The sequence below is a fragment of the Bufo gargarizans genome, chromosome 6 (assembly GCF_014858855.1).
Source record: "Bufo gargarizans isolate SCDJY-AF-19 chromosome 6, ASM1485885v1, whole genome shotgun sequence".
NCBI classification, from domain to species: domain Eukaryota; kingdom Metazoa; phylum Chordata; class Amphibia; order Anura; family Bufonidae; genus Bufo; species Bufo gargarizans.
This window is the reverse complement of record NC_058085.1, coordinates 98,665,822-98,954,179: the sequence shown is the minus strand read 5'-3', so window position 1 is coordinate 98,954,179 and position 288,358 is coordinate 98,665,822. Positions and strand designations below refer to the sequence as shown.

Sequence of the window (288,358 nt, the reverse complement as noted above, 5' to 3'; positions counted from 1 at the left end):
CACACATGTGGTATCGCCGTACTCAGGAGAAGTTGGGGAATATGTTTTGGGGTGTCATTTTACATATACCCATGCTGGGTGAGATAAATATCTTGGTCAAATGCCAACTTTGTATAAAAAAAATGGGAAAAGTTGTCTTTTGCCAAGATATTTCTCTCACCCAGCATGGGTATATGTAAAATGACACCCCAAAACACATTCCCTAACTTCTCCTGAGTACGGCGATACCAGATGTGTGACACTTTTTTGCAGCCTAGGAGCCTAGGTGGGCAAAGGGGCACACATTCCAAAGAGCACCTTTCGGATTTCACCGGTCATTTTTTACAGATTTTGATTTCAAACTACTTCTCACGCATCTGGGCCCCTAAAATGCCAGGGCAGTATAACTACCCCACAAGTGACCCCATTTTGGAAAGAAGACACCCCAAGGTATTTCGTGATGGGCATAGTGAGTTCATGGAAGTTTTTATTTTTTGTCACAAGTTAGTGGAATATGAGACTTTGTAAGAAAAAAAAAAGAAAAAAAAAATCATCATTTTCCCCTAACTTGTGACAAAAAAGAAAAAGTTCTATGAACTCACTATGCCCATCAGTGAATACCTTAGGGTGTCTACTTTCCGAAATGGCGTCATTTGTGGGGGTTTTCTACTGTCTGGGCATTGTTTAACCTCAGGAAACACAAATAAAATAAAGAATGACAGTTACACTTTAAATAAGCGTTTATGACCTATTAGTAATTTAGAGATAAGGTTTATTAGATGACTGACACAAGGTGAAAGTCAAAGTAGCAGTCACTCAGCTAGACAAACTGTTAACCATTTGTGACAGAACAGTTCAGTAATTTTAAGAAAGATCAATTAAGAAAAAGATTTTTAACCCAAAATAAATAAATGCAATCATAAAAAAAATTCCCCCCGAAGTAGAGATGTCACGAACATAAAATTTTCAGTTCGCAAACGGCAAACGCGAATTTCTGCAAATGTTCGCGAACGGGCGAATCGGGCAAACCACCATTGACTTCAATAGGCAGGCGAATTTTAAAACCCACAGGGACTCTTTCTAGCCACAGTAGTGATGGAAAAGTTGTTTCAAGGGGACTAACACCTGGACTGTGGCATGCCGGAGGGGGATCCATGGCAAAACTCCAATGGAAAATTACATAGTTGACGCAGAGTTGGATTTTAATCCATAAAGGGCATAAATCACCTAACAATCCTACATTTTTTTGAACAACGTGGTTTAAAACATCCAGTGTGTGTATACGATCAGGTATGATGTTGTATCGATCAGGTAGTGTAAGGGTTACGCCCGCTTCACAGACATTGACAGACCAAACTCCCCTTTTAATGCACCGCAAACAACCGCAAACAGTCCATTTGCCCAACCGCAAACTTCCCATTTGCACAAGGTTGGATACCAAGCTAGCCATGTCCCATTGATGTCATTGACGGTTTCTTCCTCCACTCAGCCACGTACAACACCAAGGGTCCCCGAAAGGTGAATTGATTTTTCGAACGGGGAGATGGTTAAAAAAACGCTGGCTCCCTCCCCTTTGTTTGAATCCACGCCACGGTCACTGAGTCTGCGCTGTGCAATTTACTGTCACACCCGATATAAGTGGTATTTTCTGTAGTACTATTCTCATCAGTTTAATCCCTGTTACGTCCCATATAAGGGATTGCCTTTTGTGAAAAAAAATTTAGGCCGGGTACCTTCGACTGCCTTCACAGTGACAGACCAAACTCTGATACACCAAACTGAATTGATTTTAGGAACCGGGAGATGGAAAAAGCAGCTTGGTCGGTCCTCTTACTCCCAAGTTGGGGCACTGCGCGTGCACGGAGCAATGTGCTGTGACACCCTATATGAGTGGTGTCTTAACTAGTACTATTCCTATCAGTTTAATTCCTGTTACGTCCCCTATCCAGGGACGTGTGTCGAATTGATTAATCATTGTCGAATAAACATCCTGAAATAATTTTGTTCTGAGCTCTGTACTTGCTTTGTATTGGAATTGATGGGGATTTTTTAAATTGTCTGCATTATTTCTAATAAACTATTAAGATACTTTATTATGATTTTTTTATTTTATGTATTAGAAACCCATACAACTTAAAAAAATAAATAAATAAAAATAATGTTTTTTCTATGAAAAATTATCCAGCCGATCGCTTTTAGTCTGATCATAATGAAGCAACGGCCTTATCTGGGGTGTGGCAACATTGCCAACACACTCATAGAGGTGATGATCGCTTCATTATGATACGCAAGCCCATTCACCACAACAAGGTGCCGATCACGAAGGGGAATTGACACATGTATGTGCCTTTTTTTTTAATTTGCAGCCACAGTGCAGCACTAGAGGCCAGAAAAATTAGGCATGTACACATGCCTGACAAATTAGGCTTTGCTGCAGCCGTAGCTGTTGCAGCCGCTGCTGTAGCAGCGGCCGGAAAAATTGATGTTTTCCAGGCAGAAAGGTGACTAAAACATTGCGGCTTGAACCCTAGTTGGTGGCGGAGAATTCACGAAAGTCATCCGGTATACAGACATTAAATACAGCAGCGTGGGGACCATTTTGAGGACAAGGAATGTCATCAGGCCTTTTGTTAGTCAAAAGTATCCCCCACTGTCAGTCCCTTCGGTATCCATGCCTCATTCATCTTAATGAAGGTGAGGTAATCAACACTTTTTTGACCGAGGCGACTTCTTTTGTCAGTGACAATGCCTCCTGCTGCACTGAAGATCCTTTCTGACAGGACACTTGAAGTGGGGCAGGCCAGAAGTTCTATAGCAAACTGGGATAGTTCAGGCCACAGGTCAAGCCTGCACACCCAGTAGTCAAGGGGTTCATCGCTCCTCAGAGTGTCGATATCTGCAGTTAAGGCGAGGTAGTCTGCTACCTGTCGGTCGAGTCGTTCTCTAAGGCTGAATCCCGAAGGGCTGTGGCGATGTGTAGGACTGAAAAAGCTGCGCATGTCCTCCATCAACAACACATCTGTAAAGTGTCCTGTCCTTGCCGCCGTGGTCGTGGTAGGAGGAGGATTACTTTCACCTCTTCCCCTGTTAGATTCCCGTTGTGCTGTGACATTCCCCTTATAAGCTGTGTAAAGCATATTTTTTAGTTTGGTTTTGAACTGCTGCATCCTTTCTGACTTTCGGTAATTTGGTAACATTTCCGCCACTTTCTGCTTATACCGGGGGTCTAGTAGCGTGGCCACCCAGTACAGGTCGTTCTCCTTCATCTTTTTTATACGAGGGTCCCTCAACAGACATGACAGCATGAAAGACCCCATTTGCACAAGGTTGGATGCCGATCTACTCATTTCCCGTTCCTCGTCCCTCACTGATGTCATTGACGGTCTGTTCTTCCCCCCAGCCACGTACAACACCACGGGTCCCAGATAGGTGACAACAACGAGCACCCTGGGATGCCTGCTGTGGTTGGTCTTCCTCCTTCTCAAAGCCACATTCCTTCTCTGACTCCACTTCCTCATACTTCTCTTGCAGCGTTGCCGCAGGTCCGGCAAGCGATGATGACAAGGCTGTTTCTGGTGGTGATGGTGACCACAACTCTTCCTCTTTACACTCATCTACAGCCTGATCCAGCACTCTTCGCAGGGCACGCTCCAGGAAGAAAACAAATGGGATGAGGTCGCTGATGGTGCCTTCGGTGCGACTGACTAGGTTTGTCACCTCCTCAAAAGGACGCATGAGCCTACAGGCATTGCGCATGAGCGTCCAGTAACGTGGCAAAAAAATTCCAAGCTCCGCAGAGGCTGTCCTAGCACCCCGGTCATACAAATACTCGTTGACGGCTTTTTCTTGTTGGAGCAGGCGGTCGAACATTTGGAGTGCTGAATTCCAACGTGTCGGGCTGTCGCAAATCAAGTGCCTCACTGGCATGTTGTTTCGCCACTGAATGTCTGAAAAGTGCGCCATGGCCGTGTAGGAACGCCTGAAATGGCCACACACCTTCCTGGCCTGCTTGAGGACATCCTGTAAGCCTGGGCACTCAGACACAAAGCGCTGTACGATGAGATTCAACACATGTGCCATGCACGGCACATGTGACAACTTGCCCAAATTCAATGCCGCCAACAAATTGCTTCCATTGTCACACACCACTTTGCCGATCTCCAGTTGGTGCGGGGTCAGCCACTGATCCACCTGTGCGTTCAGGGTGGACAGGAGTGCTGGTCCGGTGTGGCTCTCTGCTTTCAGGCAAGTCAACCCCAAGACAGCGTGACACTGTCGTATCCGGGATGTGGAATAGCCCCTGGGGAGCTGGGGGGATTCAGTTGATGTGCAGCCAGACGCCGCAGCAGAAGAGGACTCAGCCGGGGAGGTTATGGAAGAGGATGGAGTAGGAGGAGTAGAGGAGGTGGCAGTAGGCCTGCCTGCAAGTCGTGGCGGTGTCACCAACTCCGCTGCAGAGCTACGCATTCCATGCTTGGCAGCCGTCAGCAGGTTGACCCAATGCGCAGTGTAGTTGATATACCTGCCCTGACCGTGCTTTGCAGACCAGGTATCAGTGGTCAGATGGACCCTTGCCCCAACACTGTATGCCAGAGATGCCATGACTTCCTTTTCAATCACTGAGTAGAGGTTTGGGATTGCCTTTTTTTGAAAAAATTTTTTATCCGGGTACCTTCCACTGTGGTGTCCCAATAGCGACAAATTGTTTGAAGGCCTCAGACTCCACCAGCTAGTATGGTAAAAGCTGGCGGGCTAAGAGTTCCGTCAAGCCAGCTGTCAGACGCCAGGCAAGGGGGTGACTCTGTGACATTGGCTTCTTACGCTCAAACATTTCCTTTACAGACACCTGACTATGGGCAGATGAGATGGAACTGCTCAAGGTGAGAGGCGGAGTGGCGGGTGGTTGAGAGGGGGCAAGGAGGACAGCGGTGGTTGACGTGGCTGAAGATGCTAGACCAGGAGGAGGATGGTGGCTTTGAGCTTGTGTGCTGCTTCTACTCGTCATCATGTGATGATCCCATAGGCGTTTGTGATGTGCGATCATGTGCCTTCGCAAAGCAGTTGTACCTAGGTGGGTGTTGGATTTCCCACGACTCACTTTCTTTTGGCACAGGTTGCAAATGGCATCGCTGTTGTCAGAGCCAGACACACAAAAAAAATGCCACACTGCTGAGCTTTGCAATGACGGCATTCTGGTGGTGGCAACAGCATGCGTTTATTGGCGTGCTGTCTGGCTGACCCCGGGTTCTGATACATGCTGTCTGACTGTGCCACTAGCTCCTTGCGACGACCTCCCCCTGCTTCCAACTCGTCTCCTCCTTCTCTCTGTCTCCCCTTCTGAACTTTCCCCCTCTTCTTCTTCTCTTCGAGCAGGCACCCACGTGGCATCCACGGACACATCGTCATCATCAACCACTTCACCTGTATCTGACACCTCAGCAAAGGAAGCAGCAGCGGGTACAACATCATCATCATCATCACACTGTACGTCCATGTGTGTAATGCTGCCTGACTGAGACATATCCCTGTTATCTACATCCTCTGGCAATAATGGTTGCGCATCACTAATTTCATCCAACTGATGTGTAAATAACTCCTCTGAGGGATCAAGTGAAGCGGCTGTGGTGGTAGTGGTGGTGGTGGCAGTGGGCGGGAGAGTGGTAACTTGAGAGCAGGTGACCAAAGCTGAGCTGGAGGAGGATGGTGCGTCAAGGTTCTTAGCGGAAGCTGTTGAAGATTGGGTGTCCTGTGTAAGCCAGTCAACTATTTTCTCCGAATTTTTGGGGTTCAGGGTACGTGGCCTCTGAACACTGGGCATTATTCCAGGGCCAGTGGAAATCACAGCACCACGACCACAACGGCCCCTTCGGGGTGGCCTGCCTCTGCCTGTCATTTTTTTTAGATAAGTGGTACTATGCGTGCAAGGTACTTTGCCACCATATATAAGTGGTGGGCAGTGGGCACAGTACAGTCCGTATGGGTCTGACACACCCGGGCTTGCAAATGTGATTATATCACAGAAAAATTTTAAATATAATTTTTTTTAATCTGCAAGGTATTTGAGTGAATGACACCCTGTAACGGTATGAGTGGAGGCCTAGCCACTAGCCAGTGGCCACAATACAGTCTGTGTGGGCCTGACACACACGGGCTTGCAAATGTGATTATATCACAGAAAATTTTAAAATATTATTTTTTTTATCTGCAAGGTATTTGAGTGAATGACACCCTGTAACGGTATGAGTGGAGGCCTAGCCAGTGGCCACAATACAGTCTGTGTGGGCCTGACACACACGGGCTTGCAAATGTGATTATATCACAGAAAATTTTTAAATATAATTTTTTTTTATCTGGAAGGTATTTGAGTGAATGACACCATGTAACGGTATGAGTGGAGGCCTAGCCACTAGCCAGTGGCCACAGTACAGTCTGGGCCTGACACACACGGGCTTGCAAATGTGATTATATCACAGAAAAATATTAAATATAATTTTTTTTTATCTGCAAGGTATTTTCTGTCACACCCTGTATGAATGGTGTGCACGTGCTGTCTGTGACTGAGCCTGCAGCCTCTCACACATGGGCAGCCAGGCAACTGCAATAAATAAATATATATATATATATATATATATAAAAAAATAAAAAATAAAAGCAGACTGATGTACCAGCCCTGAAAAGGGCTTTTTGGGGTGCTGTCAGGACGCTGTCCTTACAGCAGATGAGTCTGCGGACACAGAACAATGCCCTAGCTAACGCTTTCCCTATTGAATCAGCAGCAGCAGCACTGTCCCTCCTCTCACTGTGAATGCAGCTTCTGAATGAATCTAAAATGGATGCTGTCCTGGAGGTGGGAGGGTCTGGGCGGGAGGGTCTGCTGCTGATTGGCTGGAATGTGTCTGCTGACTGTGAGATACAGGGTCAAAGTTTACTCAATGATGATGTATAGGGGGCGGACCGAACATCGCATATGTTCGCCCGCCGCGGCGAACGCGAACAAGCTATGTTCGCCGGTGAATAGTTCGGGACATCACTACCCCGAAGGTGTACATAGCCTTTTAATGTATAAACTACAAGTTATACTGACTCTTTTATATGAATCTGCTCAGCTCCTCCTGCTCTATTACATGCTGCCTGTAGACTGCACTCCCTTTTGTGGTGATAGGCTCTCTTTTTACAAGGCAGTTTATTGGTTTTGTGTGGGACAACAGAGTTTCTCAATGAGTGTCTTATCTCAGTGACAACAGTCAAATATAACACTGTTAATTCATTTTTACGTGCTGAAATGTTGCGTTGCAATGGGTGAAATTCACTGCAGAAATCCACCGCCACAAGTAACATGCTGCAGATTTAAAAACCACACTGCATGTCAAGGTATATGTAGATTTTCTTGCGGAAAATGCTTGCATTGCAATGCTCCCTCTGGCTAGCATTGCACTCTACTCCCTGGTTGTTAGTACTCCGGCTCTGGCTTCGGCAGAGTGGCAGCAATGAAGATGACTGTATCTGCAGTTATATCACCATAGCCATCTCTCCACATGGTGTAGTAATGCATAGGCTGGGCTCTAATGCAGGCATGCACTCCTCTCCAGGCCAAGGCTGCATCCAGGATGCCGGGTTTAAGCAGCTCTTCTTGGCCCCCACCCTCCATCGAAGCTCAGCTGTAGCTTGCCGTATGTTGTTCCTTATGTGGTGCACCCTTATGACTAGTGCCACTCACCTATACTACTAGCTAGCTGCATGCAGGTATTGGCGGCATCTCTCAGCTCAGGTTCTCATTGCTGGGTCGCTTCGGTTCTACTGCACCTCGCTGCACTCACCAGGAGGCTCCCTGAATGATGTGCAGCTAGTGTGGGTATGCCATTAGCATCGCCCTCATGTTAATCTATAGCCAGCCAATGCTGCTTGTTCCCAGCAGTTATAGGGGTTGTCTGGCCTAAAAGCTGGCAACTCCAAATCCACCCCATTTAAAAAAAAAAAAAAAAAAAACTCAAACATGAGTGCAGGTATCACTAAAATAATCCCTTCTCATAAAAGTTAATATAATAGATTATAGGCGTTGTCCAAGTTAAATGAATACAGGAGCAGTCATACCTGCCACTTTTCTCCCCTGCAGCCACCAGCATTGTGCTCCCATCCTGCAGTGTTGATGTCACCTTCCTGGCTGCAGCGGTGACGGGACCATGCACATAGGTCACTGTGCAGCCATCACTGGCCTCAGGAGTGTACGGTATAGCCTGAGCAGTATGCTGGAAGTGGCTAGGGAGAAAAGTGAAAAGTATAACTTTGTTATTTTAACACATTTACTTCTCCTGTATCCATTCAACTTTAGCAGCCCCTTTAACCCCTTTCTGCAGTAAATGTGAGGCATGGGAAGTATTATGTTCCCGCAGCATGTCATACATTTAAAGCACAGAGATTGAGCTCAGGAATTGAGCTGCCGCCATCAGGAGTGGGTGTCAGCTGTAACATACAACTGACATCCTGCTGCAATGGCCGAGATTGGTGCCAGCTCCGATCCTGGTCAGTAGCTACCACAGCATCTAGTTTACAAAGGGAGATGCCTCAGATGCGATCGCAAGTCCCAGTGGTTGCTATGGCAGCTGAAGCCATTGCAAAGGCCTTCGGGTCTGCCATTAACAGAAACCTATCACGAATTACTAATGAAGTGGTTTATACCGGCAATCAGCCCATTGTATGTTCAAGTCCCCTAGTGGGAAAAAATGTGAAAAATAAAAAAAATTACAATAATCTATAGAAAGATCACATCAATCTTCCTACACAGTGAACCATAAAAACCATAAAAAAATAAAGACCAATGGCAGAATTGCTGTTTTTGGTCATCTTACCTCCCAAAATATGGTATAAAAGTGACTAAAAGTTATATGTACCCCAACTTAGTACCAATAAAAATGGCAGCTCGTCCCACAAAAAAAGAAGTCCTCATACTTTTTTAATAAAAAAAAAATGAGTGCATGAAGAAAAAGTAGTAAAACATTAAAATAACTGTATACATTTGGTATCGTTATATTCATATCAACTTACAGAATAAAGTTATCATATATACCGCACTGAGAACCCCATAAAAAAAAATTCTAAACTTATAATTGGAATTTTTTCCCACCTCACTCGCAAAAGTGAAACTAAAAGTGATCAAAAAGTCATATGTACCCCAAAATTGTACCAATAAAAATAATAGCCCATCCGGCAAAAAAGCTAGGTCCATAAATATTGGGACACCGACACAATTCTAACATTTTTGGCTCTATACACCACCACAATGGATTTGAAATGAAACAAACAAGGTGTGCTTTACCTGCAGACTGTCAGCTTTAATTTGAGGGTATTTACATCCAAATCAGGTGAACGGTGTAGGAATTACAACAGTTTGCATATGTGCCGCCCACTTGTTAAGGGACAAAAAGTAATGGGACAATTGGCTTCTCAGCTGTTCCACGGCCAGTTGTGTGTTATTCCCTCATTATTCCAATTACAATGAGCAGATAAAAAGGTCCAGAGTTCATTTCAATTGTGCTATTTGCATTTGGAATCTGTTGCTGTCAACTCTCAAGATGAGATCCAAAGAGCTGTCACTATCAGTGAAGCAAGCCATCATTAGGCTGAAAAAATAAAACAAACCCATCAGAGAGATAGCAAAAACATTAGGCGTGGCGAAAACAACTGTTTGGAACATTCTAAAAAAGAAGGAAAGCACCGGTGAGCTCAGCAACACCAAAAGACCCGGAAGACCGCGGAAAACAACTTTCCCTGGTGAAGAAAACACCCTTCACAACAGTTGGCCAGATCAAGAACACTCTCCAGGAGGTAGGTGTATGTGTGTCAAAGTCAACAATCAAGAGAAGACTTTACCAGGGTGAATATAGAGGGTTCACCACAAGATGTAAACCATTGGTGAGCCTTAAAAACAGGAAGGCCAGATTAGAGTTTACCAAACGACATATAAAAAAGCCTTCACCGTTCTGGAACAACATCCTATGGACAGATGAGACCAAGATCAACTTGTACCAGAGTGATGGGAAGAGAAGAGTATGGAGAAGGAACTGCTCATGATCCTAAGCATACCACCTCATCAGTGAAGCATAGTGGTGGTAGTGTCATGGCGTGGGCATGTATGGCTGCCAATGGAACTGGTTCTCTTGTATTTATTGATGATGTGACTGCTGACAAAAGCGGCAGGATGAATTCTGAAGTGTTTCGGGCAATATTATCTGCTCATATTCAGCCAAATGCTTCAGAACTCATTGGATGGATGATTACTTTTGGTCCCTTAACAAGTGGGAGGCACATATGCAAACTGTTGTAATTCCTACACCGTTCACCTGATTTGGATGTAAATACCCTCAAATTAAAGCTGACAGTCTGCAGGTAAAGCACACCTTGTTTGTTTCATTTCAAATCCATTGTGGTGGTGTATAGAGCCAAAAATGTTACAATTGTGTCGATGTCCCAATATTTATGGACCTGACTGTATGTTAACAGGAAAACATTATGGATGTTAACATATGGCAAAACAAAATGCAATTGATTTTTAATAGAAAAAAGATTTTATAATGCAAAGTAGTAAAACGTTAAAATATATATACATTTTGTATCAATCAACCTGCAGAATATAGTTATCATTTCAATTATGATATACGGTTATGGTAGCTCACCTCTAGTAGTTGAATGGCGGCGGTGCTCAGTCCGATAAAGCTAACCCAAAGCTTCGGAGGTAGTGGAGTAAAAATGGAATAAATAGACGGCACTCACAGCAAATGGGGTCTATGGATACTATTTATTAGATAGGTTGTAAAAATAGGGTTATTAAAAATACCAGATGGTAGTTAACATGTGGTTTTATATTTATTCTTTAAAATATGTGATTTTGATAAATGTCCATATAAAAAGATAAGTATTAGTTTATGTCCATATAAAAGTTCATATAATCAGTTTATGTCCATATAAAAGTTCATATAATCAAAAAATGGGAAAAAAAGGTATGAGAAATATATATGAAAAATATATGAAAAAAATATATAAATATATAAAAGTCACAAAAAAAGGTAGTTCATGCAGGTCGTTGGGCGATCCAGATATTGGTCGCTTTAAATGTAGGGTAGTTGGTGATCCCTTGTAGCAATAAATAGTTATAAATAGTTGTAAATACAAGTAAAAGTTGGTAATAGTTTCTGAATGTACTCTCTATAGGAGCTTCGACTCGTATTTAGGCCGGATCACAACCTGAAAGGCAAAGATCCCACATGGGTACGTTACCACTCCTGTGCACGATCTTCCTGTATCTTTCTGCGGCCGTCGGGGTGGTAGATGGCGTCCTCCTCGCTGCGCGCATGAATTACACGAGTTCAGCCACCGCGATGCTCCTTCCGGTGACGTCATTTCAGGGTAGTGGTGTGATTTCTCGCTGTCGGCGTGTCACGTGTTCAGATCACCGCAGTTGGCGTGCCACGTGTCCGAATGAGCAGGCTCTTTAAAAAATGGCGGGTTCTTTGTGTGTTCCGCAATCCTTTAGTATATTGGCCAATATAGTAGTGAATATGGGACTTATGTCTGCTCTCTCCCCATACGCGTTTCAGAGCTACCAGCTCCTTCTTCAGTGGGTGTCCAGTGTACCATATTCTGTAGTATATACCACATATATAACATATATATATTTTATATTGTCGGACCTTCATTTATTTATACTCATATATACTGTGGATTATAATGTATGCATTTGTTATCCATTTTTTTACTATTTAATAAACTCATTGTATGTCCCAATATACTGTCTCCACTACTGGGTCCAGGTATCAGGTGTGCCCAACCAAACATTATACACACTAATGACATACTTGTTATGTACAGATCACCAGCACCAAAAACTAAACAAAATGAAAGGTGAAAATGCGCAATAAAACGCAACATTTCATTAATTCCTTAAAAATCAATAGAACCATTAAAATAAGAAAAAAAATACATTAATAAATCTGGTTAGTCTCAAAACAGTGAATCCTCTCCTTACATACCAGAGGGCCTCACACTTGTAACTACACCACATTATATCTGAGTCCAGTGACAGCAATAGGATGCACAGCGGCATCCAACCGGGAAGCAGGAAACAAACTAGAAGCGTATGTGTGTTAGAGCAGTGGTCCCCAACCTTTTTTTGCACCAAGTTTCATGGAAGACCGGTTGGGGAGGGGGGGGGGGGCTTCTCGGGCGGGGCTTAGGGGATGGGCGGGGCTTAGGGGGTGCTGGTCGGCGCTGACTGATTCACGCGTATAACAAAACACAAGGTGCATATTAAAATATATAACACTATATAACGATTACATTTATTATTTAAATGTGACTTAACTCACCATAATGCAGAATCAGTGTGAAATAGGCCTTACTATTACATTGATATCTCCCTGCTTTTATTTCCCGCTGACATGGTAACTATACCTGAATTGGCTGCACAAAACTGACTAGGGTCTAGTGGTCACTGGGCTCTGCTGCACTGGTCTCTGTTGCACTGGTCTCTGCTGCACTGCTGATATTTTAAGGTGACATGGAAGAGGAACTGCAGGTCATTTTTTCCACTCACTCGCTCAGGTACTAGCTGAAATTCCCACCTCGGGCCGTCATGTTTATTTCCATTGGTGGGGCAGTGAGACCTAACCAATCCCTCCCTCACAAGCTCTTTTCAGCATTTTAATTAGTGGGGCAGTGGGACCTAACCAATCCCTGCCTCACTAGCCCTTTTCAAACATTTTCATTGGTGGCAGTGACTGGCCGGCATCACAGTTGGAAGGAATTGCCGCGGCTCGGCAAACAATCTACCAGGGCTCGGCCCTGGTCCGCGGACCGCTGTGTTAGAGAGTTCAACAAGTAATGGCACAGTTCAAAGTATATAGTAATCTATGCATAATACTGTGGTTAGTGTGTTATTTTGAATATAAGGAATGTAGTACTAGAGGTGCAGTGCATACTGACACCAAGTGTATCTAAATCTGTTATTGTGTCACAGTTTATTTTTTATATCTATATCCCATTTACTTCAATGGGATGGCTCATTCCTATTTAAGTGTATAAGAACCACTGAAGTGAATGGGACGACTTCTTGTAATTATACCTGCTCACCGCTGCAGTTGCGACGGGTAACAATTAAACAATAAAGGGAAGGCAGGGCTGGCACGACACAAGGCTGTCTCTTCAAACAGCTGATCGGCCGGGGCGCTCGATGTCAGACACCCGCCGATCTGATATTGATGACCTATCCATAGGTCATCAATAAAATTAACTTGGACATCCCCCTTTAAAGCTTTAGGTGGTGCCGGTCCTCTCCAATGTATATCTGAATATTTTATACCATTACCTTGAACATTGTGCGGAGTCAGGACCCACAGACGTTGGCCACACACTGGCTATTTATTCCTTTTCATGTTAAGTAGGAAACAAACAGAAACATAACTTTATTAAATTGTGAAATTACTTGTTTTTTTCACTTTGCTCACAGTCCCTTTCTTTTAAAGCCATTAAACATTTTCTGGAATCTGGAAGATTCTCAAAAGAATAAATATCTGCTTGATGTAACCATTTATGCTAAATTGACCGGAAAGTAATTTCTGATGAAAAATAGCTTTCCGAATTTTCCAAGAAATGTGCATGAAATCTAATAATTGTGTGCGGAACCTCACAGGACCTCACATAGGCTCACAGTAAAATGATAAGAGGCATATTTACTTAAGTGGCTGCTGGAGTACTGGAGTAATAACAGGAGCTGTATTTATGGCCTCACATAAAACTGCAATGGCGTTTGTGCCTGCGCGTACAATGAAAGACAGTTATAATCATCATACTTTTCTGCCAAAGCACATTTTGGAAGATGAACATTTAACAAGTACCACTCTATGCTTCATAAATGGCCTTCTTCCACCATCTCCTTCTTCCAGCCTTTCATCCAGAATAGTCCAATGTTATCCAGATACATAGATCTGTATTACGTATTTTATCAGTTGCAAGGAAAATGAGGCAATACTAAAGGGAATTTGTCACCCCCCGATTTTGGACCATTATCTACAGTAATACATGAGTAATATTGCAGATATGGAGTCCAGACCACTATTTTTCATTTACCTACTGCTAGTGATGGGCGAGCATGCTCGGCCAAACACCATTTTGACTCAAGCATTGCGATGCTCAACACATTGCGGTGTTCAGCCGAACACCGTGTGTGCTCGAGCGCAATGCTCGAGTCTCCTCCCCGCACGTCTGTTGGTTGCTACGCAGCTAATAAACGTGCGGGGAGGTACTGGCACTCACTGTAATTCCGTAGCCATGTTGGTTACTGGCATTAGAGTGATTGGCTGGCCGGAACACGCCATCGGGTGCTATATAGCACCCGATGACACGTGGTTCGGCTCAGTCTTAGTCAGGGAGAGCTGCAGCAGAAGGGACAGATAGTGTAGGGACAGGAATATATATTATTTTTCAGGCAGGGTTTACTGTTGAAAGGTGTAAGAGACCCAAAAGTCCTTTTAAGGACTATTGTTTTATCTGGCTGCAATATATATTATTAGCGCAACCTGAGCTAAATTGCGAGCAATTGTTTGGCCGCTGTTGACAGTGACACAACCTCTGCTACATCTGTTGTGTTACATTTGCGCATCCTAAATATCTGTGACATTCAGCGCAATTGTTTGGGCGCTGCTGTTACCTGCGCTACATCTCCTGTATAACGTTTGCGCATCCTAAATATCTGTGACATTCAGTGTAATTTACAGTATTTCCGCATACACTTACAAAACCTGCGCTACTGTACGTATAACATACTTGCAAGTATATATACCATTTAATATGCTCAAGGCCAGTGGTGTATCTTGGTTTTGTGCTGCCCTAGGCAAGACTAAACTCGGGCACCCTAATATAAATTTTATCCACCCCTTCCTGTCAAGGCCATAAAAATCATATATAAAAATCTGTAAAATACAAAGTATGTGTGTCAGAAGTTGCGCTTTTTTAATTTTTAGAAAAATAATACAGGCAGCCATTTTATTTAATACATTTGTGCTCATTTCTGTGTTGGTTAGAGGGGGGTGAGGGGCAGTATTACACAATCTGTATATGTATAAAAAAATATATAAAGATTGTGTAATACTGCCCCTCCCCTCCAACAGCACAGAAATTAGCACAAATACATTAAATAAAATGGCTGTATCATTATTCTAAAAATTAAACAAGCACAACTTCTAACACAAATGTATTTTACAGATTACTTTTTATTTATTTTTTAAAACAAAGTGTAGCTGGAGATAGTACAGTATTAACCCCTCCCTAATTCTCCCCCCTCTAACCACCCAACCCCCTTACCCCATAAAACAACTAAGTAGTTGATTTTTTGTGAATTACTGTAATTTAAGTACTTACAGTTTTTGAAGACAGCAGGCTCAGGGATCAGTGCATTGGTGGCCGGGGCCTGGCCTCAGTGTTCACGGTGACCGTGTGCAGGATCCGTTCTGCACTTAGAGGAGATAAGGCTCACCCTAGCGTTGCCGGCCCGTGACTCAACTTCTGTGTGACATCACAACGGCAACGCGCGTACGCAAAAGGCAGGGGAGGTCCGGAGGAAGTCAGGAGGAGGAGGAAGTAAATCTTTTAACTCCTTCACTATGCGGCGGCGGCGATGCCGCTCGCATAGCAAAGCATCGGATCGGACAAGGGGCAAAAAAAATATTTAGCATATTGTGTAACTATCACTAAGCAAACAAGGCATTTTGCCGCCCCATTGGCAAGTGCCGCCCTAGGCAAATGCCTTGTCTGCCTCGTGATAGATACACCCCTGCTCAAGGCGAGCATTAAGGGACGGGGAGGTGAGCGTGCTGCTGATGGTGCACGCTGAGGCCGTGGCCCTGGGCGCGGTGAAACTGTGCCTGCTGCCAGAGCACAAGAAACACACTCATCCACGATACCTAGCTTCATGTCCCAGTTTGCAGTGCGGCGCAGATCACCACTCTCAAAGTCACACCAGTGCGACCAGGTGGTTAGTTGGATTGCAGCAGATAATGCTTCCAGTCGGTTAAGCACCACCCTGTCTTCCACAAAGTTCAGTCTCAGTAGCCAAGAGTCTGGTCAACAGAATCCTGACCCTGATCTACTGAAATGCTCGCTGCTCACAATAAAGGTGGACGCTTTGCATGTGGAAGAGGTGAAGATGGTGAAGGCGGGCAGACCGTGTCAGCGTCCTCAGTGATCCCTCTGTGCGTTACAACTATTGGGTGTCCAAGCTGGACACGTGGCGCGAACTGGCACTCTACGCCTTGGTGGTGCTGGCCTGCCCAGCTGCCAGCATTTTGTCAGAGCGGGTATTTAGTGCTGCTGGGGGCATAATAACCGATAAGCGCATCCATCTGTCGAAACTGAAAATGCTGACAGGTTGACTCATCAAAATGAACAAAGCCTGGATTGCCCCTGACTTCTCTACTCCACCAGAGGAAAGCGGCTGAACATAAAGGCACTCTAAATGTGGCTTTTATGGTGTATTGAATACACTGCATTCCTATGTTCCCCTTCCACCACAAAAAAGGGTATGTGGTTCAATCTTCCTTTTCTCATCCTCCTCCTCCATCATATCAACATGCTTATTAGGCTGCCCTCGCTTCTAATGTTTTAGAGGGTCACCAGCAGGCCCTCGCCATAATGTTTTAGATGGTCAGATCACCAGCAGGCCCTCGCCATAATGTTTTAGATGGTCAGCTCAGCAGCAGGCCCTCACCCCTAATGTTTCAGAGGGCAAGCTCAGCAGCAGACCCTCACCCCTAATGTTTTAGTTTGTCAGCTCAGCAGCAGACCCTCACCCCTAATGTTTTAGTTTGTCAGCTCAGCAGCAGACCCTCACCCCTAATGTTTTAGATGGTCAGCTCAGCAGCAGACCCTCACCCCTAATGTTTTAGATGGTCAGATCAGCAGCAGGCCCTCGCCCATAATGTTTTTGAGGGTCACCAGCAGGCCATCAATCATAATTTTTCAAGGGTGTGTATGATGCCCTCCTTTATGTGTATTGGAGTGCGGGTTCCTTGTAATTTTTGGCAGCCCTTTCCCTTAGTGCATAGGCTTTATGAGTGTAGGAGTCCGACTACCTGAACAATTGTACCACAATGTGAATGAGGCCCTCCATTATGTGATATACAGGTTGTATCGGAGTGCCTCTTCCTTGTAATTTTTGCAGCACTTGCACTTTATATACAAGTAAATATAAAGAATGTTTCCTAACAATTTTTCCTCTAAAATCGATTTTATCTTCGGTTTGTGCGCATTATTGTCAGTCTGCAAAAGTGGCATACTACTAGGACAACATCGTTCCCAGCAGCGACCTGGGAGTCCAAGATGCATCCAGGCAGGGCCAGCGCTACCATAAGGCAGACCAAGCGGCCGCCTTAGGGCGCGCCCTGCGCAGGGCGGAAGAATGGATGAATCCTTTTTTTTTTATGACTGTCTTGACTTACTTATTTGAACCTGCAGCGCCCGCGGCACTCGTCTAGTCGAGTAGTCAGGGACTCTAGTCTCAGGGCAACAGATATCAGCCCCAGCCCCCCCCTAGCCTGTGTGCGACAGTGCGAGTGCGGCTGTGTTGGGCCGCCCGGCCGGACTCGTAGTCAGGGCAAGTGCAACATAGCAGCAGCAGCTAGGCAGGCACTCCAGGCAGAGCTAGATGATCACAGACAGTCACAGATGAATGATAGATAGATATTCATTCATCATTGGCTCAGCAGCGCGCCGCTCTGGCTGCCACCGGCATTGCCAGGCTGTGGCTGCTGCAGGCAGTGAGGACGGAGCCGCCAAGCTCAGGCTCATGCATCGCATGGCTCAATGCCCGGTTTGCACTCAGGCGTGTGAAGCAGATGGAGGCACCGGGGTCGGCATTGAAGTGATGAGCTGCCCCGGGCTCAGCGCCCTGCTGTTGCACCTTTTGCACCTGGCACTGGGTAAGTGGCCCCGCACAGGGGCGCTATGTGCAGCCCGTACTTTAAATGTCCTGCCACTGCTGGAAATAGAGATAACTATCAGCCTCTTTATATGTCCTGCACCCCAAAGTGTGCGCACCCCTGGATCTCCCTGTGCCCATACCGAATACATGTCAGTAACCTGTGCCTGTGTGGGTGACCCCTACATGCCTGTACCCCTGTATATGTCTGTGTGCACCCCTACATGCCTGTACTCCTGTATATGTCCGTGTGCACCCCTACATGCCTGTACCCCTGCATACGTCCGTGTGCACCCCTACATGCCTGTACCCCTGCATACGTCCGTGTGCACCCCTACATGCCTGTACCCCTGTATATGTCTGTGTGCACCCCTACATGCCTGTCCACCTGCATACGTCTGTGTGCACCCCTACATGTCTGTACCCCTGTATATGTCTGTGTGCACCCCTACATGCCTGTACCCCTGTATACCTCTGTGTGCACCCCTACATGCCTGTCCACCTGCATACGTCTGTGTGCACCCCTACATGTCTGTACCCCTGTATATGTCTGTGTGCACCCCTACATGCCTGTACTCCTGTATATGTCTCTGTGCACCCCTACATGCCTGTACGCCTGCATACGTCTGTGTGCACCCCTACATGCCTGTACTCCTGTATATGTCTGTGTGCACCCCTACATGCCTGTATCCCTGTATATGACATGGAGGGGGAGAAATGTGACATGGAGGGCTGATGTGACATGGAGGGCTGATGTGACATGGAGGGGGAGAAATGTGATATGGGGGCATGATGGCTGACATGGGGGCATGATGGCTGACATGGGGGTATGATGGCTGACATGAGGGCATGATGGCTGACATGGGGGTCTGATCTGAGGTCTGATTAACATTGGGGGTCTGATTGCTGGTTTGACCTGAGGTGGGCACCCCCCTTCGCAGGTGAGCTGCAAGGGGGGGCGCCAAAATGTAGCTTCGCTTGTGTTGGCAAAAATCCTTGCACCGGCCCTGCATCCAGGCATCCTCCCCATTGTGTTCCTGAACCATTTCAGTGGTGTTTCCATCAATTTCTGACCTTTTCCTGTGAACCAGACACGCTCCCCTCTTCAGAGCAGGAGCTGCCAGGTTTAATGCTCTGGTTCTCCCATTGACTTCCATTGTGCTCTGGTGCTCTGTAGAGCACCCGAGCACCCGAAAGTGTTCTACTCGAGCACCAGAGCACCCGAGCACTTTGGTGCTCGATCAACTCTACCTGCTGCCCCCTATTCCCCTGCTGTCAGTGCTGAGAGCTGCACTGAAACACATTGTTCTCTCTATTATGTTAGAGCAGCACAGCAGTCCTGACTGTGTATTTCAGTACAGCTTTGAGTGCTGACAGCAGGGGCAGTAGGAAAAAAAAATTGTGCAATACTACTCACGTATTATTTGTTTTTATTCATTTTACTCACTTATATAGCGCTAACATATTACACAGCACTTCACAAACATTATCGTCACTTGCTGTCCCCAATGAAGTTCACTATCTAAGTTTCCTCTCAGCATGTCTTTGGAGTGCGCGAGGAAATCCATGCAAACATGTGGAGAATATACAAACCTAGGTCAGATTTAAACCTAGCACCCGAGAGATTCAAGGCTTACTGTAGATGATCCAGAATCGGGGTGACATATTCCCTTTAAGATATATTAGAATGGCAGCTCACAATAAAGAAAACTTTCACCTTTTGCTCACTGTAGATACTTTATGATAGATGTTTGCAATCTTCCCCCACCAATGTGTTAATTAAACCTGCATGTTTTCCTACTGCAGAATATTGGCTTAGCTAGATTATTGTGAGAGATGGGGCCTAATACAGAGGAGGGTTCAGCTGTTGACTGTTGCTTAAGAATGCTGGGAGTTTCTGATGAGAGAGGGGAAAATAGAGGAGGAAAAAGTATTATTTAATTCAGATAGTAATATAATCAATGATAATATTCATACAGTGCTACAATATTCTGCAGAGTTTTACATTTAAGAGGGTGCATGTGTAAGTACACTGAACAAAAACACTTTCGGTTTTGCTCCTATTTTGCATGAGCTGAACTCAAAGATCTGAAACATTTTCTACATACACAAAAGACCTATTACTCTAAAATATTGTTCACAAATCTAAAGTCTAAATCTGTGTTAGTGAGCACTTCTCCTTTGCCGAGATAATCCATCCCACCTCACAGGTTTGGCATATCAAAGTGCTAAATAGACAGCATGAATATGCCAGTCAGTATCTGGTGTGGCCACCATTTGCCTCACACAGAGCAACACATCTCCATCACATAGAGTTGATTAGGTTGTTGATTGTGGCCTGTGGAATGTTGGTCCACTCCTCCTCAATAGCTGTGCGAAGTTGCAGAATATTTGTAGGAACTGGAACACGCTGTTGTATACGTCGATCCAGAACATCCCAAACATGCTCAATGGGTTACATGTCTGGTGAGTATGCTGGCCATGCAAGCACTGGGATGTTGGGGCGTGGCCTGGCTGTCTGTCATGGAAGGTGTACAGGAAACAAGACAATGCAAAATAAATATATGACTCACTGGATCCAAAACTAAGGAACAAAAAGGAAGACCCCTGTATCCTCGTACCTCGACTATATAACACCTGAACACCCTACAATAGTGAAGGGACACCACCACCGGCTCCCTACACTAGACACGGAGGGAGTCAGGGTCACCTGGGATCCAGCAAACAGAAAATCACAAATGAATGTAAAACACTTAACTTGTAGAAGACTGATAGGATCAGCATGCACACACACTCCAGGAAGCTGTATAAACCGCACACTAATGCATTATGGGGAGGAAATTAAAGGGATGCAATAAGTCCAACTACATGACAGCTGAGAGAGGCTAACGAGATGAGGAACTGAAAACCAAAAACAAAGAAAACTCAAGGAGGAGGTTCTGAAAGGCTTCTGTCAGAGCTTCTCAGCTGTCTGGTTGTGACAGTACCCCTCCCTCTACGAGTGGACTCCGGACACTCAGAGCCCACCTTCTCAGGATGGGACCTATGGAAAGCCCTGATGAGACGAGTGGCCTTAATGTCCGTCACTGGGACCCACATCCTCTCCTCAGGACCATAACCCTCCCAATGAACGAGGTACTGGAGAGAACCGCGGACAAGATGAGAATCCACAATCCTAGAGACCTGAAATTCAAGATTCCCATCAACCATAATCGGAGGAGGCAAAGGCGAGGGTACAATGGGTTGAACATAAGGTTTCAATAAGGACTTATGAAAAACATTATGGATCTTCCAAGTCTGAGGAAGATCAAGACGGTAGGCAACAGGATTGATGACAGACAGGATTTTGTAAGGCCCAATAAACCTAGGACCCAACTTCCAGGAGGGAACCTTCAATTTGATATTCTTGGTAGACAACCACACCAGATCACCAACATTCAGGTCCGGACCAGGCACACGTCTCTTATCTGCCACACGCTTATATCTCTCACTCATGCTCTTTAGATTATCCTGAATCTTTTGCCAAATAGATGACAAAGACGAGGAGAATCTGTCCTCATCAGGTAAACCAGAAGACCCCTCTCCCGAGAAAGTCCCAAACTGCGGATGAAACCCATATGCACCAAAAAATGGTGACTTATCAGAGGACTCCTGACGATGGTTATTTAAAGCAAACTCAGCAAGGGACAAAAAAAACACCAATCCTCCTGATTCTCCGCCACAAAACAGCGCAGATATGTCTCCAGATTCTGATTGGCGTGCTCTGTCTGGCCATTCGACTGCGGGTGGAAAGCAGAGGAGAATGACAACCGAACCCCCAAGCGAGAACAGAAAGCCTTCCAGAATCTGGAAACAAACTGCGTGCCCCTATCAGAGACTATGTCTGAAGGAATACCATGCAATTTGACAATGTGATCAATAAATGCCTGCGCCAGCGTCTTAGCATTGGGCAAACCAGGAAAAGGGATGAAATGCACCATTTTGCTAAAACGGTCCACCACCACCAGAATCACAGTCTTCCCCGAGGAACGAGGCAGGTCCGTTATGAAGTCCATGGACAGATGTGTCCAAGGACGTGAAGAAATGGGTAAGGGAAGGAGAGGACCTGATGGCTGTGAATGAGGGACTTTGGCACGAGCGCAAGTCTCGCAGGCTGCCACAAAACCCTCAACCGACTTACGAAGTGCAGGCCACCAGAATCTCAGAGCGATGAGATCCACTGTGACTCTTGCCCCCGGGTGCCCAGCAAGGACCGTATCGTGGTGTTCCTTAAAAATCTTGTGTCTTAAAGCGAGAGGCACAAACAACCTCCCAGGAGGACAAAGATCAGGAGCCTCTGACTGGGCTGCCTGCACCTCTGCCTCCAATTCAGGAAAAAGAGCAGAGACCACCACACCTTCAGCCAAAATGGGACCCGGGTCTTCAAAATTCCCACCTCCCGGAAAACAACGTGACAGGGCATCTGCCTTCACATTCTTAACCCCAGGGCAGAACGTGACAACAAAATTAAACCTTGAAAAGAACAAAGACCATCGGGCCTGTCTCGGGTTCAGACGCTTGGCTGACTCCAAGTAGGCCAGATTTTTATGGTCAGTAAACACGGTAATAGGGTGTCTGGCTCCCTCTAGCCAATGGCGCCATTCCTCAAAAGCCAACTTGATGGCCAACAATTCCCTATCTCCCACATCGTAATTTCTCTCTGCGGAGGAGAGTTTCTTTGAGAAAAAGGCACACGGTCGCCATTTGGCAGGAGAGGAACCCTGAGACAAGACCGCACCCACACCCACCTCAGAAGCATCAACCTCAACTATGAAGGGTAAAGAAATATCAGGTTGTACCAAGATGGGAGCGGAAGCAAAACTCTTCTTGATATTAGAAAAGGCCTTACGCGCCACTACCGACCAGGAAGGAAAATCTACCCCCTTTCTGGTCATATCAGTGAGTGGTTTAACAATAGAGGAATAATTCAAAATAAACTTCCTGTAATAATTGGCAAAGCCTAAAAAACGCATCAGCGCCTTCTGATTCTCAGGAAGCTCCCACTCAAGCACAGCGTGGACCTTCTCGGGGTCCATGCGAAAACCAGAAGCGGAGAGAAGAAACCCCAGAAATTGAATCTCTGGAACCGCAAACACACATTTTTCCAGTTTCGCGTATAATTGATTCTCCCGCAGGATGAGCAAGACCTGACGTAAGTGTTCCTTATGAGTTTTGAAATCAGGAGAAAAAAATCAAAATGTCATCCAAATACACTAATACAAATTTTCCCATTAAATGATAAAAAATGCTGTTCACGAAATGCAGAAAAACGGCTGGGGCATTCATCAAACCAAAAGGCATAACCAAATTCTCAAAATGGCCCTCAGGGGTATTGAAAGCCATCTTCCATTCGTCTCCTTCTCTGACCCTGACCAGGTTGTATGCCCCTCTTAGATCTAACTTGGAAAAGACTTTAGCCCCAACAATCTGGTTAAACAGGTCCGGGATCAGAGGAAGCGGATAAGGGTCACGAATAGTGATACTGTTCAGCTCCCTGAAATCCAGACAAGGTCTTAAAGAACCATCTTTTTTTTTAACAAAGAAAAAAACAGCGGCAACAGGTGACTTCGAGGGTCGTATGTGTCCTTTTCTCAGACTCTCAGAGATATAAGCACGCATAGCGACCCGTTTAGGTTGGGAGAGGTTGTATAAACGAGATTTAGGCAGCTTGGCGCCTGGGATGAGATTAATAGGGCAATCGTACTCCCTGTGCGGGGGCAAATCCTGAACTCCACTCTCAGAGAAGACATCCAAAAATTCTGAGAGAAAAGATGGTACAGTCTTAGTAGAAACCTCAGAAACAGATGTCGTGAGGCAATTCTCTCTGCAAAAGTCACTCCAACCATTTATTTGCCAAGCTTGCCAATCAATGGTGGGGTTATGTTTAGTGAGCCAGGGTAGCCCCAACACAAGAGGAGTAGGTAATCCGCTAAGGACAAAACATGACACATCCTCAACATGAGCATCACTCACAATTAAACGAATATTGTGAACTATGCCCTTTAATAATTTCTGAGAAAGTGGAGCGGAATCAATAGCAAAAACAGAAATATCCTTTCCCAAAGTGCACACCTGGGAACCATGAGTTATCGCAAAATGATTATCAATGAGATTGACAGCTGCTCCACTATCTACAAAAATCTCACAAAAAATGTTATTGCTCTCTAGCGCCACCCTGGCAGGCAGGACAAAACGGGAACTACAAGCAAACGGAAAACCTTCAATTTCCGCCTCAACCCTGCCAATAGTAACAGATGGAACATTTTTAAAAGATTTTTTCCTTTTTGTTTCTTTATTACTCCCAGAAAACTGCCTGAATCTCCTAGAGGGACAAACATTTGCCAAATGATTTATACCTCCACAACAAAAACAAACCTTCCCATGCAGGCTGAATCTTCTATTGTCAGAAGCAATCAACCCCAGCTGCATGGGCTCCTGCTCAGAAGGCGCTGACAGCGACTGAGACCCCTGCGCACTGAATGAGACCGCCGCACTGTCCTGGGACTGAGTATGACAGGAAGGAGAGATCTCTCCTCTCTCTCTAAGACGCCTGTCAATACGAACGGCCTGAGACATAGCAGCATCCAAGGAGATAGGCCTCTCATGAAAGGCAAATGCATCTTTCAATCCCTCTGAAAGACCATGGCAAAATTGACTTCGGAGTGCAGCATCATTCCAACCAGTATCAGCTGCCCATCTCCGAAATTCTGAGCAGTATATCTCTGCGGATTGTTTACCCTGGCATAACAGACGTAGTCTAGACTCAGCCAAATCAACACGATCCGGATCATCATATATCTGACCCAGGGCTAAAAATAATTCATCCACTGAACGGAGGGGCCGTGCCCCCACCGGCAGCGAAAAAGCCCACGACTGAGCGTTACCCCTGAGCAGCGATATAATGATCCCCACCCTCCGTTCCTCATCACCAGAGGAATGGGGAAGAAGGCGAAAATGGAGTTTGCAAGCCTCTCTGAAACGCACAAAATTCTCACTACCCCCGGAGAACGTATCCGGGAGCAAGATCTTAGGCTCAGAACAAACTCAATGAACGCAAGCTGAACCGGTCACTAGAAACTGAGAAAGAGTCTTACGGAGATCAGCTACCTCCAATGAAAGACCCTGGAAGCGTTCAGTCAAAAGTGAAACCGGATCCATGCTTGAGACGGTTTTGGCGGTTTATAATGTCACGGAAGGTGTACAGGAAACAAGACAATGCAAAATGAATATATGACTCACTGGATCCAAAACTAAGGAACAAAAAGGGAGACCCCTGCATCAGACCTGGCTTCTCTCCCTTACTGCTCAGCCTATGCAATAATCCCAATGGTGGATGATCGCATATCCTCGTACCTCGACTATATAACACCTGAACACCCTACAATAGTGAAGGGACACGACCACCAGCTCCCTACACTAGACACGGAGGGAGTCAGGGTCACCTGGGATCCAGCAAACAGAAAATCACAAATGAATGTAAAACACTTAACTTGTAGAAGACTGATAGGATCAGCATGCACACACACTCCAGGAAGCTGTATAAACCGCACACTAATGCATTATGGGGAGGAATTTAAAGGGATGCAATCAGTCCAACTACATGACAGCTGAGAGAGGCTAACGAGATGAGGAACTGAAAACCAAAAACAAAGAAAACTCAAGGAGGAGGTTCTGAAAGGCTTCTGTCAGAGCTTCTCAACTGTCTGGTTGTGACACTGTCATGGAGTAAAGACGGGTGGTAGAGAGCTCTCCCGCAATCCTGAAACATCCTGACTCCCTCAAGTACTAAAAAACACGGGAACCGACACATCATACAGGGCAGTGACCCCTAGAAGATCTCCCACAAGTGTGGCAGCAAGGGAAGCGACTGAAGGGGAGTGCATCCAACTTACCACCAGAAAGGCAGATGGGCAAAGCGTGGCCATAGCCGGGAGCGCAGAGGGGAGATCGCAGCACATGCGGGCAGACTCCAGATCTGGACTAAGCTGTCGCAGGTACAGCGGTGAGGTTGGTGAGTTGCCCGGGGCAATCCTGATCTGTCCAGAACTGTTTTTCTTCACTGGGGCAGCGGAGGGAAGGAGAGAGAAGGAGGAGGTGTGGCCTGTGGACAAGAGGAGTTGGCAGCCATCTTCTTTATAATGCCACAAGGCAGCCTTGGCGGCACCAGGTTACCTGAGAGAGAGAGGAGAGAATCCTCAGCCTATATATTACAAGCTATCTGGGCTGCAGAGAAACGATAAAATAATCTGAGAAAACAACAAATGAACTGGGAGGCATAGTCTGGGTGCTAATCCTGGTGAAATATTGTGTGCATAGTAATCCTAAAGTCACAGATCCCTGAGCTATATTCTGAGGAGGACTTCTCTTGGTCTGGAGGAGGGAAAATTCTTACTCCCAAATGATATGCCTATTAGTATTTGGGGCGGAAAACTACTCTGATACCCCCTCAAACCCCAAATAAAACTTTAACGGATAATATGAGCCAAACTGAAGGGGATGATATCATAGAAGCTAAATCTGCTGAAAAGCCACAAACTGACAAAATTATGATGGCCATAGCAACCTGCCAGGCTGCCCTAACAGCAAAGATAGATCATCTCCAAAGTGATGTCAACTTGTTGCACCATGACATTGAGAAAATGAGAACCCACACAACAGAAGTGGAGTGGGGGAGGTGGAAGACACAGCTAGAGGCAATTCTGAATTAACCACTTCGCTCCTCCAACAAGTTAAGGCCTTGCAAGCTAGAGCCAAAGATGCTGAAAATAGAAATAGGCGAAACAATATTCGCATTCTGAGCCTCCCAGAGAGAACTGAAGGCTCTGAACCTGAGGCTTTTGCAGAGAGTTTGATAAAATTAACCCTAGCGCCACTGCATCTGTCCCAGTGTTTTGTGATCGAAAGGGCACATAGGATCCCAACAAAGCCCCTACCTTCAGGCTCACCTCCAAGACCGTTTGTAATGAAAGTATTAAACTACAGAGACCGAGATGAAATCCTGGCAGCAGCAAGAAGAAAGGGGACTATCTCCTATGAAAATACTAAGATTTCCTTCTACTCCGACTTTACCACGGAAGTACAGAAGAAAAGAAAAGAATTCACTGAAGTCCGAGCTAGGCTTAGAGAGCTGGGAATAAAATACACCATGCTGTACCCAACAAGGTTGCGGATCCAAGTAGAGGGGGAACTCGTTTTTTCCTGACCCCGGAGGAGGCCTCAGACTGGCTTGATACCCGTCGACCACAAGAGAGGAGGCAGTGATTTAATATTTTGAAGATGCTCTCTTTATCTCTGTTTGCATTATAGTGGCTAAGAGTATATAGATGAAAGTGTTAACAAGATATTCTCAACAAATGTGAAGTTAAATAGAGAAAGAATGAAGTGGGGGAAAGTTGTATAAGAAAGAGGGGGAGCTCTTTTTAGCTTTGCACTTGTTTTATTTTTACAAGTTTAGCAGTTACTTTAGTTTTCCATTATTGACCCTTTGGCATCTAAAGCAAGTTTTTATTACTGGAAGGGGCAGGTGAGAGGTTAGAGTGGGAAGGAAGAAAAAGCCCCTAGAATATATAGTAGCTGTAAGTGAACAGGCTACGTCAGCGTTTAGGTGAGGGAAACTTTCCCTTACCTACTAGGTTAATTGAGTGTTCGAGATCAAAGGCTCAGACAGGTTGGGGTTGTGTGGGCAGGGAGGGGATATAGGAAGGTTTAGAATGTGTACCAGTTGGTGTGAATGGATGTATGCGTGTGACCACAGTGCTGCAAATGGTTGCCATAAGATATGTAAAGACAGGATAGAAATATGGCGACAATTAAAATAATCTCATGGAATGTGAGAGGACTAAACTGTAAAATCAAAAGGTGATTGGTCTTTAATTATCTCAAGGTTTATGCTCCTGATATCCTTATTTCACAGGAAACACATTAAAGAGATCGGAAAGTTTTATCTCTTCGACAACCATGGGTGGGACAAACGCATTATGCGACATAAAATGCGCGTGGGGTCTCCATCTTGATCAGTAAGGCGTTACCCTGGCAGCTGAACAAGGTGCAGGTAGATACACATGGAAGATTTATTCTCCTACATGGTCTTATCAGAGGTAACTCCCTGATTTTAGTTGGACTATATATTCCACGCCCTTTGCCAGGTCTCTTCTGGATGAGCTTATAGTTTAGATTGCACTATTACCCCCAGCTCCTTTAGTAATTCTAGGAGACTTTAATGTAGTATTAGATAACCAATTAGATAGGTTGAGGCCCCCGCTCAGAAACAATGCGACTCTGGCTAATTGGGGCGAAGGCTCATAATCTTGTAGAAATTTGGAGATGGAAGAGCTCATCACTTAAGCAGTTTTCATGTTACTCTGCTTGACGGGATACTATGTCCCGCATTGATCTAGCCTTTGGGAATTAAGACTCTCTGCTCATGTTACGGGGGCGTCATATTTACCACAAGGTATCTCTGATCATGCTCCGTTAGAGATTATCTTGACCCAAGCAATAGATAAACCAGAAAAGGTATTGAGACTAAATCCGGTGTGGCTACAAGTGCTCCCGGTAATATCTGCTTGTCACAAAGAGTTGGAAGAATACTGGACTGTGAATGAGGGTTCTTCTGATCCAATTACAGAGTGGGAGGACTGCAAGGCGGTTTTGAGGGGTGCCTGCATAGCAGCAATAGCCACACACAGGGTACAATTGCAAATCACCTGCAATGGGATGGAGACTAGAATGGTGGAGGCGGAAAATACATATATTGGTGACCCGACTAGGGAAAATCGAGAGGAATGACTATCCCTTCAAAGGGACTACAAGCTACATCTCACTGAATATACACAGAAACGACTTCTTACACAGAGACAAATAGTTTTCTCAGATGGAGATAAGAGCAGGAGGACGCTGGCGTATCTGGCCAGGGTGGAGACACCTCAAACGGTGGTGGCGGCGATTCAGACAGACTTGAGGTCTCTAGGCCTGATGAGATTTGTGCTCAATTTGCCAATTATTATGCTAAATTATATACCTCTACACTAACGTACACAACGGGAGAGATCAAGTGTTACTTGGATATGGTTAATTCCCACAATTATCTAGGGCAGACAGAGCCATGCTTGATTCCCCTGTCTCTCCCTTAGAGATCCAGGCCGCTATAAACTCCATGGCCTCCATAAAACCCCAGGTCTAGATGGTTTTCCGGCAGAGTGGTATAAATTGCATGCAGAGAGTTTTAGTGCTCGTCTGAGTAAACATTTTGCACATTCATTGGAGGTGTCCATGTTGTCACCCACATTTTCTGAAGCCACAATAGTAGTGATCCACAAGGCTGGGAAACCACAAGAACAATGCAGTTCTCCTATCTCCCTATTTCTCTTATCAATTTAGATGCTAAGATTTTGGCAAAGGTCCTGGCATTAAGTTTAGCTGAGGTTATTCTATCTCTAGTGGGACCAGATCAATCTGGATACATGCCTGGGAAGTCTGCTGACATAAATCTCAGGAGACTCTATACTAATCTGCAGATCAAACATTATAATACCGAAAATAGGGCAATAGCATCATTAGACAACAAAAAGGCTTTTGATTTAGTAGAATGGGCCTTTTTATGGGAAATACGGAGAAAATTTAGATTCCCAGAAAATTTTCTGAAGTGGTTACACCTCCTATGTTTACGACCCATGACGAGAGTGCATGTTAATGGGACCTTGTCTAAACCCTTTATCCTGCATAAAGCCACACAACAGAGGTGCCCCCTGTCCCCGCTGCTCTTCGCGCTTGTGATGGAACCTATTTCTATTCTGATAAATAACGGGGGATAGAGGGATGGAATATTGTAGGGATAACAGAAAAACTATCACTTTACGCTGATGACATGCTGGTGTACCTGTGCGACACAGGAGATTTTTTATACACACTCCTAGAAGTAGTAGAAGAATATTGGAAACACTTAGGCCTCAAAGTCAACTGGACTAAATCAGTGTTTTGTCTGGTAGATGATGTAGACAGATTATGTGTCTCAGCCAAGTCGAAACTGTTACTAGTGGACAAATTAATATATTTAGGAATTATAATACATAAAGAACCTAAACAGTTTGTCTCTCTCAACCTGATCCCCACCATAGAATATATTACTCAAATTATTTAAGGCATGGGTGGACCCTAGTATTTTTAAAATGATACTGCTGCCGTACCCTCCCCCTTTATCACTGCGATCATGTCCCTCTATCACCATCCTAGTGCAAGAGTGAGGGTCAACGGCATTTTATCTAATCCATTCAACATAAGCAATGGTACACGTCAGGGTTGCCCGTTGTCCCCCCACTCTTTTCATTATCACCATGGAAACACTGTTTCAAGCAATAAGAGACAATCCAATGATTAAGGGACTAAAAACCAACCTAGCAGAGCACAAATGCGCCGCCTTTGCGGATGACCTCTTACTCCTGATCACAAATCCCATCCAGACATTTCCCCCACTAATGTCACTATTTGAGCAATTCGGCACGCTGTCAAATTTCGAAATCAATTACTCTAAATCTGAAGCACTCAACATCTCTGTCCCCACACCCCAAATCCATATGCTGCGCTCTTCCTATCCATTTACATGGCAACAAGAAAGAATTAAATACCTAGGCATTTTCCTAACAAACAAACCGACGATTCTATATTGCAAGAACTACATTCCCTTACTGAAAAAAAAATCAGAGACCAACTAAATTCATTATCTCTCCACTTCGTATCATGGCTGGGTAGAAAAAACCTCCTACAGACATATATTATGCCTAAACTGCTACATCTTCTTCAAATGGTCCCCATCCACCTGCCACAATCCTTCTTTACTACCATACGCTCACTATTTACATCTTTCCTTTGGAAAGGCAAAAAATCACGTTTAGCTTATGAAAAACCGATAAGAGACCGTTCACAAGGCGGTATAGGGTCTTCCTGATGCCCAGACTTACTACAGAGCGATCCAATTAAAAAGGTGGTTGCAATTATGCATCCCTAACTTCAGAATTTTAGGCTCAGACATAGAGCTCCTTACTCTGACTAATTGCCAACTAGCAAGTTTATGGGGTATCAGGACACCTAATCCCCCAATTGAAGGATTGTCCAAAAGGATCTTCTCGACATTCAACACCATGTCTGAACATACACACTTACTCTCAGAGCCCCCTAGACTTCTACCTTCGTCATTAGGTCCGTACCTAATCTACCCTAGCATCACCAACCCCCCAGATTTCTGGAACTTATTTAAGGACTTAAATATTGGGGAACTACTAACTAATACAAATACAACAACAGCAGTAAACGCTCTATGTTCCCTCCGCTTGAAACAGGCTAATTTCTTAGACATAAAAGTCTTCAAAGACACATGTTCTAAACTACATGACAAGTATACAACAGTTAAAGAAGCTACCTGGTTTGAAAAACTAGTTCAAGGACAAACAACTCCTAAACGCACAATCTCCAATATTTATAGGAACTTACTGTGTTTAATCAAAAAGAATAAACCTGCCTACATTTCCCAATGGGAGGGGGACCTGGGAGTATCATTCAGTGCAGCGGAGATAGACCAAATACATCTAAGATCTCATGGATTCTCTAGATGCGTAAAAATTCAAGAACATTCCTACAAAACGATGGTCAGATGGTATAATGATCCCAGCAAACTCCACAAAATGGGTATATCAAAGACAAATGTGTGTTGGCGCTGCTCCCAGAGTAAAGGCACCCTGGGCCATATATTTTGGTTCTGCCCGCTAATCACCAGTTTTTGGTCCCTTATTGAAGCGGAAATAAACCAATTATGTGGTACCACCCTCCAGCTTACTCTTACTTCGGTACTGCTATGGCTACCATCCAAGAGCTGGTCCCCTAAACCCTTTGATCTTCCCACATGGCTTGTTCAAGCAGCTAGGTCACTTATCCCACTGCACTGGATTGACCCAGATCCTCCTACCATCTCCCAGTGGAAAGCAAAGGTAGACCAACTATATCTTATGGAGGAACTTAGTAGCTGGGCCAATCGATCACATTCCAAATTCCTGCAACTATGGAGGCCATGGAACGTCTACAGGAAAGTATAGAATTGAAGGGAATTTCTAGGTCCTAAACCTACACACAATTCTTCCCGATTCTACCCTTTCATTTTCTCACATATTCCTGTGAACACTCTGACAGCAAATTTATGAGGTAAAACTCCCACTCTGAAGCAACACGCTGGTAGCGCAATGTGAAAGAACCATAATAATGAGGACAGAGCCATGACTAGTTAGTGTATATGATAGGTACATCTCCGGAATCCAATTATGTACATAAGCACCTCTATACGGGAGTTGACGGTGTTAACCACTGGCTACAAACTAAATCTCATTAGCCCTTGAGGAGCGGTACTGGGAGCAACCTGTGATACATGCTTTGTTTACTTTTCTTGGAGGATATCACTCTCCTCCGTGAATTATCTGTTCTTGTCTATACTGTCATACTAATTTTACGGTGTCATTAGCATGCACATTACACCTGTTATTTGTTCCCCTTTTGGACCTACTGTCTTCACATTTCATTTACACATATATAGGTCATATATATTTTCTATGCCTATTCATGCACTTGTATGTGTCTGGGTGCGCGTGCGCTTATGTGGGCCCCTTTGCGCGCGTGCGTCCACGCGCACTCATACACCTCATTAGTTCTCTTCCCTATATGTACAGCAGTGTCTGTGCTCGTTTCACTTTTGTCACCCAATATATTCATATTGTTTCGGTAATCTTTGTGGGTTTGTCTTATATGTATATATGTGTGCACAGGTTTTTACATGTGTATATTTATATATATATATATATATATACACATATATATACGTTTTATGTGTATTTTGTAGGTTTTTAATATATATACACTTTTTTTGCACATTTTATATGTAATATATTATATATATCCATATATTTTATTCATTAACATGTTTTATACTGTAGTGCTATATGTGGTTCTTTTAGGGTCCGTTTTCCATTGTGCCATATGACGCATCGTATACTGTCATCTTCATGGTCTGGCTTGATACACTCTGACATGCTTCAAAATGTGAGCTACATCTGTTCCCCTACTTTTTAGTTGGGCTCCTTGGATCCACTGGAGCGCATCAGGTCATAGTTTCTCCCTTTACCCCATCACTCTTGCCGAATCCCGGAAGTGGCGCTTTGCGTTCCACCATGCGGTTCACTTACAGGAACCGGAAGTGACGCGATGCGTTCCAGCCTGGAGCGCACTCGTCTCCCTTCCTCGTGTGGCCACACACTCTCTGCTCCCTAAGTGTTTGCAGCTGCCCTCCATCCATCTGCCATTCCTTTTGGCTATATAAACCACCCCACTAGCCCCCCCTTTCCACACACACTTCCCCCTGAAGAAGCCTTGCGTGAAACGTGCGTCGGGGTTGCTGGAGCACTATACAGGTAGTTGATCTATGGCTTTATAATGAATTACTCAGCTTTGGTTATATATCTATTCTAACATATCTGCACTTGTCACTTTATATGTATACTTTGGTTATACTCTATATGATATCTTTAGCTAGCCTGTATAGCTCTGCCTAATTACATGCATTTCTGATATTCTATTTGGTTTACATGCACACTTATTGCTATATTTATATATTCATTGTTCGTATTTATTTGCCATCTCAGATATTGGTCGTGCTCCATGTCATTCTGTGTGCTCATTTTCCATCATCCATTTTTTTCTATGCGTTTTTAATTGTGATTTGTCTCATATGGAGACACTAATAAAATTTATATATTCATAATATTATTGAGTGCGAGCCCTATTTTCTCTCTTTTGGTGTACTGTCATACTTCGACAAAGAATATTAGACTAAGTATAATAACAACCTCAATACTTGAATTGCTTAAGACCCATGTTGGTCCAGGTGAAATAATAAATGTCACTCATATCTATGTATTGCCAAAATGGATACTTTGACGAGCGCTTGTTATGTATAACTATTTTTCTATATTTTTCTATATTTGCAATTATGTGATAAAGAATATGTAACGTTGCACTATTCTGTAACATTGCAAATAATGCCTATATTTTCTTTGTGAAAAACAAATAAAACATATTTGTTAAAAAAATTATACTGCTCCCTAAGGTATTGAATACTTACAGGGCGGCTCCGGAACTCTTAAAGAGATCTCATTTCATGGCTATTAACAAATTGCTCACTCCCTTTCTATGGCCCAACACCCAGCCTAGAATTGCCAGGGATACACTGAAAGCACCCTATGCCCGGGGTGTTCTGGCCTTGCCTGATATGTATAAATACTACCAGGCTGTACAGTTAACATATGCCAGCTGATGGATCCGAGCAGATGCCAATAATCCAGCGACAGTATTGGAGGCAGCACTGATGGGATCATATGAAGCCCTGAAGAATTTATCGAGAGGGCAAATATCCGGTCAAATGTCTCACCTCCAACATGATATCAGTGTTAGATGTATGGAAAAGGAACATAAGAGGATATGGAGGAAGTGTGAACAAAGAGGGGAAGTCCCCGGTGATACCCTTGTGGCGAAACCCTAAACTGTCTGAGCTATACAATCTGCCGGATTTTGAATTCTGGCCGCAACAAGGGGTCAAATACATTGCTCAATTATATTTGAATGGTAACTTCAAAATGTTTAGAGACTTTAAGGAGGAGTTTCGGCTGCCTCAGTCTAGTTTATCTAATACTTTCAGCGTAGACATGCATGTACAAAACAATCTGGTAAGGATCCGATTAAGCTAGAGTGTAGTCCTATTGAAAAGATTGCAAGACTAAAAGAGGTATGTAAACCAGTTCCTTTTACATAGAGCTTTTGTCGCAGGTCCCCTCACCGTTATCCAGATCTTTGAGCAGATGGAAGGTAGATATCCCACAACTGGAGGATAGACATGAAAAAGAGCTAACATACAATTGGAGAAGCACGGTAATCAGTGCCAGAGATCAGTTAATGGCTACATCGCACTTCTCTAACTCCTGTTAGACTGGAACGTATGCGTAGATTCAACAGTGCTCAATGTACTAGATGTGGTAGAGATAGGGGAACCCTGATTCATATAATTTGGAGCTGTCCAGTGATAGCCGAATACTGGTCATAAATTCATGGGTTTCTCAATGAAAAACTGGGTTTACCAGCAGTCTGTTCCGCAGAGAATAGATTGTTAGGGTTGACAAACGATCTAATCCAAACTAAATACACTAGGATACTCTATCGACTTTTAATGTTTTATGCAAGGAAATCCATTCTATTAAATTGGAAACCTCCGGCAGTTCCATTAGTTCAAAATTGGATTCAGATCATAGATGCGGCTCTGCCTATGTACAAATTGACCTTCATAGCAAGGGGTAATACGGAAAGGTTTGAGAAAATCTGGGGACTATGGTTGAGAGCCAGGTCAATGGTCATTTAACAAAGGGGAAGAGTATGAGACTTTGGGAAGGATGTAGGGGTGGTAGTGCACGCCTGCTAAGCATATCTGCCATTAGGAACTATATGCTGATCTACAAACCGAATTTATCAGCAAAGAATTAACCAGAGAGAATGGAGAGATACTAGAGTCATTAATTGATGACCAAATACATTATTTAGTGGGAGAAAGAAGAACTGCAGCGCTGTGGTAGGGGTGAATGTGAGAGTGAATGGAGGTTTCACTCCTTGAGTCAATGGAGCTGGATAGCAGTCCACAAGTCAATATGTACAGATATTACTAGATAACAGTATGAGACTATGTAACTTTATGATATGCACTAATGTTGAGCATAGTACTGCTGATTCTGTTGACTCTGGTCTTGAGACTTGTGTTGTCAGTCTGGTTTATTTTCATGTCTTTTGAAACTTTAAAGACTATTAAAAAAAGAACTGGGATGTTTTCAGCTTCCAGGTATTGTGTACAGATCCTTGCAATATTGGGCCGTGCCTTATCATGCTGCAACATAAGGTGATGATCGTGGATGAATGGCACAACAATGGGCCTCAGGATCTTGTCACGGTATCTCTGTGCATTCAAAATGGCATCAATAAAATGCACCTGTGTTCGTTGTCCATAACATACGCCTGCCCATACCATAACCCCACCGCCACCATGGGCAACTCGATCCACAACGTTGACGTCAGAAAACCGCTCACCCACACAACGCCACACACGCTGTCTGCTATCTGCCCTGAACAGTGAAAACCGGGACTCATCAATGAACAGAGAAAAATGGAGTTAGGTGGTCTCTTGGACCTTAGCGTGTCTCTGCAACCTCTCTGACAATGTTACTAAAACTAAATCTTTATTATAGTTGCTTTAAAACACATATAAACCTCTTGGGATCAAATGATTAAAACTCTCAGGAGTGGGTTAGTTCCGGGATATGATGTCTAGTGCTGGTATGTGATTCACATGTTGATCCATGTCATCCCCGGAGGGTTAGCTGCACTCTAGATACTTGAATTTCTTTATTTGGAATTCCCTATCTACCCTTCCTGCCTAAAATCTGAAGCCTGCTTCGCCAACGTGTTCCATGAACAGAACGCGTCCCCAACGTGTCAGACGCCATCAAATGTGAGCATTTGCCCACTCAAGTCGGTTACGACGACGAACTGCAGTCAGGTCCAGACCCCGATGAGGACGACGAGCATGAGATGAGCTTCCCTGACAGTTTGTGCCTTTGGAGACGCCTTTGGAGACTGCTTATGGTAGAGAAATTAACATTCATTGCACGGGCAACAGCTCTGGTAGACATTCCTGCAGTCAGCATGCCAATTGCACGCTCCCTCAAACGTTGCAACATCTGTTGCATTGTGCTGTGTGATCAAACTGCACATTTCAGAGTGGACTTTTATTGTGGGAAGTCTAAGGCACACCTTTGAAATAGTCATGCTGTCTAATCAGCACCCTGATATGCCACACCTGTGAGGTGGGATGGGTTATCTCAGCAAAGGAGAAGTGCTCACTAACACAGATTTAGACAGATTTGTGAACAACTTTTGAGAGTAATAGGTCTTATGTGTATGTAAAAAAAAAGTTAGAGTTCAGCTCATGCAAAATGGGAGCAAAACCGAAAGCGTTGCTTTATATTTTTGTTCAGTGTATAATAAGACATTACAGAATATAAACTAATTAAACTGTTTTATCAAGGTCTTTTATATTGATTCCCAAGGATAGTTCATCCATATGTCATTGAGGGGGTCCGACTACCAGCACCATCGCCGATCAGCTGTTTAAGAGACCGTGCCACCCTGTGAGTGCTGTGGCCTCTTTGCAGCTTAACTAACACAAATCACAATTGTATAGCAGCTGTGTTTGGTATTACAATTCAAGCCCATTCAATTGAATTTAACTAAGCTGCAACTAGGCCATGTGACCAATGAACCTGACAGCTCCGGCCGCAACCCCTTCGAACAGCAGATCAGTGGGGGTGCCGGAAATTTGACCCCCACTGTTCAAATATTGATGACCTATACATAGTAGTAAACATAGTAACATGGTTTGTAACGCTAAAAACATCTGTCCATCCAGTTCAGCCTGTTATCCTGCAAGTTGATCCAGAGGAAGGCAAAAAAAATAAAAATAACTGTGAGGTAGAAGCAAATTTTCTTTGTTTTAAGGGGAAAAAATTCCTTCCCGACTCTAATTAGGCAATCAGAATAACTCCCTGGATCTACGACCCTTCTCCAGAAATCTAATAACTATAGCCTGTAATATTATTACACTCCAGAAATACATCCAGGTCCCTCTTGAACTCTTTTGGTGAACTCGCCATCACCACCTCCTCAGGCAGAGAGTTCCATAGTCTCACTGCTCTTACCGTAAAGAATCCTCTTCTATGTTTGTGTACAAACCTTCTTTCCTCCAGACGCAGAGGATGTCCCCTTGTCACAGTCACCGTCCTGGGGATAAATAGATGATGGGATAGATCTCTGTACTGACCCCTGATATATTTATACATAGTAATCAGATCTCCTATCAGTCATCTTTTTACTAAAGTGAATAACCCAAATTTTGATCATCTTTCCGGGAACTGTAGTTCCCCCATTCCAGTTATTACTTTAGTTGCCCTCTTCTGAACCCTCTCCAGCTCTGCTATGTCTGCCTTGTTCACAGGAGCCCAGAACTGTACACAGTACTCCATGTGTGGTCTGACTAGTGATTTGTAAAGTGGCAGGACTATGTTCTTATCATGGGCATCTATGCCCCTTTTGATGCAACCCATTTTCTCATTGGCCTTGGCAGCAGCTGCCTGACACTGGTTACTACAGTTTAGTTTTCTGTCCACTAAAATTCCTAATAATTTTCCATGTCAGTGTTACCGAGTGTTTTACCATTTAGTATGTACTGGTGACTTGTATTATTCCTTCCCATGTCCATAACATTACATCTGCCACTTCTCTGCCCAAGCCTCCAATCTATCCAGATCTATCTGTAGCTGTATGGTGTCCTCTTCCATGTCAATCACTTTACACAGTTTAGTGTCATCTGCAAAATTTGATACTTTACTGTGCAAGCCTTCTACAAGATCATTAATAAATATATTAAAGAGAATAGGGCCCAAAACTGACCCCTGAGGTACCCACTAGTGACAGTGACCCAATCTGAGTGTGTACCGTTAATAACCACCCTCTGTTTTCTATCACTGAGCCAGTTACTTACCCACTTACAGACGTTTTCTCCCAGTCCGAGCATTCTCATTTTATATACTAACCTTTTATGTGGTACAGTGTCAAATGCTTTGGAGAAGTCCAGATACACGACATCCATTGATTCGCCGCCGTCAAGTCTAGAACTTACCTCTTCATAGAAACGGATTACCGTATTTTTCTGTAGGCAATCCATATGTAAACTGCAAGGTAGCGCAATCCACATAGTGCTCACTATGAAACTCCTGTACTAGCAGGCACAGCAGGCTGTCCGCTCACTCACTTCCTCACGCGCCTGCTCCGCCTGCTTCATTAATAAAGTGGTAGGAGCATGCGCGTGAGGAAGTGAGTGAGCGGCCAGCCTGCAGTGCCTGCTAGTACAGGAGTTTCATAGTGAGTACTATGTGGATTGCGCTACCTTGCAGTTTACATATGGATTGCCTACAGTTTACATATCAATTGCCTACAGTTTACATATGAATACTGGTGTGTGCGGGGTCCGGTGTATTAGAGTACCGGGCCCCGCCGCGAGTTGCCGGCCTCCAGCCCCTCCTCCCTCCCCGCTGATACATCGCACCCGGCGATGTATCAAGTTGAGTAAAAGAAAAGGGGGGGAAGTGCATCTTTTGGGGCGAAAAATACGGTAATTCTCTTAGGATATGGGGGTGTATGCCAACTGGTCACCGCAATTTGTCTATTTTAATCTTTTAAGACACTGCTTCACTTCTTCCTGGAGCACTTTTAATGGTGAATTTACTTTTACATTCTACATTTCATCAGTTTATTTTCCTCAGTGAATACAGTGGAGAAAAAAATATTTAATATTTAATTAATTGCTTTCTCCTCATCGCTCTCTGCAACTCCCCCCTCATCACTCTGTAAAGGGCCGACACCTTCAGATTTATACTTTTTACCATTTGTATAGTTAAAGAACATTTAAGGGATAGTTTTACTCTCTAAGGCAATTAATCTCTCGGTCTCCTGTTTGGCTGCTTTTATTTGTCTTTTACATATTTTAGTTTTTTCCTTATAGTTTTTCAATGCTTCCCTCCTAATTTAAATGCTTTATTTTTGTCATTTATTGCCTCCTTTGCATTTCTATTTATCCACATAGTTTTTTCTTACCCTTTTATTCCCATACGATATATACCTCTCAAAATTACAGCTTGGGATGGTTTTAAAAATATCTCATTTTCTGGCTGCATTTTTATTTTATCTTGGCTGGTCAAAATTAGCTTTTTTAAAGTTTGGAATTTTTGTGCGTCTCTGAAGAAACACTCTTTTGAATGACAATTGGAAGGTTATTATTTTATGGTCACTATTATCCAGATGTCCCCCAACCTGCACAACTGTTGTTCTGTCAGGCATATTGTTCAGTACTAAGTCCAGTATGGCCGTCCCTCTAGTCGGGTCCTGAACCAGTTGGGAAAGGTAATTGTATTTGGTTATTGCCAAAAACCTTTTTGAGATGTACAGCTTTCAGTTTCCCAGACTATATCTGGGAAGTTGAAGTCCCCCATAATAATGACCTCAGTATGATTTGCCGCTTCGTCTATGATCCTTATTAGTAGATTTTCCTTGGACTCTTATGGTATATTAGGTGGACTCTTGTGGAACATTACGTGTCGTATAATAAACTCCTATCAGTATTTTATTATTGTTTTTGCCTTCATGTATTTCTACCCACATTGACTCCACTAATTAATTTCCCTCACTTATATCACAGGACAGGTTTTGACGATCCTTTCTAAACAGACTGTAGCAATGTACTTTTACCGCTCAGTCATAGCTATCATTTTATTTATTATACGCACTTATATAGCGCTACTATATTCTGCAGCGCTTTACAGACATTAGCATCATCCAGCCATGTCTCAGTTATTCCCACTATGTCATAGTTCTCCTCACACATCACTAATTCTAGTTCCCCAATTGTATTAGTCAGGCTTCTGGCATTAGTATACATACAATTAAGAGGTTTTTGTATATGTTTTACCCTACACCTTTGTTTATGAACTGTTCTAGTTCCTCCTTTCACCCCCCCCCCCCCCCAGTTCCATTACCTCACCCCAGGTCTCTGTGTGCACTATCTTTCCCTCTTATAACTTAATTACCCTCCCCCAGTCCCTAGTTTAAACATTCCTCCAACCTTCTAGCCATTGTCTCCCCCAAAACAGCTGCATTTTCCCCATTGAGGTGCAGCCCGTCCTTATGATGGAGCATGTAGCCAACAGAGAAGTCGGCCCAGTTCTCCAGGAACCCAAACCCCTCCTTCCTACACCAGTTCTTGAGCCACTTGTTAACCACCCTAATCTCCTGCTGCCTCTCTTGTGTGGTTCTTGGTACAGGTAATATTTTGGAGACACTACCTTTGAGTTCCTTGACCTAAGCTTGTGACCTAAATCCCTAAAATCATTTTTAAGGATGCTCCACCTACCTCTAACTTTGTCATAGGTTCCAATTTTCCATGACACTGGATCTTCTCCAGCCCCTCCCAGTGAAACCTGATCCACGATATGTCAAACTAGAGCGCCAGGAAGACAACACACCATTTGACAATCCTGGTCTTTGTGAAAGATCTCCCTATCTGTACCCCTAATAATTGAGCCTCCCACTACCAGCACCTTACTGGCCTGTCCTTCTCTCCTGGTCCCCTGCTTACAGGAGCTGACATTCCCCTGACTGACAGAGACTGGCAGAGGAAGTATCTTGCTGCAGAAGTGCTATACCTGGACTGACATCCTCCTCATCTGCCAACCGTGCAATCTTGTTGGGGTGTGTCAGATCTGGGCTAGCCTCCCTTGCACTCTACCCTACTTTCTTACTGTTATCCAGCTAGCTACCTTACTTTCCTGATCATCACTACTACCATCCTTCCCCGCATCTACACTATAGAGTGCCTGCTCAGTGAGCAGCAAACTCTTTTCCAAATTGTCAACACTTCTCAGTGTCGAAATTCGCTTGTTTAGATAAATAATGTGTGATGCCAAACGGGCAATTTGTTCACATTTTGTACAAAGATATGCACCCTCAAACGGCTGCTCCAAGACTGAATACATTAGACAAGATGTGCACCTGACTGCGTTATCAATAATGGAACACATACTTACTATTGGGGATTACACAAGAAAAGAAAAAGAAAAAATACAATAATACAGTGCAATGAAAAGCAACTGACAGTTTAGTTATCTCCCAACGTCTCTAAATTTAAAGTCACTTAATCTTAGAGGGGTTATCCCCTGACTAATGTAAAAATGAAAATCAGACATCATATAGTACACGACAATCTCATTCTAACAAAGCTAGAACCAGACCTGTACCTCACATGGATCCAGAGATCTCCCCATTCATTCGCTCTGCTAGATTTATATCAAACTGACAGCTGAAGGGGAGTGTCTTTTCTGCTGCAGCTAAGGGGGCGTGTCTCAGCTCTGCCTATCACAGCTAAGGGAGCGTGTCTCAGCTCTCCCTATCACAGCTCAAGGGGAGTGTCTTTTCTGCTGCAGCTAAGGGGGTGTGTCTCAGCTCTGCCTATCACAGCTCAGGGAGCGTGTCTCAGCTCTGCCTATCACAGCTCAGGAGGCGTGTCTCAGCTCTCCCTATCACAGCTCAGGAGGCAGTTGAAGGATAAAACTGAGCATGTGCGGCCGTCTCAGCGAGCAGGCCAAACAAGTAAGAAAAAAGATCAAACTGCAGGTGGCACTATATGGATAAATTTTATAGAAAAATTCATGTGACTATACTAAATTTTAATTCCATGCAATTACAAAAGTATCCAGATCCAGCGGGCTGGTTTGAAAACTGTAGAATATTTTCTGTTAGACAACCCCTTTAAGTCACACACTTAATACAAACACACACTTGAAATCAAACACGCGAACATTCACAAACTTGGTTTTTTTTTGTCTACTTTCATAGGTGCTGCCCCCAAAAAACTTCACATTAGACTGCTTTCTTTTTCCTCTGGATTCAAAGGACTGAGCTGGTCTCAAGATTAGCTATTTAACTTCTAATTACCATAAACAGCCACATCCTAATTACTCACCTGTGCAACACACTGGAGAAGGAAAAAAATGTAATCACAGCATACTCTAAGCTGCTATGCAATAAATTTGGCAGCAAAGTCCATTTTTCACAGCTCTTTTGTAAAATGAAAGGTGGAATCTGATTGGTTGCTATGGGCAATTAAGCCAGTTCTACTTTACACCAGTTTGATAAATCTTCCCCACAATGTATAAACTATACTACACTGCTCTGACTTGGTATAAAGTGCAATAAAGTCAGGCACAGCCGCTCAGCAACGCGCACAAATAATTTAGCAGGCTCTCACAGAATACTCCCTCACTTAATTGCTCCCAAACAACTTTAAACCAGAGTGCTGCTTCTCCTCTGGATTCAAAGCTTTTTTCCTCTGGATTCAAAGCCTCTTTAAAGATATGCAAATTCACATATATTAATTCAGCTGGCATCAGATATGATTAACATTTTGAAGAAATGCAAATTTGAATATCTTTAAGAGAAACCTAAAGGAAAAAACTCCAGCAAAATTAAGATATGCAAAGATTTTGATATAAATCTTTCTTCCCAGAAAGAGAGAGCACCATTGTCTGGCATAGAATACTAATCATTAATATTTTTTGGTCTCCCTAATGATAAAGCATAGATAGATAATGATAACATTTTGAGTACTTCCCAAGGCCAATCAGTTAAGCAAGGCAATTTTCTATTGAGACATTCTGGTTCTTTTGTAAAGACCACTAGTTTGCATCTTATTTCTCTTTCTTCTTTCCAGAAAAAATAGGAGACCAGAGAGTTTTATATACCATCAAGACCATTGAGGCATACTTGAATCCAGTAGAAACGATTCACACCCTAGTCAAACTTTTTTTTTTTTAATTAGTGAATCATACCGCTCATCTCAACAAACGCGCTCATCTCAAGCCCCAACTACTTGAGGTGACTCTGCCTACTTGTGTTGACCCCACCTTCTGTGAATTTGGGCCCTGATGGGAAGTATTCAGACTTGATGTCTAGGGCAGCACCAGCTATAAATACAGCCCTGCTCCCAGTTTTCACCCCGATGGCAGATATCAGGGGAGAGAAGTTTGGGCATGTTGAATTTCAACATGCCTGATCCTTTAGTTCTCAGGGTATATAAGCCATTGTCAGAGATGAGTCTTACTCCCCTCTCTCCATTCATAACACATTTATGCTCGGTCAAGTCCATCTTGCGAGTGTATGAGGAGGTCGGGAGTCAGAACTGTTGGCTGAACACTATATGAAGTGTATGGTTCGGTTACGACTGTTTAGGGATCTTGTACCTCTGTGATTTTTTTGTAAAGGTAAAATTAAAGACTGCTGACGATATATCAAGAAGAATAAGGAGATGTATGAAAACAGTTTTTTTATGCACTGAAGCTTGTCCTCAAAAAACCTCCTCCATGTTGAGAGTTATGTTCTACTGTACAAGGCTGGAACAGAAAGTTAAACTATTTATTTAAATACAGTGTAATTTCACAGATTTATGATGCTTCTAAATGAAGAGAAAACATTTCACTAAAAAGATGTGTGCCGTCATATCAAATAAAATAAAAACAATAGAACAATGCATTATAATTAGTCTATTGTTGTATTTGTGCTACTAGTGCCTATAGAGAGAACACATTTGCAATACAACAAATCTGTACATACATTGCCACCTAGTGGTGAAATGAAATACTGTTTAATAGGCCACTTCTACTGTAAAATGAGCTGGTTTAGCTTTTATTGTGTGCTACTATTATTGAAGTGGATTAGATGCCTGATGACCAGGTGAACTGAGTTTCTCTCCTGCCTCCAGCGTGGGACTGTATGTTTTTTAAAGTGAACCTGTCACCTCAAAAACACATATAAAACCGCCAGCATTACCTTATAGTAGCCCCCAGTCTGTTATTAATCATGTGTTTGATCCGGTAATCTGATGCTCCATACATGACAAAAACAATGTTTTAAACGCCATCAATGACAACGCTAACTTGCGAGTCACCCTGAAGTCAAGAGGGCAGCGGCCTCCTTGCTTCAAGTCAAGATAAGCCTGCCCCCTAACCGTTCCCTCTTGTGTGTGATTGACATCCTGCAGTGCGGCCTGGGATCGTGTAAGTTTTGCGCATGTGTGGTGTGCTGATGAAACCCGGCTAACTGTGGGAGCTGGAGACGGGATTGCGCAGTAACAAGAAGCACTCTGCGCATGCGCGAGACTAACACGATCCCAGGCCGCACTGCAGGATGTCAATCACGCACAAGAGGGGAAGTCAAGAGGGCAGCGGCCTCCTTGCTTTAAGTCAAGATAAGCATGACCCCTAACCGTTCCCTCTTGTGTGTGATTGACATCCTGCAGTGCGGCCTGGGATCGTGTAAGTTTTGCGCATGTGTGGTGTGCTGATGAAACCCGGCTAACTGTGGGAGCTGGAGACGGGATTGCGCAGTAACAAGAAACAAACCGCGCATGCGCGAGACTAACACGATCCCAGGCCGCACTGCAGGATGTCAATCACGCACAAGAGGGGACGGTTAGGGGTCATGCTTATCTTGACTTAAAGCAAGGAGGCCGCTGCCCTCTTGACTTCAGACTAACCGGCAAGATAGTGCTGATAGCGCTTAAACCATTGTTTTTGTCATGTATGGAGCATCAGATTACCGGATCAAACACATCATTAATAACAGACTGGGGGCTACTATAACGTAATGTTGGCGGTTTTTTAGGCATTTTTGAGGTGACAGATCCACTTTAATATGTCTGTAGAGCCTGTTGCAATCAATTTATATCAGAAAATTGCTGAATCTCGCTGCCCAAACCATCCTGTTGGAGCACAAAAGAGGACCTCAATACAAAAGGAATGTACTACACAGAAATTCAGTTGTGGTCTGGATGGGTGGATTTAGCCCAGGGGTACATAACCTTTTGGATTTGAGGACTTTGTTGTTAGGCTACTGTACTCAAAGAGACTGCAATAGCATTTTAACATATTGGGTATAGCATCAGCAAGTACTGAGTCGCAAGCAAATTGTACATGCCTTACTATATTACCCCCTATATTTGTCTCTTCTTCTGTTTAGCATTAAGAGACAATACAGAACAAATCAATGTGCTTAAAGGCTATATGCACTTTCGGGGGCAATTTTCTTTAGGATTGAATTTTGCTCATTTTGGGATTAAAATAATTTTTTCAATTGTTTTTTATTAAAAATATTCAGCAGCTTTGTCATAAAGGGTTAACTTCTTCCCAGCTGTGAGAATCGTACTTTCACGTACACTTTGTGCTGGTCATCTAATAACCCTTAACTCTAAATTGCTTAGAACTCAAAAACACTTATTTAAGCCACATTCTTATCAGTAAGATAAGAACTGAGCTATAAGGCTGGGTTCACATGGGCGTTGCGGGTGCGTTGCGGTAAAAGATGCGGGTGCGTTGTGGGAAAATGCGTGATTTTTCCACGTGAGTGCAAAGCGTTTTAATGCATTTTCCACTCTTGTGAGAAAAATCGCCATGTTTGGTACCCAGACCCGAACCAGGACTTCTTCACAGAAGTTCGGGTTTGGGATCGGTGTTGTGTAGATTTTATTATTTTCCCTTATAACATGGTTATAAGGGAAAATAATAGCATAGCATAATCACTGCGCTTATCACATAGTCCATCACCATGGTGATAGATCATGTGATGAGCGCAGTGATGTCACCACAGGTCCTTTTCCTCCCAGGTCCTCAAAGAAGAAGAAAGAAGGCGAGCCGGGCTGTGCGAACAAGTGGATGAGTTTAATTTTAAATTTTTATTTTTTTAACCCCTCCATCCCAAATTTACTTATCATTCTGTATTAAGAATGCTATTATTTTCCCTTGTAACCATGTTATAAGGGAAAATAATAAAGATCGGGTCTCCATCCCGATCGTCACCTAGCAAACATGCGTGAAAATTGCACCTCATCCGCACTTGCTTGCGAATGCTTACGATTTTCACACAGCCCCTTCACTTCTATGGGGCCTGCGTTGTGTGAAAAACGCACAATATAGAGCATGCTGCGATTTTCACGCAATGTACAAGTGATGCGTGAAAATCACTGCTCATGTTCACAGCCCCATTGAAGTTAATGGGTCCGGATTCAGTGCGGGTTCAATGCGTTCACCTCACGCATTGCACCCGCACTGAATTTTCGCATGTGTGAAAGAGGCCTAATGAGTGTTTATAAGGTCAGAGATCAGAGACAAGGAGACTTCAGCTGATCTGCCTGAGATAACACAATAAAACTACAGAGCCTGCTTCTAGAGAATCTCAAGGCGGTACAGAAAACAGGGCTCAAAACTTTTAATGAAGACCAATTGAAAAAAAATTTTTTAACTCAAAATACGTACATTGGAATAATTTAAGAAAATGCCTCCAAAGGTGTCCATGCAACAGTGATTTAGATTAGTTACTCAACAGTCCTATGGTAGGTACCCCCAACCAGGGGTGCACCTAGCCTTTCTGCTGCCTGAGGCGAAAACTGAAATGGCGCTTCCCCCTCCCCCAATGGCAATTTCTTAACCTAACCCCTTCCTTTCAGCCCATGACCCTTCGGTTGCACCTCTCTTGCCCCTACCTGGTGCTGCCTGAGGCGATCAACCGGCCTCATTGGTGGTGCACCTCTGCCCCCAACTTAAATTACATGAAAGTACTCCCAAGGTTATGATAATACCCCATGCAGCATATCCAGCATAGGACAGTGCAAGTACCCTATAGATAGTATTTATAGTACCCTTTGAGGTTTCCCATGGGGTACAGGAATCTTGTGACTAACTTGAAGTTTTTGGTATTAACACAGGGTTACTTTCAACTTTCTTTCCCATAAAGAAACACTGGAGTTGCCATTGAACAATAGCCGTGGGGGCTGTTGTCATATTAGTGATTTTGCTGCCCCCCTATATTGCTATGACTGACAATGAATGAAAGTAACATTATTTATTAGTGTGCCCCCAAAGCAGTCTGTGATCATTCACTTTCAGAGTTTCCATCTCCCCATCTTGCCACAAGCAGGGGACACAGCAGAGGCAGTGAGAAGGAACGGTGCTGTAGGGATCAGATACGTATGAATCTTCTATTTGCGGAGGCTGGCTGTGGGAGCTCGGTAAAAACCTCCTATTCTCAGAGAACCCCTTTAAAATAATCTGTATTTTTTCATGAAATGGGCTGTGTGGTATTGCATCTAAAATCCATTCACTTGAATGGGACTGAGCTGCAATACCAGACATATCATATTCATAGAAAATAAAAATAAAAATTTATGTTTGGCTGTTTTTCTTTTTCATTTTGGCAGCACTATATCATTGAAAATTAAATATAAAATATTGTTCTTCTGTACTAGTCAATACACATTATAAGACCTCCTGTATAGATAGGTACTGCCAGTTTACTGCTGCTGTGAGGGGAAGATTGTATCTACAAGGTAATCATCATCCTACTAGTAGGTGTAGAATTTGGCTAACAGTATGACAGTTGTATCGTTCTCTTCATAGGCCTAGGTAAAGGTGTCCACAGAAGAGCATTGTATTGAGTAGTGTAATTTGTCATGCCCTAATTGAGTCACTATAGGTAGACTGATGATATGACTTAAGATTTAAAAAAGACTGCTTGTCAAGCTAAAAAAAAAAAAAGAGGAATTTTCATTTTTATTTATTTTTTGCTAAAAATTATTTTTTCAGTTGATCATTATTACAATTTTAATCAGTTTCAGTGTATCTCTAGACTATCTTGCCCTCTGTTTTACAGAGATTCTGTCAGGCAGTTGCTCTGATGGCTGGATGTATAGCCCTTATCTCTGAACTCCTGACAGCTTATAATCACTCATTTAAGGGCCCTTTCACACTTGCGTTGTCCGGATCCGGCGTGTACTCCACTTGCCGGAGGTACACGCCGGATCCGGAAAAACGCAAGTGTACGGAAAGCATTTTAAGACGGATCCGTCTTCAAATGCTTTCAGTGTTACTATGGCAGCCAGGACGCTATTAAAGTCCTGGTTGCCATAGTAGGAGCGGGGAGCGGGGGAGCGGCATACTTACAGTCCGTGCGTCTCCCGGGGCGCTCCAGAATGACGTCAGAGCGCCCCATGCGCATGGATGATGTGCCATGCGATCACGTCATCCATGCGCGTGGAGCGCCCTGACGTCACTCTGGAGCTCCCCGGGAGCCGCACGGACTGTAAGTATACTGCTCCCCCGCTCCCCGCTACACTTTACCATGGCTGCCAGGACTTTAGCGTCCCGGCAGCCATGGTAACCATTCAGAAAAAGCTAAACGTCGTATCCGGCAATGCGCCGAAACGACGTTTAGCTTAAGGCCGGATCCGGATCAATGCCTTTCAATGGGCATTCATTCCGGATCCGGCCTTGCGGCAAGTGTTCAGGATTTTTGGCCGGAGCAAAAAGTACTGCATGCTGCGGTATTTTCTCCGGCCAAAAAACGTTCCGTTCCGGAACGGAAGACATCCTGATGCATCCTGAACGGATTTCTCTCCATTCAGAATGCATTAGGATAATCCTGATCAGGATTGTTCCGGCATTGGGCCCCGACGACGGAACTCTATGCCGGAACCGGCCAATGCAAGTGTGAAAGGGCCCTAAGCCATATTCTTAATCAGTTTGAAATCCTGGAACTAAAGGTTGTAAAACAAAAATTGTTGGATATTTTTGATAAGCATCCAATGAAAAAAATATATATTTTACCACAAAATTAGTAAAATGCAATGATAAAACATTGTCTTCAAAGATTTTCATAACTTTTAAAGAGTAACCTCAAAAGATTGTATCCAGAAAACCATCTGTCCGTTTTCACATCTAAGCTGTTAATATGTGATAAAAATTGTGCTATGGAAGTGTCCCTTTTAAAAGACCTCTTACATTTTGTAATATAGATTCTTTAGTGTTCATAGAATGAGCAGAATGTGTATAGCAATTATTTCTGAAATCTGAAAGGTTCATTTAAGGCTTTTCATGATCTTCGGTTTATTAAAGAAAAAAAAACTATGAACCTTGAGAGCAATTCACTGGAGTGAATAAATAATAAAGCTTTTGCAGCGATGACACATCCTACAGGATGTAATGAAATGCTATGCGGGTTGTATAAGTTAGATAATGAAACGCTAAAGTAAAAGAAATAATAATATGTACCGGTAAATTTTCCATAAACAAGTGCAGACCTTGAAATAAACCATATATGTATCAACATGACACGTTATGTAAACCAATTTTATAAACGAATATACAGTAATGGTTTAGGCCTTATTCACATGACAGTGTTTCTAGGAGGTCGATGAAAACACGGTCAGTGTTTAATCCTTGTATATGTCTGGGAAGGGTTTGTTTTTGTCATCCGTTTCCACATCCACTGCTAGGCTGAAAAGGGGATTTCCAGAGCATCTCCTACCAAAGGTCAGTGAAAGATGGAACATGAATGGTTTTCATGGACCCTTAGACCTCTGTGGCCATGCTTGGTCCACAGCACAGACCAAGGTAGTGCATTTCTCCATTGTTTTTCCATTGGTCAGTGGAAAAAGGATGTGTGACTAAATATGCCTGCTGTCCATTGAGAACAATAATTCATACGTCAGAAGCCCTCAGGCTCAATTCATACGATTTTAGAACAAGTAAATGGGGCTATTCACATGGCCGTTTTTTTTTTGTTTGTTTTTTTTTCACAGTCAGTGAATAATGGCCGGCAAAAAATAGAACATTTTAACGACCGTTAGACAGGAGTGTATTTGTCTAACGGGCGTTAAAAAGGGGTAAGCTAGTGAAAAATGGACTTTTATGGGTTAAAAAAATTACTCATCTCTTTATAACGAAGGACCTGTGCTCAAGTGTGATGACATCACAATGTGTCCCCCCAGCATGATCTGTGGGAGCGCATGGTGACGTCATCACGCTTGAGAGCAGGTCCTTCACCATCAAGAGAGGAGTAACTGCTGGGTCCACTATGGAGGACATTACTTCTGCTGGAGACTACTACGAGGGACATTATTTACTGCTAGGGCCACTATGGGGAATATTATTACTGCTGGGGGCCACTATGGGGAACATTATTACTAGGGATGAGCTCATCCGAAGTCGATTCACATAAAACTTTGTTCTAATACTGTACAAACCATTTTCCGAACTTGGGTTCGGTTCCAAGATACCACTTGGAACCGAACCCAAGTTCGGCAAATGTTTTTTTATAGTACTAATTAATTTATGAAGTTATTGCACACAAATGCGGTCCGCAATATGGCAACGGGCAGCACACGTTCGTGTGAACGAGCCCTAATTGGAATACTTTCAAAAATAGAAGTGTTAATAGTTTATTTTTATCAATTAACAAAATGCAAACGTGAATGAACAAAATCAAATCAGTATTTGGTGTGATCACATTTTGCATTCAAAACAGCCTCAATTATTCTAGGTACACTTGCGCAATGTCAGGAATTTTGTAGAGCTATAGACAGGTGTATGATTAACTGATTAAACCAAACAGGTGATAATGATCTTCATTTTATTACGTAGGTTGAAACACCGTCATTAACTAAAACAGAAACAGCTGTGTAGGAGGCTTAAAACTGGGTGAGGAGCAGCACAACTCTGCTAGTTTCATGTCTGCCTGCCTTCCAGGATCATCTATCATTAAACTACTAGACTAGATACTGAGATTATTTTCTTCTAATCAGTTTTCATTGTATATTTTGCTGTAATGTAATGTACTGGTCTGCATTCCTACGATGGGCTCGGTCCCACGGCACCGGCATCCTCATGACCTCGCCACTGCACAGGGAGACTTGTCCGGGTGGCAGTGGGTCTGTCATTACGGCAAGGTTATGTGGACGTAGGGCCAATCAGATTTGGCGCCCGCGTGCACGTTGATGTCACTAAGGGACCTCAAGGGATGTCGGGTCATTAAGATTTGGCGCTGATGTTGCATGCATCCAGATGTTACTAAGGGGCCACATGGGACTCTTGGCCAATCAGATTCAGTGCCAGCATCCCATGCTGATTATTGGCACCATATTTATTTGGGCTACAGCTGTTGGCAGTTGCTTGTGATTGGTTCCTCACTCGTAGGTGTGGGTGCAATGAGAGTCGCATCTGTGGCAGTTCAACCTGAAAGCTATGAGGCAGAAGAAGAGCTATGAGGCAGAAGAAGAGGCAAAAGAGGTTGCAATGACATCACCATGATCTCCTGCGCTGGATCTCGCATGATCACGTCATCACATGAGACAGTGGTGTTATTGGGACTGCCTGTGTTGTATCGCAGGAACTCAGGCCACAGATCAGTTTGTGGCCTGCATCCCTGACGGTGGCGGGGAACGGAAGTGAGATGAGTGATTTTAGTTTTGTTTTTTTAAATACTAACAGCACCAAGGAGGGGGCATGAAGGAAATGTATCTACTGGCACTAAAAGGGGAGCATTATCTACTAGTACTAAAGGGGGAGCATTATCTACTGGCACTACAGGGAGAGCATTATATACTGGCATTACACGGGCAGACAGAGCAGCATTATATAATAAAGCTATGAGGGGCCATTTTATATTGACACTACAGGGGGCATTATAATACAGGGGGCACTAAAGGGGAGTTATAACTGCAGGGGGGATTAGAACTACAGGGGCACTGCAGGAGGGGCTTTATAAATACTGGGGGCACGATGATTATATTATTACTACTGGAGGTATTGCAGGGACATTATTATTGTTGGGCACAATATGGAGGGCTTTGCTAATAATAAGAAACTCTTGGGAGTATTATCACTATTGGGGGGCACTATTACTAATTAGGTAAGTTTGGGAGCACTATTACTATGGGGGGACCATGTGTATGGCACTGTTATTTTTGACAGTATAGTGTTTGTGGGCAGGGGGGAGCACAGTATGGTACAATACTGGAAGTAGCAGCAGGATACAGTGGCGTGTATAAATTTGGGGGCTGATCTGAAGTCTGTATCAATTTGGGGGCTGATCTGGGGTCTGTATACATTTGGGGGCTGATCTGGGGTCTGTATAAATTTGGGGTCTGATTTGAGGGTCTGTATAAATTTGGGGGCTACTCTGGGGTCTGTATAAATTTGGGGGCTGATCTTGGGTCTGTATCAATTTGGGGGTTGATTTGCAAACTCTGTAACATTCCACCATCTAACATGTGCTATATAGTAATACTGGTGTCTTCTTGTGGCAGAGGGGGCTGCGTATCCCTGACCAAAGACATCTGCGTGTGATGTTCTGGACCAAATGGAGAAGAGAAGTAAACGTGAACAATTCAAATCCGTGGGGATGTCACCAGTAAGTCATCGGATCTTCCCATGACTGCTTCTTTTAAAATGTCTTTTAATCTCTTTCTTAGAAAGTAAGGTCACTTTAGATTAATTTAAAGGTCCCAATTTGCCTGCTCCACCTGGGGCACCGAAATACCTCATCTCGGCCTTGCTTCTACCACAGTAGCTACCGTTGACTCGCAGTGGAATTCTGGATTTCTCCCCCTTGCATGTACCTGACTTCACTTTTGGACTTCTAATTTGTCCTCTGACCCATACTGCGGGTATTGACCTAGGCTTGCTATTGACTGCATTATTGTCCTTTGTTTTGTCTGACTATATCCTCTGGTTTCAATTACGTATTGTTACTGGTTTTGCGCTTATGTTCTGTATTGATTCCTGTTGTCCGTACTGGTTCTGACCTGATTCTGTCTGTTTTCCTTTTTCCCCATACACTTAGGAGAACAGGGACCGTTGTCCAGTTGGGGACCACCAGTTAGGGTGAATTATTCACAATAATTTAGGTGGGGGGTGTACTGTTCCCTACTTACATTACATTTGCAATGTATTTTCTTAAATGCAGCCATCTTGTCTAAGCCTTGAAGAGCAGTTCAGAGATTTGCATTATAGCAGTCTCATGGACAGCCGTTAACTGGAACCAGGGGAACAATTATTGAGGCACATTTACTAAAAGCTGTAAGGTACCCGTTTTCTGGTGTACAAAAGTCACAATTTTTTTGTGCAAGCAATACTAAAAAGTAGAAAAGTGAGTGGGGCTTAGTGGAAGTGGCAGGGCTTCCTTGGCCAAACATGGTATAGGGAGCTCATAGCTGGGATGGTGCACAGACAGCACAAGATGTATCAAATGTATTAAAGGGTTTGTTCAGGATTAGAAAACATGGCTGCATTCCTCCAGAAACAGCACCACCTGTCCTTGGGTTGTGTCTGGTATTACTGCTCAGCTCCATTGATGTAAATTGGGGGTAAGCTGCAAAGTTGCTGAGGTGTTTCCATCAGCTACAGTCAATGCGGATTCTGCTTTATCAGCCTCCAGCTTTAGGCTGTAGGTGTTATATATAGGTCATGTTTATACAATGCCTTCTAAATGGCCAAAACTGGGACTGGACCAAAAAACGCTGGAAATATATGGACCTTGCAATGCTACTGGCTACTTAGGTAGGGGAGCATATTGGCTTATGGGGGTTATTACATTTACATGCAGTGTTGAAATGTTACATTCACATAGCTGTACGAGGGCATCATTTGAAAAAAAAAAAATTAATGCCATGAAAAATTCACTGTGAACAAAGACATGTTGCTTTTATTGTTCGAGTCAGTATGATTACAGCGATACCAAATTTATATAGTGTTTTTTTGTGTTTTACTAGTACATAACATAACATAAGGCCGAAAAAAGACATTTGTCCATCCAGTTACTACTTTTGAAAAAAATGAAAACTTTTGCTCTTTGTCTCCATATTCTGACACCCACAACTATTTTATATCTCCATCTACAGAGCTGTGTGACGGCTTGTTGATTGCAGGACACGTTTTTATTGGTACCAGTTTGGAGTGCATATTAGGTTTTAATACATTTAGGCTACTTTCACATCTGCTTTTTCTTTTCTGGTATTGAGTTTTGTCAATGGGGACAAAACTGAACTGAGTGGAACGGAGTGCACTAGAATGAAAGCAACGTTTTTGATTGCATCATGGGATACGGAGCAAGATGGATTAGGAATGAAACACAATGTAAGCCAATAATGCTGGATCCGTTTTTTCAGACAATTAAAAACAGATCCGTTTAGTGCCAGATCTGTCTTGCTCATTTGGAACATAATACAACCGGATCTGTTCTGAACAGTGGCAGAAAGTTGTATTATATACCGGATGCGTTTTGCTGACGAGTCCAAGGTGACCAAAAAACACTGATTCGGGCAATTATTATTATTTAAGTGCCTTAATTTTTTTTTTTTTTCTTTAATTCATACTCAAAATTGGGAAAGGGGAAGCCTTGATACTCAGTTTTTTTTAAAACTATTTTTAATTTTCATGACGACCATTTGGCACTCTATGATTTCACCACAAGGGGAAGGCGGGTCAGCGATTGGAAGACAGATGCTGTGTTGTTATTCAGCGCAGCATCTGAGAGGTTAAATTACCAGGATCAGAGTTATCTCTGATCCTGGTCACTGGGGGGAGGTCAGCTGTATAACACAGCCACAACAAGCTGCTTATGGACCCTTACCTCTTTTACCAGACTTTCCTGCAGTAAAAAGTGGAACTGGTGTTTTATAAATATGGTGCTTATTCCCCCCACCATATTTCTGAATGTTTTTACACCAAACAGATGCAATAAATATATATTAAACTGACTGCCTGCAGCTACCACTAAGGGGAACTGCATCGGAATTCATATAGTAACCATTTAAAGAGATATTCCAGTTTTGGCATCAATTGACAGTTAAAGTGGACCTTTCACCGATCCTGACATTGTGAACTAAGTATACAGACATGGAGAGCGACGCCCGGGGATCTCACTGCACTTACTATTATCCCCGGGCGCCGCTCCGTTCTCCCGCTATGCCCTCCGGTATCTTCAGTCACTAAGTTATAGTAGGCGGAGATTTCAGTCACTAAATTATAGTAGGCGGAGTCTGCCCTTGTTCTGCTGTAGAGCTGGCCAATCACAGCGCAGAGCTCACAGCCTGGGAGGTTATTTTCTCCCAGACAAGGGCAGACTCCGCCTACTATAACTTAGTGACCGAAGATACCGGAGGGCATAGCGGGAGAACGGAGCGGCGCCCAGGGATAATAGTAAGTGCAGTGAGATCCCCGGGCGCCGCTCTCCATGTCTGTATACTTAGTTCACAATGTCAGGATCGGTGAAAGGTCCTCTTTAACAACACGTTATCGCTTACTAATAGTGATTGTTTCTCTGTAATGCCCTGTTTTTTTTTTATACCAGGGATGCCCAACCTGCGGTCCACCAGCTGTTGCAAAACTACAACTCCTAACATGATCTGACATCTGCAGGCTGTCTAGGCATGTTGGGAGTTGTAGTTTTGCAACAGCGGGAAGGCCGCAGGTTGGCCATCCCTGCCTTATACCTTATGTCTGTGGAGGCTCCAATCCTTGTTTTGGCTCACAATCATGGATGAAAATCACTGACCAAAACACTGACGTGTGAATGAGGCTTAACCTTGGGCTGGTCCCATAGCTTTTGAATGGTCTGCGTCTTTGGTAGGTAATTTCACTGACTAGGAGGAATAACAGAGGAAATGGCACAATGCACAGTTCTAAGAAACTATGCTCCAGAACAGTTATTTCAAGGGGAATACAAGTCTTTATAAGACCAGACATAGCTGGAATGGTAACAAAAGTACCCCCACAACATTTTTTATTCACTGGCCCATTGAAAAGGTATATGATGTCAACTGTAGCGAAGGTAATCTTCTTATCAGTGGCTGTATTTGTGCATTACCCACTTTGTTCTGGTCCTCAGCTCATAACTCTCAACCATTCTGGATCCAGTGGGATAGTCATGGATTTCAGTGGCTGTCCCACAGTGTTACGGATGCAAATACAGCTGGATGCAATGGTGAAGCAAGGGGCCATTTGCTGACCTGTGCTCTACCATGCGCCAACAGGCAGGTGCAATGCAGCGATGTCATTGCGCCTGCTCAGCTGAGGAGGAGAGAGCACAAATCGAGGGATGATATAATGTGTTCCATACATCAGGGGAATTGGGCTAGGTGAGTATTTCTTTTTTATTTTATTTAAACTAATAAAGCAGCACTATTGTAAGGGGAACGCTAAGGGGGCAGTAATATTGTGAGGGGGACACTAAGGGGTCAGCACTATTGTAAGAAGGGCACTTAGAGGGGGGCACTTAGGGGACATAGCTAATGTGAGGGGGCACTCAAGGAGCATAATTACTGTGTGGGAGCAATAACAGGCCATTCTTACTGTGAGAGGGCACTAAAGAGGCATAACTGCTGTGTGGGGGCACTAAGCGGGCATAACTATTGTTTGGGGGCACAAAGGCAATTGACTGGTATTGGGCGGAGTTAGTGGCGTGGCTAAGTGTAAAAAGATTGCTATACAAGCACTGACATTGTCCCACCTTGGGATTTTTAAAGGTTGGGAGGTATGCTCAGCTGTGTCATGTGGCCAACACTCTCTAACTAGCACAGTGTCTAATGCGTGGAAGTCAGTTTATTCATTACCATGAGAGCCTTGATATCAGTCTCAGAAGAATGAATAAAGAACCTGACTTCCTGTTCACACATGAGACACTGTGTCTAATGTGCGCCTATCTCACATTGATGGCATGACGCTAGCTCCCTCTAGTGGCAGCCAGAGGCAAAATGAATTTTAATTATTAGTTCTCAAGAGCAGCCTAGAGAGCCTCTTACTTTTCTGGACCCATGAGAGCAGTGCTAGTTCTAAGCGGCACTTGGTTTCAGTCCACCATCCGTGCTAAATTTCTCATGACCAAATTGTTTAAAAATTTATTTCGTTGTGTAACTCTCTGTTTGCAGTGACCTAACTCTGAGTGTGTCTAATTATCTGTTCCCATAAGATATACAGTTTCCCAGGCTATACATTTACTTTGGCATTGTTTGGACCTGTCGTATGAGTTCTGCAACTTGTACTGAGAGAAACTAGGAAAACCGGTTCTTAGGACACAAGCTGGCACAGACTCCATAAATAATAAGATGAGAATCTGATTAAGATTTCACGCTTTGCTGAAAGGCAGGATAACTCATATCAAACAATGTTCATTTATAGTTTAGAGTATTCATGATGAATCACCTTTATTTATGACATGATTTGATTAGTTAATTATGAAACATCTCAGTTATCCCCTGTATACATATCATACTGTGTGACCCCCCTGGTCTCACCGTACAGGTGTCATATCCAGTCCTGGAACTGTCATTAGGTATATCCTGTACATAGCAGTAATCAAAGCAAAGGGTGGCTACTTTGAAGAACCTAGAATATGACATATTTTCAGTTGTTTCACCCTTTTTTTGTTATGTATATAATTCCACATGTGTTAATTCATAATTTTGATGCCTTCAGTGTGAATCTACAATTTTCATAGTCATGAAAATAAAGAAAACTCTTTGAATGAGAAGGTGTGTCCAAACTTTTGGTCTGTACTGTATGTGTAACAATCTCTGCTCCAGAATCCAGACAAGGAGGTAGGAAACAGCGCAGCCTGGAAGGCAGGAGGGGATTAGATTGAGAGCCAATCAAGGATATCCCATCTTGCTGTGGGATTACTCTATGCCAGTTAAAGGTGGTTTCCAGGCTCCTGATATTTATGACCAATCCTCAGGATAGGTCATTAGCATCCGACACTCTGCAACCCTCACAGATCAACTGTTCACTGCACCCTCATACGCTGGAACTAGCACTTTGAATGGAACAGGAAGCACAGTGCTATTCAAAGTGTAGTGGCCGTGCTGGGTACTGCAGCCCAGCTACCATTACAGTGAAAAGGAGCTGAACTGCAGTAATCTGACACTACCGACCATTACACTTTGAACAGAGCTGTGTGCTTCCTGTTCCATTCAAAGTGCTAGTTCCAGTGCCGCAAGCTGCAGGGAACAGCTGATCATGAGGGTGCAGGGAGTCAGACCCTCACCAATCAGATACCAAAGGGGTTATGCCATGATTGATAAAAAATGAAAATCAGACGTCATAGAGTACATGACAAAGCTAGAACCAGCCATGCTCCGCACATGGGTCCAGATCTCCACATTCACTGCCCCAATTGCTAGATTCTTTTCAGGCTGGCAGGTCAGGGGGGTGTGACCTTTCTGCTGCAGCTCTATCCCTGTAACTGCTGCAACTGAAAATTTAAACTGAGCGCATTCGCAGGGCTCAGTGATTTGGACAAAAAAAATAAGAAAAAGAACAAACAGCAAATGGCGCTATACAGATACATTTTATAGAAAAATTCACTGCCTATACTAACTTTTTAATTATGCGCAATTACAAAAGTATTCAGATCCAGGTGCTGGTTTTAAAACTGTAGAATATTTTTGTGAAACGACCCTTTTAATGACCTGAGGATAGATTATCACTATCAGGAGCCTGGAAAACCCCTCTAATGAATTTTCAACCAGATTCCTGTGTGTGCTGGTTTGATCTGGGGATTTCTTGTAAGTTTTCTTGTATTTTTGACCCGACTCGTTTATCCTGACTTCTGCCCTTTGTTCGTGCTGTGTGCCTCCATTCGTCTCTGTTGTAGATTCTGGTTTCTTGACCCTCTGGTTCTCACCCTGTGCACTCCACCTGCAGGAAGCTACCCAGTGAACACAAGACAGGATTCCTTACCATCCGCAAGGACTGCTCAGGAATAACTGGTTAGGTCCCTCTGTGGGATCACCACTATCGGGGCACCTACTCTGCTTTAGGCAGGGCCCCTGTAATGATTGGGGTGTTGCAGGGCAAGTTTCCCTGCTCTTGCTGAACCGGGTAGCAGATGAGCATTTGCTGGAGTGAATGAGTTTTTAAGGAAAAAAATGCCACAAGTGCCCAGGGGAGTTGTCTGTTGCGGCAAGTGCCTAGGACCCCCTTGCGTTACCCACTGATAACTCCTCTGCGGTGTAGCTGTAAGCCAGCCCAGTATCCTCCTAACGTTACTCTTCTCCGTTCCCAAAATCCTGCACCTGTGCACCTCACCGCCAGCCCACGCATGCGTCGTACAATACCCACTGTTGGTAGAGGCGTCAAAGAACGGATTGCACATGCGACGCTTACTGGCGTAAAATTGGAGAGCTGGAGGAGGCGGAGCTAGAGTAGCGAGCAGCGGAAAGAGCAGGACTGCTGCCCACAGTGGCTATTCTACTGCACATGCCCAGGCCCGGCGGTCAGGTGCGCTGCCACTTGCAACATCATTTGCATATGCCTTTAACCTGTTCAGTACTAGCGCCATATGCGCTGGCTACTGTGGATTAAATACCAGCGCCGTAGTACTACGGCGCACTGATCGGGTGGGTGCAGGAGCTGCGCCCGCCCGATCAGCTGCAGGGGTCCGGCAACCTGCTGTATGCGCTAGCATTAACCCTAGATGTACTGCGGTCATGTGCGATGTGTGGAGAGGGAGGAAGCACCCATCGGGTCCCCGCGCTGCTGTGACCCCTGCATTGTATAGGGAATCAGACCCCAAAAAGTTGAAGTCCCAGAGTGGGACAAAAATAAAGTAAAAAAAAAGTAAAAAAATAAATAAAGTTTTACAAGAAAATTTTAAGTTTCAAGTAAAAAAAAAAAAGCATCCTTTTCCCAATTTAAAGTAAAAAGAAAATTGTAAAAAATTAGGGAAAGAAAGAAAAGTAGACATATTAGGTATCACCACGTCTGTATCGACTGCTCTATAAAAATATCACATGATCCACCCCTCAGGTGAACACCGTAAAATAAATAAAAACAGCGCCAAAAAAGAGTACACCTTGCCTTCCAAAAAGTGTAATACCAAGCGATCAAAAAGTCTTATGTACCCCAAAATGATACCAATCAAACCGTCATCTCATTCTGAAAAAAAAGAGCCCCTACCTAAGACAATCGCCAAAATAGCGACACAAAAACAGGATTTTATTCTGTTCAAAAAGGCTTTCACTGTGTAAAAATTTTCAAAAATTAATAATAATAGACACATTGGGTATCGCCGTGTATAACCTGCTCTTTAAAAATATCACATGATATGGCCCCTGAGGTGAATGCTGTAAAAAACATTTTGGATTATTTTATAAATAAAAGTGAAATACTGTATATTGACTCAAATTTACCACTGTCATTAAGTACAATGTGTCTCGAGAAAACAGTCTTAGAATGGCGTGGATAAGTAAAAGCGTTCCAAAGTTATTACCACATAAAGGGACGCATGTCAGATTTGCAAAAATCGGCCTGAGACTAAGGATAAAAAGTGGCTCGGAAGTGAAAGGGTTAAAGTTCGTTTTTGGAGCATCACAGCCGCAGAAAAGGCATAAAAGGTGCCATTTGTTAAATGCGTATGTGACCTACAGTGCAGTTTAATATGACAAAAGTTGATGACAGACTTCATTTAAGTATCCAGGACAACCTTTTTTATTAAAGGGGTTATCCAATTTCTGAAACAGCCCCCCCATGTGCCGGGCCCCTCACAGGTAATATACAGTGGGATGCGAAAGTTTGGGCAACCTTGTTAATCGTCATGATTTTCCTGTATAAATCGTTGGTTGTTACGATACAAAATGTCAGTTAAATATATCATATAGGAGACACACACAGTGATATTTGAGAAGTGAAATGAAGTTTATTGGATGTACGGAAAGTGTGCTATAATTGTTTAAACAAAATTAGGTAGGTGCATAAATTTGGGCACTGTTGTCATTTTATTGAATCCAAAACCTTTAGAACTAATTATTGGAACTCAAATTGGCTTGGTAAGCTCAGTGACCCCTGACCTACATACACAGGTGAATCCAATTATGAGAAAGAGTATTTAAGGGGGTCAATTGTAAGTTTCCCTCCTCTTTTAATTTTCTCTGAAGAGTAGCAACATGGGGGTCTCAAAACAACTTTCAAATGACCTGAAGACAAAGATTGTTCACTATCATGGTTTAGGGGAAGGATACAGAAAGCTGTCTCAGAGATTTCAGCTGTCTGTTTCCACAGTTAGGAACATATTGAGGAAATGGAAGACCACAGGCTCAGTTCAAGTTAAGGCTCGAAGTGGCAGAGCAAGAAAAATCTCGGATAGACAGAAGCGACGAATGGTGAGTACAGTGGAATAAGGTGCTGTGGACTGATGAAACTAAAATTGAGTTATTTGGCCATAACAAGGGGAAGGTTATGCATGGAGGAGAAAGAACACAGCATTCCAAGAAAAACACCTGCTACCTACAGTAAAATATGGTGGTGGTTCCATCATGATGTGGGGCTGTGTGGCCAGTGCAGGGACTGGGAATCTTGTCAAAGTTGAGGGACGCATGGATTCCACTCAGTATCAGCAGATTCTGGAGACCGATGTCCAGGAATCAGTGACAAAGCTGAAGCTGCGCCGGGGCTGAATCTTTCAACAAGACAACGACCCTAAACACTGCTCAAAATCCACTAAGGCATTTATGCAGAGGAACAAGTACAACGTTCTGGAATGGCCATCTCAGTCCCCAGACCTGAATATAATTAAAAATCTGTGGTGTGACTTAAAGAGAGCTGTCTATGCTCGGAAGCCATCAAACCTGAATGAACTAAAGATGTTTTGTAAAGAGGAATGGTCCAAAATACCTTCAACCAGAATCCAGACTCTCATTGGAACCTACAGGAAGCGTTTAGAGGCTGTAATTTCTGCAAAAGGAGGATCTACTAAATAGTGATTTCATTTCTTTTTTGTGGTGCCCAAATTTATGCACCTGCCTAATTTTGTTTAAACAATTATAGCACACTTTCTGTAAATCCAATAAACTTCATTTCACTTCTGAAATATCACTGTGTGTGTCTCCTATATGATATATTTAACTGACATTTTTTATCGTAACAACCAACGATTTATACAGGAAAATCATGACGATTAACAAGGTTGCACAAACTTTCGCATCCCACTGTACTAGGTCACATGAGGAGTATGAGATAGAAGGTGCCAGCAGGTCGCATATAGGAAAGTGCTGCATTTTGGGGGGAGTTTTTCATAGGTCAGTGGTAAAATAACGGAAGGTCTGCAGTCGAACAGGTCCAGTGCAGTCTATGGGTCCATGAAAACCACTCACAGAACATGTACGGCATCCATGGTGGTTTTTACTGATCATTGGTAGGAGATGCTCTGTAAATCCTAACAGTGAAAGTGGTGAATGGATGGACCCTTCATGGACATCTTTACAGATGAACCATGTTACCCACTGTTGTTTCTCAGGCATGTGGGTAGCTGTTGTATACTCATATCATATGTACTGCTATTCTTGTAGGTTTCTATACTACACTACAATCCTTGGGCGCGACCATAACTAGGAATGAGCGGACCCGTGAATGTTCGGGTTCGCCGAGTTCGGCCGAACTTCGAGTCAAAGTTCAGGTTTGGGACCCGAACTTGAGCCCGAACCCCATTGAAGTCAATGAGGACCTGAACTTTGCGGCACTAAAATGGCTGTAAAATAGTCATAGTAAGGGCTAGAGCAGTGGTGCACAACCTTTTCTGGTTGGGGGCCACATTGTCAGCCTACACCAATTCCATGGGCCGAAAATAAAAGTTAGGCCTCATGCACACAACCGTTTTTTTTTTAAGGTCCGCAAAAACGGGGTCCGTGATCCGTGACCGTTTTTTCGTCCGTGGGTCTTCCTTGTTTTTTGGAGGATCCACGGACATGAAAAATTTAAAAAAAATCTAAGACAAGTTTGCCATTGAAATGATAGAAAAAACGGACACGGATCACGGACACGGATCACGGACATGGATGACAGTCTTGTGTGCATCCGTGATTTTTCACAGACCCATTGATTTGAATGGGTCAGTGAACCGTTGGCCGTGAAAAAAATAGGACAGGTATTTTTTTCACGGCCAGGAAACACGGATCACGGATGCGGCTGCCAAACGGTGCATTTTACGATTTTTCCACGGACCCATTGAAAGTCAATGGGTCAGTGAAAAAAAACGGAAAACGGCACAACGGCCACGGATGCACACAACGGTCGTGTGCATGAGGCCTTAAAGGGGTATTACCAACTGAAATACTGTATTTGTGGCTTATTTAACATACAGTATATACTATAAATGTCTAGTTACAGTTCCAGGACTCCCATCTAATAGGAGAATACATGAAAGATACATGTAAAAAGCCATAAGACATAGACATACATGTCTTTTACCAGATGTTTGGGGGCCGCACAGAATGGTATCGAGGGCCGCATGTGGCCCCTGGGCCGCAGGTTGTGCACCCCTGATAGAGGGCTGAAAAAGGAAGCAAAATGGGGGTAAGAGCAGGACAGTTGCCCTGCAAACAAATGTGGATAGGGATATGACTTAAAATAACATGGAATAGAAAAATATTTTTTTTTAAATTATCTTGAACTAGGAGGCAAAGGTCAAAGTGGAGTAGGAGGTTGAAGAGGCGGTGGACGTGGCGGTGTATGTGGAAGCGGTGGTGAAGGAGGAGGAGGTAGCCAACAATGTTTTTGTTGTTTTTTTCTTTTTCTTTTATTTATTAGTTTTTTTTATAAATTTGGGAAGACCCCAAAACATTGAGAAATTGGGAAAAGAGAATGCAATGAGAAAGTGCGCTGTAAAATAACAATGGCTGGGTGCGGCCAGTATACTTGTCTACTCAGCACAAGGTAGGGACAAGTCCTGAGGGATCCATGCCTGGTTCATTTTAATGAATGTGAGCTTGCCCACGTTGGCTGTGGACAGGCCCCCCCCCCCCGTGCTAAACACACATTTGGACTATACACTGGCTGCAGGGCAGGCCAGCACCTCCAAGGCGTAAAGGGCAAGCTCAGGCCATGTGCCCAATTTGGAGACCCAGAAGTTGAAGGGGGCAGACCCGTCATTCAGTACGTGTAGGTGTGTGCACACATAATGTTCCACCATGTTGCTGAAATGCTGCCTCCTGCTAATACATTCCATATAAGCTGGTGGTGCTGGTTGTTGTGGCGTGCTGACAGAGCTTTCCCACATTTCGGCCGTGGTAACCCTCCCTTCTGCCTTAGCCTTGTGTTTCCACTGAGCCTCCGCTGTCAGGTGTGAATGCCATCAGCAGCGCGTCTACCAGCGTGCACTTGTACTGGCGCATTTTCCGATCATGCTCCAGTGACGGAATTAAGGACAGCACATTGTCCTTGTAGCGGGGATCCAGCAACGTGGCCACCCAGTAATCAGCACTGGATAGAATGTGGGCAACTCGGCGGTCATTGCGCAGGCACTGCAGCATGTAGTCGCTCATGTGTGCCATGCTGCCCAGAGGCATTGATGCCCATAAGCTGTTTTGGGTGCCACACTGCTGTGAACATGGTTCCTCCTCCTCCTGCACAACTGTGCCCTGGCTGGAAGTTGCGCACTTGGCCTCTGTTGGTGCAGGAATCCACCCTCCAAGCCACTTGTGAATGACTGGCCTGATAACCGTGGAAATGATCATTTTTCCTCCTCCTCTTCCTCCTGTGCCACATCCTCTTCCATCATGGCCAGTAACTCTGCACTGGCCATGTTGGTAGAGTACTCAAAATAGCGCAACACGGCACACACGTCCCGCATGGAGGCCCACTCGCTGGTGGTAAAGTGGTGCTGTTCCGCAGAGCGACTCACCCGTGCGTGCTGCAGCTGAAACTCCACTATCGCCTGCTGCTGCTCGCACAGTCTGGCCAGCATGTGCAAGGTGGAGTTCCAAAGTTACGCTACAGCGCAGACAGGTGAGTAGCAGCAGGGAGAGAACTCCGAAACTGCGTACAGAACGCCCGCACTTTCTGCAGCAGCTCAGACATATCGGGGTAATTTTTCAGGAACCTCTGCACCACCAAATTCAGCACATGCGCCAGGCAAGGGATGTGCGTCAAACCGGCTAGACCCAGAGCTGCTACGAGATTTCGCCCGCTATCGCACACCACCAGGCCAGGCTTGAGGCTCAGCCGCACCAACCACTCATCGGTCTGTTGTTCCATGCCCGTCCACAGCTCCTTCACGGTGTGGATTTTTCCCCCCAAACAGATAAGTTTCAAAACTGCCTGCTGTCGTTTCCCCCTGGCTGTGCTGAAGTTGGTGGTGAAGGTCTTACGCTGACCGGATGAGGAGGCGGTAGAGGAGGAGGAGGAGTAGGAGGAGGAAGCAACAGGAGGCAAAAAGAAACGCCCTGCAATCATCGGTGGCGAAAGGACATGCACCAAACTGCTATCTGCTTTAGGCGCAGCAGCCACTGAATTTACCCAGTGTGCTGTTATGGAGATATAACGTCACTGCCCGTGCTTACTAGTCCACGTATCGGTGGTTATGTGGACCCTGTCACAGATGGCGTTGCTCAGTGCACACCTGATTTTGTCCCCCACTTGGTTGTGCAGGGCAGAGATGGCTCGCCTGGAAAAGTAGTGGTAGCTGGGAACCACGTACTGTGGGACAGCCACCACCACCAGACGGAATGACAGCATTTCAAAGGCCAGAAATTTTTAAATGCTGGCATTTAGAGTCAGGGATCGCAGGTGGGTAGGGGGGTACTTCCTCTTTCTCTCCAGTGTTTGGGGGATGGACAGCTGAACGCTTCTATTGGACAGTGTGGACATGCTGGGTGACAGTGGTGGAGGTGGTGGGTTTGCTGCCACATACTCTGTTTGAGTGGTGGCAGGTGCCACTGTCACTCCAAAGGGGGAGGAAGAGGCCGAGATCGCAGCAGAAGAGGGAGCAGGAATAGCCTGAGATCTTTTGTGGTTTTTGAGGTGTTTACTCCACTGCAGCTCGTGCTTTGCACTTAGATGCCTGGTCATGCAGGTTGTGCTCAGGTTTAGAACATTTATGCCTCGCTTCAGGCTCTGATTGCACAGCGTGCAAACCACTCACGTCTTGTCGTCGGCACATTGTCTTAAGAATTGCCACGCCAGTGATCTCCTTGGAGCTGGCTTTGGTGTGCTTAGTCCCTGGGTGCGGTGGGTAGTAGCAGGCATAATGGCTAGGGGACGGCCACTCTGCTTTTGCACCCTGCTCCCTCTTTTGCTGTGCGGCTGGCGCTGTGTGACCACCACCTCTTCTTCCGAACTGCACACGTCACTCGCATGACCTTAATTCCATGTCGGGTCTAGAAACTCCAGAAGAATGCAAACTCCAGTTTATGCGATTTGATGAGTTGTATTTAATAGGAAATGCAGTAAATCATATATGGGTGACATTCCGGCCACAATCTGGCCTCCATCAGACTAGTACCGCTTAGGGAACTGTATGGATTGCAGAACCTCATCATCCTCCACATCATCTTCCACCCACTCTCTACCCCTGCCCTCCTTGCCGGTCTGCACGCAGCAGAAAGCCGGAGCAGTTGGCACCTGTGTTTTGTCATCATCGGAAACGTGCTGCGGTGGTCCTCCCATGTCCACATCCTGAAATGTAAGTGGTTGGGCATCAGTGCACTCAATATCTTCCACTTCTGGGGCAGGGCTAGGTGGATGGCTCACAGAAACCCCGCCAGCAGAGTCATCAGAAAGCATAAGAGACTGCTGCATGACTTGGGGCTTAGACTGCTTGGCTGATTTGCATGGGCTGCAGGTGCTAACTCTGCGGCTTCAGCAGGGGACTGGGTGGGAGACAATGTGAAGGAACTGGAGGCACTGTCAGCCACCCAATCTACTACCGCCTCTACTTGTTCTGGCCTCACCATTCGTACACCGGTATTTGGGCCTGCAAAATAACGCTGAACGTTCTGTCACCTAGGTACACCTGAGGAAGGTGTTCACTTGTGCGTGTAGCTGGAACAGATCGACCACGTCCTCTCCCTGCAACAGGATCTCCACCAGCAGCACCACGACCGGGGCCACGTCCCTTATTTTATGCTCTCCTCATTCTTTGAGGTCACCCAACGAACTAACAGACAAATTAACTACAGGTGAAACTCGAAAAATTTGAATATCGTGCAGAGTTCATTTATTTCAGTAATGCAACTTAAAAGGTGAAACTAATATATGAGATCATTACATGCAAAGCGAGATATTTCAGGCCTTTATTTGTTATAATTTGGATGATTATGGCTTACAGCTTATGAAACCCCAAAGTCACAATTTTGAGGTACCCTTTGCTCAGGGGGTATGGATTAATTAGCGGACTAGAGTGTGACACTTTGACTTAGAATATACTGAACCTTTTCACAAAATTCGAATTTTAAGCTGCATTAATGCAATTCCTTTTAATTTGCATTACTGAAATAAATGGACTTTTGCACGATATTCTCATTTTTTGAGTTTCACCTGTATATTAATTTCCCTGTCACGTATGCAGTGCAGGTGTACCTCACACTAAAACTGGGTATATGTCACCCACCAAAAAAAATCCCTATAGGTCACCTACAGAAATAACAGACAGATGAATTCTTATATTTCTTTCTGGCGCTACAAAGATGGTGCATTGCACCCACAAAAATCACTGTAGGTCACTCACAAAACAAATAGCCAGATTCCTAACTCCCTCACTTCAGCTGCCTGCTTCCTGTCCCTGCACTACTGAGAGATGATGGGCTACACAACTTGTATAGAGGCTGGGTCACATGATGCACCAGCCAATCACAGCCATGCCATTACTAGGCATGGCTGTGATGGCTTCTAAGTGCCCACAGCTTAAAAGCTTGTTGATTGGCTGCCCTGCAGCCTTTCAAAAGCTTTTGCGAGTTTCGGGTAACCAAACTCGCAAAGTTCGGCACGGACCCTTCGTTTACGCTTCGTGGTAGCGAAGCGTGAACGAATTTCATATCATGAAATTCACTCATCTCTAGTTACGACCACCCTGCGATCCATCAGCGGTGCTCGTTGTATTAAAGGGTTTCTGTCACCTGAAAAATGGGTATTAAGCTGGCTGACATTGGCGATGTGCTAATGTCAGCCGAACATAACTCCATTAGTGCCGTCTCACTGCCTGCCGCCGTTATTGGGAGCGAACTTTTATAATATGCTAATTATCATCTAGGAGCGGGGGGGGCGGGGTTGCACCTGCTCCTAGAGCAGGCATTCTCAAACTGCGGCCCTCCAGCTGTTGTAAAACTACAAATCCCACAATGCCCTGCTGTAGGCTGATACCTGTAGGCTGTTCAGGCATGCTGGCAGTGGCGACTCTAGGAACAATATATAGGGGGGGCACAAAGATACCACAGTCAAAAATGGGGGGGCAAAAACAAAATAAGTATATAGAAATAAGATTACAAAATACTAGAGAGTTGCGGTATGCAGGGATACATTTATAATAAAACAATTTACTTACAAAAGAAGCTATTCAGTCGTCTGCTGTGCCGTCCTCTGCTTGCTTCCGCGGATTCTTTCCCCTTCTTTCTGTCTCTCGTCAGTGCACAGGCGCACTGTTATGGTGGATCTGTGGAAGACACACTGTTATGGGGGCATCTGTGGATGACACATTATGCCTCTCATTAGCCCTCATTATGCCTCTCATTAGCCCCCATATCAGCCCTTATGCCTCATTAGCCCCCATTATTCTTCATATTAGCCCCATTATGCCTCATTAGCCCACATTATGCCTCTAATTAGCCCACATTATGCCTCTAATTAGCCCCCATTATGCCTCTTATTAGCCCCCATATGCCTCCTATTAGCCCCCATATGCCTCCTATTAGCCCCCATATGCCTCCTATTAGCCCCCATATGCCTCCAATTAGCCCCTATATGCCTCCAATTAGCCCCCATATGCCTCCAATTAGCCCCATAGACCCCATATGCCTCCAATTAGCCCCCATATGCCTCCTATTAGCCCCCATATGCCTCCTATTAGCCCCATATGCCTCCTTTTAGCCCCCAAATATGCCTCCTATTAGCCCCCAAATATGCCTCCAATTAGCCCCCAAATATGCCTCCAAATGCCCCCATATGCCTCCAATTAGCCCCCAAATATGCTTCCAATTAGCCCCCAAATATGCCTCCAATTAGCCCCATATGCGTCTAAATGCCCCCATATGCCTCCTATTAGCCCCATATGCCTCCTATTAGCCCCCATAATGCCCCCAGCAGCCACATTTTTTATAAAATAAAATAAAAAAACACTTACCTCTCCTGCTCCTGGACGGACGCCGCCTGCCATTTTCTCCCTCCTCAGTCGACTGTGCTCTAAACTGGCGCGCACAGCGTGAGGTCACAGAGCGACCTCACGCTGTGCGCAGCCCTGCACAGCCGACAGCCGAGGACCAGGAAGTGGTGAGTACAGAGCGTTCACCACTTCCTGGTTCTTCGGTACTAATGAGCGCTTCCATAATGGAAGCGCTCATTAGTATTCACTCAGGGGAATCAGCGGGGGGGCACCCGGGGGGGCAAGGAACAACATAGGGGGGGCAATTGCCCCCCCTCGCCCCCCTCTAGCGACGCCACTACATGCTGGGAGTTGTAGTTTTGCAGCAGCTGGAGGGCCGCAGTTTGAGAATGCCTGTCCTAGAGGCTCTGTTTGCCCACCTCTTTTCACACCCTTCTCTTGATTGACAGGGCAGTGCTGCTCTTCTCCCGCCAGCCGTTTCTGCAGTGTAAATCTCGCGCCGTTCAGTATTCGGTGCACGGACCATAACGAAATTCTACGACGGACTCCCCTGCATAACGGAAACGGGACGGATCCGTTTTGCAGCCCATAGACTTCTATTATGACGGAATGAATAACGGAATGCCTTTAAAGGCATTCCGTCATAGAATTGCGTTATGGTCCGTGGTAACGGAATCCATAACGCAATTCTGCTTTTACCACCAAATGAAGCGTGAACGAAATTCATAACATGAAATTCGCTCATCTCTAGTCGTAACCATGGAAACAAGCAGTGTGATGGTAAGGAGGCAATATGGACAATCACAGTACATTAGTAAGTGCCTTGTATTAACTTTCTCTACTTGATTAATGCCACTTACAAAAGTGAGACAATGCCTTTCATTTATGGCATATGATATCCACAGGACATACATTTCCCATAGGAACCTGTGGAAACTGTGTTACAGTATTTTTGGGGACCACAGCTGTATATGTGAGATGCAGGCCACAGCCCTGGTTAATGAACGCTTCTCCATGCCCCTGGACTCTGCCTTATTCTCTCAGCACATGCTGCTTGTTCTCTTCAAGGACACCCTCCACACGACATGCCTGAACCGGCAAGCACTTGAGGTGAATGAGTCCTCACACACCTGTGGGCGTGGCCAGAGCCCCTCCCATGTACACAGAGCCCTGCCCCGCCCTTCGTTCGCAAGGAGAGCAGGCAACATGTACGGAAAGAAGCCCACGTCGCTAGGTAAAACCACGCCCAGTGCATGACGTCACCCACCAGAAAATCCCGCCCTTTCGTTGTGTCCTTCCTAGGAGACAGTTTAGGCTACTTTCACATTAGCGGTCCTTGGTTTCCGTATGCGGCCGCTAGGGGGCTCTGTGCCTTTGCCTAAACTGCGTATTCCCGAAGCCAGGTCTCCCCTCCCTCCCCGCTCAGTGCATTGCCGCGGCATGAGATCAGTGTGAGCTCTTCCTATTATCACTGGTTGTCTGTCGTCGTCTGCTGCTGGCAGGAGCCCGCACACCGGATACGTGCACCGAGAGAGACGGGGCTCTGCCCGGCGCAGGAACCATGGACGCGGGCATGGAGAAGGAGTGCAGCGCGCTGGGAGGACTCTTCCAAACCATCATGAACGATATGAAGGTGAGAATGTCTGCCAGGCGTGTCTGGGGAAAGTTCCATAACAAAGGGGACAATGCTGCTGCAGGGCGCACGGCGTCCAACCTGTTCACCCCCCCTCCATGTGTGTGCGGGCACGTCCATGTCGTGTCACAGGCGATCGTGCTGCACATCCATGACAGTCATGTGTACATTGCACTCCTCTGTGTGTGACTGCATTGTCCATTGGTGCCACCAATGTACCTGCTCCACCAGTGAGGCTGATGGGAACAGTGGGGATGATGGATCTCCAGTCTTGTGGGATCCATCACCCTGGAGGTTCTTCCTATGTGCCATCAGAAGGTGGCCCAATGGTCACCGTCCTCCATGTAATGTCTGCAGTACACAGTGATCATGCTCACCTGGTGCTAGATGTTACTGTGCCTGTGGTGCTAGATGTTACTGTGCCTGTGGTGCTAGATGTTACTGTGCCTGTGGTGCTAGATGTTACTGTGCCTGTGGTGCTAGATGTTACTGTGCCTGTGGTGCTAGATGTTACTGTGCCTGTGGTGCTAGATGTTACTGTGCCGGTGGTGCTAGATGTTACTGTGCCGGTGGTGCTAGATGTTACTGTGCCGGTGGTGCTAGATGTTACTGTGCCGGTGGTGCTAGATGTTACTGTGCCTGTGGTGCTAGATGTTACTGTTCCTGTGGTGCTAGATGTTACTGTGCCTGTGGTGCTAGATGTTACTGTGCCGGTGGTGCTAGATGTTACTGTGCCGGTGGTGCTAGATGTTACTGTGCCGGTGGTGCTAGATGTTACTGTGCCGGTGGTGCTAGATGTTACTGTGCCGGTGGTGCTAGATGTTACTGTGCCGGTGGTGCTAGATGTTACTGTGCCGGTGGTGCTAGATGTTACTGTGCCGGTGGTGCTAGATGTTACTGTGCCGGTGGTGCTAGATGTTACTGTGCCTGTGGTGCTAGATGTTACTGTGCCGGTGGTGCTAGATGTTACTGTGCCGGTGGTGCTAGATGTTACTGTGCCGGTGGTGCTAGATGTTACTGTGCCGGTGGTGCTAGATGTTACTGTGCCGGTGGTGCTAGATGTTACTGTGCCGGTGGTGCTAGATGTTACTGTGCCGGTGGTGCTAGATGTTACTGTGCCGGTGGTGCTAGATGTTACTGTGCCGGTGGTGCTAGATGTTACTGTGCCGGTGGTGCTAGATGTTACTGTGCCGGTGGTGCTAGATGTTACTGTGCCGGTGGTGCTAGATGTTACTGTGCCGGTGGTGCTAGATGTTACTGTGCCGGTGGTGCTAGATGTTACTGTGCCGGTGGTGCTAGATGTTACTGTGCCGGTGGTGCTAGATGTTACTGTGCCGGTGGTGCTAGATGTTACTGTGCCGGTGGTGCTAGATGTTACTGTGCCGGTGGTGCTAGATGTTACTGTGCCGGTGGTGCTAGATGTTACTGTGCCGGTGGTGCTAGATGTTACTGTGCCGGTGGTGCTGTGGTGCTAGATGTTACTGTGCCTGTGGTGCTAGATGTTACTGTGCCTGTGGTGCTAGATGTTACTGTGCCTGTGGTGCTAGATGTTACTGTGCCTGTGGTGCTAGATGTTACTGTGCCTGTGGTGCTAGATGTTACTGTGCCGGTGGTGCTAGATGTTACTGTGCCGGTGGTGCTAGATGTTACTGTGCCGGTGGTGCTAGATGTTACTGTGCCGGTGGTGCTAGATGTTACTGTGCCGGTGGTGCTAGATGTTACTGTGCGTTGGTGCTAGATGTTACTGTGCCTGTGGTGCTAGATGTTACTGTGCCGGTGGTGCTAGATGTTACTGTGCCGGTGGTGCTAGATGTTACTGTGCCGGTGGTGCTAGATGTTACTGTGCCGGTGGTGCTAGATGTTACTGTGCCGGTGGTGCTAGATGTTACTGTGCCGGTGGTGCTAGATGGGTGGTGCTAGATGTTACTGTGCCGGTGGTGCTAGATGTTACTGTGCCGGTGGTGCTAGATGTTACTGTGCCGGTGGTGCTAGATGTTACTGTGCCGGTGGTGCTAGATGTTACTGTGCCGGTGGTGCTAGATGTTACTGTGCCGGTGGTGCTAGATGTTACTGTGCCGGTGGTGCTAGATGTTACTGTGCCGGTGGTGCTAGATGTTACTGTGCCGGTGGTGCTAGATGTTACTGTGCCGGTGGTGCTAGATGTTACTGTGCCGGTGGTGCTAGATGTTACTGTGCCGGTGGTGCTAGATGTTACTGTGCCGGTGGTGCTAGATGTTACTGTGCCGGTGGTGCTAGATGTTACTGTGCCGGTGGTGCTAGATGTTACTGTGCCGGTGGTGCTAGATGTTACTGTGCCGGTGGTGCTAGATGTTACTGTGCCGGTGGTGCTAGATGTTACTGTGCCGGTGGTGCTAGATGTTACCAGACTTATGGTCTATTGAAATACATGACACCTGAAGATAGGACTCTTCTTCACAAGTCCATCTGCTCTCGTAAGATCTTCAGGATGAAATGGTGACGTTTTTCCATCTCATGATGGATGACAAAAATGGCTTGTACCTGTTGGGTCTCTTCAGCGGTTACTTAAAGGTTGTTTCTGGATTCCCAACTTCAGTGGTCGCTGGTTGGAGAACCTGGCAGCTCACCCATAAGTATTTGCGTGTTGGCCACCTTCATAGGGCACTGTAGGTTGGTAGACATCACTTTAGCATGTCTTGCTTTCAGTTGGCCATAGGTAGTTTGTGGTACCAGCACAGTCATCCATTTTGCTAGTTCATCTGGTGATCACGGCACAGGGCAGTTAATGTTTCTTCAGACGCTCATCCCCGATAATTGACCTGGTGATCGGTCTGTGTAAAAGGACCTTAACTTGGTGACCTTAGTAGTAAGGTGAGGGGTTTTACCATAGCAAGCATTTATGTCCTATGGATAGGCTATGCCATAAATGTCTGACTGCTGGAGTCCTCATGCATCCCGCCAGGACTCCCACTCATCTCACACAAGGGGGTTTGATTTCGGAGAAGATGTGGGCACACATTAAAAAGCAGTCTCCCTTATACTGTATGTGAAATAACAGAGTATATGAGGTAATGCAAGGTGTATAAATCGTGGCCCATTCCAGTGAAGGGCGTCCATCGTGATGTGTGCAATCGGGTGTGTCCGTCAGACCTTGCGGTAATGGTGACTGACAGTTCATGGTGTGTTTACATGTGAGGATTTTAGGAAGATCTGATGGTTACCATTGGGCTATGTTCTTGTGTAAAAATCTGGAGTGGTTCTGCACCTGGATTGGCCCTATTCAGATCTATCTGCCTGTGGTGAGCCTGGTTTCTGTGTGGTATCTGCTTTAGGTCTCATGAACACGACCGTGTGCTGGCCTTTCCGTGTATTGGGGACCACAATTTGCGGTCCCCAATGCATGGCAACATCCATGTGGCTGCCGCAAACAGATCCAGACCCATTCAACTTGAATGGGTCCGTGATCTGTCCGCACCTCAAATAAGTAGTGCATGCACTACTTTTTTGCGGTGCGGAGGCACGTACAGTAAACCCATGGAAGCACTCCGTAGTGCTTCAGATCCGTGCCTCCGTTCCGCATCTCCCGGATTGCGGACCCATTGAAATAAATGGGTCCGTGATGCGGGATGCACACAGCCGGTGCCTGTGTATTGAAATACGGCCACAGCCAGGCAATGGTCGTGTGCATGAGTCCTAAAAGAGATTGTTCACTCCTGGGGAACTTTTCTGCAGACCACCCTCCCAGCGTGGCCAGACCTGCGGTGGGAATCATATTTATCTCCACTTCTGAGTTCTGGCTCCGCTACCGCAGCTCCTGGGTTTTCCCACGTCAACATCTTGTGTGACCACTGCAGTGGAGCCAGAATCTAGGAGCGGGGACCAGGGTAAGTATGGGTCCCACGGTAGGTCCCTTGCACACAACCGTATTTTTTGTCTCCACTCCGTTCCGCGGCTCAGCAAAAAAGATAGAACATGTCCTATTCTTCTCCGTATTGCAGTATAGGCATTTCTACAATAGCGCGGGACCTGCTGAATGGGAAACTTCAGGCCGCCCATGACCGGTATCCGTCTTTTTGCAGACTACAAAAACGGATACCGTTGTGTACAGGAGGTCTTAAACCTGTGGTGCGTGTTCACAAACAGCAGATTTATTGCACAACATTTTGGGACTGTACCTTTTATTAGAAACGGCTTGCAGAAATCCATGCACATTCTGCAGAAACAACCCCATTCAGATATGTGGGTTGGCTTTTCGGTCACGGAAATGTCAGCAACAAAGTTGCTGCGTGTGAACAGGGCCTAAGGCTAGGTCTACACGATGACTTGTTTCGCTCGACCGGGCACATCTACACTGCAATTTTTTTTTATAATGATGGTCTATGGTGTCGCAATGAGACATGCTGCGACTGCGATGCGACCAGTCGCAGAAAAATCCATCTCAAATTGATTTTTTTTGCGACTGTCGCGTCGCAGTGCGACACCGCAGACCCATAATTATAAAAATTGTCGCACGACAAATGTCGTCTTGTAGACCTAGTCTAAAGACAGTGCAGCCGTTCGGGCCTGTCAGGTGACAGCCGTAAAGGAATAACTTTGCTGTCTCTTCTGGTCACGGGTAGATGATTGTGGCGTAAACCTGGGTCTGATGCTGCCTCCTTGATTTCTTTCGCTTGTTTCACATGGAAGCGACACGTCTGGCTTTCTCGCCCACTCCTGTTGGATAAACAGTCTGTGTTGTGATTCAGCTATGTACTAATTCTCCCGAGCCCCATGTGCGCGCCGCGCTGTCAGTACGGCACAGGACTGCGGGGACGACCTGCCAACATGACATCGTCTAGATAAGATTTTTCTTCTTTGGGAGAAATCTTGGTATTAAGTGAAAACGGCATCAGGCGAGTGAATGGTGGTCCTGGAGTTACTTCTCTCCTATGTACGGAGCCCAGCAGTGTGTAAGGGTAGAGCAGGCCATGGATGCAGAGATGTGGTCACCGGCCCACACACTGAATCAGAACATTTGCTTCGAAACCACGTATGTTCAGAGAGATTTGGCTATGACGGCAGCATTTTTCTTGGGCTAGTCATATCTATTTAGAGGGATCCCCCACCACAAGCATTTCTGACCTATTGACATATGGAATAAGTGTAGACCATGAAGAATAGGGTGTACTATGGGTTGGCTGTGATGCAGAGGAGGGGTGCCAACACTTGCGAGGTCACTGTCCATTATGCTGGGGCTACACGACGATCTCAGTTGCTCGACCATGGATCTCAGTGCAGCCATAGAAATGAATGGGGTCGCAGCGCAACTTGCAGATTACCACGACTTGCGTCAACGTGCAAGTTGTGCTGCAGCTTCATTGATTTCTATGGCTGCCCCGTCACACTGCAATCATTCGTCACACGTGTGGCTCCAGCCTCAGGCTGCATTCACTCGAGAGTGGGGGGGGGAATGGCAAAACGGTCCATTTTTAACAGTCGTTTTTTCAATGATGCTTTTCTGAAAATGGATGTTAAAATTGGCACCCTTCAGTTGTATGGGGGCTGTGAAAATTTGTAAAACTGGACATGTCCTATTTTTTTAATTTTTTTACATCTATTAGGACGGTTTCGCATTAGCGTTAGAAATTCAGTTATAGTGCTATAACAGAATTTTAGGACAGAATGCAAAACGGACCCCTTTGAGAGGCATTCCGTTTTGCTCCGTCGTAATACATTTCTATGGGCACAAATAACGGTTCCGTTTTTTTTTCTGTTATACATGATAGAAAAAAAAGTCCTGTCAACATGACTTATTTTATTTTTTTTCTATAATGCATAACGGAAAAATAACATAACCGTTATTAGTGCACATAGAAATGTATTACGACAGAGCAAAAAGGAATGGATCAGGTGATCGCTGTCAATCTGATCATTGACAGTGATAACCAGCATATCCATGGTGGCAAATCTGTAGGCCTGAATTTCTGCTGGACCTTTTCTGTGAGTGAAGCCAGACTTTTGCATCTATGGGTGTTCTCCCCCCCATACACTGTTGTAATGCTGAGTGTAAAAGGTGCAGCTGTGTAAAGTAGTTATGTTTATCACGACACATGACCAGGAGGACAAGAGGAGGACAGCTGGCCAGGACATTTGTTGGGTAGACATGTGTGCACTTTGTTTTTGTGCCTGTCCTGCAAGATGAAAGTGGCGAGACCCTGTTAGAAGGTGTCACGAGGCTTCTGTTTGTCTAAGCATGCTTGTGACTCTTTCAGGGTTGGCAAAGTTTCTGTTGGATGAAGTTTTGCAAAGTTCTCCTCAAGCCTGAGGTCTTCAAAAGTGTTGTGAGCTGTGTTCTTCACATGGATTCCTCCTCACAGATGGGGTTGGGGGGACATATTGAGAAATAACTCCATCCCCCGAGCCCAATGAAGCTGTGATGTGTAAAGTTGCCAAGAAGTAGCAGATAATATGGTCCATATTACCTCTAGGCAGATTGTCTTTACTATATATTGCTTTATCAGTAGGATTTTTGGTGATCTTCTGTTTTTGATGATCCACAATCGACCAGTTTTGACTTTGAAACTACTTTATCAGCTGACTAGGAAACATGCTATGTTGTTACATGACGGTCTGACCATCTACTGGCCCTTAAGGCTACCTGGACAGGTTGCGGATTGTTGTCTGGAAATACCACAGCGTAATACAGTACCAGGAACATTTTTGAGGTTAGACAAATCTCATCTACACTTACCATAGATTTTTCGTTCTGTGCAGATATTGACCTGCTGTGCGGATTTTGAAATCCACAGCATGCATGTCAATTCTTTGTGCGGTTGTTACCGTTTTCAGTGCAAGGGTGAGATCTGCTACAAAACCGCATAAAAACTGCCCGAAAAAACTCTCATAACACGTGGTATTTAATTTCTATTTTGGTGCAGAAACATAAAGAAATCCGCATGGAGATTTGTGCGGAATTTCTGCAAGACGGCCCACACCCGTGTGCAGCTAGCCCGAGGCATGAGCTCTTTCGGCTCAGACCTGAGATTGCATTCCAGTTTTTTGCTTGCATCAGCTAGTTTATTGGGGAGTGGTTATTGAGACAGGTAGGGAAGGATTTGCTTGATTTGGCATTGTAATAAAATGAATCAAGGTTTAAGTCAATAGGTTGTGTGAAATCTTGGCGATGAGACATGTGACCTTTGTCCTCCATAGACCTTGTGAGCTTCCGGAGATGGGACGGTGATTGTTCTCGGCAGGTCTGTCATATAAGGCTATTTTCACACTGGCGTTTTAGCTTTCCGTTTGTGAGATCCGTTCAGGGCTCTCACAAGCGGTCTAAAACGGATCAGTTTTGCCCAAATGCATTCTGAATGGTAAATGATCCGCTCAGAAGGCATCAGTTTGCCTCCGATCAGACTCTATTCCGCTTTGGAAGCGGACACCAAAACGCTGCTTGCAGCGTTTTGATGTCCGCCTGACGATGCAGAGCCAAACGGATCTGTCCTGACTTACAATGTTAGTCAACGGAGACAGATCAGTTTTCACTGACACAATCTGGCACAATAGAAAACAGATGCGTCCCCCATTGACTTTCAATGGTGTTCAAGATGGATCCGTCTTGGCTATGTTAAAGATAATACAAACGAGATCCGTTCTGAACGGATGGATGCGGTTGTATTATCTGAACGGATGCGTTTGTGAAGATCCATGACGGATCCACACCAAACGCGAGTGTGAAAGTAGCCTAAGAAGTAAAGCAAGGTGATACATTTCTCATGAGGAGCAATACAATAAAGATATCCACCAGTTTACCATTGGTCATAGTAGTTGGAGATGAGATTTTTGGGTAAATGACCATAGTTTGGGCCTGACTTTGCATTTATGCTGATTGTCGGAGATGTTCTTGGTTTGTACGCTTAGCACAGGCGGTTCCTAATGATGGGATCCACTTTCTCTGTCTCTGATGTGTATGCAGCTTGTAATGGTCAAGGCTTAAAGGGAATCCTGAGCATAATAGGTCATGACTAGCTGATCGTCGGGGGTCTGACACCCCGTACCCCCACCAATCAGCTGCTCTGATGTAGCTTTGGTGCCGCAACTACCCAGCTCTGTCAACCTTGTCGTGGAAGTCCATGATGAGCGCTGTCCACTACAAGGGTTGACAGCACTGTTTTGGCAATGGAGCTATACCAAAACAGCTGATAGGCAGGGTGCCAGACCCCCACTGATTAAATAGTGATGACCTATCTTGAACTCTGTAGGTATCCATGGGCAATGTGAGGTATCGTGCTTGACTATAATGTTCCCCAGCAGAGATCCAAGGTGCTACCTGGCAAATATGCAGAGAATCGGTCGGACAAAATGCCCTATCCTTCTATTCCCTGACATCTGTCGGTAGTCAGGAGCTTTCCATACTCATTGACTTATGTGCTAGCTCTGAGTTCGGCCAACAATACCCTGTGTGTAGGGGCCTTTAATTTGTTTGGAAGTAGATAGTTTGTGATCCTCTCATGGTTCACCATCTCTTGTAGACATTATCTGGTTGTTTGCCCTCTTTCCTGGCCTTGTGTGAGGTTAACAGAACACTAGTGAGAAATAATTGGATAGAAAATGAAACTGCAAGCCAGGCAAGATAAGGCTGATTTATGGTTTGATAATGATAGCAGTTTACGGCCCAGATTCCTTTTTTTTTAATGGAGCCTCTCTGTATTGTGCTTGTTAATAAGTTCTCAAGAAGAAAGGCAAATAAACGGATGATAAGGAGGCCTCTTACATGTGTTATTTTGTCTCTGAAGAGGGGTTTGCATAACTCAGAGTCCTTGAGGGCTGTGTTTAGCTCCCATCTCAGAACTTGGGTTTTCTCTGCGTCAGATATTTAAAAAGAAAATGTTGGAAACTTGTCGGTCAAGTTTTGTGTCTCTTGCGGGGAGCCTCCAGGCAGATAGAGGCAGGTGACAGACACGGGATTTGTTGCATCCTGTTAGGGGTAAGGTCTCTCCTGTGATGAGATGCCAGATGTGGAGAGCAATCCAAGCATGAGAACTTCTTGCTTCTCCACTCTCTGTATTCATGTTTTAGGGTTGAGCCTTACGGCAGGACCTCATGGAAAATCTAGCCAAACCGTGTTGAGATGTTGGCTGTAGATGGTGTGTTATAACATGACTGACATCTAAAATCATGTTGCAGTGTAATAAATTGACCTGTTTGGATACTCCTTTTTACACCTGCACCATATATTTGATGGTTGTTGCATCTAATACGTTCAGAATAAAAAGTGCAAAATTAAACAATTTGTACTGCTTGTACCTCAAATGTCCTACCAAAAGAAATTTGGGGAAAAAAATGTACATTTCTATCACATACTGTATTACTGAGGTATTCTGCCCCGGAAGCATTGTTGAAAGTCGGAAGTAGTGCTGACAACATTAATAACTATAGGTCAAGACATTTAGAAGTTTGACGAGTTATGATTAATGGAACAGATTTTTTTGGGTGTTCAGAAATTATTGTAGTCCCATAGATGCAATGATTGTACGTCTCCTCTTCGTTATTAGGCAGATCAGCTAAAAAAAAAATCATGAATGGTGGTCATACACCTTAGGCGCTGTGTTTACCACATGAAAATCCCCAAAAAACTGTTTTACAGAGAGTTGCTGCCGGTTTCGCAATATGCTTTTCGCCCGTGCAGTTTGTACAATAAAACCATGTGCGTCACCTCTTTGATGCGACATTGACTGCGTGGCCAGAAAAATGTCTCATAAATGGACGCTTAGCTAGCTGTAGGCCAAATGCTCTTTCAACTATTCCTGACATACACATCCTCCATCTACATACATGATGGCTCGGCCGAGTATGCAAGTGTTCTTACTTGCTCCATGTAAATATGCCACTGATCACCTAACAAGCAAAATGGTTAATTGTTGGTGGCCACATATTTTATGTGGCACATAAAATCATTGTTTGCTCTCAGGGATGTGCTGCCGGAAAATAATAAATATGTTGGGAGATGGACAAACGCAGGAGCAATCGCTTGACCCCTTACAGAGGAGATAATTACTACAGCCATCATCTCTGCTCAACGATCAGGAATGAACGGTTAGTTCCCGATCATTGCCTATGTATCAGCCTGTGGAAAGGGGCCAGATGCCTCAATGGGGGCTTATCTCTGCGAGAAAAAAGGAATTGGCATTAAAGGGTTTTTTCCAGGCTCCAAAAAGGCTTCTCAAGTTAGGTCATCAGATCAGTGGGGACCAGACACCCCACACCCCCAGTGATGAGCTGTTCCCTGCAGCCTCTCGCACTGGAAGTAGCTCCTGAATGGAACAGGAAGCCGATAGCTCCGTTCAAAGTGTAGTGGCCGTGCAGGGTTACTGCAGTTTAGCTACCATTCACTTTAATAGGAGATGAGTTACCCAGCACGGCCACTACACTTTGAATGGAGCTGTGCTTCCTGATCTAGTCAAGAACTAGAGGTCAGCTAATTGGTGGGGCAGTCGGGTGTCAGCCCTCACCAATTGAATATTAATGACCTATCCTGAAGAAAGGTAATCAATATCAGGAACCTAAAAAAATCCCTTTAAATCCAACATTCCATGAATCTTCTTCCACCTTTCATCTACTTTCAGGGGAAAGTCAGCACTCGCGTTTCATGCACATTTTAGATGTTCGGCCAGTTCCTCCTAAAACTGCCGGGTTTAGCCAAGGTTTATTTGATAATTATGGGCACTATATGTCTGTAACTTGTGAGGCCAATTTAAGTAGATACTTATGTTTGTATTGTTTGGTTGTCCTGCTGTTAATGTAGTGATAACAGGTGATAAGGATCTGCTCAGCATGTGTTTGAGGTGTCTGTCTGCTTTGAACAACACAAGGATCTGGATTTACAGTCAACATTCTCAGAAGTAGCCCACGAGTGACCTCTCCGCAATGCCCTTGTACTGTCTACTGCAGATAAAGCGCTCAGAACCGAGTGGCTCCACCACTTAGAGATATGATGTGTGAATTCCTAAATCTGCCTCTTAACCTTCATGAAGGAAATAAGGACTTGCAGGCGTGCTTACACGGGTGGCATCTGCTCTACTGTGCCTTATGACATCTAGAGAAATGGTGGGGAGCAGCAGTTGAACGAGCAGGTAAGGCTACTTTCACACTAGCGTTTTTAGCGGATCAGTCATGGATCTGCAAAAACGCTTCCGTTACAATAATACGACCGCATGCGTCCGTCATGAACGGATCTGGTTGTGTTATGCCTTCTATAGCCATGACGGAAACATCTTGAACTCCATTGAAAGGCAATGGGGGAAGGATCTGTTTTTTAATGTGTCCCCATTGACTTGCATTGTGTGCCAGGACAGATCCGTTTGGTTCCGCTTCGTCAGGCGGACAGCAGACAGCGTTTTGGTGTTCGCCTCCAGAGTGGTATGGAGAAGGAACGGAGGCAAACTGATTCATTCTGAGCGGATTCTTTTCCATTCAGAATGCATTAGGGCAAAACTGATCCGTTTTGGACCGCTTGTGAGAGCCCTGAACGGATCTCACAAACGGAAAGCCAAAATTCCAGTGTGAAAGTAGCCTTATGACAAGAGCCCCTTGTATGATTCTTTTATTTGGGTGACCGGACTTTTGGAACTATATTGACCCGCAGAAACCTTTTTGAGGACATTTTAAAGGGGTTGTCCGGGTTTAGAGCTGAACCCGGACATACCCTTATTTTCACCCAGGCAGCCCCCCTGAGGCTAGCATCGGAGCATCTCATTCTCCGATGTGCTCCCTTGCCCTGCGCTAAATCGCGCAGGGCAAGGTCTCTTTTGTTTTCAATAACACACTGCCGGGCGGAAACTTCCGCCCGGCAGTGTGTTCGGTGATGTCATCGGCTCTGATGGACGGGCTTTAGCGCTGCACTAGCAGTTTTACTGGCTAGGGCAGCGCTAAATCTCGCCCATCAGTGGCTGCTTCCTGGCACCCCATGGAGAGCCCCGATACGTCACCGGATCTCCAAAAAATGCCTTTGCCCTGCACTATATAGCGCAGGTTAAAGGAGAGCATCGGAGCACGAACTGCTCCGATGCTCGAGTCAGGGCGGCTGCCGGGGTGAAAATGGAGGGATGTTCGGGTTCAGCTCTGAACCTGGACAAGCCCTTTAAGGGGTTGTCTCTAGAAGACATCTCTTGTCCATATTCCATTTTAGAACATATGAATTTCATAAAGGGAGTCCCCCCCCCCCGGTTTAGATCTTTCAATGAACCAGAACAGGGCGCAGGTTCCTTTCTGGCAGACTGGCGGTGTCCATGTGAATGGCTGCCACGTAATAAAACATTTCGCCTGCTTTGGCTGCTGTGCGGGAAATGCCTGGCGGGCGGTGGCTTCTGCCAGCAAAATCAGCTGTTTGCCAGGGATACCTTGGCTCATTTGTGAAGTGGTTGTCTCCGATGAGACAATCCCTTGCTAAATGGAAGCCATCTGTTATTGTAGGGGGGGAAGTCATGTCCGACCAAACATTTCCCCTGAAATGGTCATGTAATGCAAGGAGGGGATGGTCTGCCAGAATGGGGGCCACTTTTACAGAGTGGTTATCTAGACTGAAGACACAAGGGAGGGAGAGACAACTCCTTTTAATTATATTGGGGAACTTTTATTCTTTAAATTAGTTTTTAAAGGGGTTTTCCTGTATAAGCTTATAGATGGTCTATACTTAGGATAGGTCATCAGTATCAGATTGGTGGTGTCCAGCTCTGTGCATCCCACCCATCAACTTTTCGAAGGGGCTGCAGTGCTGTTCCGAGCTGGTTTTCCAGGCAATCAGAATACTTCCTGAATACATTTACCCCGAATCGAATTTTAGGAAATTTTTTCACCTCTACGTCAATACCATGCAGTGCTGTTACTATATTTACGGAGTACAGGTAGCTGGACTGGGGTAAGCATTAAAGAGACTGCAGAGCGCTCACAAGTGCTGCAGCCCCTTCAAACAGTCAGACCCCCGAAGATCCGATATTGATGGCTTATCTTAAAAGGGTTGTCGCACTTCAGCAAATGGCATTTATTATGTAGAGAAAGTTAATACAGGACACTTACTAATGTATTGTGATTGTCCATATTGTCTCATCTGCTGACTGGATTAACTTGTCCATCCGTGGTTACGACCACCCTGCCCTAATGCAGCGGTGCCCTTTCTTGTGCGCTATAGAAAAAAAGCAGCAGCCTATGTGCTTTCCCACGGTCCCGGCCACCAGAGGCTGACGCTTTTTCCTATAGTGTGCAAGCACGGCCACCACCGATGGATTGCAGGGTGGTCGTAACCACGGAAATGAGCAGTGTATAATGTAATGGAAAAATTAATCCAGCCAGCAAAGGAAGCAATATGGACAATCACAGTACAATAGTAAGTGCCTTGTATTAACTTTCTCTACATGATAAATGCTATTTGCTGAAGTAAGACAACCCCTTTAAGGATAAGCCATTGATAGGCTGATTCCAGGAATTTACCTTTAAATGGATAAGCTTTCTTTAGGAGCAGTTTGGAGCGTCATTCCTTGTCATGGAGGGTGGTGTGTTTGCTTTGCTGGTGGAGGCACTTGCTGAACATGCAACCATCCCACAGAAGGGAGTAGAAGGGTCAATTAAGTAAACAGGAATGGGTTCACCACCTAATTAAGTGCAATTCTGATATCTCTGTAGGGATTAGCTGCTTCGTAAAAGGCATATGCCTTCTACATTCCACGTCTCGAAGGTGTAAAAGCTTGCATTGTGCCACAAGCCATGAGCTGAATGTAGTCAGTCTTCTCTCTTTCTGCCAAGTAGGCTGTAAGCGACCTACATTGCTACTGTTCTGTCGGCAGGTAGTTATTAGTTTATTGTGGTGTATGTATTTTTCAGTATTTGGGTACTGAACATTATGTGCCCTGACTGACTGTGGTCTAGCTGACCCAAGTCCAGTGTTTGAGCAACAGTCTTCATGTCCTTGGTTATTGTAGGTATCGGGCCTAGTAAGCTTGGTATCTTTTTCATTTACTAGCTATATGGTATTGCTTTCCGCAGGATGAATAGTAGTATTATACAGCAAGTTGGGTTAATCTCAAAGGCAACAGAAGAGTAGTATTCATTGCTGATATCAACCAATCCTTCAAATACATTGGACCGCTAACCAATGTATACAACATGTAGGCGGAGTGTAATGAAAACCTATGCACTAATCTACCCTTTAGTGCTAGGGACCTTACTTCACTCTCCAATGGGTGATTTTCTGTAGCCACATGAACCTAGATCAGTGATGGCTAACCTCCGGCGTTCCAACTGTGGTGAAACTATGACTCCCAGCATGCTCCATTCATTTCTATGGAGTTCTGAGAGCAGTCAAGCAAGTTTTCATCTTGAGAGTTGTAGTTTTACCACAGCTGAAGTGCCGGAGGTTAGCCATCACAGGCCTAGATGGTTGTATCAGACAGAAGAGTTGGTCTTTTTGTGTAACTTGGTGGTTTTATGTAGGTGGCTCCAAGTAAAATAATATGGATTGCTTGCTCATGTATGTGCAAGCTTATTACCTGCAAAGAAATTATGGCAATATTTCGGAACAAGGATCCTATGGAATTTAACAAAGGTAGCAGACAGTACAGTAATTATGGGTTGGTGGACTAAGTATAGGTGAATGAGAAGTGAGTGTAAGGTTTAGTTTGCGCTTGATAGAAGAGGTTCCTCAGGCTGAGAAAATGTTTCTTTTTGGTAAAAATTTGGAATTCCTGCCTTTTAGGGGTTTTGTTCATATTAAAAAGTAGTTGTATGGTTAAAATAACAGAATGGCGGAGTCTGGTAATTTTGCTTAACACTTTCAGTAAGTGGTAAGTTTCTCTCGTCAGTAAACGTCCTTTTGACTGTGACAGCTGTGCAAACCTATGGGAATACGGACACCTCGCCTAATCCAAGACTAGTAGTAGAAGGAGCAGCAGCTCTGGCTAGAACATGGAACTTGCAGATGTTTTGACACGTGAACTGACCTAAAGTACAATGTAGACTTTATTGTCCTACATGGTGGTAGGTGCCCATACACTAATCACAATTGCTCACAGTGCGGCCACGCAATTATTATGTTTGGTGCATAGACGTTCACTTATATCCAGTTTTATTCATGAAAAATTGTTCCAATCATTGTGCAATAATGGTTAACATTAGAAAACTTGGAGATTGTAATTGACCTGTGTACGCCCAGCTGTAGGCCTTCAAGGGGTTGTCTCACTTCAGCAAGTGGCATTTGTCATGTAGAGAAAGGTAATACCAGGCACTTACTAATGTATTGTGATTGTCCGTATTGCTTCCTTCGCTTGCTGGGTTAATTTTTTCATCACATTGCATACCGCTCGTTTCTATGGTTACACAAATCTGGTTCGGATTGCTGAATCCGAACCTGATTCTTTTAAAACCTTTAACAATATGGGCTCCGTTCGACTGTAAAATGTATGTCCTCAGCAGTGGTCTTTCCAAAGTTTCTGCAAATATTGCAAGACTTAGGGCTCTTTCACACCTGCGTTCTTTTCTTCCGGCATAGAGTGCCGTCGTCGGGGCTCTATGCTGGAGGAATCCTGATCAGTTTTATCCTAATGCATTCTGAATGGAGAGAAATCCGTTCAGGATGCATCAGGATGTCTTCAGTTCCGGACCGGAACGTTTTTTGGCCGGAGAAAATACCGCAGCATGCTGCAAGGCCGGATCCGGAATTAATGCCCAATGACTTTAATAGCGTCCTGGCTGCCATAGTAACACTGAAAGCATTTTGAAGACTGATCCGTCTTCAAATGCTTTCAGTACACTTGCGTTTTTCCGGATCTGGCGTGTAATTCCGGCAAGTGGAGTACACGCCGGAGCCGGACAACGCAAGTGTGAAAGAGGCCTTAAAGAGGACCTTTCATCTGGCAAAACATTGTGAACGAAGTCTCATGATCTGTACAGCGGCACCCGGGGATCTCACTGCACTTACTATTATCCCTGGGCGCCGCTCCGTTCTCCTGCTATGCCTTCGGGTATGTTCGGTCACTTGGTTATAGTAGGAGGAGACTGCCCTTGTTCTCCTGGGCGTCTTCTTCTCCCATGCTGTAGCGGTGGCCAGAACATATAGTGTGCAAGCGCGACCACCGCTGAAGAATTCCAAGGTGGTCGTAACCATGGAAAGAGCAGTGTATAATGTGATGGAAAAATAAATCAAGCCAGCAAAGGAGGCAATATGGACAATCACAGTACATTAGTAAGTGCCTTGTATTAACTTTCTCTACATGATAAATGCTAATTGCGGAAGTGAGACAACCCCTTTAAATTCCTTTGTGCAAATTCATTGTATTGCTGCTTTTTATTTTACATAACCATTTGTAAGAAATATATGATAAAGTTGCTGATATTATACAAAGTTTTATGACTGAACTTGTCACCTGGGTGTGTCTGCAGTGACATCTGGGATGTTGGGCAATATATGTGGTTTTTTGTAGATCTCATGTAATTTTGTGTTTCATAAAACTATGCTTTTTAAAGGGCATGCTCACTTTTAATTATAATTATTCTAAAGATCAATCGCCTTTGTGAACTCAGAGATGCTGAACCAGCAAGGAATGCTGTCATATTTCAAGCATCCTTACAGATTTAACATTACAATGTACGTACAAAAGCTACTCAATGTTTCTGTAGATTTTATCTATACGGAAACTGCAGACCTATTCAAATAGTTTCCAAAGTCACTCTGTAGTTTAAATATGAATTTACCATGTTTATGCGGAATGAGGTATACCACTCGGGGGCCCCATAAGAAAAAAAATATAATTTTTAGGCATCTTGGGTAGTCCCAGTCCTACCTTGCCCGTCTGTTAAAAATCATTTGATGTCATCTTCTGTGACATCACGTGACCGACCGATGGTTGAAGTTGGCAGTGGTGATATTGCTATAGTCACAATTTAGACTCTCTAGACCTATCAGTATGTCTTTGGAGTGTGGGAGGAAACTGGAGTACCCGGAGAAAACACAGGGAGAACATACAAACTCCATGCAGATGTTGTCCTTGTTGGAGTTGAACCCAGGACTCCAGAGCTGCAAGACAAAAATTTCGGTGGAAAATGGCACACCTGAGGCACGCCCTTTTTCCATGAAACTCATTCCCCTCTAGATGCAAGAAAATGTGCAATTTGGTGGCCCTTTTTTTTTTTTTTTTTTTTTTTGCAGTTTTTTGGCAGGGATGCCTTTAGTCATTCTGGGCCATTGAGTGGTTTTAAATTTTTTTCTTAGTACCAGTCAGATTGAATACTCTCACCTTTGTTGAGCAGATACCTTTTTACGGCTGCTTTTGGTCACATTTGGATATCTTCACACAAGTTTTGGGTGGGGTTTTACCCATGGGACTGGGCCTAGACCTTTGTATAAACTGGCCTGATTAGTTTTGTTTAGGAGGTTCTGTGATAAAAGACTGGACCTTGACCATTTCACGTAATCTTCTCTAGGTAAAGTGTCATAGGCCATCTTCTTCAAATAAAAGCTGGGGATATTGACAGAACAACTTGTTTGTTGGCCAGCAGACTGTTCTGATCTCCATAGCCAACCAAATGTGATTGGGAACAGGTTAGAGCTCCATACACAAGAAATGGTCACCTTCTGGCTCTGCCTATTACAGCGTCTGGTTATGATTTACATGACATTTCTCAGGGTAATATTGATCATTTTGGAGTAGTAGAGTGGAGAGGCAGAGTCCAGACCTCACTATGTCTGTCCAATATAAGTCAAGTAGTTGGCCATTACTAGGCTCAGAATAAAGACTTCTACAAGACATATTTTACCCAGTCGAATTGTAAGCAGAGACATGATGAACTGGAATTTGTGGTAGGGAAAAAAAAGAAATTACAATAATACGTTAGTAAAACTGGGAGTGTGTTAGACTGACTAACCAATATCAGACCTGCTAAAGATTCTTCACTTGTGACGTGCTCATCCTTTATGATCAATATGTTTTTTGTGAGATAGGAACCGCTGCTTGACCGGTTTATCACGATTGTAAAAGCTGATCATTTGGTAACATCACTTTCGGCCACATTTCGACTTGAGCAACCTGCTCAGGACTTTACCTTATTTACTTAGTACTTGAGGTTGACAAACTGGGAGTAATAGATGGCAGGTGGAAGGGCGGTGACCTGTTTTAAGTGTGGCTTCCTCCCTTTATAAATGTGTTTTGTTTCTTCCAAAGACATATCGGTGGAACATAGAAATGACTGGACCCAAGCGTGTCTGTGTCATTACTAATAATAGGTAATCGTGAGGTAGCCCTTTGGTGACTTGGAACACAGGTTAGCTATTAGTAGCTACCTTATAAGAACAGAAGCTTTTTTTGGGGAGTGGTTCTGTTGGAGTTGTATTTTTTTCTACTAAAACTTCAGAATTGGTATTTTGTTATCAAGCCCCTAATACCTTTAGCAAAAGTTGCCGAATTTTAGATCTCCTTAAAGTACACCGCTCCACAAGTAACATTTTGATTTGGTATGCCATAATGTTGAAGTGGTGGGACGTTATTGCTGGGATTTTACAGAGAATAGGGCACCCTCATGGAGTCATTCTCCATTGAAGTCGTTGGTTAAAAGTTCTACAGTAAATCTGTATGTAACAATCTGCAAATTTACTACTGATTCAACCCTCACAATGGAGTAGATGAAATGAGGATTGGAAATAAAGGTGGACTACAATAGTTCTTCAGTGCTGAACTTTTCCTGTTCTGATTGCTCCTCTTGCTATTTCAGGTCGTACAGTTTCCGAATATATTAGGCAGAGTCCCTCCAGTCCGGGACTATGTTTTCGTTTTTCTTGACTTGCTTTGTGGCCATCGTTCTGCAGGTCTACTTTCCTGTTCTGGTATCTAAGTATGCATGCAGCCCATCGTTTCAAACCCGTGTAATCAGGGGTCGTCTAGTAGGAAGTACTCCATCCTGGGCAACTCGGGAGTCTGCAGTGAACTGCATGCAGATTTTGCATTCAACACCAGAAGACTGTATGTTCTAAAATGGTGCTTGTGAGGTTCAGTTTTCTGGCCCCTAGACATACAAATGGCATGCCATGAATTGTTCAAATAAAGCATTATTATGGTCACTGTCTTCTTCTCCATTTCCAGTTTATCTGCTTTTCCAGAAGTCCTTGGTTTTCTCATCTCCTCAGTCATTGAAGCCAGGCGGACTTTACCCTCAGAAAAGGTTGCATTCTTAAAATATTTCTCTCCTAGCAATCTCAAAAAGTGAAATTTTACAACTGGCTCTTTGGCATTTTCTTCCTCTGCAAAAGAACGGAAACGACCAGAATTCCTCTATAACAGATACGTTTTCCCTTTTTTTCTGCTTTTTTTTAAGGCATTCCACTTGTCAAATTTAAAGAACCCCCTCAGATGTGCGGTCACTTGTAAATATTTTCCTTTGAGGCATTTGGAGCTAGTGTGCTCTTCTTTCGGGTCAATGCACCACCGTTTGTTAAGTTTGTTTGCTTCGACCCTTGATTTGGTTTAGGGTTATGAGTATACCGTAATCTGCTGATGTTACAAAAAACAATTTCCGGATAAAATGAAGGTTTAAGCATATCGGGAGTTCTACTCATGATCAAAGCATGTTCTCGATGATATTGAGATCAAGACGTGACCATTGGAACAAAGATAATTTACTTTGTTTGAGCTGTTGTGTCGCTACTTATATTGATCTTGTTTTACGTACATTGGACCACCCACTGTTGGGTTCTACTGACAGTCTGATGTCCTATGGGGGCAGTCCAACTATCTCTTCTGTTGCCAGGAGCAGCAAGGATTGGTCATTTTTCAGTTAATCATATCAGTCAACAAGTCCTGACCGGCATCCACTTCTCCCGCTTCCCTATTGAAATAAACATGCCGGTTTGGCGAAACCGAGCATGCTTGTTTATTCATGGAGACAGGAGTGAGAGCTAAAAAGATATATAAAAGGATAGTATAGAGATATAAAAGGATAGTATAGAAGTTACTTGACTTTTTAACTGTGTTGGACTTTGCTGAAGTATATCACTGTGCAAGATCCACAGTGTATGTGCTGGAATTCTGCAGGAATAAACGCCGCACCAAATGGTGTTGCCAATTTTTGTTGCGGAGTCATTTGTGGAAATGCTGCGGCTTTGCCACAGATTTAAAGGGGTTGTGAAGGGGTTTTATATTGATGACCTATACTCATGGATAGGTCATCAGTATCTGATCGGCAGGGGTCTGACACCCAAGCGCCCCTGCCAGTTAGCTTTCTGAAGAGGAGACGGTGCTACTTCCTCTTTATTACACTGCCCGTTGTCACTTGAATGGAGTGAGTACTTGTAATTGCACTACGCCGCTGATGCAAGGGAGACTAAGCATAGTGTAATGAAGGGAAGCGGAGCTTGCATTGAGCGCCGTCTTCTCTTCAAACAGTTGATAGCGGCGGTGCTGGGTGTCGGACCCTCACCAGTCAGATATTGAAAATCTATCCAGATTATATATATATATATATATATATATATATATATATATATATATATATATATATATATATATTTTTTTTTTTTTTGTTCCAGCAAAGTGGAAGATAGTTTACGAAATCTCATTTCTGCATTGCTTAAAACATGCGCAGTGTACATTGACCTGTGGTGCGGATCTCTAATCTGCTGCGTGTCAATTTATGCTTCGGATGTCCATTATGCTATTGGCCCTTTGCAGTGGAGAAGGTGACATCCATTTATGCAGCAAAAACACATGGGAGGCCTGTTTCACACTTTGTGGCATTCTGGTTTTGAGATCCGGCGGTGTGAATGTGCTCAAAAGGAACAGGTCACAAGTCTGTGGGTTTTCCACTGCGGATTTTCTGCGTTTCTGCAACAGAATCTGCTGCAAAATCTGCATGTGATATATGTAGATCGGTCACAGATTTTTGTACAGATTTCACACCATATAGAATTGCAAAAGTGGAAATCCTTAGCATTTACAATCCCCCACTAGGTCAGTCTAGGGTTCATCCACATGTAATGGCTTCACAGTACCAAGAAGGCGAATATTTGTGGAAATCGCACGCTGCACACATTTTCCATGCGGAAATTGACCAGCAATACAGATTTTTTTTCATCTCTAACATGTCAGTTTCTGTTTTGGAAATGTCAGATTTAATTATTATTTTTGTTGTGCAGATTTTTTTCACCTGACTTTTATTTGTATTTAGCGTCATTGCAGTTCAGATAGAAAACACGTAAGAAAACAATCCACACCATTTTTTACATCTAAGCTTCAAGCGAATCACAATCCATGTGATTTGATGCGAATTTGCTGCTGCAGATTTCCTTTGAACAACTTATGTGGAGAAAATCGGCAGTAAATCTGTTCCATGTGGATGTCCTCTTGTGCTGGCGAAGTGTGAAAATGCACTAATGGTCATTTCAAAAAACTTTTGAGTTGTCAAAGTGACATCACGTGTGTTGGAAGGTGTGGGGTAAAGCTGCACCTGCAATTAGGGTTACCTGCACCCGCTAATGGATGTGTAACAGCAACGTAATTTATGTTAATTTAATATATCAATATTAACAAAATCGCTTGAGATTTGTAAAAGAAAAATCTCCGTATTGGGTTGGAAATATCCAAAGTACTTCAGAAGACTAAGCAACTCTATAGTTTTTCACTGTATTGCAGCAGTCCAATGATGCCCCTATGCCGGTGTGCATTGTCCATAAGCCCACAAATCAACTGTCTGGAAAAACTATTTCTTTTTGCTCTTTACCAAGTTCTCACTCTTTTCTGGTTCTGGGGAAATAATCAGAAGGTCCACGTAGGTGAAAATTCTAATGCATAGGATCCGTGTTCATTCAGTTACTAATGGTAAATCAAGTTTAGAAGAGTTTTCCAGAAGTTCAGTATTGATGACCTATCTTCAGGATTGGTCATCAGTATCTTATTGGTGGGGGTTACACTCCCGGCACCCCCACCGATCAGGTGAGCAGTGCAACCTCATCAGTTGACCGTGACGTCATGTGCAGCTCAGACCCATCCAGTGAACAGAATTGACCTGCAATACCAAGCGCAGCTGCTATACTGTGTATGGCTCTGTGGCCCTTTCAAACTGCTGATTGGTGGGGGTGCCAGAAGTTGGACCTCCTCTGATCAGATTTTGATGACCTAATTATATTTAATGGTATGACTACGGTGGCTACACTGGTCACAGCCAGGATCGTAGAATAGCAGTGATCCTATTCATTTCCGTGGGATCTCCGCTACTTTGTGATCCTAATTGCAACCGGTGTCGTCAGGTAGCCGTAACATTATTCTCTGAAACCCCAATTTAAAGGCATATTTCAGCTGTTGCACCTATGCTTGGTGATTGGGGTTTCCCGACAGAGACTGAATGGAGCAGTGGTCTTTACACAGTGGTCTTACATGTATGGGGAACAGGAGAGATCCCAGTGGTCACTCCCACATCGCTGGAGTGCTTCTAGCTGAAATACTCCTTTAATAATTTACTATTGATGACCTCTCCATATGAGATCATTAAGGGTCTGGCACCCAGCACCTCCATCGATCAGTTGTTATCGGTGGCCACAGCGTACACAGTGACACCACTGACCTTCACTTGAATTGGAGCTGAGCGATAGTACGCCAGCACGGCCACTGCCACAGCTGATCATTGGGGCACCCGGGGTCAGACACCCACCAAACCGATACTGAAAGGTCATCAATATTTAAAAGCTGGGCAACCCTTTTGAAAATAATTTACAGGGAAGCCTGGAAAATGTTTTTCAGCTTTTAAACAAGGTGGGGGGTTATTTATTATAGCTTGTTTGGCATAAAAATAGTCGCAAAGGGCATTTTCACAACTATTTTGTCACACAGGTGTTTTTATGCCAAGTACGACAGATAGGGGTGGAGTGGGTGGTTGTCAGGGGCCGTGGCAGGGGCATGGACTGCCATATATGCACCTAATTTATGACGAGAGCACACCTCATAAATTAGCTGTATGCTGCGGCAGCGCAGGAGGGACAACTAAGACCGGCGTAAAAAGCAGGCTTAGTAAATGTCCCCCAATGTTTCTGGTTAAAGAACTGCAACTTCCGTACCAGCCACCTCTGCTCCCCATCGAGGACATGGCCCATGCTGGTCAGTCGTTAGACTCGGCGGTGACGTTTGCATGAACCGCACTCGATTGCTGTCCAGTATGTTATTGTCTATCCTTTACTGTGATGGCTCAGTGTGATTTATCTCAGCTTAAAATCCTTGTAGGTGGAATCAGTGTCCAAGATGATTTCATCGTTGACCATAAATGTCAGGTTCAAAATGTTTGCACATTGTAGTTTCATTTGACTTGGCTGAGATCCAGACTATGGTTCACTTCCTTTTCCTTATGAACAATGCAGGCGTGTACCTTGCTCCAAGAAAATAAACCCTTGTGGCTGCATCAATCAGTCGCTCCACACTTGGGTATTTCTTCTGTAGCTTTCCTACTTATATTTCTGCATGACTGTCATCTGCTGGAGTTGCCTGGGACTAAACTGGCTTTCAGGAGAGTTCTCCTGAAAAGCCAGTTTAGTCCCAGGCTAAAGGGACTTAAGGTTCTTAGATACTGAATACCGTATGCACTGTAGAAGAATGTTTGGTTTGAGACCCTTAAGAAAATCCCCACCAGTGATGCACTGCATGGTCTGCACAAGAAGTATGTTAAGAAACTGCATTTTTGGAGTGGAACACCGGGCACCCACAGTTATCAGCAGCCGCCAGGCGTTGCAAAATCACAGTGGTCGGAGCCAGAAGCAGAAGGCTCTGCACTGTGTAATGGTTGTGCTGACTTAAGGTGGATTTAGATGGGGCAATATTATGGCAGATTATCAGTAACTAACGTTCCTGCGAATGCCCCTTCCTGACAATCTGCCCGTCTAAAGGTGCTGCCGATCACCTGATGAGCGAGCAAAATGCTCATTCATCAGGTGATCCTGTCGTTCCTGCAGGCAAGTAAATTATCATTTCTGGGTGCAGATAGTGTGGTCTAAACAGCGATCTGCTGCCCAGAAATAATGCAGATGTATGAGGACAAGCGATCGCAAAAGCTATCCCTCCTCATCATACTATGGACACTTCCTTCCCAACAATTGGCTGCACCTTAGCACATGTGAATGCGTTGGGGTGACTGATCTGATATTGATGACCTATGCCGAGAATAGGTCATCAGCATTTAGAACCTGGGCTAGCTCTCTAAGCCGGTCATGCACATTACATAAACGTCAGATGAATACACAGATTTTGGTCGGGCCAATGTGTATGGAAGCCTGCCACTGCCGCAATGTCGGGAGAAAAAGGTAAGGAAATTGGATTCCAACAACCTATGCTTCTGTACTCGGGGAGATAAGTCGACACCAAGGGAGTCTGACAGTTCTCCCAGTTCAGGACGTATGCATGTTCCTCCAAACTGGGAATGACCTATCTAGAGGATAGGTCATTATTTTAAAAATATCAGAAAACCCCTTTAAAGCTGTCCACCAACAACTGTCATAGGTATGGGGCCAGTTTGACCCTGAAAACCCCTTCAGAAAAATTCCCAGATTCTCACTTGGCAAACTTCTGTTTGCATTGATCAGCTCTCTACCTTTCATAGTTGACAGCAAGCAGTTTCATGACAGGACATGCGTATAGCAGCCAGGCCAAAGTCATAAATGACTTCAGAATGTGGCAGCCGCAAACCACATACACAGAAACCCCACTATGTATTTTCTGTTCATGCACCCCTCTCCTAAGACCTCCAAAGGTTTTTTTTCTCTATGACCGGCCCATTGTGGAAGGATGTCGTTAAAAATCTGCCTCCTGTAGATTTAAGGGGTTTTCTAGGTTTAGAGAAACATGTCTTCTTTCTTCCAAAAAACAGTATCGCACCTTGGCGTGAGTGCAGTACCACACACAACCTGGACAGGGAATGGGACAGTTTTTTGGAAGAAAGCAGACATTTTTTTTCTATTCCCGGATAATAGTGGTGCACGCCTGGTTTAGAATTCTGGGTAGGGATGGTATGTAAAACTGGTCATACTCATTAGATAAATATTGGAGTCATTTGACAATTTCAGCAGGATGTGGTGTATTCGGGTCTCCTTCGATGGATTAAGCTGGATTGTGTTGGACTTCAACTGACCGATCCTTTTATTCTTGGGGAGATTAAACACTGCCATTCACTATACATGCGCAGTCAGCTGAGTCAAGCAAACATGTGTAGGGGGGATCGGGAAGGATAGCTCTTGGCAAAATGTCATCTCGTGTGGCCAGCTTATTGTATAAAAGCACTTATCGAACAGTGAGGGCTAACTGCTGGTCTGTGATATCTCCGTGTGCTGTTGGAGGATGCGCCCAATTTATGGTGAGGCTCAGGCCTTGTCATAAACTAGGCGCATGCTCAGTCAGCCCATGTGCCTAGACTGAAATCTACGGTAGCTCCATAGATTTCAGTTGATTTTCTATTCGCTCCCTGTTTGGAAAATGGCGAAGGTGGCATAGAAAAACCACTTGCACCTACATTTAGGCACAGTGGCATTTAAAAAGTTGCACACTTTTTTTTTTTTTATGTCAGAAAACTGGCCTGGAGTGAATGATAAATTCCCCTAGTGTCCTTTTTTTTATTTTTATTCTTCTTCCCTGGAGTGTGGATTATTCTCCCTAGTGTCCGCACCTCCCCATCCCTAAGTGTGGACAAGGATGTAGTCAGTGGTTCTATCCATGTAACATTCCGTCCTAATAGACTATAAATAAATGTCCCATCAACCTTCCTTTCCATGCCTCATCCGCATCCAGTCCGCGGAGCAGTACACATGGTGTTACATCTGTTGTGCCGGGCAGCTGTGGTGCCATGGAGTAGAAGGCAGTAAATGACTCAAAGGAAATATTTATTTGAAAACTCTATTTCCGTCCGTGGGTGAACGTTGGAGCGCGTTTTTACTTTCCACCATTGCTTCCCTGTTTGGGACGAGTGATACATGCTCTGCCCCAATGTCTTTCCACGGAAATTAACTCTATAACATATTCCATTTCTTATCCAATACGCCTGCCAAAAAAACTGTGGTAAGAGTATAGTCCGACAAGTGAAGTTTCCAAGACCCTGTCAAGTATCGTTTGTTTGAGTGCATGTCTTCCTCTTAGTCATGGAAATGATATTCCAGTTTAATGTGCCAGCCTTGCCTCCGCTAGGGTTAACTAAGGAAATTAGGCGCTGGTGACTGATTGCCCAGTATTGCTTAGAAAACTCATTTGTCCACTTTATGGTAGTCCGTTCTAAAGCGCCACCATCTGCAGAGTTCCGGCAGTGGAAATCTCTTAGGCCTTATAAAAGCCTAAAAGATTGACGGTGTGCCCACTTGTACCAGCTGCTTATTCCATCAGTCCTCCAAGGTGCAGGAAATTTATATCAACGTGGCACCTCCTCACAGATCCTGGTGGGAATGTCCTCCAGGGGCTTCAAGACACTGTGTAACCACTGTTCTTTAGGCTTGCCTATAGGGAAATCCTAATACCAGTAGCACATACTCCATAAGCCATATAAACTTTTCAACTGCATTTTGGCGGGGAACCCAAAGTAATGTTGACACAATTGCTAAAGCAACCAGCTCATAATTTTGACATTAATCTTGGCTTACTCATATAGAGATCATGGGTTCCTAAATGTGACTCAGAAAACTGTACTGCACTGTCTGATGTTTGCTCATAGATAACAGTGAATCATGTGGCAGCAAAAGATGTTCCCCACCCTCTGTAAAAATCATGTGGCATTCACTTCTGCTTAAGAGGCCGATGCTATAATTCACGTTGAGTTAGGATGAAATGCTTCTTTTATATTTTTTGTAAGTTCTATTTCATACATAATAACTAAAATAATTGATTGGGGCAAGCTGCTTCATCCCCTTTCAGCCTTTTTACATAAGAAATCATAATTCTCCTACTTGTCCCGTGCGATCTAGTTGATTAGGCTAGGCTTTAGGCTATTTATGTGGTTTTTATGCTGGTTCTCTTCATAAAAGATCCATCTCTGCTCTCATAGTAAATACTGAAGCTCTGCTTGTTCAGATTGGCTGCTCTGTATAGCATATGCCCAGCCCCAGATGAACATGTTATTTTTCTGTGGGTTAAAATCCAACACTTAAAAAGAGTGCACATATTAAAGGGGTTATCCCATGAATAATATAAAAAAAAATCAAATGATGTGAAAATCAGACGACATACAGTACAGACCAAAAGTTTGGACACACCTTCTCATTCAAAGAGTTTTCTTGACTATGAAAATTGTAGATTCACACTGAAGGCATCAAAACTATGAATTAACACATGTGGAATTATATACATAACACAAAAGTGTGAAACAACTAAAAATGTCATATTCTAGGTTCTTCATAGTAGCCACCTTTTGCTTTGATTACTGCTTTGCACACTCTTGGCATTCTCTTGATGAGCTTCAAGAGGTAGTCACCTGAAATGGTCTTCCAACAGTCTTGAAGGAGTTCCCAGAGATGCTTAGCACTTGTTGGCCCTTTTGCCTTCACTCTGTGGTCCAGCTCACCCCAAACCATCTTGATTGGGTTCAGGTCCGGTGACTGTGGAGGCCAGGTCATCTGGCGCAGCACCCCATCACTCTCCTTCATGGTCAAATAGCCCTTACACAGCCTGGAGGTGTGTTTGGGGTCATTGTCCTGTTATAAAATAAATGATGGTCCAACTAAACGCAAACCAGATGGAATAGCATGCCGCTGCAAGATGCTGTGGTAGCCATGCTGGTTTAGTATGCCTTCAATTTTGCATAAATCCCCAACAGTATCACCAGCAAAGCACCATCACACCTCCTCCTCCATGCTTCACGGTGGGAACCAGGCATGTAGAGTCCATCCGTTCACCTTTTCTGCGTCGCACAAAGACGCGGTGGTTGGAACCAAAGATCTCAAATTTGGACTCATCAGACCAAAGCACAGATTTCCACTGGTCTAATGTCCATTCCTTGTGTTCTTTAGCCCAAACAAGTCTCTTCTGCTTGTTGCCTGTCCTTAGCAGTGGTTTCCTAGCAGATATTCTACCATGAAGGCCTGATTCACACAGTGTCCTCTTAACAGTTGTTCTAGAGATGTGTCTGCTGCTAGAACTCTGTGTGGCATTGACCTGGTCTCTAATCTGAGCTGCTGTTAACCTGCGATTTCTGAGGCTGGTGACTCGGATGAACTTATCCTCCGCAGCAGAGGTGACTCTTGGTCTTCCTTTCCTGGGGCGGTCCGCATGTGAGCCAGTTTCTTTGTAGCGCTTGATGGTTTTTGACACTGCACTTGGGGACACTTTCAAAGTTTTCCCACTTTTTCAGACTGACTGACCTTCATTTCTTAAAGTAATGATGGCCACTCGTTTTTCTTTACTTAGCTGCTTTTTTTCTTGCCATAATACAAATTCTAACAGTCTATTCAGTAGGACTGTGTATCCACCTGACTTCTCCACAACGCAACTGATGGTCCCAACCCCATTTATAAGGCAAGAAATCCCACTTATTAAACCTGACAGGGCACACCTGTGAAGTGAAAACCATTTCAGGTGACTACCTCTTGAAGCTCATCAAGAGAATGCCAAGAGTGTGCAAAGCAGTAATCAAAGCAAAAGGTGGCTACTTTTGAAGAACCTAGAATATGACATATTTTCAGTTGTTACACACTTTTTTGTTATGTATATAATTCCACATGTGTTAATTCATAGTTTTGATGCCTTCAGTGTGAATCTACAATTTTCATAGTCATGAAAATAAAGAAAACTCTTTGAATGAGAAGGTGTGTACAAACGTTTGGTCTGTACTGTATAGTATATGAAAATCTATTTCTAACAAAGCTAGAACCAGCCCTGTACCTCACATGGGTCCAGAGATCTCCCCATTCATTGCTCTGCTAGATTTATATCAAGCTGAGAGCTCAATGGGAGTGTCTTTTCTGCTGCAGCTCAGGGGGCGTGTCTCAGCTCTGCCTATCACAGCTCAGGAGGCAGTTGAAGGATTATGAAACTTAGCATGTGCGGCCTTCTCAGTGAGCAGGTCAAAGAAATAATAAGAAAAAAAAAAAGCAGATAGCGCTATACAGATAGATTTTATTGAATAACTCAGTGGCTATGCTAAATTTTTAATTGCATGCAATTACAAAAGTATTCAGATCCAGGGGCTGGTTTTAAAATTGTAGAATATTTATCGTGGGACAACCCCTTTAAATGGTCTTTTTCAGATGAGGCTTGTATTGTCATCCAGTTCTGCAGTATTATGCCTCCAAGCCTGAACAGAAAGGTAATATGGACATGTGCATGAAGTATTACACTGCCGATGGAGGATAATAATCTATTGACAATCGTTTGCATCAGCCTGATTACGCAGGCTGATGCACACTTTAAATGAAGGAGGAACGATTGCTACCAGTCTTTCCTTCCTCATTCTCTTCTATAGATGATCAGCAGTACATGCCTGATTACACTGGTAGATGCGCTGCCTTCATCCTGATAAAAGATGCTCATCAGCTCCTGAGTAAGTGTTTGTTTGTTCATTGATTATATGGGTCAATTATAAGGAGCAAGCATTCTTGGGGCTCTTTCACACTTGCGTTGTCCGGATCCGTCGTGTACTCCATTTGCCGGAAGTGCCCGCCGGATCCGTAACACCGCAAGTGAACTGAAAGCATTTGAAGACTGATCCGTCTTCAAAATGCGTTCAGTGTTACTATGGCAGCCAGGACGCTATTAAAGTCCTGGTTGCCATAGTAGGAGCGGGGGAGCGGTATACTTACCATCCGGGCGCTCCAGAGTGACGTCAGAGCGCCCCATGCGCATGGATGACGTGTCCATGCGATCACGTCATCCATGCGCGTGGGGCGCCCTGACGTCACTCTGAAGCGCCCCGGGAGCCGCACGGACGGCAAGTATACTGCTCCCCCGCTCCCCACTACACTTTATTATGGCAAACAGGACTTTAGCGTCCTGGCAGCCATGGTAACCATTCAGAAAAAGCTAAACGTCGGATCCGGTAATGCTCCAAAACGACGTTTCAATGGGCATTAATTCCTTGCGAGAAAGTGTTCACCATTTTTGGCCAGAGCAAAAAGCGCAGCATGCTGCGGTAATTTCTCCGCCCAAAAAACGTTCCGGTCCTGAACTGAAGACATCCTGATGCATCCTGAACGGATTTCTCTCCATTCAGAATGCATTGGGATAATCCTGATCAGGATTCTTCCGGCATAGAGCCCCGACGACTGAACTCTATGCCGGATGAAAAGAACGCAAGTGTGAAAGAGCCCTTATTCCTGATAATTGTCCCAAAACCTTACAGTCTGATAAGCGGGCACATATGAACATGGGGCCAACACAGATGTCTTCAGCTGCCAAGCGTACATGTAACAGGTCAGCCAGTTTCATAGGTACAGATCTGCTGACAGATGCCCTTTAAACCAGTGATTATGTCCAGCTTCTGTAGTCCTGGTTAATAGAGCTGCACATTTATGCTCTTGTCCACTTAGATTACGACTGCTTTTATTTCTGTGCGTTTTTCTCTTACATAACAGATTATGCAGCACATGGGTCTCCGGAGGTGTGTTTCTGGAAGTGAATGAATTTTACATTTGTCTCGGGGAGATTTCCCATCGAGTGGTTATTTAATACTCCTTAAAGGTCTGTTTGCTGAATGTACAGAACAGACCTGTGCTACTGGTTAAATTTGATTCCAGATGACGGAATTCATGTTCACATCATGTCTCGCTCTTTTTTGTTTTGTCAGGCGAATAAGCTTTGGTTTTCCTGAGGAAGGAAACCTTTTTTTAATTTAGTTCACATTCATCAGTTAAGCTACAAAGAAATCCGAGCGTTGAGTCATTTGAAGTTTAGGCTTCTCTGGGAATCGCATTACATGTTGCTTTCAGGTTTGTTTGTAAAGCAAATGGCTCCATATAGAACATATTAGGCACCGCAATGGGGTTCACATTTGTGCCATGAAACAACATAGAGTAATAATTTAGTAGATGGGGTACTTTAATAGTTTATTTTGCGTGGACCTGCTTTCATTACATTAAGAGGTTCTGCAGATGATTGAGGCTTACTTAAAGGGGTTCTCCAGCTGCCTAAAAAAAAGTCAGTAATACAATATGTAATACACACATGACATATCCTCTGCTGGTCTATGCTTCCTGCTCCATCTTGACCTGCACCTATCTGACATTGATGGCATATCCTAGCGATATGCCATCAACGTCTGTGATGGGAATACCCCTTTAAGGTGACCATACACATTAGACGCAGTCACATGTTAGCGGAGATTGAACATTACAATTGTTCACAGCCTTCGTCATGGAAGGACAAATGATCTTTCATGGAACAATTGGTCATGTGGCCAAGATACCGTCAGCTACCAGCGAGAATTGTGAACATTTCCAAATGATGGTGGGTCTAACAATCCTTCATTGTTAAATTTCATCCAACGAATGCTCGTCATAGTTGAAAGCGTCCATGTTCGTCACCTTCAATCTAATGCAGAGATCAGGAACCTCCGGCACTCCAGCTGTTCTAAAACTAGAACTCCCAGACTCCTCCTTTCACTTCTATGGGAGTTACAAGAACAGCCAAGTAAGGCCCCATGCAGACGAACGTGAGCGGATTAGGTCCGGATGCATTGTGGACGCAGTTTCGCAGGCAAGTTCAGTCAGTTTTGTCTGCGATTGCGTTTATTTGATGCATTGATGTGTTTTTCACGCGCGTGCTAAAAAACTGAAGGCTTACAAACAACATCTCTTAGCAACCATCCTTGAAAAACGCATCGCATCTACACTTTATTTTCACGCAGCCCCATTCACTTCTATGGGCCAGCGTTGCGTGAAAAATGCAAAATCTAGAACATGCTGCGATTTTCAAGCAACGCACAAGTGATGCGTGAAAACCAACGCTCATGTACTCAGACCCCGTGAAATGAATGGGTCCGAATTCAGTGCGGGCGCAATGCGTACGCATCACGCATTGCACCTGCGCGGAATACTCGCTCGTGTGAAAGGAGCCTAAGTGTGCATGCTGGAATTGTAGTTTCACAGCAGCTGGCATGCCGAAGGTTGCCGATCCCTGATCTAATGGGTATTGCCACCTTTATGATGCTCACTCCATACGGGCTCCAGTGGCAATGCCCTTCCTTCCACAAGCATAGCTATACACGCCGTGTCCAAGGTAGTGGATAAATAATCTGTTTCTGCTAGTGGAATCTTATCGAAGTGCACAGTGTATGAATGTGGACTTTGTAGTATTATTTATATATAAAAAAGCTGAATATTTTTTATATATTTTTTTTAACTTTTGCATAGAAAAAGAACCCGCTTGTTATGCGGAGGGCGTCTGGTGTAAGGTCATTCCTACTCTAGGCAGTACATATTTGTTGACTTTAATATTGGATGTGTTCTGACTCATATAATTGCAGTGTTTTTAGAACTGGTTGTATCGAGCACAATATTCCTGCTGCATGCCACACTCCGGACTGTCTAGATGACATTGGGCAGACCTGATCCACTCCTTTTTCACCTTAAAAAGGACCTGTCACCTCTCCTTACATGTCTGTTTTAGTAACTACTTGCATTCCCCATGTAATAACAATTCTGGAGCATCTATTCTAATAAGTGTATTTTGTGCTTTTCCTCTATTATTAGTGCTAGAAGTTTATGAATAAATGCACAACTAGGATATCAGTGGAAGAGGTGTCCCTGCACAGTCTGATCCTGGCTGCACTGATTAGACTGCGTCAGATTGTGCAGGGACATGCTCCCAACTGGTACCACCCAGTTGGACCTTTATTCCTAAACTTCTAGCAGGAATAATTAGATGAATGGCACAGCATGGGATCAAACTAAATGCTCCAGAATTGTCATGGCATGTGGAATACAATATCTAGCGGTATTCCAACTAACCGTTGCGTTGGCATCTGCACCAGAAATATGCCTATGGGAAATATGAAACACAGGAGACACTGGCATTATTTTGCTCTTGCCATGTTTATCCATTAGGTAGCATTTTTTTTTTTTTCTCTTTTCTAACTTCTTCCTTTTTTTTTTTTTTTTTTAATGCTGCATGCTGGAGCTCTTGCGTTTTTTATTTTTTTCAGGTGTTTTTTTTCAGCCCCATGAAGAAAACACAATTGGTCAAACACACAGCTTGCAAAAACCTCCACAAGAACTGCAGAAAAAATGCAGATGGCCTAACAAACGCATGCGGTTATTCTGTTGTTTTTACAGTCCCAAAAAACTGCCTACACAAATTCATGTTTGTAGGGACCCACAGATTTCTGTGCTTTTTTTTTTTTTTTTTTTTTTTTGTGTATTCCTGTGCCAAAAACACATTTAACTTTTTTTTTTTTGTGCAGATTTGATGTGGTTTTGCTGTAGGTCTCACCCTTCCATTGATAATCCACACAAAAGAACCACACAAAACAATTTACATGCTGCAGATTTCAAGATCCGCACAAGAGAAAAAAATATCTACATGACATTTGTCTCTTCCCCTTCGCATTTCTGGTACTGTACTGCGCTGTGGTTTCTGTACGAGAATCATTGTGGAAAAAAAAAAACGCGTGTAATGTGCATCTCGTGCAGGTACCCTAAGGGTATATGCACACAGTAGTGTAGTTTATGCAGATTTTCCATGAAAATTTTTATGTACCAGTAGTTTTCACTGTGACTCTGCACCAAACGGATTTGCCCCCAGATCTCACGCTTTGCATCACAAAGGGTAAAATCTGCACTGAAACACTTGCCATGCCGTGGATTTCAAAATCCGCACCAAAGGTCAATGTCCTCATGGAAAATTTCCACCCTATGTACACGAGATTTTGAAATTTTCTTCCACTTAGCTGGTACTGCATTTTTCGCACAAAAATTTGCCCCTTATACGCACCGCTTGCTCCTGTATCCATTGCATTACTTGGATTTTCCTGGTTGTATTTGGTAGCAGTTTTTTTTTTTTTGTTCTCTATTATATTTAGCATAATCGTTGCTTATGGTGGATGGAAAGTCTTGATTTTAATTTTTTTTGCAGACTCTTTAAAACATCGACATGATTCTTACCACCTGCCACAAGGCAGGACCCTTACGTAATTGCACCGACGCAGGATGTTTTGTTGATCGGCTTTTCTCTTAATTGACTTTCTGGGGCTGAGTCCTGTTATTGTACAGTGGTTTCGAGGAATGCCGTAGGACTGCATTGGAAGGTGTATCTCCAAACCTAACTACAAGACCCCGGACAAGGCGTCTGCCTGGAACCTCCTAAGATTGGGTGTGTGTGGGAGGTTATCTATCAGGGCTGTCAGGCTAGGCCTGTAAATCATGGCGTTTTAATGAGCCTGATACCTTCTATCACCCCGTGGTAGGTTTCATATCAGGTCTGAAACACTGGTAAATATTCACTTACCGAGATACACGTAGTCTGGATCCAAGTGTCTGTGTGCCATAGGGTGTAGATGCATGGTAGGAAAACAAAAATTACATGATGGAGATGGAAAAACTACGGTACATTTATTCTAGCCAAATATTATAGCTGAACCATTTATGAGTGGAAGGATGGTGGTGCAAGTGTGGCTTACTAGCTCCACCACCCTGGTATGAGCATACCTCAGTTGTTGGTGTGTTAGGCCTCATGCACCCGAATGTGCTGACCATTCCGTGCATTGGGGTCCGCAATCTGTGGTCCCCAATGCATGGGCACCATCTGTGTGGTTGCTGCAAGCAGATGCAGACCCATTCAACTTGAAAAAATTTAACATGTTTTATTCTGTACTGCTCCTCAAGTGAATGGGTCCGATATGGTGTGCACATGTCCGGTGCCCGCATATTGCAGACATGCTGTTTGCAGGCCGCGATATGGGGACGGCCGTGCGCATGAGGCCTTATTGTTATGACACGGCCACACCAAGAATTAGTATACCAGCGATGGAGAACCCATGAATTTTGTCATCGACCCTCAGTCAGGGTCCAGCATGTGCGCCCCCTTCTTTCTACAGGTGCTGGTGTGGGGGCTTTATTTAACAGTAAACCCGCGTGACCTTCTTGACTATCAGTCATTGTTAATGCTTCCCTTATCACAATACTCCTTTTTTCCCCTCAAGTGCACTACCAGGCTCATGTGCCATAATTTATCCTCCCGGTGTCTATGCACCTTATGTAGGGGGTATTGACACGACCGTATCACATGACCGTATCCATTTTGCAGTCCACAAATCTGCTGCATCGGGTGGCGTCCATATTTTTTGCGGCCCCATAGTAATTGAATGGGTCCGTGTCCGATCCGCAAACAGTCGTGTGAAATTAAGAGGTTATTGTGGCAAAAAACTGCAGTTTCACCACACCGTGTGAATAGACCGTATAGCTGCCCATACATGTGAGATAAAGCTGGGGCAAAATAACAGATTTTAGCCGACCATTGTTTGAAAATTTAAGGTGAACGATTTTTCGTGATGGCAGCCTTCCTGTGTTGTCTGGGCAGAATGTGGGATCGGTGCGGTTTTTGGCTTCTAACAGGAATGGGAGCCTTTTGACATAGGAATAGTATTTATTCAGCGTAATACGGTTAATTCTCTGTTCACATCACATTGTCGAAGGTATGCATCGGGGGAGTTTCCCAACCCCAGCATATACCTCTGATGAAGCCTTTGATGTATGTCACAGTATAGTTATACAGTGTCATCCATCGGCCACAGACTCCCATGTTAAAAAAAAAAAAAATATATATATATATATCTCTGTCTACTCCCAAACGTAGTACTGTACCATGATGTGGTGTTTGGTGCAGTTTTGTGTACCTTCTAAGGGTACGTTTGCATCTGCGGCATGCCTGATACGGCACAAATACCGGCCGGACAAAAACTGTTGCATGCAACTGTTTTAGGCTAGGTCTACACGACGACATTTGTCGCGCGACATTTTGTTGCACGACAATTTTTATAATGGCAGTCTATGGTGTCGCACTGCAACATGCGACATGCTGCGACTGCGACGCGACAGTCGCAGAAAATCCATTCAAGATGGATTTTTCTGCGACTGTCGCGTCGCAGTCGCAACATGTCGCATGTTGCAGTGCGACACCATAGACTGCCATTATAAAAATTGTCACGCGACATTAGTGCAACAAAATGTCGCGCGACAACTGTTGCGCCCTATCTGTCGCGCGACAAATGTAGTCGTGTAGACCTAGCCTTAGTCTGGCCAAAACCTGGCATTTCTGCTGTAAAGTGGCCGTTTTACCGCCAGACTGCATTATAGTTAATCGGGATCTGGTGATGAACTGTAGAATCCGGCAATACCCGGAGCAGCCCGCCGGATCCGCTGATGCGACCGTACTATGAGATTTTCACAAGTTGACCGGACATATGCTGATGTGAATTGCTCTATACGTCACTACTATTGCTTTTTGCGTTATCCATTGCTCTGCTTACTATAATTGTATTAACGGAAAGTTGCCTTTGATGCCCGTGTGCCCGAGGCCCTAATCAAGCCAGAAATCGCCAATGAGTTGCATGTGTAGGAAACGTTCTTTGAACTTTGGTCTCTCACTTCCAGTTTTGTGGAAATGAACAATTTTCTCTGCGCTCCCGAATCCTCCACAAGAAGCGAATCCCACCCAGTGCAGCTGCGAGGGCCTGGAGTCCACCATCGGGATTTCTTCTTCTGACGGCTCGAAAACAAATCCTCGTTTCCATTTTTAGAACGGCGTTAGGTCTTCATTAGAAAGAGGAAATGACAGTTGGAAAACTTTTTTTCCTTTTTTATTTTTTTTCATCCATACTGGAATGCGGTGCAGATGGCTGCTGGCCGCTGTACAGTATACTCCGGTTATAGGATGGAATGTACTAGCGGCTGAAGCCTTTTATTGTCTTCTCGTGTACTGGAACTGCTGGCTTAACTGCTTGCATGCCGGGACTGTGCCTTCTTCCTCTGTGACATGTATGCCGTCTTTGTTGGACATTCCTCGAGAATGGATGAAAGAATCTGTGAGGCAAGTTAGTGATGCAAGGCTTTTATGGTTTTCCTGTCTTGTGCACATGCTTGTGTAAAGTATCTTCACACGCACAACTTGGAGGCTTTATAGACTGTGTAGACTGGTACTTAGGTGTATAAGGCTAGTTACACATCTGCAGCAGGGTGATCCGCTTGCCAGTTCCGGCAGAGAATGCAGGAATCGGCCGGACACGAACTACAGAGTGTAGTGTTTTTGGCCGGCCGATTCTTAGCATATTTGCCGGGTAGTAGCCGGATCTCTGCCGAACCCAGTTATAGTCAATGGTGTTCTGGTGGCAGACGGCAGTATCCAGAAAGGCCGGATACCAGAGCCTTTGCTAGGCTCACATCTTCGTAGTGAAACCCAGCAGGGTGTTCCGGCAGAGGAACAGCCTGCCAGAACTCACTGTATCCAACATAGCAGGATAATACCGTGAACTGCCAGATCCCTATTGACTACATTGGGATCCAAAAGGATACGGCTGCTTTCCAGCATAATTGTCAGCTTTTGGTCCGAAACAGTCCTGCATGCATGGCTTTATGTCCGGCTGAAAACCGACATTATGGCGGAAAGCAGCCAGATCCCCGTCGACAGCCTACTCCGGTAGGCTGTCACTCTGCCGACACAGCCTGCTGCGTTTCACAATGCAGATGTGAGCGTAGGGTTAAATATAGATGTCTTCAGTCATTTCAGGCTCTGTTCATATATTTAAGTTAAACGGTCAAGGTTTCCCATTGGCCTGTCTGGTATTCTTGACTGTGAGAATAGCGTAATCGTCTGTAATCTCCATCAAAAATATTGGAAAATAGATACCGCCATACAATACTGGAACTACAGACTCAATATAGTCAGTTTGGTCCGTCAGGGTTTGTCAGTATCTGTTTCATAGTGGATAATGTCTAGCTGTATGGACACAGGCAGAGTTTCCATTGCAGGATTTGTGGCAGATTTGCAGCAGACTTCATTGTATACATTGCAAAGGATGAAATCTGCGGTGGAATAAATTGTCACGCTGTATTTTTATTTTTTTTGCTGCATATGGATGACAGTTGTGCAGTGAAGGAATATTAATGAGCTATCCTCAGGATAGGTAATCGATATCAGATCAGCCGGGCGACTGCCAAAACCTCCGCCAATCTGCTCTTTGAAGGGGTTGTGGCGCTCACTTGAATGGAATGGAGCAGTTGTAATTTTGTGTCACCGCAGCTTAAGGAGACAACGCGCAGGTGAACTTTTAAGAGGAAGCAGCGCTTACACAAACGCCTTGACCCCTTTAAGCAGCTGATTGGTGGGGGTCCCGGAGTCGGACCCCATGATGAGCAGATATTGATCCCTACGATAGGTCCACAGCTTTACCCCTTTAAGGCTGCTTTCATACTGGCGTTTTTACTGGATCTGGCAGGGTTCAGCAAAAACGCTTCCGTTACTAATACTACAACTAGAGATGAGCGAATTACGCTTATGAAATTCGTTCACACTTTGTTGGTAAAAGGTTCATTGCGTTATGGATGCCGTTATCCCGTACCATAACGCAATTCTATAACGAAATGCTTTTAGAGGCATTCCGTTATTCATTCCGTCATAATGGAAGTCTGTGGGCTGCAAAACAGATCCGTCCCTTTTCCGTTATGCTGGGGAGTCCTCTTCTGCATAACGGAAACATGACGTCTCCGTTATGCAGGCCATAGACTTCTATTATGACGGAATGAATAACAGAATCAGAATGCATAGCGCAATTCACCTTTTACCGACAAACGAAGTGTGAACGAATTTCAAAATATGAAATTCGCTCACCTCTAAATACAACCGTCTGCATCCGTTATGAAATGATCCGGTTGTATTATCTTTAGCATTGCCAAGACGGATCCGTTATTAATGCCATTGAAAGTCAATCGGGGACGGATCCGTTTTCTATTGTCAGAGAAAACAGATCTGTCCCCATTGACTTACATTGGGGTAATGCAGAATCCGTCTTTCATCCGCATCCCAGGACGGAAAGCAAAATACAACATGTTGCGGTTTGCTCTCCGGTATGGGAACGCAACTAAACGGAACGGAATGCATTTTGGAGCATTCCGTTCTGTTCAGTTTTGTATCCATTGACAATGAATAGGGACAAAATTTAAGCGTTTATTTTCCTGTATTGAGCCCCTATGACGGAACTCAATACCGGAAAACTTAAACGCTAGTGTGAAAGTAGCCTAACCTCAAATCTGCTTTGTTGGTACTGTAAAACGCATGGGATTTGCCACACATACAAGTCTGCAGAGTATCCTTCCCATGTGGATGTACTTTTAGTCGTGTCGCGGTCATGCTTTGGTCAGGAAACGCCTGCGGCCTCAGTGTGTATAACCATGCTTTTAGGCTGTGTTTTTTGGACAGTTTGAACAGTTTTTTTTGATTCTTTAGCATTCTGATTAACTTCAAATAGTGATACATATGTTAAAATTATACCGCAAATGGTTGATTAACTATATAGTCGCAAGCGAGTGGCCATGTTTTATGAGCAGTCGACCGCACACATCACAAGTTGGAAAGTGCAAAGTCTATCTCGGAAACCTATTTCCCCATTGACTTCTATTGTGAAATGAGATGCTTTAATTCTTAACCACATCACGACCACGACGTACCCATATGGTTGTAGTACAGTCAGGTCCATAAATATTGGGACATCGACACAATTCTAACATGTTTGGTTCTATACACCACCACAATGGATTTGAAATGAAATTAACAAGATGTGCTTTAACTGCAGACTGTCAGCTTTAATTTGAGGGCATTTACATCCAAATCAGGTGAACGGTGTAGGAATGACAACAGTTTGCATATGTGCCTCCCACTTGTTAAGGGACCAAAAGTAATGGGACAGAATAATAACCAGAACTCAAACTTTCACTTTTTAATTCTTGGTTGCAAATCCTTTGCAGTCAATTACAGCCTGAAGTCTGGAACGCATAGACCTCACCAGACGATGGGTTTCATCTCTGGTGATGCTCTGCCGGGCCTCTACTGCAACTGTCTTCAGTTCCTGCTTGTTCTTGGGGCATTTTCCCTTCAGTTTTGTCTTCAGCAAGTGAAATGCATGCTCAATCGGATTCAGGTCAGGTGATTGACTTGGCCATTGCATAACATTCCACTTCTTTCCCTTAGAAAACTCTTTGGTTGCTTTTGCAGTATGCTTTAGGTCATTGTCCATCTGCACGGTGAAGAGCCGTCCAATGAGTTCTGAAGCATTTGGCTGAATATGAGCCGATAATATTGCCCGAAACACTTCAGAATTCATCCTTCTGCTTTTGTCAGCAGTCACATCATCAATAAATACAAGAGAACCAGTTCCATTGGCAGCCATACATGCTCACGCCATGACACTACCACCACCATGCTTCACTGATGAGGTGGTATGATTAGGATCATGAGCAGTTCCTTTCCTTCTCCATGCTCTTCTCTTCCCATCACTCTGGTACAAGTTGATCTTGGTCTCATCTGTCCATAGGATGTTGTTCCAGAACTGTGAAGGCATTTTTTGGATGTTGTTTGGCAAACTCTAATCTGGCCTTTCTGTTTTTGAGGCTCACCAATGGTTTACATCTTGTGGTGAACCCTCTGTATTCACCTTCTCTTGATTGTTGACTTTGACACACATACACCTACCTCCTGGAGAGTGTTCTTGATCTGGCCAACTGTTGTGAAGGGTGTTTTCTTCACCAGGGAAAAAATTAGTCATCCACCACAGTTGTTTTCCGTGGTCTTCCGGGTCTTTTGGTGTTTCTGAGCTCACCGGTGCGTTCCTTCTTTTTAAGAATGTTCCAAACAGTTGTTTTGGCCACGCCTAATGTTTTTGCCATCTCTCTGATCATGGCTTGCTTCACTGATGGTGACAGATCTTTGGATCTCATCTTGAGAGTTGACAGCAACAGATTCCAAGTGCAAATAGCACACTTGAAATGAAATGAACTCTGGACCTTTTATCTGCTCATTGTAATTTGGATAATGAGGGAATAACACATACCTGGCCACGGAACAGGTGAGAGGCCAATTGTCCCATTACTTTTGGTTCCTTAACAGTTGGGAGGCACATATGCAAACTGTTGTAATTCCTACACCGTTCACCTGATTTGGATGTAAATGCCCTCAAATTAAAGCTGACAGTCTGCAGTTAAAACACATCTTGTTTGTTTCATTTCAAATCCATTGTGGTGGTGTATAGAGCAAAAAAATGTTACAATTGTGTCTATGTCCGAATATTTATGGACCTGACTGTATATACAGCTTCACCACCAATCTTGATATCCTAGACTTCCTGAGTGCATTTAGTGTTCAAGCCTATGGAAAGGCAGCTTCCCTGGTTTAAATGGTTTTTGTGTACACCTCGCCGTTGATTGGCTGCAGAGGTTGTGACAGGGGTCTCTGCCCTCACTCCTCCATTCCAGTCTGGCAAGAACTGCGGAAGCCGCTTCACTGGAATGGAGCTCGTCTGGAAAGTTAAGTGAGGGGATTTTTAAAAAAAAATTCAGCACACTGATGCTGGCCATAATTTTTTTTATTTTTGGTCAATTAGGCCGGACCACCCCTTTAGGTGACTGTTATTAGCATGATTATTTTGGCACTTCATTTTACTTGTATAATGTATGACTATTTTATTTGGACCATAAGGGGTCACACCAAGAGAAGGTTATGCCTAAGACCCTTCCCATTCAATTCAATGGGACTGAGCTGCTCCTGGGCCATGTGACCGATAACTGTAATATCACATGACCTAGGCAAAACTGGGGAAGGCCACAGTTCTACAGAGAGTGGCGCTGCCTTCTCAAACATCTGATCAGTGGGTGTCCGACCCCCAGAGGGGAGATCATCAGAAAAAAAAAAAATTGTTGTCAAACCCCTTTTATTAAAACTTTCCATTATAAATAAGGTCTATAAAGGACAAATACTCAGAGCAATTATACAATTTATGCCAGTAACTGGTTTTCAGCTGTGTCTGGTACATTCATGTGACAGTATGACACCACTGCCCATCTTGGCTTTGCTTTTTTAGTAAGAATCTTACAGATTGGGCAACTTCTGTTGCAATTTTCTAAGGAAACACAGAACTTATGAAACTTATTTTTGATGATGTGGGCGATGACTTGCTGGTTTTGGAATTATTTCAGGTTTGGGAGAGTATGTACAAAAATGTTTAATACTGTGACATATTGGCTTTAGTATCTCAACAACAGGACTCCACCGTGAATGGAGAGCGAGCCGCACGTACGCAGTTTTCTCCATTCACTGCTATGGGGCTTCCGAAAATAGCAGAGACTGGGCAGCATGCTCTTCATTCACAGCAGAGCCTGTTCCTCAGATAGGAGCAGGTCCCAGAGGTGGCGCCCCCACCTGTCGATATGCCATAAACGTCCAGATGGGACAGCCCCTTTAAAGATTATTTTAACAACTGTTCAGTATAGTCACTGGAAGTTAACACTTTTTCTAACATCTAAACTCGAGTTCACATCGGCTTTCAGCCTTTCCGGTCTCCTGCTCCGTTAAAGGAGCAGGAGAACGGAAAGGACGGATTCGCCGTGTAACGGAGCCCACGGGCCCCATAGAGGAAGATTTTTGAAGCAGAGCCAAAAGTCCTGCCTGCACAATGCTGTGAGGGTATCTTCTACTGCATTTTTACACACCGGGATCCCAGAGCTTTCAGTTTCACTTACTGAACTATAGTCCCTCTAACAGGGAGCTGCTGGGCATTGTAAACATTAGGGGTAAGGCTACTTTCACATTAGCATTCGGGGCTCCGCTTGTGAGTTCCGTTTAAAGGCTCTCACAAGCGGCCCCAAACGCATCCGTCCAGCCCTAATGCATTCTGAGTGGATGCAGATCCGCTCAGAATGCATCAGTCTGGCACCGTTTGGCCTCCGCTCAGCAAGCGGACACCTGAACGCTGCTTGCAGCGTTCGGGTGTCCACCTGGCCGTGAGGAGGCAAACTGATCCGTCCAGACTTACAATGTAAGTCAATGGGGACGGATCCGTTTGAATTTGACACAATATGGCTCAATTTTCAAACGGATCCGTCCCCCATTGACTTTCAATGTAAAGTCTGGAGGGATCCGTCTGAAGCTACTTTCACACTTAGAATTTTTTCTACAATATAATACAGACGGATCCGTTCTGAACGGATCCCATCGTCTGCATTATAGGAGCGGATCCGTCTGGGCAGACCCCAGACGGATCCGCTCTGAACGCAAGTGTGAAAGTAGCCTAACACAGCAGTGGCCAATGCAGAATAAGGCCTCATGGCCACATTTGGCATCTGCTTCTGATCCATTTTTTATTTTATTTTTTCAGGTCATCCGCTCTTACATTTGTATTGGTTCAACAAAAAAAAAAAAAGTCAGCGCATATATGTCATCAGTGTGTCGTCCGCTTCCTTTTGGCTATTCCGCACATTATTTTGGACACTTTATGGTAGAAGAATAGCCATTTTTACTCATGGCAGGGAGAAAATTGCAGAATGTACATGGACAGTATACGTAATTTGCAGATCCGTGTTTTGCGTGTGCATGAGGACTAATCGCTATTAACTTACCTCAGATGCTTGGCTGTTCTTTACAGTTCATTCACACAGATACCTTGAATGTGTGTTTATGTACCCGTATTTTTATTTTTTAGGCCAGTTATCCGACATGGGAAGACTTCATCAGCAAGGCTATAAAGTTACAGTCCCAGCTAAGGTGAGCACATATGTATGGAATATGGAACTGCGCCCTAACATTTCATGTCTTTTACAAACTGTTTTCATGTCGGTGTGCGGTTTGGTCAGTGATGGGTTGCTAATGAGTTCTGGGAAGGAGGTGTCCAGCACACATAAAGTTGTGTTACAGGCATCAAGCCGGCTGTTGAGGAAGCAATCGTCTTTTATAACACCATCATTATTACTCCACCCTGCTGTAAACGGCGGCTTCGGGCGTGTGGGTACGTCCTGTGTTATGGTGGATGCCCATAGCAATATAAGTTGGAGATGATGTAAGAACGTCACAGATTGATAAGAAATGAACGCAGTCAAGGTCCTGGAACTTCAGCAGCTTCCTGAATGTACAGACGTATACACGGACACATATGTACGGACACGTATATACACTAAAATATCACTGTTCTATTTATCTGCATTGTGAACCCTGGAGGTCTGTTCCAGCAGAGGATCGGACTGACTGAGTTCACTGTAACCAGCATGTATAACCGGACAAAAAATGCCACATGCCCGGCCAAAAAACGGCATAAATGCTCGAAAGCAGCCGGATCCCATTATAGTGAATGGAGATGCAGCGGTGCATAGTGGTATCCAGCTATGCCAGATACCGTGAACAACGCTGATGTAAACATGGCCTTAGCTATAGGCATTGAATTGACCAAATATTTGGGACATTGCTATTAATCAGATGTTTCCTTCAGTTCCATTGCCACAGGTGTATAAATTCCAGCCCCTAACCATGCAGCCTTTATTCCGCAGCACTTTACAGACATTAGAATCAGACTGTCCTCAATGGGGCTCACAAGCTAACTTTCCTATCAGTATGTCTTTGGAGTGTGGGAGGAAACCGGAGTACCCGGAGAAAACCCACACAAACACGGGGAGAACATACAAACTCCATGCAGATGTTATCCTTGGTCGGATTCAAACCTAGGACCCCAGTGTTAACCACTGAGCCATCGTGCTTTACAAAACACTTGTGACAGAACCCCTTGTTCTAAAGCGCTCACTGAATTCAAGCGGGGTCCTGTTTAGGGTTGCAACGATTAATCGACATTATCGATAATATTCGATAACTTGATTCGTTGTCAACGATTCCCGTTATCGAATAATCGGCCGATTTGTTGCTATGCATGTGGCAGCGTGTGAAACTTACTAATACACTTCGTAGCAGGCAGGAGACCGGGCGGCGGCAGCAGTGTAACTCACTACGTCACGCGCCTGCTCCTCCCACTTTATGAACGTGCAGGCGCATGATGTAGTGAGTTACGCTGCCGCCGCCACCCGACTACAGTGACTGCATCGGGCCCCGCTGCTATTACAAAACCGAAATGCCAGCCCCCACCCCTGTATTGGCGGTCATTCACAATCACTACACAGGGACACTGTTATGGGGGGGAGTTGTGGATGACACATGTGTCATCCGCAGATCCCCCCCATACCATTGCCATCTACAGATGGTCCCCATACCATTGCCATCTACAGATGGTCCCCATACCATTGCCATCTACAGATGGTCCCCATACCATTGCCATCTACAGATGGTCCCCATACCATTGCCATCTACAGATGGTCCCCATACCATTGCCATCTACAGATGGTCCCCATACCATTGCCATCTACAGATGGTCCCCATACCATTGCCATCTACAGATGGTCCCCATACCGTTGCCATCTACAGATGGTCCCCATACCGTTGCCATCTACAGATGGTCCCCATACCATTGCCATCTACAGATGGTCCCCATACCATTGCCATCTACAGATGGTCCCCATACCATTGCCATCTACAGATGGTCCCCATACCGTTGCCATCTACAGATGGTCCCCATACCGTTGCCATCTACAGATGGTCCCCATACCGTTGCCATCTACAGATGGTCCCCATACCGTTGCCATCTACAGATGGTCCCCATACCGTTGCCATCTACAGATGGTCCCCATACCGTTGCCATCTACAGATGGTCCCCATACCGTTGCCATCTACAGATGGTCCCCATACCATTGCCATCTACAGATGGTCCCCATACCATTGCCATCTACAGATGGTCCCCATACCATTGCCATCTACAGATGGTCCCCATACCATTGCCATCTACAGATGGTCCCCATACCATTGCCATCTACAGATGGTCCCCATACCATTGCCATCTACAGATGGTCCCCATACCATTGCCATCTACAGATGGTCCCCATACCATTGCCATCTACAGATGGTCCCCATACCATTGCCATCTACAGATGGTCCCCATACCATTGCCATCTACAGATGGTCCCCATACCATTGCCATCTACAGATGCCCCCCCATACCATTGCCATCTATCACAGATGCCCCCCCATACCATTGCCATCTATCCACAGATGCCCCCCATACCATTGCCATCTATCCACAGATGCCCCCCCATACCATTGCCATCTATCCACAGATGCCCCCCATACCATTGCCATCTATCCACAGATGCCCCCCATACCATTGCCATCTATCCACAGATGCCCCCCATATCATTGCCATCTATCCACAGATGCCCCCCCATACCATTGCCATCTATCCACAGATGCCCCCCCATACCATTGCCATCTATCCACAGATGCCCCCCCATACCATTGCCATCTATCCACAGATGCCCCCCCATACCATTGCCATCTATCCACAGATGCCCCCCCATACCATTGCCATCTATCCACAGATGCCCCCCCATACCATTGCCATCTATCCACAGATGCCCCCCCATACCATTGCCATCTATCCACAGATGCCCCCCCATACCATTGCCATCTATCCACAGATGCCCCCCCATACCATTGCCATCTATCCACAGATGCCCCCCCATACCATTGCCATCTATCCACAGATGCCCCCCCATACCATTGTCATCTATCCACAGATGCCCCCCCATACCATTGCCATCTATCCACAGATGCCCCCCCATAGCTCAGCCAGGTAATCAGGCTAGTATGTAACAGGTAACATAGCGTGTAAGAAGAGAGCTATCCTAAGCCCTGACCATGTGGACATGCGAAATTTTTATAATTATGTAAGTCCTAAAATTGTTTTAATATGGCCTTTGAACATACTTTTTCAAGTAAATTCATATAAACCCCTTTTTTTTGTAATTTTGATGTTTTTTCCTGATTAATCGAAATTATCAACAACTAATCAACTATTGAAATAATCGTTAGCTGCAGCCCTAGTCCTGTTATAGGATGCCACCACTGCCTCAAGTCAGTTCCTGAAATGTCTACCCTCCTAAATACTCTTCATCAACTACGAGAGGTATTATTACTGAGTGGAAGCATTCAGAAACCACAGCAACTCATGAATTTGTAGACCACGTGAAGTTATAGAGTGAGGTGTACGGTGGGAAAAGTCACTGACGCTCTGCTGACCCCATGAGAGTCCAAACCTCCTGCCATTAACATCAGCACAAAAACTGTGCGCCAGGAGCTTTATGACATAGGTCCTTGGCCGAGCAGTTGCTTCGAATGGAGTGGTGTAAAGCTACTTTCACACCTGCGTTCAGGTGTCCGCTCATGAGCTCCGTTTGAAGGGGCTCACAAGCGGCCCTGAACGCAGCCGTCTGGCCCTAATGCATTCTCAGTGGAGGCGGATCCACTGAGAATGCATCCGTCTGCCAGCGCTCAGCCTCCGCTCCGCTCAGTGAGTGGACATCTGAACGCTGCAAGCAGCGTTCGGGTGTCCGCCTGGCCGTGCGGAGGCGAGCGGATCCGTCCAGACTTATAATGGAAGTCAATGGGGACGGATCCGCTTGAAGATGACACCATATGGCTCAATCTTCAAGCGGATCCGTCCCCCATTGACTTTCAATGTAAAGTCTGAACGGATCCGCTCAGGCTACTTTCACACTTAGAAATTTTTCTAAGTTATAATGCAGACGGATCCGTTCTGAACGGATGCAAACGTCTGCATTATAGGAGCGGATCCGTCTGATGAAACATCAGACGGACCCGCTCCGAACGCTAGTGTGAAAGTAGCCTTAGGCACGCCACCACTGGACCGGAGCAGTGGAAACGTGTTCTGTGGTGTGATGCATTACACTTCTCTATCGTGCAGTCTGATGGATGAGTCTGGGTTTGGCGAAAGTCAGGAGAACCTTGCCTGACTGTGTTGCGCCAACTGTAAAGTTTGGTGGGGGGGGGAAAGATCATGCAGTGGGTTTGTTTTTAAGGGTAGGCCTACACCCTTAGAAGATCACTTATTAAGACCAGCATTTTAGACACCGGTCTTAATAGCTCGCTGGTGGTGGATCCGCTGAAGTTATGGAGAGGTGCAGGCCTCTACATAATTTTGGTGCATCCATCGCCGGTCTAAATCTACACCAGCTTTTTTGCTGGCTTACATTTAGACCATTTCTTCTGCACAACGCCTCCTTTTTTAGACTTGGCATGAATGGGGAAATGTCACAGATTGCGGCGCAAATAACCTTTGCGCCGCAATCGGCAACAGATATACACCATAAAACTGGCGTATATCATTTAGTAAAAGACCCTCTTCGTTCGAGTGAAGGGAAAGCTTAACATTTCAGACATATTGGACAATTGTATGATTCCAGCTTTGTGGGGACATTTTGGGGAATGCCCTTTTCTGTTCCAGCATGACTGTGCCCCAGTGCACAAAGCAAAGTCCATAAAGGCATGGTGGAGAGTCTGGTGTAGAAGAACCTGACTGGCCACAGAGAGCCCTGACCTCAATGCCATCCAACACCTTTGGGATGATCTAAAACAGAGATTGGAGCCAGGCCCTCTTGCCCATCATCCTTGTCAGACCCCACAGATGCTCTTCTGAATCAGTGGGCAAAAATTCCCAGGTACCCTCCAAAATCTTGTAGAAAACCTTCCCAGAAGAGTGTAAGCAATTTTAGCTGCAAAGGAGGACCCAGCTCCATATCAATGTCTGTGGATTTAAAATGGGATGTCATAACCGCTCCTGTAGGTGTGGTGTGTTCATGTCCCAATACTTCTGTCCATATAAAATAAATATATATATATATATATATATTTATATTAAAAAAAAAGAATATCATACGCTGGAAAAGAGCTTGTGTCTTACATTTACCCTGACACAGGCATTCCAGGGATCCGAACCTTACTATTTTCAGCTCATTTTCCCTCTGATGTATAGTTTTGGCTCCCTAATTAGACCGGCGGTCAGCCAGTAAAAGGCAGGGAATTCCTGTGACACTAGAATTATGGTTTGTGTAGCAGATTGACATAAGTAATGTCTCAGGAAGCAATGTAAAATTTTCTATAATTTAAAAAAAAATGACTGTCAGTCGTTGTTTTTTTTGCTGTACTTTTTCCTGGTCACATGTATTTCTGTGTCCGTGAAAAACGTTCCTCCTTCTGACCCTCCTGATATCAGAGTAGCGGGCGCCCTCATGTGTTGACTATTCTGGTTTTACTATGGGTTTTGTGGCCGACTCCACACCCAGGCTTGGTTTTGTAGTCTTTACCAAGTCTATACAGTAAAGCCAGTCATGAACATAGCGTGTAGCCTGAGCATCAGGTGAGGCAACGCTGACCCTTATAAACATGGCTGTTGGTCTCCTGGTGGTCATCTGTGTGCCACCATTTTGGCAGGGAAATGTAGTATTGCACAGTGCCTGCTGAAGAGCCAGCAACCTAGTAAGGGAATGTTCACATGTCACGATTTTACTTTTTAAGGGCTCGGGCACACTACCTCAGCGTGCTTTGCGGTACGCCTTTGTGCGGATACAGAACGGGCCATCCATAAATGAAATGCCTATTCTTGTCGTGTGCATGAGCCCTAATTTAAACTTTTTAACAATAGGAAAATGGGTAGGGGACACCCGTTCCCACTTGCATCCATATGTCCCGTTAGGGCGCCTTTGTCCCTGAATGGACAAACCGTCTTAAACGCATACGGTACGTGATCCGTATAGTGATCTATATAATCGTGCTCATCAGTCTGTGTAGATAGCTGCACATTACTTCTCCCCTGCCATGGAATGGTGAAGGAAGTGCAGCTGTGGAGGCAACAGTGCTTTGCATAGTGCATCAGAGTGTTATTTTAGAGCTTCCTGTTATTTGTACACGCGTTGAGAAGACTCCCATCAGCCCTGGTTCCAGGCGGGCTAGTAGTCTCTAATCCAAATACACACACTCTAGGCCCAACCTTATAGGAGGCCTAAAGGTGCATTTAAATGCCTTGACCGAGCAAGCAATTATCGGGAAGGGACTGTCCCTTCAAGATAATTGCTTGCTGTTAGGCTACTTTCACATTAGCGTTTTTTGCGGATCTATCATGTGGGGACTGATCATAACTTGCGCAAATGAAAAGTGGAGGAGTTGCCATAAGCTTTAACTAATTAAAGGGGTCCTTTGAGCTCTCTCACTTGACCTAGGTCATCGGTATCAGATCTTCGGGGGCCCGACACCCGCACCCCCAACGATCAGCAGTATGAGGAGACGGTGCGCACAGCATGCACGTGCCGTCTCCCGTCTCTCTTCCTGCTGCTAGGTCTATGGCAAAGCAGTGGCAAGCAGGAAGAGAGAAGGGAGACGTCACGTGCATGCTGTGCGCAGTGTCTCCTCATACAGCTGATCGGCCGGGTGTCAGAGCCCACCAATCTGATATCCCGAGGATAGGTCATCAGTATTAAAAGCCCAGAAAAAGTTTTATTGGGTTCATTGGCGGACTGGATACTTAAAGGGGTTCTGCACTTTGTTTAAAGTGATGATCTATCCTCTGGATAGATCATCAACATCTGATCAGCGGGGGTCCGACACCCGGGACCCCCGCCGATCAGCTGTTTGAGAAGGCAGCGACGCTCCAGCAGCACTGTGGCCTTCTCTCATTGTTTACCGCTGGCCCAGTGACGTAACGACTAGTATCAACTGGCCTGGGCGGGGCTAAGCTCTGTTCACTTGAATGGAGCTTAGCCCCGCCCAGGCTAGTTGATACTAGTCGTGACGTCACTGAGCCTGCGGTAAACAGTGGGAAGGCTGCGGCGCTCCTGGAGCGCCGCTGCCTTCTCAAACAGCTGATCGGCGGGGGTCCCGGGTGTTGGACCCCCGCTGATGAGATGCTGATGATCTATCCAGAGGATAGATCATCAGTTTAAACAAAGTGCAGAACCCCTTTAAAGTAGCCTTGGGGAAAAAAAAGAACTAGTCAAGGCCTGCAGTACCATAGTGCAGCACAAAATACCGTCCCAGCAGAAGCAAATATCACTGCAGCACAATATGCTGCCCCAGCAGAACCAAATACCACAGTGCAGCACAAAATACCATCCCAGCAGAACCAAATATCACAGTGCAGCACAAAATACTGCCCATCCGAATCAAATACCATAGTGCAGCACAAAATACTGCCCCAGCAGAGCCAAATACCACAGTGCAGTACAAAACACTGCCCCAGCAGAAGCAATTACCACAGAGCAGCACAAAATACTGCCCCAGCAGAGCCAAATACCACAATGCAGCACAAAATGCCGCCCCAGCAGAACCAAATGCCACAGTGCAGCACAAAATACTGCCTCAGCAGAGCCAAATACCACAGTGCAGTACAAATACTGCTTAAGCAGAGCCAAATACCACAGTGCAGCACAAAATATTGGCCATCCGAATCAAATACTATAGTGCAGCACAAAATACTCCCCCAGCAGAACCAAATATCACAGTGCAGCACAATATACTGCCCCAGCCAAATCAAATACCACAGTGCAGCACAAAATACTGCCCCAGCAGAGCCAAATACCATAGTGCAGCACCATATACTGCCCTTGCAAAGCCAAATATCACAGTGCAGCACAATATACTGCCCCAGCAGAGCCAAATACTGGCGCAGTATATGGTGCTGCACTGTGGTGCAGCACAAAATTCGGCCTCAGCAGAGCCAAATACCACAGTGCAGCACAAAATACTGTCTCAGCAGAGCCAAATACCACAATGCAGCACAAAACACTGCCCCAGCAAAAGTAATTGCCACAGTGCAGTACAAAATACTGCCCCAGCAGAGCCAAATGCCACAGTGCAGCACAAAATACTGCCCCAGCAGAACCAAATACCACAGTGCAGCACAAAATACTGCCCCAGCAGAACCAAATACCACAGTGCAGCACAATATACTGCCCCAGCAGAACCAAATGCCACAGTGTAGCACTATACTGCCCCTGCAGAGCCAAATACCACAGTGCAGCACAAAATACTGCCTAAGCAGAACCAAATACCACAGTGCAGCACAATGTACTGCCCCAGCAGAACCAAATGCCACAGTGCAGCACAATATACTGCCCCAGCAGAACCAAATGCCACAGTGTAGCACAATACTGCCCCTGCAAAGCCAAATACCACAGTGCAGCACAAAATACTGCCTAAGCAGAACCAAATACCACAGTGCAGCACAATGTACTGCCCCAGCAGAACCAAATACCACAGTGCAGCACAATATACTGCCCCAGCAGAACCAAATATCTCAGTTCAGAGGTCTGTATTAGTCTTGGATAACCCCTTTAACAACTAAAATGTTAGTGAGTATGCTACAATAAATCTAATGTGGACATCTATACCTATAATAAATCAGGCCTTCTCTCTTGAAATATTGACTACAACAGATCTCCACGCCAACAGACTGGCAAAGCCTACACTGAAATGCAAACATAGATTTCTGTATAGAAAAGAGGGGAGAATTTCTGGTCCGCGCACACAATGCCTGGGTGAGATATTCCATTCATTTTGGAATTCAAAGAAAATGTGGTTAAAAACGCCATGAAAACAGATAAATATCCTGCAAGGTCTCTAAACGTTTTTCCATCTCTGAGCTAATCCCAGTCAAGACGCTGAAGGCTGTGGGCTGTCATGGGATTCCTGTTTTGGCGGCCGGTGAATGACTTTCCGCCTGACCCACTTAATACAGTGCCTGTATCCAATAAACACTGCTAACTCTGTTAAACCATTACTATTGTGGGGGCGCTGGTTCGTAAACATTTAGGTAAACGTGAAAACCATGCCGCTCCCTTCCCCCGCTACATAATTATTTCAGATTCAAATGCTAAATCGGTTTACCTAAGTAGACTGAAGTATTCGCACAGACTGTTCTTTAAAAAAGCTGAATAAAGCAAAATGGCTGCCGGAAGAGTTCACAAAGGAGCCTCAGCCAGCTTTCCCAAAAATAAAGGGGGGGATGTTAAAAGGGTTGTGTAACAAAGCATATTCAACGTTTTTCAAACCAGCACTTGGGTCTGAATACTTCTGTAAAAATTTTTGGTATAGCCAGTGAGTTATCCACTGAAATCTATCGGTATAGCGCCACCTGCTGTTTCTTATTTTCCTTATTTTATGTCCATCTCACTGAGCTGGTCGAACGTGCTCAGTTGAAAGGGAACCTGTCACCGGGATTTTGGGTATAGAGCTGAGGACATGGGTTGCTAGATGGCCGCTAGCACACATCTGCAATATCCAGTCCCCATAGCTCTGTGTGCTTTTCTTGTGTAAAAAAAAAAAAAACGATTTGATACACAGGCATATTAACCTGAGATGAGTCGGAGCTTGAAAATATGGCTCTTCTCTGGTCACGCAAGTAAGATATGACTCTTTTATGTTAATTTGCATATGGATCAAATCGTTTGTTTTTTTTTACACAATAAAAGCACACAGAGCTATGAGGACTGGGTATTGCATATGTACTAGCGGCCATCTAGCAACCCATGTCCTCAGCTCTATACCCAAAATCCCGGTGACAGGTTCCCTTTAAATCTTCAACTGCCACCAGCCATATGTTCTGTAAGAAGCTGTGGCAGTTACAGGGAAGGGAGCTGCGGCAGAAAGGACACACCCAATGAGCTGCCAGGATGAAGATAATCTAACAGAGCAATTGGAGCAGTGATTGTGAAGATCTCTGGACCCATGTGAGGTACAGGGCTGGTTCTAGCTTTGTTAGAAAGGTATCGTCATGTACTATATGGTTTATTTTTTGCATCAATCATGTCAGAACCCCTTCAAGGTCTTTGAATTCCCTTGATCAGAACGTATGTGTAGATAATAAGCCGTGCGCTTTGTCTTGGCATCTCAGTGTAGTTGGGCACAAGATTTTAAGCTACAGTAAAGTGATGTATTCAGTGGATCATGGCATCCCATTACTAAAGCACAAAACGCGTTGTGTGAAACCTGTAAAATGTGTGTCAGTCCTGGATGCGCAGGGAGGCGAGGTGAAGGCTGTGTTTTATCTTCTTTATCTCGCACTACATGAGGGGAGTAGGTGCTGTGCGTGTGCTGGAGAGGATCACTCGTGTATAGTGCTGTGTGATGAAGTGGTGATTGGAGAAACACCAGGCATTGTCATGGGAACCCGCTTCCTATCACTGCAGACTTTGCACTGCTTAAGTAAACATGAATGTAAGGAAGGGTGGAGCTAGACCACGACTGGATTTACCGTGACACCCAGTATCACCCCTGTGTACGTGGAGATGGAGTGCAGTCGCTGAGTGATGGCCCCTGCTCCTAGAAATGCATGAAAAACCAAATGCGTATAAGATCACACGACTAGAAGATGTTGTCCAGCTTTGTTCCCCCCGCTCCTTATCCACACAGCAATTTGTCATGTAGGAGGCTTTGAATTCAAGTAAAGAAAAAGTTGTTCCCCTGACTTTACGTTCAAGACTTACGGTGCACGCTGAGACACCATATGCCCGCCGCCTAAAATGGCCACCACATCACTGTGATCGTTCTGAACGGAACACCTGTTTACCTGTTTTCCAATATGCGGCCGTGTGCGTCCCGCATATTGGATGCGGACCCATTCACTTGAATGGATCTAATCCGGAAGGTCAGACCCATTCACCGCAAAAAAGTTGTACCGGCCATGTGCATCTTGCATTTTGTGGAACGCAGAGGGCCGGCGCTATATAAAACAATGCCCTTTCTTGTCCGAATAGGACATGCTCTATATTTTTTACGGGGCCGTGGAACGTAACAGCGGATGCGGACCGCACACGGTTTGCTGTCTGCATCTTTTGCGGCCCTATTGAAATGAATGGGTCTGCACCTGCAAAATTGCAGGATAGACGCGGAGCCAGAATTACAGATGTGTGAATGAGTCCTAAAGGTTCCCGTGATCAACTTAAAGGGGTTGTCTGGGCCCTGAGGAAAAAAAATTGTGGATGGCCAGGCACGTTATATAAGGCTGAGTTCACACTTCAGTTATTTGATCAGTGATTTCCATCAGTTATTGTGAGCCTTGACAGAGGCTCACAATTACTGATGGAAATTATTGATCAAATAACTGAAGTGTGCACTCAGCCTAATAAAAATATGCCCCCTCACCTGCAGTGAATGCTCAGTTTCATCCTTCAACTGCCCCCTGAGTTGTGATAGGACGAGAGCTGCAGCAGAATGGACATGCCCCTTTAGCTGCAGCAGGAAAAACGCACCCCCTGAGCTGCAGCAGGAAAAACGCACCCCCTCAGCTGCAGCAGAAAAGACGCCCCCTTTTTGATCTGGTTCTAGCTCTGTAAAAGATTTTTATGTACTTATGTACTGTATGATGTCTGATTAAAATTTTTTACATTAGTCATGGAATAACACCTTTTAGGCTCCATTCACACAAACATATTTTGTATCCGTGTCCGGATACAAAATATGTCCTATTTCTGTCCCTTTTGCAATCAAGGATAGGCATTGTTACAATGGATCCGCAAAAAAAAAACTGATGCAACACGGATGTCACAAAGATGTTATCCGTATTTTTTGCGGATCCGCATTTAATTAAAGGGGTTCTCCGGGAATTATGAAAATACTTAGATATTACTTTGTAATAAATATATTCCCAAATACCTTTCATTAGTTATTATGGCTCATTTTGTCTAGGGAGCAATCATTAGGAGAAATAAAATGGCCGCCGTCCTATAAGTACACACAAAACCTGTCCTGTCCTAATCGCACAGGAGGACAAGTTACTTCACAACACTGAGGTAAGGAGCTGCCTCATCCTCCTCTCTGCTCTGCTTGCCATGGATTATGATCCTGAATACAGATGATAAGATCTTCGGCTGAATCTCTGCAAGAATGGAGTTAATGAGGAGAAGACATGAAATACAGAGAGGACAAACAGGACAGACTGGAGCATGGATGTCAAACTCATGGCCCTCCAGATGTATCATTCCCTGATAGCTGTAGTATGCCCAGGCATGATGGGAGTTGTAGTTTTGCAACAGCTGGAGGGCCACGAGTTTGACATCCCTGGACTGGAGACTGCATACAAGAGCTGCTGCTCATTACCTCCACCTCACACTTCATGTCTCCTCATGAACTCCATTCCTACAGAGATTCAGCTGAAGATCATAGTAAAATGTATTCAGGACCATATTCCCTGACAAGCAGAGAGGAGGACGAGGCAGCTCTTTACCTTTAGTGTTGTGATTAGGAAAGGTTTTGTGTGTACTAATAGGGGCTGCAGCCATTTTTTCTCTCCTAATAATTGCTCCCCAGACAAAATGAGCCATTATACCTAATGAAAGGTTTTTTGGGAATCTATTTATAATAAAGTAATATTTAAGTATTTTCATTTTCTTTATTCCCGGAAAACCCCTTTAAATAAAATAAAAAATCCATCTAATGTTTGGCCCTCACTCTTACAATACAGTGGGCACATCAGCTGCCATGAGAACGTGGCTTGTTGTTTTGCGCTTGGTGATACGTCTTCTGGTATTATTTGTGTGTGTGATCCTCTGCCTCTAACACGTACACTCAGAAGAAGACCAGATACGTCTGAGGAGCCCTCGCTGTAAATTCTATCAGTGCTGGTAGAAGATATTTCTTCAGGACGGGGTCTTGTGTTTGTCTCCTGACTGGAACATTTCAGAGTGAGCATGTCATCGCATTATATGGGGTGTCGCCTCCTATCTGTGTAATTATGTGTGCGCGAATATATAATATATTTCTCAATAATTACTGCACCACTTTTGGGGAATACGCACATTTTATCTTCTAACATTCAGAAGTATGTAAAAATGAAAAACTGCCATAGTTGCCCATAGCAACCAATCAGATTCCACCTTTCATTTTTCAGAGCTCATTTGGAAAATGAAAGGTGGAATCTGATTGGTTGCTATGGGTTACTAAGCCAGTTTTCCTTTACACCACTTTTGATAAATCTCCCCCATTGACTTTAATGTGTGTATTCATTTATTCTGTGGGTCCATGGTGACACCACAGAAGCACGCCCTAGTTTTGTGAGTGATTTATGGATCCCTCACGCACATAGTTTATGGGTCTGTGAAAACCAGGGACCATTGGTAGGAACTGCTCTGGAAACCTATTAACAGCCTGGCGGTTTCTGTGGAGAGCAAAAAAAAGAACATGAACTAAACACAAAATCTTCACGATTGAACCAATGACCATCTTGTCACGGATGTCATCACGGACATATGAAAGAGACCTAAATGTTGATTTTGTGCATTCCCTAGTGAAATTTTAGATTAAAGCAGTTGTCCGGGCTTTTCTATTGATGACCTATCATCAGGATAGGTCATCAATATCAGATCGGCGGGATTCCGGGCACAGTGTGTGTGCCGTCTCCCCATACAGCTGATCGGCGGGGGTGCTGGGTGTCAGACCCCCGCTGATGACGTATTCAGAAAATGGGTCATCAGTAGAAAAAGCCCGGACAACCCCTTTAAGATATAAGGAGTATGATTATTATTGTTATTGCCTTTACTAGATTTACATGGCCATCCTTCTTTTCCAGACTCCTGCATGGTATGAGATCCATCTGTAGGTGACATTTTGCAGCGCTGTCATTTTAGCTCTGAGCCAGTTGTATTTTTCTGTTGTGTCTCTGGAAAATTAAGCAATGGCCATTTCCTTGCCAGCGAGCTTCATCTTGGCTCGCCTTCGCCTCCTTGGCCCGGTGCTTGAATTCCGCCTGCTTTGTAATTCCTTGCACACACTAACTGCTGTCTTCTTCTTTTTTTTTTCTGTGTATTTCAGAACCACGACCATTGTAACGGGATCGTTTTTGGACGCTTTTCAGAAAATTGCAGATATGGCTATAAATACCAGAGGTAAATCTCGTGCTCTATTATTTCCACGCAGAATAATAAATTCCTTGTCTGCAATAATTAAAAAATGTGGACTTTGGCCTGTCAGTGGAGTGGGTTGTTCCCCCTGTGATCTGCTGGGATGTTTTTGGACCTGCTAGTCATATTACACTGGATTGGATGATGCCATACTAGTATTTGGGGTATTTCAGTGGCTTTAATATAGAAAATTGATTTGAGGACCTTTAAAGGGGTTTTCTGCTTTCCCCATATTTGATGACCTATCCTCAGGATAGGTCATTAGTATCAGATGGGTGGGGGTCTGACATCCGGCACGATCAGCTGTATGAGGAGGATGCGGGGCTTGTACAAGCGCTGCGTTCTCTTCACTGTTTACCTGCTCCCCGTCGACATTGCAGCTGCAAGCAGCACTTTTTGTCCAGCCGTTATGCCAGATACCATGCTTTCTGGCAGGCTGTCCCTCTACCGGAACAGCCTGCTGGGAGATTTTACTGCATAAGTAATGCTTCTTTTTTTTTTATTTTAGCACATCTTCCCCCTTGTGTTTTTATTATTTTTGTACTTTGCAATGTCTAAGAATATGAATCACAGTTTTAATATTAGACAAATTTACTATTCTGGGGCATAGACCTCTGTAGATTTGAAGTATCATAAATCCTGCACTAGATTTACGCTGGAATTTTGTTTGTGCGCCAAACATTTGTCTGTGTGCCAAAAAATGTCTAGTCTAAGTTTATGCCAACTGCTAGTTGGTAAAGTTTCACTCCAAAAATGTGCCAAAATTTTCATGCCTTTTTTACGCACAGGGGTACATTGAGGCTACGCTCCTTTTTGCACACAAAGCCAGGCCCCCTTGTTGGGTAAGGCATAACATGCTTAGAAAACAGTTAGTAAATGTGATGCAGGCCAGTTTTTGGTGCATTTTCAATAGTAAATCTGTCCCAGGGTGTGTGGTCACCTTTAGGCCTCATGCACACGACCGTTGTGTGCATCCGTGGCCGTTGTGCCGTTTTCATTTTTTTTTCACGGACCTATTGACTTTCAATGGGTCCGTGGAAAAATCGGAAAATGCACCGTTTTGCAGCAGAGACCGTGATCCGTGTATCCTGTCTGTCAAAAAAAATATGACCTGTCCTATTTTTTTGACGGACAACGGTCGTGAAAACTCAGATCTGACAGTATATTCTAACACAGAGGCGTTCCCATGGTGATGGGGACGCTTCTAGTTAGAATATACAACGAACTGTGTACATGACTGCTGCCTGGCAGCACCCGATCTCTTACAGGGGGCCATGATCTGTACAATTAACCCCTCAGGTGCTGCACCTGAAGGAGTTAATTGTGCTATCATAGCCCCCTGTAAGAGATCCGGGGCTGCCAGGCAGCAGGGGGCAGACCCCCCCCCCTCCCTCCCCAGTTTAAATTTCATTGGTGGCCAGTGCACCCCCCCACCCCCTCCCTCTATTGTAATGATAACATTGGTGGCACAGTGTGCGCCCCCCCCCCCCTCCTCCCTCCCTCTATTGTAATAATAGCATTGGTGGCACAGTGTGCGGCCCCCCTCCCTCCCTCTATTGCATTAACATTGGTGGCAGTGTGCGCCCCCCCCCCCCTTCCTCCCTCTATTGTTTTAATACATTGGTGGCAGTGTGCATCCCCCCCCCCCCCTTCCTCCCTCTATTGTTTTAATACATTGGTGGCAGTGTGCGCCCCCCCCCCCCCTTCCTCCATCTATTGCTTTAATACATTGGTGGCAGTGTGCGCCCCCCCCCCACCTTTCCTCCCTTTATTCTTTTAATGCATTGGTGGCAGTGTGCGGCCTCCCCTCTCCCCCCCCCCCGCCCCCAGATCATTGGTGGCAGCGGAGTTCCGATCGGAGTCCCAGTTTAATCGCTGGGGCTCCGATCGGTAACCATGGCAACGAGGACACTACCGCAGTCCTGGTTGACATGGTTACTTAGCCTTAGCAATAGTATAAGATTCATACTTACCTGCTGGCTGCTGCAATGTCTGCGTCCGGCCGGGAGCTCCTCCTACTGGTAAGTGACAGCAATGCGCCGCACAGACCTGTCACTTACCAGTAGGAAGAGCTCCCGGCCGGACACAGAGATCGCAGCAGCCAGGTAAGTATGATGTTTCTACTCCGCTGCCAATGATCGGGGGGGCGGGGGGGGGAAGGGGGGAGGCCTCACACTGCCACCAATGCTATTATTACTATAGAGGGAGGGAGGGGGGGGGGGCGCGCACACTGCCACCAATGCTATTATTACAATAGAGGGGGGGGGGGGGGCGCACACTGCCACTAATGCTATTATTACAATAGAGGGGGGGGGGGGGCGCACACTGCCACTAATGCTATTATTACAATAGAGGGAGGGAGGGAGGGCGCACACTGCTACCAATGCTATTATTACAATAGAGGGAGGGGGGCGGGGGCGCACACTGCCACCAATGCTATTATTACAATAGAGGGAGGGAGGGGGGGCGCACACTGCTACCAATGCTATTATTACAATAGAGGGAGGGAGGGGGGGGGGCGCACACTGCCACCAATGCTATTATTACTATTATTACAATAGAGGGAGGGAGGGGGGCGGGGGCGCACACTGCCACCAATGCTATTATTACAATAGAGGGAGGGAGGGGGGGGGGGCGCACACTGCCACTAATGCTATTATTACAATAGAGGGAGGGAGGGAGGGCGCACACTGCTACCAATGCTATTATTACAATAGAGGGAGGGAGGGGGGGGGGGGCGCACACTGCCACTAATGCTATTATTACAATAGAGGGAGGGGGGCGGGGGCGCACACTGCCACCAATGCTATTATTACAATAGAGGGAGGGAGGGGGGGGGGCGCACACTGCCACTAATGCTATTATTACAATAGAGGGAGGGAGGGAGGGCGCACACTGCTACCAATGCTATTATTACAATAGAGGGAGGGAGGGGGGGGGGCGCACACTGCCACCAATGCTATTATTACAATAGAGGGAGGGAGGGGGGGCGCACACTGCTACCAATGCTATTATTACAATAGAGGGAGGGAGGGGGGGGGGGCGCACACTGCCACCAATGCTATTATTACAATAGAGGGAGGGAGGGGGGCGGGGGCGCACACTGCCACCAATGCTATTATTACAATAGAGGGGTGGGGGGCGCACACTGCCACCAATGCTATTATTACAATAGAGGGAGGGAGGGGGGGGGGCGCACACTGCCACCAATGCTATTATTACAATAGAGGGAGGGAGAGGGGGCGGGGGCGCACACTGCCACCAATGCTATTATTACAATAGAGGGAGGGGGGGCGGGGGCGCACACTGCCACCAATGCTATTATTACAATGGAGGGGGGGGGGGCGCACACTGCCACCAATGCTATTATTACAATAGAGGGAGGGAGGGGGGGCGCACACTGCTACCAATGCTATTATTACAATAGAGGGAGGGAGGGGGGGGGGGCGCACACTGCCACCAATGCTATTATTACAATAGAGGGAGGGAGGGGGGCGGGGGCGCACACTGCCACCAATGCTATTATTACAATAGAGGGGGGGGGGGGCGCACACTGCCACCAATGCTATTATTACAATAGAGGGAGGGAGGGGGGGGGGGGGCGCACACTGCCACCAATGCTATTATTACAATAGAGGGAGGGAGAGGGGGCGGGGGCGCACACTGCCACCAATGCTATTATTACAATAGAGGGAGGGGGGGCGGGGGCGCACACTGCCACCAATGAGTTAAAAACGGGGGGGGGGGGGGGGGGCGGGTCTGCCCCCCTGCTGCCTGGCAGCACCTGCCAGGCAGCAGGGGGCAGTCATGTACACAGTTTTTTTGTATATTCTAACCTGAAGCGTCCCCATCACCATGGGAACGCCTCTGTGTTAGAATATACTGTCGGATCTGAGTTTCACGATGTAGCTCATATCCAACAGTATATTCTAACATAGAGGCGTTCCCATGGTGATGGGGACGCTTCAAGTTAAAATATACCATCGTGTGCATGAGGCCTTAAATGTAGTCTACGGCTCTTGAAAGACTTAACTCTCTCTAATGTACGATGCCGTCTCGTTTATGTACAAGAAGTATAAAGACAAGCAGCGCCGGTCTTGTCTACGTACATCAGCTACTAATTAGCTCTCGCAAGAAGCAGGAAAGGCATTGATGTGGTTGAAGGAAACATTTTGGTTTTCATTTGATGTATCTTGCTTCAGTGTGCTTGTTCCCAATGTGGGACCCATCCAAAGGAGAACCGGTTGTTTTCTATGGCAAAAGCATATAATGCTCTTAAAGGGAACCTGTCATCTGGATTTTGGGTATAGAGCTGAGGACATGGGTTGCTAGATGACCGCTAGCACATCCGCAATACCCAGACCTCATAGCTCTGTGTGCTTTTATTGTGTAAAAAAACAATTTGATACATATGCAAATGAACCTGAGATGAGTCCTGTCCCTGAGATCTGCACCGCAATACAGAGTTCACACGGCGGTGCCCGTGTTTTGCATGGACACAGCGACCATACAGTTGTGTGAATGAGCCCTAACTCCTGGTCCAAGGAACTGGATAAAAATTTCCTCAGAAACGGATATGCTATGGATTGCACCTGTGCTCCCATGGCTTTTCTAGATGCGTCCGGGTCCAGGAACATTCCTATAGTTATGATCGCTGGTATAAGGCTCCCAAGCAACTGTTTTTGTTAGGTTTGCAGTCCACTGATTTATGCTGGCGATGTGGGGCCGCAGAAGGTTCCCTAGGCCATCTCTTTAGGTTTTGTCCTAAAATACAGGAGTTTTGGATAAAAATATAGAAACGTGTTAACACCATTGTTTCTGTTAACATTCGCTTGACCCCGGAATCCGTTCTGTTATTGCTTCCAAATGCCACATGGCATCCTTCCAGAGTGGACCTCGCTGCCCATCTACTCCAGGCCGCGAGATTGGTAATTCCACTAAAATGGTTCAGCAAAGAGGTGCCCACATTTCATCAATGGGTGAATAGGGTGGATCAGATGTGATGACTTGAGATGCTGGCTGGGTGGAAGGAGAGGAAACACTAAGTTCTTGAAATTATGGGGTGCCTGGAAAACGCACCCTGGGTCGATGCCATCATAAGTGGTTATATATCCTGGGATCAAGCCTTTCTTCCCCTCACGTTGCTCTACTAGTCATAGTTTGGCTCTTTTTGACTTATAACTATGTGTGACTTTGACATTGTGGTCAGCGTTTGATTTATTATTTCTTATCTGTAATATTGTGTTGTATTGTCTCTGCCTCATTTTGTTGGACCATATTCATGTTTCCTGTACCCTGAGCTAGAGCCTTGTATGTGTATATGCGTTATTCTTGCAATAAAGAGTTTTGACCCAAAAAACTTATAAATTTGGCTTCTCAATAAAAACAGCGCCGTCCCTGTCTACAGGTTGTGTGTGGTATTGCAGTTTAGCCCTTTTAAAGGTGTTTTTAAGTACTTTTATACTGATGGTCTATCCTCATGGTAGGCCATTATTATCAGATCGATGGATGGAGCTGGTTACTGCAGCAGTGCGCCCATTTAATTGACCAGTAACCATCTCCACCCACTACACCAGGGGTCAGCAACCTTAGGCACTCCAGCTGTTGTGAAAACTACAATTCCCAGCATGCTACATTCATTTCTGTGGGAGTTCTGAGAAGAGCCGAGGAGGTATGCATGCTGGGAGTTGTAGTTTCACAACAGCTGGAGTGCCGGAGGTTGCCTACCCCTGCAGTACACGATGGACGGGGCTTTGTAGTTCCGGCGCCTGAGCTACTCCTACAGCTGATCATTGTGGGTGCGGGATGTTGGACCAAATAAATCTGATATTGAGGATAGACCATCATTATAAAAAATACTGGGAAGCCCCTTAAACTTCCGTGGAGCCGAGCTGCAATACCAGAAACGGCCCATGGACAGATGTGGCGCTGTTTCTGGAAGATGGCAGACATTTTTTCGAATCTTGAATGACCCCTTTAACACTTACTGTCTTTTAAGATGGCGAATGTCATAGGCTCAAACCTGCCATTTATGATTTCCCGTGGTCTCTTGGCACTGTGATTTTCTAGGACATCTCCCTTTATAGGATGTTAAATCTGAGAAGTCTCTTGGTTCTCATCTTCTGGTTTATTATTACACATTAATATGAAAGAGACCTTGATAAAGGATTCCTGGAGATCGGCTGGCCTCTAGGTAACACGAATTGTACTTTTGGGCTGTACCTGCACTTTGATCCTCACACTGAGTTATATGACGGGCATGGGCTATGGGGGGGTCATTCACATTATGTCTGTCCAGCCAGTGAAAAGCTCCTCACCATTCAGATCCAGGACATGGAGGTGTAGCTTGAGGCTCCTAGGCCCAAATGCTAAATGATGTGCCACGTGTCATTGATGATGCCTCCTGTAGCTACACACTTGCATGGATGTGAGGGGTACGCAAAGGTCGCTGCAGTCTTTTCCCATGCTCACGAATGAGCGTATGCTTATATTTAGTCTGTGCGATTTTCCTTTTAGAGATATTTAGAGATAGAACACTGCCAGCCTACCAGTTTTGAAGATTTTAGAGTTGTGTTTTTTTTTTTTTTTTATTGGGGGGGGGGGGGGGGGAGGGGGGGTCTGCTGTTTTTGTGCCATACTTTTTTTTTTGCCCTGCTTGGGAGAAAAAAGCAAGTGCTGGTGTATGTTGCATTGTAATGGTGTTTTTTTTTTTTTTGTAATTATGCTCTACACAGAATGTGACTCTACAAGGAGGTACATACTTTCCTATTAAACACAAGGATACGACAAAAAAGCCATAAAAAAAACACCAGGTTTTCTATGGGCAAAAGCGTCAAAAGAAACGTTACCAAAAATACCAAGTTACACATTTGAGGCATTTTTAGGTCAGAAGAAAAGAAAAACCGCTCAGCACAAAACTGTTTGCAGCACCTGTAAAGAGGCCCTGTAACCTCTCCTCTCAGCTCACCCAATCAGACCAAGTAGTGCATGGAAGAGGATCCCAGGTCACGGGAGTTCGCAAATGTCCAAACAGCGAAAAAAATATAATAATTTCTTCCAGCAGGTAAATAAAAATCAAGCCTTTATTGTCGTTCATTAAAAGCATAGCAAAAAAGTTCAATACAAATGCTTGCGCGTTTCAGACAATAAAACCTATCTTCTTATTGATGGCTTAGAACATGGCTTTTATTGTTCGAAGCGCGTAACAGTCTATATTGAACTTTTTAGATATGTTTTTACAGTGTGATAATAAAGGCTTGATTTTTATTTGGTTTTCTTACTGTTTTATGCCTTATTCTCGTGTCAGTGGTTGTGAGCCAAACACAGGACTGGAGCCTCCACAGACATGAGGTATTAGGGAAAGATCTGCACCTGTTCTGTGTTTAGACCCGCTCCTGGTTTTGGTTCAAAATCACTGATATAAATAACTGACTGAACACTAAGGCCTCTTGCACACACAAGCGTTTTTTTTTCCGTTCCGTTTTTTTTTGCATTCCCTATACAGACCGCATATGAAACTATTCATTTCAACGGATCCGCAAAAAAAAAGGAAGGCACTCCGTATGCATGTCCTATTATTGTCTACATAACGGACAAGGCTAGTACTGTTCTATCAGGGGCCAGCTGTTTTGTTCCGCAAAAAACGGAATGCACACGTATGTAATCCGTATTTTTTGCAGATCCGTTTTTTGCGGACCGCAAAATACTGAAAAAGCCATACGGTCGTGTGCAAGAGGCCTAATGCCTAGTTCACACTTCAGTGTTTGGTCAGTGATTGGCCTCATGCACACGAACGTTGTTTTGGTCCGTATCCGAGCCGCAGTTTTTGGAGCTTGGATGCGGACACATTCACTTCAATGGGGCCGCAAAAGATGCGGACAGCACTCCGTGTGCTGTCCACACTCGTTGCTCCGTTCCGTGGTGCGCAAAAAAATAAAAATAACCTGTCCGGTTTGTGGACAAGAATAGGCAGTTATATTATTGGCTGTCCGTGCCGTTCCGCAAATTGCGGAACGCACGCGGACGCCATCCGTGTTTTGCGGACCACAAAACGCACAACAACCGTGTGCATGTAGCCATTTTCAGCCAAAACAAGGTGCGGATCCAAAACGCAGAACGAGTGCACATCTTTCCCTTGTACCTTATCAATGGAGGCTCCAATCCTGGTTTTGGTTTTAAAAATCACTGATGGAAATCGCTGAAGTGTGGACTAGGCCTGACTGTGTGAATAAGGGCTTATGCACACAAACGTGTTTTTCTTTTTGTCCGATCCGCATTTTTTAGGATTGGCTGCGGACCCATTCACTTCAGTGGGACCGCAAAAGATGCAGACAACACACTGTGTCTTAAGGGTCGGATGTTCCGTTCTCCAAAATGCGGAATGCACACGGCCGATATCCGTGTTTTGCGGATACACAATTTGTGTTCCACGTGAACTCCTTATAATTGTATCTTGTCCATTCCTCTAATATTCCTGCTCGGCGTTTATGAATAAAGGTCTGTCGGGGTGTTACCAGTTGGGGGCGTGTCCTTGCACAGTCCGACAATGGCAGCACTGATTGGATAGTGTCAGACCTCCGATGGGTAACCCCCACTGAAAACAAACAGTAGGTTGCCAGGTAGCGCTGGCAGAGTCTTTCGTGCAGCAGCATTTGAAAGTGTCATCTTGGGCCAGACACAATGGCAGATTCGTGAAGATGACACACCGCGCACAGCAGGATGTGGTGAAGCCCGGTGATTCCTCTGTAATACTAGTGTTGTCATAATATCACGGGGTTGCTCTGGTTACTTGTGTGGGCACATGCCTTCCGAAAATCTGTTAAACCCAAATTGACTTTGGAATATTTTCGATGAATACTCAGACTTTACATTTCAGTACAAGAATGAGGTGTCTTTTTTGCTGCAACAATATCACCATTCTCTTTTTCGCCTGAGATAATGCCTTTTTACTTTTTTCGGGAGATGTTCATATGATAAATGTAGAAAGCGCCTCGTAGATTCCTATAAGGGTTAAAAGGGGTTTTCCCGGATATTGATTACCTATCCTCAGGACAGGTAGTGGCGCTCCAGTTAGCGTTGTGCTAGCACTGTGCAATAAACGGCGCTGTGGGGTATCGTGAGGCGGTCGCAGCTCTCACCAGAGCATCAAAGCCTCCTCAATCTGCTGATCTGTGGTGGTACAGGGTGTCAGACCCCCACCAATCAGATATTGGCAACCTATCCTGAAGATAGGTCATCAATATCTTTAACCATGCCTTTAACCAGCCGTTGCTGCTTTCTGCCCTAGCCGTTTTACAGGCTAGGGCAGCGCTAAAACCCGCCCATCAGTGCTGGTGACGTCACTGGGCTTCCTGGCAGCCCCATGGAGAGCCCGGTACATCACCGGAACTCCAGAAAATGCCTTTGCCCTGCGCGATTTAGCGCAGGGCAAAGGAGAGCATCGGAGCATGTACTGCTCCGATGCTCAAGTCAGGGGGGCTGCCTGGGTGAAAATGGAGGTATGTCCGGGTTCAGCTCTGAACCTGGACAACCCCTTTAAGGTCCGGGGGGCTGAATGTCCAAACCCTGGACTTTACCCACGTCTGGAGGACCGGTCACCTCTCCAGTCTGTGTCAGTAACCGTTTGCGTTCCTTATGTAATAGCAATCATGGAGCTTCTATTCTTATGATTGTGTGTTGTGCTATTCCTCTGTTATTCCTGCTAGAAGTTATGAATAAATTACCAGCAGTTTGCCATGAAGGTCCAGATGGGTGTTACCTTTTGGTTGGTTGATCTCTTCTCCTCTAAACGGGGAAACGCCGAGTGGCTCGTAACGTCTCCTGTGTGACTAGCGCACCAGTCAGACTGTCATACAGAGCTGCCGCGTAATGTGACATTATACATTCATCTACCGGTGACACACGTGCCATGTATGAGAGTAATGTGTGACTACTGGTTTTCATCTAGATTTTTCCCTTTTTTTTTGTCCTGTCAGAAAATAGCTGAGGAGCCTTTTCACGAACCATCTGTTTAGGGTAAAGGCATATTACGCAAGAAGACTCCTCGCGTCTGCTCTTTGACCATTTCCAGCTCCTAAAAACAGTTATTAGCTATTGCTGTCACAACAGGCTCTTCCATATTTTTGTAAAAAATGTTCCTTATTTTGAAGAAGTGGAGGAAGAGAGACATCCTTTTTATACATGGGCTGTCAACCAGTATAGAAAGTGTTAAACTTCCCACAGAGTTTTACCTAAAGGGGCCTTTAGGTAAAACTCTATCGCTAACAAGCCATCATAGGAACGCTGGTTAGCGATAATCTGCCGTTGTAAAGATGCTGTCAATTACCCGATGAACAAGCAAAACGCTCATTCATCGGGTGATGGGATTGTTGGTGCGGTCACCTAAGGGTTTTTTAATGGCTGTCACACGGCTGCTTTCTGAACCATTGCAGTATATGGGGCTATTCACGTGGCAGTTTTTTTTTTTAATGGCCAGTGAATAGCAACCGACAAAAAATAGAACATGTTCCTGTTCTGGCTGTTTTCACGGCCAGATGAACCCCATTGAAATCAATGGGACCGTTTTTAACAACTTTTAGACAGGAATGCACCCGTCTAACGGCCATTAATAATGGGTACACTAGTGCAAAATGGCCTTTTTAGGGGTTAAAAAATGTACTCGCCTCTTTCACTTGAAAGCACAGAGGCAGCTGTTCTCCTCTTGATGATGAGGGATCTGCACTCAAGCATGATGACGTCGCCACACAGTCATGCTGGGAGCCCGTGGTGACATCATCACGATTGAGCGCAGGTCCTTGAGTATTAAGAGAGGAGCAACTGCCTCTGCGCGTGGAAGTCAGTAGAGTTCAGTGGGGTTTTTTAACTTTTTTTGCCTAAAAAAAAACAAAAAAAACATTATTACATCTGTGGGGGGCATTATTACTGTTGAGGGCCACAATGGAAGACATTACTGCTGGGGGACACTATTACTGTTGAGGGCCACAATGGAAGACATTACTGCTGGGGGACACGATTACTATTGGGGGGACACTAGGGGTGACACTATGCGCTACTATGAGGGACATAATTACTGCTGAGGTCCACTATGGGGACATTATTACTGGGGGGGGGGGGGCTGAGGGACATTATTATTGCTAAGGGCCACAGTGGAGAACATCATTACTGCTGGGGGACATTATTACTGATGGGGGGCCATTATGGGGTACATTATTGCTGGGGGGGGCACTATTAGGGACATTATTACTGCTGGGGGCCACTATGGGGGGCATTATTACTGCTGGGGGCCACTATGGGGGGGTCATTATTACTGCTGGGGTCCACTATGGGGGACATTATTACTGCTGGGGTCCACTATGGGGGGACATTCTTACTGATGAGGGCCACTATGGGGACATTCTTACTGATGGGGCCACTATGGGGGACATTCTTACTGATGGGGGCCACTATGGGGGACATTCTTACTGATGGGGGCCACTATGGGGGACATTCTTACTGATGGGGGCCACTATGGGGGACATTCTTACTGATGGGGGCCACTATGGGGGACATTCTTACTGATGGGGGCCACTATGGGGGACATTCTTACTGATGGGGGCCACTATGGGGGACATTCTTACTGATGGGGGCCACTATGGGGGACATTCTTACTGATGGGGGACATTCTTACTGATGGGGGCCACTATGGGGGACATTCTTACTGATGGGGGCCACTATGGGGGACATTCTTACTGATGGGGGCCACTATGGGGGACATTCTTACTGATGGGGGCCACTATGGGGGACATTCTTACTGATGGGGGGCCACTATGGGGGACATTCTTACTGATGGGGGCCACTATGGGGGACATTCTTACTGATGGGGGCCACTATGGGGGACACTCTTACTGATGGGGGCCACTATGGGGGACACTATGGGGGACATTCTTACTGCTGGGGGACACTATGGGGGACATTCTTACTGCTGGGGGACACTATGGGGGACATTATTACTCCTGGGGGACACTATGGGGGACATTATTACTCCTGGGGGACACTATGGGGGACATTACTGCTTGGGGACATTATTACTCCTGGGGGACACTATGGAAATCCTAGAGAACCTCTCCACTATCTTACATTGAGTGTTTGATGTAGTTGGAGCTCAGTAAGCGCCAGAAGTTCACCACGGCCCAGCCAGGAGCGGTGATGGATGACTGGCGAGACCACGGATTTATTGCATTTCATTCATGTTTTTTCAGCTCTCCTTCTTTTGCGTGTTTGTCTTTCATTGGTATAAAAGGCCCTTACATAGCACCCACCGTCTTGTTTGGTCTATTGGTTAATGGGGGGTTTCAGTTTTCCTTTGAGACCCAGGCCCCCCTTTCTCTGATTGCCCTGGTAAATAATGTACAATAACAACCAGCGGAAAACAGGTTCAACAATTGTGGCCGATCGTCTGACCAGGAGGAGAAAAATGTGTCTGGGGGTAGCCAAACACACAAAGTAATTGTGGCTTCTCCGTAAGGGCCAGTGCTAGACCTCTGTCATCTATAAGCACTGTGTATTTAGGACCTAAAATTAGTAGGCAGGTGGCAGGACCGGACCCTGCCCCCATATGTAATCGCTCCAGCACATTCTCTGCTGCGCTGTCTGAAGTTCAGACATCACAACCGTCTGCATATCAATGTGCTTTTTCTTGGAGCCGTTCACTTGTCTTCGGAAACGTGCAAAATATCTTTTTCTTTATCCCAAGGAATGCAGCATATGAAATTTGGTATGGGTGTCCCACCGCATTCTGCTTCCATGTATTTTCTCCTCTTCTAGAATTCACAACACGTGGCAATCTACAGCACAAGGGGCCTAGTCATCTGTTTATCATTCAAAGTCCTCACCGGTGGTAAAAGGTGACTAAGAGACCTGACCCTGCAATTTAAGAACAACTAGTCATTTTAATACAGTCCTTGCAGGCTTTCTGTCGAGGTGCACAACGGCAGCGGATGACACCCGGCTTCTGGAGTTTTTATGTGCCGCGGGACAGATCTATAAACCACGATGTTTCAGGACGGCCTACGTTTTATGAGCACGACTTCCTGTTTTGGAAGAGTTTATTTTATCAGGCTGCATAACTAGAATTATGAGGCAGGTGCACTGTAAAGAAGGACATCTTATAGATGTCCCTCAGGAAGCTCTCTTGATGCACAGACAAGGGTCTCAAAACGCACCCCACCAAATGTCCATTTCCCCACTGGTCAATTTCTTATTTATAATGCATACCCCCCTTTTCCCCCACTGGTGGAACCCTAGGTGGCCACCTTCTCCTCCCGCCCATCGGGGTCAATTAGGGCTAAACTAGTGGGCACTCTTCTACAGGAATTAGCTTGCTGGGCAGGGCAGTGTGATGGTAACCCTGTATGCTTGTATAGAATTTTTGCATCTTGGCAGAAGAGGAAAACGGAAATTCTTATTTCTTGTCCAAGTTTTGAGTTTTGGCAGCAAAGCTCTCCTAGAAGAATTCCTATTGAAAGTGAATAGGACTGGCAGCAAGCGGAGGCACCTTGGTCTCTTCATTGTGCTGATCAGTGGGGAAGTCAGACTACCACTGACCAAACTATTCATGGTCTATACTGAAGGTCCTTTTGCATGGCTGATAATAGTAATAATTATCTATCCATAAATTAAGGCTGATATAGCATGTCGATCAGCACTCGTCTATGTCATAGACATGCTGATCGACATGCTATATCAGCCTCATTTATGGATAGATAGTGATGCCCAACCTGCGGCCATCCAGCTGTTGTAAAACTACAACTCCCACCATGCCCTGCTGTAGGCTGATAGCTGTATGGGCTATGGATTGCAGGTTGGGCATCCCTGGTCTATGACATTTAAATGGAGCTGTCATCGTACTGTATGGGGATGATCCCCCCCCCCCCCCAGTCGGCTGATTGCTGTGCATGTTTAGACAGGTCAGATATTGGGAGCACATTTGTCAGGGCGATGATCAAAATGACCTTAAAGGGGCATTCTGGTAATTTCCACCGGAATCCTGTAGGAAATAGCCGAGCGCTTGACTCTATCTCTGGCATTCTCATAGAGATGAATGGAGCACCAACCCATGTGCTCGACCTGCCGCTCCGCTCATTTCAGGGTGCTCCTTCTAATCATCGGTTGGTAGAACCTTCAATGATCTGTGGATGGGGGATTACTTGAAATTGCCAAAATACCCCTTTAAGGGCTCTTTCAGATGGCCGTATGCTGTCCGCAAAAATGAGGATTCGTTCAGCATTTGCGGACCCATGGACTTCAATGGGGCCACGTCCTAATTTTCACTGCCAAGTATAGGACCTGTTTTATTTGTTTTGCGGAGCCGTAGAACGGAAGAAAAAGGCCCCATAGGAGTGAATAGGTCTGCATCTAATCCGCAAAAAAAATAGGATCCGCATTTTTGTGGACAGCATACGGCCATCTAAATGAGCCCGAAAGTTCTTGTGTTAGATCTGCTCAGAATGAATACCCCTACCATGCAGTCATGGAGGAGGCCACTTTTGGTGTTTGATTTACTACAGCAGGAGCTCAGCTATGTGCATATGAGCGGCCTGTGTTACTTATTAGCTTTACTGGAGCAAAGGGGCTGTGATGTTTGACTTTTAACATGATGGCATTCCTGCTTGTACATGCATGTGATCTTTTATTTTTTGTGTGCATATTTTGTGAAGTCTTAAAAACCTGGTCGCAGGCCTAAGCAGAGCTTATTGACCCATCTTGATCACACGTGTGAATACAGCCACTAAATAGCAGCAGACAAAAAAAGTATGATTTTTATTTTTTTTCCCCAATGGTTGCTTTCTCTAAGGCCTCATGCACACTACCGTTGTGTGTTTTGCGGTCCTTAAATTGCGGATCTGCAAAACACGGACGGCGGACAAGAAGAATAGTACAGGTTATATGTTTTTTGCACGGAATGGAACAACGGATGCAGAAAGCACACTGAAGTGAATGGGTCCGCATCCGAGCTGCAGTATTTGCGGACCAAAACAACGGTTGTGTGCATGAGGCCTAAAGCCGTGAAATATCACAGTTGGCCACAGATCCAGATATCTTTATCAGCTTGGGACATGAATCCATTTTTAGCGCTGAGTGTAAATGACACTTCTGCTTGTCCACAAGCTGAATAATTATTTTCCCCATAATATGACTACGCCCTTTGTCTCAAGGTAGGAATGATCTTCCAGCCCGCAACGTTTTGCTTACCTCAGGCCCTGCAGTGCAGAATTAACTGCTTTCTTCCTCCAGAGAGGAACATCCAGACCACATTATTTAATCATCATCATCATCAACCCACTCCTCTGTATAGAGAATTAAGACCTCCATATACATTAGTGTATTGCCGACGAACCCCCTGAGAATAGTTCAGCAGCTGACACCCTTATGTGTGAGGGGATCTCCCAACTCATCCCCTTTCAGATGGTGTTGAGATAAAGAAGGATCAGGCAGAATGAAAATTTTCGCCTGATCCTTGTGTTCTCCCAGGAGATAAGCCTCCTCCAGGACTGACTGGCGTTTTTCTCTCACAATTAATTACACATACATGTTTGGTATGGCGAAATGTGTATGTGTATGAGGGAGTCAGGAGAGATAGCTGCCGGCCATACCAAACATGTATGTGCTTGAGGGAGTCAGGAGAGATTGCTGCCGGCCATACCAAATATGTATGTGTATGAGGGAGTCAGGAGAGATGGCTGCCGGCCATACCAAACATGTATGTGTATGAGGCAGTCAGGAGAGATGGCTGCCGGCCATACCAAATATGTATGTGTATGAGGGAGTCAGGAGAGATAGCTGCCGGCCATACCAAACATGTATGTGCTTGAGGGAGTCAGGAGAGATTGCTGCCGGCCATACCAAATATGTATGTGTATGAGGGAGTCAGGAGAGATAGCTGCCGGCCATACCAAACATGTATGTGCTTGAGGGAGTCAGGAGAGATTGCTGCCGGCCATACCAAATATGTATGTGTATGAGGCAGTCAGGAGAGATAGCTGCCGGCTATACCAAACATGTATGTGCTTGAGGGAGTCAGGAGAGATAGCTGCCGGCCATACCAAACATGTATGTGTATGAGGGAGTCAGGAGAGATGGCTGCCGGCCATACCAAATATGTATGTGTATGAGGGAGTCAGGAGAGATGGCTGCCGGCCATACCAAACATGTATGTGTATGAGGCAGTCAGGAGAGATGGCTGCCGGCCATACCAAATATGTATGTGTATGAGGCAGTCAGGAGAGATAGCTGCCGGCCATACCAAACATGTATGTGTATGAGGCAGTCAGGAGAGATGGCTGCCGGCCATACCAAATATGTATGTGTATGAGGGAGTCAGGAGAGATGGCTGCCGGCTATACCAAACATGTATGTGTATGAGGGAGTCAGGAGAGATGGCTGCTGGCTATACCAAACATGTATTTGCTTGAGGGAGTCAGGATAGATAGCTGCCGGCCATACCAAACATGTATGTGTATGAGGGAGTCAGGAGAGATAGCTGCCGGCCATACCAAACATGTATGTGCTTGAGGGAGTCAGGAGAGATAGCTGCCGGCCATACCAAATATGTATGAGGGAGTCAGGAGAGATAGCTGCCGGCCATACCAAACATGTATGTGTATGAGGGAGTCAGGAGAGATAGCTGCCGGCCATACCAAACATGTATGTGCTTGAGGGAGTCAGGAGAGATAGCTGCCGGCCATACCAAACATGTATGTGTATGAGGGAGTCAGGAGAGATAGCTGCCGGCCCTACCAAATAATGTATGAGGGAGTCAGGAGAGATAGCTGCCGGCCCTACCAAATAATGTATGAGGGAGTCAGGAGCGATAACTGCCGGCCATACCAAACATGTATGTGTATGAGGGAGTCAGGAGAGATGGCTGCCGGCTATACCAAACATGTATGTGTATGAGGGAGTCAGGAGAGATAGCTGCCGGCCCTACCAAATAATGTATGAGGGAGTCAGGAGAGATAGCTGCCGGCCCTACCAAATAATGTATGAGGGAGTCAGGAGCGATAACTGCCGGCCATACCAAACATGTATGTGTATGAGGGAGTCCGGAGAGATGGCTGCCGGCTATACCAAACATGTATGTGTATGAGGGAGTCAGGAGAGATAGCTGCCGGCCATACCAAACATGTATGTGTATGAGGGAGTCAGGAGAGATAGCTGCCGGCCCTACCAAATAATGTATGAGGGAGTCAGGAGAGATAGCTGCCGGCCCTACCAAATAATGTATGAGGGAGTCAGGAGAGATAACTGCCGGCCATACCAAACATGTATGTGTATGAGGGAGTCAGGAGAGATGGCTGCCGGTTATACCAAACATGTATGTGTATGAGGGAGTCAGGAGAGATAGCTGCCGGCCATACCAAATAATGTATGAGGGAGTCAGGAGAGATAGCTGCCGGCCATACCAAACATGTATGTGCTTGAGGGAGTCAGGAGAGATAGCTGCCGGCCATACCAAACATGTATGTGTATGAGGGAGTCAGGAGAGATAGCTGCCGGCCCTACCAAATAATGTATGAGGGAGTCAGGAGAGATAGCTGCCAGCCCTACCAAATAATGTATGAGGGAGTCAGGAGAGATAACTGCCGGCCATACCAAACATGTATGTGTATGAGGGAGTCAGGAGAGATAGCTGCCGGCCCTACCAAATAATGTATGAGGGAGTCAGGAGAGATAGCTGCCGGCCCTACCAAATAATGTATGAGGGAGTCAGGAGAGATAACTGCCGGCCATACCAAACATGTATGTGTATGAGGGAGTCAGGAGAGATGGCTGCCGGCTATACCAAACATGTATGTGTATGAGGGAGTCAGGAGAGATAGCTGCCGGCCATACCAAACATGTATGTGTATGAGGGAGTCAGGAGAGATAGCTGCCGGCCCTACCAAATAATGTATGAGGGAGTCAGGAGAGATAGCTGCCGGCCCTACCAAATAATGTATGAGGGAGTCAGGAGAGATAACTGCCGGCCATACCAAACATGTATGTGTATGAGGGAGTCAGGAGAGATGGCTGCCGGCTATACCAAACATGTATGTGTATGAGGGAGTCAGGAGAGATAGCTGCCGGCCATACCAAACATGTATGTGCTTGAGGGAGTCAGGAGAGATAGCTGCCGGCCATACCAAACATGTATGTGTATGAGGGAGTCAGGAGAGATAGCTGCCGGCCCTACCAAATAATGTATGAGGGAGTCAGGAGAGATAGCTGCCGGCCCTACCAAATAATGTATGAGGGAGTCAGGAGAGATAACTGCCGGCCATACCAAACATGTATGTGTATGAGGGAGTCAGGAGAGATGGCTGCCGGCTATACCAAACATGTATGTGTATGAGGGAGTCAGGAGAGATAGCTGCCGGCCCTACCAAATATGTATGAGGGAGTCAGGAGAGATAGCTGCCAGCCATACCAAATAATGTATGAGGGAGTCAGGAGAGATAGCTGCCAGCCATACCAAACATGTATGTGTATGAGGGAGTCAGGAGAGATAGCTGCCGGCCCTACCAAATAATGTATGAGGGAGTCAGGAGAGATAGCTGCCGGCCCTACCAAATAATGTATGAGGGAGTCAGGAGAGATAACTGCCGGCCATACCAAACATGTATGTGTATGAGGGAGTCAGGAGAGATGGCTGCCGGTTATACCAAACATGTATGTGTATGAGGGAGTCAGGAGAGATAGCTGCCGGCCATACCAAACATGTATGTGCTTGAGGGAGTCAGGAGAGATAGCTGCCGGCCATACCAAACATGTATGTGTATGAGGGAGTCAGGAGAGATAGCTGCCGGCCCTACCAAATAATGTATGAGGGAGTCAGGAGAGATAGCTGCCGGCCCTACCAAATAATGTATGAGGGAGTCAGGAGAGATAACTGCCGGCCATACCAAACATGTATGTGTATGAGGGAGTCAGGAGAGATAGCTGCCGGCCCTACCAAATAATGTATGAGGGAGTCAGGAGAGATAGCTGCCGGCCCTACCAAATAATGTATGAGGGAGTCAGGAGAGATAACTGCCGGCCATACCAAACATGTATGTGTATGAGGGAGTCAGGAGAGATGGCTGCCGGCCATACCAAACATGTATGTGTATGAGGGAGTCAGGAGAGATAGCTGCCGGCCCTACCAAATAATGTATGAGGGAGTCAGGAGAGATAGCTGCCGGCCCTACCAAATAATGTATGAGGGAGTCAGGAGAGATAACTGCCGGCCATACCAAACATGTATGTGTATGAGGGAGTCAGGAGAGATGGCTTCCGGCTATACCAAACATGTATGTGTATGAGGGAGTCAGGAGAGATAGCTGCCGGCCATACCAAACATGTATGTGCTTGAGGGAGTCAGGAGAGATAGCTGCCGGCCATACCAAACATGTATGTGTATGAGGGAGTCAGGAGAGATAGCTGCCGGCCCTACCAAATAATGTATGAGGGAGTCAGGAGAGATAGCTGTCGGCCCTACCAAATAATGTATGAGGGAGTCAGGAGAGATAACTGCCGGCCATACCAAACATGTATGTGTATGAGGGAGTCAGGAGAGATGGCTGCCGGCTATACCAAACATGTATGTGTATGAGGGAGTCAGGAGAGATAGCTGCCGGCCCTACCAAATATGTATGAGGGAGTCAGGAGAGATAGCTGCCAGCCATACCAAATAATGTATGAGGGAGTCAGGAGAGATAGCTGCCAGCCATACCAAACATGTATGTGTATGAGGGAGTCAGGAGAGATGGCTGCCGGCTATACCAAACATGTATGTGTATGAGGGAGTCAGGAGAGATAGCTGCCAGCCATACCAAACATGTATGTGTATGAGGGAGTCAGGAGAGATGGCTGCCAGCCATACCAAACATGTATGTGTATGAGGGAGTCAGGAGAGATGGCTGCCGGCCATACCAAACATGTATGTGTATGAGGGAGTCAGGAGAGATGGCTGCCGGCCTACAGCTATTAATTGTGTATTGGTGCCTGTTCTCCCTCTGATGGGTCCTCTAATCCAGGTGTTTTGACCTCATTCTCCAGGGGAACTCTCAACAAATTTCCAAACCAAGGAACGAAAGTTTTCCATATCGCTATGTTTCCTAGTTTTTTATAGGTTTTTTTCCTTTTAAGTTTGGCCATTGGTTATCTCATGTGAATGGCCAGCTTTAGGCCTTCTGCACACGACCATATCAGTTTTGCAGTCCGCAAATTGTGATCCGTGTGCTTCCAGCACTTTTCGCGGGCCCCACTGGATAAATGCCTATTCTTGTCTGGATAACGGACAGGACTAGGACGTGCTGTACGCTCTTTCTTTCCAAACAGTGGCAGACAATACAGGGGCACACCCTGCTGACCAGGACCAGTTTTATGGTAACACCCATTTGTCAGTCTACGTTTGCATGTTCAGGAGGAACACCAGGACCTGGACTGTTTTAGTAACTACTATTCTCTATGGGATAATAATGCCGGGGCATCTATTCTTATAAGCCGGCTTTCACACTGAGCCAAAACCAGGTGTGGCACAGAACGGATGTAGATCTTTCCCTTATACCTTATCTCTGGGGGGCTCCAATCCTGGTTTTGGCTCACAATCACTGATGGAAAGTCACTGACCAAAGACTGAAAGTGGGAAAGTGGCCTTATAAGAATGGATACCCCAACGTTTCTATTCCATAGGGCAGAGATTGGCAACCTTCAGCACTCCAGCTGCTGTGCAACTACAACTCCCAGCATGCACGTTTACTCAGCTGTTCTTGTAACTCCCATAGAAAGGAAAAGTGGATTCTGGGAGCTGGAGTGTCGGGGGTTCCTGATCCCTGCCATAGTTACTAAAACAGACCTGTCAGGAGAGGGGGCAGATCTTCTTTGATTGCAGTAGAGATGAGAGAATCAGCTTCGGATGAGACATCCAAAGTCGATTCGCATAAAACTTCGTTCCAATACTATACGGAGCAGGTACCTTGGAACCGAACCCGAGTTTGGGAAATGTTTTTTTTTTTTTTTAAGTAGAAATTCATTTTATGAAGTTATTGGGCAAAGTTTCGCTAGACTTGCAAAGTAATAACTTCGGCTCATAGGAGCCAATACATTCTAATACGGTACGGAGATCCTGCTCCATACAGTATTGGAACAAAGTTTTATGCAAATCGACTTTGGATGTTTAATCCAAAGTCTATTCGCTTATCCCTAATTGCCAGTTAACGGGTCCTCTGAGACACGCCCCAGCGGTGTGCCCTCCTCTCCGTGTCTGATATGGAAGGCCGTTCTGCCTATGGTGCGTCTGTACGAGATTTTTTTATTTTCTAATATAGCTCGAAATACGTTCTAAGGCCTCATGCACACGGCCGTTGTTTTGGTCCGCATCCGAGCTGCCATTTTGGCGGCTCAGATGCGGACCCATTCCCTTCAATGGGGCCGCAAAAGAGGCAGACAGAACTCCGTGTGCTGTCCGCATCCGTTGCTCCGTTCCATGGCCCCGCTAAAAAAATATAATATGTCCTATTCTTGTCCGTGCTTTGCAGACAAGAATAGGCATTTATATTGAAAGCTGTCCGTGCCGTTCTGCAAATTGCGGAACGCGCACGTTCGCCATCTGTGTTTTGCAGATCCGCAATTTATTTGCAGACCGCAAAACACACCATGGTCATGTGCATGCGGCCTAAGTGTGTTATCTTCTGTGGTAAGTGGAAGATGGATCACATGCCCTTAAGCATGAGACCATTGCTCATTTCCTATTCTCGTAGTTAAAAAATGTATGTGAGAAAAGAAAATCACCATATAAAGAAATTGTCACGTGTAAGCACGCATTGTTCAATTTCAAGACCAATAACAAGTTGGTAAATTCTATAAATTATGGAATTGTGTGACGGCCCCCTCTAAGGATATATTAAACAGGCAGATTTTCTGCCCAATAATCGCTAACGAGCGTTAGTGATCGCCTGGCAGTCTAATACTGTCTCCGGTGAAAGATCTGGATTTGCCGGCGGCAGATCGTGCTGTGTAATTGCGATCTACCACCGGCACACCGCTGTTATGCATGGGGACAAGAAATCGCATAGCGATCGCTCCTCCCCAGGCTGTGGAGGACATCTCTGCATGTAATAGACGCGGTCTCCTCTGCTAGCTATCCAGCATCGGGGTGTCCAATACACCCTTTAGTATTAAGTTCTAGGGAAATCTGCTTTATTCATCATAACGTTTAGGGCTCTTTCGGATGGCCGTAGTGTGTTGCGGACCGCAAATTGCGAATACGCAAAACACGGACACCGGCTCGTGTGCGGTCCGCAATTTAAGGGACCGCACATGGCCGACACGATCTTAGAGATGCCTATTCTTGTCCACAATTGCAGACCAGAATAGGACATGCTCTATCTTTTTTGCGGGGCCGTACAGGACGCGGCCAGTATCTGCGTTTTGCGGGTCCGCAACTTGCAGTAAATATCAATCCTTAGCTTTGTCGGGCAGGCTGCAGAGACACGGAGCAGTGACATGACTGATAATGCTCCGTGCCTCTCTGTGATCTTTTTACTACAAAATCATGGTGACAACTTGTCTCACTGCGATTTTGTAGTAAAAAGATCAGAGGCACAGAGCGTTATCAATCATGTAATGCTCCGTGTCTCTGCTGTCCAGAACTGGGCTTGGCACTCTTTCACGTAGCAGATTACCCGCATGGCATCCGCTCGTGTGAAAGAGCCCTAACAAGTTACGGTATATTTACTAGATTTCTGATTGCTAGATTTTTTTTTTCCCCCTCCCATAACATGAGGAAAATTGCCTTCTACCGTCCCTCAGGAGTTTTTTTTTTTTTTTTTTGTTTTTGTTTTCTGCCTTCCTCTGGATCAACATTGTAGGAAAACAGGCTGAACTAGATGGACACATGTCTAATTTCAGCCTTACATGTTCCTTTGTCACCTAATTTATTTTACCCTGTGCCAAGCGGTACAATGCAAAAGTGTGGGAAGATCTCCTGCATTCTGTCCAGCATTCTTAAGACGTGCTACCTCTGTGAAGGACATTTTGCACCTACTCGAAGTTCTTCCAGCTTTGTGTCATGATTAACAAGGTAGTGAAATATTTAAAGACGGGGGGTGTGTTACATCCTCTCCCATAACATGTACTGTCCACACCTAGCACCCAAACCGGAGAGAACACATTGCAGGCATGGCGGGCAAATCCCAATGGTCTGTTCTGCTGTCACCGTCTTGAAAGGGCTGTCTGATTTACAAAGCCCATTTTCATACGCCTGTTCTGAATTAATAGAGGGAGGTCCACTTTTCAGGATCCTCCTCTCTTGGTCAGCGCGTAGAGCAGGTTGCAAAGAGTGTCTCTCTGTCTGGAGGACCTATCTTGGCATGCAGTACAGCAGAGATCCTATTGATTGAGGGGATGCAGTGCAATGCTTCTTTTTACCTGTGGTGGTGCTGCAGGGAAATGGATCACCATGTTTCCCCACAGATTACATCTGATTGGTGGCGCTCCCAGCAGGGACGATACTTTGTGATGACCTTATTGTTAAGAGACCCTTCCAACAAATAGGAATCATCCAAAATGGATACCTGCTCTAAAGGGGTTCTGTACTTTTTTTTTTATTCCTGATGATCTATCCTTTGGATAGATCATCAGCATCTGATCGGTGGTGGTCCGACAACCAGGACTGCTGCCAATCAGCTGTTCGAGAAGGCAGTGGCCTTCTCACTTCTCATCAGATGCTGATGATCTAAAAGGATAGATAATTAGTAATACAAAAGTGTAGTACCCCTTTAAGGATTTATTTAAAAGAAAACCTGTCACCTCTCCTGAAATGTCTGTTTAGTAACTATTTGTATTCTGCATGTAATAGCCCTTCTGGAGCATCTATTCTTACAAGTCTGTGACATCCCTCTATTATTACTGCTAGAAGTTATGAATTGATTGCGGTTTGCAATGAGGATCGGTGCTGCCAGTGTCAGAATGTACAGGGACACACTCCAACAGATAACGCCCATCTAGACCTTCATTGCAAACTGCTAGCCATTCAATTCATAACTTCTAGTAGGAATAGTAAAGGGATTGCACAATATAGAGTCCTATGTATAGATGCTGCAGAATTGTTATCACGTGGGGAATGCAAGCGGTTACTAAGACAGACCTGTCAGGAGGGGGGACGGCTCCTCTTTAGCGATGGCTGTACCTGCCGTTCACAGCAGGCAGATCATGTTGACCTACCTATGTCATCATGGATTGTACAAGCCCCTGCAGGCTCGGCACTGCCGGCAGATGAGTAAGCGTATGAAGAATATATGAGTCATACATTATACAACCTCCTGGTGATAGCAACTGTCCAACCTGTTCGGTCAGGTACAGCTCATTCGGCAGTAGGGGAGGTCATACCTTCTTGTACCTGATGGGATATTGTCTGACACAAAGGAGCAGTGAAATGGATACAGACAGTGTGTTTTAAAAAGGACTTTAGTAACTACTTGCATTTCCCATCTTTTCATATAGCTCTATGTAGCCATTCCTCTGTTATTCCTACTAAAACTTTACAATGCATTGCCAGCAGCCTGCAATAAAGGTCTGAGTCTTACCAGTTCGGGGGTGTCCTTGCACAGTCTGACCCACCCTTAACTGGTAACACCAAGTTAGACCTTTATTGCAGACTGCTGGCAATGCATTTGTAAACTTCTAGAAGGGTTAATAGAGGATCGGCATTGCAAATAATGATATGAAAATATGATGTAGAATTGTTATTACACGGGGACTGCAAGCAGACATGTCAGGGGAGGGGACAGGTACCTCCCATGTAAGAACACCCATACACTTTACATGGCAGTCTGCTGCACATTTATGCGGTCACCAGCTATTCCTCCAATGTGCTGCCTCTATCATCAGTAGGGAGATGGGAATAAAACTCCATCGGACTCCTGTGGCAGTGGCCTATCTGCTCCGGAAATAAAGGATAGGGCATGTTGAAATCCTGCCTGATCCTTCTTTCCATCATTATCCTGTGTTGGGCGACACAGGACACACCCATACCCATAAATGTTTGGTGTATTGCACAGCTTTAATCTAATATATAGGAGCAATCTTAGGCTAGGGCTGCACCGCCATATTTGTCGCAGAATAGTCGCGCAACATTTTTTATCATGATAGTCGATGGTGTCACACTGCCACACGACAGTCGCAAAAAATCTAGCCAATGCCACACCATTGACTGTCATTGCAAAAAATGTTGCGCTACATGTCGCAGTGTAGTTTCCATTTTTGTCACGTGTCGCCGTAGCCTTAGGTTTCCACAGGATGTGAAGGGTTAAGTCAGGATCCCGTTTTGTGTGTGTCTGGTTATGAATCTTATCTGTATAGTATGAAGATAATAACCTGACGTCAGCTGGGGCTGTTCTGGAAGCGCGTTATACCAGCGTCGGTAATGGTGGTGCCGATGGCGATCAAGAATGGGCTTACATTTCCGAACCTACCTAAAATAAATGCTATTATCCAGCAGAATCCCCCCCTTTCACTGCCTTTGACTATATAAATAGCTTGTAGACATGGAAATTGTGTTTGCCGCTTAAAAACAAAACTTCTCGAGTAGTAGGAACAGAATATACCAGACTGGAATTTCCCCCTATTTACTCATGGAAATGTTGGCGGTTGAGCTGATTCACATACAGAGCGGGTTTTATTTCTACCTGGAGAACGGTTTAACGGAATAGTAATAAAGAGGCAGTGACTCCTCGGAGATCCTGATGACTACTACTCCCCAAATGTAACCTCCAGCTTTAACTTTATGGATGTGCAAGAAACCCATTTCATCATGGCAACACACACACAAGCTGCTCTGACTGAGATGTCTTGGACCGTTGCTGCTTCCACACACAAGGCTCCATGGACAAACACTGCATTTTCTGACACGTCTGTTTTAGTAACTACTTGCATTACCTGTGTAATAATTCTGGAGCATCTTTTCTTATGACTCTAGTCTATGTTGTACCACTCCTCTGTTGTTCCTACTGGAAGGTCCATCTGGGTGTTATGGTTTGGGGTTGTGTCCCTGGACAGTTTGGTAGCGTTGATCGGATAGTGTCAGTGCCCTGGTAACTCCCAGGCGGACCTTTTATTGCAGACTGCCAGCAATTCCTTCATAAACTTGTAGTAGTAGTAGTAATAGAGGAATAGCACAACAGAATTGTTATTACACGGGGGATGTAGTTACTAAAAACCAATATGTCAGGAGAAGTGACAGGTCCTCTTTAAAGGGAATCTGTCAGCTATTCCGAGCATATAAAACTGTTAACATAGCAATGTTCAATAAAGTACCTTCATTCCAGCATGTGTAGTCTTGCTTTTATTCAACTTTTCATTTAGATCAAAAAGAGATTTTTCTGATATGCTAATTAAGCCTCAAGGTGCCCAGAGGGGCGTTATTACTCTGCTCTAGTGCCCAGTAACGCGTCCTCCTTTCTTGGCCTCCGAAATCTCGTGCAGCCGCAGTATCGCTGACTGCCTGCGCCTGTACGATACTCCGGCTCCTGAGGGCAACAGCGCTCTGATTAAGTCACTGGGCTCGGCGCATGCCCAGTGACACTATTGAGGCTGTTGCCCCCAGGAGCCGGAGTATTGTACAGGCGCACGTAGTCAGCGATACTGCGGCTGCACAAGATTTCGGAGGCCAAGAAAGGAGGACGCAAGGATGGTGGGGTGAATAAATTACATGACGTAGTGGAGGGGGGCGGCGCCGTTCGGCAAGGATGTGGGAGTAAATGTATTTCTTAGGAGGCGTGCTGGGCACTGCAGGGGGGCGTTACTGGGCACTAGATGAGAGTAATAACGCCCCTCTGGGCACCTTGAGGCTTAATTAGCATATCAGAAAAATCGCTTTTTGATCTAAATGAAAAGTTAAATAAAAGCAAGAAGACACATGCTGGAATGAAGGTACTTTATTGCACATTGCTATGTTAACAGTTTTATATGCTCGGAATAGCTGACAGATTCCCTTTAAAGGGCATCTGTCAGCAGATTTGTACCTATGACACTGGCTGACCTGTTACATGTGCGCTTGGCAGCTGAAGGCGTCTGTGTTGACCCCATGTTCATATGTCCCCGCATTACTGAGAAAAACAAAGTTTTAGTATATGCAAACGAGCCTCTAGGAGCAACGGGGGCGTTGCCGTTACTCCTACCACCTCAGACTTCATTTTTCTTGGTGAGACAACGACTTGGCAGCGATGACGTGGCTCACCATACAGGTCTGCATTGTTCCATCCCTCCCCTGTTTCCTGGCGGCGTGTTATAGTCCCCGTACTGGAGCGGGCAGCAGTACATAGGATTGTGAGAGGACGTAAAAGTGAATAATAATGGTAAGATGAAAACACTTAAATGCCTCCATCCGTCCTCCTCAGAAAGCAGTGCTGCCTGTGTATTGCATAAGATGGGGCCTCCTGCCTTAGCTCTTTAATCTGTGATGAGTAGCAGATCTCACGTGGCCTCCAGACCATATAAAGCGAGTCAAAGACAGAAAAAATAGAGTAATCACAGATTATAGTCACTGATGTTTGGCTTTACCGGCAGCTGACTGACACCTTCAACGACAAGCATGCACTAGATACAGGGAGAGAGTTATCAAACTGGTGTGAAGGAGAACTGGCTTGGTTTACATTCGCAACCAATCAGATTCCACCTTTCATTTTCCAAAGGAGCTCTGAAAAATGAAAGGTGGAATCTGATTGGTTGCTATGGGCAACTGTCAGTTTGATAAATCTCCCCCATTATGTTTTAATGACATTCTATAATAATCAGTTGGACCCTACTGTGTATTGGCCCTTGCAGACCATAGGGCCCCGATCCTTCTTTTGCCCCGACCTAGAGTCTGGAGCTTGGCATTGGTACCACCACCATGGTTGGCAGTCTACAGTCCTGGCACTTGTGCTGGGTCCCATCCATAGGACCAGGGGGCCCTTTGTGAAGCGCTGACCTCTGTCTCTGGTCTGATATATTCCGCCAGCACATGAAGTTGGTTTCTGGATTATCTTCTCTTTATTTTGGATGGCTCCAATTTGGTTGTGCAACGTACCCAGGTACATTACAATAGCAGACGCAGTTTGGGCCGGTGCCCAGCCTTATTTGACTGAGAGGTGCCCTGCCAAACCATTTGTTATGCTGTTTGTTCGTTCGTCGTGCCCTGCTTTTATTGAAAAGCTGCTTGGCACAAAACCCCATTGTGTACCTTTTCAGCGTTTTATGTGTCTGACTATGGGAGTGTTTGTCGGGTAGATGATTTGGGTTTTGGCATTTCGGGTACCAGCTGGAGAATAGTTCCCTTGGATGCTGGACATTCATACGAGTATGTAAAGTAAAGCTATAGGACGGTATTATACACTGTAGCTTCTAATATATATGGTAATCATCCTCAAATCTGACCCGCGTTACCACCCAGTAAGGGTGTTTTTTTTTTTTTACATGTTTTTTGGTTTCGACGTAGCTGTTTCAGTAAGAGCTCTGGACGTGAAATCCACGCCAAGAACGGACATGTCACTACTTTTGTTTTCCACAGCACAGTTTTTAAAACCGCAAGTGGCAAAAAAGCCCCATGCAATTCTCCATTTTATTCCATGGAGAAGAATTGCAAGTGTTTTTGGGGATGGAATCTGCACCGAGATCCACATTGAAAAAACTCCTTTCACATTGTGATTTCCTTGCATGTTTGCCTTAAACCTCATGCAGATGTCTGTGGAAGAGGGTCCGTGAGACACCCGACTGGCATTGCAGGGGCACACAGCGCCATAGCAACCAATGACCGTGCGCTCCTGCAATGCCAGTCCGGTATCTCATGGACTCTGTTCCACGGACGTCTGCATGAGGCTTTATGTCCGGTAAAATGTGTTTTGTTTTTTTTTTGTTTAAAAAAAATAAATATATATATATATATATATATATATATATATATATATATATATATATATATATATATATATTGGCATCGTTCAGGCCAGCATACAATTTTTTTTTTTTTTTTTTAATGGAGTAGCGTAGCAGACTTTTTGGAAACTATAGTAGACGGACACTACAGCAATATCCTACGTCTGGTTGGGTCACCACTCCACGTTTCCTTAGCACCAGTTTTGATAATGTACCTGTCGCCTACATCATGTAGTCCTGTCCCTCAGCATGCGGTAATGACGGGCGCACTGATTTCAGCCGTGTGTCTCTTATATGGAAATAGGCTGTATTTTGGCTAAATATATATCTACATTGCATTGCAGTCCATAGCATTTGTGAGCTGCAAGCCCCCCGTCCCACCAGGTACTGATTGACAGCTTTCTCCCCATGTAGACTAAGGTTGGTGTCAGGCGGCCTTGTGCAGGGACAAACCACTGCTCATCTGACCAGAACTCGCAGCACTATAGTGATTTATGATGCTGCCAGTTCCTACTTGACCGCGGGTCTTCTGCACTGTACTTACATAATGGTGGAATTCACAGCATCTTAAATCACTATGATGCTGTGAGTTCGAGACAGATGAGCCATGACCGGACTGGGAGATATGGCTGGTGCACAGATTGTTTTTCCCGGACTGCTTACGGCTGTCTGACATGGACTTCATAGGGAGAAAGCGGTCAGTTGGTGGTTGGGAAGAGGTCACAGATTCTCTTTTTCTCAACCAAAATGTAGTATGTGACCTAGCGAAATACTGCCCTACCTAGCCAACCCCCCTTCCTACACCTGTGTAGTCTCTACTACCCATACTAACATAGCGCTCGGTCTAGGGGCTCAACCAAAGCATCCCAAAACTCTTGATGACCACTTTGCCCCAGGACAAGATGTCAACTACTTTGCTTGTTTAAATGCCAGCCTGCTTTGCCCATGCTGTCTCCTGCTGTAAAAGCAATGATAAATCCTTGTATACACTTCTCCAGTAATATATATATTTGCTCGAACCAATCTAGGACTTGGAAAAACGTAATTTTTCCTTTCTTCTCTCTTCCAGGAGCTACAAAAGAAATCGGTTCTGCACTGACCAGGATGTGTATGAGACACAGGAACATAGAGTCTCGGCTGAAGCACCTCACAGTGTAAGTGCTTCTCTCCTTGTGGTGCACGCGTCTATACCTGGCGAATGCCAAGGCGCCTCTGTTTTCGCAGTCTGCTTACTTATCGTCTTGCCCCGTAGTACATACATTTGCTGGAAGACTGGAGCCAGCCATGGGACTGAGAATGTTTCCAGTGCAAACTATAATTTATCTAATCTGCTTTTCCGGACTAGTTGTTTGGCTTCAGGTTGTTAAAGCGAATCTGTTGCCGTGAAAATGCATGTGATAGAGCAGGAGGAGCTGAGCACGTTGATGTATAGTTTTATGGGAAAGGATTCAGTAAAACTTGTATTTCATTCATTTAAACCTCTGTTCATTCTGGGCTTTGGAGCCAAGTGATTGACAGCCTTCTCCCTATGGCTGTGTATACACAGATAGCTGTCAGTCACTGATAGGACCGACACCTTGTTCTCAAAGCTCAGAATGAGCAGGAATTTACATGAATGGAATACACGTTTTACTGAATATATCCATCTGCTCTATAACATGCTGCCTTCATCTCAAACACCATGTCGTGACAGGTTCCCTTTAAACTTCTGCTCATTAAGGACTTAGGAGTCCTTTGGGCGGTTCTGCTCCATGATTGACAGCCATCCTGTATCAATATGCATTCAAACTTGGCTATCAGTCAATGATAGGACCGCCCACCGGACTCCTAAAATTCAAATTATGTAGAATCTTTTCCCACAAAAATTATATATCAGTCTGTCCAGCTTCTCCTGTAACATTATAACATGCTGCCTGCAGATTTCACAGCTTTTTTGTGGCGAGGGGCCCTCTATAAGTACTCTTAAAAATGTTATAGAGGCTTCTGAGTTCTATTCAGCTCTTTATTAGTCATATCTGTTTCTTGGAAAGCTGTATGACAACCATTATGGCTGCCGTGACATGGCACCCTGGATTGTCACCCAGTTTTTTTAGACTTATGAATCATCCTAACCGGCCAGTAATATATGGATAAGCACTGTAGACAGTCATTAGAGTAGTTTATGGACTGTCTTGCCACATGCATACGAGGTGAGTGCAGATGGATGGCCCTGTCCGCCCATGTACATTGGCAGAAGTTTTATCTGCATTGCTCCAAGTTACATTATGGGCAGCGTCTAGGAGCCTCACTGGGATCATAGGTCCAGTGTGAAAGGCTATAAAACACTTTTAGGGGCAGTTTATTTTTATGGTTGTATTTTAGGATTAAGGATTTAGCTGTCAGGAGTTCAGAGATAAGGGCTATACATCAGGCATCAGAGCAGCAACCCGAGTGTGAAGCTTAAAGCAAGATACTCTTCAGATAGACTGAAACTTAACCCTGTAGGGCAAAAAACATTGAACATTTTTTAATAAAGACCAATTGAAAAAATGACTTTTAGGTCAAAATGAGTAAAATGCAATCCTACAAATAAATTTTCCCCCAAAGGTGTTCATAGCCTTTAGGGTCTATTCACACGTCCGCAATTTATTTCCAGATCCATTCCGGATTTTGCAGACCCATTCATTTTCAATAGGGCTGGAACGGATGCTATGTGCTGTCCGGATCCGCAATTCCGTTCCCGAAAAAAATAGAACATGTCCTATTCTTGTCCGCAACTGCGGACAGGAAAAAGCATTTTCTATTATAGTGCCGGCGATGTGCAGTCCGCGAAATGCGGAACACATTGCGGTGACCGTGTTTTGCGGATTCGCAAAACATTTACGAACGTGTGAATGGACCCTTAAAGATGCATTTTAGGTAGAATTTAGCTTAGGATGGAAATGTTGAGTGTTGCATTTGCAAAACCCTACACTGGCTGTGGTATTTTATAGGGCCTTTTGCATACATTTCCTTTCACATTTTTACAGTGTTGATTTATATGGAGTTTTTATGTTCGCTTCATATTTTCGTGGATTTCCTGCGGGTACTCCAGCTTCCTCTCATCATACTGATGGGGAAACCTAGATTGTGATCCCCATTGTGGAAGTAATGTCTGGAAAGTGCTGCAGAACATGTCAGCGCTATATAAGTGAGTACAGTATAATAAATGTGTTGCAAAATAGGACTTTGTGACTTTGGTGTAAAACTGAAAATTGTTTCAAAATTTTTGCAACACAACTTTCTCCAGTCTTGTAAAGTGGGTATGATTAGCTATTTAGCTAAGGTAATTAGTTTCACTCCAGATTTATCAACTGAAACTTTTTAAAAAGTTGCAAACCATAAAGGGATGGTGTAAAAAGGTGACCTTCTTGCCCCGCTAATCTCTGGATATCTCTAGCGGTAAGGAAAGGGAAGCTTCCATTTATTGGGCGTTATCCACCAATTGTGGAAGTTGTGAAGGGTTTGTTGAATATTGAGAACAGAGGACACCAGGGACATTAGAAGAGTTGAATGGGCGGTGAAGTGTTTTTAACGCCTTGGCTGGTGAGTACCAGTGGTAGTAGTGCTGCTCTCGGTGGGGACGCTCCATGCTATTATAAGATTGATGTTTCCTATATAAATCTTTCATCAGGCATACACACCTCTAATGGTGATATTGTCTGGAATGTTATCTCTCAGGGACTGACTTTTATTGCCTGATGGGTGTGTAGTCTTGAGAACATAAAGACAACATCACAAAATGGATAACACAAGATAGTCACACATAATAGATGTATGGTGTGCTGGCTAAACCCACCAATTTCGAGTATGTAAAGTATATGGGGGGGCCTACCGACTTAACTCCAATAGCAGATGTCAGGGGAGAGAAGGGTTGGACATGTTGGTTTTAAGTATGCATAATCCTGTTATTCTCAGAGAGGTAAGCTGCCCACCAGAGAAGATTGGTACCAATTCTCTCCCAGGCATGCATGCGTATTTGGGGGGGCGGGATTGGAAAAGATAGCTTTCGACAAGACAAGCGTTTGCCTGCCGGTTGTTTTGTGAGTAAGGCCCCTTTCAGATGAGCGAGTTGCACACTCCGGACTCGCAGCGTGAGTATGCAGCAGCTCCTGTCCTGACCTCCCAGCACTGATGGGGGTCGCATAGCATTATATTGATTTATGATGCTATGTAACCCTTAGAGGTCTGGAATGTATTGTGCATTATGTCACTGGTATACAATACATTCCAGAACTGTAAGGGTTACATAGCATCATAAATCAGCATAATGCTATGTGACCCGTCAGTGGTGGGAGGTCAGGACGGGAGCTACCGCATACTCACGCTGCGAGTCCAGAGTGTGCAACTCGCTCGTCTGAAAGGGGCCTATTGCTGGCTTTATGCTGACCATACATGACAAAATAGGGATGAGGCGTGATGATTTTCAGCATGCCCAATCCTTTATTCCCAGTGCCTGGTCCGTTTGTTCTTGGGGAGGAAAGCTGCCTCCTGAGGTGTCTGACTGAGGCTTACTCTCCTCTCCCCATTCAGAACAGGTGCACGCTTGGCATGTATACAAGGGGGTTAGAAGAGAGCTTTCAGTCAGTTGAGCGTTCGACTAACGGCTGTCTAAAATGTATGCCTAGCTAATTCCCCTCTCGGGAGACACAGCATCAGCGTGTTACAAGCCACCATTTACAGTAGTCTGTATTCTGCCTCTGTAATAGCAGGAATGGTACAATACAAACTCACCTTTGACCAGTTATGAATAGTAAATACTCCAAAGAGCTTTGCACTCTTAATTTTCTGGTTTAATATTGCGGTTCTCTTCATGTGTGGATGATACCGTGACGTTGGACGAGGCAGGGATAATGTGAAACTACTGTCATATGATCAGTAATAACAGAAGATCTTATGTCTGTGTCTGCACATCACTCAGCAGGGCCTAAAACCACAAAAATCTGCCTTGAAGTACCACCCTTCAGTGACTGATCTGCCTTGTGGATATAGAAGTGGTCAGTGCATACTGGGAATTCTCTCGGAGACTCGTACAGTGGCGGTATCATGCCCAGAGTACTGTAATGTACTATGAAACGTTCACCAGTGACTGAGCGCCATCTTCTATCAATGGGGTAGAAAATGTTGAAGGGTTTATCCCATGATTAAATTAAAAAAATGAAATCTCTTTCTAACAAAGCTGTCCTGTACCTCACATGGATCCAGAGATCTCCTCATTCATTGCTCCAGTTGCTCTGCTAGATTTATTTTAAGCTGGCAACTCAGAGAGCGTGTCCTTTTCTAGGGGTTGGGAGGTTGAACTTTCAACTGCAACTTTTTCCCTGTAACTGGCACAGCTTCTAACAATTTATATGGCTGGTGGCAGTTGAAGGCAGAACTGAGCATGTGCGTCCACCTCAGCCAAGTGGACATAGGGAAAAGAGCAGAAAGCAGGTGGCGCTATACAGATATGTTTTAACATGTTTTATTCAGAATTTTTAATTGCATGTAAAGTATGAAAAATGTAGAATATTTTTTATGGGAACAACCCCTTTAGGTTCCACTGATGACTTCCTTTAGGACTCTAGAAGACCATTGGTGTCTCCATTGGGCACACCTTTTGGTCCACCCCTATGTATTGCTTTATGTATTGGACCTGCAAACGCTTTATCTCCTGAAAGTTCACAGACAAGTCATATTATGGCAAAGCCTCATAGGACCTCTAAATCTAAGAAACAAGGTGTCTCGCCAACCCTACATGGCAAGGCTATTGTTTTCTATAGTGGCCAACTTCAATTACTAGCTTTCTTCTTCTCCACATACAGTAAATCTCATGGTGAAATATCCTGTAACTTCATAAACCCAGCAGTTTTACAGAAATATTCTTCCAGCTATTTATAGATGAAGCAGCGAAGAGCAGCTTTTCTGAGCGAACAGTAAATCTTCTAGTGTCTACCCACTTAAAAGACGTTCTCCTCCTGTCATGTCCTCCAGTAATTGTTTGGAGTCTTCTGGCGTCAACAGTTTTCAAGAAAATTGCAGCTTGCCTTACAGCCTTTCTTGCTCTATGAGATGCAATGTCAGGCAGCGTCATGAATGTATGTCTGTGTGTAATATTCGACAGACCTTTCGTTTTGTGCATTGATGAGATGGCAACTGCCAAGGGTCTGTTTCAACACGTCCTACAGATCAGCAGCTCTAACCATAGAAAGGGTCATCTTACTGGAGAGCCTTAGTTACGTCTGATCCCTCTGGTCATAAATTATAATTGTCAACAATATCTACATGAACAACATGCCAGAGTTAGGCTAGTTTCACACTAGCGCTAAAATGTTCGGGCAGAGGAACAGCATCCGGCATAACTGCTGCAGCACCGCAGCACATTTCTGGCATTAGTGCTGAGATTCAACAAGACCGCTAGAAAGGTAGGAGAAAGGTGGTATGCGGCTATGCCAGATGCGATGAACTCCGGCCGGAACATTTTAGCGCTAGAGTGAAACTAGCCCAACAGGGAAGCTTATTAAAAGTCTTATCTCAGCGCAAAGCATGATTGACAAGGTCATTGAAGCTCCTGACAACCCCTGCGAGAATAAAAGATTCAAGGGTTATTTATACCTCCAGATCCTTGCTCCTACAGTCGCCGATCGACAATACAGCAAATTGATCGGCGCCCATTTAAAGGAGTTGTCTCACTTCAGCAAATGGCATTTATTATGTAAAGGAAGTTAATACAAGGCACTTACTAACATATTGTCATTGTCTATATTGATTCCTTTGCTGGCAAGATTCATTTTTCCATCATATTATACACAGCTCGTTTCCATGGTTACGACCACCCTGCAGTCCATTAGAGGTGGCTGTGCTTGCAGCTATAGGGAAAATCACCAGCCTATGCGAGCTCCCACGGTCCCGGCCGGCACTTTTTCCTATAGTGTGCAAGCACAGCCACCGCTGATGGATTGCTGTGTGGTCGTAACCATGGAAACGAGCAGTGTATAATGTAATGGAAAAATGAACAACGATTTCTATGCACACAAAACTGTGCTCAACAACAAGCCAGCAAAACCCCGGTGAACATGTCGGCCTACAGCAATGATCGGGCGCAAACATGTGCCCAATCATCTACCCGTGTAAAAGGCCTTTAATCACATACACACAGATGTAATGTCATGGTTTTTGTAGTAATGGGAAACATAAATGATGCAAGCAGTTTTACGACCACATCAAAGGTGAACTTTGATTTGGTCATAAATCGGCTTAGAAGATCATTGGGGAGCGGAGAGGGATAAGATGGACACGAGCCGTCAGACAGCTGCAGAAGACGAGCGCTGCTAACGTATCAATAAAAACTTGAATACAAAAATGATTTTCAGTAAAAAAAAAAAAAAAGAAATGCTCCCTTTACGTGAGGTTCACCACATCTAAATAGTTCTAAGAGTTACTGAAAATCAAGCTTCTGAAATGCCGGGACCTGTAAGCTGGGTGATTCCAGTATAATGGAAGACCCCACGTTCATTACTGCTGGCCTTGCAATGGAGCAAATTGTGCCAAAATGTTTAATCCGTTATGTACATTCAAAGTCAGAACATGAAATCTTGGATTCCTGCCATTTTCTAGCTTTTTGCTTATTAATTAATTTGTCTAAAATGTGGAGAACACTCCCTATAAACCATGGCAAATTTTGAAACTGGCAAATACTTTTTGTTTCAGTGATTCTCAACTTTTTAGGTTTAGATTATGCCAAAAACTGTTGTGAACTGATTAATAAATGGAGGCCATAGTGCGTAAAGTAAGACACCTTCGCACAAGTGATATAACCACCAATGGTTCCACTGTCCAGAATGACTTGACGTTTTGTCCACATTAAAGTGAACTTTTTGCCTTTTTTCCGTTGTGGTGATTTGTGTCCAGAGGGTTTTCAAGTGAGAATTGGATAATGGCTACCTTGCCTCATTGCTTAATGTTCTCTCCTCTTGCTCTTTGGGGTTTACTTAATGTTTCTCTTTTCTGCAGAGCCCTGAGTGACAGCTTAATAAACCCCCTAGAAGGAAAAATTGAGGAGTGGAAGAAAATTGCAAGCCAACTTGACAAGGACCACGCAAAAGGTAGGAAACCTCTACTTCACATCTCGGCATGTGCTCTCCAGATGTTTTTGGACACACAGATAGTAAACTTTTAGATTTTCCGATAATGTGAACACATGAAAGACACATTTAATTTTTAAAAACTATTTGTATGCTAGCTCTTGAACAGGCTTTGCTTTCTTAAAGGGTATTGCTATCTCAATGGTCCTCAATTCTGTCTTATCGCTTATGCAAAGTTAGGACTATTTGCAAATACTTAGATTTTTCAGTGATAATGAACCCAGTTCCTTTTTGGTTACAGCCACCTCCTTGTTACTGCAGCAGTGGGTACTTGCACATGTGCATGACTGGGTTACTGGGAGCTCACATTGGTTGTACATGGACAGTAGCACCCAGCCACGCCACCTCTCTCTTCTGCTAAAGTAGTGAATAGGACTGCTCAGGAGCCATAGAGCCAGCTTATGCCACTGTTCTTGGCACATAACTGCCCAGACTACCACAGCAAGAACCCTTATCAAGGGCCTACAATTTGCCAAATGTGTTGTATTCCCGGTGTTGCATGCATTACTGTACATTACACATCGGAAGCGAGCATGCGAATGCAATCGGTACTGTGGTCACATTAAGAAAGTACTTAGTATCGTCCACTAAAGCATAGAGGCCGTGCAAACACTGGAGACATAGTGAAAGGACAGTCACAATTCTACTTTTCATACGACCACCGCGGCCTGATGGATTTTAGCATGGCCGACCCTTTGCTCTCAAGGGAGATAAGTGAGAGATGTTGGCATATAGTTTTAAAACTATGGCTGGCCAAAATAGTAAAAAAAAAAAAAAAAATTGTCATTTCGGTCAACTTTCATGTCATAAATATGGCCAGCTTAATTGTTTGAGATGTTGGTAACCCAGCACGGTAGCCCCTTCATTCTCCACACCCGCACCAAGAGTGAAAGTGATGACACCTCCTACCAGTTTGTCTTCCCTTTCGGACGTGGGAAAACCTCTATAAATGAAGTATCCTCCTCCATCAAGAAAAGAACAAAACTAAATTCTTGTCCTAGAGGAATCTGCACAGTGACCAGTGTTCCTGATGTCCCGTCTTTTGTAGATCCCGCTGTATATCAAATATTGGTTAATAAAATACTGCTGCACGGAAACCTGGATGTTCTGTTTGCTCGCACTGTTCCCTAAATATTTGCAGAGTTTCAGAAGTTAAACAGAGACACATTTGGTCTGGAGTCTAGTAAAGTTTTGTTTCAAATCATGCTCCAGACTCTCGGCTCTGTGAAAATTCAGTGTCTTGGTCCTTTAAATGTCCTCCATTGTGTGTGTAGTTGTACAATGGTTTGCTTTATTTCTTTTAGTGCTTTGTTCACCTCCTACTTATTTCATCATACATGACTGACTTTGTGCTATGTCTAAGACGTATACTTGTGTCCACAGCGCAACCTTGAAGGAGTTCACATTCCACATGAGCAATGACAGGTTCAGTAACCTGCCCTAGTGCCAAGGTTATATCATTGCAGATACTGTACAGAGGTGGAGGTTCACTTTCATTGCCTTCAAAATGGCCTATTTGCGCTCCATCTAAATCAGGGGGAGCAACTGGCCCTTGGGTGTTCTCCCTGACTGCCCTCTTTTCTCAGTGTCTTTACGGTACACCGTCCCATGTGCTCAGCCTGCTGTTCTCCGTAAGATCAGGCGTCTTATGTCCCAATTTGCAAAGACATACCCTTGGATGGTGTCGAGGGCCATGTTTTGGTTCTCCATAACGGAGTAGTAGATACACCAACACTGATCAGTCAGTGGTGTCTTCAACAGCAGATTCCACAGACTGATTCTGTTTAAAGGGTTTTCTGAGATTTGTGCCATTATACCAAAAAAATACTTTCCAGAATACTCCTAAAAAGGTCCTAAACGTCATCAGAAATGAGATCACAACAGTGAATGCTGTTCCATTATGGGTGATTTGACATCTCGCAGCACCCCATGATTGGTGAATGTTATCATGCCACGTGATTTCACTACAGTGAAGCAAACATTGGACCCATAGAAGGCACGTTTCAGACAGACATGTCAGGAATGATAAGTCCTTGCCCCAATCAGAGACTTGTATGTATGTGCTGGAATCTTGTTAGGTGCTATGGGCAATGCTGGCACTTTTTGTGAGAACCGTTTTTCTGCCCGAGGCCTGTCCTCTACCAGACTGTTGGACGTTTGCCATTTTGACTAATTCTTGGTGTTCTGTGTCACGTTTTAGAGTATAAGAAGGCCCGGGCCGAGATTAAGAAGAAATCCTCAGATACAATAAAGTTGCAAAAGAAAGTGAAGAAAGGTAATGTAATATTCTGTCCTACATTGGGTCCTTATTGGTTATGTTCCTGTGCCGAGGGAAGCAGAGGTGTTTCCCAGATTGATTGGCATTCACAATGAAATGTTCTTACCGAAGAGCCTACATCTGGGCGAATGCTGTCGTGTTATTAATGTGCAGTCTACCTCCTCAGCTGTATAGTTCTCTCTTCAGTTCTGCAAAGTCTTGGCATCGCTGATCTGAGCTAATGATCATTCACAGGATTTATGGCTCACAACGAAACTTCCTGTTTTAAGTACATGCTAGATTAATAGCGTTGTTTTGTGGGGAAGGAAATGTGACAGAGGAAATAGGAAAGACAGGAAATAGTGGGCCTTTCTGTGGGGAGAAGAAAATTAGTAATCTGCAGAATGCTCCTCGTGTATGTCCATGTCTGCTTCTATCCATCCCTATGGCCAGCCATATTAAGTGCAGTAATACATGTATAGAACACCTGCTGCTGACTGCAGATCAGTCATTTGTATGTCGATACTCAGCCCCATTTCCCCACTATTACCCCCACAAACCAGTGGAATGCATAGAGAGGACTTCTCCTGGAGTCCTCTCCATTATGAGCGCACACACAGGAGTCCTCTCAACGCATTCCATGGTTAGTTCATAAGCGCACAGCGGGAGAATGGAGATAAATATCAAAATACCAATTACTGATCCAGAGTCGGTGGCAGATGTTCTATATTTGTATTATTGTACTTAAATAACTAGTTATAGCTATATATAATATATTGTTTGTGTATTATATATGTGTAAAATGTAGTTATAGCTATATATAATATAGTAATGTGATAGATATATATACACGCACATTTATAGACTATACGGTACATACTTAAAATGTAGATATAGCTATATATAATGTAGTTATAGCTATATATCATATTTGTTTTATATATGCAGTGTGTGTGTGTGTGTATGTGTGTGTGTGTGTGTGTATATATATATATATATATATATATATATATATATATAAAGAAACGTTTGGCAGCACCAATTCACACCATAAAAGCGGGTGCTATGTCCAGGGAATTTCACTGCTTACCCTTGTTAATAGTCAGAAAAGGACAGCAACTCCAATAATACCAAAAAAAGATTATTTATTGGGCCACAGTGGCACAGTGAGGCGACGTTTCGGCTCAAAATCCAGAGCCTTTCTCAAGCAACAAAACACAAGTGAAAGTGCACATTATAAATAGGTGTACATAATTATAAAAATGACAATGGTCAATAATCACAATTAGTGTATAAATCAATAATTAAATGCATACATAATAATTTCAAAAGTGACAATATGTAAAGACAGATCCAGTGATACATTGTTATATTCACAATCTGCAACAAAGTAATATAAACTAATTTAATACAAAATATAAATATAAGTGGCACCAATATACATCAGCTGCTTCAAATATCTTTAATCCCATTAACTAAAAACAAGGAGGAGTAAGAAGGATCAATGGTGACCTACCACAGGGTCAGCGTGTATCCACATGTCCGCAATGGCCACAGTTGGCGTCTAACCTGATGGAATGCGCAGGCGTCAAGATCCGTCCCGGCAGGTTCGCGTCATACCACGACTAATTACGGCGTCCAACGTCACTACCTGCGCCGCGGAGTACAGAGTCTCCATTACTTTCCAATGCGCATGCTCACAACGCTGCGACCGCAGACACGCCATATTTGATACTGGACAATTGCCCATCATTATTTAATACATCTACTATGTGGCTAATCTGAAGGCAAAACGAGGGATCCACGCAACCCTGTCAAGGGGTCATGGTATCCCTACAGTGGGCGGGCAATAAGCGCTCGATCGACACCCCCGTACCGATCGCGCAACAAGTGCCGCCCCAATAACGCCTCCTAAAGATGCCATATACAGGGTTCTCCTTATAAGTATGTACTATATGAAAGATTTATGGGACGTATCGGAACACAGCCCGACCCCAATACGCAATTCAATCCAAGTATAGCCAAATTATGGGCACAGTCAAAATGTGGAACACGGTGTATCTCAATGTGGCAGGACAGCATAGTCATTCCATAACTCCTCTTCTTGTATCAACCAATCATCTGCAATATAAGATGAAAAATATTTATTTAGAGAAAGAAATAAAATTGTAGGTTAGATCTTATAGTAACATTTGTGTTTTATTAATACCTACAACCAAACGAAAGCCGAATAACAGATAGTACATAACATCACAGGGAAAACCACTTCACATACAGTATCTCGCATAATACAGTACACCCCTCACATTTTTGTAAATATTTTATTCTATCTTTTCATGGGACAACACAGAAGATCTGACACTGATACAATGCCCCACAGATGCTCAATAGGGTTCAGGTCTGAAGACATGCTTGGCCACTCTAGCACCTTTTACCCTCAGTTCCTTTAGCAAGACAGTGGTCATCTTGTAGGTGTTTGGGGTTGTTATCTTGAAATACCACCCTGCAGCCCAGTTTCCAGAGGCAGAGGATCTTGCTCTTCTTCTCTTCGGTATGTCACAGTACATGTTGGCATTCATGGTTCCCTCAACTAATTATAATATTTCCCCACAGCCGGCAGCACTCATGCATGCACCGTGACACTCCCACCACCGTTCTTGACTGTAGCCAAGACACAATTGTGTGCCGCCACACCCGCTTGACACCATCTGAACCAAATAAGTTTATCTTGGTCTCATCAGACAACAGGACATGGTTCCAGTAATCCATTTCCTTAGTCTGCTTGTCTTCAGCAAAATGTTTGCGGGCTTTCTTGTGCATCATCTTACTATGGGACGACAGCCATGTAGACCAATTTGATGCAGTGTGCGACGTATGGTCTGAGCACTGATAGACTGACCCCCCACCCCTTTAACCTCTGCAGCAATGCTGGCAGTACTCGCATATCTATTTTGATAAGACAACCTCTGGATATGACACGGAGCACGTGCACTCAACTTCTTTGGTCGACCATGGCCAGGCCTGTTCTGAGTGGAGCCTGTCTTGTTAAACTGCTGTATGGCCTTGGCCACCGTGCTGCAGCTCCGTTTCAGGGTGTTGGCGATCTTCTTATAGCCTTGGCCATCTTTTTGTAGAACAATAATTTATTTTTTCCGATCCTCAGAGTTCTTTGCCATGAGGAGCCATGTTGAACTTCCAGTGACCAGTATGAGAGAGTGTGAGAGCGATAACACCAAATTTAACACACCTGCTCCCCATTCACGCCTGAGACCTTGTAACACTAACGAGTCGCATAACACCAGGGAGGTAAAATGGCTAATTGGGCACAATTTGACCATTTCCACTTAGGGGTGTACTCACTTTTGTTGCCAGCAGTTTAGACATTAATGGCTGTGTGTTGAGTTATTTTGAGGGCTCACCACATTTACACTGTTATACAAGCTGTGCACTGACTACATTACATTGTATCAGTGTCAGATCTTCAGTGTTGTCCCATGAAAAGATGGAATAAAATAATTACAAAAATGTGAGGGGTATACTGACTTTTGTGAGATACTGTACATCTGTACATCTTTATGGGACAGCTGGATGACAGCAGTGTTGGTACTAGTATAGCTCCCACCCAGCTTTCCTACACTTCCTCTGATGGTGCTCTGTTGCAGATTTCTGGAAAAACTGGTGTAGCTGTAGTCTTGGCCATATTAGTGGTCACCCAGCTTTCCCAGGTAATTGAGAAATTGCTGACTAGATTTATGAAGTAACTATTTATGCCTTGCTCCAGTTGCTGAAGTTGAGAGATTTGCAGGTTTTCAGTGGCATGAAATGCGTGTACCACAACTGCAGGAGGTAGATAGCAGTGTTTTATGGGCTACGTTGGAAGTTGTGGGATGTACCACTAATCCTAATTTCGGCCCCTAAATTCTGTCTGCCGAATATTCCTTTTTGTATTTTTTGGCCCAGGAGTGTGTTTTTCCGCAGCCATCCTGAAGAATTACCTCACGGGATTGCTCCTGAAAGGGAGTTTTGTCACTATGGTGGATTTTTCTTGGCGTCACTACTGGTCAGATCATGAACACAAAGATGTTCCTCAGAATATATTTATAAAGATTGCTGTGTTTCTCAGTGGAAAGAAAATCCCATTAGTAACCACCCAGTTTGTGTTGCGATACACATCTCTAAAACCACATTGACAACGGTGTCGCTCTTCCTACGTGCATTTCCATTTGTATGAATATACGGCCTGTTAATTTACTATGAGTCCTACTCCACCACAAGGCATTTTCCTGCTCTGGTCTCTGGCACGTACTTGAGGTGGCTGAAGAAAGCTCCTGTGTGAGATCATTACAATATAATATACGCTTCCCACCATGTAAAGCCTGGACTGGGCTTCCCTGAAAAAAATTACTTTCCTATGGAAATCAACAATTGCTTTGTAAGCCAGGCTGATAGTAAAGTGTTTATGTCCTAATAACGGGAAGTTAGGGGGTACATATGCCTCCACTAAGCAGCCCCAACCCCGAATTTTCTAAATTTTGATGTATATCAAGGATATTGACCCTATCTTGTCAAAGGCTGACGAGTCAGCTGATAAAAGTTCTTTAAAGCTGGTAGAATCTATACCCCTCCAATCTTTTGTTGATTTTGTAATTGGATGCCAGCGTTGTCCACAGTGGGTAACCTATGTTGAGCAGCTGACCTGGTTTGGGGGTACCTATTAATGTCCATATGGGGCTGAACAGTGGTCAGCACTGTTGCCTTGCAGCTTTTGAGTCCTAGGGTCAAGTTTGACCATGAGCAACATCATATATCCCAGTTGGAGTATTTCTGACCTTTCTCCTGGGTACTCTAGTTTTATCCCACACATACTTTCTTCCTGTGAAATTGGCCTTGGATGTTTTAAGCCTATAGATATTATTAGTGTTGAGCGAACTTGTGTTTTCAAGATCGGCGATCAAGGTTCAGGTTATATAAGAATTCTGTTATGGATTCTGCTACCGTGGACCATAAGTTAATAATGGAATTCTTAGATAACCCAAACTTTGCACGCCGAACTTGAAAACACAAGTTCGCTCATCCCTAGATGTCATACTACAATAATAATACCCACTTTTAATTCTTCATAAAAAATTTTTTTTTTATAATTTTTCACCTGTTTGGTGGACACTGCTGAGGTCCCTGTACATAGAGAATGCATGTGTGTGACTCTTTCAGTGGGAGTCTCAATGTGACCCAAATGGGAATGTTTCCCTGTGTTTGATTTGGCGTAAAATCATTGTCCTGACTGTTATCCCTGGATCTTCGACAATGAAGACATGTCATAGAGGAGAAATTATTACTTCCTCCTCCCTGAGCATGGTACAAGTCACTCCTCACCATCTTGCCTGAATATGGGAGCTTTATCATGATGGGGATTTTTACAGTCAGTTATACAGGCGTCCATGTTGTAATTTGAGCCAAATTTATCAAATGTTGCATGATTTCTGATTAATTTGGCACATTTTTAAGTCTAACGCTTCTGTCTTAAGATGTTTCTGCTTTCTAAGCCGCCCCTTTAAACTGGGGCGAGTGGTGTAAATGTGTTGCAAAATATTTTGCTCAAAGAAGCCTTTTTATCTATTCTAGAGTTCCGGATTAATAGGTTTAATAACCATTGACCTGAGAAATTAAAGGCGTATTTCCTTCTAGGACATTGATTGCATATCGCTAAGATATGCCATCAGTGTCAGGAGCTGGTCCCTCCTCTGGGACCTGCTCCTATCTCCATAATGGGGCCCAAAGTGTAGGGAGAGTTGCTGCACATGTGCGGCCACCAGCTGTTCTCCGCTATGCCATGTCAGAAAATAGCCGAGCGCTGGCGCAGCAATTTCCAGAAGTCCCATAGCAGTGAATGGAGAGGTGGCCTCTCTTGCGCGACTTGCTCTCTATTCACCTCCATTTTGGACTTCTGAAACAGCCAAGTGCGCTCGCTCAGCTCTTTTCAGAATTCCCACAGCAGTTAATGGAGGGCGAGTCAGGCAAGTGCAGTGTGCTCTCCTTCATTTGAGGAGCAGCCTGTTCGGGAGATAGGTGCAGGTATCACCTCTGGGACCTACTCCTATTTGACACTGATTGCATATCCTAGTGATCAATTCCATTAGTGTCCCAGATGGGACAACCCCTTTAAAGATAGAAGTATATGGTAGCATACTTTGAAGGCTGTATACCCTTATAAATAAGTTTAGTTATTATCCAGCAATCCAAAATATCTGATAATGTGGCATGTGTCAAGTCCAGATGCCAGAATTGTCAACAAGCATAGCAGCCAGTAATTGCCTAGGTGAGTCGATAGTTCTACATAGTTCAAGGGGTTGTCCCATGAAAAACATTCTACAGTTTTTAAACCAGCCCCTGGATCTGAATACGTTTGTAATTGCATGTAATTACAAATTTAAAGGGGTTCTGCACTTTCAATTAACTGATGATTTATCCTCTGGATAGATCATCAGCTTCTGATCGGCGGGGGTCCGACACCCGGGACCCCCGCCGATCAGCTGTTTGAGAAGGCAGCGGCGCTCCAGCAGCGACGCGGCCTTCTCACTGTTTACCGCCGGGCCGCCCGCCCACTGACGTCACGACTTGTATCAACTAGAGTGGGCGCGGCTAAGCTCCATTCAAGTGAACAGAGCTTAGCCGCGCCCACTCTAGTTGATACAAGTCGTGACGTCAGTGGGCGGTCGGCCCGGCGGTAAACAGTGAGAAGGCAGCGGCGCTGCTGCCTTCTCAAACAGCTGATCGGCGGGGGTCCCGGGTGTCGGACCCCCGCCGATCAGAAGCTGATGATCTATCCAGAGGATAGATCATCAGTAAATTGAAAGTGCAGAACCCCTTTAATATGGGCATAGAATTTTTCAATAAAATGCATCTGTATAGCTCCACCTGCTGTTTTGATTTTAGTTTTTTTTCCTTATTTCTCTGTCCGACTCAGAGATGGCCGCACATGCTCAGTTTCATCCTTCAACTGCCTCCTGAGCTGTGATAGGGAGATGCAGCAGAAAGGACACACCCCTTAACTGCAGCCAAAAGGACACTCCCCTTCAGTTGCTGGAAAGATGTATGATGTCTAATTTTCATTTTTTACATCAATCATGGCATAACCCCTTTAATAGTTCAGCCCGTGTTCAGCAGGAGGAGTGGGGAGAGATGCTTTAACCCCTCATATCTTGGGAACGGTAGCAGCTAGAAATACGTGCCTGGTCTTGTTTGAAAGCCGAGAGTTGTGAGCATTAAAACAAAACCAGCATCACAGCATTATCTCAACCATCTTTGGGAGATATAGTGGTTAGAAATTGGGTTGGGAGTTTCAGCTGCTTGCACTCCCGACCAATTTCTAACAGATATATCTCCCGATGTAGTAGCTGTTACCCAGCCCAAAATATTAAGAGTTAAAGCAGCCCTTCAGCTGGCTTTGATCTCAGCCAGCCTAGAGGGGATGGTGGGGCGGCAGGCAATGGGGAGCTGACAGTCTGTAGGGAGAAGAGAAGAAAAGAAAAAAAAAAATCTAAATTTGACAACATTATAATCATAAGGTCCAACAGAATAAAGCTATGTTATTTATATCACACATTGAATGCTGTAAAAATAAATTCCACAAAATAATGTTCAAATTGCTGGCTTTTTTATCTTTTCCCCTAAAAATAAGTTATAGGGTTTATCCGACTCCTCTGGATAAGTCATCGGCATCTTATCAGTGGGGTTCTGACACCCGGGACCCCCAATGAACAGCTGTTTGAAGAATGCCCGTTGCTCCTGTTTACCACTGCTGCCTTCTCAAACGGCTGATCGTTGGGGTGACAGGTGTTGGATTCCCACTTATCATATGCTGATGACTTATCCATAGAATAGGTCATCAGTTACAACAAGTCGGATAGCCCCTTTATTTTATTTAATACAATATATGAACCCCAAAATGGTTCCTAAACAAAACAAAAAACCACCTATGACTCTCTCAAAAAGGTCTGATATAGCTAAATTGAAGGAAAAAAAATTAAAAAAGTTGACTGCTGGAACTCAGAGGGGAGTAAAGATGCATGGAGCTTGGAAGATGAATAGAACTATGGCTGGCTCTGTACAGCAGGCTCATACATTTCATGATCTATAGAACATATATGTGTATTATGTGCTTATTCTGGAGACATACTGTATGGCGCACATAGACTGCACCTGCGCAGCATTACAATCCACTACTATCATACTTTCAGCATCCAAGAAAACGGCTGAGAAAGCAGGAAAGGTAAAAATGGCATTTTCTTTTTATTGGTTTGCTTGGAGATTGGAGTGAAAATGTTAAGCATTGGTCATACGGTTATGAAATGTTCCAGAGGCGCATTCTTGAACTTAAATCAGGCTATCGCTCGAATCTAATGCTTCCAAAGTTCACATTTGCAGGCATGCTGTGAATGCATAAGCGAGGCTTCCTGTAAAACACTGTAGAATAGTCATACAGCATAAACACTCCCGGGCAGGGCTTCCTAAACTTTCATGCTCTATAGCATGGGTGGGGTACAACTTGGCATCCACTGTGAACGAAGCACAAGCCAATAAGGGTCCTTTATCTGCACTTAAGGAACTATTGTAACCATAAACGTGGCGTCTTTATTGGATGGAGATTGAAGGGGGTCCAACGGGTAAATGCATGCGGGCATCTCCAGTCTTCTCCTCTCCTCTTGGTTGGGCATTTCCTAGTGATGGTGGAGGTCCCAGCAGACATGGCCTCACTGATCAAACACTTGGGAACATAGGTTTATAGGTATATGGTTGTGATCCTCCATTTGACAACTTTTGAGTTGCAGTACCCCTGGAATTCACCTCTTTACCAAAGCATCACCCTCTGACAACTTTGACTTGGCAAAAAGCTACATAGTGGAGGCTCTAGCTTCATGGCGGTGTGGAATTTTTTTAAATGCTTACATTTCATCTGTAAAAACTGCCCTGGCAATAGCCACATTGCAAAATGACATGACTTTAAATATATCCTTATAGCCCATTAGCACAGTCATGTTGGTGCATATGTTTAAGAGGGTTGCATGTAGGCTCATCAGCTTAGCACCCACAGACGGGGCGGTGCATTCAGACGTACCTGTTGAGGAGCGTTTATTGCCATGTGATTCCACAGATAACACAGAGGAAACTCTGATTTTTCCCTATCCACAGGACAGGGGATAAGTGTTAGGAGTCTGATCGCAAGCATGTCCACTGCTCCATTCACTTCTCTGGGACTGCTGAGCTCTCTAGCCATTAGCAGTAAAAACGCAAGCAAATATCGGCCACTGAGCAAGAACCGCAACATGACTGCCAGAGCTGCCTACACCCTGCAGTCCTTATTCCATAGATAGACAATAGGAAATTCCTGCCAGCTCTGTATGGTCTTGAAATGTTTTGGTGATGGCATGATAGGGAGTTGCTATTAAAGGGCATATGTCAGCAGCTTTGTACCTATGAAACTGCCTGACCTGTTACATGTGCGCTTGGCAGCTGAAGGCATCTGTGTTGGTCCCATGTTCATATGTCCCCGTATTGCTGAGAAAAATGATGTTTTAATATATGCAAATGAGCCTCTAGGAGCAACAGGGGCGTTACCATTACACCTAGAGGCTCTGCAAATGCTGCAACCTCCCACTTGATTGACAGGACCAGGCAGTGTTAATATGATCACACCTGGTTCTGTCAAAGTGCAGAGGGATCAGCAGTTGCAGAGAGAGCAGAGCCTCTAGGTGTAATGGCAACGCGCCCTTTGCTCCTAGACTCTCATTTGCATATATTAAAACATTTATTTTTCTCAGCAATACGGGCACATATGAACATGGGACCAACACAGATGTCTTCAGCTGCCAGCCGGTGTCATAGGTTCAAATCTGCTGACAGATGCCCTTTAAGCATTTCCTTAATATATTATTTTAAGTTTGTGCTTCAGTCTATAGATCACCCTGGTGTCTCTGAGAAATAGATTATTTTGTAGAGTTATAGTTTGTCCCAGAAAACCGAATCTCATGTGTCCCGTTCACTAGCTACCTTACTGGGGGGAAGTGGAGAGAGGCGGCACTCGGTAAAGTAGGGCGCACACGTATTATACCGTAAGGGACAATGTCTGACATTTTTGAGCAATGCATTGTGCATTGTGTGCGGGAGGTGAGGACTCTTCATCTATATTCCAAACATAATCTTCAAAAAGCGATGCTCATTCCTTTTCAGGACGCACGGTTTTTAACGTTTCCTGTAGAGATTTAATTAACTTACCTAAAATGTCTGCAGCGGCTCCAGACACGTCTCAAGAGTAACTAATGGCCACGGGCTGTATAATGAGAGTAGAGATATTTCTGCCTTTACGAGTCACGCTAGTGTATATAGCTGTATAGCATGTGCGTATCCCGTCCATTAAGCCGTCATATCGTGAATAGGGACTATTAGAACTTATCTTCCTCATTTATGGAGACTGTATACTTCTCTGCCGTCTTCTCTTGTAGTATTTCATTTCAGGAGTTTCTTCCCTCATGGGATCAAAAAGCCACCGGCAAACCACTGTGCTCCATGTGAACAAGCCCTAATGCCACGTTCACATGGATCTTTCGGTGACTCGGCTGAGTAATGGACTGCAGAACATATGAGTGTACAGCTGCCGGGTGTCAGCTGTGTGAGGGGCAGGCAGGGAGTCTGTCATTCCAGCCATGTGTTCCTTCGCATTCTTCAGCGGCATTTGCAGATTTTTTCCTTTAAGAAGTTAGAAAGTATAAATAATGCTTGCGCTGCTAATAAGGAAGCTTTATCCTAGGCTTAACAAGGATACGGCCACACGGAGCGCTGCCGGTTTTCCGCATTGGAATTGCTTGCAGAAAATCCACCGCATTTACAGTAGCAGCAAAAGGAGATGAGATTTTAAAAGATCTCATCCACCGGCTGCAGAGGGATTCCTCATTCAAATCCACAGATAATTTGACATTCAAAATCCGTATGTCAACTTTCACTCTAGATTTAACCCTTTGCAAAGCAGGGTGAAATCTGCGGCGAATCTGCGTTTACGTAGCGAAATCTGCAGTGGACCTACCTCGTGTAGCCATACTCTTATTGAGCTTTCTTGTACAGTTCATTACTCCCAACATGGACACTTGCTGTTGCAACTCCCATAGAAATGAATAGAGTATTCTAGGAACTGTAGTTTCAGAACAGCTGGCGCGCCAGAAATTGGTATAGGACACTGACTTTAGTTGGTTAAATCCCTTGCAGTTCAGATGAGTAATAATCTCTGTGACCAATTAGACCTTTGCGGTTGGATCGTACTGTTAACAAAGTGTTAAACCAGCGTTACAGGGTATAGGTTATGAAATTCCAGAAAAGCAGCGTAGACGCTAGTCGGAGACCAACTCTGCTTGATCGCTGCAACTTTAATTTGATGATGCATAATTTAGAATTTACCGACTGGAAGTACCGTATCAGTACTTCCTCTGAATCTTCAGTACATTATACAGTTTGCTGTAGTCGTCAGCATTTGATTTTCATAGATGGTTGCAACAGTGACATCTGGAGGCTAAAAAGGGTTCTGCACCATGTCCAAAAATCATATTGATGATTAGTATTGCTCTATTATTAATGACAAATCGGAGATTTCGAAAGGCACGTAATGTATTATAGGCAGTGCCGTTGGGTTTACATGTTTTAATCTTATCATTTTACATAAATATTAACATATGCTACACTCTTGGACATCCTAACTCTAATATGTAAACTGAAGATAAGATGTTCGGTGCTAGCACATGAGTGCACCAGGTCCCTGTTTGCTAGGATCTTTAAGGTCAGTCTGTTGTTTTTCCCATAGGCAAAGATGATGCTCGGATGCAGCTGGACAGCGTCCTGCAGGATGTCAATGACAAGTACATGCTTCTAGAAGAAACCGAGAAGAAGGCTGTGTATCGAGCACTAGTGGAGGAACGAGGGCGCTTCTGCATGTTCGTGTCGTTTCTCAAGCCAGTCTTGGTAAGTTCTGAAAGGTCATGATGGGAGTTGTAGTTTCATCACAGTTGGAGAGCCACAAATGTTAACTTTATCCCATGCTTGTGAAAATATGGGGAAATCCAACCAAAATCCAGTTGACATCAGGGTCCTTTTACAACGAGTAACTGCACTTCCATTCCACCATCCACTTATGATGAGGTGCTTTTGAAGGCAACGCGAAAGACCATGCAGAGGTCAACACCTGTTAGATGGAGATGGGCATCACATACAATTGAGGTTGAGGACCATGTGCCATGTCTGGTATTGCCACTCAGTCCTATTCAGGGGAATGATCCTGTGATACCAGCCACAGCTCATTGGTAAGAGTAGCGCAGTTTCTGGAGAAAAAGGTTATTGGGTTCTGTGATGTATGTCAGAGCAGAAAATAACCCAAAGCTATGAGTGAAATGGAAAATGAGTAACCAGGCACGACTATTACACAGTGGACAGAGCTGGGTAGTGCCAGTGTCCTGGCTAATCAGTGGGGCAGGTGGGTAGGTCATCAGTAAGTAGTCTGGGGAAACCCACTTTATTATTGTTCTGTTCTCTTTTTATAGGATGAAGAGATTGGCATGCTGGGAGAAATAACTCACTTACAGACCATCCTAGAAGACCTGACAAATCTGACAGTTGAACCAAACAAACTGCCCCCTTTGAGCGAGCAGGTACGAAGTAGGGGGGATAGTTGGGATAATGTCTCATGCATATCACCATATTCGTTCTGTTCTCTGCAAATCACGGATCCGCAAAATGCGGATGCAGTCCATGTGCCGTCTGCATTGACTTCAATGGGTCCGCATTTTGTGGACATTTTCTCTCTTGATCCATGCGCGTTCTGCATCCGTATGTCTATTCTTCAAAAGGATAGAACTTGCCCTATACTTGGCCACAAAATGTGGACCACGGACCCATTGAAGCTAATAGGTCAGCAGAAAATGCGGATGCAACACGGGCAGTATCCGTATTTTGCGGAGCCGCAGTTTGCCAACCGCAAAATACAGACTGTCATGTGGATGAGGCCTAATACTTATGTTTGATGTCGCCTGTTAATTGGGTTGTAGGTCTCCACCTTGTTGTGCTAATCATTGACACGTCTCTGAGTTTCTATTCCTTTAGACATGTGCTCCCTGGATGAATAAAATGTATTATTGCTGGTAATCACTATTTCAGACCAGGCAGAGGCAGGATGGAGTGTCCTCCTTTAGCTTCACTGACATTGCTCTGTTGTAGAGGATTTCTAGGACATATTATTGATGGCCTGTCCTTATAATCAGCCGTCATTGTGGGATCTGTGGCTGTGGTTTGGCAGGGACCCCGTCAGCTGTTAGGGCTGTTTCACACGAGCGGATGCCGTGCGTGACATCCGCTCCGTGAAAGAGTGCCAAGACCCGATGCAGACTGCAGAGGCACGGAGCATTAGCAGTCATGCTAATGCTCCGTGCCTCTGCAGTCTGCATCAGGTCTTGGCACTCTTTCACGGAGCGGATGTCACGCACGGCATCCGCTCGTGTGAAACAGTCCTTAGAGAGAGAACGCAGGGTTGTCTCAATACCAAAATTTAAATTCGGTTTCGATACCATAAAGTATTGTGATCATCGATACCATTCCATACTACGCAAAAAAAAACCCACAAAAAAGCCTTTTGATTATTTAAACGTAAAACATTTATTGAATTAAACCGAAAAACCTGCACCAGATATCAGATTGTCAGAGTTCGATATTGGATTTGACAATGTAACAATATGAGCCTTTACCTCTCCTGCCCCAACGACTCTTTAGGCAAATAATTCTGGAGCATTTATTCTATCTCTTACAAACTCAACTTCGTGCTATTCCTCTATTATTCCAGCTAGAAGTTTGTATTGGAGTTGGTGTTAAGAATTGAGCATGTATCCCTCACATTAACCCCATGTTGCCCATTATGTGAGATGGTACTTTGGGGGTCACTTACTATTAATGTGAGGCACATGGGGTCCAATCCAAAAGCGTGTGCCCAGCCTGACATTAAAAATAAGTGACCCCCCATCATTTGTTTAAAACATGGTAGTGGCAAGATTGGGGTTAATGAGTCACATTAACCCCAAATCTTGCTAGCTGCCTGATACATGTTTTTTGCCTGCCTTTATTGTGGGCCGGGTACCTGCGCTGGCTGTTCAGTGCACTAGCTCAGAAGGCGCAGCGGTTTTACTTCCCCCGTCCCTCCTCCTGCTTTAATTAGGCACACATTCATTGGTGGCAGTGGTGCGGGCAGCTTCCAAGCCCACTCATCTAATTGGGCTCAACGGCAGCCACGTCATAGAAGGGAGGGACTCCCTCCGTCCTGCCTTCCTTCTCCACCGACTCTGGCCACAGAACAATAGCGCACGCGCCGAGCGCCATGTTATCTCATAAGAGGGGATACTGGGCTGCGCAGCCTAGTATCAAAAAAATGAAAATCCCGGTACCGAATCGAAACTGGTATAAAAGTATCGATTGGGTATCGAAATTTCGATACCCGAGACGACCATAATTACAACCCTGCCGTCCCAGTCACTTCAATAGGACGGCTCCTTCCTATTCACTCTTATTGCGTGGGAGGGAGCCGTCCCATTGAAATGCAAGGGATGGAGTAGCTGTAATTACACAGTGTATTTACAGTGTTAATGGCGAGCAGGTATTCAGAGCGCTGCGTTCTCTTCTAACAGCTGATCGGCAGGGGTGCTGGCAGTCGGACACCCTTGAGGATAAGCCATCAGTATGAAAATCCCAGAAAATCCCTTAAATGCAACTATTTTGGGAAAATACTGATAAGGAATGAAAATCAGACATCATATAGTACATGACAATCTCTTTCTAACAAAGCTAGAACCAGCCCTGTACCTCACATGGATCCAGAGATCTCCCCATTCATTGCTCTGCTAGATTTATATCAAGTTGACAGCTCAAGGGGAGTGTCTTTTCTTCTGCAGCTCAGGGGGCGTGTCTCAGCTCTCCCTATCACAGCTCAGGAGGCGTGTCTCAGCTCTGCCTATCACAGCTCAGGAGGCAGTTGAAGGATGAAACTGAGCATGTGCGGCCTTCTCAGTGAGCAGGACAAAGAAATAAGAAATGAAGTGGGCACTATACAGATATATTTTATTGAATAACTCAGTAACTATATAAAATTTTTAATTACAATTACATGCAATTAAGAGTATTCAGATCCAGGTGCTGGTTTGAAAACTGTAGAATATTTTTCGTGGGACAACCCCTTTAAGGCCCTGTAAATATGCCCAGTGATCAGTCAACAGGTGATGCGGGTATATTAAAAATCGTTGTTTCCTGCCGCCACATCGGTAAATAGGTGATATGCTGCTAACAAATGCAAATTTGTGTTGGGATGAATGATTGTATTACTGATTGTTCATCCCCCGCACAGTGATGATTGCCGCATGTAAATGGCAGGTAGTAACACTTGTTAGTCCTTAATCTGACCCTCACCCCTAGGTTCACTGCAAGTGTGTATACATATAGACTAACGAGTACTTTTGGTTTATTGACCATGAAGAATGCCTACATAGAAAATCCTCGTTGCCGTATCTAGCAGTTCCAGGCAATCTGCCTGATAAAGGTAGAAGTAAATGAGTAGTTCTGAGAGTAGTCTTCAATAAAGCAGGTCTTCCGAATGAAAGGTCCCTTGTGCGCTTGTCAGCCCAGTCTCGGGAGAGCTGTAATCATGAGCGGCCAGGTCCATTCATATCATGAACTGGGAGTCAATCGCTCCAGATATACACGTGGTGTCCAGGGAATAGGAGCAGAGCTGCTTGCAAGAGTCCTTTGTATTATCAGACTATGAACTCACTCCTAGTTCCTTCCTCTGACCGGTTTCCTAGCTGTGTGCACGTTGTAATCTGCAGACATTTCACAGGACGCTGTCCTCACATTTAATATCTCTGAACCTAGAATAGAAGGGGACATATGGAAACCCAACGCTGACGCATTCTTTAATACTCTACTGCCTATATTACCTGAAAGTGCCTTTTTTACTCTTCTTTGAGACCCTCTGTTCTTTAATGTATTGTGTAATGCAGGTTATATCCTGTTGCTTACTCCCATCTTACAAGCAGCCCACGTCTTAAAGTAGACGGGTCACCTCTGCTGACATGTTTTTATTTATTTTTTAGTAACTACTTGCATCTTTTTATATAAATCTATGCAGTGCCATTCCTCTATTAGTCCTGCTAGAAGTTTATGAATGAATTGCCAGCAATCTGCAGTAAAGGTCCAGATGGGCATCACCAGTTGGGGTGTATCCCGGCAGAGTGACGCTGGCAACACTGATTGGATAATTGAGGATATACTGTATCAACACAAAATGTGGAAAGCCCAGTTCACATAGCATTTCAGACTTTAGAATAGCTACAATGTATTTCTGCTGATTCGTATGAGGTTTTCAGTGGGAATAATTGAGGATATAACAATAACTGTAGGAAGCACAACCCATACAGCATTCGGGTAATGTGGTAATTTTAAAATGGAATATCACTTTTGATCCATAGTGAATTTCTAGTGGGAATAATACAGGATAAGGTAACAGGCAATGTTGATGGATATGCTGTGGCATCATGTCCTGCATTGGAGTTGAAAGGGTTAACTGTGAGAAGCACAGCCCACCCGCAACACCTTGTCATTGGTGTTAGGTGTTTTATATGGAGCATTTTTGTGTAACCCCCTATGACATGAGTAAGGACTGGAGGAGACTGCCCAAAACATGTAGGCGTTAAGGGCTGATGATTTGGATGGAACCCTTCTTTTTTGGGGGGGGGGGGGGGGGGGGATGTTGTTTTAAATATGACTCAATAAAGACTTCAAGATTTTAAGGACAAGGTGCTGTTTACACCTTTGGAAACTGATTGGGTAGTGTGAGACTGCAGGCTGTTGGCGATTCATTCATAAACTTCAAGTAGGAATAATAGAGGAACGGCACAGCATAGCGTTCTATGCCACCGCAGGGGAAATGAAACATTACACAGCGTCCATGCAATTCTCTGTAATGCAGGACAAGAAAGCTCCTCCAGAGCGAGAGACCCTCTTTGTTACCGCTGTATTGAAATGAATTCTCTAAACTGGATAGCGCCGTTTAGGTGTCTGGTAAAACATTCTCGTCAATGTACTTTTTTCATGTAAGCAATGAATCTCGCAGCGGATAAATCTTTGTCCCAGCCGAATATGAAGCGCATGAGCAGTGACTCACCACTCTTTCCTTCTCTTTCACAGGTGATACACGATCTGAAGAACTCGGATTACAATTTCATTTATCAGACCCCACCCGCCTCTCCAAGTGGAACATTATCACGAAAGGCCAGCACCAACAGGTACTATACAGAGGATTCCAGCATTTGTGTTGATCCGTGTAGCCAGGGGGAATTACTTTAGTGCTGCACACGCCCTAGATTATTCCTATTCTCTTGTATATTTAATGGTGGGATACACTGGATCTGCCATCCCTTATACTATTTGTATGGTTTAAAGGTGAAATCATCCGTCATATTGTTCCACCAGCTGACTGTGTACTTTCTCCCCACTGCCTTTAAAGGTATTATTGCACCATATACTTATTTAAAGTTATCTCCAGGGGTGCCCCGCCCCGCTTGTCCTGTTGGCTTAATTATAGATAGTGCCATTAACAACTTACTGACCACCCGTTGAGTACGGCATACATCTCTGCAGGGACGTTTTCAAAAGTCCTTGTGTAGACAGTAGCTGCGCACTAATAGTATAGGTGCAGGAGAGAGGAACTCGCAGGACTCACCATAGAGAAGACAAAAACGCTGTCCGTGGATCAGGAAACGGCAATGCGGCTTCCTGCTATGGACCCATCAGTCACTTAATCGCCTGGGACTCGGAATCTGCGTGAGCTGCTGGGACTTAGCAGACCCAGATCAGCTCTGCAGAGAGGATGTGCTGCTGAGTACAACCTCTCTGGGGGGCTGTATTCCCCCTGTTACTGGGGCTAATATGTCAGCCCCAGGTACAGGAGAAGTCAACAATGTAATAAAATAAAAAAATGTAATGTCCCCAAAAGGTTTTGTATGAACTTATGAGGGGCAGAAAGTGTAAAATAAAACATAATAAAAAATATACAAAAATAAATAAAAAAAGACACAATGCAACTTCTAGCTCCGCCCCCAGCGACCATAACCCATACATCCCATATATCAAGCCCCATGTATCATAAAAAGACAAAATTTACTTACATACCCAAACGGAGGGGGGCGAAAGTTACGTCTTTCAAAGGCACGTGTACAAAAAAAAAAAGAGGAAAATGTGCCTGTTCAGGATTGGGGGTAAATGGCCCGGTCTGGAACTGGATAAGTTTCTGCTCCCATCAGTCTCGTAGAAAGTGAGATATCCAGAACTATTGAAAATGTGAGGCCTGTTGTAGTACCAGTATATACCGTACTGTCAGTATAGTGCAGGCAGATCACCTGTCCCAAGTGTGCAGTACGGGGTGGCACATCTGTGCAAGAAAGTGAATTCTTAGTAGGACTAGGCATAAGCGGTGACTAGTGGTTATACTGTGGAAATGTATTCTCTAAATATAATGTACTGTCTATCTGGACAGTTTGTGCTCTTCTCTAGGCTGTGTTGGCACCACGTGAGCCATTATTGGCTCTAGAAGGAAAGTGTTGGAACCTCAGGGCACCACTTGGCACTGCATGGCAGCTGTTTGGCTCTCTGCATGCACTCTCAACTGATTCTAGATTTAGGAGTCCTTTGGGAGGTCCTACTTCGTGATTGACGGCTTTCTCTGTATGCAGAGAAGACTGTCAGTCAGTAAGTAGGACCACCCACTGGACTCCTGAGCATAGAATGAGAAGAGCTGACCGTGAGCATCAGCAAATAATAAGTGTCTGCTCAGCTCCTCCTATAACCCGCTGCCTGGAGATTGCACTGGATGGTCAATGTGACAGGTTCCCTATCGGCAGATTTGTATCTGGCTGACCCGTTACATGTGCACTTGGCAGCTGAAGGCATCTGTGTTGGTCCCTTGGTCATATATGTCTGCATTGCTGGGAAAAATTACGTTTTAACATATGCAAATGAGTCTCTAGGAGCAACAGGGGCGTTGCCGGTGCACCTAGAGCAGGCATGGCCAACCTGAGGCTCTCCAGCTGTTGCAAAACTACAACTCCCAGCATGCCTAGACTGCCTACAGCTATCAGCCTACATAAGAGCATGGTGGGAGTTGTAGTTTTACAACAGCTGGAGAGCCGCAGGTTGGCCATCCCTGACCTAGAGGCTCAGCTCTCTCTGCTACTGCCACACCATCCACTTTGACTTTAGGAGAAGTCGGGGTCAGACATGATGTTTACACTGCCTGGCCCTGTCAGTCAAAGTGCAGAGGGCGCGGTAGTTGCAGAAAGAGCAGAGCCTCTAGGTGCGAGCAGTGAATAATAATCTTACTGCTCTGTACCAGCTACTGCTGTGGTAACTGGAGTGTAATGGATTTTACTACGGTGTCGTTGGTATGAAGCTGGGGTTAAATGGTTTTATTTGTGCCCCAGCCCCTACATGACAACCTGGGTGCTGTGCCGCCTGTGTCATTCACCCTCCAGAACAAAGGGCAAAGCTTTCATCCCCTGTCCTTCTCCCGGCTTCTGGATTCTGTCGCTTTGTTTGTGTTGTGGGGTTTTCTGTTTTTGTTGTGTGTGTGTGTGTTGCTTTTTGTATTTTTGTTGGGATACAAGCCCATAGATGTAGGCACATGGCAGCGCTCTCTGACAGGCTGCCAATTAGCCCGGGACCTCTGCGAGAGCAAGAGATTTAACAGATGTTGGAAGGCAGCAGAGCAAATGGAAAGGCGTTTTTCGTTTTTTAGCAGCTGTTAAAAATAGCATCTGACCCTTTTGTCAAAGGCTGGAAGGAGGAGAGGGAAGGGGGGGGAGGTCAAGATGTTCTCTGCTTAGCCTGCCGAAATAGTCTCTGCACTTAATGTTTAGTTTCAGAAGCGGATATTGTGGATGCGGAGGGGAAAGTTTACAACTGCACTAGGGAATAGCAGAAGCAGCAGTTCCTTATGGGGTAGGATATAAGGACCTTCTATAGGCTAGAGAGGTCCAAAAAGTGAGGCTACAGACACAATCATGGATTCGGCATTGGCTACTGTAAGGATCAGCAAAATTATCTGCATATCAATAATCAACAGGAATTATAGGGACAGTCCACCCAAAACTGATCATCTAGCATGTCCTTGCCACATGGTAGAAGATTACAGTGCATGAGTTCAGACCTCCATCAGGTTTCTAAAATTTAGAGTACCAAAGTCTATTCCTGTTACCCAACATTCTAGACAGAGTGCCTATTTCTAGACAAATCAGTGGGGCATTGCTTAGAAATAGTGTTTTTTTTCAAGATTTTGTCTTAAAGGGCATCTGTTATGTTGAACATGGTATCGGAGCTGCAGGCAGCATGTTATAGAGCAGAAGAAGCTGAGCAGATTCATATATAGTTTTGTGGGAAAAGATTCTGTATAACTTGTAATTTAATCATATATTTTCCTGCTGGTTCTGGGCTTTGACATCCAGGAGGCGGTCCTAGCAGTGATTGACAGCTATCTCTATTTACAGTCATAGGGAGAAGGCTGTCAATCACTGCTAGGACCGCCTCCTGGATGTCAAAGCCCAGAGCAAGCAGGAAGATATATGATTAAATTACAAATTGTACTGAATCTTTTCATAAAACCACATATCAATCTGCTCAGCTCCTCCTGCTCTATAACATGCTGCCTGCCGATTACGTTGTATTTTTATGGTGACAGGTTCCCTTTTAAAGGTCTACCCTTAGCATTGGCTGTCATACTTTGTATTGTTGATTGGCGGGACTGCTATGGGTGGGCTTATCACTGCAGTACTCTGCAGTCCAGTCCTGTTAGCTGAAATGGGCTGAGCAACAGTACCAGCCTGGTACTGCACTGAAGGGGGTGCTAGAATCCTAAAAGAATGCCTTTACATTTCTGGACTGTAGCCATGGTGTCCATCACTCTGTAGAGCACCATATTGTCTAACACTTTCTAAAGAATACTGTGATTTAAACGCTTCCCAGGAGGCCTGGGGGGCATACAAAAGTCAATAACTTAACTCTTCTTTATATTGCCTAGTATACAATTATTTTTGTTTACTAAGCAGAAACAGGATCTAATTAGTTTTCTGGATTAGGTCCGCATCAGATTTTTCGGTAGGTAAAAAATGGATCCATGCAAAATAGTTAACTTGTGTGTTCCGTTTTTCTCACAACCATTAATAGAAAGGGCTGCTGTTATCTGCAAAAACAGACAAAAATAGGGCCTGTTGTGAGATTCTCGGATAAGGCACACGGATCCGTGAAAAAATGTGCGGATGTGTGCGTGGCCCCATTGACCTGTATGTGTCCTTGTTAAAAACCGCACGCTGAAGAAAATTAGGGTCACAATAACACAGTTTGTATGGCTGAAAATAGACATCTGTCCATCTAGTTCAGCCTTCGATCCAGAGGAAGGCAAAAAACCCTGTGATGTAGAAGCCAATTTTCCTCATTTTAGGAGAAAAATATTCCTTCCCGACTCCAATCAGGCAACCAGATAACTCCCTGGATCAATGACCCCTCTCTAGTAGCTATAGCCTGTAATATTATTATGCTCCAGAAATACATCCAGGCCCCTCTTGAGCTCCAGGCCTTCTAGTCCTTTTTCCTGACTACAAATACCCGCTGTTATAAACAGGTGAACTAGGAGCCAAGATGAGATTCCCAAGTCTCTTGTCCCGAGCCGTGTAGAAACATGTAGGAGATTCTTCCCTGGAGATGTTTTAGTCATTAGATGATGGCGTCCTCTTTCTATATGGCCATGTAAGGATTCCCCAGCTCTCCGTGTTTGGCAGTGGAGATTTTCTCCTTCTTGCGGTTAGGATTAGTGAGGAAACCTACAGGCTGTTTATAAAGGATGAATATTTTCAGACACTCTCTCATCGGTGCAGTAAGGAAAGGAGGGCCGTGAGGAGATTACTCAAGAAGGAAAATGTCCTGTGGACCAGGTCCTTCTTCAAAGTCTCGTTGCTTGTAGGTTGTTCTAAAAGTTTTAAAGTTTCTCCTACTATTTGTTGATCCTTTTCTGTGTCCTGTTGCATAAGGGCCAGTTCACACCAAGTTTTTTGGCGCAATTACCGTGTCGGAATTAGCACCATAAAATGACTCCAAACAGCATCTTATTCATTTTTAATGGGAAGCAGCATCATGTCTTGTCTTGGTGCGGAATCTGAAATAAATCTCCTATTGAAATGAATAGGAAGCGTCACAAAAACTGCTGTGTACTCACCACGCCTCTCCTTCGATAAAAACCACAAGTGGAAAATGCAGTTTTGGAATTAAGTATACGCCACAAATTGATTTAAAAAACCGCATCAAAAAACCTGCTTCATAAATCAGTGCTGATTTTAAGAGGCGGATTTTCAAAATCCGTTGTGTGAACATACCCTAAGGCAGGCATCCTCAAACTGCGGCCCTCCGGCTGTTGCAAAACTACAACTCCCAGCATGCCCGAACAGCCTACAGCAGGGCATTGTGGGAGTTGTAGTTTTACAACAGCTGGAGGGCCGCAGTTTGAGGATGCCTGCCCTAAGGGATAGAAATGTCACCACCTTTTTGTCATCTCCTCAACCCTCTGAGCTGCCTCCTGGGCTTAGAACATGTGAACAGACCTGTGAAAAGGGACAAGGGCCTTGGGGTAGGGGGTGGGACGTGGCGGAAGAGCTGTGGATTATTTGCAACAGATTTCCATGGTGAAAATCCGCAGCCGTTTTTAATAGTAGAAAAGATGATAAGAAAATTACAAAGTGTCATCCAGGCTCTTCAGGAGAAGTGGACATGTGGTAACTTCACATGCGGTGCTGATTTTGAATCCGTGGGCTGTGTCTGGTATTGTAGCTCAGCCCCGGCCCATTAAAGCAATACCATACAAAGCCTGTGGGCAGGTGTGCCACTGCTTTTGGAAGAAGGGAACCACATTTTTATAACGATAATGCAGAGAATTGTGGCTTTTCGTTTGATTTCTGTTTGCATGGCGGATGGAACAGATATTGAAGTCGGCTGTAGATACACCAGTAATGGCTCTAGTACAACTATAGGAAGTAATAACCTAACCATAGATGTGCATTTGTGGGAGTTTTAGTTGCACAACAGCTGAAGTGCCAAAGGTTGCTGATCCCTGCTATAGTGGCATGTGGAGTGCCTCTGTCTGCAGTATGGACCTGCAGGGGCTCCACGTGCCTCTGGTTGGTTCAGTTTAGGCAAGTTTGTTTGGTTGGAAATTGTACATTTCTGAGAAAGGTATAACACCTGTAAAATGTATAATAACAAATATAACCAATAACCACATGTTTGTAACTAGATCTGTCTGTGAAGACAAGTCAGAATTTTTAATCTCCATGGAATAATCAGAGGAACATGTCTCTGCAGCACAGCGGCAATGTGCAGTTCTCTAGGAAATGTCCCAAACTCGTTCTTCTAGCTAGTCACTGGCAGAGGACACCAGGACTTGTATCTCCACTGAAGCTGGGGAACCACAGGTTTCCTGCATCTGTGCTATGGAATCTAGGCTCCAGGCAGGAGAAGAATAAGAGTGCCATCTAGTGGCCCGATGGAGTTATCACCCCACTCAGACCAGTGAAGCGGAACGTTTCTGGCATGATCGGGTATTTGTGTCTTGTCAGCAGCTACTGTCACAGAATAGTGACATCAGCAAAGCCTTTTACAGATCGCCGGTGTAGACTCTTCTTTCGAAACGTTTTGTAACTTTACCCTGCCATCAATATCTTAATCCCCAGCCAGAATCCCCCAGCCTCTTTATCAGAGGGAGCTTGGATTGCACCATCAGTGAAGGTTACTATAGGTCAGCACGGTGCATAGCCTGCCCAGCGATCAGATGTCTTCTATTCCCAGGTGCCGTCTACTTTTACATTCCAATAGAAAGGTGTTTGACTGGGTGAAATAATAATCTCTTGTGACCAGGACCATCAGTCACCAGGGTCTGCTGAAATAAAAGGCTTCTTGTTAGAGATGTATAAGCGGACTACTATGTCCAAGGTTTACATTGAGGTATCCTGCATTTGCGAGTATTCATACTCTGCTGCAAGGACTTGCACCAAAGATACTTTTTACAAAGCCGGTTATATAGCAAGGTCTAGTCATTTGTTGGTCTAAGAGACAATTGATCCTTTTAAATGGCCTAGCAGAACGTTACCTGGACTTCAGTAGAAAGCCACCAAGGATCAGAATGTGCTCCACTGTATAGACAATGCAGTCAGTAACTCTACTCGTAGTCTACATTAGTAAAATAGTCCACTTTGTGAGGAAGTGCAACTCATGATGACCCAATACAACAGTGAAATGACTTTTATTCTTACATTTCTCAACAGTAATTATCTGCATGGATCCATAAGGCATGTCCCATCTATGGACTCAATCTCAAGCTCAATGGAAACCCTCCATATTCGTCAACCTTCCACCATAATGCTGGAGACTATGTTCCAGGTAATGAGAAAAGATGAGTCTTAAAAACCCTCCTGTTCACCTTTAGTGATGGATATTAGTGGGAGCTACTGAGCTGAGACCTTCTCCACTGATATCTTGAGTGAAAGGAGAAAAGGGGTTTTCTGGGATATTGCATCAATGTGCTATTTTTGTGCAGAACTGAGGGCAGTCGAGTCGATTGGAGCCCCATGGCCCCTTAACTCCATTACCTAACACAGCGACATCTGTATGAATATGGCTGTGCTATAGTATAGGTCCCCTTTTTTTTATGTACAAGAGGGTTGTTCTAGTTAAAAATGTTTTTGTAAATGGCAGGGAAGGTATTGGAATCATTTAAAAAAAATTATATTCCCTTTTCTGAAACCTCTCCTTTCTATTGTCGCCATTCCGATCCTCCTAAAATTTCAAACAAGAAAGTTGTAAGGACAGCATAAAAATGGCCCTTGTGACAACATTTGTTAAAAAAAAAGTCACAAACGCAGGGTTTGCAACTTTTATTTACATCAGAAAAGTGCCGTGGGGGTGTGATAAAAATACATCCAATTGTTAACCTATTCCTAAAATAGGTCCTCAATATCATATCGGTGATTTGGGGGGGGGGAGATGCTTGCAACCCTAGCAATCAGTTGTTTGGGAGTAACTCCGATGCTGGAAATTCTCATCAATGGGAGAAGAGCCCCAGTAACCAGTTCCAGCCAGTACACAATGCAAAAGAGCTGCGTAGTTCTGGTGTCTAGTTCTAGCTCCAACCAGCTGATTGGGCAGTGCGAGTTGTTTGACTCCTGCCTATCTGAAATTGATGGCCTACCCTAGGGAGAGCACCTTTATAATGCATGGTGATGGATGTGTTGGTTTATATTTTCATGTAGTCTTCAGGTGGGGTGGGACTTTTCATATTTAATTTGTCTTCTTTCTAACATTTGACCCCATTTTTATTTCATGTGCAACAAGTAGGCACACTTGAGATGTTATCTGGCCTCAGGCATTCACGGGTCCTGACTTAGGAGTCAGCTTGCGGCAGTAACTGTGTGCTCTGTAATGTGACACACATGCTACCTAATCGTAGATGTATGTTGGACCCCTCCCGCACTTGGTAGACATGAATCTCTTAACTGATTAAAGTGCCCTCGATGGTACTTGACCAGAGATCAACTTCCTCTCACCCCGTCACTGCCAACCCACATTTTTTCAGCCAAGCACAGAACAGAGCGGTAGAGGAAGTCCTTCACATTGAAGTCCCTCTTGACATTTCGTCCTTGAACTAGAGATTTTCTCGATCGGTACACTGTTTGTAGTGCTGCTCGATGATATATATACAGAGGGAGGGGAATAGAGATTGTTCAGGGAGGAAGAAACCTCATCCTTTTAGGGCGAGGTTCATATGTTGTGCAGAAAACTCATTCTCTGATGGTTTTGAATGTCTGATGCCGACAGAGGATCCCTTGGTCCCAGCTGTTAAACCCCCACCAGACAGACACTGTTTTTCTGTGGCTAGGTGATAAATTGTCATTCTGGAAGAACCTCTCTAACTTACAGAATTTCTCCTGACTAGATAGAAAGTTTTTCAAAACAGCAGTTTGTCACCATCGTCAGAAATGCCAAAGAAAAAGGGGTTTGTTCTTCATTTTAGTGCAGTGGGTAGAGTTGTGCTGGGCGCTTCAGCCATGTGCCAAATGTGTTGCCATAAGACTTCAGGGCCAGGCGTGGGTACATCTGCACCCTGTCAGTCAAAGTGGCAGGGGTGCAGCCGGAGAGGAGCCTCGGGGGCAACAAGGTGCAATGACAATGCCCTCGTTGCACCCAGGGGCTAATTAGCACAAAATAAAAAGCTAATTTCTCAACAAAGAGGTCACCCTTTGAAATAGGACCAAGACTATTACAATGTACGAACAAGAGTGCATCTCGCTTCTAATACGAATTCAGAATGATGTATCTGGTGGCAGGTTCCCTTTAGGCTGAGTTCACACAAATGTGACGGATTAGGTCCGGATGCGTTCAGGGTGCGTTCAGTGAAACTCGCACTATTTTGCAAGCAAGTTCAGTCAGTTTTGTCTGCGATTGTGTTCAGTTGTTCAGTTTTTTCTGCGCGGGTGCAGTGCGTTTTGATGCGTTTTTCACACGCGTGATAAAAAACTGAAGGTTTACAAACAACATCTCTTAGCAACCATCAGTGAAAACCGGATTGCATCTGCACTTGCTTGCGGATGCAATGCATTTTTCACGCAGCCCCATTCACTTCTATGGGGTCAGGGCTGCATGAAAAACGCAGAATATGGAACATGCTGCGATTTTCACGCAACGCAGAACTGATGCGTGAAAAACAACACTCATGTACACAGACCCATTGAAATGAATGGGTCAGGATTTAGTGCGGGTGCAATGCGTTCACCTCCCGCATTGCACCGGCGCGGAAATCTCTCCCGTGTGAACTCAGCCTTAAATTGGCAGTGATAAACTAAAGATGTGCCATATCAGATCTACGATCACTGGAGTTACTCTTGTCTTCCTACAGGATCCCAAAATGGTGAACAGCAGTCCACAAGTATCTCCCATTAGTGGACCCAGTGGAGAGAATGGCAGTTTCAAATCAAATCTGACCAACGATGGATTCAAGGCTCCACCACCAGTCATGGCTAAGGCAGGTTTCAGATACTCTTCGTTACCATTGTATAATGAGATGTGGATTAGAAACCAATAAGAAGCATGAAAATACAGCGAAGTGAAGACCAAACAATGACATAATTGTGGTGATAAGATGGCTGCATCCTGTAGAACAAAAGGGATAGTCTAGTGTGGGTATTTTAACTAAAAGTGGGGTCTATATAAAAATAAAATATGGTGAGTACTCACCGCCGCTGCTGTTCAGGTCCCTGCTCCTCTCCACTTGCTTTTTTTGGGCTTCCTGCTCAGCCATTCACTCACCACAGCAATGACCTGCCTCAGCTAGTGATTGTCTGGCCAGGCAGCCCAAGCTGTTTCCAGCGTGTAAAGCCTGAGAAGAGGTAGTTGAGAAGATTGGGGACTGAATCAGCGTGGAACAGCAGCGGCATGGTATCGGAAAGGTCAGTATTCGCCGTTCGCTATTTTTAAACATTTTTATTTAAAGAATAACCCTAGAATACCCTTTAATGAGTGAAAAGTGTATTGAGATGTGGGATAACACGTGGACTTAGTAGTCATGATAGTTTTCCGTATTTCTTTCCTACGCTTTACTGATGTTGAAATTGTTACATTCTCTTTGTCTTTGATAATCCTTTTTAATAAAAAATAAAATAAAAACTCAGAGTGGCCGATCCGCAGTGCGGTTCATACTTACCTGTACCCCGCACTGCTCTGGCATCAATATCCTGTTGACGGGCGCCATGTGATCGCCGCAGCTAATCACTCGACGCAACAGTGACCTGTCACCCATGCGGCACGTGACCTAGTGATCTCTTACTGCCATGTTAACCGTATTGCTGAAAAAATAAATATAGGTGGGGATCTCCTTAAAATGAAGTTGTAGTGTCACGTATGATATTGCTTTTACTATTCGGTTACTGGTGTTAATGTTATGCACTTGCTTTTACAGCCAAAACTTGCACGTGATCACCTAGCTTTGGCTTTAAGTCAAGGCCTGAACTCCGAAATCCAACTTAGCCGTGATTCTTTGCATTGCTCCAGTGGGTACAGCACACAGACTACTACCCCTTCGTGCTCCGACGACACCATTCCCTCTCATGGTGAGTTGTTTGTGTAGCATTTTACGTTTCTTATGTACTTGACTGTATTTCCCTAAAGCAGATCTGTCTAGACTTAAGAATATGGATTATATTAAAATGGTTATCCCATGATTAATGTAAAAAGTTAAAATCATCCATAATCTAGTACATGACAAACTCTTTCTAACAAAGCTAGAACCAACCCTGTACCTCACATGGATCCAGAGATCTCCACATTTATTGCTCCAATTGTTCTGGCTTAGGGGGCACGTCTCAGAGGGTGTTTCCGTCTTCTGCCGTTGACGGATAGAACTGAGCATGTGCTTCCATCTCAATGAGCAGGACAGAGGAATTAGAAAAAGAGCAACCAGCAGGTGGCGCTATACAGATAGGTTTCATTCAATAAATCAGTGGCTATACTAAATGTTTAGTTACATGCATATGCAAAAGTATTCAGATCCAGGTGCTGGTTGGAAAACTGTAAAATATTTTTCTTAGGACAACTCCTTTCAATTCCCTGGCAATTGTTAGTGATGGATGTTGTCCAACATGGAATCGGGATAGATTGAGCCTGGAGTTGCATTATATTTGAGAATTGCGTGATCTATTTGCTTTACTAAGAGGAGCCATTCAGCTAGAAATGTCAACACTTGCAAGGGGTAAATTATATTGATGACCTATCCTCAGTATCAGATCGGCGGGGGTTTGACTCCCAGGACCCCCGCTGATCAGCTGTTTGAAAAGGCTGGGCACTGTGGTCTCTTTCTTCAGTCACATGGCCTATCTGCAGCTCAGCCCCACTGAAGTGAATGGAGCTGAACTATCAGGCACAGCAGCCATACTACATACAGCACTACACTTGGTAATCTGCTGGAAGTCTGCATTGCCTATCCAGTGCTCCGGTGAGTGCTGTGACTCCCTATAACAGCTGATCGGTGGGGGTGCTGGGACTCGGACCCCCGCCGATGTGATAATTAGGATCTATCCTGAGAATAGTTCCTCATTATCATTTCCTGGATAACCCCTTGAAATTCCCTGAGATGGTGGCAAGCTGTCATCTAAATACATGTCCCTTCTATAGAGAACAGAGGAGCTGTTCCAGTATGCTGATGGGCTTCATGACAACATTGTTAAAGAGAAAAGGTTGCCTCTAAAAACCTGAAGCAGATTTGACATTTTTGGCACTTAAATCCAGTAGTCTGTTTCAACAGAGGAACAGACAACCAGAGTGAGGCTAGTTTCACTAGCGTTCGGCTGTCCGCTCGTGAGCTCCGTTTGAAGGGGCTCACGAGCGGACCCGAACGCTTCCGTCCAGCCCTGATGCAGTCTGAATGGATGCGGATCCGCTCAGACTGCATCAGTCTGACGCGTTCAGCCTCCGCTCCGCTCAGCAGCGTTCGGGTGTCCGCCTGGCCGTGCGGATCCGTCCAGACTTACAATGTAAGTCAATGGGGACAGATCCGTTTGAAGATGCCACAATATGGCTCAATCTTCAAGCGGATCCGTCCCCCATTGACTTTCAATGTAAAAGTCTGGACGGATCCGTTCAGGCTAATTTCACACTTAGCCTTTTTTTGCTAATATAATGCAGATGGATCCGTTCTGAACGGAGCCTCCGTCTGCATTAATATGATCGGATCCTTTCAGAACGGATCCAATCGAACGCTAGTGTGAAAGTAGCCTTACCGTATCCTGCATTGTCGGACACCACCGCACTCTGCCAGATCTCCATTGACTATAATGGGGTCTTACATTCTGCCAGACATATATCGCTGCATGCGGCAATATCTGTCTGGCAGAAAGCTGGCATTTAAGCCAGAAACCTGCCAGATCCCATTATAGTCGATGAGGATGCGGAGGTGTCCGACTATGTCAGATGCAGTAAATCAGGAAGTCTGTTCCTCTGCCAGAATACTGTATTACCTCTTATGAAGATGTGAACCTACACATACCTGAGGTCCATTATAGCAAAAAAAATAATAGCACAGCCTGTACTGCAAAATACACATGATAAAAATATTGTTGTTTTTTTTAATACACGTTACATTTTCCTCTCTTGTGGCGCCCCCTGCTGTTTATCCTTCTAGTCCACCCTTTCCTGCATTCAGAGGTGGACTGACGTGCTCAGTAGCTCCCCTCCTCAGCGCTGGTGATCTCATAGTGACTCCTCTCATTCATCCATCACTACTTCTAAATCCATAGACATATAGACAGTGGAGAATGGAGTTGTGGGGCAATACATACCATACGTGTCTCTGGGGCAGAATGTGAGGGGCTATTTTCTATGCAGGGGAGGAAGGGGTTAACAAGAGCTGATTGCAGTGCGTGAGAAGCAGGAGCTGCTGCTGCCCACAAAAAAGAAAGTCCTCCAGGAAATGCAAGGGAAAAAATATATGAACATTACACTGGAGAGCAATGTTTTTTTGCACTCGTATAGTTCACGGTGTGCGTTACTCCAAATATTTTTTTTCATTAAATTATTAGGATAACCCTCTTTAAAGGGGTTGTCTGAGAAGCCAGTATGGTAACCTACCCTTAGGACAGTCCATCAATATAAGATCATTGGGGGTCTAGCTCTTGGCATCACCTCTTGCACAAGTGTTGCTGCCCCTTCAAACAGCTTATCGACACGGGGGACAACCTTCGGACCCCCGCCTATCTAATACTGAGGATCCGTCCTAAAGATAGGCCATACATTTTCTCATCTCGGACAACCCCTTTAAGTTTAGCTTGGCAAAGAGGACACAAACCCCTTCACGATTACCTTTTGATGAACTAGGAGGATCTTGGCACCTAGCATGTTGTTAGCATCTGCTTCGAGAGTTCCTTAGTGTCTCAACCAACATGTGTGCATTTTTTCCACAGCCTTAAAGAAGGAACCCTCTCTTTTTGGTAAGAATCTGCTTTTTCATTAGATTGGACTGGGTTGCTCCAATCCTGTATAATGTGGTGTTGTGCCTGTCATGTGCTCCAGTGTTGTGTCCAGCACCTCCGTACTGCTCCCGGTACAGCTCTGTCTTCTAGTGGTTGTCCATTGCTTGGTGATTTTATTCAGTGTTTTAACACTTTCGGTGCCACAGGCCGCTCTGTTGATCAGCTTTATAATCCAGAAGTTTATAATCATCAGAAGTTCTACGCTGCCCCTTGCGATGCCACAGCCTCCTAATTACGAAAGTCATGTTTACCGACCAAACACCCTTTGCGTCCATAATATGGCCACAGAAGCACAGGGGCATGTGACCAGACATCATTCTGGATCCTTCATGTGACACGTTGCTCCTGCGCTAAGTTCCTGGACACAGTGTGTTGCAATGGAGGATGTAGAGTGTCTGATCTCGTGTTCTCCACCTGCGCAAGCAGCGTGCGCTCAGAAGAAATGGCTTTTGTACCTAATGGATGTGACTTTGCAAGGAGCGAAAATGGCGCTTTTTCATAAAGCTGCCCACCCCTTTAATTGATCCTTCACTTCTAAAGCGGTTTTCTGCCTCCAAGCTTTTCACTGTGGAAACAGCTAGTTGCAAATCCAAGCAGAATGCTCCCCGTGTTGTGCCTTTGTCAATACTAGATTTTACCTAGTATTATGACCTTTCCCGTGTGTTGTCACCCGTCTCTTCATTTCTGTGTTTTAAGCTTGGGTTATGGATAAAATTGAACATTAACCAGTCATTTTCCTTCCACAGATTTGCTATAAACATATACTGCTACCTATAGATCATCATATCACATGGTAGAACTTGAGGGCACACCCAAAAAATTTAAGGAGCATTAGCATCTCATAAAAGGATATACCTTCACTTTATGGAGGGCAACCTCTTGGACCTTCACCGATCCTGAAAGTGAAGCACTAAGGCTACGTTCACATCACCGTTCAGCCTTTCAGTTCTCCTGCTCCATTTAGGGGCAGGAGAACGGAAAGGACGGATAAGCACATAACTGACGCGAAACTGAGTCAAACGGAGCCCTTAGGACCCCATAGACTATAATGGGGTCCGTTATGTTTCCGCTCAGAAGATGATTTTTAAGCGGAGACAAAAGTCCTGCGTGCACAACTTTTGTATCCGCTTAAAAATCATCTTCTGAGCGGAAACATAATGGACCCCATTATGGTCTATGGGGTCCTCAGGCTCCGTTTGACTCAGTTTGGCGTCAGTTATGTGCTTATCTGTCCTTTCCGTTCTCCTGCCCCTAAACGGAGCAGGAGAACGGAAAGGCTGAACGGTGATGTGAACAAAGCCTTAGGCACCTTTACTGTTTATCCTTGGACAGCGCCGCTCCATGCCAATCGGTTGTGCAGGGAATGGAGCTTTACCGCAGTTCCCCTGCACAGTGGGTGGGCAGGAGCTGCTATGTGAGGAAAGATGCATTCTCAGGATCTATGGGGATCTTAGAGGTTGAACCCCCAACGATCGTATAGCAGTAGAATACTCGCTGTCCCCCAGATACAGTAGGAAGAGCAGCTCTGAATCACAGATGCATTAAAGGGGATCTGTCAGCAGATTTCTAACTATGAAACGGGCTGACCTGTTACATGTGCACTTGGCAGTTGAAGGCATCTGTGTTGGTCCCTTGGTCATATGTGACCACATTGCTGATTAAAATTAAGTTTTAATATATGAAAATGAGTCTCTAGGAGCAACGGGGGAATTGCCTTTACATCTAGAGGCTTTGCTCTCTCTGCAATTGTCACGCCCTCTGCACATTGACAGGGGCCAGGCAGTGTAAATGTGATCACGTGTGGCCCTGCCAATCACAGTGCAGAGGGTACGGCAGTTGCAGAGAGAGCAGAGCCTGTAGGTGTAACAGCAATGCCCCCATTGCTCCTAGAGGATCATTTGCATATATTCTAAACACAATTTTTCTCTGCAATGCGGGCACATATGAACATGGGACCAACACAGATGCCTCCAGCTGCCAAGTGCACATGTAACAGGTCAGCCAGTGTCATAGGTACAAAGCTGCTGACAGATGCACTTTAATGCACAAATCAGGAACATCAGCGCTTGTAAAGCTTGAGCAGAGAGCTCCTGTGAAAACATTTTTACATTTCTATATAGTAATTTTATGTTTGCTCTCATTCCACTACTTTATGTAACATTGCGTGTTTATCATTTATTTCACCTTTCTGCATTTCTTTACTTAAATTCCTCATTTATCTTTAGTTGCAGACTATGATTATATCTCGCTGCATGGAGAACAAGAAGAAACCGACCAACTGGATTTCGACAAGTCATCTACGATCCCCAGAAATAGCGACATAAGCCAGAATTACAGAAGAATGTTTCAAGCCAAGAGGCCCGCGTCAACCGTCAGTCTTCTAGCGGAGCCTGACCCGCTTGTCCGATCACCTTACGTTGCCACCATAAAAAGGAAACCTTCCAACAAGCCAACCATAAGGAGAGGCACGATCAGCGGCGTTCCGATACCTATCCGAACTCCCGTGGTGCCAGTTATGACCCCAACTTTACCATATGCTCCCGCAAACCCCTTTGGTGAGAGGACAAACAGCAAAGATTTCTCTTCTACCCAGGATCATAGATCAGATCTCGGCCAAATAAAGCCAGGGCTGTGTTCTTCTGCTCAAAGCCTCAACGCCATACAAACAACATATTGTGCCTTTATACCTAAGCAATCCTTTTCCTATTCTCAAGGGATCAATCCGCTGCCCTTGAACACACAGAAAGCGTTTGCAAGCAGCCCAGGACCAATAGATAGCACACCGACACCCGCTGCCAGTGAAGCCACCAGCGTCAGCAATAATGAGGCGGTCGTACACCAGGACGATATGCTCTCAATGATAAAGCGTGGAGTGAAGCTTAGAAAAACAATCAGCAATGATAGATCAGCCCCGCAGTTCAAGTGAAGCAGGTTGCCTCGCTTGCCCTTTGCTTCGGTTAAAGAGACGATATTTTTATTACTATTATAAAGACTTTACGTTCCGATTGTTTCTGGTCATCGGCTCGGCTAGCTGCCATGATGCAGGGTTCTGTTCGCTCTCGGTCTGTACCTACATTTATCTTCCAGGATTGTTTTAGTTTATTTTTAGCCTGCTTTTTATCTTAGTGCTATGTATTTTAGAGGATTTATTTCGCTTTGGATCACTTTCTAGCTCTCAGGCCAGAGCCGTGATGGCAAAGTGCCTTGACCCAGGTAGAGCAGTTTGAACACTGTTGTCTCTGCTTGAATCTGAATGTTTCTTTTTAGACACAAGTCGTTCCCTGGTGTCGTCTCAAGTCTTAGAGGCCAGAAGAAGTCCTGTTCCCATCCTTGTCTTTCATGCTTTATTTTTTATTTTTTGGTAGATTTGCAGGACTGGCTTCCTGCAGCCCTCAATGAGCAGACGTGTTGCTTTACAGTTGAGTGATAGTAACCTCTAGAACAGTGGTCGCCAACCCCATGCTGCACTGGCTCGTAACCCCGTGCTTTGTCAGTCCAGAGTTAAAGGGGTTGTGTCATCTCGTACATTGGCGGCATATCACTAGAATATGCCGCCAATAGGTGCGGGTCCCACCTCTGGGGCACGCACCTATCTTTAGAACAGAGCCCGCAAAGTGAAGGCGGGTGCACCACGCACACGTGGCCACCCTCCCTTCATTTCTATTGGAGTGCCTATAATGCTGGGACGGCTGTTTCCGGCATCCACATAGAAAAGAGTGGAGCAGTGGCGCGCTGTTTGGCTATTTTCGGCACTCCCATAGAAATGAATAGAGGGAAACTGCGCATGTGCGGTGTGCCATCCTTTACTTTGTGGTCTCCATTCTAAAGATAGGTGCACCTATCAGACACTGATGCCCCAAATTTAATATGTGTCTCTTTTTATGTGGCTTCCGACCATGGCTCACATGGTGCTAAAGGTTGGAGACTACTGCCCTAGGATACGCCAGCGGTTACTGTAATGCCGCCAATATGGGGCCGTATTTATCACACTTAATCAAAATGCATTGTGAATATTGTACTTTTTTTTTTTTATATATATATATAATGCCACCTTTTGTGTTGCCCACAAGTTGGATGCCAACATTACACTTGAATTAGAAACTGGTTACTGTCAGAAGTATGGGAAGTACAGTGTATAGCCAATTTTTCTTTGTACAGAGATGCACCACATTAAAGCAGAATTATTTATTTAAGAGTTACTTTATTCTTATTTAATAATCATACTGACTACTTTAAGTGATCTTTAGGCTGCAGTGATTGGACCTGTGGCCAGCGAGTGGCATGGCGGCACACAGTGGTGCAGTCCAGATATCCCAGTGAGCTGCACTGCCCGGTGCATGACTGTGAGCCGTGACACTATAGACTTTCATGTTCTAAACTAGTCTCTTCTCCAGAAATGTATTCTAGAGTCCGTTCACCATTAATGTAGTATGGAAACGGGGGTTACATGCAGGCTAGCTGTTTGTACGTGACTTTGTGCATCCTTCTTGGATATACACATGATAAAGCCACCCTTACAATAATTCTTGTGCTGGCTGCAGACATTATATAGGACTGTTCAGAAGATGTGCTATGCCACTCGGTTTGTGGCATTTTGTAGCAGTAGGTGTACATGCGATGTGAGCTTCAGTCTGCTTGCAGATAAGTAAGTTACTGCGGAACGGGTCAGAACCTAGGGAGAATTCAGCACGAGTTATGTGATTGGGTAGAAGAGATTGCGTAGTGGCATTAAGTACCAGGCTGTAATGCAATGTATAAAGTTGATCTAGTGTTTGCCACCTGCTGGTCAAAACTGGCAAGTACAGAAGACCCTAAATTGATCTTATTATTAGCATTAAAGGGATTGTGCAAAGTTTCAAACTTATCCAAAGAGAGTAATCGCTAGGGTCCAACTACTAGAACCCCCTTTTAATCATGAGAGCGGGGGTCCCGTGTTTTCCGTGTGAATAGAGCTGTACTCCATTAGAGATAGACGGAGCAGCTGTCTACACCCAACATACTGAAGTGAACTCATTACCGGCATTTGCTGTGAGCTGCAAAATCATAAGGATTATAATCACAATAATCTGTATGAATTCCTAAAGCTTAAAGGGGTTTTCCAAGTGTTTCGTGCTGATGACCTATCCTCTGGATAATACATCAGTATCTGATCAGTGGGGGTCCGACACCGACACCCGGCAACCCCGCCGATCGGCTATTTCAATAGGTTTCAAACTCTGGTGAGCCCTTCATCTGTTGTATTGTGGATGGGCTTGATATTACATCTCAGCCCCTTCGCTGGGACTATGCTCCGCCTAAGCCATGTGACTGATGAGCGTGACGTCACTGACCTAGGAATTGACAACCCCCTTAAAAAAAAAAAACACGGGCTCATCAAATTTTTAAGGACACTGGGAAAAAAAAGTGCCCAATTTTTATAAGCTGCCCACAAATGGTTGGCACGAGGGTTATATTATCACAACATTGCAATGGCAAAGAGTGGCACAGTCTCCGATATATAGGCTCGGGTTTGTTCAGCTTGAAAAGTGACCAGGTCCCCCTCCCAAGACTATTGGGTTTATTAGACCTTTCAAAGCCTATTTGGCAATTTGCACTTAAAGGAGTTTTGCAGTGCTTAGATATTGATGACCTCTACAGATGTTTGAAGGGGTAGAGGCGCCAGTGCGAGGGCTGCTTCCGCTTCAAAATTACCTGTGTGCCATCTCATTTTCAGAGGCGGCGCAGTGTGATTACAACTGCTCGTCCCATTCGCGTGAGCAGTTGTAATTGCGCTGCGCTGCCTCTACAAGCGAGACAATGTGTGGTTATGAGGCGGAAGCAGCCCTCACACTAGAGCCGCCATCCCTTCAAACAGCTGATCGGCGGGTGTGCCAGAAGTCGGACCCCTGCTGATCCTGAGCATAGGTCATCCATATCTTTGCACTGTGCAACCCCTTTAAGAAGCCATATATCAGTTTAGAAGCAATGACTAACTATAAATCTATCTATATATATATATATATATATATATATATATATATATATATATAGATATATATATAGATATATATATAGAAGAATAAATACACCGCAGCACGTCCTTAAGGTGAAAATGTGGGATCCTTTATTCACCCAAGCAGCGACGTTTCGGTCCGCTTGCTGGGACCATTTTCATATATATACTCCCAGAGCAGTTCTTTATAAAAATATATTTAAAAAACTCTGATATGCTTCATCATCTTCAAAATATATTGCACTGTGAAACGTAGAGAGACCTGGGATTATATTTTAGCCTTCGCAACGCATTTTTTTCTAATTTTATTTTCGCATTTTTGCTTCTCATTAGTTCACCATATCCAAAGTCCCATTGTCATTCGGAATATGGCAATCTTATGGAAATGAAATTCTAACCAGTTTCAGCAGTTGCCTATCAATGATTCTGCTTTGTTTCAAAAGCTTTAGACGCACCCTGCACAATTTAACGCAACTGTGGAAGAAAAAAAATTAAAAAGAAAGACGCTTGTGTTGATTTTTCCCTGTCACTTGACGTTTATATATTTGTACTTTGTCAAATCGTCTTGAATCTTGCTTTAAAATATATATATATTTTGTGTCTCTAAATTTTGTGGTCTTTTATGTTAACTGTAAATATTTTGGTGACTTTTCCTTTTAAGAATTTCCACCCGGGGGTAAAGTTTTCTGTACTACTTTTTTGGGGGAAGGTTTAGAGGCATTTTGATTGCTTGATTATATGTTGGATTTTTTTTTTCCATTACGCTTGATAAGATTATATTTAACAGCAAAAAAAAGTTTAAATTGAAAAAAATCAACATGTCTACTGTAAGTTATAGTGGATCTCTGATATGCACATAGCAGAGGCAGCCATTTTTAGAGCTGCACTAGTATTAATGGGAATCTACTATGTCGGTTACTACCCTATATGTCTGGTATCATGGCCACCATAGGCTTTAGATTGCTGTTGGTGACTAAGGAATCTCCTAAATTGGCTATATTGGCCAGCTATTTATATTGTTCTCCTGGATATGAGTGGCGTAAGAGTCACCTTCATAGTGATAAACGTGTACTTTTGGTCCTATGGGAATCAGAGGTCATCGGGGGGGGCGGATTATTTACAAAGGGTTCAAAATGGGATAAAAAAAAAATAGAAAGACGAAGGGATACTCTCTCCTCTAGTCCCCAACCGCTCCCATTCCAACGCCTACCGGGTCACAGTAGGTCTCTGCTTCCTAGTCCACTCTCAACACACAGTTAGTGCCCCAAGATCCCTGCTCAGCTAGTTACTTGCGGAGATGGGTCCTCACTGTGGCCAGTGATTGTCTGAGCAGGGGGTAGGAAGTAAAGGGCAGCCCAGTAATCGCTGAAACGGGAGCATGGGAGTGACAATGGCTTCTTTTATTTAATTTTATTTTAAGAAACCTTTCTGAACAACCCCTTTGATGGACAGAAATAATATAATATGTAGGGCCAGCTTTAGAGGCAGTGCCTCAGTGAATATACCTTTAAGCAACTTGGCTACAAAATGGACACCTCCATTGTGTATAGGAAAGAAATCCTCTTAATTTTTTTTGTGGGGGGGGGGGGTTAAGCATTTTTTCTTTCTTTATAGTCTAGTATAGAAATAATTTTGAGAACTTTATTGCAACAACAAAAAAATCCAAATTAGTTTTTAGATTTTTTTTTTTTCAGAAGATATATATGAAGCATTACGTGAGAAACTGATTTTCATTGTGCTCTGGAAAATTTAGAATATGCTGAAAAAAACATGGTAATATTTGTAAAGTAGTTTTTTTTTTTTTTTTTTTTTTTTTTTTTTTTTTGTAATATAATAATGGGCTCAGCCGGTCTGGGTTTCCACTTTAAAATTATTCATCTATATTTTGAGTGCTATTTTAAATGTTTGACTTAATACAAGTTGGACCATTGCCCTTCTAATACAACATCAGCCCAGGAGTAAACTGCAAAGAATATTCAGTGTAAGATTACATTGCTGCTTAGAGTATCACTAGAAGTCAAATACAATTATAATGTGTTTCTGAAAATAAAGCTTGTTGAATTGAGCACAGGAAGTGATTTCAGCTTCCTGTTTTAAATTGGTTAGCATGAGTATATCATGGAGGCTAACTCTTACATGGACAGGTTCAGCTTCTGTCTACTAGCTCTTCCTGTTGTCCATGTAGTTCCAGATCTTCAGGACCAAGATGATACAGGAACTAAAATGCAAACTGAGAAGAGTCTTAAAAAACTTCATGTGCTTGTTTCAGCCAACATTATTTACATAAATCCAGACCACCACTTCAAAGGGGTTGTCCGGCAATTAAACATTTTTGGAAAATGGTTCATAATGGTGTAAGGCTACATTCACATGACACTAAGAATAATGGTGGTCTATGGGGTTATTCACCCGGCCATTTTATTAACTGCCTGTGAATAACGGCTGTCAAAAAATAGGACATGTCCTATAATTGTCCATTTTCACGGACCAATAGCAATCATATAATTAAAAGGGACGTATTTTAACTAAGTGGGGGGGGGGACTGTTTTGCCGTTTTAGTTTTTTTTTTACTGTAGTCTGAATGTGGAATACTTGCCTTACTGATCCCATCATGCTTTCTTGGTACCGCCTAAACCATTCTGTCAGTCACATGTTGAGGCCGGCTAGTGCTGTAGCCAGTGATTGGCTGAGCGGTCATTTCCTGTGTGTCGAGAGGGATGTTTCAAAAGAGTAGCAGTTGTGGGTCGGTATTCTGAACCTTTTTTCAAAACTTTTGATCGACCGGGCATCCCTTTTAGACCTCGTGCACCCGGCCTTGCCCGTATTGCTGCTCGCATTCACTTGAAGGCGTCCGCAATCTGGAAGGTGTGGAATGGAGTGCTTCCGTGGGGTTTCTGTCCGTGCCTCCGCACCGCAAAAAATAGAACTTGTTCTATTTTTCTGCAGTGCGGTCGGATCACGGACCCATTCAAGTTAAATGGGTCTGGATCCATATGCAGCAGCTGCATGGATGTTGCCCGTGCATTGGGGGCCGCAAATTGTGGTCCCCAATGCATGCAACGGCTGTGTGCATGAGTCCTCAAAGAGAAATCCAGTTAAAAAAAAGTCATAAATACCTTTGAGGAGATCACACTGGTATTGAGTCAGTCTTTACCATGTGATCTCCTCACATTTATATGCAGATTTAAAACAATTATTTTGTACTCTATTTCCCCTTTAAACATCCTCCAGACTTTTTTATTTATTTTTTTGGCAACCGGGACATAATTATGTCAGGTGATCAGAATTCAGAAAATACTTGTTTTTTGGCACAAAGTGTAACACGGCTATCTAGTATATACAGCATTATTATATACATAAAGATCTACCAGTGTATGGGCACTTTGCTTTGGCTGCCTGCATAGGTCCACAGTATTTCCATATAAGTTCTACTGAGGACATCAAAGAGATTGTGGATCCCAAAATCAAAACCATGAGTGTTATGCCCAATGGCGCAGAGACCTTATGTAACATCTGACATACGAAATCAATGTGCTGCCAGTGCCCGCATGTGCACAAGCCCCAGAATCCTAGAACAAGATGACTGTTCCCATTTAGTGAAACGGACACCAAATAGAAGTTTTTTTAAATTTGTGAATGATTAAAATGTTGGCACAATTAAAAAAAAATATACAAATTGTTTTTTGAGCGTTTTTCTGTAAATTGTATATATTATCGTTTTCTTATTTTGTATGACTGTCTTAATATTCTAGCTTTAAATTAAAGAACATTAAGAACCTTGTGTTTTATTTGTCTTGTGAAAGCTCTTGTAGGACCCTGGTTGTAGAAAGCTGAGATTATTATTATTATTATTATTATTATTTATTATTAAAGCGCCATTCATTCCATAGCGCTGTACATATGATAAGGGGTGCACATACATAATACAGACAATTGCACTAATCATAAACAAGACGAGTTACAAACTGGTACAGAAGGAGAGAGGGCCCTGCCCGTGAGGAGAGAAGGAGGTCTTGTGAGGATCGGAGAGTGCGTGTGGGGATGTATTTGGATTTTGGAAAGTAGCTCAGAGATGTAGGGAGGGGACAGGTTATGGACGGCCTTGTATGTATTTGTTAGTACTTTGAAGTGAATTTCGCTAGGCAATGGGGAGCCAGTGAAGGGATTGGCAGAGAGGAGAGGCAGAGGAGTAATGGGGTGAGAGGTGGTGGGCATCGCACAACAGTCGGTGATCTGGCAATTTGAAGTGCTGCTGCAGCGTTGAAAGGTCGGCTGAAGCTGTCGATGAATTGCGGAAATCTGCACACACGCAGCGCACCTTCACCAGTAGCTCAGGCAAATTGGGGTAGGTTTTGAGAAACCGCTGAACCAAAAGGTTGAATACGTGGGCTAGGCATGGGATGTGTCTGAGCTTGCCGAGCTCCAAAGCCGCCACCAAGTTACGGTCATTATCAGACACAACCATGCCTGGTTGTAGGTTGAGTGGCGAGAGCCACAGCTCAGTCTGGTCCCTTATATCCTGCCACAGCTCTGCGGCAGTGTGCTATTTGTGACCTAAGCAAATTAGTTTCAGAACGGCCTGTTGCCGCTTCCCCACTGCAGTGCTACACTGCTTCCAGCTACTGACTGATGGCTGACTGGTGCTGCAAGATGAGAATTCAGAGGTGGAAGTGGATATGGAGGAGGAGAAGGGGGTGTTGCAGCCACTAATGCAGGTGGTGGCGGAAATCCTGATGGAAGTATGGCCCGCAATCCTTGGCGTCGGTAGCACCTGTGCCATCCCAGGGTACGACTCGCTCCCGGCCTCCACAACGTTCACCCATTGTGCTGTCAGGGAAATGTAGCGTCCCTGGCCAAAAGCACTTGTCCATGTGTCAGTCATTAAGTGGACCTTCCCAATAACTGCATTGGTCAGGGCACGGGTGATGTTACAGGACACATGCTGGTGTAAGGCGGGGACCCCACACCGGGCAAAATAGTGGCTGGGGACTGAGTAACGAGGGACCACCACCGCCATCAGGCTGCGGAAAGCCTCAGTCTCCAAGCCTAAATGGCAACATTTCCAGGGCCAGCAATTTGGAAAGGTGCGCATTTAGTGCTATGGCCTGTGGGTTGGTGGCTGGATATTTGCGCTTTCGTTCAAGATGTATGGACATCTGTATGCTGTGCTGGGACACAGAAGTGGATGTGCTAGCTGATGGTACTTGCGAAGGTCCAAGTGCAAGGCGGGAGGCATCCGTGCCTACGTCTTGGACAGGGGATTGGCGTAACCCAGGGGAAGAGGAGGCAGTGGTGTGACCTGCAGACACTGATTGTGGACCCAGGCGTTTGGCCCACCTATTAGGGTTGCCATGTGACGGATCATGCTGGTGGTAGTGAGGTTGCCAGTGTTCACGCCCCTGCTCATTTTGGTACGGCACAGGTTGCAAATGCCAATTCTTTCCTCAAAAAAGCGCCAGACTGCGGAACACTTACCCCTTGGCAAGGGAGATTGTCGCAAGGTGGTGCTTCAGGGAACAGTTGGAGGCCTGTTTGGTTTGGCCCGCATTCTCCCTTTTGCCACTCCACTGCCTCTTCCAGCCTGTTGCTCGGCTTGCCACCTTCCCAGTTGGGGTCAGTGATTTCATCGTCCAACACCTCCTCTTCCACTTCCTCACTCTGGTCATCCTCCTGACTTGTTGACCTAACAAGAACCTCACTTATTGACAACTGTGTCTCATCCTCATCATGAACCTCTTGAGACACTAATTGCGGTTGACTTATTGGCCACTGTGTCTCATCATTATCATCCACCTCGTGAAACACTATTTGCCATTCTCCACAATCATCTTTTTGTTGATGCTCAAGAGTTTGGGAATCAGTGCACAAGATCTCCTCATTTCCCTCTTCAAGCGGACTTGGCCAGAGGGCCAAATCAAGGAATGGCGATTAAAAGAGCTTGGAATATCTGAGTGTGGGATTACTTGTTTTCCAAGACTCTCCATGGTGGGAGGAAGGAGGATCAGGGTGAGGATTCTGTTGACCAGACTCTTGGCTACTGAGACTGGACTTTGTGGAAGACAGGGTGGTGCTTAACCGACTTAAAGCATTATCTGCTGAATCCAACCGACCACATGGTCAGTGGTCGCAATGGTGTGACTTTGAGAGTGGTGTTCTGCGTTGCCCTGCAAACTGGGACATGAAGCTAGGTATCGTGGATGAGTGTGTTTCTTGTGCAGCAGGCACATCGGCAGCATATTAAATAGTATATATGAGCATATTAAATGGTACCGTATTTTTCGCCCCATAAGACGCACTTTTTCTTCCCCCAAAATGGGGGAGAAATGCCCCTGCGTCTTATGGGGCGAATGTTGCCAGTTTGACATTGCGAGCGGGGACTCGGGGAGGGACTGGGAGGAGGATCTGGGGGCTGGCAATAGCAGCGGGGCGGTGCAGTCAGTGTATTATAGCACCGCCCCGCCGCTCCGGTATGCTAATATAATATGTCATATTGAATTAATAGTTATTAAACTTGCCCCCTCAGTCCTATTACTACCTTACATCTTAATCGATGCTGTAGAATTCAGGCAGGCAGGCCGGGCGGGCGGCAGCGTAACTCTTGTCACGCGACTGCGCCGCCTACTTTATGAATTAAGCAGGCGGCGCAGGCAAGTGACGTCAGTGAGAGACGCGCCTCCAGTCCTGCCTGCCTGAATTCTACACCAGCGATTAGGATGTAAGGTAGTAATAGGACTGAGGGGGCAAGTTTAATAACTATTAATTCAATATGACATCTGATATTTGTATGGCGGCGGGGGGGCGGTTTGCGATCTGTGGATGGCACAGTTATGGGCTAGGGGGGTCTGTGAATGGCACTGTTATGGGCTGGGGGGGGGTCTGTGCATGGCACTGTTATGGGCTGAGGGGTCTGTAGATGGCACATATATAACAGTGCCATCCACAGATCCCCCCCCCCTGTAACAGTGTCAGCCCCACAGACCCCCCCCCCCCCGTAACAGTGCAAGCCAGAGATCCCCCCCATAACATTGTCCGTCATCCACAGATCCCCCCATAAGTGTCCGTCATCCACAGATCCCCCCTATAACAGTGTCCGTCATCCACAGATCCCCCCTATAACAGTGTCCGTCATCCACAGATCCCCCCTATAACAGTGTCCGTCATCCACAGATCCCCCCTATAACAGTGTCCGTCATCCACAGATCCCCCCCATAACAGTGTCCGTCATCCACAGATCCCCCCTATAACAGTGTCAGTCATCCACAGATCCCCAGTAATAGTGGCATCCACAGACCACCATTAGTTCCAAACCCACCAAACACACAGCACACCTTTTGTTTTTTTTCTTATTTTCCTCCCAAAAAACCTAGGTGCGTCTTATGGGCCGGTACACTCACCTGAAGAATTATTAGGAACACCTGTTCTATTTCATATTGATGCGATTATCTAGTCAACCAATCACATGGCAGTTGCTTCAATGCATGTAGGGTTGTGGTCCTGGTCAAGACAATCTCCTGAACTCCAAACTGAATGTCAGAATGGGAAAGAAAGGTGATTTAAGCAATTTTGAGCGTGGCATGGTTGTTGGTGCCAGACGGGCCGGTCTGAGTATTTCATAATCTGCTCACTCGTTACAACCGAGGTATGCAGCAAAGCATTTGTGAAGCCACAACACGCACAACCTTGAGGCGGATGGGCTACAACAGCAGAAGACCCCACCGGGTACCACTCATCTCCACTACAAATAGGAAAAAAAGGCTACAATTTGCACGAGCTCACCAAAATTGGACTGTTGAAGACTGGAAAAATGTTGCCTGGTCTGATGAGTCTCGATTTCTGTTGAGACATTTAAATGGTAGAGTCTGAATTTGGCGTAAACACTATGAGAACATGTATCCATCATGCCTTGTTACCACTGTGCAGGCTGGTGGTGGTGGTGTAATGGTGTGGGGGATGTTTTCTGGGCACACTTTAGGCCCCTTAGTGCCAATTGGCCATCGTTTAAATGCCACGGGCTACCTGAGCATTGTTTCTGACCATGTCCATCCCTTCATGACCACCATGTACCCATCCTCTGATGGCTACTTCCAGCAGGATAATGCACCATGTCACAAAGCTCAAATCATTTCAAATTGGTTTCTTGAACATGACAATGAGTTTACTGTACTAAAATGGCCCCCACAGTCACCAGATCTCAACCCAATAGAGCATCTTTGGGATGTGGTGGAACGGGAGCTTCGTGCCCTGGATGTGCATCCCTCAAATCTCCATCAACTGCAAGATGCTATCCTATCAATATGGGCCAACATTTCTAAAGAATGCTATCAGCACCTTTTTGAATCAATGCCACGTAGAATTAAGGCAGTTCTGAAGGCAAAAGGGGGTCCAACACCGTATTAGTATGGTGTTCCTAATAATTCTTTAGGTGAGAGTATGATTGCAAGTATGTCACACGTACAGTAGCACAGGTTTTGTAAGTGTATGCTCAAATAAATTAAACTGAATGTCACTGATCTTTAGAATGCGCAAACGTTATACAGGAGATGTAGCGCAGGTAATGTCACTGTCACCAGCGGCGAAAAAATTACACTGAATGTCACTGATATTTCAGATGCGCTAACGTTATACTGGAGATGTAGCGCAGGTAATGTCGCTGTCACCAGCGGCCAAACAATTGCGCTTAATTTCACAGCACAAATGTAACACAACAGATGTGTGTGACTGTCAGCAGCGGCCAAACAATTGAAATCCTAAAAGTACTTATTGGAATTTGGGACCCTTTGCGCACCTAGGCTGCAAAAAAGTGTCACAGATGTGGTATCGCTGTACTCAGAAGAAGTAGGACAATGTGTTTTGAGTACGGCGATACCACATGAGTGACACTTTTTTGCAGCCAAGATGCGCAAAGGGGCCCAAATTCCAATGAGTACCTTTAGGATTTCACAGGGCATTTTTACGCATTTTGATTCCAAACTACTTCTCACGCTTTAGGGCCCCTAAAATGCTAGGGCAGTATAAATACCCCACAAGTGACCCCATTTTAGAAAGAAAACACCCCAAGGTATTCCGTGAGGGGTATGGTGAGTTCATGTAAAATTTTATTTTTTGTCACAAGTTAGTGGAATATGAGACTTCAAAAAATCTTCTATGAACTCGCCATGCCCCTCACGAAATACCTTGGGGTGTCTTCTTTCTAAAATGGGGTCACTTGTGGGGTATTTATACTGCCCTGGCATTTTAAGGGCCCTAAAGCGTGAGAAGTAGTTTGGAATCCAAATGCTTTAAAATGCCCTGTGAAATCCTAAAGGTACTCATTGGAATTTGGGCCCCTTTGCGCATCTTGGCTACAAAAAAGTGTCACTCATGTGGTATCGCCGTACTTAGGAAAAGTAGGGCAATGTGTTTTGGGGTGTATTTTTACGTATACCCATACTGTGTGTGAGAAATATCTCCGTAAATTACAACTATTTACATTTTTTTATATAAAGTTGTCAGATATTTCTTTCACCCAGCATGGGTATATGTAAACCCCAAACCACATTGCCCTACTTCTCCTGAGTACGGCGATACCACATGTGTGACACTTTTTTGCAGCCTAGGTGCGCAAAGGGGCCCAAATTCCAATGAGTACCTTTTAGGAGGGCATTTTTAGGCATTTGGATTCCAGACTTCTCACGCTTTAGGGCCCCTAAAATGCCAGGGCAGTATAAATACCCCACATGTGACCCCATTTTGGAAAGAAGATACCCCAAGGTACTCCGTGAGGGGCATGGTGAGTTCATAGAAGTTTTTTTTTTTGGTACAAGTTAGCGGAAATTGTTTTTTGTTTTTTTTTTCTCACAAAGTCTTCCTTTCCGCTAACTTGTGACAAAAAGTTCAATCTTTCATGGACTCAATATGCCCCTCAGCGAATACCTTGGGGTGTCTTCTTTCCAAAATGTGGTCATTTGTGGGGTGTTTGTACTGCCCTGGCATTTGAGGGTCTCCGCAATCATTACATGTATGCTGGGATGAGAGGTGCTGTTATGACTAAAGTGCAGGAAACGCAGGATGGTCTCAAATCGTGTCCTGGACATGGCAGTAGAGAACATGGGCATGTGATGAATTGGGTTCGTGGACCAATATGACCGCAATTCATCCTTTTTTTGTCAGGCCCATGTTGAGGAGAAAACCCAGAAAAGTTTTAAGTTCGAAAACTTGGACGGGTTTCTACCGGAAAGACTGGGCATAAAAGCTTCCCGGGTTGGCGGCTATAAATTGAGTGGCATACCGATTTGTTTCTGCCACAACTAAGTCAAAGAGCTCCACAGTGAAGAACAGCTCAAAAAACCCCAGTGCCGATCCGATCTGAGCTGTCTCAATCCGAACTCCAGACTGAGCGGTGAAAGGGGGAACTACTGATGCGGCTGAAGATGGGTGCTGCCAGTCATGGTTTGCCAACACCTCAGGGACTCTAGGGGCTCTACGGGCCTGTCTGTGCGGTGGCTGCGACGGGGGACCTACTGCACGTGCCACCGTACCAGCTTCAACTGCCCTTCTGGTGCTCACCACTTCACCATGTTCTACGGCAGTGCTGGTGCTAGGTCCAGGGTGGGCTGCGCTGCTGGTGTATGCCTCACCACGTAATCCGACAGCACCAGCCCCACTCTGCTGCCCTTGAAGCGGATCCTGCGCAACCTGTGGTGTAGCAACACGGGGCCGGGTACCCCTGGTGGTATCAGGGACCTCAACTTCATCATCCGAACTTTGGGTCAGACTGCCACTGCTTTCTACAGGTTCGTATTCTGACCCGCTGTCACCGCCAGACATCTGAGAAGCTCTGACAGACGTTCTTCAGAACCTCCTGCCTGAGGTTCTTTTGTTTTGCTTTTGTTTTGTCATCTCGTTTCCCTCTCTCAGCTGTCATCTAGTTGCACTGATTGCATCCCTTTAAATCCCCTCCCATACTGCATCACTTTGCGGTTTATACAACTTCCTGGAGTGTGCTGATGCTAGAAGCTGTTACTGCTGCATCCACAAGATGTCTGTTTCTTTATTTCTGTTTTCCTGTGGGCTTGATTCTAGGTGACCCTGACTCCCTCCGTATTAAGTGTAGGGAGCCGGTGGTCGTGTCCCCTCACTATTATAGGGTGTTCAGGTGTCATACAGTCGAGGAACGAGGGTATGCAATTTTCTACCATTGAGATTTTTGCATAGGCTGAGCAGTAAGGGAGAGAGCTAGGGCTCTTACAGGGCTTACCCCAGTGGCGTACCTACCATATAGGCAGACCACGCAGCTGCTATGGGGCCCGTGAGGAAGGGGGGCCCGCCCGCAGTGGAGGAGAGTCCCCGCCCCCATCTATCTTCCTAACTGTCTCCCGTCTGCTAGCTCCGCCTCCCGCCTGCTAGCTCAATCATGCCTGATTCCTCTCTGGATTGCCACAACCCCACCAGTAATGAAGTAAGTGACCACTTGTAGGTGAGGACAGGGGGGGGGGGGGTCACTCAGCTTTCCCAGGCTATTCCTCTGCACATATGCCATTCAGAACAGGAGGAAAGCTGGGTGCTATTATGTAATGTGACTCAGCTTTCCTGATGTCCTGCATGGCACAAGTGCAGAGGCAGGAGAAGATATGAGGGGAGGTGTCACTCAGCTTTCTCAGACTATTCTCATGTCTCTCCACATGTGCCATGCAGGGCAGCAGAAAAGCTGGGTGCTATTATATCATGCAATGTCGCTCAGATTTCCTGCTATCCTGCAAGGCATAAATGCAGATAATAAGAACATGGAAAGGCAGGGGGGAGGGGGGTCACTCAGCTTTCCCAGAGACTCATGCCTCTGCACATGTGTCATGCAGGATAGCGAGTAATGACAGTGTCTCCCAGCTGTCCTGCATGACACAGAGGATATGGGAAGGGGGGCACTCACTTCATCACACTTTTCTCATGTCTCTAAGCATGTGCCATGCTGGACAGCAGGAAAGTTGGGTGGTATTACATCATGTAACGCCCCAGGTTCTTGTCAATATATGCTGAACACCGCCAGAACCTACCAGATCCCATTCTCTATAAGGCTACTTTCACACTTGCGGCAGGACGGATCCGACAGGCTGTTCACCATGTTGGATCCGTCCTGCGGCTATTTTGCCGCGCCGCCGGACCACCGCTCCGTCCCCATTGACTTTAATGGGGGCGGAGCTCTGGCGCAGCATGGCGGTGCACGGCGAAAGCCGCCGGACTAAAAGGTACTGCATGTCTGACTTTTTAGTCCGGTGACTTTCGACGTGCACCATATAGTCAATGGGGACGGAGCGGCGGTCCGGCGGCACGGTGAAATAGCCGCAGGATGGATCCGACATGGTGAACAGCCTGTCGGAACCGTCCTGCCGCAAGTGTGAAAGTACCCTAATGGGTCTGTTGGGTTCCGGCATGAGTACTGCCATTTTGTAGAGCAAAATACTTCTGCATGAGGTGGGGCAGGGGAGAAGTTAGGGAGGGTAGTGAGAGGAGCCAGGGCGCATAGTAGGAGGGACTAGGAACGGGCATGGGGGCCCAATTTAAATTCTTGCTATGGGGCCCAATGATTTCTGTGTACGCCCCTGGCTTACCCTATTGTTCCTTAGTTTTGGATCAAGTCAGTCGGATCTTCATTTGTGTCTTCTAGTTTTCTGTAACACCATCCATGACACCTGCTGGATTTGTCAGATGAGGGTTCCCATTCCTCATCCGACTGGGTCAGAAGCCTGTAGGCCTCTTCAGAAGAATACCCCTTCCTTGCCATTTAGTCAACTAAATTTAGGGGGTATTCCCTGAGACTACCCAAGAAAAAAAGCCAGTCTGTCTTACAAATGGGAGGCTAGCGAAGTACAGGAAGCCGCTGCGATTGATAAACATCAAAACTGATGTTTTTTTATCGCCGCAGCGCTTGTGTAGTGATTGTGCAGTGATAAAAAAAAAAAATTGTCACTGTGGCGGGGCGGACGTGGGTGAATGCACGTGTGGGCGACCGATCAGGCCTGATCGTGCAAACACTGCGTTTTGGGTGGAGGGCGAACTAAGGTGACACTAATACTATTATAGATCTGACTGTGATCAGTTCTGATCACTTACAGATACTATAAAGTACCAATGCTAATTAGCAATATGCTAATCAGCGAATCAGTGACTGCGGTGCGGTGGGCTGGGCGCTAACTGAAGCTAACTACCTAACCAAGGGGCCTAAACTAACCTAAATCTAACAGTCAATACTGGTGGGGGAAAAAAAGTGACAGTTTACACTGATCACTTTTTTCCCTTTCACTAGTGATTGACAGTGGTGATCAAAGGGTTAATTGGGGTGATGGGGGGGGGGGGGTGATCTGGGGCTAAATGTCTTGTGTACTCACTGTGATCTGTGCTCTCTGCTGGGACCAACCGACGAAAAGGACCCAGTAGAGAGCACAGAAGCCATTTAACACATTATATTTATAAATATAATGTGTTATATGGCTGGTGGTTCGTTATTTTAAAAGTCACCAACCTGCCAGCGCTGATCATTGGCTGGCAGACTGGTGACCAACTCCTTGTGCGCCTTCTGCCGACCCGCACTGCGCATGTGCAGGCCGCATATGCGCGTCATCTTGCGTCTCGCGAGATGACGCGTATATGCGTCCAGGAGGAATAACCCAGCCGCCCGCAGGACGCATCCCTGCGTTAGGTGGTCGGGAGGTGGTTAAGGGGTAAAGCAGGCAAGCTGAAGAGTGAATGGGAGCTTTTAGTAACATAGTCCCAGGGTATAATCACTCTGTAAGGGCCCTTCACATTGGCAGAACAATTATTAGAATGATAGTGGGCACGAAGGTGTATGCCGGAGTCCCCACCATGGTGACATTGAGCATGTTTTCCCTCTCCTTTTTTCCCTCTCCTTTTTTCCCTTTGGCCTCTTTCACATGGGCGTCAGTTTTTTTGCCCGGATAAGAGCCGGGTGCGTTGCGGGAAAATGCGCGATTTTTCCGCGCGAGTGCAAAACATTGTCATGCGTTGCACTCGCGTGAGAAAAATCGCGCATGTTTGGTACCCAAACCCGAACTTCTTCACAGAAGTTCGTGCTTGGGATTGATGTTCTGAAGATTGTATTATTTTCCCTTATAACATGGTTATAAGGAAAAATAATAGCATTCTGAATACAGAATGCATAGTAAAACAGCGCTAGAGGGGTTAAAAATAAAATAAAAACATTTTTTAACTCACCTTAGTCCACTTGATCGCGAAGCTGGCATCTCCTTGTGTCTCCTCTGCGCTGAACAGGACCTGGGGTGAGCTGCTGCTTTAACCGCCTCCGGACCGCCTAACGCAGACGTGCGGTCCGGAGGCGGCAGCCCTGCGCAGAGTGACGCATATACGCGTCATCTCGCGAGGGCCGAGATTTCCTGTGAGCGCGCGCGCACACAGGAACAGAAGGTAAGCGAGTGGATCTCCAGCCTGCCAGCGGCGATCGCTCGCTGGCAGGCTGGAGATCTGATTTTTTTAACCCCTAACAGGTATATTAGATGCTGTTTTGATAACAGCGTCTAATATACCTGCTACCTGGTCCTCTGGTGGTCCCTTTTGTTAGGATCGACCACCAGAGGACACAGGTAGGTCAGTAAAGTCGCACCAAACACCACTACACTACACCCCCCCCCCCCCGTCACTTATTAACCCCTTATGAACCCCTAATCACCCATGATCACCCCATATAAACTCCCTGATCACCCCCCTGTCATTGATCACCCCCCCCCCTGTCAGGCTCCGTTCAGACGTCCGTATGATTTTTACGGATCCACGGATACATGGATCGGATCCGCAAAACACATACGGAAGTCTGAATGGAGCCTTACAGGGGGGTGATCAATGACAGGCGGGTGATCACCCATATAGATTCCCTGATCACCCCCTGTCATTGATCACCCCCCTGTAAGGCTCCATTCAGATGTCCGCATGTGTTTTGCGGATCCGATCCATGTATCCATGGATCCGTAAAAATCATACGGAGGTCTGAATGGAGCCTTACAGGGGGGTGATCAATGACAGGGGGGTGATCAGGGAGTCTATATGGGTGATCACCCCCCTGTCATTGATCACCCCCCCCCCCCCATTTTGGAAAGAAGACACCCCAAGGTATTCCGTGAGGGGCATGGCGAGTTTTCCGCTAACTTGTGACAAAAAATAAAAAGTTCTATGAACTCACTATGCCCATCAGCGATCACCTTAGGGTGTCTACTTTCCGAAATGAGGTCATTTGTGGGGTTTTTCTACTGTTTGGGCATTGTAGAACCTCAGGAAACATGACAGGTGCTCAGAAAGTCAGAGCTGCTTCAAAAAGCGGAAATTCACATTTTTGTACCATAGTTTGTAAACGCTATAACTTTTACCCAAACCATTTTTTTTTTTGCCCAAACATTTTTTTTTATCAAAGACATGTAGAACAAGAAATTTAGCGAAAAATTTATATATGGATGTCGTTTTTTTTGCAAAATTTTACAGCTGAAAGTGAAAAATGTCATTTTTTTTGCAAAAAATTGTTACATTTCGATTAATAACAAAAAAAAGTAAAAATGTCAGCAGCAATGAAATACCACCAAATGAAAGCTCTATTAGTGAGAAGAAAAGGAGGTCAAATTCATTTGGGTGGTAAGTTGCATGACCGAGCAATAAACGGTGAAAGTAGTGTAGTGCAGAAGTGTAAAAAGTGGCCTGGTCATTAAGGGGGTTTTAGCTAGCGGGGTTGAAGTGGTTAAATACCGGTTAAGGACCTTTGATGACGTCACTCCGGTCATCACATGGTCTTTTACCATGGTGAATCACCTTGGTAAAAGATCATGTGACGTACCATGTGATGACCGGAGTGACGTCATCAAAGGTCCTTAACCGGTATTTAAAGCAGCAGCTCACCCCAGGTCCTGTTCAGCGCAGAGGAGACACAAGGAGATGCCGGCTTCGCGATCAAGTGGACTAAAGTGAGTTAAAAAAAAAAATTTGTTTTTTTTTTTAACCCTTCTAGCGCTGTTTTACTATGCATTCTGTATTCAGAATGCTATTATTTTCCCTTATAACCATGTTATAAGGGAAAATAATAATGATCGGGTCTCCATCCCGATCGTCTCCTAGCAACCGTGCATGAAAATCGCACCGCATCCGTACTTGCTTGCGGATGCTATGCGATTTTCACGCTTCCCATTCACTTCTATGGGGCTTGCATCGCGTGAAAATCTGACAATATAGAGCATGCTGCGATTTTCACTCAACGCACAAGTGATGCGTGAAAATCACCGCTCATGTGCACAGCCCCATAGAAATGAATGAGTCAGGATTCAGTGCGGGTGAAATACGTTCACCGCACGCATCGCACCCGCACGGAAAACTCGCCCGTGTGAAAGGGGCCTTTCTGTGCTTTCCTTTTCTGCCATTTTATTTTACAGCTAATCTGAGGTGAATTCATTGAAGGACTCTGATTGGTGCATTGTTGCCTACCTGCTACTGGGGTACCTGTTTTCTGCCCCTCTTCTGATTGGCCAGTTGAGTCCCAGTGGCGGGAATTTGAAGTATTTATAGAAGTGGTCAGCGGGTCCGGAGCTGAGCCTGTAAAGAAGAAGACTTCATCCCGCCCGCCCTCCCTTACAAAAGTCTCAGTCCAGAATTAGAGGGGGGTTAGTCACCATGCACCATAATCAAGGGGGGTTAGTCATTTTGCACCATAATCCAGTTATTTGTCATTATTTCATGATAAGTTTAAGATGCAATTTATTGCTCATATGGCACCATGGAGAACGTTATCGGCCCATGTAAACAGGACCTAATAGAAGGTTGTGCAACGTGGGCTGCTCGAACTGTAGGGTTGGTCAGTGTGATACCAGAGTTGATTAGACCCCTGGGACTTTTACCACCTGCGTGTCTTAAACACATGGTGACACGTCACTTGCATTGTGTCTCAGTGGGTCACAGTTGGCCAACCCAGAGGCGTATCTATCATGAGGCAAAGCATTTGCCTAGGGCGGCACTTGCCAATGGGGCAGCAAAATGCCTTGTTTGCCTAGTGATAGTAAAATGTTCCAAACTTTTTTTCTCCTTTGTCCGCTGCTTGCCGATCCTTCACTATGCGAGCAGCATCGCCGGCGCCACATAGTGAAGCAGGGACCCTCCTCCTGAGTCCTCCTGACTTCCTCCCGACCTTAGGTGTTCCGGAATTTTCAACTACTGCACCGAGCCGTCTTTTTCGTGCATGCGCAGTGGGCCAGAATATTCACAACACAAGCGGCAGCCGCGGGAAAAGTCTACATACCTCCCTCCTCACACAGACAGTCAAAGAACAGAGTTGGCCACTTCGCCTGACTCCTGGCCTGCCCTGCCAGGAATGTCCAGGTCCAGTCCAGGCAGAGGAACAGGAGTGAGTAAGACGAGAGTTAAAAAGCAAATAGTGCACTGTGAGAGTGAGACTCCTAAATAAAGGTGGTATGTCAGACTGTCTATGGTGCCCCTGGCCTCTCCTTGAGGCTGCCCCATACAGACTGTATGGGGCAGCCTCAAGGAGAGGCCAGGGCCACCATAGACAGTCTGACATACCACCTTTATTTATGGGGGCAGTCACAAGGAGACACTAAACTGTATGGGGCTGCCACAAGCAAATAGTGCACTCTGCACTGTGTCATAAATAAAGGTGGTATGTCAGACTGTCTATGGTGGCCCTGGCCTCTCCTGGAGGCTGCCCCATACAGACTGTATGGGGCAGCCTCAAGGAGAGGCCAGGGCTACCATAGACAGTCTGACACATACCATCTTTATTTATGACACAGTGCAGAGTGCACTATTTGCTTGTGGCAGCCCCCATACAGTTTAGTGTCTCCTTGTGGCTGCCACGGCCCCCTCCCCCCATACAGTATAACGTCTCCTTATGTCTGCCCCCATACAGTATGTATAATGTCTCCTTGTGGCTGCCCCCGCCCCCCATACAGTATATCGTCTCCTTGAGGCTGCTCCCATACAGTATACCGTCTCGTTGAGGCTGCCCCATACAGTATATCGTCTCCTTGAGGCTGCCCTCATACAGTATAACGTCTCCTTGAGGCTGCCCCATACAGTATAACGTCTCCTTGAGGCTGCCCCCATACAGTATAACGTCTCCTTGAGGCTGCCCCCATACAGTATAACGTCTCCTTGAGGCTGCCCCCATACAGTATAACGTCTCCTTGAGGCTGCCCCCATACAGTATAACGTCTCCTTGTTTTTTTTTCTTTTTCTTTTAAACGGATATTTATTGCGATATATATCGTTATCACGATACATTTCTTAATATTGTTATGCAAAACAGGAAAGGGTGGAACCTAAAGAGGAAGGGGTGGGGTTTACAGAGGAAGGGGTTTGGCCGTGACAGGAAGGGGTGGGTCAAATTTATATTAGGGGGTGCCCGAGTTTAGTCTCACCTAGGGCAGCACAAAACCAAGATACACCACTAGGCCAACCTCTATATGAAATCCAGTGGTTAGACAGGGCGACCCACCCAAACTGTTGCTCCATACCCAATACATCGCCCTGGAACCTACTACCTTTCACTTGGAGCAGCCGTGGCTTCAGAGCATCTGTTTTCCGTCTCCTTATGTTTATGGAAGCGGGAACCAGAAACTGAGGATAATGGCTATAAGCACATTGTGTGGTACTGATATGTCTTCTTGTTACAGCTCTTACCCTGAAAGAAGAAATTCTGTGTCCCAGGCAGGGCCCAGCCCCAGCAACATTTAGGGATTCAGTTCACGCAGGAGGTCTTTTTCCAAACTCTGCTCCTTACTATGCGCTACATGTCCTACACTTCAGACGAAGGAAGTGTCTCAGGCCCTGGACGGGATCCAGACTCCTTACCCCTTTCAGCCACCACGCCTTTTGTCAACTGCACTCTTCGAGGTTTTTCCTCACCAAGTTAAATCTTGACGTTTGCCGCCTGCTATACAGTTATGTACTGTGCGGTATATGTGTATATATACAGTGTGTATATATATATATGTAACATCCCAGAGTATGTCACTAAACTCTGTCTCCCTGCTACAATATGTTAAGTGTATATTTCTTATCATCTTGTGTAATCTAACAGCATTTTCCTGTATATGTACTTTCCAGGCTTGTATCATGTATTTGCTGTAATTTTTGCACTATTTTATAAAACGTTTTATTGCAACGTAAAAGTTTGCACCCATAGAAAGGACTCAAATGTGATACCTGAGCTCTTTGTGATTTTCATGCTATTTAATAATTCTGCACTATTGTACCAGTTTACAAATTTTGTAACGTTAAAGATAACCTGCCCATTGTGTGTATTATCCTTCTAGGTCAGTGATGGTGAACCTCTTAGAGACCGAGTGCCCAAACAGCAACCCAAAACCCACCTTTTTATCGAAAAATGCCAACACGGCAATTTAACCTGAACACCAATATCATATATCTTCCATGTACTTTATCATTTAGCTATAATAACCTGCCTACATTCAATGTGCTGCCTATGCTGTTCATAGCATGTCCTGCACTGATGAAAGGCAGGAAAAGTCTAAGGCATATAGGTACACCATAGACTTTCTCCAGGGTGCGGGTGCCCACAGAGAGGGCTCTGAGTGCCGCCTCTGGCACCCGTGCCATAGGTTCGCCATCACTGTTCTAGGTGCTACAATGTGATTTTATGCACTGATTTTCATGATTGCACTTAACCATTGCACTTAACAAAATTGTAGCAACTTACTTAAAGTGTGCCTTTTTACAGCTCTTGTTCTCTCCCCCCTTTGTATGGAGTGTCATCATAGGGACGTTGTATACTAATGGCCTATACCCGGGTAGGACCAAGTGGTAAGTCCAGACAGATCCAGTAGTAACTTTACAGGTACCCCTGCTGCTTCGGGAATCGTTAGAAGCCCTAAGCTGCTCCTTCCCGCTTGTTTTATGTTCAGGATTGTTCCCATCATGAGGTGTCTCATTGCCAGGAGCGCACGGGATTAAAGACCCGCCTCCTGTGACTTGCCAGAAGACACGGAGACGATAAATACCTTCCCTTCTGAGCCTTTTGCCTAAGGTAAGGCACCTCAACCCTTAAAACCATACTTTAGCTTCCTCTTGGTCATCATAGTGATCGTGCTACAAGCCAAATTTCTTCAGGCTATGGTGCAGGGAAGGGAATACAGGATAAAGCCACCCTTCTATTTGCGGGCTTTGCATTACGCAATGGTGGGATTGCGGAGTAAAGACACCCCCATACTTTCTTTGATGTTTTAGGGCCAGAACATACAAAGTCAGTCAGTAATGTTTGCTTTGTGCAGTATTAGGTTACCTGGTTATACCAAGAGAAGGAAACTGTGTGTTGGACACCTTACTCTAGCAGGCAGGAACCTCGAGAAAGCTGTTATATGTTTTGTCTATGTATGTCATTATATGTAAATTCATGCAGCACTTTGTATTTATTGGGTACCCAGAGCTGATTCCTCCACCCTTTTAGCATACACTGAGGACGGCTTAACTAAGTATGTAACATCCCAGAGTATGTCACTAAACTCTGTCTCCCTGCTACAATATGTCAAGTGTATATTTCTTATCATCTTGTGTAATCTAACTTTGCATTTTCCTGTATATGTACTTTCCAGGCTTGTATCATGTACAGGTCCTTCTCAAAAAATTAGCATATTGTGATAAAGTTCATTATTTTCTGTAATGTACTGAAAAACATTAGACTTTCATATATTTTAGATTCATTACACACCAACTGAAGTAGTTCAAGCCTTTTATTGTTTTAATATTGATGATTTTGGCATACAGCTCATGAAAACCCAAAATTCCTATCTCAAAAAATTAGCATATCATGAAAAGGTTCTCTAAACGAGCTATTAACCTAATCATCTGAATCAACTAATTAACTCTAAACACCTGCAAAAGATTCCTGAGGCTTTTAAAAACTCCCAGCCTAGTTCATTACTCAAAACCGCAATCATGGGTAAGACTGCCGACCTGACTGCTGTCCAGAAGGGCATCATTGACACCCTCAAGCAAGAGGGTAAGACACAGAAAGAAATTTCTGAACGAATAGGCTGTTCCCAGAGTGCTGTATCAAGGCACCTCAGTGGGAAGTCTGTGGGAAGGAAAAAGTGTGGCAGAAAACGCTGCACAACGAGAAGAGGTGACTGGACCCTGAGGAAGATTGTGGAGAAGGACCGATTCCAGACCTTGGGGGACCTGCGGAAGCAGTGGACTGAGTCTGGAGTAGAAACATCCAGAGCCACCGTGTACAGGCGTGTGCAGGAAATGGGCTACAGGTGCCGCATTCCCCAGGTCAAGCCACTTTTGAACCAGAAACAGCGGCAGAAGCGCCTGACCTGGGCTACAGAGAAGCAGCACTGGACTGTTGCATGTCATTCGGAAATCAAGGTGCCAGAGTCTGGAGGAAGACTGGGGAGAGGGAAATGCCAAAATGCCTGAAGTACAGTGTCAAGTACCCACAGTCAGTGATGGTCTGGGGTGCCATGTCAGCTGCTGGTGTTGGTCCACTGTGTTTTATCAAGGGCAGGGTCAATGCAGCTAGCTATCAGGAGATTTTGGAGCACTTCATGCTTCAATCTGCTGAAAAGCTTTATGGAGATGAAGATTTCATTTTTCAGCACGACCTGGCACCTGCTCACAGTGCCAAAACCACTGGTAAATGGTTTATTGACCATGGTATTACTGTGCTCAATTGGCCTGCCAACTCTCCTGACCTGAACCCCATAGAGAATCTGTGGGATATTGGGAAGAGAAAGTTGAGAGACGCAAGACCCAACACTCTGGATGAGCTTAAGGCCGCTATCGAAGCATCCTGGGCCTCCATAACACCTCAGCAGTGCCACAGGCTGATTGCCTCCATGCCACGCCGCATTGAAGCAGTCATTTCTGCAAAAGGATTCCCGACCAAGTATTGAGTGCAGAACTGAACATAATTGTTTGAAGGTTGACTTTTTTTGTATTAAAAACACTTTTCTTTTATTGGTCGGATGAAATATGCTAATTTTTTGAGATAGGAAATTAGGGTTTTCATGAGCTGTATGCCAAAATCATCAATATTAAAACAATAAAAGGCTTGAACTACTTCAGTTTGTGTGTAATGAATCTAAAATATATGAAAGTCTAATGTTTATCAGTACATTACAGAAAATAATGAACTTTATCACAATATGCTAATTTTTTTAGAAGGACCTGTATTTGCTGTAATTTCCCTGTCCGCCAGCAGGTGGCAGCAATATGTAAGCAGACCAAGGTTAGTTAGTATATCTAGTCTGGAATAGTCCATTCCAGTCTAGGCTCCCCTGTGTGAGCAGAAGTGGGACGTTCCCATGTCCTGTCTCATGAGGAGGAGAAGGAAGTGTAGTCAGTGTACCAGCCACCCCTGCTGGGGGAAGGCTGTGTTAGTAGGAGCTCCCAGAAACAGGGATCCCAAGACAGGATCGAGCCTCGGCTGAGGCAAGGATCCTTCTTCCCAGCCTGAGCCATCAGCCTCAGCTGGTTGACAAGAAAAGCAGCCAACTCCAGCCTCCAGGAAGAAGCATCCTCTGTGAGCCAAGCTGTGAGTACATATCCAGAGACCAGGGGAAGCCAAATTCCTCCTTAGCTAGTCCGGCCCATTACAAGCAGACGACAGACAGAGCAGAAGATACCTGCCAGACTCTTTAGGCATATGATCAGAAGCAGAATAGATATAGATTCCTGCCACATATTGCCAATACCTGCTGGGACCCAAGACTATTGCTGTAACTTATATGGATTTAAAGCTGCCATTCAGTAAAGACAAGTTGGATTATATCGCCTGTCTGGATCTCAATCATTCCACCATAACGCCTACTGACTACACTCAATTTATTGCAAGTGAGCCAGGATCCAGGAGTCCAGCCGTACCAAGGTAGGAGACACCGTTGACATTACACAGAGACGTTATCCCCCTGTGGCATTCCTCACCTGGTACGTGAGTTATAACATCTTAAAGGGCCCTGCTACAGTACCTGCGCAAGCTGCAATTGGCGTCAGAAACTATAACACTTATATACTGACCCACTGCATAGCTGACCCACTGTACCGGTGTCCTGCTCATTGCATATATATATATATATATATATATATACACACAGTACAGTGACATACACTTGTCTCAGGCCTATAGGGCACACTTTTTGCATTGTTCAGGTCTATAGTGCTTTGCAGATCTGTTTATTGTATGGTGTCAAGAGTATTTCCCAGGACATACAGTCCTAAAATGGTAGGAATAGACCCTCATTCCTGTCGTGTTACCTCCGCACAGTCGCACCATGTTATTTCACCGCTACCTCAGAGCCTCTTCCTTCATTGCAACTCTCGTGACAGTCCCAATGCAACAGGACACGCTCCTATTCTTGTGGCACTTTTCTCCTTATTGCTTTGGCTCCTATTTCTGCCTCTGACATCACAGAAGGGGGAAAGGGAAACGAGGGATACAAAGACACACGCTGGGGGGGAACGTCATAAATTACAAATCAGACTCATTAGGGGACATTTGCTAAGTATGTTGCGCCTGAATTATGGTGTAAAATACGCCAAAAAGAATGGCGTTTTGATTTGTGACAAATATATCTACTGTTTTCTCCAGAATTTTCACTATAAAGAATGCATCATGTCCAGAAATTAGTTATAAATGTCAAAGTGGGCGGGGCTATCAAATTGGCACATATTACGCCTCATTTATCATCCTCTTTTTGGCAGAAATGGCTCAAATTATTGTGGACAATTAAGCCAGCTTATGTGGTGGTGTTTTGCATAAAAAAGTCACATTTATGAAAAGTCTCAATTTTCCAGTGGAAATGCCGCAAAAATGCTTCAAAAGTCTCAAGTGGTAGAAGGATGGCTGAAATGGCGCATTTTGGTTTTAAAAAGTCGCATTTTTGTGCCATTGGCATTAAAATGTCACAAATAGAGAGAGAGAGTAATAGGCAGATAATCAAGTTTATATTTAAAACATGGATGCCCAACCTGAAGCCCTCCAGCTGTTGTAAAACTACAACTTCCATCATGCCTGGACAGCCTTCAGCTATCAGAGAATGCTGGGAGTTGTAATTTAGCAACAGCTGGAGGGCCGCAGGTTGGGCATCCCTGATTTAACCTCTTCCGGACACATGTTGTCCCGGTCATGTGTATTTCCGATCACCGTCACCCAGCGGGCGGTGATTGGAACAAGGTTCCTGCACAAATCATTGAGCAGGCACCTTGGCTAAATGCGCGGGGGGGTCCCGTGACCCCCTGTGTCGGCGATCGCCACAAACCGCAGGTCAGACCTGCGGTTTGCGGCTTTTACCTTATGCAGCAGCGGCGATCGGCAGTGCCATCGAGTCCCCATGCGGCTGTAGGGGGGACCTGATGGCATGGAAGGCTGCCTTTCGGTGACGAGCCTGTGAGATCCAGCACCCTGGATCTCACAGGCCGGAAGCTGTATGAGTAATACACACAGTATTACTCATACAGCCAATGCATTCCAATACAGAAGTATTGGAATGCATTGTAAAGGATTAAACCCCCCAAAAGTTCAAGTCCCAAAGTGGGACAAAAAATAAAGTGAAAAAAAGTTGAAAAAATAAAGTGAAAAAAAGTTGAAAAAATAAAGTTTTCCCCCCAAAAAATTAAAAGTTTCAAGTAAAAATAAATTTTCCCCAAATAAAGTAAAAACAAATTGTAAAAAATAGCGAGAAAACAAAAAGTAGACATATTAGGTATCGCCGCGTCTGTATCGATCGGTTTCTATAAAGATATCACATGACCTAACCCCTCAGATGAACACCGTAAAAATAAAAACTGTGCTAAATAAACCATTTTTTGGTCACCTTACATCACAAAAAGTACAACAGCAAGCGATCAAAAAGGCGCATGCCCACCAAAATAGTACCAATTTAACCGTAAAACCGCAAAAAATGAGCCCCTACCTGAGACAATCGCCCAAAAAATAAAAAAAACTATGGCTCAGAATATGGAGACACTTTGGCCTCATGCACACGACAGTGTTTTTTCACTGTCAGTGATTTGGCTTCAGTGGTCCGTGTCCGATTTTGCTTCAGTTGTGTTTCCTTGTGTCTTCTTTTTTTTTTTGTCTGACAGGGGAAAAAAAGGAAGGTTAAAGGAAACCTGTCACCATGATTTTGCGCATAGAGCTGGGGACATGGGCTGCTAGATGGCCGCTAGCACATCTGCAGTACCCAGGTCCCATAGCTCTCTGCGCTTTTAGGCCTCATGCACACGACAGTTTATTTTCACTGTCCGCAAAAACGGGGTCCGTAGGTCCGTGATCCGTGACCGTTTTTTCGTCCGTGGGTCTTCCTTGATTTTTGGAGGATCCACGGACATGAAAAAAAAGTCGTTTTGGTGTCCGCCTGGCCGTGCGGAGCCAAACGGATCCGTCCTGAATTACAATGCAAGTCAATGGGGACGGATCCGTTTGACGTTGACACAATATGGTGCCATTTCAAACGGATCCGTCCCCATTGACTTTCAATGTAAAGTCTGGAGTTCTTTTATACCATCGGATTGGAGTTTTCTCCAATCCGATGGTATATTTTAACTTGAAGCGTCCCCATCACCATGGGAACGCCTCTATGTTAGAATATACTGTCGGATATGAGCTACATCGTGAAACTCAGATCCGACAGTATATTCTAACACAGAGGCGTTCCCATGGTGATGGGGACGCTTCAGGTTAGAATATACTACAAACTGTGGAAAATTCAGCCCGCACAACCCCTAGCAGGTGCAGATTGCTATGGCGAAATAGAGATATAAATGTAAAAACACAAAATGCAATCGCACACTGCAACCAGCACTCTCCCCTGTTGCAGTGTGCGATTGCATTTTGTGTTTTTACATTTATATACTACAAACTGTGTACATGACTGCCCCCTGCTGCCTGGCAGCACCCGATCTCTTACAGGGGGCCGTGATCAGCACAATTAACTCCTCAGGTGCCGCACCTGAAGGGGTTAATTGTACTATCATATCCCCCTGTAAGAGATCAGGGCTGCCAGGCAGCAGGGGGCAGACCCCCCCCCCCTCCCCAGTTTGAATATCATTGGTGGCCAGTGCAGCCCCCCCCCTCCCTCTATTGTAATAAATCGTTGGTGGCACAGTGTGCACCCCCCATCGGCCCCCCCCCCTTCCTCCCTCTATTGTAATAAATCGTTGGTGGCACAGTGTGCGCCCCCCCTCCCTCCCTCTATTGTAATAAATCGTTGGTGGCACAGTGTGCGCCCCCCATCGGCCCCCCTCCCTATATAGCAGTAACAACATTGGTGGCCAGTGTGCGGTAACCATGGCAACCAGGAAGCTACTGCAGCCCTGGTTGCCATGGTTACTTAGCAATAGTACAATAGTAGAAGATTCATACTTACCTGCTTGCTGCTGCGATGTCTGTGACCGGCCGGGAGCACCTCCTAATGGTAAGTGACAGTTCATTTAGCAATGCGCCGCACAGACCTGTCACTTACCAGTAGGTGGAGCTCCCGGCCGGACACGAACATCGCAGCAGCAAGCAGGTAACTATGAATCTTCTACTATTGTACTATTGCTAAGTAACCATGGCAACCAGGACTGCAGTAGCGTCCTGGTTGCCATGGTTACCGATCGGAGCCCCAGCGATTAAACTGGGACTCCGATCGGAACTCCGCTGCCACCAATGATCGGGGGGGGGGGGGGGGGGGGAGATGGGAGGCCGCACATTGGCCACCAATGTTGTTAATGCTATATAGGGAGGGGGGCCGATGGGGGGCGCACACTGTGCCACCAGCGATTTATTACAATAGAGGGAGTAAGGGGGGGGCGATGGGGGGCGCACACTGTGCCACCAACGATTTATTACAATAGAGGGAGGAAGGGGGGGGGGCCTGATGGGGGCAAACACTGTGCCACCAACGATTTATTACAATAGAGGGAGGAAGGGGGGGCCCGATGGGGGGCGCACACTGTGCCACCAAGCTATTATTACAATAGAGGGAAGGGGGGGGGGCCGCACTGGCCACCAATGATATTCAAACTGGGGAGGGGGGGGGGGGGTCTGCCCCCTGCTGCCTGGCAGCCCTGATCTCTTACAGGGGGATATGATAGTACAATTAACCCCTTCAGGTGCCGCACCTGAAGGGGTTAATTGTGCTGATCACGGCCCCCTGTAAGAGATCGGGTGCTGCCAGGCAGCAGGGGGCAGTCTTGTACACAGTTTGTAGTGTATTCTAACTAGAAGCGTCCCCATCACCATGGGAACGCCTCTGTGTTAGAATATACTGTCGGATATGAGTTTTCACGAGGTGAAAACTTAGATCTGAAAAAGCTTTTATGCAGACGGATCTTCGGATCCGTCTGTATGAAAGCAACCTACGGCCACGGATCACGGACACGGATGCCAATCTTGTGTGCATCCGTGTTCTTTCACGGACCCATTGACTTGAATGGGTCCGTGAACCGTTGTCCGTAAAAAAAATAGGACAGGTCATATTTTTTTGACGGACAGGATACACGGATCACAGCCTCGGCTGCAAAACTGTGCATTTTCCGATTTTTCCACGGACCCATTGAAAGTCAATGGGTCCGCAAAAAAAACGGCACAACGGCCACGGATGCACACAACGGTCGTGTGCATGAGGCCTTATTGTGTTAAAAAAACTTTTGATTGATATGCAAATTACCTGATATGAGTCCTGTAGCCGGAGATGAGTCAAGCGGAAAGGAGCCCAGCACCGCCCCGCGTCCTCCGAATCTCCTCCTTGCTGGCTGACATCACAGAGCTGGAGCGCCGAAATCTCGCGATGCGCGAGCTAGCGCATGCGTAGTTCGTTCCCTGTGCTGATGCCAGTACAGGGAATGAACATGATGCCGATACTGCGCATGCGCTAGCTCGCGCATCGCGAGATTTCGGCGCTCCAGCTCTGTTTTAAGAAAGCTGTTATTGTTTTAAGAAAGCTGTTATTGTGTAAAACTTACATAAAAAAGTATACATATTAGGTATCGCCGCATCCGTATTGAACGGCTCTATAATAATATCACATGACCTAACCCCTCAGATGAACACTGTAAAAAATAAAAACTATGCTAAATAAACCATTTTTTTACATCTTACATCACAAAAAGTGCAATAGCAAGCGATTAAAAAGTCATATGCACCTCAAACCGTCATCTCATCCCGCAAAAATCATACCCTACCCAAGATAATCGCCCCAAAACTGAAAAAACTATAGCTCTCAGACTATGGAAACAGTAAAACATGATTTTTTTTTGTTTCAAAAATCAAATCATTGTGTAAAACTTACATAAATAAAAAAAAAGTATGCATATTAGGTATCGCCGCGTCCGTGACAACCTGGTCTATAAAAATATCGCATGATCTAACCTGTCAGATGAATGTTGTAAATAATAAAAAAAAAGGTGCCAAAACAGCTATTTCTTGTTACCTTGCCTCACAAAAAGTGTAATATAGAGCAACCAAAAATCATATGTACCCTAAAATAGTACCAACAAAACTGCCACCCTATCCCGTAGTTTCTAAAATGGGGTCACTTTTTTGGAGTTTCAACTCTAGGGGTGCATTAGGGGGGCTTCAAATGGGACATGGTGTAAAAAAAACAGTCCAGCAAAATCTGCCTTCCAAAAACCGTATAGCATTCCTTTCCTTCTGCGCCCTGCCGTGCGCCCGTACAGTGGTTTACGACCACATATGGGGTGTTTCTGTAAACTACAGAATCAGAGCCATAAATATTGAGTTTGGTTTGGCTGTTAACCCTTGCTTTGTAACTGGAAAAAAATTATTAAAATGAAAAATCTGCCAAAAAGTGAAATAAAAAAATTGTATTTCTATTTTCCATTAATTCTTGTGGAACACCTAAAAGGTTAACAAACTTTGTAAAATCAGTTTTGAATACCTTGAGGGGTGTAGTTTCTAGAATGGGGTAATTTTTTTGTGGTTTTTATTATGTAAGCCTCGCAAAGTGACTTCAGATCTGAACTGGTCCTGGAAAAGTGGGTTTTTGAAAATTTCTGAAAAATTTCAAGATTTGCTTCTAAACTTCTAAGCCTTGTAACATCCCCAAAAAATAAAATGTCATTCCCAAAATGATCTAAACATGAATTAGACATATGGGGAATGTAAAGTAATAACTATTTTGTATGTATTACTATGTGATAGAAGTATAGAAATTAAAACTTGGAAATTTGCAAATTTTTCCAAATCTTTGGCAAATTTGGTATTTTTTTTATAAATAAAAATGAATTTTTGTCTCCATTTTACCAGAGTCATGAAGTACAATATGTGATGAAAAAACAATCTCAGAATGGCCTGGATAAGTCAAAGCGTTTTAAAGTTATCACCACTTAAAGTGACACTGGTCAGATTTGCAAAAAATGGCCTGGTCCTTAAGGTGAAATAAGGCTGTGTTTAAGGAGTAAAAAAAAAAGGTCACATTTTAAAAGTGCCATGCTCCTTTTGATATATGAGGTGAAACAGATCACTACTTTTGATTTGTAATGTATTTTTTGGGTGACTGCAGAGGATCCCTGCTGCCAAAACCCCCGGCCAATGTCAGGAAACACCTGAGGGGGATATGTATCAAAATGGGCGTAAAGGAAAAGTTAAGACGTTGCCCATAGCAACCAATCAAAACTGGTTTCATTTTTAAAGTGACCTATCAAAAAGGAGGCGACCCCTGGTGAGTTACTGTGTTCCACTTTTCCTTTGCACCAGGTCTGTTGCCATGGGTAACTGCTCCATTTTCCTGTGCACCAGGTCTGTTGCCATGGGTAACTGCTCTATTTTCCTGTGCACTAGGTCTGTTACCATGGGTAACTGCTCCATTTTCCTGTGCACCAGGTCTGTTGCCATGGGTAACGTCTCCATTTTCCTGTGCACCAGGTCCGTTGCCATGGGTAACTGCTCTATTTTCCTGTGCACTAGGTCTGTTGCCATGGGTAACTGCTCCATTTTCCTCTGCACCAGGTCCGTTGCCATGGGTAACTGCTCTATTTTCCTGTGCACTAGGTCTGTTGCCATGGGTAACTGCTCCATTTTCCTCTGCACCAGGTCCGTTGCCATGGGTAACTGCTCCATTTTCCTGTGCAGTAGGTCTGTTGCCATGGGTAACTGCTCCATTTTCCTGTGCACTAGGTCTGTTGCCATGGGTAACTGCTCCATTTTCCTGTGCACTAGGTCTGTTACCATAGGTAACTGCTTTATTTTCCTCTGCACCAGGTCTGTTACAATGGGTAACTGCTCCATTTTCCTGTGCACCAGGTCCGTTGCCATGGGTAACTGCTCCATTTTCCTGTGCACTAGGTCTGTTACCATAGGTAACTGCTTTATTTTCCTCTGCACCAGGTCTGTTACAATGGGTAACTGCTCTATTTTCCTCTGCACCAGGTCTGTTACCATGGGTAACGTCTCCATTTTCCTGTGCATCAGGTCCGTTGCCATGGGTAACTGCTCTATTTTCCTGTGCACTAGGTCTGTTGCCATGGGTAACTGCTCCATTTTCCTCTGCACCAGGTCCGTTGCCATGGGTAACTGCTCTATTTTCCTGTACACTAGGTCTGTTGCCATGGGTAACTGCTCCATTTTCCTATGCAGTAGGTCTGTTGCCATGGGTAACTGCTCCATTTTCCTGTGCACCAGGTCTGTTGCCATGGGTATCTGCTTCATTTTCCTCTGCACCAGGTCTGTTACCATGGGTAACGTCTCCATTTTCCTGTGCACCATGTCCGTTGCCATGGGTAACTGCTCTATTTTCCTGTGCACTAGGTCTGTTACCATGGGTAACGTCTCCATTTTCCTGTGCACCAGGTCCGTTGCCATGGGTAACGTCTCCATTTTCCTGTGCACCAGGTCTGTTACCATGGGTAACTGCTCCATTTTCCTCTGCACCAGGTCCGTTGCCATGGGTAACGTCTCCATTTTCCTGTGCACCAGGTCTGTTACCATGGGTAACTGCTCCATTTTCCTCTGCACCAGGTCTGTTACCATGGGTAACGTCTCCATTTTCCTGTGCACCAGGTCCGTTGTACTTTCCTTTGCATTCGTTTTGCTCCCTCTCCCTGCATTACGGGAGGAATGCTCCTTTAAATCCATGCAGCGTACAGTACCTCCCCGGCTCCCGCCTCCCGCCCGCCTTCCCTCCCTCCCTGCAGCTCCACGTTGAGACGTCAGAGAACCGGGGAGAGCCGTGTGACCGCCGCCTGTGGTGTCCCAGTCACCTCCATGAATCCTGACGACAAGGGCACCTGGAGGACTCCTCACTGACAAGGTCTCCCGGGCTAATGGCGCCGTGTCATCTGCAGCGTCCCCATAGACCTCCCATAGACTTCTAGGAGGCAGTGGGGACTGTGCTGCTGTCACCTGACAGACATGCAGAATTAGGATTCTAGTGACTGCACCAGACTGCTGTATCAGGAGGCAGGGGACATGCTATAGACCTGGTGCATTAGAGGCTCATGCACATGACCGGATTTTGCATCCGTGTCCGTTCCACATTTTTGCAGGTTGTACAAATATCCTTTAATGTCTATGGGTCTGAAAAAAACTAAACGACGGCAAGTGGATGTCATCTGTGTGCTGTCCGCATCCGTTTCAGAAGTGATAAAACATGCCCTATAGCGGACAAGCATAGTCATTTCTAGTGATGGGAGTGAGAAAAATGCGGACTGCACACGGAAGCTATCTGTAGTTTGTGAACCGCAATACAAGCGCTTACTTACAGACATGTCAGGTTCCTTTTAAACGGGTCAGTCCTGGTTTCAAACCATCGAGTCCAATTTTCACCCACCTGTTATGTGCCATTTATATACCGTAATCAGATCAGGATGGCTAGAAATATCATACGTTTAGGACAGTGGTTCTCAGCCTGTGGTTTGTGTACCCCGGTGGGTGAGGGGGTACGAGGGACTGCTCCAGAAGCCAGTAATGGGTTATTGCTTGTTGCTAGGGCTCAATAGTCCCAATATTCCACTGTATTTCTGTCCCGAGGATGGCGATACAGTTGAATGCTGCAGCGGGGCACTGATGGGAGCTGGTGCCTCCCTGCCCTGCCGTTCACTCTTGATAGGATACAGGTGGCCTGAAGCCAATTAGAGGCTGGCACAGGCGGCATGATAACATCATCATCATTGTGCCGCCTGAGCTGGGCTGTAATGGGATGCTGAGCTCTCCCGGGCTGTGTTCTGTACCGCATCACTGACAGCGGCATGGGGGTGAGTATCTGAGTTTCTTTGGCAGCATGCTATTGGTCCACTTTGGGGGGTTAATATTATAACTGGGGGAAGACTATGGGCACATTGATACTACTGGAGGCACTATAAGGGGGCATTTTTTTCTCTCTAAGGCACACATAATCAGGGGGCATTAGTGGTATTGGGGGTGCTATAAGGGGGCATTTTTTGATACTGGTGCAAATTATGAGGGCTCTATTACCAATGGGGGCACAACTGGTATTATTGCTTCTGGATAATACATACTATGGGGCTTTTAATACTACTAGGAGGCACTATGGTAGGTGTCATTACTACTCTGGGCACTTTAGGGGGCATTAGTACTACTGGGGGCACTATAAGAGGACTGTTTACTACTGGGACACACTGTGGGGGCTTTAATACTACTTGGGGAATTATCGTGGGCTTTATAACTACTAAAGAGCACTGGTGGGCTTTACTTCTATAAGCAGACATTAGTACTACTGGGGCCACTATAAGCAGGCATTATTACTACTGGGGGCATTATGGTGGCTTCTGCTACTTTCTGGGGGCACTAAAGGCATCTTTTGCGGCCCCATTGAAGTGAATGGGTCCGCATTGGCGGCTCGGATGCGGACCCAAACAACGGCCGTGTGCATGAGGCCTCAGAACAGAGCCTGTGACCACGGCATGACAATGACCCTATTTTAACATCACAGTTCGCTTCCTTGGGGGTACTTAATTTGAACTTCTTGTCACTAAGGGGTACTTGGCGTGGAAAGTTTGAGAACCACTGTTTTAGGACATACATTGGTAAGGGTCCAGCCATTGGTGCCCCAATTGAATGGGACAATATTAGTCCCCACTGGTGGTGAGAAGATGCTGGTTTCACTCCTTTGAATTGATTGCCAGTTAGGCTAGGGCCACCTAGCGATTTCTAGTTGTGCTGCGACCCCCAAATTGCCACGACCACGATACAATAGTCACAGAAATCCAAACCTGCATGATTCCTTAGATGGTGAGACTGGCGGTGTGACATTCGCAATTTTAATACGGAGCATCCACCAGTCGCCATGTGGTCCTAACCTTATGGACATTGTCAAGTACATCTTAGGCTACTTTCACACTGGCGTTTTTGCTGGATCCGGCAGGGTTCAGCAAAAAACACTTCCGTTACTGATAATGCTACCGTCTGCATCCGTTATGAACGGATCCGGTTGTATTATCTTTAACATACCCAAGACGGATCCGTCATGAACTCCATTGAAAGTCAATGGGGGACGGATCCGTTTTCTATTGTGTCAGAGAAAACGGATCCATCCCCTTTGACTTGCATTGTGGGTCATGACGGATCCATATTGCTTTGCATCCCATGACGGAAAGAAAACCGCAGCATGCTGTTGTTTGCTCTCCGGTATGAGAACGCAACCGAACGGAATGCATTTTGGAGCATTCTGTTCTGTTCACCTCTGGGACCCGCACCTACAATGAGAACGGACTGGGGAACTGAACGGAGGGCACATCCTGCCCTCCATTCATTTCTATGGGGTCGCCAAAAATGAATGGGAGCAGGGGCTGCGTGTGCGAGGTGCGCTCCCATTCACTTCTATGGGAGCTGCGGGGGGCAGCACTTGGTGGTGGATGGACCCCAGGAAATCTGCGGTCCTCCAACCACAGCTCTCCCCGCTCCGTTTTTGTTGTAGGTGCGGGTCCCACCTCTGTCAGACGATGGGGGCATATCCTAGCGATATACCCCATTGTATGTGATGTGAATACCCCTTTAACCATGATTGCCAAACCACGGCTAGCATGGCAGATGGAACCCCAGAATGCCACCCTGGTAGAACTTTCTGCTGCAGTACATACATCCTTCTTTCAGTCTCCTGTCTCCAATCAGTCCGTTACTGATTTACAGAATGGAATTTTACATAAAAAAGTAAAAAACTGTCACTTGACCTTGAGAAGAAATCTCCCATTAATGATTAATGTGTCGTTAACCCTTGTATGACCGTTTATTTTTTATTGTTTTAGGCGGTAGATTGAACTGCATGTTGCCTTGTCAGATATACTTGTGAAGACACTGATTCACAGATTCCTCAGCATGCCTGGTAAGTGTCATGTATTTTAGCAGGGGGGGTGTGTGGGAGCGAGGAGGGGTGTTTGATCAGGCTGGGTGTACACATGCAGATTTTGGCCCCAGTCGGATGGTCGTCCTGATTATTCAATTGTGATCAGGGGTGGATTGACCTCAGACCTTCCAGGGAAATTTCCCGGTGGGCAGATGCCCTGGGGGCCGCCTGGGCCCTCCTCACAGCCGGCCAGTGGAAGTTATTGGGGATGCATTCTGTGCTGCTGGCAGTATTTGGTGATGGACTGTGGTATTTGGCTCTGTTGGAGTGGTATAATGTGCCACAATATGCTACTGCTGGCCCTGCCTTCCATCAATTTATACCTGACTACAAAACGGGCCACTTAAAGTTCCCAGTCCGCCCCTGATTGTGATATATGGGTGTAAGCTGCCATTTGTACTCAGAAGTATTTTACTATCATAGGACCTGAATTTACAGAAAACACTTGGTGTCATTTACATTGCCCCTGCGCTAGTTTTACCAGCATAAAAAAGTCTCAAGCTGCAGTTTTGCACCTCTTTAAAGGGCATCTGTCATCAGATTTGTACCTATGACACTGGCTGACCTGTTACATGTGTGTTGGTCCCATGTTCATATGTGCCCGCATTGCTGAAAAAAATTAAGTGTTAATATATGCAAATGATACTCTAGGAGCAACGGGGGCGTTTCCATTTCGCCTAGAGGCTCTGCTCTCTCTGCAACTGCTGCAACCTCCCCACTTGATTGACGGGACCAGGCAGTGTAAACATCATCATGATGAAAATGGAGAGGGCGACTGCAGTTGCAGAGAGAGTGGAGACTCTAGGTGTAACGCCAATGCCTCTGTTGCTCCTAGAGGCTCATCTCAGAAATTAGGACACATATGAACATGGGACCAACACAGATGTCTTCAGCTGCCAAGTGCACATGTAACAGGTCAGCCAGTGTCATAGGTACAAATCTGCTGATAGATGCCCTTTAAATAAAATCCCATGAATCCCATTAAATTTTATCCCATGAATAAAACATTTAAATTAAATGTAGTATAGTACAGAACCAGCCTTGTACATTACATGGATCCAGAGATCTCCCCATTCACTGCTGCAATTGCTTTGCTAGATTTAGTATCTCTTCTAGTGCCTTTCTCAGAGGGGGGTGTCCTTTCTGCTGCTGGTGGTGGCAGGTGAAGGATGGAACTGAGCATGTGTGTCAACCTCGGTGAGCTGGACAGAGAATTTAGAAAACTGAATTCTTAATTACATGCAACTGCAAAAGTGTTTAGATCCAGGTGCTTGTTTGAAAAATGCGCCTGATTTCACCAGAGCACAGGGCTGGCAGACACATACGAGCGAAAGAAAAGTAGACAGATTAAGTATTGCCGCGTTCGTATCGACCGCCTCTATAAAAATATCACATGACCTAACCCCTCAGATGAACACCGTCAAATAAATAAAATAAAAACTGTGCTAAAAAAAACATTTTTTTGTCACCTTACATCACTAAAAGTGCAACACCAAGCGATCAAAAATGTGTATGCCCCCCAAAATAGTACTAATCTAAGACAACCTAAGACAATCGCCCCAAAAAAAAAATATGACTCAGACTATGGAGACACTAAAACATGATTTTTGGTTGTTTCAAAAATGCTTTCATTCTGTTAAATGTAAAAAAAATAAAAAAAATTGACATATTAGGTATCGCCGCATCCGTAACAACCTGATCTATAAAAAACACAACCTAACCCCTCAGGTGGACACTGTAAAAAAAATTATAATAAAAACAGTGTCAATAAAGCCAACTGTCATCTCATCCTGCAAAAATTACACCCTACCTAAGACAATCACCCAAAAAAAAAAAAAAAAAAAAAGACTATGACTCTCAGACTATGGAGACACTAAAACATGATTATTTTTTTGTTTAAAAAATATTATTAGGTAAAACTTAAATAAATAAAATAAATCATACATATTAGGTATTGCCACGTCCGTAAGAACCTGCTATATAAAAATATCACATGACCTAACCCCTCAGATGAACACCGTAAAAAATAAAAAGTGTGTCAAAAAGCAATTTTTTGTCACATTACATTACAAAAAGTGTAATAACAAGCTATCAAAAAGTCATACACACCCTAAAATAGTTCCAATCAAACCGTCATCTCATACCGAAAAAAAATTTGACCCCCAAAAAAACACCTATGGCTTTCAGAATATGGAGACACTAAAAAAATATTTAAAAAAATGCTTTATTATGTAAAACTGAAACAAACAACCAAAAATAGTCATATTTGGTATTGTCGTGTCCGTAATAACCTGCTCTATAAAAATAGCACATGATTTACCTGTCAGATGAATATTGCAAATAAAAAATAAAAACTGTGCCAAAACAGCTATTTTTTGTTACCTTGCCTTGCAAAAAGTGTAATATAGAGCAACCAAAAATCACATGTACCCTAAAATAGTACCAACAAAACTGCCACCTTATCCCGTAATTTCCAAAATGGGGTCATTTTGGGGGAATTTCTACTCTAGGGGTGCATCAGGGGGCCTCAAATATGACATGGCAGCTTAAAATTATACCAGTTAAATCTGCCTTCCAAAAACTATATGGCGTTCCTTTCCTTCTGCGCCCTGCCGTGTGCCCGTACAGCAGTTTACAACCACACATGGGGGTGTTTCTGTAAACGACAGAATCGGGGCAATAAATATTGAGTTTTGCTTGGCTGTTAACCCTTGCTTTGTTAGTGGAAAAAATGGATTAAAATGGAAAATCTGCCAAAAAAGTGAAATTCTAAAATTTCATCTTCATTTTCCATTAATTCTTGAGGAACACCTAAAGGGTTAACAAAGTTTGTAAAATCAGTTTTGAATACCTTGAGGGGTGTAGTTTCTAAAAAGTCATTTTGAGTGGTTTCTATTATGTAAGCCTCACAAAGTGACTTCAGACCTGAACTGGTCCTGAAAAAGTGGGTTTTGGATTTGCTTCTAAACTTCTAACGTCCCCAAAAAATAAAATGACATTTACAAAATGATCCAAACATGAAGTAGACATATGGGGAATGTTAAATAATAACTATTTTTGTAGTTATTACTATTTATTATAAAAGTAGAGAAATGGAAATTTGCAAATTTTTAATTTTTTTTGTAAATTTGGTATTTTTTTTATAAATAAGGAAAAGCTTAGAGAAGGCTCACCTCCTAGGCAAAAAATGGAGTGGGTGCACCTGCGAGAAGATTACACCCAATCTTCAAAAGGATTTGGTAAATATAAAGTGTAGCAGGGCACACCTGCATTTGAGGTCACACAGGAGAGTAGGGTGGATAGTTATATATATTTATTTGTGTCAATTCAATACAACAAAATAATACAACAAAATATACCTATAAAATTATTAAACAATATGCTATATAGACTTAGATTCCTCTAAAAATGGGTATCGCTAAAATATAACAACACATGTGTGATCCTATGGGAAGGATATCTCAATGGCCAAGTTCCTTACTACTGATAGTGTCCAATACACTTGGTGTAGTCAGGTTTGTATTGTCAAGAGTTATAGATTGAATGCCGTATAGTCAGAGTGCCACTCACTCCGATTTCTTTTGCCGTTAGTTGACAATGCAACTGATCGCTCTGCCTGTGTATACACTCGTTCGGCACTTTTGTTACTTACAGTTCTGTAGGTTTGTGCCGACTGTGCTGAAAATTTCACGTGGCGTCCCACGTGTGATGCGTTATTCAGGCTGCGGTATATCCTCCAGGAGATAAAATCAGGGATCCACGGTAATCCACGGTGATCAGTTGTAGAGGTGCAGTCTCAGTAATTTGGTAGACTTCGATTCCTGCACAGGTACTCAATCACGCAAGCAGGTCAAATTTTGCTGCGGCTGATGAGTTTTCAGTTTTTTCTACCAAGTTGTGGTTACCAATCCCGTTACTCCTGGTCGACTTGAAGCGCTTCAATACGTCCTTAGTCTCATGGAATTGTCCTACCAGACGCGTTTCGGAGTTAACTTGACTCCTTCCTCAGTGGTCAACCACTGAGGAAGGAGTCAAGTTAACTCCGAAACGCGTCTGGTAGGACAATTCCATGAGACTAAGGACGTATTGAAGCGCTTCAAGTCGACCAGGAGTAACGGGATTGGTAACCACAACTTGGTAGAAAAAACTGAAAACTCATCAGCCGCAGCAAAATTTGACCTGCTTGCGTGATTGAGTACCTGTGCAGGAATCGAAGTCTACCAAATTACTGAGACTGCACCTCTACAACTGATCACCGTGGATTACCGTGGATCCCTGATTTTATCTCCTGGAGGATATACCGCAGCCTGAATAACGCATCACACGTGGGACGCCACGTGAAATTTTCAGCACAGTCGGCACAAACCTACAGAACTGTAAGTAACAAAAGTGCCGAACGAGTGTATACACAGGCAGAGCGATCAGTTGCATTGTCAACTAACGGCAAAAGAAATCGGAGTGAGTGGCACTCTGACTATACGGCATTCAATCTATAACTCTTGACAATACAAACCTGACTACACCAAGTGTATTGGACACTATCAGTAGTAAGGAACTTGGCCATTGAGATATCCTTCCCATAGGATCACACATGTGTTGTTATATTTTAGCGATACCCATTTTTAGAGGAATCTAAGTCTATATAGCATATTGTTTAATAATTTTATAGGTATATTTTGTTGTATTATTTTGTTGTATTGAATTGACACAAATAAATATATATAACTATCCACCCTACTCTCCTGTGTGACCTCAAATGCAGGTGTGCCCTGCTACACTTTATATTTTTTATAAATAAAAATGCTATTTTTTTGACACAGTTTTACCACTGTCATAAAGTACAATATGTGACAAGAAGACAATCTCAGAATGGACTGGATAAGTAAAAGTGTTTTAAAGTTATCACCACATAAAGTGACACATATCAGATTTGCTAAAAATGGCCTGGTCCTTAAGGTGTTAAATGCCATAAAATTTAGACGGAATTGGTGGTTTTACGCCTCCCTTTTCATTGTGGCTGAAATTTGGTGCACATTACACAGAAACTTACTCCCGCAAGTCTGCAGCTTGCGACTTTTTTTTTACACCAGAAAACTGGCGTAAGGGCATTGAAAGAGCTCCCCACTGTGTTATGCCTGGTACAGGGCCTGAGAGGGCGGGGCATGACACAGGGATTCACAGAACACTGTATAGACAGGGTATCATGTCACCGTTAGAGATGTGAGGGGGAAGTGTCACAGCCCCTGTCCCGGCATAGGGGAGGACATAGTCATGTAAAGCACTTCTTATTCTTCTCATTACACGTGTTCATGTGATCCCCAGAATGTATGATCATTTTATGTCTTTATCTTTCAGTCACAGACCAAGCCTTTGTGACCCTTTGTACAAATGACATATACTCTCAAGGTGCCTTAGTTTTGGGGAAATCATTAAGGAATCATGAAACATCCCGCAAGCTGGTGGTGATGATCACATCCCAAGTCTCTGGTCGTATGAGGTAAGATCAGGGATAGACATAGGACTACTGCTCCTCCACAGAATCTCACAGTTAAATCACTGTCCACAGGAATGCAAAGGCCTCATGCACACGACCCTATTTTTGTTTCGCATGCAATCCGCATTTTTAATTTAAATGGGGCCAGAAAAAATGCGGACAGCACACTGTGTACTGTCCACATCCATATTTCCATGCCGCAGTACCGCAAAAAAAGAAATAAATAGAACATGTCCTATACTTGTCCGTTTCTCCATTTCTACAGAAGGGGGAAAGAAAATTGCAGCGTGCACACAGGCGGTATAAGTGTTTTGGGGTTCCACGGTTTGTGCACCTTACCACACATACCGTCGTGTGCATGAGGCCTTACTTGAAAATTGCTCCACTCAAGTGCTGTCGGGTATATATGCAGGGATTTCTGAGTTATTTTACAAAATAGTAGCTACCTTTCTTACAATGAAATTCCATGGTTAAGGGTGTTTTCCAGCTATCTAACAGTTTTTTGGCTGTACTTGTGGAGGGTAGAATAGTTACCTGCTCCCTGGCGCTCGGTTACGACTCCTCTGGTCCACCACTACATTCGCTGCACACCTGTTCTGTCTTGTCAACTTCTGGAATGGATAGTGGTCACATGTGCCGCCGCCGCTGCCAGTGACATTTCACTGCTGCGGCCAGTCATTGGTTGCAGTGGCACACATAACATTAACCCCTGTCTATTTCAGAAGTTGACAAGCAGGGACTGGAATGCAGCAGTGGACTGAAAGAGCTGGAACGAACTGGCAAGCGCAGGTAAGTGTCCTTCGTTCCACTGATCCAGCAGGCAGGATGTATGACCAACAACTTGTTTAAAAGCTGGACAGTACCAGTAAGGTTTGATTACCTGACAGAAAGGTATTACTACAAAAAGTCTAGGTGTAACCTTAGTCTTAGGGTCCATTCACACGTTCCGGCGATGTGCGTTCCGCATTTTGCGGACTGCACATTGCCGGCACTCTCATAGAAAATGCCTTTTTTTGTCCGCAATGGTAGGACATGTTCTATATTTTGCAGAACGGAAGTACGGATACGCAAATGTGGATGCGGACAGCACATTCCGGCCCCATTGAAAATGAATGGGTCCGCACCTGTTCCGCAAAATTGTGGAACGGATGCGGACCCATTTTGAGGACGTGTGAATAGACCCTTAGGGCACATGCAGATGAATGTCCTCAATATACGGGCACTGGCCGTGTGTACTCCATGGTGCGGGTGCTTGACTGGATCCATGATCTGCCAGATACGACCAAAGATTGGTAATCTTCTGTCTTTTGCGGATTTGGGGTCCTTGCCTTCACACCGCAAAAGATAAGACATGTCCTATCTTTTGTCATATTTTGCGGATAACACACCCTTTCAGGTCAATGGGTCAACACCAGGAGTGCACATGGCCAGTGCCCGTGCATTGTAGAGCGCAATTTGCGGTCAACAGCACGGGCACGGAGCCTTTATATTCGTCTGCATGACCTCTTACGGATGTTTTTACTCACCCTTACGGACAAGGATGGGACAGTTCTATAGAGAGGAGGACGTTCCATTCTGCAAAATGAAGAACGCACACAACCAGTATCCTTGTTTTGTGGATCTGGAATTTGCGGACCGCAAAAATGGCTACGGACGTTTGTATGAGCCCTTAGGGTGTATTCACATATAGCGTGTGTTACAGAAATTTCTGCAATTTACAATCAGTTCCATTCATCTGAATGGGGTTGTTTTGGTGGCAAACATGTATCTCTACAAACCCCTTTCAAATGAATGGGACCATTGTAGAACTCTTTACAACAAATTTGCTCTGTGTGAATTCACCCTTGCCCTGATTAGACAGTCTTGTTTTGGAGTACTCTGGGGAGAATGTACAGTGGGGCTTGAAGGTTTGTGAACCCTTTGCAAATTTTCTATATTTCTCCATAAATTAGCTTACCTAACCTAAAACTACATCAGATTTCCACACAACTCCAAATCAAACAAATGAGTCAAAAATATTACACTTGGTCATTTACTTTTTCTGTCTGTATCTGCTGTGACCCTTTTGTGCAGCAATTACTGCAAAAAAATGTTTCTGGTAATTGTTGATTAGTCCTGCACATCGGCTTGGAAGGATTCTAGCCCATTTCTCACAAAACAGGTTCAACTCTATTATGTTGGTGGGTTTCCACCCATGAACTGCTTGCTTCAGGTCCTTCCACAACATTTCTACTGGATTAAGGTCGGGACTTTGGCTTGGCTATTCCAAAACTTTAACTTCATTCTTCTTTAACCAATCTTCAGTAGAACAACTTGTGTGCTTAGGGTCGTTGTCTTGCTGCATGATCCCCGTATTCTTGAGATTCAGCTCACAGACATGTCCTGACTTTTTCCTTTAGAATTTGCTGGTATAATTCGGTAACGCTTCTCATTTGAACCAAAAAAATTCTCATCCATCCGCAAAACATTGTTCCAGTAGCCTTCTGGCTTGTCCAGGTGATCTTTATCAAACTACAGACGGGCCTCAATGTTCTTTTTGGAGAGCAGTGGCTTTCTCCTTGCAATCCTGTCATGCACACCTTTGCTGGTCAGTGATCTCCTGATGGTGAACTCATGCACTTTAACATTGCTAATGTGAGAAAGGCCTTTACAGGGAGTGCAGAATTATTAGGCAAGTTGTATTTTTGAGGATTAATTTTATTATTGAACAACAACCATGTTCTCAATGAACCCAAAAAACTCATTAATATCAAAGCTGAATATTTTTGGAAGTAGTTTTTAGTTTGTTTTTAGTTTTAGCTATTTTAGTGGGATATCTGTGTGTGCAGGTGACTATTACTGTGCATAATTATTAGGCAACTTAACAAAAAACAAATATATACCCATTTCAATTATTTATTTTTACCAGTGAAACCAATATAACATCTCAACATTCACAAATATACATTTCTGACATTCAAAAACAAATCAGTGACCAATATAGCCACCTTTCTTTGCAAGGACACTCAAAAGCCTGCCATCCATGGATTCTGTCAGTGTTTTGATCTGTTCACCATCAACATTGCGTGCAGCAGCAACCACAGCCTCCCAGAGAGGTGTACTGTTTTCCCTCCTTGTAAATTTCACATTTGATGATGGACCACAGGTTCTCAATGGGGTTCAGATCAGGTGAACAAGGAGGCCATGTCATTAGATTTTCTTCTTTTATACCCTTTCTTGCCAGCCACGCTGTGGAGTACTTGGACACGTTTGATGGAGCATTGTCCTGCATGAAAATCATGTTTTTCTTGAAGGATGCAGACTTCTTCCTGTACCACTGCTTGAAGAAGGTGTCTTCCAGAAACTGGCAGTAGGACTGGGAGTTGAGCTTGACTCCATCCTCAACCCGAAAAGGCCCCACAAGCTCATCTTTGATGATACCAGCCCAAACCAGTACTCCACCTCCACCTTGCTGGCGTCTGAGTCGGACTGGAGCTCTCTGCCTTTTACCAATCCAGCCACGGGCCCATCCATCTGGCCCATCAAGACTCACTCTCATTTCATCAGTCCATAAAACCTTAGAAAAATCAGTCTTGAGATATTTCTTGGCCCAGTCTTGACATTTCAGCTTGTGTGTCTTGTTCAGTGGTGGTCGTCTTTCAGCCTTTCTTACCTTGGCCATGTCTCTGAGTATTGCACACCTTGTGCTTTCGGGCACTCCAGTGATGTTGCAGCTCTGAAATATGGCCAAACTGGTGGCAAGTGGCATCTTGGCAGCTGCACGCTTGACTTTTCTCAGTTCATGGGCAGTTATTTTGCGCCTTGGTTTTTCCACACGCTTCTTGCGACCCTGTTGACTATTTTGAATGAAACGCTTGATTGTTTGATGATCACGCTTCAGAAGCTTTGCAATTTTAAGAGTGCTGCATCCCACTGCAAGATATCTCACTATTTTTGACTTTTCTGAGCCTGTCAAGTCCTTCTTTTGACCCATTTTGCCAAAGGAAAGGAAGTTGCCTAATAATTATGCACACCTGATATAGGGTGTTGATGTCATTAGACCACACCCCTTCTCATTACAGAGATGCACATCACCTAATATGCTTAATTGGTAGTAGGCTTTCGAGCCTATACAGCTTGGAGTAAGACAACATGCATAAAGAGGATGATGTGGTCAAAATACTAATTTGCCTAATAATTCTGCACTCCCTGTAGTTAGAGGTTACCTTGGGTTCCTTTGTAACCTCATAGACTATTACACACCTTACTTTTGGAATGATCTTTGTTGGTCGACCACTCATGTCGATGTTAATATTAGTCTTGAATTTCCTCCATTTGTACATAATTCCTCCATTTATACCAAGTCTCGTTAATTGGTACAGTCCAAACCCTTTAGAGATGGTTTTGTAACCTTTTCCACCCTGATGAGCATCAACGGCTCTTCTTATGAGGTCCTCAGAAATTTCCTTTGTTCGTTGCATAATACCCTTCCACGCTTGTGAAGATAAGACTTTGATAGATTCCTGTTCTTTAAATAAAACAGGTCTCCCACTCACACCTGATTGTCATCTTTTTTAATTGAAGACACCTTCCAATTATCTGCTAATGCTAAAGGTTCACATACTCTTGTCACGCACAGATATTTGATATTGGATCATTTTCCTCGACAACAATTACTAAGTCTGATTTTTTTTTTTACTCATTTGTTTGATTTGGTTATCTTTATCTTCTTTTAGGACTTGTGTGAAAATCAGATTTAGTTTTAGGTCAAATATATGGAGAAATATAGAAAATGATAATGGGCTGACAAATTATCACGCACCACTATATGCACTCTGTAGGACCTGAGAGGATGGAGCATGGCACATGGGTTCAAAACACAAAAGAGAGAATCATTGTGACCTCTCAGGCCCTACACTAGGCATAACACAGTAGACCAGTTCTGCTGGAGTCTTCCTTCAGCATACTTTAATGCTAAACAACAGACATTGCTCAGTTTCCATATATTTCTTCTGTTTCAAGGGCAATTCTTGGTAAAGTTTTTGATGAAGTTTTGGAGGTGGACATTCTAGACAGTGCAGATTTGGTGCGGTTGTCCTTACTTAAGCGTCCAGAGCTTGGAGTGACCTTCACCAAAATTCAGTGCTGGACCCTCACACAATATACTAAGTGTGTGTACATGGATGCTGACACAATTGTAAGTGCACTTTCATTACCTGTAATTCTATCTTGGAATGTTCACTAAGGCTGGCCATACACTTCCGAGGAATGTCTGCTGAATACGCCATGTTTGGCAGGACCGGCTGACCATCTAATGTGTATGTTGGGTGTCCCAGCTCTCCCATTGACAGAAGATGCCAGGGGAAAGAAAGGTTTGGAGTGGCTGATTTCAACTTGCTTAATCCTTTTGTTCTCAAGGGAGATAAGCTAATACCAGAACCGAGCATGCATGTGTATAGGGGAGCAGGAGAGATAACTGTCGTCCGGACAAGCACCTGGCTGACCACTATCAAAAGTGTGTGACCAACCATAGATAACTCAACATTCACCGTTAAGTACTTCCATTTTAAGGCCTCTTGCCCACAAAGTAAGGGCTCCATATCCATGCTGCGGTCCGCAATGCACGGGCACCGACCATGGGGCTGCCGCATGCGTATCGCAACCCCTTTCACTTGAATGGGGTCCGCGATTTGTCAGTTCCACAAAAAGATAGAAGTTCTATCTTTTTGCGCAATGGAAGCATGGAACGAAGCCTCACGGAAGCCCTCCGTAGTGCTTCCGTAGGGTTCCGGTCTGCACCACATCTCTGGATTTGCGGACTGCACACAGCTGGTGACCCGTGTATTGCGTAACCGCCGTATGAGGTCCGCAGCACAGGCACGGAGCCCTTCCGTTCGTGGGCAAGAGGCCTAAAAGGCATCTGTCAGCAGATTTGTACCTATAAAACTGGCTGACCTGTTACATGTGCGCTTGGCAGCTGAAGACATTTGTGTTGGCTGAAGACATTTGTGCCCGCATTGCAGAGAAAAATGAAAATTATATATATAAATTGATATATGCAAATGAGCCTCTAGGAGCAATGGGGGCGTTCTATTACACCTACAGGCTCTGCTCTCTCTGCAACTGCCACGCCCCCTCTACTTTGATTGACAGGACCAGGTATGATGATATTGACACTGCCTAGCCCTGTCAATCAAAGTAGAGAGGGTGCAGCAGTTGCAGAGAGAGCAGAGCCTCTAGGTGTAACGGTAACACACCCGTTGCTCCTAGAGGCTCATTTGCATGTATTAAACCATAATTTTTCTCAGCAATGAGGACACATATGAACATGGGACCAACACAGATGCCTTCAGCTGCCAAGTGCACATGTAACAGGTCAGGCAGTTTCATAGGTACAAATCTGCTGACAGATGCCCTTTAACCACCTCCCGACCGCTGTACGCAGATATGCGTCCGGGAGGTGGTTGCTTTACTCCTCCTGGACGCATATACGCGTCATCTCGCGAGACGCGAGATTTCCTGTGAACGCGCGCGCTCACGGGAACGGAAGGTAAGCGAGTGGATCTCCAGCCTGCCAGCGGCGATCGCTCGCTGGCAGGCTGGAGATCCGAATTTTTTAACCCCTAACAGGTATATTAGACGCTGTTTTCATAACAGCGTCTAATATACCTCCTACCTGGTCCTCTGGTGGTCCCTTTTGTTAGGATCGACCACCAGAGGACTCAGGTAGGTCAGTACAGTCGCACCAAACACCACACTACACTACACCCCCCCCCCCTCCCGTCACTTATTAACCCCTTATAAACCCCTGATCACCCATGATCACCCCATATAAACTCCCTGATCACCCCCCTGTCATTGATCACCGCCCTGTCATTGATCACCCCCCTGTCAGGCTCCGTTCAGACGTCCGTATGATTTTTACGGATACATGGATCGGATCCGCAAAAAGCATACGGACGTCTGAATGGAGCCTTACAGGGGGGTGATCAATGACAGGCGGGTGATCACCCATATACACTCCCTGATCACCCACTGTCATTGATCACCCCCCTGTCATTGATCACCCCCCTGTAAGGCTCCATTCAGACGTCCGCATGATTTTTACGGATCCATGGATACATGGATCGGATCCGCAAAACACATGCGGACGTCTGAATGGAGCCTTACAGGGGGTGATCAATGACAGGCGGGTGATCACCCATATACACTCCCTGATCACCCCCCTGTCATTGATAACCCCCCTGTAAGGCTCCATTCAGACGTCCGCATGTGTTTTGTGGATCCGATCCATGGATCCGTAAAAATCATGCGGACGTCTGAATGGAGCCTTACAGGGGGGTGATCAATGACAGGCGGGTGATCACCCATATACACTCCCTGATCACCCCCTGTCATTGATCACCCCCCTGTCATTGATCACCCCCCTGTAAGGCTCCATTCAGACGTCCGCATGATTTTTACGGATCCATGGATACATGGATCGGATCCGCAAAACACATGCGGACGTCTGAATGGAGCCTTACAGGGGGTGATCAATGACAGGCGGGTGATCACCCATATACACTCCCTGATCACCCCCCTGTCATTGATAACCCCCCTGTAAGGCTCCATTCAGACGTCCGCATGTGTTTTGTGGATCCGATCCATGGATCCGTAAAAATCATGCGGATGTCTGAATGGAGCCTTACAGGGGGGTGATCAATGACAGGCGGGTGATCACCCATATACACTCCCTGATCACCCCCTGTCATTGATCACCCCCCTGTAAGGCTCCATTCAGACGTCCGCATGATTTTTACGGATCCATGGATACATGGATCGGATCCGCAAAACACATGCGGACGTCTGAATGGAGCCTTACAGGGGGTGATCAATGACAGGCGGGTGATCACCCATATACACTCCCTGATCACCCCCCTGTCATTGATCACCCCCCTGTAAGGCTCCATTCAGACGTCCGCATGTGTTTTGTGGATCCTATCCATGGATCCGTAAAAATCATGCAGATGTCTGAAAGGAGCCTTACAGGGGGGGTGATCAGTGACAGGGGGGTGATCACCCTGATCACCCCCTGTCATTGATAACCCCCCTGTAAGGCTCCATTCAGACGTCCGCATGTGTTTTGTGGATCCGATCCATGTATCCATGGATCCGTAAAAAATCATGCGGATGTCTGAATGGAGCCTTACAGGGGGGGTGATCAGTGACAGGGGGGTGATCACCCTGATCACCCCCTGTCATTGATAACCCCCCTGTAAGGCTCCATTCAGACGTCCGCATGTGTTTTGTGGATCCGATCCATGTATCCATGGATCCGTAAAAAATCATGCGGATGTCTGAATGGAGCCTTACAGGGGGGGTGATCATTGACAGGGGGGTGATCACCCTGATCACCCCCTGTCATTGATAACCCCCCTGTAAGGCTCCATTCAGACGTCCGCATGTGTTTTGCGGATCCGATCCATGTATCCGTAAAAAATCATGCGGATGTCTGAATGGAGCCTTACAGGGGGGGTGATCACCCTGATCACCCCCTGTCATTGATCACCCCCCTGTAAGGCTCCATTCAGACGTCCGCATGTGTTTTGTGGATCCGATCCATGTATCCGTAAAAAATCATGCGGATGTCTGAATGGAACCTTACAGGGGGGGTGATCATTGACAGGGGGGTGATCACCCCCTGTCATTGATAACCCCCCTGTAAGGCTCCATTCAGACGTCCGCATGTGTTTTGTGGATCCGATCCATGTATCCATGGATCCGTAAAAATCATGCGGATGTCTGAATGGAGCCTTACAGGGGGGTGATCAATGACAGGCGGGTGATCACCCATATACACTCCCTGATCACCCCCTGTCATTGATAACCCCCCTGTCATTGATCACCCCCCTGTAAGGCTCCATTCAGACGTCCGCATGATTTTTACGGATCCATGGATACATGGATCGGATCCGCAAAACACATGCGGACGTCTGAATGGAGCCTTACAGGGGGTGATCAATGACAGGCGGGTGATCACCCATATACACTCCCTGATCACCCCCCTGTCATTGATCACCCCCCTGTAAGGCTCCATTCAGACGTCCGCATGTGTTTTGTGGATCCGATCCATGTATCCATGGAGCCGTAAAAAATCATGCGGATGTCTGAATGGAGCCTTACAGGGGGGGTGATCAGTGACAGGGGGGTGATCACCCTGATCACCCCCTGTCATTGATAACCCCCCTGTAAGGCTCCATTCAGACGTCCGCATGTGTTTTGTGGATCCGATCCATGTATCCATGGATCCGTAAAAAATCATGCGGATGTCTGAATGGAGCCTTACAGGGGGGGTGATCAGTGACAGGGGGGTGATCACCCTGATCACCCCCTGTCATTGATAACCCCCCTGTAAGGCTCCATTCAGAGGTCCGCATGTGTTTTGTGGATCCGATCCATGTATCCATGGATCCGTAAAAAATCATGCGGATGTCTGAATGGAGCCTTACAGGGGGGGGTGATCATTGACAGGGGGGTGATCACCCTGATCACCCCCTGTCATTGATAACCCCCCTGTAAGGCTCCATTCAGACGTCCGCATGTGTATTGTGGATCCGATCCATGTATCCATGGATCCGTAGAAAATCATGCGGATGTCTGAATGGAACCTTACAGGGGGGGTGATCATTGACAGGGGGGTGATCACCCTGATCACCCCCTGTCATTGATAACCCCCCTGTAAGGCTCCATTCAGACGTCCGCATGTGTTTTGCGGATCCGATCCATGGATCCGTAAAAATTATATGGACGTCTGAATGGAGCCTTACAGGGGGGTGATCAATGACAGGGGGGTGATCAGGGAGTCTATATGGGTGATCACCCCCCTGTCATTGATCACCCCCCTGTCATTGATCACCCCCCCCTGGTAAGGCTCCATTCAGACATTTTTTTGGGCAAGTTAGCGGAAATTTTTTGTTTGTTTTAGTTTTAGTTTTTTCTTACAAAGTCTCATATTCTACTAACTTGTGTCAAAAAATAAAATCTCACATGGACGCACCATACCCCTCACGGAATCCAAATGCGTAAACATTTTTAGACATTTATATTCCAGACTTCTTCTCACGCTTTAGGGCCCCTAAAAAGCCAGGGCAGTATAAATACCCCACATGTGACCCCATTTTGGAAAGAAGACACCCCAAGGTATTCCGTGAGGGGCATATTGAGTCCATGAAAGATTGAAATTTTTGTCCTAAGTTAGCGGAAAGTGAGACTTTGTGAGAAAAAAACAAAAAAAAATCAATATATTGCCAGGGCAGTATAACTACCCCACAAGTGACCCCATTTTGGAAAGAAGACACCCCAAGGTATTCTGTGAGGGGCATGGTGAGTTCCTAGAATTTTTTATTTTTTGTCGCAAGTTAGTGGAATATGAGACTTTGTAAGAAAAAATAACAAAAATAAAATCATCATCATTTTCCGCTAACTTGTGACAAAAAATAAAAAGTTCTATGAACTCACTATGCCCATCAGCGAATACCTTAGGGTGTCTACTTTCCGAAATGGGGTCATTTGTGGGGTTTTTCTACTGTTTGGGCATTGTAGAACCTCAGGAATCATGACAGGTGCTCAGAAAGTCAGAGCTGCTTCAAAAAGCGGAAATTCACATTTTTGTACCATAGTTTGTAAATGCTATAACTTTTACCCAAACCATTTTTTTTTTTTTGCCCAAACATTTTTTTTTTATCAAAGACATGTAGAACAATAAATTTGGCGAAAAATTTATATATGGATGTCGTTTTTTTTGCAAAATTTTACAGCTGAAAGTGAAAAATGTCATTTTTTTGCAAAAAAATCGTTACATTTTGATTAATAACAAAAAAAGTAAAAATGCCAGCGGCAATGAAATACCACCAAATGAAAGCTCAATTAGTGAGAAGAAAAGGAGGTAAAATTCATTTGGGTGGTAAGTTGCATGACCGAGCGATAAACGGTGAAAGTAGTGTAGTGCAGAAGTGTAAAAAGTGCTCTGGTCATGAAGGGGGTTTCACCTAGCGGGGCTGAAGTGGTTAAAGAGTACCTTTCACCTGGAAAAACATTGTGAACTAAGTATCATGACATATACAGCGGCGCCCAGCGATCTCACTGCACTTACTATTATCCCTGGGCGCCGCTCCGTTCTCCCGTTATGTCCTCCGGTATGTTCGGGGACTTGGTTATAGTAGGCAGAGTCTGCCCTTGTTCTGCTGGGTGTCTCCTCCTCCTAGGCTGTAACGCTGGCCAATCGCAGCACAGAGCTCACAGCCTGGGATAAAAAAAACTCCCAGGCTGTGAGCTCTGCTGCGATTGGCCAGCGCTATAGCCTAGGAGGAGGAGACGCCCAGCAGAACAAGGGCAGTCTCCTACTATAACCAAGTCCCCTAAGTCTCCGCCTACTATAACCAAGTGAGCGAAGATACCGGAGGACATCGTGGCCGAACGGAGCGGTGCCCAGGGATAATAGTAAGTGCAGTGAGATCCCTGGGCGCCCCTGTATATGTCATGATACTTAGTTCACAATGTTGTTCCAGGTGAAAGGTCCTCTTTAAATGGGTTTTCCAGCTCGAAAAAAATAGCAGCAGCAGACTCAGAATGTCTGTAAAACATAGCTGTCCAGACCTACACCTCTGTCTGCTTCCTGCTCTTGTCTGGAAATACCCTCTCAGCCAATCACTGGCCGAGGTGGTGACCACCTCAGACAATGATTGGCTAAGTGGGCAATTCCTGCGCGTCGAGCGGAAAGCAGAGGACAGCGGGTACCAGGGCAGTGTCAGTGAGGTGATTATCGGTTTGCAGTTTTTAGCTTGCTTTCACCAGATTTCTTACCATGTTTTCTTGCTTTTGGCATTAGGAAAAAATCTTGTTGCTGAGTATGGAGAAGCTATTAGACCATTGCAGTGTATTTTATTTAACAGGCTCTTCGTAACATTGATGAATTATTCGATCGGGAAGAATTTTCAGCCTCCCCGGATTCCGGTTGGCCTGACTGTTTTAATAGTGGAGTGTTTGTCTTTAGACCGTCTCTTGACACTTTTAGATGCCTTCTACAGTATGCAGAAAACCATGGCAGCTTTGATGGTAAGGCTGTATCCAATGCAATGCTACCTGCTAACATTTCCAGATCTAGCTGAGAAATTCCAGATATATAGACCTACTCCATGTTGTAAACAAAAACTGGATGATGACCAATATGGCTGCCACATCACACATTTCTTTCTACACCGAAAGATGGTGCTCGGTCTACCCGTACATTATACTGCCAAGCTTTTTATGTTTCTTAATCATTTCTTGCAGGGGGTGACCAGGGACTGCTAAACAGTTTCTTTAGTAACTGGGCGACATCAGACATCAGCAAACATTTGCCTTTCATTTATAACTTGAGCATCAGTTCTGTTTACACCTACATACCTGCATTCAAACAGTAAGTACCGCTGATCCAACTGAATGTAATTGAACTCAGTTTATCAGGTGTAGCAGAGCCAAGTGTGTCATGTAGCACAACTCACAATGATATCTCATTGTAATTAGGGTTGTCACGAGAAAAAAATAAAACACCAAAAAACCTGCCTGCATTCCGCATTTTATGGAACGTCCGACCCATAATAGAACAGTCCTATCCTATGTTTTTGGGGGATGAGGGGGGACAAAAAATTTTTTTTTTTTTTTTCTGTTGCAGCGTTCACAGCATAGGAGATATTTTTTAATATTGTAATAGTTTTGACATTTTTTTAATTAATTGAAACTTTTTGTATTTCATTTTTTTTTTACTTTTTATTTAATAACTATTAGGAGATAGAACCATTGTCCTATTCACCGTAATAGAGCTTTATTAGGGTGAATAGGACCTCACACTGTCCCTGCTGCACTGTGCTTTGTACACACGGCAGCAGGGATCTTACCATGGCAGTCAGGGCTTCACTAGCATCCTGGCTGCCATGGTAACTGATCGGAGCCCTGTGATTACACTGCCACTGCCACCAATGGGGGGGGGGGCACACTGCACCACCAATGAAAATTATACTGTGGTTGGGGAAGCAATTCGTCACTAATGAATACAATTAAACCATTAATGCAAATGTACTCTGCGTTTCCTGTCAATTAACCCCTAAGGTGCGGCACCTGAGGGGTTAATTGCCACGGTTTGCAGGATCGCATGCCCTGTCTTTGAGACCGGGTATGTGATACAGCCAGCATCCGCTGCTTACATTTGCATTAATGGTTTAATTACATTCATTGGTGGTGCAGTGGCCACAGTCCCTCCCCTCCTCCTCACTGGCTTCTTCTCTACTGTGCTGCTGAGGAGAACATGGTGCACTGAGAGCGGCGTGTGCCTAACTGATATTAGGCTGTGCAGTAGCGCAGCCTAATATTGGAAAATTGCAAATCCCGGTATCCAATAGCGCTCTGAGCGCGTGCCATGTTCTCCTTAGCAGCACAGGGGAGAAGGAGTCTCTCCCTCCCCCCGTGCCGCTGCTGCCAATAAGAAGAGAGAGGGGCGGAGGAAGGGAGGGGCTGTGGCCACTGTGCCACCAATGATGATAACTCACCCATTAATACAAATATAGGCGGCGGGTGCCGGCGTCAGAATCACATAGCCGGCACCGACCTCTATCACAGGGCGCTGCGATCCGCGACGCCCTGTCATAGGGGTCGGGTGCCGACTATGTGATTCTGCCGCTAGCACCCGCCTCCGTAAATGTATTAAAAGGTTACTTATCTTCATTGGTGGTGCAGTGCGCCCCCCTCCCTTCCCCCAGTACTAAAAACATTGGTGGCGCAGTGAGACCCCCCCCCAGTATTATAATCATTGGTGGCAGTGGCCACAGGGTCCCCTCCCCTCCTCCTCATTGGTGGTGCAGTGGCAGTTGTGATTGGAGCCTCAGCAGTGTAATCCTGGGGCTCCGATAAGTTACTATGGCAGCCAGGACGCTACTGAAGCCCTGGCTGCCATAGTATTCTCCCTGCTGCTGTGTGTGTACAGGGCAGCAGGGTGAGTGTGAAGTCCTATTCACCCTAATAGAGCTCTATTAGGGTGAATAGGACAAGGGATGAAAAGATCCCAGGTTCTAGCCCCTAAGTGGGGGAAACAGTTATTAACCCCTTAGGGACTTGGGGCGTACCGGTATGCCCTGTTTCCCGAGTCCTTAAGGACCCAGGGCGTACCGGTACGTCCTAACTTTAAAACGCGATTGCGGCGGGGGTTAATCGGAACAGGATGTCTGCTAAATCATTCAGCGGGCACCCTGTCACAACGCCTGGGGGGGGTCCGGTGACCCCCCCCCGTGTCAGCGATCGCTGCAAACCGCAGGTCAATTCAGACCTGCGGTTTGCGGCTTTTACCTGGTGCAGTGGGCAGGCGGTGCCATTGGGTCCCCATGCGGCTGTAGGGGAGACCCGATGGCATGGAAGGCAGCCCGATGTCTAAGGAAGTAATACACACAGTATTACTCATACAGCCAATGCATTCCAATACAGAAGTATTGGAATGCATTGTAAAGGGGACTAGACCCCCAAAAGCTCAAGTCCCAAAGTGGGACAAAAAAAAAAGTGAAAAAAAAGTTGAAAAAATAAAGTTTTCCCCAAAAAATTTAAAGTTTCAAGTAAAAATAAACAAAAACGTAATTTTCCCCAAATAAAGTTTAAAAAAATTGGTAAAAAATAGGAGGAGGAAAAAAGTATACATATTAGGTATCGCCGCGTCCGTATCGACCGGCTCTATAAAAATATCACATGACCTAATCCCTGAGATGAACACCGTAAAAAATAAAAACTGTGCTAAATAAAGCATTTTTTGTCACCTTACATCACAAAAAGTGTAATAGCAAGCGATTAAAAAGTCATATGCAGCCCAAAATAGTGCCAATCAAACCGTCATCTCATCCCGCAAAAAATGAGACCCTAGCTAAGATAATCGCCTAAAAACTGAAAAAATTATGTCTCAGATTATGGAAACACTAAAACATGATTTTTTTTGCTTCAAAAATTAAATCATTGTGTAAAACTTACATAAATAAAAAGAAAGTATACATATTAGGTATCACAGCGTCCGTAACAACTTGCTCTATAAAAATATCACATGACCTAACCCCTCAGGTGAATACCGTATAAAAATAAAAACGGTGTAAAAAAAGCAATTTTTTGCCACCTTACATCACAAAAAGTGTAATAGCAAGCGATTAAAAAGTCATATGCAGCCCAAAATAGTGCCAATCAAACCGTCATCTCATCCCGCAAAAAATGAGACCCTAGCTAAGATAATCGCCTAAAAACTGAAAAAATTATGTCTCAGATTATGGAAACACTAAAACATGATTTTTTTTGCTTCAAAAATTAAATCATTGTGTAAAACTTACATAAATAAAAAGAAAGTATACATATTAGGTATCACAGCGTCCGTAACAACTTGCTCTATAAAAATATCACATGACCTAACCCCTCAGGTAAATACCGTATAAAAATAAAAACGGTGTAAAAAAAGCAATTTTTTTGCCACCTTACATCACAAAAAGTGTAATAGCAAGCGATCAAAAAGTCACATGCACCCCAAAATAGTGTCGATAAAACCGTCATCTTATCCCGCAAAAACCATACCCTACCCAAGGTAATCGCCCAAAAACTGAAAAAATTATGGCTCTCAGACTATAGAAACACTAAAACATAAAATCATTGTGTAAAACTTACATAAATAAAAAAAAAAGTATACATATTGGGTATCGCAGCGTCCGTGACAACCTGGTCTATAAAAATATCACATGATCTGTCAGACGAATGTAGTAAATAACAAAAAATAAAAACGGTGCCAAAACAGCTATTTCTTGTTACCTTGCCTCACAAAAAGTGTAATATAGAGCAACCAAAAATCATATGTACCCTAAACTAGTACCAACAATACTGCCACCCTATCCCATAGTTTCTAAAATGGGTCACTTTTTTGGAGTTTCTACTCTAGGGGTGCATCAGGGGGGCTTCAAATGGGACATGGTGTAAAAAAAAAAACAGTCCAGCAAAACCTGCCTTCCAAAAACCGTATGGCATTCCTTTCCTTCTGCGCCCTGCCGTGTGCCCGTACAGCGGTTTACGACCACATATGGGGTGTTTCTGTAAACTACAGAATCAGGGCCATAAATATTAAGTTTAGTTTGGCTGTTAACCCTTGCTCTGTAACTGGAAAAAAATTATTAAAACGGAAAATCTGCCAAAAAAGTGAAATTTGGAAATTATATCTCTATTTTCCATTAATTCTTGTGGAACACCTAAAGGGTTAACAAAGTTTGTAAAATCAGTTTTGAATACATTGAGGGGTGTAGTTTATAGAATCGGGTCATTTTTGGGTGGTTTCTATTATGTAAGCCTCGCAAAGTGACTTCAGACCTGAACTGGTCCCTAAAAATTGGGTTTTTAAAAATTTCTGAAAAATTTCAAGATTTGCTTCTAAACTTCTAAGCCTTCTAACGTCCCCAAAAAATAAAATATCCTTCCCAAAATGATCCAAACATGAAGTAGACATATGGGGAATGTAAAGTAATAACTACTTTTTGGAGGTATTACTATGTATTATAGAAATTTAACGTGGAAATTTGCAATTTTGTACAAATTTTGGGTAATTTTTTTATAAATAAAAATGATTTTTTTTTTTTACTTCATTTTACCAGTGTCATGAAGTACAATATGTGATGAAAAAACAATCTCAGAATGGCCTGGATAAGTCAAAGTGTTTTAAAGTTATCAGCACTTAAAGTGACACTGGTCAGATTTGCAAAAATTGCCAAGTCCAGAAGGTGAAATAGGGCCGTCCTTAACCCCTTAAGGACACATGACGTATCGGTACGGCATGTTTCCCGAGTCCTTAAGGACACATGACGTACCGGTACGTCATGTGTTGTTCCGATCACTGCCGTGCGGCCGGCTGTGATCGGAACAAGGTGCCTGCTCAAATCATTGAGCAGGCACCTCGGCTAAATGCGCGGGGGGGGTCCAGTGACCCCCCCCATGTCTGCGATCGCAACAAACCGCAGGTCAATTCAGACCTGCGGTTTGTTGCGCTTTCTGCAGTTTCTGATCGCTGATTAAAAATTAAAAAAATAAAATTCCCTACACATGTTTGGTATCGCCGCGTCCGTAACGACCTGATCTATAAAACGGTCATGTTACTTTACCCGAACGGTGAACGCCATAAAAATAAAAAATAAAAAACTATGATGAAATTGAAATTTTGTCCACCTTACTTCCCAAAAAAGGTAATAAAAGTGATCAAAAAAGTTGCATGTACGCCAAAATTGTAACAATCAAACCGTCATCTCATCCCGCAAAAAATGAGACCCTACTTAAGATAATCGCCCAAAAACTGAAAAAACTATGGCTCTTAGACTATGGAAACATCATTTTTTTTGTTTCAAAAATGAAATCATTGTGTAAAACTTGCATAAATAAAAAAAAAGTATACATATTAGGTATCGCCGCGTCCGTATCGACCGGCTCTATAAAAATATCACATGACCTAACCCCTCAGGTGACCACCGTAAAAAAATAAAAATAAAAACGGTGTAAAAAAAGCCATTTTTTGTCATCTTACGTCACAAAAAGTGTAATAGCAAGCGATCAAAAAGTCATATGCACCCCAAAATAGTGCAAATCAAACCGTCATCTCATCCCGCAAAAAATGAGACCCTACTTAAGATAATCGCCCAAAAACTGAAAAAACTATGGCTCTTAGACTATGGAGACACTAAAACATTTTTTTTGTTTTAAAAATGAAATCATTGTGTAAAACGTACATAAATAAAAAGAATTGTATACATATTAGGTATCGCCGCGTCCGTGACAACCTGCTCTATAAAATTACCACATGATCTAACCTGTCAGATGAATGTTGTAAATAACAAAAAAAAAAAACGCTGCCAAAAAAGCTATTTCTTGTTACCTTGCCGCACAAAAAGTGTAATATAGAGCAACCAAAAATCATATGTACCCTAAACTAGTACCAACAAAACTGCCACCCTATCCCGTAGTTTCTAAAATGGGGTCACTTTTTGGGAGTTTCTACTCTAGGGGTGCATCAGGGGGGCTTCAAATGGGACATGGTGTAAAAAAAAAATAGTCCAGCAAAACCTGCCTTCAAAAAACCGTATGGCATTCCTTTCCTTCTGCGCCCCCTGCCGTGTGCCTGTACAGCGGTTTACGACCACATATGGGGTGTTTCTGTAAACTACAGAATCAGGGCCATAAATAATGAGTTTTGTTTGGCTGTTAACCCTTGCTTTGTAACTGGAAAAAAAAAATTAAAATGGAAAATCTGCCAAAAAAGTGAAATTTTGAAATTGTATCTCTATTTTCCATTAAATCTTGTGCAACACCTAAAGGGTTAACAAAGTTTGTAAAATCAGTTTTGAATACCTTGAGGGGTGTAGTTTCTTAGATGGGGTCACTTTTATGGAGTTTATAATCTAGGGTTGCATCAGGGGGGCTTCAAATGGGACTTGGTGTCAAAAAACCGGTCCATAAACATCAGCCCTCTAAAAAACAAACGGCGCACCTTTCCCTCTACGCCCCGCTGTGTGGCCGTACAGTAGTTTACGACCACATATGGGGTGTTTCTGTAAACAGCAGAGTCAGGGCAATAAAGATACAGTCTTGTTTGGCTGTTAACCCTTGCTTTGTTAGTGGAAAAAATGGGTTAAAATGGAAAATTAGGCAAAAAAATGAAATTCTCAAATTTCATCGCCATTTGCCAATAACTCTTGTGCAACACCTAAAGGGTTAACGATGTATGTAAAATCAGTTTTGAATACCTTGAGGGGTGTAGTTTCTTAGATGGGGTCACTTTTAGGGAGTTTCTCCTCTAGGGGTGCATCAGAGGGCTTCAAATGGGACATGGTGTAAATAAACCAGTCCATAAAAATCAGCCTTCCAAAAACCAAACGGCGCACCTTTCACTCTACGCCCCGCTGTGTGGCTGTACAGTAGTTTACGGCCACATATTGGGTGTTTCTGTAAACGGCAGAGTCAGGGCAATAAAGATACAGTCTTGTTTGGCTGTTAACCCTTGCTTTGTTAGTGGAAAAAATGGGTTAAAATGAAAAATTAGACAAAAAAATAAAATTCTCAAATTTCCTCCCCATTTGCCAATAACTCTTGTGCAACACCTAAAGGGTTAACAACGTATTCAAAATCAGTTTTGAATACCTTGAGGGGTGTAGTTTCTTAGATGGGGTCATTTTTGGGTGGTTTCTATTATGTAAGCCTCGCAGTGACTTGAGGCCTGAACTGGTCCCTAAAAATTGAGTTTTTGTAAATTTCTGAAAAATTTCAAGATTTGCTTCTAAACTTCTAAGCCTTATAACATCCCCAAAAAATAAAATATCATTCCCAAAATAATTCAAACATGAAGTAGACATATGGGGAATGTAAAGTCATCACAATTTTTGGGGGTATTACTATGTATTACAGAAGTAGAGAAACTGGAACTTTGAAATTTGCAAATTTTTCAAAATTTTTGTTAAATTAGGTATTTTTTGGTGCATAAAAAATAGTTTTTTGACTTCATTTTACCAGTGTCATGAAGTACAATATGTGACGAAAAAACAATCTCAGAATGGCCTGGATAAGTCAAAGCGTTTTAAAGTTATCAGCACTTAAAGTGACTCTGGTCAGATTTGCAAAAAATGGCCTGGTCCTAAGGTGTAAAAAGGCTGTGTCCTTAAGGGGTTAAGGGGTTAAATAAAAAGTTTAAAAAAAAGTTTAAAAACAAACACCAAAATATTAAAGGGTAACTGTCATATATATATATATATATATATATATATATATTGAGTATTGGATTATGGTGATTAATATCTCCTTGGTGGCCCTATTTCACCTTTTCACTGTGTATTCAATTACCCCTTAATTCCACATTTTTGTTCCCTGTACTGCCTACCTTTACCTGTGCTTAATATAGGGTTGCTAGGTATGGTCCGTTGAAGGACGAGCACGCAGCGTGCAGGGTCAGATTACTGACAGCCAGGGGCTGTAAGTAAATGATTAAAGCCAGGTCCTCCCCAGCAGCTGATAACAGTGCCTGGGCTGTGTGCACTTCTCCCTGTCCCTGCGCTTGGCAGACGCTAAGCAGAGCTGGAAAATGCAGGGTTGGTGCAGCGCAGACCAGGAAAGGGAGATCTGCCATCTGCTCAGTGTATAAATGAAAGCAACATGTGGTAAGAGGACCCCTTTGTGCTGCAGGAGATTAACCCTTTAGGGGGGAGGGCTCTGGTTACTGACACTTTTGGGGGGCTATTGTTACTAGCTAGTGAGGGCAGGCGGGATTAGCCTCCGGGTGAGGACAGTGGCAGCCATCTTAACTGAATAGTGAAATTGCAGTTTTATGCAGACTGGTTGCTAAGGGCTGAATCTTATTAAATATGGGGTAAGTTAGTCTAATAGTAACTGATTCTGGAATATCATGTTATTAGTAACTACATATATGAAAATTGAAATTAGGGTCTAAATGTGACAGTTATCCTTTAAGTTTAAATCACCCCCTTTTCCAATTTTACATATAAAATATATAAACAATAAATAAACATACTACATATCGCCACACGCAAAAAAGTGCGAACTATTAAAATATAAAAAAATATCTATTATGCTGTGAACGCTGTAACAGAAGAAAAAAAAAACAACAACACGCTATTCGCCATTTTTTTTGTCACCTTATCCCCCAAATAATAAGATCAGACTGTTCGATTATGGGCCGGACATTCCATAAAATGCGTAATGCACGCTGCTTTTTTGGGGTTTTATTTTGTTTTGCATGGTATCGAGTATCGCAATACTTTTTTATGGTATCGAAATCAAATCAAAATTTTGGTATCGCAACAACCCTAGTGTGAGCGAGGCCTTAAAGAGGACCAGTCATGGGGTTTGCAAATGTAAATGATTTCTTACCTGCCATTATTTCTTCCACTTCCTTGATCACAGTGGGTTTTTATTCTTCTACCTTCCCCCATTCCTGAGATCTGGCACCCAATTCTAAATTCAAATAGAGAGCCGAGTTTCATTGCGTTGGAGACCAGCTTTCTGTTCCAAGGGCGAGCTCCACAGCTTCAGGCCTTGTTAGCATTTCCGTTTTTTCACTGATGTGTGCTGTCTGCATTTTCTGACCCATTGATTTACATCTGTCTGTTCGCTTTCCGGTATCACTGGGACATGCACTACTTCATGTGGACCAAGCACGCCCATAGAAGTCTATGGGACCGTGAAAATCACTGACACACATTCGTGTTGCGTCCGTTTTTTCACTGAAGACTGATAGGAGATTCTTTCTAAATTAATTTTCAGCTGAGCAACGTCAGTAAATTAATAATGACACACGGATAGTAAAAACGGACACACGGACCAACCACGGATCGTTCACAGACAGCTTCACAGATTAAACACGTACGCTTTTTTCACGGACGTGACACTGACACGGAAATGTGAACAAGACCCCACTTGGATCCTGTCCTTTCATAGCTGATGCCCAGGCAATTATGAGGAGCGAATTGAGCGTTCCTGATAATTGCCTGATCGTTAAGCTGAAGAAAGGGCTGCATTTACCTGTATCTCCACGATATGGGCACAAGCGATCACTACTGCTGCCTGTCATCCCCATGCAGATTCATTATTTGCCAGCAGTACACCGCTGTTTGCATCGGGCAATTTGCTAACGCCAAGCAATGATTGTGCCACCTCAAAGATGCAATACCCAATGAACAAGTATTTGCTCATTCATTGAGTTGACACATTTACACAGGACAGTTAGGCCTCATGTACATGAACGTATTTTCTTTCCGTGTCCATTACGTTTTTCTTTGCGGAACCATTCATTTCTCGCCCAGTTTCCTTGGGGGACACAGAAGACCTTGGGTATAGCTCATCTCCATAGGAGGCGTGACACTAAGTGAAAACTGTTAAGCCCCTCCTCCACAGCTATACCCTCAGCCTGGAGAGAGAGGCTGCCAGTTTTTGCTTAGTGTCCAAGGAGGCAAGACACTCCCTGCTACTGCAGGGCTGTTTTCTCCTTTGTTATTTTTAAAAATTTTTGATTTTTACTTTTTCTTTTCTTTTGTTCCAGAATACGGGATAACAGAGACGCACTAGACCTCTCTGTTTCTCCCGGGGTTGAGCTGCGCCAGTGCCGGCATCCGCACTGCTGCCTCCCCCACAGAAGGCAAGGTGGACCAGGGCAGCCCAGCTCCCCTGCATCCCGCCAGCGTAAGGGTCGCCCGCACGCCAAGTCCCTCTTCCAGCGTCCTGCCACTACGGTGCCAGTAGCTGAAGGGGCGACCCTGCTGGAACGGACCGAGGGTGAAGACGGCTGTGGTGAGAGAGTGGCTTCTCCAGCCCTACGACCCCCCCCCCCCCACCCCGGTCTCCTGCTTGACTGACCCCAGGAGAACATTATAAACTACACCTCCTGTATTATCTGCAGGAAAACCTGGGGTCTCACATAGTAGTCACCAAAGCCTTGTGAGCACAGTGTTAACGGTGGTCAGCTTGGGCGTGGGAAGTGCAGCTCCCATGCTGGTCTGGCCATTCTAGTTTGTTTTATTAGCTCCCTAATAGGTGCATCCACTGAGGGGTTATGCTGGCGTCCCTATCATGCCGCCCAGGGAGCTGCCTCTCTCCTTGCAGGGTCCCCCATCCCCTTCCCCTATCCCCTTACCGGTGTGCAGGCATCCCCTCCTTTGAGACGGCTCAGGGCCCTCTCCCGACTGCTGCGGCGTAGGGCCCTTGTTTCCGGCCCGCGGGGTGGGCACCCGCGGCCGGCATGACTGCGGTTTTTCCAGCAGACCCCGGCCGACCGCAGGTGCTCTCTGAGCGTCTGTCTTCCGGTCGGTTGGGCGCCGCAGAAAGATTCTATCCCGGGCTCCTTCCTGGGCCCCCTGACTCTCCGGCCCGCGGGGTGGGCTCCCGCGGCCGGTATTATGCATGCGCCGCTCCCTCCAGATCCCGGCCGGTACCTCCGGGCACCGCAAAATCTAGGCCCCGGCTTCGCGGCCTACTAGGCCGCAATATTCCGGCCTTGATTGGAGGGGGCGGGCATTCACAGGCGCGAGTTCTTCCCGCCGGAGGTCCCCCCGCCCCCAGGGGATCGCTGCACCGCCCTCAGGTCCGATGCGTATTAACCTTTTGGATGCCGACGGCTCCCATCTGGAGGAGACCCTAGGATGGCTAGCCTCTCAGTGAGGCTGTGCGCTTATATGGTGGCTCCTTTCTGCGTCAAAGAGGCTGTGTTTTACAATAATTAATAAAAAAAAAATAAAAATAAATATGAAGTGTGTGTGTGTATATATATATATATATATATATATATATATATATATATGAAATATCTGTATTTTATGTTGGCTGCGCAGGATACTGCAGCCTGACCTTAGAGCGCTGGCCGTATGCCTGCCCCTATTCCATAGGCGGCATGTTGCGCTCCGTGGCACTGGCCAGGTATACATGTTCCCCTTCTAGGCGGACCCTTGCCTTCTCCTGGGGTACGGCGCTGGCCAGGTGCAGGCCGCCTTTTCTATAGGCAGAATTTGTCGCCCTCTCCAGTCGCGATGCTGGCCATGTGCATGACCCCCCATTATAGGCGGCATACTGCACTCTCTGGCTGCGGGCTGGCCTTGTGCATGACCCCCTTCTGTAGGCGGAATGCTGCCCTTTTACCGCATACGATGCTGACCATGTGCACGACCCCCTTCCATAGGCGGAACGCTGCACTCTCGCTGGATTTGCTACGGCCATATGCATGACCTCCTTCCACAGGCGGAACGCTGCACTCTCGCTGGGTTCGCTACGGCCATATGCATGACCTCCTTCCATAGGCGGAATGCTGCACTCTCGCTGGGTTCGCTACGGCCTTATGCATGACCTCCTTCCATAGGTGGAATGTTGCATTCTATCTGGCTTCGCTGCTGGTCTTACGCATGACCTCCGTCCAGAGGAGGACTGCTGCGCTCTCTCTCTGGATTCGCTGCCGGCCATATGCATGACCTCCGTCCATAGGCAGAACGCTGCACTCTCGCTGGATTCGCTGCCGGCCATATACATGAGCCGGCCATGTGCATGACCTCCTTCCATAGGCGGAATGCTGCACTTTCTGGATTCGCGGCCGGCCATACGCATGACCTCCGTCCATAGGCGGAATGCTGCACTCTCTCTGGATTTGCTGCCGGCCATGTGCATGAACTCCTTCCATAGGTGGATTGCTGCACTATCACTGGATTCGCTGCCGGCCAGGTGCACGACCCCTTCCTTGGGTGGTGTGCTGCACTCACTGGAATCGCTGCAAGCAATGAACATGTATCCTTTCTTCAGGCGGCATACGCACAACGCCACTGACTGTGGTTGTTTTCTCGCCAGTGCGTTGCTGGCCATGTGCATGTCCCGCATCCTTGGCGGGGTGCTTGCATTTTTGCTGGATGCGATGACGGCCGTGTGCATTACCCCGCCCCCTTCTGGGTGGAATACTGCTCTTTCGCCGGATGTGTTGCGGGCCATACACGGCCCTCCTCATCCATGGGCGAAAATTTGCACCCTCACGTGACCCATGGCTGTCCTTGATATGCTGTGCGGGACTCTTGCATGTTCTCCTTCATTGTGGAGTAGTTGCACTCTCACAGTATTCGGTGTTAGGTGGGTTATTGCGCACTCGCTTAATGCTAGGATAACCCCGTGCATGTCCCCCTTTCTCTGGGCGGACCTCCTGCGTTCCCGCTGGGTACTGTGCGGCCATGTGCATGGTCACCTTCTGGGCAAACTATGGTATGTTCTACTTCTCTCAAGTTGTTACTGGCCTTGGGCATCCCCCCTTTGGGACGGGCCTTTGCATTCTTACCAGCTGCAGTGTAGCCAGGTACATTTCCCCCTTTTCTGGGGGGCCTGCCTGCGTTTCCATCGCATGCCATACTGATGTCTTGTGCATAACTCCCTTTCAGGTTGTACTTTGCACTTCCGTTGATACTGTTGGACTCTGTGGCTGATCCCCTTCACTGGGTGACTATTTTTTTGCAGTGAGCGGAATTTTCTGGTGCGCTCTGTCCGTTGTTTGCGCCGTGTATGCCTTCTCCTCCCATAGGTGGGTTGGCCTTCTCACTGCTTGCGGGGCTGCTCGTACGTATGCCTCACTTCCTCCTGCGACATGCCCTTTTCTCTTGGGATGTGGTGCTTGTCACGGGCATTACACTCTTCTCTGAAGAGATCATTATGTCCACCTGTATAACCCTTGGGTGCTGTCATACAAACATTAAAAGAATGCCATTGTATTCAAAGGTGTATTCTTTAGATATGAGTAGATGGGCTCTACTTGCTCTCTACTTCGCCGAGCTGGGTGGTGCTCGTTCTCTGGTTTGGCCTGCATATTGTGGTCCCGTTGTGTCGGCATCCACCATGTCCGTTGGCCTTTCCACCTGGGGAGTGTTCGTGGTTCTTTGATACGTACCTTTTCGTTCTCCCGTGCACTCGCTTCCCGGCGCAAGTGGTCACTGGGTCGAGAGTGCCGTTTGCAGTGCCACTCGATTTCTGCGTTGGCTCTGGCGGGACTGCTGTTCCCTCGCCTACTACTGTTTCCTCCTCTTCGGGTGTCGTGCAGTATGAGTTTTTTCTTTTGGCGCCCGCTCTGCGATTCAGGCTGGTCCGCTACCGGGTTCGGGCCGCTTTTCTCGGGATGGTCACCCAACTTTTCTTGGGTGCCCGCTTACCCAGGTCCGTAGGACCTCCACCTTGGGTTCTTCAGGGTATTTGCCGTCTGCGTGGCTGTGAACCGGGCGTCTCAGTGAGCGGGGTTCTGCCTTTGAGCTGTCCTATGGCTCCCCTGTTGCCCACTCCTCCTTTCGGTTGGAGGGTGTTATGCCGGCCTCTGTCTCGACTGCCTTTTCTCGCCGGCTCTTCTTGGCTCCCGCTCGGTTCGGCTCGGCCCCCTCCGATGTGGCTTTTGCCCCGGCTGCGCTTCAGTGGCGGTTCCTTCGCTGCCCTCCCTTCTGGGGAGAGCTTGGTTGTTCATGTGGGTGGTTCTGATGTTCCTCTTGGCCTCGTACTGTCTCCCTTGTTCACTCTGGCGGTGACTAGGGAGGACTCCCATTCGGTCGAGATTGTCATTAGATCTCCCACACCGGGACTGTAGGACGTCTTCCTGTGGTGGCTACATCGACATGGACTTTGGCCTGTCTTGTCCTGGCGGTTGCTGGGCAGACCCTTCGGTTCCTTCCGTCTGTCCTTCTGCTCCCCCACTCCGGGTGGTTACAGGACAACGTTGCACGGGGGCCGACGGGTCCAGTTTTGCCGACCGTTCTGCCCGTGTTACTGGTCTGCGCCTGTTCGCATTGGGTTTTTTTCCCGCTTGCCCGGGCGACTCTAGCGGGCTCGCTGGTGTTCGCTCCTGGCCGTGGTTTGTCCAGGATCTGTTGTAGGACTTAGGGGTTTTACCGGGGGTTCTGTGGGAAGCTGGGCGTTCCCCCTCGCTGCCTTTCTCTCTCCATGGTTCTGTCCTTCTCCAGTCCGGCCTAGATCTGGGACTGGGACGCTGTTGCTTGAAGTGTCAAGTGTCAGCGCTGTCCTTCCCCTTTCAGCGTTCCCCGGCCCTCTGGGCCTGTCAGGACCCTCTTCCGTGGAGCGTCTTGGGGTTCCCTTGTACTGCCCCTGGGTACCGTCCTGGGCATTGCATACTGGGCTCTTGGCACTCCAATCTTTCCCTTGGAGCCGTTACAGAAGTTCTCTACTCCTTCTGTCCTGTACGGTTTTGTTTCCGTAGCCGTCGTGTCTCTGGCGGGTGCCTGGGTGGCGGCCCTTCTTGTTCCGAGCCTTCTCTTTCCTCAGGACAGGGCTGTTCTCCATCCCGTCTCTTCCTTCCTTCTGAAGGTGGTGTTTGTCTTTCATTTTAACGAGGCTTTCGTCCTCCCCTTCCCACCCCCGGGAACGGACACTTCACCGATTTGGGAGTTGTTTGGGCCTTGCGGTTTTTTTACTTGGAGATCTCCGACTTTTGTCGACGTTCGGTCTCTTGGTTTTCCAGGACGTCCGCGCAAAGGGTTGGTGGCCTCCAGGGTGGCTTTCCTCCGCTTTCTCACAGTGGTTATTGCTGTGGTTACCGCACCGAGGGCAGGGTTCTGCTTTTGGTGTCACCGTTCATTTCACCAGAGCGGTCGGTGCCTCCTGGGCCGGAGGCATTTGGCTTCGGCCATGCGTCTGGCGAGGCGGTCACTGGTCTTCCTTACAGCGTTCTACAGGGTGCATACTCTGGCTTCGGCAGATGCTGCCTTGGGCCGCCTGGTCTGCGGGCGGCTGTTTCTTGATGACTTCGGGTGCTTCGCCTTGGTGCTGTGGTCCCTCCCCCTTTTGGACTGCTTTTGAACGTCCCAAGGTCTTCTGTGTCCCCCAAGGAAACTGGGCGAGAAAACGAGATTTTTGTATAACTTACCAGTAAAATCTCTTTCTCGCTCTTTCCTTGGGGGACACAGCACCCACCCATTCTTTGTTTTTCTCTGCACGGTTTCCGAGTTGTTTTACCCGTTGGGTAGTTGGCTTGTTGGTTCCGCTTTTGGACTTTGCCTTTTTTCACTACTTGGACACGCAACTGGCAGCCTCTCTCTCCAGGCTGAGGGTATAGCTGTGGAGGAGGGGCTTAACAGTTTTCACTTAGTGTCACGCCTCCTATGGAGATGAGCTATACCCAAGGTCTTCTGTGTCCCCCAAGGAAAGAGCGAGAAAGAGATTTTACTGGTAAGTTATACAAAAATCTCGTTTTCAATGGGTCCGCAAAAAAAATGGAAGTTACTCCGTGTGCATTCTGTTTCTTGTATGTCCGTATTTCCTTTCCGCAAAAAAGAACATGTCCTATTATTGTCCACATTACGGACAAGGATGGGACTGTTTTATCATGGGCCAGCTGTTCCATTCCGCAAAATACAGAATGCAAACGGACGTCATCTGAAAATACATACAGTCGTTTGCATGAGGCCTTATTAGGATGAGTGTTTGTATGTCCAAATTCTAATCCCCGATCCTCGTGCCATAACGGGTGTAGTTTCATCCCTGGCAGTGGGGAAAGGAGGTGAACTGCTTGCTGATATTGGCTGCATCTATTTTAATAAGGGCTTATTCACATGATGCAGTCAAATCACAGTTTGTTGCCACAAAACCACTTTATTTTGCCATGATTTACAGGGACTGCGGCAATAAACTGCAAGTTTTCCACACCACGTGAATAGACCCTGAATGTACGTCAAGTTAAATATGAAAAATATTACTGTTTATAATCCGTATAATGGTATGTAATGTTCATATAGTAATAACGGAATAAGCTATAGGATTGACCACAAATGCTGCACATTTCTTCATTACAGGTTTGGGTCAGAGGCAAAGGTTGTTCATTTTATAGGTACGCCAAAGCCCTGGAATTGTAAATATAACCCACAAACCAAATGCATTGTAGAGGAGGAATCACTGAGCGGGCAGCAGCACCTTTCATTCCTCATCATCTGGTGGGAGATTTACATCTCTGACGTTTTACCTTTATTAATGGGACAAGAGGAGCTGGACGGCACAGATAAGGTAAATGTGTAGCTGTTTTTGTCTGTGTCAGAGTATTTTTTATTTAGTAGTAAGGGTACTTTCACACTAGTGTTATTCTCCGTCCTAAATTCCGGAACACTTGCCGGAATGCGGATCCGGCATTTTTTTCCATTGACATGCATTAATGCCGGATCCGGCCCCGAGTGTTCCGGCAAAACGGATCCGGCATTGCGGTCTGCGCATGCTCAGACAGCAAAAAATGTGAAAATGCCAGATACGTTTTTCCGGAGAGACGGAGGCTGCATTTCAAGGCATTTCTCATACGGATCAGGATCCTGATCCGTATGACAAATGCCATCAGTTTGCATGCGTTTTGACGGATCCGGCAGACAGTTCCGGCGACGTAACTGCCTGCCGGAATCCTCTGCCACAAGTGTGAAAGTACCCTTAGAAACCCAAGTAGCGACACTCACCATAATGTTCACTTTGCAGCTTTATTGGAAATACAAAAGGGATGGGACACAGGCAATGCACAAAAAATCAGGCAACAGCTATTTCGCTTGACAATGTGCAAGGTGCGCGAAACGGCTGTTGCCTGATTTTTTTGTGCAGTGCCTGTGTCCCATCCCTTTTGTATTTCCAAAAAGTGAACATTATGGGGAGTGCCGCTAGTTGTGTTTCTTACTACTAAGTATTTATACGAATCTATTGAGCAGAGCACCACTTAATATCACTATTGATCTAGTGCTGGCTGCGGTTTTTTTTCTTAACTTTTATTGTATTTATTATACCCACTTATATAGCATTAAATATTACACAACGCTTTACAGACATTAGCATCACACTGTCCCCAGCTCACAATCTAAGTTCCCTATCAGTATGTCTTTGGAGTGTGGGAGAAAACCCACGCAAACACGGGGAGAACATACAAACTCCATGCAGATGTTGTCCTTGGTCGGATTTGAACCCAGGACCCCAGCGTTGCAAGGCACCAGTGCTAACCACTGAGCCTCCATGCTGAGTAGAACGAGCACAGTTAACCCCTTAGAGAGCAGGCTGTCTATGGCCCTTAAGTTAATTTCACACAAGCGGATAGCATCCGGACTGAATCCTGACTCATATATTTGAACGGGTCTGTGCACACGAGCATCGTTTTTCACGCATCATTTCTGCGTTCAGGAAAAATCTCAGCATGTTCTATATTGGCTGTTTAAAAAAACAGAAGGCATCCAGATAAGTTTTTCACTGATGGTGGTTAGGAGAAGATGAGTGTTATTCTTCAGTTTTTCTTCACGCCTGTGAAAAATTGATGCAATCCGGACAAAAAAAATCACAGGCAAAGCTGATTAAACTTGCATTAAAAAAACTGCAGTTTTTTCACTGAACAGACCATGACTCATTCTTCAATCGTTTCAAATAAATAGGCCACAGCACTCTTTTCAAATAATGGCAGGGGTGGGTGCACGTCCGGGTTGTGTTCTGTAGCTCCACCTCATTCTTCATCACTCATGTGAAACAGGCCTTAAAGGGATTGTGCCATAAACTACTTTTTACGCTCTAAGTGTATTTGCATCAATTTCTCTAGCTCCCATTCCTCTTTGGGTATTTTTTTTCAAATTTACCTCATTTGCAGTTTTCTCTTATCCCCCATGCTTGAATCCTACTTCCTGGTGTGTCATGTGCCTGCTATCCCATCTTAGGGCAGTGAGATGTGTCCTGACATCAGCAGATCATGTGACACTAACCATGCCCCGTTGTTCTTATTGATAACTCCTCCTGCAGGACGTAACCTACAGCAAATATCAAAACTGATTTTCCGCAAGGGCACAATGGTAGGCTAATAACTTTAGAATAAGGCAGTTTGGATACATGGTGGCAGTTGGGGAAAGTGATATAACAGCGATATCTGTTGAGCGGGATACATTTATATTAGAGCACAACTCATTTAAGGGGTTGGTATTCCAATAACAGCAAGTTTTCAAGTTATTAGTTAACTATTAGATTACTGGTGATCCGATTTCTGAGATTTGTAACAATCCCGTGAACAAGGATCCGACATCCCCTGTTTAAATGGAGCAGCGGTCAAGCATGCACATTCTGCTCCATTCATACTCTATGGGACTGTTGGAGAAACCCAGCACCAGCACTTAGCGATCTCCAGCTGGCCCATCTTACCATAACTATTTCTAGTTTTAGTTTGTGTAGTTGTATGAGGCCTTGCTATTTACAGGACTAATGTTAGCGGAGTTTAGACATGTTTTATACCTCCCTCAGCATTTTTGAGATGTGTCTCAAAATGGGGTGTTGCTAAATGCTTAAAAACTTGCCAAGTTTATGTATAATCTGATTAATTTTCATGAAATAAAAAGTATGTCACCTAATCATATAGACAGTGAAGTATGGAGGCAAACAGAGAGACCGATGACAAGCAGTAGTGTAGCAATAAAAATGGAATATTAACAAAGTACTATTGTTGGAGCCCCTGACCTGCCATATAGCTGTGAAGGAAAAAAAGCAAGCACAAATGATGGAAACTATAAGTGCAAAGTAATCCTAGAAAATATGTCAACTTTATTAAAGGGGTTGTCCCACGAAAAATATTCTGCAGTTTTCAAACCAGCACCTGGATCTGAATACTTTTGTAATTGTGTGTAATTAAAAATTTCGCATAGCCACTGAGTTATTCAATAAACTGCATCTGTATAGCGCTACCTGCTGTTTGTTTTTTTCTTATTTCTTTGACCTGCTCACTGAGAAGGCCGCACATGCTCAGTTTCATCTTTCAACTGCCTCCTGAGCTGTGATAGGCAGAGCTGAGACACACCCCCTTAGCTGTGATAGGCAGAGCTGAGACACGCCCCCCCTAGCTGCAGCACAAAAGACACTCCCCTTGAGCTGTCAGCTTGATATAAATCTAGCAGAGCATTGAATGGGAAGATCTCTGGATCCATGTGATGTACAGGGCTGGTTCTAGCTTTGTTAGAAAGAGGTTGTCACTTACTATATGATGTCTGATTTTCATTTTTTTTTACATTCGTTATGGAAAACGCCTTGAACGGAGTGCACCATTTTTTTTCTACAGCATCAATTTGGAAGAATTGAAGTTCAGGTGAAAAATGATAATCCATCCTCCGACTGCTCCGAGGAAGTTCATTCAGACGATCCTGAGAGCCCTGTAAGTCCCTATCTGTGTCTGGTGGTGCTATTTTATACAAATAAATTGGGGAGATTCATCAAGGCTGGCGTCCCGATACACCAGTTTTGATCCCCTGTGCTGGGGATTAGTCGCATCTCGGATCTTCCTTCCCCTAGAAACTCAAGTCTATTCCAGCCAGGGTTTGGTGTAGACTTGAGCTATGACCTATGGCAGGGATCAGCAACTTCCAGCACTCCAGCTGTTGTCAAACTACATCTCCCATCACGCACACTTGTTTGGTTGTTCTCTTAACTCCCACAGAAGTGAAAGGAGCATGCTGGGAGTTGTAGTTTCACAACAGCTGGAGTGCCGAAAGTTGCTGATCTCTGACCTACCGCATAAGTTATAGTAAATCCAGAGGGCCGCATGAGGTCCTCCCTCCAGTTAATTGGCCGACTAGCTCTAAAAGTCAAAAATTATGGTACAAATATGGGGTCCATAATTTGAGACTTTTTTTACACCACAATAGTAGCATAAATAGCTTAAAGGAAATCTGTCACATGGATTATCACTAATAAAGTAAAACTATTCTCCTGGGCTGAGACTCCACCTCCCCATCAGTGCTGTTGTCGCCCCTCCCCTAGTTACATCACTGACGCGAGGTAACGCCGCCCACACTTGCCTTCAGGTTCGCAGAGAAATCTTGCGCAGGCGCATGCAAAGTGACACATTTGAGGCAGACATAAAGCATGCAGGCAGTCTTCGGTACTGCGCCTGTGACAGATTTCTTTTAATAAATGTCTCCCATCGTTTGGATGTATTACTGCAGTATTTAGTCTTGATATAGGATAGTCCCAGTTAAGGTTGACCTCATGCAGAAAATTCTCCCTCAGGAATGGTTTCTAAGGCCTCAAATTGCGGATCCGCAAAACACGGATGGCGTCCGTGTGTGTTCCGCAATTTGCGGAACGGCACAGACAGCCATTGATATAACTGCCTATTCCTGTCCGGACAAGAATAGGACAGGTTATATTTTTTTTTGAGGACCACGGAACGGAGCAACGGATGCGGACAACACACAGAGTGCTGTCCGCATCTTTTGCGGCCCCATTGAAGTAAATAGGTCCACATCCAAGCCGCAAAAACTACGACTCAGATGCGGACCAAATCCACGATCGCGTGCATGAGGCCTTATTGTGTGCTTGTCCTCAGCAGTCCCTCCTGTATTGTGAGCAGGGCTAATACATTAGATCACATTCACAAAATGGGCCAGAAAAGTGACCTAGTAGTAAGGTGTGCTGCATATACCACACGTACAGGAGGTTTGTGACATTATGGTAGATTTGAAAAAGATGCGTCAGAGGCACTTGGTCAGGAGAGCAGTATAATAAATGTGTATCAGGCCACAACCCAGCAGTGTGTTAGGGTTAGGCCACAGGTTTCCATCCCAAATCTGCTGCAAAATCAATGTGATTTAACCTCTACAGCAAAGGGGTAAAATCCACTGCATTTCTGCTGCAACATAACGAGTAAACCGCAGATGTAAAAGTCAGCAGAACACTCATTGTTCTACCACATGTGGATGAAGTTTTCAAAATCCCATCCCCCCTTCAAGTCTAAGTTCCCATCAATTCCGCTGCTGGCCATAGGGGATTTTAATATGTATCTTAATGGCTCCTGGGATAAATTCCGTAATGGGCTGGGAACATGCTCCGCTGCTTCTACTTCTCTGGCGCGGTTGTTGTCAGAGGTGGATCTATGTGATATATGGAGAACTTTGTATCCTACACAACGTCAATTTTCCTGTCATTCCACCACACATGGTTCCTTGTCCAGAATAGACTTGGCTATTGGATCCTTATCGTTAGTGGCCCTGACAAAGAAAATTTTGTATCTACCTCGTAGCATATCTGACCATTCTCCATTATTGATAACTCTGGAAGTAGGTCCCCAGACACATGTTGTTAGACCTATTTGGCGCTTGAACCCATTCTGGTTGTCAATAGTGGATACTGGTACTGTGATATCCGGGGCTTTGGCTGATTTTTTGTCTATTAATGTGGGCTCGGCGTCGCTAGATGTGGTGTGGGATGCTATGAAGGCATATGTGAGGGGGCTCTACATTAAACATATCAGCGTTAAAAAATCTAAAAGTCGTGCTCTGGACAAGGAACTCTCAAATCGGGTTACGCATTTAGAGGCTGATTATGTTGCACAGCCCACGGTAGCTGGGGAGCTGCGATGGAAGGAAGCCCAGAATCTTCTGAAGGAACATATACAGGCTAGAGCGGAGGATAAAAGGTTGTTTACGACCCAAAGATATTTCGCTGAAGGTGAAAGTGCAGGTCATTTGTTAGCTGTGATTTCTAGGGCTCAGCAGGGTCCTTCTTCTATCACCTCACTTAGGGGAGGGAATGGACAAATGGTGGTGGGGAATGAGAACATTCTGGAAGAATTCTATGTACACTTTAAAGAGGTTTATAGGTCCAGGCTGGTCGCCACTGATTCCTGTAGGTCTGGATATTTGGAGGGAATTGAAATGCCTGTCCTGTCTGAGGAGAATAGGGCGATCCTTGAGGAGGATATTACGTTGGAGGAATTGGAAGAGGCACTAAAGTCCTTGCCTAATGAGAAGGCACCGGGTGGAGATGGTCTCCCTGGGGAATTCTATAAAAAACATGGAGAACTGCTACTTCCGCACCTGCTTGCAGTATTTAAGCATGCTTTTGGTAGAGGTATTTTGCCTTCCTCCATGAGAGAGGCTATAGTTGTAGTAATACCCAAACCGGGTAAGGATCCAGCTTTGGTAGATTCGTATAGGCCCATTTCTCTCCTGACGGTTGATGTTAAACTCTTGGCAAAAATTCTAGCTAATCGATTAAATAGAGTTATTCATACCATTATTCATGATGACCAGTCCGGTTTTATGCCTGGTAAATCCACGGCTTTGAATCTTAGGAGGCTATTCCTGAACCTCCAGTTAGAGGGTAGGGATGTGTCGGATAACAGGGCCGCGGTGGTCTCTCTTGATGCTGCCAAGGCTTTTGACAGTGTTGAGTGGGATTACTTGTGGGCGGTCATGGCTAAAATGGGCTTCGGAATGGATTTTATGAAGTGGGTTAAACTTTTGTACTGTGAACCCAGGGCTAGAGTACGAGTTAACGGGCATTTATCGTCAACTATTGCTTTGGAGAGGGGGATTGTTATTGTTTGCGATAGCCATTGAACCCTTAGCTTGTATCCTGCGTTCTACTTCTTCTGTGGGTGGGTTATTGCGGGGCTCAGTGGAGGAGCGAGTATCGTTATATGCGGATGATACATTGATATATGTGAACGATCTGGAAAAGTATATGGATGCAGTAATATCTGTGGTGTCTCAGTTTGGCGACCAGTCTGGATTACTAGTAAACTGGGATAAGTCAGTGATTCTTCCAGTATCCTCTCAAGTACCGTCACGCACTGCTGCCTTCTCCGGACTTAAGGTGGTGCAATCCTTTAAGTATCTTGGGGTAACAGTGTCCATGAACCCTGCAGATTATATTACCAGTAACCTCCTACCCTTGTTGGAGAAATTTAAACATAAGATCACAGTGTGGCATAAACTGCCTCTGTCAGTGATAGGAAGGGGAAATTTGTTGAAAATGATCCTTATGCCGCAATTGCTTTATGTCCTGCACAACTCCCCTGTTTGGATTCCCGTGCATTACTTTCACAAAATTTTACGATTGTTTCGTTTTTTTCTGTGGAAAAGTAATAGGGGGAGGATAAAGTATGAAACGCTACAGAGGAACAAAGATGCAGGGGGACTTGCTCTGCCCAACCCTTTACTCTATTTTCTGTCGGCCCAATTGCAGCATTTTAAAGGGTGGGGAGTGGGGGGTAGCCCAGGTATGAAGAGTGGACGATTGATGGAGTGGGCGTCGAATAGATCTCCCCCATTGACGGCCATTGAAGGTAGGGTAAAGGAAGATGTGGGGCGTATCCCAATACTAGTGCTCATGAGGAAAGTCTGGTGTAAAACCAAACATATCTTGGGATTAGAGGGGTACGTCAATATCTCGCCTATTTGGAGGAACCCAGCACTGCCAGAGTTGGAAGGTCTAACTGGGTTTTCTGGGTGGAATAACAAGGGAGTATGGAATTTGGGCCATATCTTCTCAGGTGGGGTATTGAAGCAATATCAACAGCTGTGCTCGGAGTTTAGGCTTCCTTCCTCGCAGTTCTATAGATATCTTCAGCTCAGGCATGCACTAGACGCTCAGGCTAAAGTGGCCCCAATAGTATTTACGTCCACTCATGCGCTGAATACAGTGGTGGCTGCTGGTTCGGTGAAAGGGGCAATCTCCGTGATGTATCAGGCCTTGCTAGAGGATTTTCTTAAGGGATACCCGCTAAAATGTAGACAGCAATGGGAAAAAGATTTGGGTGGGCTTACAGATGCGCAATGGTCAGAGGTAGTGGCGCTTACTCCCAATCTATCTCTCAGTGAGGCGGCACGTCTCTCCCAGCTGTATCTAGTGCACAGAGTATATAGGACTCCGGTATTTCTACATAAAGTGGGTTGCAGGGATAGTCCCGATTGTCCGAAATGTGGTAGCGCCGAAGCTGATCTTCTGCATATGTTATGGTCATGCCCTTCATTGTCCTCTTATTGGAGAGCAATACTACATCTTGTTAATAAGGTACATAGTACTAAATTTAAAATGGATCCAAAAATTTGTATTCTGGGAATACTGCCAGAGGAAAATTTGCAGTCTACAGTAGCTACGGGAATAGAAAGGATGCTTTATCAGGCGAGGAAGACTATCGCAGCAAAATGGATACTGGGGATACCCCCGGAAGTACCGGAGTATGTTGCTAGAATGAATGTGGTAGTGCGTCTTGAGAGGGGTGTATACCAGAAAAGAAAATGCTTGACTAAATTTGAGGCTATTTGGGGTAGCTGGATAGATAGGTCGGGATGCTGTAGTCCTTGGCTAGCATTGACGAGGAGTGCTTTGATTGCCCGGTAAGGCTGATCTGGGGAAGTGACTGTGTACAACCTGGTGTTAGGTGGAATGTGTGGTGTATGATTGTTGGTGTCTGATGTGTGATGTGTGACCGTGGACTGAGTGCTATATCTGTTTGGGAGTTTACTTACTTGGGGCTCATGGCCTGTAATGTATATTGAGTTCAATCGAACAGGTGCCGATAGAATGAGGAGAAAAGGAATTTGGAGGTAGTTATGCTCTTATTGCAATGATGTCCTGCTCTTGGAAAGTTTGGGAGGGGAGGGGGGAGGGGGCTGTTGATAGGGATGTTTGTTGAGGGAGAAAACAATTAGATAAATAAAGGTCTAGATCTAATGTGTATATTCCTACGATGTCTCATGGTCATAGGATGTATATTATGTAAAATGTGCATATGTAATATTTTGTACTCTTACCTTTTGTACCTAATGTCTTTTGATGACTGGATATTTGATTTGACTGTCATTTGATGATGAAAAAGGAAAAATTTGATAATAAAAAATTATCTGATTCAAAAAATCCCATCCCCATGTATTGTACTGTCATTTGCTGCAAATTTGCAGTGCAGAATCCATGTCACAAATAAGCCACGTCTGAACTCACCCGTAGAAGTCCTCAGTTGTTTAAAATTACAACAGGTTTCAGGACTCTTGTACGCCAATTTTTCATTGATAAATCTGCCCCATTGTATTCTACTATCACATTTATTGTCCCTGTTCTGGTGGAAAATGAATCACAGTTATGCATCTAACCGCTGTCTTTCTAGCAACCCAGTAGTAGTACTGAGCAGCCTGCACTTGATGAGAGTCTTCAAGGTCAAGACCTGCTCCCCTCCCAACTCAGCCCTGAGCCTGTAACTCAAGACTCCTTCCATATGGTATTTCCGTTGGCTCTCCTCCATCATCACCTGCTTCTTCTTTGCTCTTACTAGATGTATATATAGTATCATTGTCATTCTTTTTATGCAATCAGGCTACTTTTTCCATTGTCATTTTCTTTTACTGTATGCAGTAACACCATGGAATAAAATATATTAACATTAATCAGCAGTTATCCACTGCTACATAGAAGGGGTATTCCCATTTATAAGGGTAACTGTACACATTGTGGATTACAATAAATCAAATACCTTTCACTTAGCGATCCATTGTTGCAATCCATGTGCAAATCAGCAGTCAAGTGCGCCAAGGGAGGGTCCAAGCCACTCTGTGCACCCTTGATACCCTGCCTCCTCTGCCAGCCCCACCTTCTCCTTCTTGATTGACAAGACCAAGCGAGATGACTATGCAGGAACCTAGCCCTGTTAATCAAAAAGGAGACATTGTGCCTGGTTTATCTGATGACAGACTCCTAGTGGGGTAGAGGTCCCGTCAGCATTTCTTCTGCATGTCCCTGGCTGGGCATACAACTGCATGTACTGCAGCTGTGTTATGAAGTAGGATCAGTGGGGTCCCCGACAGTCAGACCCCCAGCAATCGGCTGTAGCAATTCTTCCTATGGTAGGAAAACCCCTTTAAAGTTTTAAATGAAAGAATGAAATGAAAAACAACCAGTTACTGTATTACATATTCCACAAGCCATGTTTTTCAGTGTCCAGTGGCTAAGCTATTGTTTTTTAACATTTTGAGGGGAACCTGGTATAAAAAAAAATGACCCGAACTCTGTACAAAATGGGACATTTTGCTATAATCCATCAGCTGATGTTGTGGTACATATAAGTGTTTTATTTTTGGTGTTATTGATAAGTACTGCATGCCTTTAAAGCTGTTAAAGGGTGTGTATACTCTCCACTGACCACTACAACTGCTGGATTTACTATAGACTTAGGCCTCATCCACATTTCCGTGTCAGTGTCACGTCCAAAAAAGCGTACAGGTTTCATCCGTTTTTACCACCCATGTGTCATTCGTAATTCACTGACGTTGCTCAGCTGAGAATTAATTTCAAAAGAATCTCATATTAATCTATAGTGAAAAACGGACACAAGACACTGTCGGGACACAAAACGGATGTGTGTCAGTGATTTTCATGGACCCATAGACTTCAATGGGCGCTCTTGGTCCGCATCACGGATCAAAGTATGTCCCCGTGATTTATTTTTACTGACCCAGTCAGTTAAAAAAATACTGAAATGTGAACAGGCACATTTAAATCAATGGGTATGTGTGCTGTTCGTAGAAAAAGCGTCATTACGGAAATGTGAACGAGGCCTTACTGATATTTTTCACCGTAGAACTGTGTTGCTCTAAACAACCAATCAGAGCTTAGTTTTATTTCTTAAAAATGAAATATGCACTGCGATTGGTTGCTATAAGCGACCCGACCACTGCGTTTGTTTCCGCATTCACATGCATAGAGCGATTCTGTGAACCTGAAAAGTATACAACCCCTTTAAGAGAAAAAAAATAAAAGTTTAATTAATTCTGAAGTAATTTTCTATTGCTCAGTTATATCAGATTATTGAGAATGATACCAGATTATTATCTGCCCAAACCTACATCAAATTCATAGTATGAAAAATGAAAGGAGCAGAAGGATGCGGCACTTTATTATGCGTTTCCCCTTGAAGGTGGAAAAAGCCTTCTGTGGACCACGTCTGGGCCCATTCATATGAATATTTCACCTAGTTTTTGAGTGATATCATTGTAAATAATTTACTGACTGGTGCTTCTCATAAGCGAAAGCATGGCAGGAGGTCTCAGTGGACACCTTATGGGCAGCTTCCTTAAACCAAAAAGATGAACACAGGGGCTTCCAGCTGTAGACCCCAAAAGATCAAATAGTACCGTGGAGGAGCCGTAATCTGATATGAGTTTGACCAGATCCCCAAAAAAATCCCTGAAAATTATTATTTCACATATCATATACTCTCAAGCCTATCAATTTATACTTGATGTATGATTATTATTGGTTTTATTATTCAGCCTCACCTCTCCAAGTCTGTTTCGGAATTATCCATCCAAGAAGCTGAAGAAGCTCTGATAACGGAGGAAGAACGCAGGAATTGGGAAGAAGGGCGCATTGACTACATGGGAAAGTATTCTTTCGACAATATCCAGAAGAAGCTAGATCGGTTTTTACAGTGATGTCTCTTCCATTAGTTCTACCAAGTTGCTGTGTATGAGAACTTTTTTTTCATTATTTATTGTGCAGTGGAAGAATTATGTTTTAGATTTATTTACTTTACTTACATTTTTGAAAATGAATTGGCAATTTTAAAAAATTTATTTTTTTGGTCGAGCTTCCATTATTAATATTATATAAAACTGCAATTGTACTCAAGTGTCTCATTTAAATCCAGAACATTTTAGAGGATATAGAGTTCCTTCAAATATGCTTCTTGCACACAATTGTATGTATTTTATGGTCTGCAAAATACAGATGATGTTCATGTTGCATCCAAATTATTATTATTTTTTTGCGGACCTATTGCCTTCAATGGGACTATGGTCCGCATTTTGCAGCCAAGAATAGGACATGTTCTGATTTTTGCAGGACGGACATATGGCAGCTGAAGTTGAATGGAAAATCCCAGCAGACGTGACTTGATGCTCATAGAATTTTATTATCATAAATCAATATGTTCCATCATCTAGGACGCGTTTCGGCTAGACTGCCTTTTTCAACAAGTAGATGTACATTGTGAGTAGCAGATATATATACACACACATCAATGGTTGAGGATAGGGAACCTCCCAGTGACATCAACGCCCATAAGGGACGGTACATTCATGGTAACATAGTAACAAAGAATCAATCAATCAAACAGACGGCACGGGTGTTAGAACACATAATAGTAATCATAATAGATAGTAGACGGTAAATACCAGCATAGCAGAGAAAATTCTTCATTAGGTAGTAGATGTCTAGAAAACAATAATGCATAAATTAATATTAGATGGTAAGCAGAAAGTGCACAGCTGAACAGAACCAGAACTCAAATGTGCATAATTTCATAATCTCTGTTGAGACCCCTTGGATGTAGGGTATCCAGGGTATGGATCCAGTAGGCCTCCCGACGCAATAGAAGTTTTTTTATGTCACCTCCCCGTCTGGGTCTAATGACCCGCTCTATAACCTGAAACTTCAATTGAGCAATTGTATGGTTATGTTTCTCAAAATGGGAAGGGATGGGTAAAAGTAGATTCTTGGTCCTAATAGTTGACTTATGCTTGCCAATCCGATGTCTAATGCTCTGCATTGTTTCCCCAATATATAGCAACCCACATGGACATTTTATCAAGTATATAACATTGGCTGATTCACACGTGAAAAAGCCATCCACTGGGTATGTACGTCCAGTATGTGGGTGATATACCGTATTTTCCGCCCTATAAGACGCACCGGCCCATAAGACACACCTAGGTTTTTGAGGAGGAAAATAAGAAAAAAAATATTTTGAACCAAAAGGTGTGCTTTTGGTGGGTTTTGAACTAATTGTGGTCTGTGGGTGGCACTGTTATGGGGATCTGTGGGTGATGCACTGTTATGGGGGATCTGTGGGTGACACTTATGGGGGATCTGTGGGTGACACTTATGGGGGATCTGTGGGTGGCTCTTATGGGGGATCTGTGTATGACAGTTATGGGGGGGATCTGTGGATGACACATATATAGCATATTATGCTATGTGTCATCCACAGATCCCCTCCATAAGTGTCCCTGTAGTGAATGACCCTCAATACACGGGCTGGGGGCCGGCATCTGCTTTTATAATGACAGCGGGGCCCGTGCAGTGACTATTCTACTACACGGGCCCCGCTCACTGTATAATTGTATCTCTAATAGTTAATGGTTACCGTATGTATATAATCGCATAAGGAGCGCTGTGTATTACCGGTACTTCCAACTACAAGCGCTCGCCGAGAGGAGGGAGGAGGCAGGCCGGGAGGACAGGCGCTGGCAGCGTGAGTCATACGTCATGCGCCCATGCCGCCTGCTTCATTCATAAAGTGGGCGGCGCATGCGCGTGATGTATGACTCACACTGCCAGCGCCCACCCTCCCAGCCTGCCTCCTCCCTCCTCTCGGCGAGCGCTTGTAGTTGTAAGTACCGGTAATACACAGCGCTCCTTATGCGATTATATACATACGGTAACCATTAACTATCAGAGATACAATTATACAGTGAGCGGGGCCCGTGTAGTAGAATAGTCACTGCACGGGCCCCGCTGTCATTATAAAAGCAGATGCCGGCCCCCAGCCCCTCCTCCCTCACAGCTTGAAAACAAGGCAAAATCAGCAGCATTCGCCGTATAAGACGCACTGCTATTCCCCCCCCCCCCCCCCCCCCCCCCACGATAAATACAGTATATTAGGCCCTTTGATTATGTTAGAGCACTGGAAGCAATGCAGACACGGAAAAGTTCCCTTCCGCTGTGTGGCCAGTACACTCTGTTTGAGGGTACCACGAGTACTCCCAATATCCGCACGTACTAGTTTATCCCTGTAACTTTGGTTCTTTTTATTGCAAATAAGGGGCGGATTTTTGAATTCGTCAATCTGGGGGTACGCTTTTTCTAACAAATGCCAGTGTTTCCTTACAACATTATCTAGTTTCTTGTTAAATGGATGGTATTTGTGGATCAACGCCACTCTTGGGTTTTTATCTTGTTCTTTATCAGAACTACCAGGGGTTTCTAATTCACTTAGAGTCTTTGTTAGAATTGAGGGTGGATACCCTCTTTCTTCAAACCTCATGGTCATTTCTTCAATTCCCTCTTTGCAACCCCTTGTGCTATAATTGGGATTTATTTTCCTCCACCATACTCACCGCTAATCATCAGGAGAGTGATTTCCTTTCTTGCTGACCTGCCGGACATTCCAACAATACTGCTCGGAGATTAATATTATTTTTTTCCAAAACATTTTATTTCATTTCCAAATATAGAATAATTATTCAGACATACAGTTACATAAAATAAAGTATACATATCACATGTCTCAGGTATCATTCAACATCAATGGTATTTCGTCTTTCCAATTTCGCCATACCCCATATACTGACAGTGACAATGGAAAAGCAATACGTCTGAAAAAAAAAAAGTAATGCATAACACAGAAATAACTGCAATAACAGAGTTTGTGTGTCTTCCACTGACAAATGCTTTGCAATAAATTTCGACCATTTATTTAAAAAGGCTGTTGAGCTCCTATTCTTATTTGATTCTGCCTCTAATTGGTCCATTAGCAGGAAGTACCGCATTAGACTGTGAAATTCCGTACCTGTGGGAATATGTGACTCTAGCCATTTGTGTAATAAGCATTTCAATGCTACTAGTAATACCCCATCTATTAGTTTGGGTACTTGGATTGTGTCTGGAAAAACATGAAATAGAACTACTTCTGGTTCACATGGTAGATCAATATGCCAAGTGTCCTTAATCCAAGACAGCAGCCACT

General features: G+C 44.9%; 2 protein-coding genes across 6 annotated transcripts; both read left to right on the top strand.

Moving 5' to 3' along the window:
- Window positions 1-71,043: 71,043 nt before the first annotated feature.
- LOC122942572 (protein MTSS 1-like) lies at window positions 71,044-206,087 on the top strand. 3 transcript variants are annotated; one of them, XM_044300230.1, is made up of 14 exons: window positions 71,044-71,255; window positions 114,870-114,931; window positions 128,915-128,988; window positions 158,981-159,065; window positions 165,922-166,013; window positions 168,253-168,327; window positions 180,155-180,312; window positions 180,888-180,995; window positions 185,566-185,663; window positions 192,738-192,852; window positions 195,365-195,490; window positions 196,424-196,574; window positions 199,419-199,445; window positions 201,713-206,087. In XM_044300230.1, the coding sequence occupies exons 1-14, from the start codon at window positions 71,184-71,186 to the stop codon at window positions 202,411-202,413; spliced, it is 1,944 nt and encodes a 647-aa protein (XP_044156165.1). In that variant the 5' UTR covers window positions 71,044-71,183; the 3' UTR covers window positions 202,414-206,087. The 3 variants fall into 3 exon arrangements, with proteins under 3 accessions (XP_044156165.1, XP_044156166.1, XP_044156167.1); XM_044300232.1 differs by lacking the exon at window positions 71,044-71,255 and adding an exon at window positions 100,657-100,736; XM_044300231.1 differs by lacking the exon at window positions 199,419-199,445.
- Window positions 206,088-236,623: 30,536 nt separating this feature from the next.
- Window positions 236,624-285,356, top strand: LOC122940723 (glycogenin-2-like). Of its 3 annotated transcripts, none has more exons than XM_044297445.1 (10): window positions 236,624-236,750; window positions 239,704-239,780; window positions 245,157-245,298; window positions 250,297-250,471; window positions 257,208-257,370; window positions 257,587-257,713; window positions 273,645-273,852; window positions 276,896-276,988; window positions 282,725-282,835; window positions 284,883-285,356. In XM_044297445.1, exons 2-10 carry the CDS (start codon window positions 239,774-239,776, stop codon window positions 285,042-285,044), a joined length of 1,188 nt encoding a protein of 395 aa, XP_044153380.1. In that variant the 5' UTR covers window positions 236,624-236,750; window positions 239,704-239,773; the 3' UTR covers window positions 285,045-285,356. The 3 variants fall into 3 exon arrangements, with proteins under 3 accessions (XP_044153380.1, XP_044153381.1, XP_044153382.1); XM_044297446.1 differs by having other exon boundaries at window positions 282,725-282,891; window positions 284,883-284,992; XM_044297447.1 differs by lacking the exon at window positions 282,725-282,835.
- Window positions 285,357-288,358: the final 3,002 nt, after the last annotated feature.

Bases quoted from the DNA above. Each gene is read 5' to 3' on its own strand.
- LOC122942572 (XM_044300230.1), top strand. From the start codon at position 71,184: ATGGACGCGGGCATGGAGAAGGAGTGCAGCGCGCTGGGAGGACTCTTC. The intron at 180,996-185,565 runs GTACGAAGTAGG...TCTCTTTCACAG, and splicing joins TGCCCCCTTTGAGCGAGCAG to GTGATACACGATCTGAAGAA. The intron at 185,664-192,737 runs GTACTATACAGA...ATTTCTCAACAG, and splicing joins CGAAAGGCCAGCACCAACAG to TAATTATCTGCATGGATCCA.
- LOC122940723 (XM_044297445.1), top strand. The intron at 245,299-250,296 runs GTAAGATCAGGG...TTCTGTTTCAAG, and splicing joins CAAGTCTCTGGTCGTATGAG to GGCAATTCTTGGTAAAGTTT. The intron at 276,989-282,724 runs GTAAGTCCCTAT...CTGTCTTTCTAG, and splicing joins CAGACGATCCTGAGAGCCCT to CAACCCAGTAGTAGTACTGA.